At 41.6% G+C, this 268091-nt stretch overlaps 7 protein-coding genes across 8 annotated transcripts; 4 read left to right on the plus strand and 3 right to left on the minus strand.

Moving 5' to 3' along the window:
* The first annotated feature begins 40405 nt into the window (after nucleotides 1-40405).
* LOC121286232 (myosin regulatory light chain 2, ventricular/cardiac muscle isoform) lies at nucleotides 40406-59813 on the plus strand. Its single transcript, XM_041203258.1, has 7 exons — nucleotides 40406-40481; nucleotides 43240-43329; nucleotides 51784-51859; nucleotides 51939-52043; nucleotides 57715-57793; nucleotides 57899-57947; nucleotides 58759-59813. Exons 1-7 carry the CDS (start codon nucleotides 40479-40481, stop codon nucleotides 58861-58863), a joined length of 507 nt encoding a protein of 168 aa, XP_041059192.1. The 5' UTR covers nucleotides 40406-40478; the 3' UTR covers nucleotides 58864-59813.
* A 25115-nt stretch (nucleotides 59814-84928) lies between these two features.
* On the minus strand, nucleotides 84929-128188 carry LOC121286021 (coiled-coil domain-containing protein 63-like). The gene is made up of 9 exons (XM_041203042.1): nucleotides 128034-128188; nucleotides 106228-106417; nucleotides 105184-105306; nucleotides 101910-102091; nucleotides 100230-100387; nucleotides 98500-98723; nucleotides 95498-95572; nucleotides 86199-86391; nucleotides 84929-85173 (listed from the first exon to the last, which is right to left on the minus strand). The coding sequence occupies exons 1-9, from the start codon at nucleotides 128186-128188 to the stop codon at nucleotides 84929-84931; spliced, it is 1545 nt and encodes a 514-aa protein (XP_041058976.1).
* Nucleotides 128189-145791: 17603 nt separating this feature from the next.
* LOC121286022 (histone H2A-like) lies at nucleotides 145792-146178 on the minus strand. The gene has a single exon (XM_041203044.1). It carries the CDS (start codon nucleotides 146176-146178, stop codon nucleotides 145792-145794), a length of 387 nt encoding a protein of 128 aa, XP_041058978.1.
* A 17080-nt stretch (nucleotides 146179-163258) lies between these two features.
* LOC121285899 (serine/threonine-protein phosphatase PP1-gamma catalytic subunit A) lies at nucleotides 163259-191260 on the plus strand. The gene is made up of 7 exons (XM_041202825.1): nucleotides 163259-163453; nucleotides 182657-182788; nucleotides 183878-184108; nucleotides 187155-187259; nucleotides 187501-187724; nucleotides 188827-188961; nucleotides 189575-191260. The coding sequence occupies exons 1-7, from the start codon at nucleotides 163399-163401 to the stop codon at nucleotides 189662-189664; spliced, it is 972 nt and encodes a 323-aa protein (XP_041058759.1). The 5' UTR covers nucleotides 163259-163398; the 3' UTR covers nucleotides 189665-191260.
* A 6995-nt stretch (nucleotides 191261-198255) lies between these two features.
* hvcn1 (hydrogen voltage-gated channel 1) lies at nucleotides 198256-209506 on the plus strand. Of its 2 annotated transcripts, none has more exons than XM_041203290.1 (6): nucleotides 198256-198496; nucleotides 201555-201759; nucleotides 204115-204219; nucleotides 208208-208439; nucleotides 209130-209242; nucleotides 209318-209506. In XM_041203290.1, the coding sequence occupies exons 2-6, from the start codon at nucleotides 201592-201594 to the stop codon at nucleotides 209393-209395; spliced, it is 696 nt and encodes a 231-aa protein (XP_041059224.1). In that variant the 5' UTR covers nucleotides 198256-198496; nucleotides 201555-201591; the 3' UTR covers nucleotides 209396-209506. The 2 variants fall into 2 exon arrangements, with proteins under 2 accessions (XP_041059224.1, XP_041059223.1); XM_041203289.1 differs by having other exon boundaries at nucleotides 198256-198492.
* Nucleotides 209507-212153: 2647 nt separating this feature from the next.
* Nucleotides 212154-236844, minus strand: tctn1 (tectonic family member 1). Its single transcript, XM_041203621.1, has 14 exons — nucleotides 236547-236844; nucleotides 234680-234800; nucleotides 231638-231744; nucleotides 230239-230396; nucleotides 227683-227770; nucleotides 227463-227575; nucleotides 226924-226950; nucleotides 224970-225098; nucleotides 224658-224783; nucleotides 223552-223637; nucleotides 222400-222540; nucleotides 219569-219725; nucleotides 216088-216213; nucleotides 212154-213018 (listed from the first exon to the last, which is right to left on the minus strand). Exons 1-14 carry the CDS (start codon nucleotides 236797-236799, stop codon nucleotides 212875-212877), a joined length of 1776 nt encoding a protein of 591 aa, XP_041059555.1. The 5' UTR covers nucleotides 236800-236844; the 3' UTR covers nucleotides 212154-212874.
* A 367-nt stretch (nucleotides 236845-237211) lies between these two features.
* On the plus strand, nucleotides 237212-265936 carry LOC121286265 (protein phosphatase PTC7 homolog). The gene is made up of 6 exons (XM_041203306.1): nucleotides 237212-237765; nucleotides 251763-251942; nucleotides 256737-256935; nucleotides 260914-261037; nucleotides 262275-262404; nucleotides 263264-265936. The coding sequence occupies exons 1-6, from the start codon at nucleotides 237564-237566 to the stop codon at nucleotides 263320-263322; spliced, it is 894 nt and encodes a 297-aa protein (XP_041059240.1). The 5' UTR covers nucleotides 237212-237563; the 3' UTR covers nucleotides 263323-265936.
* Nucleotides 265937-268091: the final 2155 nt, after the last annotated feature.

Below are 268091 nucleotides of genomic sequence, written 5' to 3' on the forward strand. Positions count from 1 at the left end.
ACTGGCAGTGAGTGAGATCACTGTGGATGTCTGATGGGTTTATGAGTGTGTGAGTTGAGGGTGATGAGAAGAGTGATTTACCCTGATGGAACGGAGGAGATCACTCATCCTCTTTCGGCACTGGGTGGTTGTCCTCTTTTGCAGGGTGTTGGTGCTGACCACCGCTGCCAACACCTCCCATGCTGGATTGGTGACCTTGCTTGCTGGTCTTCGCCCAGTGGGGACCTCCACTGTGTCCAGTAAGTGCCCGAGGGAGATGTCACTAACTTTGGGGGGCAGCATGTTTCCTGCCTTTCACAGCCATGACTTTGCAGTAGCTTCCGATGCCTTAAGAGAGAGTTAGCTCTGTGCAGGGCACCCTTTAAATATGATGCCTGGGATCAGGGAAGGCCTGAGGTGATGGTGGGGCGGGCGAATCAGAGGCCATCCTGCCAGCAATCCAGAGAGTTTCCTGTGAATAGATTATTACTGAGGCAGAACGTGCTGAGAATGGGATGATACAGCGTGAAAACCTGTCATTGCGGCCGGCGGTTAAAACAATCCTTTTCACACCCACAACCACACTTAGTGCAAATCTGGGGACAATTTAAGCCCTGCTCTATTGAAAACCAGATCCCCCAATAAGATTACTTACAATCTTCTGTTTTAATTATTTCTACAGTAATAGGAATATTAAATAAGCTGAACTAGAGTCCTGGAATTGAACTAATCACTATAAAAACAAAATCAAACTAAGGTAAAGACTTCACTTCCGACCTCACAGGATCACAGTATAATTACATGTGAAGTAGACCATTCAGCTCATTATATTGAATCCAATCAGAGAAATCTTAACATATTCCCTACTAAACTGCTGATCAGCCAGATTCCCCTTCTGGCCCACATGTTCGCCAAAATTATAAACGGCTCTTTCTCTTCCGGTGTTGTCTCTCTCTCTCTCTCGCCTTGAAATCTGCTGTAATTGCCCCTCTCCTCAAAAAACCAACCTCTGACCCTCCTTTCTTGAAATCGACCATCCCATCTCCAATCGCCTCCCCCCCCCACAAACGTTTCCTCTCCAAAGTCCTTGAATGTGTTGTCGCCTCCCAAATTGTTCCCATCTTTCCTGGACTCCATGTTTGAATTCCGCCTATCAAATCTCTGTCCCTACCACAGTACTGAAATGGCTCTTAGAGCTGCAAATGACAGCCTATGTGACCGTGACAAAGACAAACTTTCCCTCCTTGTCCTCCTCAACCTGTCTGCAGCCTTTGATACCACACCCTCCTTCTCCAATGCCTCTCCAACGTTGTCCAGCTGGATGGGACTGCTCTCAGGTAGTTCCATTCTTAGCTATCTAATCGTAGCCAGAGAATCACTCACAATGGCTTCTTCCTGTTCCTGCACTGTTACTTCTGGTGTCCCCTAAGGATCTCTCCATGGCCACCTGCTATTTCTCACCTACACGCTGCCCTTTGCAGCATCATCCGAAGACATGGTGTTAGTTTTCACATGTACGTTGATGACACCCAGCTCTAACTCATCAACACTTCTCTGAACTCCTCCATTGTTGCTAAATTGTCAAACTGCTTATTCAATGTCCTGTACTGGATCAGCAGGAATTCCTCCAATTAAATAATGGGAAGACTGAAGCCATTGATTTTTGTCCCTGCTCAAACTCTGCTCCCTAACTACCAACTCCATCCCTCTCCATGGCAACCATCAGAGATTAAGCCAGTCTGTTCACAACCTTGGTGTCATATTTGATCCTGAGATAAGCTTCTGACCTCAAATTTGTGCCATGGCTAAAACTGTCTATTTCCCCCTCCATAACATTACTCAACTTTGCCCCTGTCTCTGCTCATCTGCTGCTGAAACCCTCATCCATGCTTTTGTTATCTCTTGATCTGATTATTCCAACACACTGTTGGCTGGTGTTCCACAGTCTAATCTCTATAAACTTGAGGCCATCCAAAACTCTGCTGCCTATATCTTAACTCTCACCAAGTCCAGTTCCCCTATCACCCCTCTGCTCACTGACCTACACTGACTCTTGGTCAAGAAACTTTAGTTCTCACCCTTGTTTTCAAATCCCTCCATGGTCTTGCGCATCCTTATCTCTGTAATCTCCTCCAACCCCACAACTCTCTAAGATATCTGTGCTCCTCTGACTCTGGTCTCTTGTGCATTCCAGTTATAATTGTTCCACATTAGTGGCTGTGTCTTCAGTTGCATAGGCCTCAAGTCCTGGAAGTCCCTCCCTATTCTCCTCCATTTTCCTCCTTTAAGACACTGAATTAAAACTGAATTCTTTGACCAAGCTTTTGGAAATCTGACCTAATAGCTCCTTGTGTGGATTGGTGTCATACTTTGTGTTATAATGCTTCAATGAAGTGCCTTGGGATATTTCAGTATGTTAAAGGCACTATATAAATATAAACTGTTGTTGTTGTATTAACTTTGTGTAGCATCCAAATATTGGTAAATTATTCCACTCTTTCTGACTCCACTACTCTTTATGGAAGTTTATTTCACATGTTGATCTCTCTCTATGTAAAGGAGAACCTTTTGATATCAGTCCTAAAATTACCCACTACCTGCTTGAATTTATGTCCCCTCGTTCTACTGACACAATTGCACTTGGAGTGATATTCTGAGTTACCCTCATCTATATTCTTAGCAATCTTTTGTACTTCAGTATGATCACTTCCTGGATGTCTAATTTTTTTGGCTGCAAAGCCTAAGTTTCTCCAACTGTTCCTCACAATTTGGAGGAAAGTAACACTAGGCATCAGTTCTGTGGCTCAAATTTACTGACGATACAAAGATGGGCAGGAAAACAAGTTGTGGGGAGGATACAAAGAATCTGTTAATGAGTCTAGATTGGTGAAATGAGTAGGCAAAGTTTTGCTAGATCGAGTATAACATGGGAAAATATGAGGTTGTCCACTTTGGTGGGAAGTATATAAACGCAGAATATTATTTCAATGGAGAGAGACTGCAGAATGCTGTGCTACAAAGGATCTAGGTGTTCTTATATATGAATCATCAAAAGTTAGCATACAGTAAGCAATTAGGAAAGCAAATGGAGTGTTGGCCTTTATTGCAAGGAGGACGGAGTATAAAGGTAGGAAAGTCTTGCTATAACTGTGCAGGCCATTGGTGAGACTGCACCTAGAGTACTGTGCACAGTTTTGGTATCTTTAATTAAGGAGTGATATACTTGCATTGGAGGCAGTTCAGAGGTTCACTAGGCTGATTCCTGGGATGCAGGGTTTGTCTTATGAGGAAAGGCTGAGCAGGTTGGGCCAATACTCATTGGAGTTTAGAAGAATGAGAGGTGTTCTTATTGAAACATATAAGATCCTCAGGGGGCCTTGACAGGGTAGCTGCTGAAAGAATATTTCCCTTTGTGGAAAAATCTAGAACTAAAGGACACATTCTTTCTTGCCAGTCTCTCTTGTTTCAAAAAAGTGTCCTTGTACATCACTTCCACTGTATTTTCCATCCATCCCCTGTGAATTTCTTCTTGTCTTCTGTACAGTAGTATTTTCTTCCCTCCCTTGTTAAAGGTGTGCTTGCACAAGGGGATATCAGTTGTTGTTCTATGATTTTGCTGAAAATTGTGACACAGGCAAACTTTGTTACACTAACATATAGCGACCAGAGGAAATCTCTCCAAGCAACTTCATACCACAACATGTTGGTGCTCCAAGGCAAGGCACCATTGCAGGACCCCTGATATTTCTAAGGTAATTCGAGTATTTATAAATTAGATTTGTGTTATATACGGTAAGATGTTAAAACGTGTCGCATAACAGAAACACAGCACCCTATGATGCACCATGAAATTTGAGGATTATCTCAATTATAGGAAAGATGTTAATGTTTTATTCATACCTGACGGATTAGTGGGTTATGCGATCTCCTCCAATCAATCCAAGAATGTTATTTTTTTTTTCCTCTGGAACACTGTAAGCTTCACAATATTCCTAACCAACCTGCCTTTTATGTGCTTCCTACTTCATTAAAAGCAAAGGTAAATATGAAGAAGAAACATTATTAATTACTTGCACTGACCAGTTTGGATCAGCTTCTCCCAGTGCTCTGAGTTTAAAAATAAAACACTGAGGTCAAAGGTTTAATGAGGTTATTTTATACATTCGATTTTGTACGTTACCTAGGTGAAGTGATGCAGTAGTAAGGGAATCTATCATCATAGCTCCTACCCTGTGCTCCTCATATTCCAGCAAACATCTAAATTTTGCAACTAATTCTGTGCACCATGAAGGATTGTTTCCCCTAATACAAGCTGAAGGCTGGGAATATGTGCTTAAGGCAACATCCACTCCTTTTAATAATTTAATGGCACAGTGCTACCTCAAATAAAACTGACAGCTGCAGCTCCTGTGTTTGCTCTGACAAGTTCTAAATTAGTTTGTCATTTTACCTGTTACTTATTGTGGTTGCCCTCTTTTCAATTCTGAAAGGGTTCTGGCTTGATTCCACAGGTGTCAGCAGCCCCCAGGTATTTCATCCAGCTGGTCAGTCTTTATGTGCGAGACACATGTTGTCATATTATTCAAGCATGGAGGTTAAAGTTGAGCTTAATCCTGTCCTCACTTAATATTCCTCACTGGAGGCCGCTGGGTTGCGGTCAAGGTAAGAATCCTGACTGATGTTTCCATCTTCAGCTCATGGCGAATTGCAGTGCCTCTGCAACTGAGCTTGTCTGGGCCAACTAAATCAGCATAGAGAGGGCACCAAAACTAACATCTTCTTCACGTTTATGACACAGTGCATTTACCACATGGCCGTTTCAAGCCACAAAGATAGAGTTTTGCTATATTTTTGTACATTTTTTTACTCCTCAGTTTTTTTTTGCATTGATTAGGCAAGAGTAGTTTAGCCTTTGGACAATTCCTTTGTTAATTCCATGGCCATCGAGCTATCCTACCAGGCACCATGCCCAAACTGTGCAATCTCCTCCCTTTCAACAAAGAACTGGGAGAAACAACCTGGCTGGAGAAATGTTAATGTTTGTCAAGACTCCAATTCCAATTCAGTTCTCTCAACCAAAAGCCAGTTCTTGTTGTCTGATGTTGTTGTAACAAGAGGTCATTTTATAATACCTGCCTAAAACAGGGAGCTTTTCTGAACTCAAATCCACAAATCTCAATATTAGACATCACTTCTGTTTTTCTTTGTGGGTAGTTCAATATCAACAATTTTCCCCCAGCTGGGAAAATATGTTAGTCCTGGACTACGCTACATCTTTGACAGCTGGCGATACAACTCTCTGACACCCAGTGGGAGTTGCTATTCAAGTGGGATGGACCACCTTGTGTTAATTTATTTTCCCCCAATGAATCAGAATACCTTGTCTTCACTTGGTCACCCATCTTGCTGTTCTTGAAAGCTGAGAAACTAATGCTAACATGGATGAGTGAATATACTTGAGTGACAGGCAATCCTGGAACATGAACTGTGACCCTCTAGGTGGGAGGTAGACAATGTGTTGCTGTGCCACTTGCCCAGATGATGGTACATATTTCCTAAGTAATGGATAATCACAAAAAGAAACAGTGCAGTGAGAGCTCTATTTTGAACTTTGACCAATCTATAAATCTTAGCACTGGTTTCCATTACATAACAGCTGCTTGTTGGCTCCAGATTTTTCCAGGAGCCATATTTACAGACTACGCACTGCCCATCAGTCAGAACATTCTTTCTCATTGACAGTTTATTACATTAATCGGTCCCGCCACTCAACAAAGGATCAAGTATAAATGCAACAGCCTCAGGATAGCACAATACAGAATTCAGAAGGGAAGGGAAGAAGAAAAATCAAAGAAAAAAATATTACCACAGAAACATATTGGACAAAACAGCACAGGAATGGTAAACCCAAGTCACAGAGTGCAACAAACATTGATCATTTGGGAGAATTTGCATTCACATGTTTTTGCAATATAATTACTAAATAAAAGCTTTCGCTATTCTGTAATAAAGATACTCCAAGCTTCAAATTAAATATTAAATTTTGAACTATTTGCAAACACTGTTGCAATGCAAAAACAAATGTTTCCAAGTTCCTTTTAGTCATAATCCTGTGCAAAGACAACAAACTCATCAGTTGCCTGTTGCATTCCAGAAATGCAGTTTACATTAATTTTCTTTTTTTAAAATTAATAGAAGCACCTCTGAATATCGCTGCTGAATATAAATGTATCCACTGCTGCACAGCAGTCAAGCATAAACTCCAGCATGCTTACAAAGAACCATTATAAAATGTCAAATTACACAATTGCATTTACAGAACATTTAAGACAGCTCGAGATGGACAAAATTATGGCGTAGGAGTTACAGTCTGATTATAGGCCCACAATATAACTCCCAGCATTTCACTTTTGGGTAAAGACACATGTGTCATATTAAGATCAAAGTGATTTGTTTTCCAGAATTAATTTTTTTTTGGAAAAGGGAATTTATAGAGTGGGACAAACTACTATTTTTTTCAATAAAAGTAGACAAAGAGAAGGTGAAAATTAACTTACACACCAACATACAAATTAGCAGCAGGAGTAGGCCATTCAGCCCTTCAAGCCTGCTCCGCCATTTGATAAGATTGTGGTTGATCTGATTGTGGCCTCAACTCCATTTTCCTGCCTGCCCTTGATAACCTTTGACTCCCTTGTTAGTCAAGAATCTATCTAACTCTGCCTTAAAAATAGTCAATGACCCTACCTCTACCACTCTCCGGGCAAGAGAATTCCACAGACACATTATTCTTGGAGAGAAAAAAAATGTCCCCTCATCTCCATCTTTAACTGTGTCCCCTCATTCTGGTCTCTCTCATAAGGGGAAACATCCTTTCAGCATCCCCGTGGTCAAGTCCCCTCAGAATCTCACATGTTTCAATAAGATCACCTATCATTCTTCTAAACTCCAACGGATACGGGCCCAGCCTGTCCAACCTTCCCTCATAAAATAACCCCTTCATCCCAGGAATCAGTCAAGTGAACCTTCTCTGAACTGCTTCTAATGCAATTATGCCCTTTCTTAAATAAAGAGACCAAAATTCTACTTAATACGCTACTTGTTGTCTCACCAGTACCCTGTACAATTGTAGCAACACTCCCCTGCTTTTATATTCCTTTCCCCTTGCCTTCCTAATCACTTGTTGTACCAGCATACTAACTCTTTTGCGATTTATGTACCAGGACACCCAAATCCCTCTGTACCTCAAGAGTTTTGTAATCTTGCTCTATTTCAATAATATGCTGCTTTTCTATTCTTCTTCCAAAGTGGACAAGTTCACATTTTCCCACATTATACTCCATCTGCCAAATATTTACCCACTCATTTACCCTATCTATATCCCTTTGCAGTTTCTTTATGTCTTCTTCACAACTTATGTCATCTGCAGGTTTAGCAACCGTACATCTGGTCCCTTCATCCAGATCATTGATAATAGATTGTAAATAGTTAGGCCCCAGCATGGATCCCCGTGGCACTCCACTTGCCAACCTGAAAATAACGCATTAATGACTACTCCCTGTTTCCTGTTAGCAAACCATCCCTCTAGCTTCAGCAAGGACACAAAAGAATAATTGGCAAATTGGCCATTCTTTATGTACCAATTAAGTAATATTTTTATTTTTCTATTTTTAAAAATTTTTGAACTGTCACTAATCTCAGTACTTTGTCTCGGGGAGCAGTGCCCGCTCCCACCAAGCCCACCTGCCACCAGAAAAATTCAGACCATACTGTAAATAATTGTGGCCCCAGCACTGATCCCTGTGTTACTCCCTAGTTACAGGTTGCCATTCTGAAAATCCCTTATCCCAACTCTCTGTCTTTTATTAGTTAGCCAATCCTCTACCCTTGCTAATATATTACCCCCAACACTCTTACCTTATTAAGTAGCCTTTTGTGCGGTACCTTATTGAATGCCTTTTGGAAGTCCAAATATACTACGTCTACTGGTTCCCCTTTATCTATCCTGCTTGCTACCTCCTCAAAGAATTCCAAGAAATTTGTCAGGCTTGATTTTCCCTTCATGAAACCATGCTGACTCTGCTTGATTATAATGTGCATTCCTAAATGCTCTGCTATTACATCCTTTATTATAGACTCTAACATTTTCCCAAGATGGATGTTAAGCTAACTGGCCTATAGTTACCTTGTTTCTTGTCTCCATCCCTTTCTGAATAATGGTGTTACATTGGCAGTTTTCCAATCCTCTGGGACTTTTCCAGAATCTAGGATTCTTGGAAGATTACTACCAGTGCACTCACTATCTCTGCAGATATTTCCTTTAATATCCTAGGATGCAACCCATCAGGTCCAGGGGACTTATCGGCTTTTAGCCCCATTATTTTCCCTAGTACTTTTTCTCTAGTGATAGCTATTGTATTTATTTCCTCCACCCCTTTTGCCCCTTGATTATTTAGTATTTTTGGAATGTTATTAGTATCTTCTACTGTGAAGACTGATGCAAAGTATTCATTCAACTCCTCTCCCATTTCCTGGTTCCCCATTATTATTTCCCCAGCCTCATTCTCTAAGAGGCCTGTGTTCACCTTGGCCTCTCTCTTCCTGTTTATATATTTAAAGAAGCTCTTAATGTCAGTTTTTAAATTACTTGCTAGTTTACCCTCAAAAGTTTATTTTCTCCCTCTTTATTTTTTTTGGTTGTCTTTTGTTGGTTTTTAAAACTTTCCCAATCCTCCAATTCACCACTAATCTTTGCCACATTGTGTGTTTTTTTCTTTCAATTTGATACTATCCTTAACTTCCTTGGTTAACCATGGTTGGTTTACCCACTTCCGAAAATCCTTTTTCCTCATTGGGATATATCTTTGTTGAGAGTCCTGAATTGTTTTCTTAAACATCTGCCATTATTCATCAACCGTCTTTTCTGCTAAACTCCTTTCCCAGTCCACTCCATCCAACTCTGCCCTCATTCCTTTGTCATTACTCTTATTTAAGTTTAGCACAGTTGTTCCGACCCAAGTTTCTCACTCTCAAAATTAATGCTAAATTCTACCATGTTATGGTCACTGTTTCCTAAGGGATCTTTTACTCTGAGATCAATTATTAAACCTGCCTCATTACACATTACCAGATCCAAAATAGCCTGATCCCTGGTCAGATCCACAACATATTGTTCTAGGAAACTGTCCTGAATACACTCTATGAATTCTTGCTCATGGCTACCTCTGCCAATTTGATTTTCCCAACCTACATGAAGATTAAAGTCACCTATGGTTAATGTACTGCCTTTTTTACATGCTCTCATTATCTCCTGATGTATTCTTTGTGATACAACTACTGTTAGGGGGCCTATAGACTACTCCCACCAGTGTCATCTTCCTTTTGTTATTTCTTACCTCCACCCATATGGATTCTACATCTTCCGATCCAAGATCGTTTCTTGTTATCATACATATTCCATCTCGTACTAACAAAGCTACCCCACCACACTTTCCTTCCTGCTTTTCCTTTCGAAAAGTCACATACCCCTGAATATTTAGTTCCCATCTTTGATCTCCTTGTAACCATGTCACCGTAATGGCTATAAGATCATAGCCACTAACCTATATTTGTGCCATTAATTAAATTTATCTTGTTCTGAATACTATGTGCATTTAAGTAAAGAACCATTAATTTTGCCTTTTTACCATGTTTTTCCTCCTTTGACCCTATTTGCTGCTACTTTTTATGTTTGTACATTCTGTCCGTTCCTGTCACATTCTGGGAATCATTACCTAAATAGCTGCTCCATAATGCTGTCATCTCCTTTTGTTTTGTAAGCCTACGTATCTCCTCTCCAGAGCCCTCCTCCCCTCTATTCAGTTTAAAGCCCTCCCTATAGCCCTAGTTATTCAATTCGCCAGGACATTGGTCCCAGCATATGAAGCCCTTCCCACCAGCTCCCTTCATTTAAAACTGAGACGTGAAGGAATCTAAGGGGTCTGACTGCCTCCTGGAGCAAAGAGTCCAGGTAACTTTCCCCCTGCCTGATATGGTGCAATGTCTGCAGCTCAGACAACAGCTCCTCAACTTGGATCCGAAGCTCCTTGAGCTGCAAACACTTGGTACAGATGTGTTCACTCTGGATCACCTTGATGTCCAGCAGCTCCCTAAAGCTGCATCAGCAACACATCACCAGTCCTGTCATCACTATCGTATTTTACTTAATTTAATTTATTAGTGAATTACTCTAGTATCCCTGCTTTTTACACTTGAAAGAATCCCCTGCTTTTTACACTTTATTGTAATTAATTTTTTTAAACCAGTATCGATTTTATGCTTAACAAGCTATTTTTAAGGAAAAGAGAAAAAAAAAGACTAGAGACCTAAATAAAAACTAAAGACCTTACTTTTACTTTAAAGACTAGAAATACACACCAATCAGCTGCTTTCCCTGCACTTGCGGAGTGATGTCACATTGTGGTTCATGATGTCACTCCGGCGCTGATCTCACATGAACTCTCCCTGCTCTTTTTAAAATGAACTCTCCAAGCTTTCACTGCTCTTTTTTAAATGAAGTCTCCCAGCTCTCTGTGCTCTTTTTAAAATGAAGTGTCCTTGCTCTCCCCACTCTTTTTACAAAAGTATGTGGTGGGTGTGTAATAGACAGGGTGTATAATGGACAGGGTGTATAATGGACAGTGTATGTAATGGGCAGGGTGTGTAACGGACAGGGTGTGTAACGGACAGGGTGTGTAACGGACAGGGTGTGTAACGGACAGGGTGTGTAATGGACAGGGTGTGTAATGGACAGGGTGTATAACGGACAGGATGTGTAATGGACAGGGTGTATAATGGACAGTGTATGTAAAGGGCAGGCTGTGTAACAGACAGGCTGTGTAACAGACAGGGTGTATAACGGACAGGATGTGTAATGGACAGGGTCCAGAATCCCCATACCAATGCTGAAGAAAATACAATGATGCTCCTGCCCATATCTCTCCCCATACACCCTTTCAGGATCTTTGTCATTTTCATGGCAACTAATGCCCAACTTGCACCAGATGATCCAGCGTCCTTTAGAAACTTTGGATTTGCACAGGGAACTCCCAAGGTGATAGTAACAATCACTTGTCCAGTACGACTGCACTGTGCACACTGATGAATGAGGCTATGTGGTGACCAAGATAAATTCAGCAAATCGAAGGCTAAAGCCATGTGTAGAAACCATTTTCCTTTTGTCCACTCAGTCCTACCCTTGAAATGCTCAGAGCAGGAAGGAAATACATCAGCAATGTGGGATCACTGGTTTGGATTGAAGTAAGGATAAAGAGAACTTTTGATTATTGGATTACTACAAACGAAACATTTCATGCTAAGCACTCCTTTTTTCATGGGATGTTGTTTTCATATCTTCACATTCTTCCCTTGGAGAATAATGTGAAATAGTGGAACGGTATGTAGACTGATTAACAGTCTGACTGGTGATTGTTCTGAGATGTTCTTTATCTGTGGACCATAGGCGTGACACGTGGTTACTGGACAGACTGTAGTCATACTCTGATGCTTGTTAAACAGTTGTCTATTAGTGCTATATCTAAACAGGTTACAAAGTAGGCATCAGGCATCTCTGATGATAGACTGTCCACCAATATCCATTACAAACCCACCGACTCCCACAGCTATCTCGACTACAGCTCCTCACACCCCACTTCCTGTAAGGACTCCATCCCATTCTCTCAGTTCCTTCGCCTCCGTCGCATCTGTTCCGATGATGCTACATTCAAAAACAGTTCCTCTGACATGTCCTCCTTCTTCCTTAACCGATGTTTTCCACCCACGGTCGTTGACAGGGCCCTCAACCGTGTCCGGCCCATCTCCCGCGCATCCGCCCTCACTCCTTCTCCTCCCTCCCAGAAACATGATAGGGTCCCCCTTGTCCTCACTTATCACCCCACCAGCCTCCGCATTCAAAGGATCATCCTCCGCCATTTCCGCCAACTCCAGCATGATGCCACCACCAAACACATCTTCCCTTCACCCCCCTTATCGGCATTCCGTAGGGATCGCTCCCTCCGGGACACCCTGGTCCACTCCTCCATCACCCCCTACTCCTCAACCCCCTCCTATGGCACAACCCCATGCCCACGCAAAAGATGCAACACCTGCCCCTTCACTTCCTCTCTCCTCACCGTCCAAGGACCCAAACACTCCTTTCAAGTGAAGCAGCATTTCACTTGCATTTCCCCCAACTTAGTCTACTGCATTCGTTGCTCCCAATGTGGTCTCCTCTACATTGGAGAGACCAAACGTAAGCTGGGTGACCGCTTTGCAGAACACCTGCGGTCTGTCCGCAAGAATGACCCAAACCTCCCTGTCGCTTGCCATTTTAACACTCCATCCTGCTCTCTTGCCCACATGTCTGTCCTTGGCTTGCTGCATTGTTCCAGTGAAGCCCAACGCAAACTGGAGGAACAACACCTCATCTTCCGACTAGGGACTTTACAGCCTTCCGGACTGAATATTGAATTCAACAACTTTAGGTCGTGAGCTCCCTCCCCCATCCCCACCCCCTTTCTGTTTCCCCCTTCTTTTTTTTTCCAATAAATTATAAAGATTTTCCTTTTCCCACCTATTTCCATTATTAAAAAAAAAACCCACTAGAGTTATACCTTGAGTGCCCTACCATCCATTCTTAATTAGCACATTCGTTTAGATAATATCACCAACTTTAACTTTAACACCTATGTGTTCTATTGTACTATTGTCGTTGACATCTTTTGATGATCTGCTTCTATCACTGCTTGTTTGTCCCTACAACCACACCAACCCCCTCCACCTCTCTGTCTCTCTATCTCTCCGCCCCCCACACACACACCTTAAACCAGCTTATATTTCAGCTCTTTCCTGGACTCGAACTCAAGTTCTGTCGAAGGGTCATGAGGACTCGAAACGTCAACTCTTTTCTTCTCCGCCGATGCTGCCAGACCAGGTAATTCTGTTTTTGTTTTGGATTTCCAGCATCCGCAGTTTTTTTGTTTTTATTTACAAAGTAGGCATGTTGCTTCTGAGCAAGGTGTGTTCCAATTTCTCTCTTTCGAGTCTAACATATGACTGACTGTTGTCAGTGGCACATCATCATCCATGTCATATATTAGCATATCCATTCTGTTAACCCTTTATGTTACAGTGATGATGAGAAAGCTCTTTTTATGGCTGAAACCATGACTATGATAGCTGATCGGATGGTTAGTTTTATAATATGGTGGAGTTTTAAGGGCCTCTGATAGCCCTTATGTTTGTGGAGGGAGCCACCTCCATTCACCAGACATGAGTATCCCACCGGATGTCAACCCAGAACTCAACTGCAATCCCAGCCTCTATTTTCTGGGACTATCAGGAGCAAGGCAAACCTTCTGACTGAGAGGGGCGAATGCTGCCACTGAGTTAAGAGCTTATATCCCATCTTTATGGAATACAATAGACGTATTGACGATGTGTATGATCCCTAGTACTTATTAATTATAGTTCAGGTTTTTTTACCTCAATAGGCTGCAGCTAAACTATTTTTTCCATAGATTCTTCAGAAAAATCATTACAATCACTATTGCTCAGCTATGGTCATAGATTAGTGAAATTTTCCAAACATCCAGACAGCCAGCTTTGGCCTTTGCATTCTTCTCAGGTTACTTTTGTGAACAGTTGCCTGAGAAAGGAATCTGAATAATTTTTAAGCTCGACTACATTTCAGGGCAAAGGGAGGTCTTGGGCTAATTGCCTCCTCTTCAAATTTGGAATGAAGGGCATTCAGAACAACTGACCAGAACGGAACTTCTCCATTTTCTTTACTTGGTTGAAGGCTGTTAAATAGTTAACTAGAAATACAAACTGACAGAAAGTCTGCATTAACTGGATATGTAACATGTACGTGGGAGGACTTTTGAACAGTTTCCCGTTGTCTCCTTCAAATAAGTAATGTCCTACCTACAGGGGATATCTGAATTATTCTGCCAAAGTGTCTCAGTGCAGTAAATAGTGGATCACCTTAATAAAGTAACCATTTGATCGGCACCTGATCTACCATCTTAGATATTCACTCACTCGATCACCTGTCCACTGTGGCTGTAATGTGTACTATCTATCTACAAGATGCACTGCAGCAGCTTGACAAGGCTTTTTCAACAGTAAACCCGCAACACCTACTGCCTAGAAGGGTTGGGAAAGCAGGCACATGGAACCACCGCTACCATCTCTATGTTTCTCTTCTCGTCACCTATCGTCTGGCCTGGAAAGACATTGCCATTCTCCATTGTCACCGAGTCAAAATCCTGGAACTCCCTCCCTAACAAGACTGGTTGTATCTTCACTACGCAGACTGCAGCAGTTCAAGAAGGTGGCTCACCATTGCCTTTACACCACTGCCTACTCAAGGGCAATTAGGGTCTTGCCAGCTATGGTCCCATCCTGTGAATGAATAAATAAGTTTAAAAAACACCAGACATTAGGTGCCGTATATGACAGTATCTTTGTTTTAGATGTAGCTAATTGGCCCCATTTTGCTATATATCCTCCTCTTATAAAGCTATAAAATATTGGTGTGAACTATAATTGGCTAGATTTTCATTTATTTGAATGCAGTATGATTGATAACAATGCTAGTTGGGTTAATGCAGGGTAAAAGCTGCAAACTAATAAATATTTCTACAAAAGAAAGTGGGATCAAAGAGGCAAATATTCTATTTGTAACTACATAAACCCATACATGTTTTGCCAGCCTTGAGTTGAAAATGTTGTTCAAAGCACCATCTAGTGGTGAAGTGACTTTTTAAATGTTTTCACAAAGGCAAAACATACACGTTTTGGCCGTGATTTTCCTGCCCGGTTGTGGCGGGACCCCCCGCAAGAGATCCGGCAGCCCAGCCAAAATTCCTCTGACTTTCGGCGGGACCGAGTGATCATGGCAGTGGGCGGGGGGCAGAAAATCCCACCCCTTGGCCTGAATATTTAGCGTGGCGTGTGAGCGCAATCGGCGGGGCTGGAGGCAGATGTGGAACCAGCTCCCACCCGCGATTGGCTGTTGAACACAATCTCACTCTGGCTGGCCAATTAACTGCCGCCCAGCGTGAAACACACGCTGAGGCAGGTTCAGCGCTGCCGGCAAGGGGGGTGGGGGAATGGTGGGAAGAGGGCAGGTGTCAGGAACAGTAAGTGTGTGGCTGGGGGATTTAAATGCAGCTTCCTGCATTAACTCCTCCTTCTGCAACGTCCACCAGCGCAGATACAGATACATCAGTCGACATAAGTATCTCAGATTAGATGGTGGTGCACAGTGGTGAAGGCTCATTACACTTGCCTGAGGCACTGGCAGAACATAACATAAGAAGCAGGGATAGCCCATTCGGCCCCTCAAGCCTGCCTTGCCATTCAATAAGATCATGGCTGATCTGCCCCAGGCTTCAATTCCTCTTCCTTGCCAGCTCCTCATAGCCCTCAAGTCCCGGACATTTTAAAAATCTATCTACCTCCTCTTTAAATACTTTCAGTGATCTAGCCTCCACAGGTCTCTGAGGTAGAGAATTCCAGACATTCCTTCGCATCTCAGTTTTAAATGAGTGTCCCCTTATTCTGTAACTATGTCCCCTATTTCGAGATTCCCCCACTAGTGGAAACATCTTCTCAACATCTACCCTGTCAAGCCCCCTCAGAATCTTGTATGTTTCAATAAGATCACCCCTCATTCTTCTAAACTCTAATGAATAAAGGCCTAACCTGTTTAGCCGTTCTTGATAATTCAACCCCTTTAACCTAGGAATCAGCCTAGTGAATCTCTTTTGAACTGCCTCCAATGCCAGTATATTCTTTCTTAAATACAGGGACCAAGATTGTACACAGTACTCTGGGTGCGGCCTCACCAACACCCTGTACAGTTGTAACAAGACTTCCCTATTTTTAAACTCCAACCCCCCAGCAATACAGGCCAAAATTCCACTTGTCGCCTTAATTACTAGCTGCACTTGCTTGCTAACTTTTTGTGTTTAATGCACAAGATCCCAGATCCTTCTGTGCTGCACATTTTTGGAGTTTCTCTCCATTTAAATAATAGTCTGCCTTTTGATTTTTCCTACCAAAGTGCATGACCTCACACTTTCTGACATTAAACTCCATCTGCCAAGTTTTTGCTCACTCACTCTGCCTTATCTGTATCCCCTTGCAGATTCCTTATGTCCTCATCACGACATGCCCTTTTTGCATCGTCAGCAAATTTGGATACACTACACTCTGCCCCCTCCTCCAAGTCATAATATAGATAGTAAATAATTGAGGCCCTGGACTGATCCTTGTGGCACTCCATTAGTTACGTTTTTCCAACCTGAAAAAGACCCATTAATCTCGACTCTCTATCTCCTGTGTTAACCAATCCTCAATCCATGCTAATACATTACCCCTAATACCGTGAGCTCTTATCTGGTGCCATAACCTTTTATGTGGCATCTTATCGAATGCCTTCTGGAAATCCAAATACACTACATCTACTGGATCCCCTTTATCAATTCTGCTTGTTATATCCTCAAAGAACTTTAGCAAATTTGTCAAACATGATTTCCCTTTTACAAAACCATGTTGACTCTGATTGTATTAAACTTTTCTAAATGTTTTGCCATTTTTTCCTTAATAATGGACTCTAGCATTTTCCCAATGAACGTTAGGCTGACTAGCCTATAGTTTTCTGCTTTTTGTCTCCCTCCCTTCTTGAACAGGGGCATCACATTAGCGGTTTTCCAATCCGCTGGGACCCTCCCGGAATCCAGTGAGTTCTGGAATATTTTGACCAATGCCTCCACTTTCACTGCAGCCACTTCCTTTAAAATCATTGAATGCAGGCCATCAGGTCCTGGTGACTGGTCTGCCTTTAGCTTCACTTGTGATAGAGACTGTTACAAGATCTTTCCTCACATTAACTCCTTGCTTATCTGATATCTTTGGAATATTTATAGCATCCTCCACAGCGAAGACTGGTGTAAAATATTGGTTTACATTATCTGCCATTTCCCTGTTCCCTGTTATCAATTCTCCAGTTGTATCCTCCAAGGGTCCCACACTCATTTTAGCTACTCTCTTTTTATGTATCCATAGAAGCTCTTGCTGTTTGTTTTCATATTTCTTGCCAACTTATTTTCATAATCAATTTTCTCCCTCTTTATTAGCTTTTTAGTCATTCGCTGCTGGTTCCTAAAAAATTCCCAATCCTCTGGCATACCACTAGTTTTCGCCACTTTGTATGCCTTAATTTTTGATTGGATACTCCCCCTGACTGCCCTTGTTAACCAGGGGTGGTTCATCCTTCTCATCGAGTCCTTCTTTTTGACCGGGATAAATTTTTGCTGAGCGTTATGAAATATTTGTTTAAATGTCTGCCACTGCTCATCCACTGACCTTCCCCTCAGTCTATTTTCCTAGCCTGCTTTAGACAATTCTTTCTGCATATGTATTTGCCCTTATTTAAGTTGAGGACACTGGTTTGAGACCCGAGTTGATTGCCCTCAAACTGAATTTGAAATTCTACTATGATGTGATCGCCACCCCCTAGAGGATCCTTAACTACGAGATCTCTTATTAATCCTACCTCATTACACATTACTAGATCTAAAATAGCCTGTTCTCGGGTAGGTTCTGCAACGTATTGCTCCAAGAAATAATCCCTGATGCACTCTACAAATTCATCTTCCTGCCGATCTGATTTGTCCAGTCAATATGCAGATTAAAATCACCCATGACAATCTTACCCGCCTCCATTATTTCCCGATTTATACTTTGTCCTTCAGTGAGGCTACTCTTTGGGGGCCTATAGATGACTCCCATCCATGACTTCTTCCCCACCCAAACTGGTTCCACAGAGGCAGAGAGTCCACAAGGCTCCAGCAGTCATCGGAATGGTGGAGCCCAGGATTTTTTTTTTTTGTTATTCATGTACAGGATGTGGGCTTCGCTGGCTGGTCCAGCATTTATTACCCATCCCTAATTGCTCTTGAGAAGATGGTGGTGAGCTGCCTTCTTGAAGCACTGCAGTCCATGTGCTGTAGGTACACCTACAGTGCTGTTAGGGAGGGAGTTCCAGGATTTTGACCCAGCAACAGTGAAGGAATGGCAATAAATTTCCAAGTCAGGATAGTGAGTGACTTGGAGGGGAACTTCCAGGTGGTGGCGTTCCTGTGTGTCTGCTGCCCTTGTCCTTCTAGATGGTAACAGTCGTGGGTTTGGAAGGTGCTGCCTAAGGAGCCTTGGTGAGTTTCTGAAGAGCATCTTGTGGACAGTACACACTCCTGTCACTGTTCATCTATGGTGGAGGGAGTAAATGTTTGTGGATGGGATGCCAATCAAGCGGCTGCTTTGTCCTGGATGGTGTCAAGCTTCTGAGTGTTGTTGGAGCTGCACTCATCCAGGCAAGTCGAGAGTATTCTAACACACTCCTGACTTGTAGATGGTGGACAGACATTTGGAAGTCAGGAGGCGGGTTACTCACCACAGGATTCCTGGTCTCTGACCTGCTCTTGTAGCCACAATATTTACATGGCTAGTCCAGTTCAGTTTCTAGTCAATAGTAACCCCCAGGATGTTGATTGTGGGGGTTTCACCAATGGTCATGCCACTGAATGTCAAGCAGCATAGTTAGATTCTCTCTTGTTGGAGATGGTCATTGCCTGGAACTTGTGTGGCAGGAATGTTACTTGCCACTTCTCAGCCCAAGCCTGGATATTGTCCAGGTCTTGCTGCATTTGGACATGGACTGCTTCAGTATCTGAGGAGTCACAAATGATGCTGAACATTGTGAATCATCAGCAAACACTCCCACTTCTGACCTTATGATAGAAGGAAGGTCATTGATGAAGCAGCTGAAGATGGTTGAGCTGAAGACACTACCCTGAGGAACTCCTACTGTGATGTTCTGGAACTGGGATGATTGACCTTCAACAACCACAACCATCTTCCTTTTTGCTAGATATGACTCCAACCAGGTGAGAGTTTTTCTCGGTTCCCATTGACTCCAGTTTTGCTGGGGCTCCTTGATGCCAGACTCGGTCAAATGCGGCCTTGATGTCAAGGGCAGTCACTCTCACTTCATCTCGGGAGTTCAACTCTTTTATCCATGTTTGAACCAAGGCTGTAATGAGATCAGAAGCTGAGTGACCCTGTGTTAGGAAATAAAGACAGATTAAGTAAGTTGTATTTGTATTTGCAGGTGTTAGGAATGAGTTTTAGCTTTAAAGTTTAAGATTGATTTGTATTTCTGTATCTGTGTGTTAAGAAAGACCAAAATAAGTTATAGTTTCACTTTAAAAAGGTGCCTGCATTTCTAATGAGGATTTTTATGAATGTTGCAACTAGGTTAAACATACAAGAGTAGAAGTAGTAACGGGTTCAGAGAGACAGGTCCCTCCCACAGACACAGAAAAACTAAAGAAACAGTAGTTTTAAGTTTAGTTTGAAGCCAAGACCCCAGGGAGACTGGACATTGGGAGAGGGAGTTGCAAATTTCCCAGAAGAACCAAAAGGTCCAAAGGAGTGAGACGGAAACAGGGGAAAGTCCCAAGCAGACCTTCTAGTCAAAGGAAGGACAGGAACCTGGAAAAGGTCCTGTTCAGTGAAGTTGAAGTGAGGGGCAGAGAGAAAGGCTCAAAGCTTCAGATTTAAAGAGACAAAAGCTGCAAAAAGCAGATTTAAAGTGAGAACAGCTTGCAAGAGGCAAGAAGGTTCTAAGAGACAGTTGAAAGTCTGTAACTCTGTGCTATAGGCAGGTGAAGCAGTGGAAATGGTGATGGCTGAGTCAATGAGAAAGAATGCATGGAAGACACCTTGAATGGTGAGCCAGGGAAGAGGAACATCGGAAGGAGAGTTCGAAACCCTGGAGGTGAACCCTTGCGGACGGTGTCCGCGAGAAAGCATCAGTTTGCAAGAAGATTCCAAAGCAAGTTCTTGGAAAGTCGAGATTGAAAACCCTCATGTGAAAGACAGGATACAGTGAGACTGTTGGCTCATGTTATGACAAGCTTCTGGGGGGGCGGGGGGGTGGGGGGGGCAGTTGAGGAGAGATCCATAGCATCTGGTTGAGGTGGCATCTGTCACTTGGTTTCAGAGTGTGGTGCGTCTGACCACGGGTCAGCATAGGTTTACATGGACTGTAAACATTAAAGTATAAGATAGCTTTTGTAACTTGTGTTATCTTTACAAATCTGTATATATCTGTAAAGGTATAGTTGTAGGTGAAGGAGTAATGTAGTATAGTTCATCTTTACTTGTTGAATAAATGTTTTAAAAGTTCAGCAGCTGACTTCTGTGACTCTATTCGGTAGCTATTCTCCACGTATCTAAACAAACAAATAAAAGTTAGGATCTATCAAACTGGATTTCACCCTGGGATCAGGCTTGTCCAGTGGTAACCTCAGCCGGGGATCATAACACCATGGCAGAACCCAAACTGAGCATCAGTGAGCAGGTTGCTAAGCATTTATTGTTGATGACCCCTTCCATCACTCCACTGAAGATCGAGAGTAGACTGATGGGCAGTAGTTGGCTGGGTTGGATTTGTCCTGCTTTTTGTGTATAGGGCATACCTGGGCAATTTTCCATACTGCCGGGTAGATGCCAGTCTTGTAGTTGTATCAAGTCCGAGGCAGATGCTGAGCCTCTGAAATTGTCAATCAGGTGACAGATGCTGGATGTCCAGTGGGATGCTCGGGAGAATCTGACAGAGATCCATGAGGGTCTGCGTACCATGGTGTCTTTCTTGGAGGAGTCCATGCAGAGCATGAGCACAGCATTGAGCCATAGCTCAGAATGCACAGCCTGCTCCGTAGAGAGAGAGTGGTAATTCTCATGGAACTTAATCAGGGGTTTCTGGGGTTGTGTTCAGACCTGCAAGCCCACACACTACCAGTGACCTCAGCAGGTCACTGCCAGCGTGAGAGATGGGTGAGATACCTAGTAACTCTAGCTGCCTGTCCATCTATGGTGAACAGGGAGATTCAAACCAACCACGTGTTGGCAGATGAGCTGCAGCTCACATCTAGGGGCTCCTCTCAGGGCACTCTGGACAATGGCAGCAGCTCCTCCACCCCTCAGCCAGTGACCATCATACCGGATGAGACTGGTGACTGAGGAGTGCCCAGCCATGGCACTGGACTCTCCCGCCCAGACTCCAGTGACCAGAGGACGGCTGCCAAAGTCACCAAGGCCGATGGGGCATCAGAGTCAGTAGGCTGCTCCAATCCAGCTGCCAGTGAGGGGGGGAGCACCAAGATGTAGCACTCGCAAATGGAAGTTTAAGTCACTGTGATCACATAAGAGGTTGTCACGGGTGATTTAAGCTTCCTTGGCATGTGTGTACTGATTCATTTGAATATTTGCTTTAATTATAAAAATGTCTCATTATGTGCAATGGCCTCAGTGTGCTTCATGCATTTGATAGGGATGAGGCCCAGGAGTCACGTGTGACACAGAGAAACGACGGCAAAGTTTATTCCAGAGGCCAGACCTTGACTTAAGGGTGACACAATTGCCTTATCAGGAGAGATCAGTGAGCTGGCGTACCCCTTGCCATCACCTTGAATTGGCTTGGATGTCTAGCTAAGTCCTCTGGATCAAGGCCTCCCTGGTCTCCCTGCCTCCTGTAAGGATCCTCACATCAGCTTCCTGCCCCTCACCCTGGGGCCCCTCCAGCTCCTCCTCAGTCCCAGCACTTCAGTTGTCCTCCGTGGCCTGTGGAGCAGGATCACTGCTCTTCATCGTCCCGTGGGTCCATTCTTGACAGAGCCAGATTGTGCAGTGCGCAGCAAACAACAACAATAAGGGGATCACACTCAGGAGGATATTGAAGAGCTCCCCCTGAGTAGTCCAGGCAGTGGAACCTCATCTTGAGTAGACCTACAGTCCGCTCAATTACTGCCCTTCTGGAGGCAGGACAGCCCTCCTCCACTTCTCTCCTTGGGTGAGTCAGTGGCTTCATGTGCCACACTTTCAGCAGATAGCCTTTGTTCCCCAGGAGCACATCATCCAAGCGAGCTGGAGCCATGGAAAACCTTGGCATCTGGGAATGACAGAGGATTAGGCAGCTTCCCGGATACCTGGCTCAAACCTGCAGTATCTCACTCTTGTGGTCACATACAATCTGGCGTTAAGGGAGTTAAAGCCCTTTCTATTGACAAAGGCACCCTGTAGTGGCCACATGCATACAGTCATTGGCTCCCTGGATGCGGGGAAATCCTGCAATTGCAGTGAAGCTTCAGGCTCGCTCAGCCTGGCTGGCCTCATCAGTCTGGAAGTAAATGAAGGTGCTGACCCTTTGGAACAGCATCAATGACCAGCTTGATCCAACTGTGGGCAGCCCATTGGGTGACACCACATAGATCTTGCACTGACCCCTGGATTGAACTTGAGGCATAAAAGTTCAGGGCCACTGACCTTAAGAGCCACTGACATAGGGTAGCCACCTACACAGTTGGAGGTGATCTCTGGACCGATCATTTAGCATATGGAGTTGACAGTCTCCCCAGAGAGGTGGAGCCTTCTTTGGGACTGAGACATGTCGAGGTAGCGGGTGCGCAGCCTATAGACTCTGCCTGCTGGGTAATGGTGCCTTCTCCGCACTCTTCTGCCTTGCACTCCCTGCTGGCCCTGTACTCCTTCTGGCTGTGCCTCTCAGTCCACAGGTCCCACTCTGAGATGCTGTCTGTGGGCAGCTGGCCTCCTCTCCCTTCTGGCCCTCTCCTCCTCTTCTGAGGAGGTCCCTCCAGCAGGGTAAACAACCCCCATTTCTGTGCTGATGTTTCCGCAGGTTTCTGCATTGAAGGGGCTTATTGGCAGAAGGCCTCTGCAAATGCTAACAAGGTAGAGAGTTCTCCAGACCAACACAGAAATACCAGAAACTATCAATAAACCAGCTCCAAACCACTCACAGCCGAACTCCTAACTATTCACCTTTGCATCTGCCTTTTGGCCTTTTATTCCACCCTGGATGTAGAATCCATGCAAATTGCAAAGGCCACCTAGTTGAGTGGCCCATGCACTGAGCATAAAAGCACACGGATCATGTAAAATCGCAGTCTATTGCCATTTAAATCTCCTTAATTAGCTCTTTAACTGCCAGCAGGCATGAAAATATGTAAATGTTAATGATAAGCAGCTATTAAATAAAAATTATAAAAACCATTTTCTCCTCTTGAAAATATTGGCTCAGTTGAGCAGGGTACAGTTGCAAGGATGCTGATTGCTATCCAATATATAAAATAATCATTCTCCACATATGAGCATTAGCAGACTATTCACCCATGGGGTTGGGCAGGGAGTGGGTAAGAGAAGGGACTACATCTTCATACAGTCTTTAACCAACTTTCATACATCCCTACTATCCAGCAGGACTTACTGAACAGAAGTCAAAAACCAGAGCTCTGAATGAGTTTTCCACCTCTGTAACCCAGCAGTTCAGATCACCTAATTTGTCACAAAGCAGGATTTGGAACAATATCCGACCAGGTCCTAGGGCTGTGTAGTGCTTGGTTTATAAAGCTCACAACTAGGCCAGGTGATGCCTTTATCCATTTGGCCATTGGCAAAACGGATCATGATGCTCACCAGTACTGGGGAGATGCCAGTCATGTTATTGGAATGTCATTTGCATTAGTTGAATACAATCCTGGCAGAAGTGACATTGAACTCACCCAAAATAAACCAATTGAAATTCCTTTCTCAATATCCTCCTTTAAGCAGAGTTGATTAGTCCCCAGACACTTGCTGCAGAGATCTACAAAAAAAAGGAGATAAAAATCTAACCCTGCCCAGCTCTCGCTCAACTTCCTTCCAACCATCAGTAAAATGATGGAAGGAGTCACCAACAGTTCCATCAAGCATCCCCTACTCAGCAATAACCTGCTCACTAATACTCCATTCAGGTTCCTTCAGAACCACTTGGCTCCAGACCTCATCACAGTCTTGATCCAGACATGGTGAGTTGGTGCAATGCTGAATCCTAGGGAAGTGAGAGCAGCTACCTTCAACATTACTCAATCAAGTATGATCTCGCAAAGTCACTCCACTATCTACAAGGTTTGCCAGGAATGTGATTGAATACTCACCTGGATGGGCCTAGCTGCAAAAGGTTTGATACTATCCAGGGCAGAGCAGTTTACTTGATAATCATCCCTGCTATTGAATATTCATTCCCTCCATCACTAGCACACCATAGCTGCAGTAATAATGATTTAAAAGATGCATTGCAACAACTTATCAGATTACTTCAATAGCAATTTTATGTCTTGTGATCTCTGCCATTAGCCATAATAGACAATTAAGCGGATGACCATCTCCTGCTTGGATCCGCTGTCAGTGCGCAGATTGATCCACATCTGCGACCAGTTCGAACTGGCCTCAGGAGCCAAGGTAAATCTTGGGAAGAGCGAGGCCATGTTCTTTGAGAACTGGGCTGACCAATCCTTTGTCCCCTTCACCGTCAGGGCTGATGGCCTGAAGGTGCTGGGGAAATGGTTCGGCGGGACTGGGGAGTGCGTTAGAAATGGGAAGGAGTGAGTGTCTATGGTGCAAAGAAAACTAGGCATGTGGGAACGATGCTCCATCTCCATTGTGGGTAAGAACCTGGTCATCAGCTGTGAGGCACTCTCGCTGTTGCTGTATGTGGCGCAGGTCTGGTCCATTCTACACTCCTGCTCGTTGGCTATCACCGGAGCCATCTTTCGCTTTATCTGGAGGTCGAAAATGGATCGTGTTCGCAGGGATGCAATGTACAAGCCTCTAGATAAAGGGGGAAAAATGTGCCCAACATCGCCCTCATACTGATGGCCACCTTTGTGTGTGGCTGCATCAAGCTGTACCCAAACACCAAGTGTCACTATGTGCTGAGGTTCTACCTGTCCCTGGTGTTGCAAAGGCTGGGTCTGGCCGTGCTGCTGCGGAACGCTCCAAGTAGTTGGACCGTGCCATACCATCTGTCCCTCGTGGGAAAATTTATGCAGAGAAACACCTTTGACCACAAGTCCATCAGGCAGTGGTCGGCATGTAACGTCTTAGAGGCCCTGAGGGAAAAGGAGAGGGTGGATCCTGTGGGATGGTTCCCTGAGCAGACTGACAAAGTCATCTGGCAGAATGCCTCATCGCCAGAACTTTCCAACAAGCACCAAGATGTAGCTTGGCTGGTGGTGAGAAAGGCCCACCCAGTCAGATCCTTCCTACACGCCAGGAGTCTCACCCCCTCTGCACGTTGCCCTCGAGGTGGGTGTGGTGGCGAAGAGACTGTTGTTCACCTCCTTGTGGATTGTGCCTTTGCAAGGAAGGTCTGGAGAGAGATGCAATGGTTTCTGTCGAGGTTCATCCTGAGCAGTTCTGTGACACAGGACTCTGTGCTCTACGGGCTGTTCCCAAGGACACACACCGAGACAAACATCAACTGCAGCTGGAGGATCAACAACTTGGTGAAAGACGCTCTTTGGTCTGCCCGAAACTTGTGGTCTTCCAGGGCAGAGTTGTCCCTGACCGAGTGTTGCAGACTGGCACATTCCAAAGTCCAGGACTCATGCCGAGGGACGCACTAAAGCTTGGGGCAGCAACCACAAAGATGCAATGGGGAAAGGTTGCTGTCTAAGACCTTTCTACCATAGTGCACCAAGGGGCTGGGAACTGTTGAGAACACACTGGGCTGTATAGCTCAAAATGAATGTATGCAGTGAATACTAATTGTATTATAATTGTATTGAAGCACCTCAGAGTGTAACATGATGTATGTTGATAACTCCAATACCATTGCACTGTCTGACTGTCTGTAATGACCATATTGAAATGACTGTAATATTCGTTGATTGTATTGATGCACCTAGTGATACATGTGTAAAAGCTGAATCTGATTGCACTTTTTGCGATGGTGATTTAGAAATGTGTTGCAATGTTCTTCCAGATATTTTATGAATAAAGTATTTTTTCAAAAAAAAAATTAGGCAGACGACCTGAAGGTGCTGGGGATATGGTTCGGAGGGACCGGGCATGCGTTAGAAACTGGAAGGAGCAAGTGTCTATGGTGAAAAGAAAACTGGGCATGTGGGAGCGACGCTCCCTCTCCATTGCGGGTAAGAACCTGGTGTGAGGCACTCTCGCTGTTGCTGTATGTGGCGCAGGTCTGGCCCATTCCAGACTCCTGCACAATGGCGATCACTGGAGCCATCTTTCACTTTATCTGGAGGTCGAAAAAGGATCGTGCCCGCAGGGACGCGATGTACAAGCTTCTAGATAAAGGGGGAAAAAACGTGCCCAACATCGCCCTCATCCTGATGGCCACCTTTGTGTGCGGCTGCATTAAACTGTGCGTAGACCCTTGGTATGCAAACACCAAATGTCACTACGTGCTGAGGTTCTACCTGTCCCTGGTGTTGTAAAGGATGGGTCTGGCCACGCTGCTGCGGAACGATCCAAGTAGTTGGACTGTGCCGCACCACCTGTCCCTCGTGGGAAAATTTATGCAGACAAAGATCTTTGACCACAAGTTCATCAGTCAGTGGTCGGCACATAACATCTTAGAGGCTCTGCAGGAAAAGGAGATGGTGGATCCTGTCAGCTGGTTCCCTGAGCAGATTGTCAGTCATTTGGCAGAATGCCTCATCACCAGAACTTTCCAACAAGCACCAAGATATAGCTTGGCTGGTGGTGAGAAAGGTCCTCCCTGTCAGAACCTTCCTACACGCCAGGAGTCTCACCCCCTCTGCACGTTGCCCTCGAGGTGGCTGTGATGAGGAAGAGACTGTTGTGCACCTCCTTGTGGAATGTGCCTTTGCAAAGAAGGTCTGGACTCGAAACGTCAACTGTACTCTTCTCCGCCAATGCTGCCAGACCTGCTGAGTTTTTCCAGGTATTTTTTATTTTTTGTTTTGGATTTTCAGCTTCCGCAGTTTCTTGTTTTTATCTCTGGAGAGAGATGCAGTGGTTTCTGTTGAGATTCATCCTGAGCAGCGTGGTGATACAGGACACTGTGCTCTACGGGCCTTTTCTAGGGACACACACTGAGGCAAATATCAACTGCAGCTGGAGGATCATCAACTCAGTGAAAGACGTTCTTTGGTCTATCCCAAACTCATTGGTCTTCCAGCGCAAAGAGTTGTCTCCGACCGAGTGTTGCAGACTGGCACATTCCAAAGTCCAGGACTCATGCCGAGGGACGCACTAAAGCTTGGGGCAGCAACCACAAAGATGCAATGGGGAAAGGTTGCTGTCTAAGACCTTTCTACCATAGTGCACCAAGGGGCTGGGAACTGTTGAGAACACACTGGGCTGTATAGCTCAAAATGAATGTATGCAGTGAATACTAATTGTATTATAATTGTATTGAAGCACCTCAGAGTGTAACATGATGTATGTTGATAACTCCAATACCATTGCACTGTCTGACTGTAATGACCATATTGAAATGACTGTAATATTCGTTGATTGTATTGATGCACCTAGTGATACATGTGTAAAAGCTGAATCTGATTGCACTTTTTGCGATGGTGATTTAGAAATGTGTTGCAATGTTCTTCCAGATATTTTATGAATAAAGTATTTTTTCAAAAAAAAAATTAGGCAGACGACCTGAAGGTGCTGGGGATGTGGTTCGGAGGGACCGGGCATGCGTTAGAAACTGGAAGGAGCAAGTGTCTATGGTGAAAAGAAAACTGGGCATGTGGGAGCGACGCTCCCTCTCCATTGCGGGTAAGAACCTGGTGTGAGGCACTCTCGCTGTTGCTGTATGTGGCGCAGGTCTGGCCCATTCCAGACTCCTGCACAATGGCGATCACTGGAGCCATCTTTCACTTTATCTGGAGGTCGAAAAAGGATCGTGCCCGCAGGGACGCGATGTACAAGCTTCTAGATAAAGGGGGAAAAAACGTGCCCAACATCGCCCTCATCCTGATGGCCACCTTTGTGTGCGGCTGCATTAAACTGTGCGTAGACCCTTGTTATGCAAACACCAAATGTCACTACGTGCTGAGGTTCTACCTGTCCCTGGTGTTGTAAAGGATGGGTCTGGCCACGCTGCTGCGGAACGATCCAAGTAGTTGGACTGTGCCGCACCACCTGTCCCTCGTGGGAAAATTTATGCAGACAAAGATCTTTGACCACAAGTTCATCAGTCAGTGGTCGGCACATAACATCTTAGAGGCTCTGCAGGAAAAGGAGATGGTGGATCCTGTCAGCTGGTTCCCTGAGCAGATTGTCAGTCATTTGGCAGAATGCCTCATCACCAGAACTTTCCAACAAGCACCAAGATATAGCTTGGCTGGTGGTGAGAAAGGTCCTCCCTGTCAGAACCTTCCTACACGCCAGGAGTCTCACCCCCTCTGCACGTTGCCCTCGAGGTGGCTGTGATGAGGAAGAGACTGTTGTGCACCTCCTTGTGGAATGTGCCTTTGCAAAGAAGGTCTGGACTCGAAACGTCAACTGTACTCTTCTCCGCCAATGCTGCCAGACCTGCTGAGTTTTTCCAGGTATTTTTTATTTTTTGTTTTGGATTTTCAGCTTCCGCAGTTTTTTGTTTTTATCTCTGGAGAGAGATGCAGTGGTTTCTGTTGAGATTCATCCTGAGCAGCGTGGTGATACAGGACTCTGTGCTCTACGGGCCTTTTCTAGGGACACACACTGAGGCAAATATCAACTGCAGCTGGAGGATCATCAACTCAGTGAAAGACGTTCTTTGGTCTACCCCAAACTCATTGGTCTTCCAGCGCAAAGAGTTGTCTCCGACCGAGTGTTGCAGACTGGCACATTCCAAGGTCCAGGACTACGTGCTGAGGGACGCACTAAAGCTTGGGGCAGCCGCCGCAAAGGTGCAGTGGGGAAAGGTCGCTGTCTAAGACCTTCCTGCCCTAGTGCACTGAGGTGCTGGGAATTGTGTAGACCCTTTGGGCTGTACAGCTCACAATGAAATGTATGCATTGAATACTAAATGTATCATAATTGTATTGAAGCACCTCAGAGTGCAACATGATCTATGTTGATAACTCCAATACCATTGCAATGTCTGACTGTCTGCATTGACCATCTTGAAATGATTGTAATATTCATTGATTGTATTGAAGCTCCTCGTGATCCACATGTAAAAGTTGAATCTGATTGCACTTTTTGTGATGGCGATTTAGGATTGTTTTATAACGTTCTTCCAGATATTTTATGAATAAAGTGTATTTTTCAAAATAAAAGTTAAGCAACTAACAGGACTAGAGGCTCCCTGGGCAACCCCATTCTCAATGATAGTGGAGCTCAGAACCTGGGCAGAAAAAAAAAAGGACAAAGCATTGCAACCGTCTTCAATCAGAACTGCTGAATGAATGATCCTTCTCAGCCTCCTCCTGAGGTCTCCACCATAATAGATGCCAGTCTTTAGCCAATTTGATTCACTTGGCATGACATCAGGTTGAGTGCCCTGGAAACAGCAAAGGGTGGTGTCCTGAAAATATCCCAGCTGTAGTACTGAAGACTTTTGCACTAGAATCAGCTGTGATCCTGGCTAACCAATTGAGTGCATTTACTGGCAATTAACCAACCCTGTGGAAAAGTGCTCAGGTATGTCCTGTCTACAAAAAGCTGAACCAACCAATCTATTCCCAAATATAAGTGATGATAAAAGGGGTAATCAATACTGCTATTAAATGGCACTTATTTACCAATAACCTGCTCACCGATGCTCAGTTTGAGTACCAGCAGGACCAGACCTTATTACAGTCCTGTAATAAGCTCCAGACCTTATTACAGTCCTGGCCCAAATGGAAGCCCCAAGGAGCTCTATAAAACTGAAGTCAATGGGAATCAGGGAGAAAACTTTTCACTGGCTGGTTTGTAACTCACACTTAGGAAGACAGTTATAGTTTTTGAAGGTCAATCATCTCAGCCCCAGAACATCACTGCAGGAGTTCCTCAGTGCAGTGTCCTAGGCAGAAGTGGTTTCAGCTAATTCACCAGTGATCTTCCTTCCATCATGAGGTCAAAAGTCAGGCTGTTCACTGATGATTGCTAAGTGTTCAGCTACATTCTCAATTTATTGGCTAATCAAATAGGCCATGCCTGCATCCAGGAAAACATGGGCAACATTCAGGTTTGGGCCAATAAGTAGCAAGTAACGTTCACACCATATAAGTGACAGGCAATGACCAGGTTCAATAAGGGAGAATGTAACCAACTCCCTGTGACATTCTGTGGCACTGCTGACACTGGCACCCTCAGCATCAATATTCTGGGAAACTAAACTAAAAATGCTTATTAAAGCAGGACAGAAGCTGGGCTTTCTATAGAAAGTGACTCACCTCCTGGGTCCTTTTGTTCTTTCATGAGATATGTACGTCACTGGCAAGGCCAGCATTTGTTGCCCATCCCTAATTGCCCTTGACCTGAGCGGCTTGTGATGCCCTTTCAGAGGGCAGTTAGGAGTCAACCCCATTGCTGTGGGTCTGGAGTAACATGTAGGCCAGACCAGGTAAGGAAGGCAGATTTCCTTCCCTAAAGGACATTAGTGAACCAGATGAATTTTTACAACAATCATTAATAATTGTCATGGTCACCATTATTGAAACCAGCTTTGTATTCAAGGTTTATTAATTGAATTTAAATTCCACCAGCTGCCATGATGGAATTTAAACTTGTGTCCCCGGGGCATTAACCTGGACCTTGCGATTATTAGCCCAGTACCATTATCATTACACTACCATTGCCCCAAAACTAGTCCACTACCTATAAGATACAACTCAGGAGTGTGACAGAATACTCACCACTTATCTGGAAGGGTGTAGCTGCAGTAAAATTGAAGAAGTTTGTCACAGTCCATGACAAAGCAGTTCACTGATCAGCATCTCATTCACCAATCTAAACATCCATTCTCTCCACACTGGTGTACCATGGCTGCAGTAACTCGTCAAGGCTTCCGTTGCATCACCTCTCAAGTCTCTGATCTCCATTACCTTGATGTAACAGATACATAGGAAAACCATTATCACCATGAGCCCAATCAAGTGACACACCTTCCAGACTTCAAAATATATCACCATTCCTTTGTCATCATTTTGTCAAAATCCTGAAACTCTTAACAGTGTTGTGAAAGCACGTACACTACAGGGACTGCAGTGGTACAAGAAAAAGGCTGATCACCATCTTCTTAAGGGCAACTAAGGATGGCCAATAAATGCTGGCCTTGCCAATGACATCTATGTCCTAAGGATGAATAGAAATAAAATGATGAAAGCTCATCAACCTGAAATGTTAACTCTATTTCTCTCCACCAATGCTACCAGACCTGCTGAGTATTTCCAGTATTTTTGTTTTTATGGTTTCAGGAATGAGGGACTTCAGTTATGATTAAAGATTGGAGAAGCTGGAGTTGTTCTCCTTAGAGAAGAGAAGGTTGTGAGAGGTGTTCAAAATCATGAGGGATCTGACCAGAATAGACTGGGTGAAACTGTTCCCATTGGCAGAAGGATTGAGAACCAGAGGACACTGATTTAAGGTTAGTGGCATAAGAGCGAACAGTGACATGAGGAAAACCTTTTTTGACAGCGAATGGTTAGAATGTGGAATGCACCTCCCCGAGAGTGTGGTGGAGGTAGATTCAATCGTGGCTTTCAAAAGGATATTGGATAATTGTCTGAAGAGAAATAATTTGTAGGGCAATTAGGAAAAGGTGAGTAAGTGGGACTGAGTTGCTTTTGTAGACAGCCAGCAAAGACATGATGGGCTGAATGGCCCCCTCCTGTGATGCAACTGTCCTGTGATTCTCTGATTTTCCTTATCCCAAATTTTATCTTATCATCTCTCTTTTTTTGAAATACTGAGCCTTTGATTTTGCTGGTTGCAGGACAAGCCAAGGCACAGTTACAACAAGTGTGGGGGATACATGTTCTTTAAGGTTCCCTTTCTCCCTTCTTCCATAAAGCCTCATTTCAGTGCCTCCCAGTGGCCTTCTTAGGATCAGAAGCTCACTGCGTATATAATAAAGGGGCAGGTCCTCATTATATCACTCCTGCTGTACAACTAAGTCATTTTTGACATACTACATCATAAAAACACCACAAAAAAGTCTTACATAATAGATCGGTACATTTTTGAAAGCTGAAAAAGTTACCCAGTAATAAAGTGGTTAATCTAAAGTAAAATGTCAAAGAGCCATTCATAAGGTCAGTCAATGAAGATAAGGTATCCTTTACAGACAAAGCAAACCCCACACACACTGCAGTTGTTGATGCAATCCAATAACTGTGCCAACAGAAACTTTATTTGGATCAGGTATTTAATTCTCAGCTATCTAAAAGTCCACAGGGGAGCTAGCAAAAGCAATGGAAATGTCTGGAGAATAAAACAGGAGCTGGTAACAGTAGAACCTCAACAATGTATCTTAAATTTCTTTGAATCATTGCCAGGAGCATGCAGTCTATGCTCAAGTACTTTATCTATTTTGGTTGTCTCCTGTTTGAGCAGATGGTTTAAGATTTATAGTAACATCTGCATGTGAATTCCAATGTGTGTGCCCAAGGTTACTTTGTAAATGACCATCATAGCCTTTTGTTAATTATGGAAATATGCCATTCTATTAGTACAGGGTCCCAAAGAAGCACAACTTCAGAAAAGTTGTGGTGCAGTGGGATTAAAACCTGAATTAGGAAACATGTTTCTTCAGTGATACAGATCACCTAATCTCATATCAATTTTTTTTAAGAAAGGGATTTATTTATTTTATCCATTCATCATAGGCTCTCTCTACTTTTATCATCGTTACTCACCAACAGTGGACAAAGAGCCTTCTGTCAACCCTCTGCTTGCACTAGTCTATTATTGTGATGGTATTGCTACATAAGAGGTGCATGGAAATGATCAGGGATCATGATGGTGCCCTGAGACTGAGGTGTGGGGCAGGGTTTGTGACAGTGCCTTGGGATAGGAAGTCTCTTGGAAGTGTCCTGGGACAAATCGCCTTCTGATTTTAGGCCATTTTCTTTGATTTCTGCTTAACATTTCCCCAATGTAATATACCGAAACTTAATAGGCCATCTTGTGGATTTGAAGCTATATTTTACTATCTTGCAGCACCACCTGTTGAAACTCCAGGTTGTCATTCCCAATTAGATAAGATTATTTCACAAGCATGAAGATAATAATCCGTCAGTGGAATTTTATAGGTGAAATCTCTAAAACTCACAATCATGGAGGGCACAGCTGATGTGGTGAAGATTCTTGGTAGATATGGTGGAGTTCATTAGTGTGAAAGTGACCATAGTCCCAGAGGCTGCTCTCTCACCAGAGAGATAGAGAGATGTGACTGGTGGTGAGCTTAACCTGAGGGTCACCACACCTCAGGCAAAGAGCAAGGTTGAGAAGGCAGGGCCTTTATGAATGACCTCAGTCAGTACAGGAATTGAGCCTACACAGTTAGTGTCATTCTGCATTATAAGCCAGCCATCCAAGCTAACCAACACCCCCATGCATGAAACATGTTAAACTTCTGCCAATGAGTAATGCAAGTCGCCAAATGACAAGTGATGCAGTTGGAAGAAATGGGAAATCTAGTTAGTAGAGAGGACATTGTTGTGAAGGCATTTTGGCCATTGCATGGTGCAAATGTAGGCATTGGGAAGTGGGGCAGTTAGGTGAAAGGTTTTGTCTGTGAGTTGGTTCTGTAGGATTATCTTTGGGATTGTCATCCACATCTTTTTTAATTCCTGGTTTCAACTGGTTATCTTCCTTCACCACCTGCTCCATAGCTATGAATTTTTTGGATGGCAAAGTTGTGCAGCACACACAGCGACGATCTGGAAAGACTGTAATGGCACTGTACTGAAAGACACCAGATTTGTCCAAGAATCTGAAACACTGCTTCAAGATGCGAGATGATTATTGTAAGTTCCTCGGCATTGTATTGGTCTCCTTTATTTTCCACTTGGTTGCTGTTCTTAGCTGTCAGGGAGGTGTTATTAAACAGTGCTTAGAAGAGTAACCTTGAGATAACCTTACACTCTTGTTTATGACTCAAGTAATCCTATCACTGTGGACTGACTTTAAAGTGACATGACTATTGATTGGAAAGTACTGTAAGCATTTATTTGCACAATCCTATGTGGTGGTACTCACCTCTGAATTAAAAAGGTTCAAATCCCACTGTAGAGACTTCAACACAAAAATTAGGCTGACCCTCCAGCACAGTAGTGAGGGAGTACTGCACTGTTGGAGGTGCCTTCTTTCAAAGAAGACATTAAACTGAGGCCCTGCCTGCCTCTCAGGTGGACTTAAAGGAAGCCATGGCATTGTTTGAAAGAAATGCTGGAGAGGTAATCCTGGTGTTATGGCCAATATTTTCCCCTCAGTTAATATCACTAAAAATAGATTATCTATTAGCACATTGCTGTTTGTAGGAGCTTGCTATGTACAACTTGGTTGCTACATTTCCTATATTACAGCAGTAACTACACTTCAGAAGTACCTTATTGGCTGTAAAGCACTTTGGGACAGCTGGAAATTATGAATGATGCAATAAAATGCAAGTCTTTTTTTTCATTTAAATGAATACCATGTTTTGTCAAGTTGGACCTTGTAATAATCATTAAGGAAATTTGGTACAAAGACATCACATTTTGCATATAACCACATAATGTCACAACTTCAAGAAACGATATATTGACCAACCCTGTTCCAACATGGTAAATAAGAAAATATGAATATTCAAATAGGAGCAGCCCTTTCGGTTTATTGAATCTGCCCCATCATTTTGTTAGGTGTGGCAGATCTAGATTTTTAACCCAAGTGCCTTGCTTTTTCTCCATTGTCCTTACTTTCCAAGACCACCATGCATAAACATGAATCTGGGCAACCAGCCAATCATGTGCCTCATGGACACTCATGTTTTCGACATGTTGGTTAAAGTTGCTGCAGGAGCTTTTCTGCTCCCTGTGTCTCAGTTGTAAGGTTCCAGGTGAAATATATTACCTGTAATACTTAAACGCTATAAGGTGGGATTTTCCAGGCCTTCCCACTGTCGGTCTTGTCCGATCCCACCTGCATCCCCTGCAGTGGGTCCCCCCAATGGCAGGGCCATAAAATTCAGAACATTTTTTTAATAAAACTAGCAAATATCCCATTGTTCTGTTCACAATAACTCAGAAATATAGTATTTTACATGGGCAGCTACATTATATTATATAAAATACAATGGCCCTGAAGTTTCAAGGGCACATTGCTCCTTCAGAAGTGAGGAAAGATAGTATTATCTGCTGTCATAACATCGTACCATTGATCCCCCATTATAAATTGCAGATGAGATGTTTAGGATTGGGAAAGGTGTATAAGTCACCAAAACCAGCCCACATCACAACAGAAATGTCCAGGGGAGTTTGGCACCAAATGGCATTTAAATGTTTGCCAGGTCTTCTGGGTGTCGGCAGAGGAGCAGAAAACAGCTAAATAAGTGACAGAGGGCTGAATTTTCACACCTGAGTCAAGAGTGCCGTGTCAGGAAAATTACAAGAGTCAGGCTGCTGCCCCCAGAAACAGTGCAGAGGCAGCCACAGGGGCTGCTGGCACCCAGGGTGGACTGTTTTAAAAGCTCACCTTGGTACTCCGACAGTTGTAATAAAAACAAGAAAACAAAAAACAGCCCTTTAGCCCTCACCCCTCACAGCTCGTCACACATTCCCCATGCCATGCCATCTGATACCACCTCATGACCCCATCCACATCGTAGCTCCTCATGCCCTTCATGCCAACCCTTTAACTACTGCACATGATCCCTCATATCATCCAGGTTGACCCATGCCCCTCTACCCACATCACATAACCCCTCATTTCATCCATGTTAACCTATGCCCCCTACCCACTCCCATGGCCCTTTACACCCCCATGACGACAGTGCCAACTTAGTGCCAACCCATGAGTCCCACTTGTCCCATGGCACTTCATAGCCCCAGTACCAACTTAGTGCCAACCCATGATCCCCCCACCACCATTCTTTGCCCTTATGCCCACCATGCCATGCCATCCCACCCAGTATCCAGCATAGGCATATCTCAGGAGCCACAGTGAGATTAAATAAAATAAAGTTCTGAGTGTCTATTGCAGACTGTACTGTTTGAAAAAAATTCTAATTCATAAAAACCCATTCAACACATTTAAATTCCTTCAAGTATTTAATCCTGTATAAAACAAATATGTCTATTCACAGACCCACATCAAAGACTTTATAACCACTTGGAGTTGTCAATCAAATTGTAAGCTTACAGGACCCCCACTGTGATAATAATAGGTTGTGCAACCAGTCATGCAGCACTAATCCTACAATGATAACCCCCAGGCCCTGTCAACAGACAGCCACTGGAATTGTAAGCAACCCCAGCAGACTTTAAAAAAAAATTATTGGGCTTTAGATTTAAATGAGTTGACAGCTTGACAGTTCCACTGAGCTTATCCACTTTTTATGCACATTCATGTCTACTCTCAAGAATCCTAAAGGGCACCTGACCTTTCCCAAAGGGCACCTTACCTCTCCCAAAAGGCACCATACATCTCCAAAAACGATACCTGGACTTCCTCAAAAGAATACCTTACCTCTTCAAATAACTCAGGCAACTTTAGACCTTTTCCTCAGTTGTCTAAAGCCCACAAGTTGTACTTTGTGCCTCCCAGTTACAAAAATTGCATCTCTTTGAAGACAGCTGCCCTTTTACATGTGGAGCTGCGACCATGAACCATGGAAGTACAAACTCCAGCTGCCCTGCCCCAAGTTGTTTGTAACAGGATAAGTGACAAGAAATGTATAAGTACTCTGTACTGAAGAATTGAATGTTTTAATCCAGTTAAGTTTAATTGTACTCTTTTGTACCTAAACCTGGGTTCTTACTAACTCATCCCTGGCTTTGGATTAAAATAAATGTTGTATTTTGCTGCAGGGTAAATGTACACTCCATATTAGATAATTAAATTAACAATTTATGTGGATTTCCCAATGATTTGAATGGCTTGAGTGTGCTGATGGATTTCCATGTATGTCAAAATGGCTAAGGTTTCTCTTCCACTGTTCACAAAGGCATCTCTGGAATAAACCTTCCTTTCCCCTCCACTTCACTGTCTACATGCTATCAGTTGGTGAAATTACCCAGAAGCATCAGATCATCTTGCACATGTACTGTGACAACAGCCAGCAGTGTCTCTCTGCCTGCTACATTGCCACAGACTGTTTGATATCAAGACCTAAATTAACCAAAATATCCACCGTTGAATGATAAAACAGAGGCCTTTCTCTTTGACTCCATTGGCATCTCATTGTCTTTGCCTAGGTTCCATTCTCCTCACTAGCTCAGATCTCAAGCTGAGACATGGAATGTAGAATGTTGGCATTTCGCTCAAGCCCCAGGATTAAGATTCTCCTTCACAAACTGCTTTATTTCACCTTGAAAGCATTGCCTACCTCCACCCCTATCACTCTCATTCAGATGTCAAAACCCTAGTCCATGCCTTCATCATTTCACAACATGACTTCCCTTGTCCTCATATATGGCACCACAAACTTCAACTCACCCAAAACACACCACCTGCATCCTCGCCTGTACTAAGTCCCAAATTTCCATCACCCCCATTCTTTGCAAACTGGCTCCTTGTATCACAGTTTGCTAATTTCAAAATTGCTGAAAAGAAAAACACATGTTGTCAAAGTTGTTGTGCATCTTGTGCATTCTCCATGGCAACACCTTTACCAATCAGGGTCCATTTGCCAACCAATCAGCTCTCTCTTCTCATGAAGTAAAAATTGTGGTTCCCTTTACATTTGGTATTCTTGCGAATTGTCCCAATAAGTGCAAGACGAAAAGCTTTGACATGTGTTTTTTCAGCAGTGCTCAAGTTCTGTATGACCAAATGACAATTTCAAAGTTCATGTTCTTGTTTACATTCAACTCTATAGCCTCACTATCTACAGATGTACCTTCTATTCCTCCAACTCTTCATCCCTCAGTCCCCGTGCTCCACCACTGGCAGCCAATTGTTCAGCCCTCCAGATCAAGCTCTCTTAATTCCCTGATTATAGTTACCTTGCCCACTGCTTGCAGAAACTACCTCCAAACCATTATGACTGTGCTTTCAATTTCCCACCCCGGCCTCCACATTTCTTTCTCCATGCTCAGTGTTCACCATACTCTATTCCTCTTTAGTTGAAGTGCTCTGAGATGTTATCTTGCGTGCTAGGATGCAACTTACTGTTGCTGAAGTGCCACTCAACAGATTGTCTTCAATAAAACATAGGTGCCTGATATGTTTCCTGTAATTCCACTGATGGTATTTTCCTGTTGTCTTCCCAGATATCAGGTTCCCTTGACTGCTAGCAGTATTGATCTTAGTAATATTCCTAAAGCAAAAACACAAACATTAATAAGCCAATGAAAACAAACTGTATTCAACAACAACAATATATATCTATATAGTGGCTTTTACATAATGACACATCCCAAGGCACTTCACAGGAGCATTACAAAACAAAGTATGACACCAGGCCACATAAGGAGATAGTAGGTTAGATGACCAAAAACTTGGTCAAAGAGAAATGTTTTAAGAAGTGTCTTAAAGGAGGAAAGAGAGATAGTGAGGCAGGGATGTGTAGGGAGGGAATTCCAGAGCTTAGGGCATAGCCAACGTGGAGTAGCACAATGGTGGAGTAATTATAATTGTGAATGTACAAGGTGACAGAATTAGAGGAGTGCAAAGAGTTTATTAGTACATTCATTAGCACGTTAAGTCTGTGTATGGGACAAGTGATCCCAGCCATGGAACAGGTCAGTGGATGCCTTCTTTTGAACAAGCAACCAAGTTTAATGTTTACATTAAGAGATAATATTCTATGACAGCCCTTTCCCAATATGCTTGAATGTTAGGCAAGATTCTCCATTGCTGGTTCTTGTATACTCAATAAAGATCCATTGTTTAGATCTAATGTTAAATGCACGTTGACAGGAAAGAATATTCACTTTGAAATTCATATTGAAGATTAACCTAAGAGGGTAATATTTACAAAGTGTGTGCTTTTGTGTGAAATCATCATGTGAAGTTTCCTCTCTTGGTCATATTATAAACATGGCAGGAGGACTTCCTCTAACAACTTATTTTAGGAAAATCAGAAACTCATTCTCCTAGAGCATTCTTTGAATTCCACAATAATGAGCAATGGAAAAACAAGAGAATCCAACAATCCAAAAAGAGAGAATCTAACCATCTCCCTTTGACATTCAATTGCATTACCATCACTAAATCCCCCACTATCAACATTCTGAGGGTTACCATTGACCAGAAACTGACCTTGACCAGCACATAAATACTGTGGCTACAAAAACGGGTCAGAGTCTGGGAATTCTGCAGCGGTTAACTCACTTGGATGAATGCAGCTCCATTAACACTCAAGTATCCTTGAATGCCTGCTTGATTGGCACCCCATCCACTGCCTTCAATATTCACTTCCTCCACCACAGAAGCACAGTAGCAGCAGTGTGCACCATCTACAAGATACACTGTAGCAATTCACCAAGGCTCCTTCAACAGCATCTTCCAAACTCATGATCCCTACCACCTAGAAGGGCAAAGGCAATAGATGCACAGGAACACCACCACCTGCAATTCTCTCTCCAAGCCATGCACCATCTTGACTTGGAACTACATTGCTATTCCTCCACTGTCGCTGGGTCAAAATCCTGGAACTCCCTCCCTAACAGCACCGTGGGTGTACCTACACCACGTGGTAGCAACGGTTCAAGAAAGCGGCTCACCACCACCTTCTCAAGGGCAATTAGGGATGGGCAATAAATGCTGACTGAGTCAGCAATGCCCACATCCCATGAAACAATAAATTTAAAAGTCATCCTGCTAAAGTTTACCACGTCACTGATGCAAAATGAGTAGAAGAAATACTTCTCTTTCATTGCCCTAATGCAATGTAGAGTGAGATTCCCATTATGGACTAAAAGCAAATTAACTTTCTTATTTAACTACTCTCTAAGTCACATTGTCAGGGAGACAGCAAACATGAACTTTGTCATTTAAATCTCTGGGTAAACACTGATACATTTTGATGATAGGCATGGGGTAACAGACCTGGGGTCTTGGAGCTTCTGAGAAATTCCAATGCTCTGCATTCTTGCATTGTTCTCTTTTAATTTAGCAAGTGCACATGTCACCCAGCTTCATGGCAGAAGACAAAGAGTAAGCCGAGGGCTTAGGTCAAAGTCTTAAAAGTAGAATCAGCTCTGACGCATAACATTTCTTTAACCTTGAGGAGTGCGTACACATGCACACATTGTACTAGAGATCATAGCTTGACACCAAATAGTTTCAAAAATGATAGGGGTGGTGTTTGGAGAACAGGCTACTAATTAATGCCCAAAGTAGGAATACATTTATTTTTATACTTTACAAAGTGTATATATTGCAGTGTGTGTTGCCTAGAGCATTGTGTTCCTCCTGAAAGCGACACTACAAGGGTCACAGCAATGGTAAGCATCTGTGTTTATGCCATATTGTATTACATTTAAGGTCCACTATGTAGCCTGCTCTAACACGGGAAAAGATGAGCAGAGTTAAACAAAGTAACAGTTTTAGCTGATTTTTATATTGCACTTCCAGCAAGCTATCTTGAGCACATTATCTAGGCTAAGACTCCACTGCAGTACTGAAAGTATTTTTTAAACTAGAAGCAAGATTTAAAGGGTAAATTGTGAAATATCATTTTTGGAACAGTAGTTTAATGTGGAAGGGGTTTCTTCATGCAAAATATAAAATGATTAAAATTTCCCTGATGCCTCTGCAGTTGTTAGAAAATAATTGAACCACATAGACAGGCAAGACCCAGATTTAGTTCCCAGTCTATACTGAATTGGTTGCTATCAGCTAAGACGGTGGCAGCGGTCCTCCAATGACTATAGCATCCTAAGGTAAACAGGGAGAAAATCAGCCCTGGTTCATTAAGTGATACTTACTGGTAAGGCTTGAGTTTGACTGGTGACGTCTGCTGTCCAGATTCACATATCAAAAGTCCTGCTGCCTGTAGAACTGTACTTCCACAAGTAATCGGTCCATTCAGGAAATGAACACATTGAATGGGCTGGAAATAAAGGGAGGAAAATGTGAATGGGATTCCATGCTGTTTTTATGGGAATTTGCAACAGGGTTTACAGGATTCTGCATACTGAGCTGTAACATTTATGCTGCTTTCCATTTCTTAAAGGATTTAATAAGGCCCTATTAAACAGATGATAAGTCCTTTAAGATTTTGCGGAGAGAACTATAAAATATAAAGACCTGTATAATGCTGTAACAGTGAGGTTGCTGTTTGTTGTACTCTGTTACATGTAAATTCCTAGGTTGAGTACTGAGTTTCCTTCCATGCGATGGGTAAGTAGAAACTATGTGATGGTATAATATATGTTCAAGTGGTGGCACATTCATCTCTGAGTAAAAAGGTTGTGGTTTCAAGCCTTCACATCAGAGTCTTGAGCGCATTATCTAGGCCAGTAGTCTGCTGCAGTGCTGAGGGACAACTGCCCCATCAACTGAAGTCCCATCTGAACCAGTCAGATGGACACAAATACTCCCATGGCATTGTTCAAAGAACAGAGGAGTTCTTTTGGTGCCCTAGCCAACAGTTACCCCTCAACCATCACCACCCAAACAAATTACCTGGACATTTATCTTATTTGTTTGTGGAACCATTGTGTGTACAAATTGGCTGCTACATTTTCCTACAACAGTGACTATGAAAGGTTTTGGGATTTCCTCCGGTCATGAAAGGTACTATATTAATGCAAGTTTTTTCTAGGCATCTTATAAAACAACACCTTTTTATGGGGTAAACAGCTTCATTTTGAGTAGATAATGCAAATGATTTATAGCATAATTTACAATAACGGAACTAGTGATGATATGTGAGTTTTTCATGGGCTTTTTTCCTCAGGCTACAAAAAATGTTGTTCCTTATTGATTCAGCTTAAGTAATCCATTCAATGTACCTCTTTAAGAGATGACCCTATGGCAATCAGTGCAGTGTATGCTTTTGTTTCTATATAGTGTGAGATCCTCACTGGTAGTTTTTTTTTAAAGGGCAATAACTGTTTGCCAATTTATTTCTTTTTTTAGGTCCTAGTGGTAATTTTATTGGTCACCAGACTGGCAATAAACACTAGAAAAAACACACACACAAAATAATGTTTAATAAACAACAGTGTGCTGGAGTTCAGCTAAAGATGTTGAGGCTGGGAGTGTGTAATGAGGTAGCAATCCAAATGAGAGGTTTACATTGCACTGTCATAGTTTTCAGGAACAAAACATGAGGAATGAGGAACATTATGTAAACTTGAGATTGAATTGAAGACCATATCCATCCAATGGAATGTTTATATTTACACTGTTCCATAAAAGAAACCTAGAAAGACATTAAGCTATTCATAGAGATTTTCCAGTATCTCTGAAAATGTGCATCTCCAGTCAAGTGGGACTTTCCCCCCACCATGAAATGTGTCCTTGACCACCAGCTAAATCTCAGCTTGTGGTCCAATTTACCAATGTGGCGGGGGGGGGGGGGGGGGGGGGGGGTGTGTGTGACTGGGGTTCCCCAGCCTCCAATGGAAAGCCATGAATAGAAATGACAACAGCAGCCACCAAAAATGTTCCTAAGTGACTGCTCATAATTTTTCTGCTGCTCAACTTGTACATACCTTGCGCTGAGAATAATTCTGTATGGTCCTCTGCTGGAAAAACTGTATGACTTCCATCTGCCAAGGATGCCAAAGGAGGGAGAGAGGAGCTGAACTGGAGGCACAAGTTAAGCAGCAATTTTTAGGGAGTGGCGGAGACTGGAATGTGATAGGGTGTGTCTCCAAGCAATTTTCAGGCCCCATCTGCTACAGGTCTGACAAAACTAAGGTGGAGGTAAACAGGAAAAGCAAGAGTTGAATTTCCCTTTCAGAATGTTTTTTGATTGTTGGTCTGCTTGTTGGATGTGAAGTTTTCCACTGTCCATAATATTATGCTACATGATGCGTAGGACATAAATAAAACTACTAATGTTATTGTGTTTGATGACTTTTATAGTTACCTGCTTGTTTCTGATACATGATACTTCCATATTTGTGTGATTTACCCTTTTATCCCTCATGGCAAGACTGCCATTGCTCACTATGCCCACTGAGGTAGTATCCATGCTGTACATCAATACCTGTCTTTCTAAATGCTGATCAGATGTTTCATTGTTTTTAGTCTCCCAAGAAGGCAAAGAAGAAAATAGAGGGAGCAAACTCCAATGTGTTCTCTATGTTTGATCAGTCACAGATTCAGGAATTCAAGGAGGTAATTTTGTTGAAGTCTATGTAACCAATATTGGGGCTTGGGGAGGAGGGGCAGGTACAAGAGAACATTAACCTAAAATGTCAACCCTGCCTTCTTTTCTCCACAGATTCAGCCTGGCCTTCTGAGTGTTTCCATCATTTTCTGTATTTATTTCAGATTTCCTGCAGCTGCAGTATTTTGCTTTTTGTTTAACATCAGATAGGATTTCTTTAAAGTAAGCACTTTCTTGGAAAGGTAGACAAAGTGTCCCTTGTATAGGAAATTAAACAAGCAATTGTGAGACACAACTAAAACCTTAAGTTTGATCACTGATCATAACTAAGTTAGTTGATATTAACTGGGGAACAATAAGGATAGCATAATTGGACTATGTAGTCCATTGTTAAGTGTATTTTTTAAACCATTTTATAGTGATTCATGCAGTAAAGCACAAGTGTGAATGTCCTGTGAGCATAGGAGGGGTTTTAACTGAATGGTATCCAGGATCATAACCTGCGACATTTCTTTTGAATCCACTGCATTGCCAAAACCGCAGACGATCACTTCAATAACATTGCCTCTCACTGCCCCATCTCAGCTCACCTGCCTTTGTTACCTCTAGACGTGATTATACTAAAGCTCTCTTGACTAGCCTCCCACCTTCCACCCTCCAGAAAATTCAAAGCTCTGCTGCCCATATTCTAACTTGCACCAAGCCAGATTTACCAATCACCTGTGTCTGGTCACCCATCTTGGCTCTGGTTCCGCCGATGCCTCAATTTTAAAATTCTCATCCTTGTTTTCAAATCACTCCATGGCTTCACACTTTTCTATCCCTGTAACCTCCTCCAGTCCTACAACCTTCCAAGATCTTTGTGCTCCTCCAATTCTGGCTACTTGTGCATCCTAGACTCTCTTTGTCCCACTATTGGCAACTGCTGAGATCCTAAGCTCTGAAATTCTCTCCCTAAACCTCTCCACACTCTACCTTCCTAACCTCCTTCAAAGTGTTCTTTAAATTTTACCTCTTTGATCAAGCTTTTTTTTGTCACTTTAATGGGGAGGTGGTGGCATACTGGTATTGTCACTGGACCAATATTCCAGAAACCCAGGGTAATGCTCTAGGGACGTGAGTTCAAATCCCACCATAGCAGATGGTGAAATTTGAATTCAATAAAAAATTGAAGTTAAAAGTCTGATGATGATGATGGCCATGAAACCATAAAAACCCTCCTGGTTCACTAATATTCTTTGTGGAAAGGAATCTGCTGTCCTTACCTGGTCTGGCCTACATGTGGCTCCATACTTCAATGTGATTGACTCTTAAATGCTCTCTAAACAAGGGCAATTAGGATGGGCAATAAATGCTGGCCTAGCCAGTGCTGCCAACATTCCATGAATAAATTTTTAAAAACTTGTAATTTTTTTTATGAAACTCAAGTGTCTCACTTTTCTTGATACCATTCCTATGAAGCACCTTTGGATGTTTTAAATGCACTATATAAATGCAAGTTGTTGTTGACTCTGAAAAGAAGAATTGTCACTTGGTTGAAGTGCAGGAGAACATGCATTATCAATGGAACCATTCCTCAGTGTGAGTCAGCACTGGGGACTATGGTGATGCTGTAAGAGAAAGATCTACAATCAAGGATCATGTTTCACACAATTTAATTTGTACAGCCACAGAATCAACTGATAATCATTGTTTTTCACTATGAAAGGACTAGAGCTCAGAAATTACTGTTGGCAATATCAGTGGAAAAAAGCTAAACATGTTTGTATTTTATTCCTCAGTGCATGATTTTAATTTAAGGTGGTTTTATTTCAAATAGCTTAGCACCTCAGCTAGAATAATGGACAAAGGAATGTCATACAAATTTGTTCAGTGTCTGTCTGCCAATACAGCCAACTGTAGTTTTAGCAAGTTCAAGTTCTGTCGAAGGGTCATGAGGACTCGAAACGTCAACTCTTTTCTTCTCCGCCGATGCTGCCAGACCTGCTGAGTTTTTCCAGGTAATTCTGTTTTTGTTTCGGATTTCCAGCATTGGCAGTTTTTTTGTTTTTATCTCTGTAGTTTTAGCATTCTCATCCTGATTACAAATAGGACTTTCAAGCTCCTTGCTCAATCACAGATGAACATTAATTTAGCCCAAAACTGTGTAATTAAGTAATTTCACAAGTGAAATGCTGTTTTTCATAGAGGTCATTGTGGAGGGCAATCCATGTGCATTTAATCACTGTGGGAGAGCACTGAAAAGCTTCAGTGACAACAGGTCTGCACCTGTAACCATCAGTAATACTCATGACTTATTCTGCTGAAGTTCCAAGCAGTCTTGTCAGCATGAACTAATGACCTTTGTAGTTAACACTTTCAGTCTTACAAAATACATATCGTCAGAGCAGCCATGAAAGCAGAGGTTTAATGAATTAGTTTCTTGTAACCTAGATCAAATTAGCATCTGCAATACTTTGCTCCTGCAAAATAATTATGTGGGCTGACGAAAAAGATCTGCTCAGTGACTATATTTTCATGTCTGTCCAGACCTAGGCTTTTCAGGGGAGACAGACACCATTTCACAATGAAGGCCCTTACACAAATTACAACTCACTTTTTTTAACCATATCTTCTGTGCTTTACTTATTGAAACAGCTAATATTTGGTCACAGATATTGTTCCATATAAGTAAATACAGTTCAGGAGACAATAAAACTTGGGAATGGGAGTCTGGTAATACCAATTTGAGGCAGTGGGCAGTATTTATTCTATTGACTATTTGAAGAAATATGGTCCTATACAGGTGTATACCTGTTATAGAGTTGATTTTCCAGGCAACTTTTCTTGATGGTAACATTGAACTTTATTTACAACAGCAACTACTTATGTGCATCAAACTCTATAACTAAAGAAGAACACTCTTCTAGAGGTTCCCCATGCTGTCAACTCATTGGTTTACACAGATCGTGTGATCTTATAACACAGGATTATTCTTAAAATTACAGCCTTATGTTCATCAGAACTATAATTACCACATTCCTCCCCCTTTAACTTTTCTGTACATTTTGTATTTACAAGGATATTTATCTCATGACATTACAATATTTACACAGGTCATGAAATTACAAGTTCAGTCTTTCAGCTGGTTTCCTGATCCATGTGGAACTTCCAAACCTTTTTCAGGAACCATATTCTCCAGAACTGCATTAACACCAGGTACCTCATTAGGCACAGGCAGTTCAGTGTCTTCCTCCCTGACAGAGACATAAGGCATGTCTATTCTTGGTTGAGTAACTTCAACAGGAACCACATGTTCAGCAATGGTTACAGGTGGAGCATCATTTTTGGGGGTATCTCCCTTCTTCTTAAATGATCCACATGCTTACAGGTGATCCGGCCTTTCACTTCCACGTGGTACGACAATGGTCAGGTCACAGAGCTTACTTACCAGGTAACCACTTTGGTCCTCTACCAAAATTCCTTACATATACTGCTTCTCCAACAGTAAATTGTCACTCACGACTCTGCAAATCATGAGTCGCTTTTTGGTTCCCTTGACTTTTCTCCACCGTCCACTCCAAAGTGGGAAGTATTGGGCTTAGTCTTATTCGAAGACAGCGCCTCATCAGTAATTCTGCAGATGTTGCACCTGTCATAGTGTGGGGGGGTTGTTCTGTAGTGAAGTAGGAAACCAGCAAGTCTAGTTTCCAATGATTCACCTGTTAGCTTTTTCATCCCTGCCTTAAAAGTTTATACTGCCCTTTCTGCCAGTCTGTTAGATGACAATTGGTACGGTGCAGTCTTCAGGTGGTTAATACCATTCAGACTGATAAATCTTTGAAATTCTGTGCTTGCAAATGCAGTACCATTATCTTAGATGATTACTTCTGGCAATCCATGGATGGTGAAGCTTTGGCGTAGCTTTTCTTTAGTAGCATCTGACATTGGCGACTTAACCCCATAAACGTCTAACCACTTGGAATGAGCATCTATAATCAGCAGAAACATGGTTCCAAGAAAAGGACCAGCAAAATCTTGGGTGCAATCTCACCCAAGGTCTACAGGTCACTCCCATGGGTGTAATGGGGCTGCCATCGGCAACTCTTGTAGCTATTGGCATTGCACACAACGTTTTACTACCTTCTCAATATCATCGTCCATTCCAGGTCGCCAAAGATAACTTCGTGCTATCATCTTCATTCGTAAGATTCCTGGATGGGCACTGTGTAGCTCTACTAAGAGTGGCTCCTTCCTTGTGAAGGAACGACTACTCATGCACCCATTATAGGATACCATCTTGACTGCTCATCTTGTGTCTTTGGTTGAAAAATGGCTTCAATTCATCAGAGACTGGTTCCTGGGACCATCCATGTAACACTTTGTCTCTCACTTGAGACAGGACTGGATCACAATTCATCCACTTTCTTATCTACCCGTCACAGACTGGTGAGGAATCCAGGAAATTCATCACTAATACGAGCTCTTGGGGAATTGGGACATGGTTGTTGTTCTCTTGCAAAGGAAGGCGCCTTAGGACAACGGCATTTGCTATACGAATCCCTGGTTTATGCACAAAAGTGAATTCATATGCTGCCAAAATTAGGGCGCATCTTTGTATTCCTGCAGAAGCTATGGGAGGGATAGCCCGTTCCTCGCTAAATAGACCCAAAAATGGTTTGTGGTCTGATACTTTCATGAAATGTCGCTCATGCTCATATTGATGGAATTTTTTTACACCAAAAATAACTGACAGACCTTCCTTTTCGATCTGAAAATATCCTTTCTCAGCTGTGATAAGCGTCCTGGATACATAGCCTATCGGCCTGTCTGTACCGTTGTCTATCTTGTGAGATAATACCGTTCCCACTCCATAGGGGGATGCATCGCAGGTTAGTTCCAATTCCTTTGTCGGGTCATAGTGCACTAACAAATTTGAAGAATGCAAGAGCTGTTTTACTTTCATGAAGGCTTCTTCTTGGGACAACAGTGAATGTAGAGGGGCTAGAACTGTTGATAAATTTGATAGAAATTGGCCATAATAATTTACCATCCCTGTGGTAATCTGAGGTGCAATACACCTTTAAGAGAATGTGAGCAGATTGACCACGTGTCTGTATTACCCAATGGCTGTGTAGTGCGGGCTACAGTGTTAATCAGTAGTTTAGAATAGGGTCTGGTTGGAGAAGCACTCATTGTGTTAGTGCTCTGTTACTTGTGTTAATAAACAGCATGTGCTTTATCTTATATATTGGTCTCTGCGTCTGCAGTATATTGTTTCCCAATTCACCCACCGGTAGATAGGCGTGCAAACGTGTTCGCAAACAAAGCGTCTTGACAGAAGGAACGTAACAATCCCAAAAAATGACTTAAGTTCAGAGATGTTCTTAGGTGCAGGTGCCTCTCTGATTGCTTTAACCTTCTCTTCAACTGGGTGTACTTGGGCATCTATCTGATGCCTTGAATAAATAATTTCATTTACCTGAAAAGTTCATTTTTTCCACTTTAGGCGCACTCCAGCTTCTAAAAATTGTTTCAGGATTTCCTGTAGATTAGCCAAGTGTTCCTTTTCTGTGAATCCAGTTATCAGTACAGGTCCAGGTGGACCACAGCTTGAGGTAGTCCTTATAGGAAGCTCTCCATTGTCCTCTGAAAAATGGCACAGGCTGAGAAGACACCAAAGGGCAGGCGTGTATATTATATAACCCTTTGTGGGTATTTATAGTCACAAATTCTTGGGAGGCATCACCCAGCTCTAGTTGCTGATATGCGTTACTCATGCTTTGTATATGTTGTCCCTCCTGCTAGTTTGGCATAGAAGCCTTCAGTCTTGGGGATAGGGAACCTGTCCAGTTTGGTTGCTTTGTTGACCATTAGTTTATAGTCCCCACATATCCGGATGGTCTGGTCCAGTTTAAGGACAGGGACCATGGGTGGGCTGCCCACTCTGAGAACTGAATCACTTTTATGCCAGCCTCTCTAGCTGGTTCGACTCAGCATCAACCTTCTCTCTCAGGGCATATGCACTGGTCTTGCTTTCAAAAAGTGAGGGGTTGCTTCTGTGTCCATGCAAATCTGGGCCAGTAGGCCTTGGATTTTTCCCAGTTCATCCTTGAAGACGGTGTCATTTTTTTTTAGCAGCTCTGGCAGTTCCCTTGGTTGCAAATGAAAGATTTCAGCCCAGTTTAATTTAATCTCTTTCAACCAATCAAGACCTACAAGGCTTGGTCCTTCACCTTCTACCATCATCACTGGTAGCTGAGCTGTTTGGTGCCTAGAATGAACAGTTACTCTGGTGATACCTTTTACCTGGATTTCTTCGCCTTTGTAGGTTTTCAACTTGGTAGATGTTTGTTCCAAATGTAATTGTTGATCATCTTTATTTAGATATCTGAAAGTGTGTTATCCTATTACAGTGGTAGAAGCGGTAGAAGTGTCCCCTTCTATTTTTAAGGGTTTACTGTTCACTTGCACTGTGACAATAATTGACTCTGTCTTCCCAACTTTCATGTTGAATAATGAATAAATGTCAGAATTGGTTGTTTCTGGCTCTTCTACATTATAGACTTCATTGGACTTCAATTGTTGCCTGGAAGCCTGTCTAAATCTCACTTTGCAATGTTTCAATATGCATCCATGTCTGTGACAAAAACAACACTCTACCTTTTTAAATTGCCAATCGTTAGGAGAATGAATGTTTCCACATCAATAAAAATTATTTTTCGACTTTGCTGCTAAGCGGTTTCCTCTAAGTTTTCAGTTAGCAGAGGTTGTTTCCCGCTTTGTGGCGGAGTCCCAGCTTTTCACGCCACTTTCGGCTGACTGTTCCTGCCCAACTAGGAGAAAGGTGCCATTTTGCACCCTGTGAATTGCTTGTGAATCCCTTACACTGCTTTCCATAGCAAGCGCAATTTCTAACGTCTTCTTAAAATCAAGATCCCCTTCAGCCACAATCTTCGCGGAATAGCATCCTCCTGCATGCCACATACTAAATGATCCCTGAACATGTCATTCAGGGTTTCACCAAAATCACAATATTCCATTAGTTGTTTTAATTTTGCCACATAGGTAGCAATAGTCTTCCCCGGGGCGCTATTCCATGAATTGAACCTGACCCTCTGCATTGCAACTGAGGGCTTGGGTTGAAAATGTCACTTAACAAGATCTAATTCACTGAAGGTCTCCAAATCAGGGGCACTGGGGGCCGTCAAGCTTCAAATTAAAATGTAGGTCTTGCTCCCACAAATATTCAGGAGAATCGCTCTCCTCTTTTCCTCCCCCATGATTTTGTTGGCTTGAAAGTAGAATGCAAGATGTTTCTATATATTGAGATCAGTCATTTGTGGCTGGGTCAAAGGGATTGATGCTGCTAAACTGTGGCATCTCAGATGAGTATATATCTTTATTTTTTTAAAAAAATTATCTTAGATACTCTCCATCGCTGGGTGAGGGACAGCACCGGATCTGATTTATCCTCATCACCAGTTTGTTCTAGAGTTGATTTTCCAGGCAATTTTTCTTGGTGGAAACATTGAACTTTATTTGCAAGATATCAGCAGCCACTACATGTGTGCATCAAACTCTATAACTAAAGAAGAACTCTCCCCCTAGGGGTTCTCCCATGCTGCTAATTCATTGGTTTACTCAGATCATGTGATCTTACAACACAGGATTATTTTTAAAGATACAGTCCTATATTTACCAGAACTATAATTACAACAACACCATTTCATTGTAAGTAGCAAACAAAGGAAATCTTCCCTATATCTTTCTACTTCTCAAACAAGTTCTTGTGAATCCTGTGAAAAGGAAAAACTAACAATTTGCCCCCTAAATAATATGTTATCTCCACACTAATTTTTACTAAACTAAAAGTCAATGAGGGTAAAGAACAATTACTAATGCTGAAAAATAACTCCTATGCTGCCAGTAGATTTTGTCAATTTTATGTTGATTTTATAGAATTATCATAGCATGTTGGTATAAATTTATCATCACTTCTTTACTCTTGTACTCTATGCTGCTGTTTATAAAACCCAAAATGTTGTTGGCCTTTTCTGTGGCTGCGTCTACCTGTGCTCACACTCTCAGGAAATGATGTATTTGAACCCTAAGGCCTCTCTCTGTTCATCAGCATTTTTCATTGAGTGTTTAATTCCCATTCTTTGTTTTTCTTTGAGAAATGAGTGGGTTGCACGTGTAGACCTCTGTGTAATCACACCATAGTGCAGAATGTTATGGTTTTAAGAGTGGCCCATGAAGAAGACACAGCTTGAGACTATGGCCTTCAACAACAAATGATTAACATTGACATAGGCTAAAACAAGGAGCACTTTGTCTATTTGCTCTGTCAAACAGAGAATGATGTATGGTGTAGGGCACTGATACACTATATTAAATATGAGTTGCTGTTGAATCTGAAACATAAGTTATAACCAAAGATACCAGTTTTTAATACTCTATTGATTTTGCCTTGATGCCAGGCTTTCACAATAATGGATCAGAACAGGGATGGATTCATTGATAAGGCGGACCTTAGGGACACATTTGCCGCTCTGGGTTAGTTTTACTATTACAAACTGATTTTCACTGCTAAGGTCAAGAGACTTTTATTAATGGTTAGTAATCTATTCTACAGGCCGCCTCAGTGTAAAAAATGAAGAACTGGATGAAATGATTAAAGAGTCTGCAGGACCAATTAACTTTACAGTTTTTCTTACCATGTTTGGTGAAAAGCTTAAGGGTAAGTGAAATAAGTGATATTAATGAGTAGTTTACAAAAGAAAGCTACAGATTATTAGAATCATTGTAACTACAGAAGAGAAAAGCTTTGTAACGTCAACATTTTTGATAATTTGCAACAAAAGTTTGTGTGGTCCAGGTAGATACTGAGAGCTAGAACAATTAATTCACAAAAGAGATTGTGAACTTGGATTAAGATTTCTCTAGGGTTCTTCCAAGATTAATTGATAATATTTCAATCTCACATTTTTTCCTCATCCCTTTAACAGTTCTATTTAAGTGGAAGAAATTGATTATACAAAAAAAAGCCTTACAATAAATTTGGGAATGTAGAATGACAATATTTCACGCACTGGATAACGAAAATAAGTTCAGAACATTTTACACATTAGAACAATAGAGTAAAAGTAACTGTGGTATATTAGCAGACAAGTTCCTCCTTGCCCATCATCCCTGTATTCTCTGACCTACATGGGTTTGCAGTTTCCTCAAATTTAAAATGCTCACCCTTGTACTTAAATCTCTCTATGGCCTTGCCCTACCCTATCTCTTTAACCTAGCTCCAATGCTACAATGTCCCAGAACTCTCCATTCCTCTGACCCCTTGTGACATAATTTCCGAACCAGCAGCTTAAAATTGGACTACCATGTGGCAAAGAATTGTACTCGGCACAACCTGTGCCCTCATGGCTCAGCACATTCTTCACTGTGCTATTCCCATCAAGTCAGGGGACCAGAAGAAGTAGCCGGCATACCTAAAAACCAGGTGCCAACCTGCAGGAGTTATATGCTGCAGAAGGACCATGGTACAGACAGAACTAGTGGTCATATAAGCAACGGATCAGATGAAAGCTCTACAGTGCTGTCACATCCAGTTGTGAATAGTGGTGGGCAACTCAACAATTAACAGGAGGAAAAGGCTTCATGAACATCCCGATCCTTAATGATGTTGGAGCGCAGCACATCAGTGCAAATGACAAGACTGAAGCATTTGCAACAATCTTCATCAAGTGAATGATCCATTTTTGCACCTCCTAAGGTCCCCACTATCAAAGAAGCCATCTTCACAGTTAATTATTCTTGTGCTCAAGAACCAACCAAGGCTCTAGCCAAGTTGTTCCAGTGGAATTACTACACTGCCATCTCCCTGACAATATGAAAAAATGCCCAGGTGTGTCCTATAAGCAAAAGCAGGACAAATCCAATCTGGCCAATTACCACCCCATCAGTCTATTCTCAATCATCAACAAATTGATGGAAGGGGTTGTTGACACTGCTATTAAGTGGCACTTATTTACCAGTAAACTTCTCACCAATGCTCCAGGGCCAGTCAGCTCCAGACCTCATTACAGCCTTAGTCAAAACATGGACAAAAGAGAGGCAAGGTGTTTTTGAATGATTGCCCTTGACATCAAGGCAGCATTCGACTGAGTGTAGCACCAAGGAATCCTAGCAAAATTGAAGTCAATGGGAATCAGATGGTAAATACTCCACTGGTTGGAGTCATACCTAGCACAAAAGAAGATGGTTATAGTTATTGGAGGCCAATCATCTCAGCCCCAGGACATTGCTGCAGGAATTCCTCAGGGTAGTGCCCTAAGCTCAACTATCTTCAGCTATTTCACCAATGACCTTTTCTCCATCATTAGGTCAGGAATGGGAATGTTCACTACAGATTGAACAATATTCAGTTCAATTTGAAACCCCTCAGATAATGAAACAGTCCATACTCACATGCAGCAAGGTCTGGACAACATTCTGGCTTGGGCTGATATGTGGGAAGCAATATTTGCACCACAAAAGTGTTAGACAATGACCGTATCCAATAAGAGAGAATCTAATCATCCCTCCTGTGCATTGCCAATGTTGATTTCCCCACCAACGACATCCTGAGTGTTCACCATTGGCCAGAAATCTAACTAGACCAGCTGAATAAATACTGTGGTTACAAGAGCAGGTCAAAGGCTGGGTATCGAGTGACATATAACTTATCTCTTGATTTCTCCAAAGCCTTTCCACCATCAATGAAGCACAAATCAGGAGTGCCCAAACACTCAAAAAGCTCAACATCATTCTGAATGAAGCAGCCCACTTGATTGGCACCCCATCTACCACCTTAATCATTCAGTCCCTCCATCACTGGTGCACCATGATTGCAATGCTAACGATCTACAAGGAGTACTGCAGCAATTTGCCAAGGCTTCTTCGACAGCAACTTTTAAACCCACAACCTCTCTTATAGAACCATAGAACACCAGCAGAGAAAACAGGCTATTCAGCCCTTCTAGTCTGTGCCGAAAAATTATTCCACTAATCCCATTGATCTGCACCTAGTCCAGAACCCTCCAGACCTCTCCCATCTATGTATCTATCCAATTTATTCTTAAAACTTAAGAGTGAGCCCGCATTTACCATGTCAGATGGTAGCTCGTTCCACACACTCACCCCTCTCTGAGTGAAGAAGTTCCACCTAATGTTCCCCCTAAACCTTTCCCCTTTCACCCTAAAGCCATGTCCTCTCGTGTTTATCTCTCCTAATCTAAGTGGAAAGAGCCTAATCGCATTTACTCTGTCTATAGCCCTCATAATTTTGCAAACTTCTATCAAATTTCCCCTCATTCTTCTACGCTCCAAGGAATAAAGGCCTAACCTTTTTAATCTTTCCCTGTAACTCAACCCCTTAAGACCCGGCAACATCCTAGTAAATCTTCTCTGCACTCTCTCAATCTTACTGATATCCTTCTTGTAGTTAGGCAACCAGAATTGCACACAATACTCCAAAGTTGGCCTCACCAATGTCTTATACAACCTCACCATAACATCCCAACTTCTATACTCAATACTTTGATTTATGAAGGCCAGTATACCAAAAGCTTTCTTTACCACCTTGTCTACCTGTGACGCTACTTTCAGGGAATTATGTATCTGAACTCCCAGATCCCTTTGTTCCTCCCCACTCCTCAGTGCCCTACCATTTACTGTGTATGTCCTACCTTGGTTTGACCTTCCAAAATGTAACACCTCACACTTTTCCACATTAAATTCCATCTGCCATTTTCTGGCCCATTTTTCCAGTTGGTCCAGATCTCTCTGCAAGCTTTGAAAGCCTTCCTCGCTGTCCACAACGCCTCCAATCTTAGTGTCATCAGCAAACTTGCTGATCCAATTCACCACATTATCATCCAAATCATTGATATAGACAACAAACAACAATGGTCCCAGCACAGATCCCTGAAGCACACCACTAGTCACAGACCTCCAGTCTGAGAAGCAAACATCCACTACCACTCTCTGTCTTTTCCCACACAGTCAATTTCGTATCCAGTTTACAACCCCTCCATGGATACCAAGTGTCTGAACCTTCTGAACCAACCTCCCATGTGGGACCTTGTCAAAGGCCTTACTAAAGTCCATGTAGACAACATCCACAGCCTTTCCTTCATCTACTTTCTTGGTAACCTCCTCAAAAAACTCTACAAGGTTTGTTAAAAATGACCTACCATGCACAAAGCCATGCTGACTATCCTTAATCAGCCCTTGCCTGTCCAAATAATTATATATCCGATCTCTCAGAACACCTTCCAATAATTTACCGACTACTGATGTCAGGCTCACTGGCCTGTAATTACCTGGTTTACTTTTGGAGCCTTTTTTAAACAACGGAACAACATGCGCTACCCTCCAATCCTCCGGCACCTCACCCGTGGCTAAGGACGTTTTAAATATTTCTGCCAGGGCCCCTGCAATTTCTACACTAGTCTCCCTCAAGATCAGAGGGAGTATCATGTCAGGCCCAGGGGATTTATCTACCTTTATTCGCTGTAAGGCAGCAAGCACCTCCTCTTCTTTAATCTCTATATGTTCCATGACACTACTGCTTGTTTCCCTTCCTTCCTTATACACTCTGCCAGTTTCCTGAGTAAATACTCATGCAAAAAACTGTTTAAGATCTCCCCCATCTCATGAGGCTCCACACATAGAAGATCACTCTGATATTCAAGGGGACCAATTGTGTCCTTTACTATCCTTTTACTCTTAATATACTTGTAGAAACCCTTCGGGTTTACCTTCACATTATCTGCCAAAGCAACCGCATGTCTTCTTTTTGCCTTCCTGATTTCCTTTTTTAGTATTTTCTTACATTTTCTATACTCTACAAGTATCTCATTTGCTCCTTGTTGCCTATACCTGCTATATACCTCTCTCTTCTTCTTAACTAGATCACCAATATCCCTCGAAAACCAAGGTTCCCTATGCCTGTTAACTTTGCCTTTAATCCTGATAGGAACATGCAAACTCTGCACTCTCAAAATTTTGCCTTTGAATGCCTTCTACTTACTGAACACATCCTTGCCAGAAAACAACTTATCCCAATCCACTCTTCCTAGATCCTTTCTCATTTCTACAAAATTGGCCTTTCTCCAATTTAGAATCTCAACTCGAGGACCAGACCTATCCTTATCCATAATTAGCTTAAAACTAATGACATTATGGTCACTGGACCCAAAATGTTCACCTACACATACTTCTGAGCTTGGCCTAAATAGCCAAGTGGTTATGGTACTGGGTTTGTAACCCCAAGATCAAGAGTTCAAATCTCGCAATGGCAAACTATGAAACAATGTAAATCCACCTGAAACAGATGGAAACGGGTTTGTACTCGAAAGAGTTACACATACTTCTGTCACCTGATCTGTCTGGTTCCCTAATAGGAGATCAAGTATTGCATCCTCTCTCATTGGTACCTCTATATACTGATTTAGAAAACTTTCCTAAACACATTTGACAAACTCCAAGCCATCCAGCCCTTTTACATATGGGAGTCCCAGTCAATATGTGGAAAGTTAAAATCTCCTACTATCACAACCTTCCGTTTCTTACATCGGTCTGCTATCTCTCTACAGATTTGCTCCTCCAATTCTCTCTATTAGTGTGGTCACACTCTTCCCATTCCTCAACTCCACCCATATGGCCTCTGTAGACGAGCCCTCCGGGCTGTCCTGCTTATGCACATAATTATCTAGGAGGACAAGGGCAGCAGTCATAATGGGAACACGAAGCTCTCATCCAAGCTACACAGCTTTCTGCCTTTAAATATATTGCCATCCCTTCATCATTGTTAGGTTGAAATCCTGGAACTCCCTGCCTAATAGCACTAGGACTGCTGGAGATCAAAAAGGCCACTCCCCATCACCTTCTCAAGGACAATTAAGGATGGGCAATAAATGCTGGACTTGCCAGTGATCCGCACCTCCTGTGAATGAAGTAAAAAAAAAGAAAAAAAATTGTGATCAGGGACAAATTGATTTTTCCAATTTCTACACTGAGGACATTAAAGCCAACTTCCACTGCTACCCAATTGATATGGGTTAACACAGGCTATGCCAGGGAACCTGAATTTGGTTCACAACATTGAAACTATCTGAAAACTATCTAAATGCGACTTAATAGAGATCAAAAAAGTAGTGGTGGGAACATTTACTGGGCATTTCCAGTGACTGATTGATTAATGAAAGGCTGGGAGAACCTGTCTATCCTCTCAGTCAAAGGATGATGCAGTAAATAGCAAAATAACTTCCAAATGGGAATATGATATTTTAACTGCAAGTCATGGAATGTTACAACCTAACTGCAATAGGTAAATAAAAATATTATTTTATACAACTTCACAGGTACAGATCCAGAAGAGTCAATCTTAAATGCATTCAAAATCTTTGATCCTGAAGGCAAGGGTGTTTTAAGAAAGGATTAGTAAGTATATATCAGCTAATTTATGGCTAGTGCCTGGCACATAAATATATTTAATAATCCCAAAGCGTTTACATTTATTTGAACATTTTTCTCTTATTATCATAGTATAGAGGAAATGTTGATGACCCAGGCTGAAAGATTTACCAAGGAAGAGGTAGGTTCATGAAAACAATGGATTATCTTAAAAAATAAAAATTGTAGAAAAATCGCAGACTTATACATAAGAAAAACAAAAAAGCATTTAAGGTAAACAAGTCACCAGAAATTGGCCATTTTGAGATGGCTTTTTTTTAAACCTTTATTTATTTTCAGGTCGTGTACCTTTATGAGATTTTGATTTTTCTTACTTGATGATCATCTTTTCTCACTCTCATGTGAGACTCAAACCTGAAGAGCAAATATGCATATCTCTGTAACCTCTAAGTTGCTGCTGTTCCATAGATCAATCATTTCAATGACCAAAGATAACCATTTGTAGATGAGCCATTTTACCAACTATGGTCAGCTGCTGGAATGCCATTTTTAATCTTAGTTCAGTGCTCACATATCTAGTTGGGGGAGTGTTTCACATTTATGAAAAACAGCTTGTTATTTTGAATAAGGTGTCTTTGAGTTTCTCTCCTGTAGTCAGTGAGGTGTGTATATTATCCTGTGAGTATATTGATCCATGTCTAAATACTCTCTTCCCCCAATTAGTTTATATTGCCAGGCCCCTGCTGTATCAGAAATAATCTTGAGGCAGATGCCAGGAGGTGCATGACACTACCGCACATTCTTGTTCTCTTCTGCCACTTCCAAAGAGATGTGTGACTGAGTTACTTCAGAAATAACAGCAATAAAGGAAACTTAAAGGAATATTGTCGCACTTAAATGTGGCAAAATATATCTATTAGAAGCCCTTAAAAAGCCTTGAATTTTAGATCTTAACATTTCATTAACACTTCATGTGGGAAATATCTTTTCAGGTTGATCAGATGTTCTCAGCTTTCCCTCCAGATGTGTCTGGAAACCTGGACTATAAGAACCTGGTACATATCATCACCCATGGAGAAGAGAAAGACCAAGAGTAAACAATTTTCTTTGCTACCTTCATGTTCATCTGCACCTTCGTTTCCTTCCCTCTTTAAATAAGTGGAAACATAGTTATTCTTCATGTCATTTCTATGTTTTTTCTAATCCACAAAAAGAACATTTTATTTTTTTCTTTCATAATTCATAGTATACAAGGAATTGAGTTCTATTTTTAAACTTAAGTAATAAGGCTTTGAGTTGGAGGTCTTTTGGTGCAGTGGTAACATCCCTACCTCTGGGCCAGAAGCTCCAGGTTTGAGCCCCACTTCAGGACTTGATGGCCACAGAAGGTGCTTTCATAACATGGCCAGACAAGTTGATTATCGGCCTGTAAATCCCTCTGATATGTCTGATAGCAGGCGGTAAGAATGGGAGAGTTTCCTGGTCAGCTATGCTGCAAACCACTTCAGTACCTTGCCAAGCATAATCATGGGCCAATCTAATGGAAGTCCATGGTCACCTATGCCCTCCTAGGGCATCGTACCTGAAGGAGGAGGAATAAGGCTGGTAAAAAGTGAAAATATTAATTAAAGAAAATGACCGTAGTTCATCAGATCAAGTGTACAGAAATAAAGTGTCCATATTAACTGAGGTGGAATTGAAGTAAAAATATTAATTATTCATCCTCTTTATATCAAGTCATCAAGTGAACAAAATCTTCGCTAAAGTATTTTGCCATTATTTGGAATTTAGTAACTAACATCTCCAGCATCAAGTTTTACAGAAACTTTGAGAGACGAAACTGTTTAATTCTAAAAAGTCATCCCATACCTTCAGATTGAAGAGTATTCAATGATCCTTTGTTACTTCAATGTATGTAGCTTGTGTGTGTTGCCTGTATGTTTCTGTAATCAGACACTGGAGCAAACAACCGCATTGAAACTGAATATTATGAACACTACAACCATGTAGTAAGAATGCAATAGGAAATAAAATATTGCAAATATGAGTTTGATTTACTTTTCAACTGTGTAGGAAATAAATGCAGTTTGCTGAAAAAGTATTTTAAAATTTTAATGTATACCTACCCCCCCTTTTGTCTATACATTCCAACATTTCAAAAACAGAGGGAGTTAAAATTGTGATTTCCGTAAGATGAGTCAGTCCTTAAGTGAGTTTTCATAATTTTCTTTATATTACAGGATTCCAAAATAAATAGTTTTTACATATTACATTTAAAATGGGATTATGAATTTGTAACGACTGGGTGAGGAGAGTTGAAATGGTTCCCTTCTTTTCCTACTCCTTGTTTACTCATAACAGGGTTTTTAATTTCAAAGGATGTGCTTGCCAATTCTGTAAGCGTTTAACTGTTTACATGCTATGATATACCAATTGGACATGGTTTCTTAAGTTTAGCAAAGAAAGGAGTTAGTTTTATTGTACTTACACTGGTCTGAGTAAAGTAATAAAATATGCACCAACTTTCATACACACAGTTGGAGGGCCCCCCCAAACACACACACACACACACACACACACACACACACACACACACACAAACAGACACACACAAATACAGTTTACAGACTGAGGAAGGATAGGTTGTTCAAATTAGAGCTCATTAGTGAAAGGAATATACGGTCAGTGGCTCAGTGACTCTGCTGGTCAGATACTCCTTCAGTAGTCCTGATCTTAAAGTTGCAGCTGGTTAATTTGGTTGTTCCTCTAGATACAGTGGTGTTGAGTAGAATTTCTGTTTTAAAAGGTCCCTGTTAGCAGTAGGTATGCATCTGGTTGGTCATGAACAGCAAACAGGCCTCGAAGTTTGTCAGGAAGGTGGAGAGAGAGCAAGGCTCAGTTCATCAGCATCAACTCTCTGTAAAATGTGATTTTTTTTTTAATGCACAAAAGGGGTTTGCTAGCCATACGACTTGTTTTCTACACTGTCAGAGGGGGAAATCAAAATAAGGTTGTTCATGTACTCCAAAAGATAGCATGATTAGCTCCTGTCTGCAAAGTTGCCTTAGCCATTGTCTCATGGCCCAAGTGATTAGATTTAATGCCCCATCTCCAACAGTTGAATCTTAGGTATTTGTCTTAATGCCTTGTTAATGAAACAGGGGATAGAATCTTTCAATTTCCTCAGGGGTTTATTGTCTCTGGTAGGGTCTTGCAGAAAGTCCAGTTTCCAGCCAGTGAATTAAAAATCATTAGTTCAAATAAGCACATCTTCATGACAAATTACAGTGAAAAATTGCTACTGTGTTTACCTCTTTTGGAGAGAAATGTGACTTACTTTGTTACGATTCCCCAGGGGGACCATAAGCCAAAAGAATCAAATTTAGTGAATGACCCCCAAATCAAGAGATTGCTAACAAGATTCCACTTTTTGTAGCTTTTGCTTTAAAAGAATCAGAACCAGCGTAAATCAAACATGAATTAACAGGCAAATGATACTTCAAATAAAAAGGTAAATTTCACTTTAAATAGTCAATACAATGTAAGTTATGTCTTACACAACCACAAGCACCCACATCATTCCCCACAGACATGTGGCACCATATGTGGTTCTAAAGTTCTCTAATTTGGCCTCTGGTATGTCAGATCTCTCACTTTCCCACTCAAGCAATTTGGCCCTCAAGTAGCATTCACTGGCAGCTATATTCCGTCCAAGGTCTCCAGAGATGTTCACCACTTGAAAGTCACACTCCTACAGAACCTCCATTGTGGCAGTATTGATGGCACAGATTTCCCAGAAACACCTTTATCTGGATCCTTTAAGAAACCCCGTTAAACAGTCTGGTCAGCTTTGGCGAGATTGAAGAAACAGCAGTAAAATTATCCAATTCACAAACCGTGCTCTAACTCTGTCTTCAGCTTTCTGTCCTGTTTAACTGTATCACACACACACAACTCAGTGTAAATGTGCCGTCTCTGCTCTCCCATTTTTCTGTAGCACTCCTTTGTGTCTGCAACTCTCCTTTGTTTCTGCTAGCCATGTAGCCTCCTTCTTAACTTAAATTTCTAACACTTCCAAGTCAATGGTTGCCAGGTCACATGGGCCAGTATTTCTTATTATCCAAGAAAATTGCAATTGATCCCTTTTTAAATGGTGCAAGCTCTTAAAAGTTCTCTTCAAACATTCTTAAAAATATTACAAACTCCACAGGCCTTTTAAAGAAATTGCAAATTTTCTTTACTATACATTTCTGGGTCAAAAATAATCACAATGTGTACTAAAATTCAATGTATTTACACTTGTGTCCATATTTTAACTCAAAAAGAAAGATTCCTCCGACTGAGGTTCATAGCCTGCTTAAGTTTCAAAGAAAATCCTGCATAATGTATGAGAAAACATGCCTGAAACATAATCCAATTTTAAAAGATGCAAAGACAGAGGTAATCCAGTGACCCTCTGAGCATCACACCTTTTCTCTCCCTTCTACAGCAGCCTTACGTCTTCTAACCCAAATAACCTTGAAGAATCTATTAAGTGGAAAGTCAGAACAAAGTGAATTTCCCTCAAAACTAATTAATATATGGGCATGGGGTTTTGCAACAGTAAAATTGTGCAGCTGTGGTCACTGAATTGTATTATACATAAGGTTTATATTATCATACATGGCAAACTTAATGTATAATAGGGTTAGAAGTGAAAATGGCAGTTAATTATTAGCATTTTCCAGGACTGTTCAGGAAAATTGGAGACTATATTTTTGCCATTAGGTCCCCAAGTTGATTCCTTTTCACTGAATTTGCTCCCTCAGCTGGCAAAGTAGGTTAGTGTGGGTATTAAGCAATATTGCATTCCACAACTGACCAATAAATGATTTGTTAATATACAGGAATTATGGCATCCAAGATCATATCCCACTTTGTGATGCACTTTACTTGGCACTATTTTAAAAGGACAATTTCAGAGATAATATTTAATTATTTTGGAAGGGATACAACTTTAAACCAAAAAATTGCCTACATTCAATCCTTTGAACCATTTCCAATCATTAGTACAACATAATTGTTACTGTGCAATGTACATACAATTGAGGTGACTCCTGACATTGGGTGAAAACATAGATTCAAAGTTTATGTTAAGTAATTCTTTCATTGTGCACGTGTGTAAACTTGAAGCAATTATGAGTCACATGTCATTCTAAATGTTGTTGCAAGGTTCCCCTTAAAGGAACTCTCCAGGTTCCATATCTACAACCTACAACCATATAACAGGGCAATTTAAATCTTACTGCTAGCTGCTGCTGACTAACCTTTAAGCATAATTTATATGTAATTGCGATGTCGTCTTTTCAAGGGGATTCAGAAACATCCTGAAACAGTGCTTGTCTGTGAAACATTGACAATTGTTTTACTCTTGTTTCTGTGTAGAATTTTAACCTTTTGAGGACAGTATGTGTGCATTCATATTCAACTTTATGGAAATTGCTACATTTCAGAGAATAAGTAATCAGTTTGAGAGTGCAATACAAAACTAGGATATTAACAAATTAAGAGTTCAGGAACACAAGCGTGCATGAAAAGGGTGTTTTGGTGCCACTATGCAATGAGCTTTAACATATTCAACATCATGAAGTGGGAACACATCTTTAACAACCTCCTATAGATGGAATTCAAATTTGCCAAACTAGCAATATCAATCCCATTCCTCTGACAGCCCCTGGCTTGGCAAATTCAATCACAAGAAATTTGCAGCATCTTTTTTCCATGTGTACCATTCATTCTGTTGATTCATATGTACACTTATTTATTGGGCTTTTCAGAACTATAGAGCAGTACTTCCCTCCAGTCTGTTGAAACTTCGGATTCTCTGCTTAGGCAGGTTCGACCAGAAATTGTGTGAAGACATGAGCATTGTTACATTATTTATCAGCCTGTTTGTGGCTTTCAGGGTGGGGCTGGGTGTATGAAGAAGAAATGCAGTGTTATCACAGAATCTTAACAGTAGAAGAGGAGGCCATTCGGCCCATTGTGTCTGCACCAGCTCTCCAATGAGCATTATGACTTAATGCCGTTGCCCTGCCTTTTCCCCATACCCTTGCACCTTGTTTCTATTCAAATAATCATCTAATGCCATCTTGAATGCCTTGATTGAACCTGCCTCCACTATACTTCCAGGCAGTGCATTCCAGACCTGAACCACTTGTGTGAAAAAGTTTTGTCTCACGTCATGCTTGCTTCTTTTGCAAGTCACTTTAAATCTGTGTCGTCTCATTCTTGATCCTTTTATGAGTGGGAACAGCTTTTCCCTATCTACTCTGTCCAGTCCCCTCATGGTTTTGAAAACTTCTATCAGATCTCCTCTCAGCCTTCTCCTCTCCAAGGAAAACAGTCACAACTTCTCCAATCTACCTTCTTAGCTGAAGTTTCTCATCCCTGGGACCAGTCTTGTAAATCTCTTCTGCACTCTCTCCGATTGTTCACATCCTTCCTATAATATGTTGCCCGGAACTGTACACAATACCCCAGCTGAGGTTTAACAAGTGTCTTATACAAATTGAGCATAACCTTGCTCTTGTACTCTTTGCTCCTATTAATAAAGTCCAGATTACTATATTCTTTATTAACTGCTCTCTCCACCTGTCCTGCCACCTTCAATGATCTATGTATACACCTAAACCTTTCTCCACCTGCTCCTGCACCCCCTTCAAAATTCCACCCTTATTTTATATTGTCTGTCCATGTTCTTCCTACCAAACTGCATCACCTCACACTTCTCCACATTGAACTTCATCTGCTGCCTATCTGCCCACTCTGCCAACTTGTCTATGTCCTTTTGAAGTTCCACACGGTCCTCCTCACAGTTCACAACTCTCCCAAGCTTTGTATCATCTGCAAACTTTGTAACTGTCCCCTGCACACCAACCTAGATCATTATTATATATCAGGAAAAGCAAGCGTCCCAACACCGACCCCTGGGGAACTCCACTACAAACCTTCCTCCAGCCCAAAAAACATCCATTGACCATTACTCTCTGCTTTCTATTTTTCAGCCAATTTTGTATCCATATTGCTACTGTCCCTTTTATTCCATAAGCAATAACTTTTCTCACAATTCAGTTCTGTGGCATTGTGTCAAATGCCTTTTCAAAGTCCATGTACACCACATCAACATTACCCTCAACGACCTTTTCTGTTACCTGCTCAAGAAACTCCAGCAAGTTAGTTAAACACAATTTCCCCTTTAGAAATGTATGCTGGCTCTTCCTTACAAACCCATATTTTTCCATGTGACTACTAATTCTATCCCGAATAATTGTTTCTAGAATCCTGTCAACCATTGAAGTTAAACTGATCGGTCTGTAATTGCTGGACTTATCCTTACAGCCTTTTTTGAACAAGGGCATAATGTTTGCAATTCTTCGGTCCTCTGGCACCACCCTGAGTCTAGGGAAGACTGAAAGATTATAGCCAGTGCGCCAGCAATTTCTACTCTCACTTCCTTCAATATCCTTGGATGTATCTCATCTGGTACCAGTGTCTTGTCAACTTTAAGTACCGACAGTCTTTTCAACACTTCCTCCTCATCAATTTTGAACCCTTCTAGTGACAGAGTTCCCTCGCCTGTCACCATGGCCTGGGTAGCATCTACCTCCTTGGTAAAGACGGATGTAAAGTATTCATTTAATACCTCAGCCATGGCCCTTTTGTCCATGTGTAAATTCTCTTTTAGGTCTCTAATCGGCCCTATTCCTCCTTTTACCACCCTTTCACTATTTATATGCCTATAGAAGACTTTGGGATTCCCCTTTATGTTGGCTGCCAGTCTTTTCTCATAATCCCTTATTGCGTCTCTAATATGCTTTTTCACCTCCCCTCTGAGCCTTCTGTATTCCTCTCGGTTCTCAATTGTATTTTCTACCTGACACCCGTCATAAGTGCATTTTTTCTTCTTTATCTTAATTTCAATCTCCTTTTTCATCCAGGGAGCTCTGGACTTGTTTGCCCTACCTTTCCCTTTCGATCTTTCAATCTTTTGTCCCAGTCTATCTGGCCCAGCTCCATTTTGTCATACCAAAGTCGGCTCTTGTCCAGTTAATTATCTTTATTCTGGATTGCCTATCGTCCTTTTCTATCATCACCATAAAACGTACAATACGAAGATCACTGTCTTCTAAATGTTCCCCCACTACCACTTGATCTACTTGGTTCACCTCATTTCCAAGAACCTGGTCCACCCTGCATCTTTTCTTGTTGGATTGGCCACATACTACTGTAGAAAATTCTCCTGAACACAATCTAGGAACTTTTGCCCCTTTCCACCCTTTACACTACCACTGTCCCAGTCAACATTGGGGTAATTAAAGTCCCCATTATAACTACTCTATAATGCTGGCATCTCTCTGTAATTTCTCTGCAGATTTGTTCTTCTACGTCCTTCTCCCTATTTGGCAGTCTATAGACGACACCGAGCAATGTAATTACATCCTTTTTGTTCCTTAGTTCTAGCCAAATTGATGCTGTCCTTGAACCCTCTGAGACATCCTCTTTCTCCAGCACTGCAATGCTCTCCTTAACCAATACCACCACCTCTCCTCCTTTCCTTTCTTTGTTATCTCTTCTGAATACCTTGTACCTGGGAATATTTAACACCCAGTTCTGCCCTTCCTTGAGCCAGGTCTCTGTTATTGCAACAACATCATATTTCCACATGGCAATCTGCGCCTGTAACTCCCCAATCTTATTTACTATACTCCGTGCATTCACATGCATGCATAGTGACCCTGATTTAGATTTTGCTACTTTCCCCCTTACCCCAATTTTACCTATTAGCTTACTATTCTCTATACTAGTGCTATCTGTCCCTCCCAGTATCTTTTACACCCTGGTGTTCCTCTCTAATATTTGCTCTTGGTTCTCACACCCCTGCTGAGTTAGTTTAAAGCCCTCCCAACACCACCAGCAAAACACCCCACAAGGAACCCGTCCAGCTTGTACAGGTGCCATCTCCCCCCGAGGCAGTCCCAGTGTCCCAGGAATCTAAAGTCCTCCCTCCTGTACCATCTTTCTAGACATGCATTCATCTGCCTTATCCCCCTACTTCTGTACTCACTGGCACGTGGCACGTGGCACAGGGAGCAGTATGGAGATTAGAAGATTAGAAGTAATGCTTGCTAATTTTCTACTTAGCTCCCTAAATTCTGATTGCAATTCACATCTCCCTTCTTACCTAAGTCATTGGTCCAATGTGGACCACTACCTCTGGCTGATCACCCTCCCCCAGAAGAATGCCCTGCAGCTGCTCTGTGACATCCTTGACCCTGGCACTAGGGAGGCAAAATACCATTCTGGAGTCACATCTACGGCCACAGAAATGCCTGTCTTGTTTCCGTAACTACTGAATCCCCTATCACTATAGCTCTTGCTTTCTTCTTTTTTCCCTCCTGTACAGCTGAGGAACTCATGGTACCACAAACTTGGTTCTGACTGCATTCCTCTGAGGAACCAGCACCTTCACCAGTTTCCAAAACGCAAAACCAATTTGTGAGCAGGACCCCAAGGGACTCCTGCACTACCTGCCTACATTTCTTGGACTGCCTGGTGGTCAACCATTCCCTCTGTTGCCAGGCCCTTAAGCTGCGGTGTGACCACCTCTCTGAATGTGCTACTGACGTGGCTCTCAGCCTTGCAGATGCGCCACAGTGACTCCAGCTGCTGCTCGAGCTCTGAAACCCAGAGCTCAAGTTTCTGCAGCTGACAGCACTTCCTGAACATGTGGTCATCTAGGATACCAGTAGCATCCATGACCTCACACATATTACAGGATGTGCATTCCACTTGACTGAGCTGCCCTGCCATGCCTTAACTCTACTTCCCTTATATTAACTTTATTCTACTTTGGATTATTTATATTACTTTATTATATTGGCCCTAAATTTCCCTTATTCCTGCCGCTTCTCAGTTAAATCCAAGAATAGGAACTTTAAAAATATTACACTTTTCTAATTTACTCACCAGTTCCTACTTATGAAGGCCACCGATCTTCTTTCTGAGGAAAGGTAGAAAAAGAAGGAAGCACCTCTCCTTCTCACCAAACACCCTGTCACCAAACTCCAATTGAAGCACTCTACTGCAGCCAAACACAGTACTTCAATGCAGACAAAGTCAACACTATAAGATAGCTTACTTTTATACTCTCTGAACCCTGCCTCTGAAAATCTGATTAAGCCAGTTATCCATTTAACTAGTTGCAGTTGCAAGCAGTGCCTGTATGAGCTTTGTTTTAAGGCTGGACTAAAACTTACCTTCTTCCAACCCTAACAGCAACTTTTAGTTAATTGTTAAATTAAAGAACGACTAGACTTAATATAGAATTTAACCCTTAATTTAACCCTTAAACTCCCTCAGTTACCAATCTCCAACTGAAGCTCTCTACTGCAGCAAAACACAGCACTCCAGTGCAGACAAAGTCAGCCATATGTTATATTATGTATGATATCCCAAGAATAAGTTATCTAGTCAACTGTTTCTTCAAATAACTTTGGACTGCCACAAAATGAAGAAACTGGCTGTTGCCAATGCACTGCACACTAAACCGCATTATTCTGTTTTAGTGGCCTAGCCCACTGTGCATCAATGGAAAAAAGGCTAATCATATTTGTGTATACCACTGAGTTCTTGCTAGGGACCCTGATGGTCATGTGAGCCCCAGCAAAAGAAATCCAGTACTTTTGGGAAGCTTGCCAAGTGGTAAATGTTGTGTGTGTTTTCAGCTGGTGCTTCCTTTCCATGAGATAAGTGTTTCTCCAGGTGAACAAGCTTCTGTCACTTGTTTTATGCAATGGAGACTGAAGAGCAATGTGGCAATTGTCACCAGCGGTAGCCTGGAGGGGTCCTGTTGAATTAAAAATTAATGATGTAGTAACTTTCACAGTCACAGGCATAACTGCCATGCAGTAGATCTTGCTTGGAAATGACAACAGTTCTATGAGTGCCTCTTTGAGAATCCATTGTTGGCAAAGGCAGGCATTTCTCCGACATCGCTAAGTGGGTGCACCTAAGTCCAAAAATTTGGCTCCTGGGACAAAACAAAGTGGGACCAGGACACCTGAGGGGCAAGTGCACCTGTCTTTGTTCCATCACATGAACTTCTCTTCATCATTCAAATCCATCACTACTATTGTGATGACCAGTAGAATTCTCATGCTAAACGTTTTGGCTGTAGCTACTGAAGCAGCAGCTGGCAGTAACTTCGCTGTGAGAACATGCCTCTACAAAGTGCAGTAACAAACAACAGCAGTAAAAAATGTACCAAAGTTAACAAAAAAGGCGTTAAATGCTATCGTAAATTCTTTAAGAAGAAAATTTCTCAAGGCCGGAGCAGGAAATCTTAGCTGCACCCATTTTAAACAAGCGCAAACTGAACAAACTGGTGAAATTGCTTTAGCATGAGAACAATTTGGATACAATGGACATGTCAGTCTATTATAATTTATGGCCCTATGTGTTAGACATCCAATTATTACTTATTATAATTAAAATTATATTTCATTCATTACATGGCTCAGTACAACTCTACTATATCATAAGATGTCTCTGTCAATGTTAATCTATAAGTAGCCACCATTCAAAGGTGTACAAGAGTTTACTTCCTCCTGTGAGAAGCATTTCACTTCCTCCTGATGACCTGGCCATGAGCCTTTCACTCATGTGTAGCAAATACTGCTTCTCGGTCTTTTGGCTAAGATCAAGTGAAGAGTTGATGGCTGCAACCAGTGGAGCCCCAAACCATGGGGTATGTAATACCAACAGGGTGGCAGTGAAGGACAGCGAAGAAGGAACACCCATGGATCGTGCCTTCTTCATTAAGCGAATCTTTTTGGAGTCGTGTGGATTTGAAGCTGCGGAGATCTACTGCCTGCAGGACTTCCCCAGCACTGGATGCTTCGACGTGACCTTCAAGAATGTTGCTGCCTACACCGAGTTCCTGAAGGTGTTCAAGGAGAAGAGAGACCAGCCGCAGATGAGGATCCTGACGGTGGAGCCACTCTTTGCTCTGTTGTTGCAACGGGACCGTGCGGTGACTGTGCATCTCTACAACCCCCACGTCCCTGTTGCCGATGTGCTCACCTTCTTCACCAGGTACATCGACAAGGTTGGGAAATGCATCAAGGTTAAATACGCCTTCGGGATTTGGACTGGCAAAAGCCAGGTCAAGGTCATGCTCAAGACAGATGGTAAAGGAGCAATCCTCCACCCTCCTTCCAGCTTTGCTATCGGGGGAAGCCGTGGCTACCTTGTCTATGCTAGGCAGCCCAAACTTTGTCACTCAAGTGGCAAGTCTGGTCATGCGGTGGCCAACTGCAGAGCCGTTCTCTGCAAGAATTGCAAGCAGGAAGGGCACCAGACAAAGGACTGCAAACAGACTAAGTGCTGCAACCTGTATGGCGAGGCAGGCCTCTACAAGACCCAAACGCTGCCTCACTTATGCGCAGGCGGCCAAAACCAATGAGAGGGAAGCAGATGAAATGCTTAGTGTCACTACTACCAAGGACACTTGCAACCCTCCAACCACCAAGGCCTCCAGCGAGCACAATGGGACAAAGGAGGGCATGGAGAGAGACAAGATGAAGGAAAAGATTGAGGCAGCAGACAGCCAAACAACTGCACTGCCCCCTGAACCTCCCATTCCTCAGCACAGCGAATCAATGGAGGAGGAACCAGCAGAAAATCATCAGGGGGAATGGCAGCTGGTGAAGAGGGCCAAAAAGAAGAGGCTAAGAAGGGACCAAGGCTAAGAAGGGACTTCCCAGATGAGTGACAAGAGGCATCTCCCATCTGATACGGATGACAAAAGCTGCTGCTCTTCAGACGAAGAAGGGCAAGGGTGGCACCAACAGAAGATGTGGCAAAGCTCTCGGGAGGTGGAGGACGAGACACCCGAGCTCCAAGACATTGGTGACAATGAAGAAATCAGTGCACCCCAGACTCAGGAATCTGGGAGCAGTGAAGCGCTCAGCGCATCCCAGGTCTGGGAAGCTGGGAGCAGCAATGCCCCAGAGGGGGAGTGGATCAGAGAGACTTCTCCAACAGAGAACAATTCAAAGCTCGCTCCTTGCACGAACCCCCAGGTGCCACCTGAACAGAACATCTCCAATGGGGAGGTTCAGGACAGTTTCCTCAGCCCATCCAAAGTGAGGCAATTTGTTAACACTATGGTTATGCAGGAGCAGACCAAAGGTCTGGAACTCTCAAAGACAACAGGTTTGGTAAGTGACAAAATGCTTTAAAAATGGGGATAAAGGTTGATTCCATAAATGTGCATAGCATTAAAGCTAGGATGCGATGTGTTGCGACCTTGGATTACCTTGCCAAAGTCAAAGCTGACCTGCTATTTCTGCAGACGTGTGTAATATGGCACCTCAGCTCCTACAGGCAATGGTCACGATGGTGGTCCCATGGGCCATCGATCTGGTCAGGAGGAAATGACTCATGTTCCTCTGGCCTGGGTATTCTGCTGCATGGAGGCAACTTCACTGTCTCCGAGGTTTAGGAGGTGGTGGGTGGGTGCCTCCTCGTAACAGATGTAATGTACAAGAATGCTCCACTCCGGTTAATTAACATGTATGCCCCGGCACAAAAGAGCGAGCGGCTGGAGGTTTTTCAGCAGCTCCCACTGCTGCTGGCGGCCTCCAGGCCAGTCATTCTGGGTGGTGACTTCAAATGCATCATCGATACGACTGGATGATCCAGCAGGGCTGACAGCAGATTGGACACTACGTCCAGATCCCTGAGGGAAATAGTAAAGGACGCCAAGCTGCATGATGTCTTCAGCAACCCTGCTGACGGAGCGCAGCGTAGAAACACCTGGTCACAGCCAGACAGATCCATCTGTTCCAGGATAGATTTCCTGTTTGTGTCCCGTGCGTTCACAATCAGATCCACCGACATCAAGCTGGTGCTCTTCTCTGACCACTGCCTCCTACTGGCTGACTGTCATTTACAGGAAGACCAGAGGGTTGGCAGGGGAACATGGAAGCTGAGTGTGCAACTGCTGACCCCAGAGAACATTGAGGAGCTCAGGAGGGATTACAAAGATTGGAGAACCGTGAAATCCCTCTTTGAGTCCCTGACACACTGGTGGGAAAAGATCAAGGAAAACATCAAGAGGTATTTCATCCTCAAAGGCATCCAGAAAGCTATAAAGGAACAGAGGGAAATGTCCCAACTCCAGAAAAACATGCAGAACCTGCTCCGGCTGCAGTCGATGGGGGTGGATGTCAAGGAGGAACTCCAAGAGTTGAAGAGCCAGCAAGCCTTGCACTTTGCCTCGGAGGCCTCCAAGATCATCTTCCGGTTCAGAGTCCAGACAGTGCAGCAGGGTGAGAAGTGCTCACGTTTCTTCTTCCAAAAGGTACACAGGAAGAGCTCTGTAATCAACAGCCTGAAGAAAGAAGATGGCTCAGTAAAGTCATCGCAGTCTGACATTTTGAGGATCAGCAAATCCTTTTATCCCGGATTCTACGACATGAATCCCAGACAGCGCGGCCTCCCAGTCCTTCCTGTCCTCTATCACGGAGATCTTAGATGACAGTACATGGGAGAGTCTGAACAAACCGCTAACTCCTGACGAACTGACTAAGGCCCTTGAGTCCTTCAAGAAGGATAAAACTCCCGGAAGTGACGGCTTACCGGCTGAGTTGTATTCAGTTCTGTGGGACTGGATCAGCCCAGACCTGCTAGAAGTGTACGAGAGTATTCTCCTGGCTGGCAGCTTGTCAGAATCCATGAGGAAAGGCATCATAACCCTCATCAACAAGCAAAAGGGGGAAAGGGAGGAAATTAGAAATTAGCGACTGATCAACATCTGTGACCAGTCTGAACTGGCCTCCGGAGCCAAGGTAAATATTGGCAAGAGCGAGGCCATGTTCTTTGGGAGCTGTGCTAACCAATTCTTTTTCCCCTTCACTGTCAGGTCAGATGACCTGAAGGTGCTGGGGATATGGTTCGGAGGGACCTGGGCATGCGTTAGAAACTAGAAGGAGTGAGTGGCTTTGGCTGAAAGAAAACTGGACATGTGGGAGCGATGCTCCCTCTCCATTGCGGGTAAAAACCTAGTCATCAGGTGTGAGGCACTCTCGCTGTTGCTGTACATGGCGCCGGTCTGACCCATTCCTCACTCCTGCCCGATGGCGATCACCCGAGCCATCTTTCACTTTATCTGGAGTTGAGAATGGATTGTGTCCACAGGGATGCCATGTACAAGCCTCTAGATAAAGGGGGAAGAAACATGCCCAACATCGCCCTCATCCTGATGACCACCTTTGTGCGGCTGCATTAAGCTGTGCGTAGACCCTCAGTACGCAAACACCAAGTGTCACTACGTGCTGAGGTTCTACCTGTCCCCGGTGTTGTGAAGGATGGGGCTGGCCACGCTGCTGCGGAACGATCCAAGTAGCTGGACCGTGCCGTACCACCTGTCCCTCGTGGAAAAATTTATGCAGACAAACACCTTTGACCACAAGTTCATCAGGCAGTGGTCGGCACGTAACATCCTAGAGCCCCTGTGGGAAAAGGAGATGGTGGATCCTGTCAGATGGTTCCCCGAGCAGATTGTCAGTCATTTGGCAGAATGCCTCATCACCAGAACTTTCCAACAAGCACCAAGATGTAGCTTGGCTGGTGGTGAGAAAGGCCCTCCCAGTCAGATCCTTCCTACATGCCAGGAGTCTCACCCCCTCTGCACGTTGCCCTCGAGGTGGCTGTGGTGGGGAAGAGACTGTTGTTCACCTCCTTGTGGATTATGCCTTTGCAAAGAAGATCTGGAAAGAGATGCAGTGGTTTTTATCGAGGTCCATTCCAAGCAGTGCTGTGACACAGGACTCTGTGCTCTACGGGCTGTTCCCAGGGACACACACCGAGACAAACATCAACTGCAGCTGGAGGATCAACTTGGTGAAAGACGCTCTTTGATCTGCCTGAAACTGGCTGGTTTTCCAGTGCAAAGAGTTGTCCCTGACCGAGTGTTGCAGACTGGCACATTCCAAGGTCCAGGACTACGTGCTGAGGGACGCACTAAAGCTTGGGGCAGCTGCTGCAAAGGCGCAATGGGGAAAGGTCGCTGTCTAACACCTTTCTGCCACAGTGCACCGAGGGGCTGGGAACTGCGTAGACCCCTCGGCTGTATGACTCACAATGAAAACGAATGTAGTGAAAACGAAATGTATCACAATTGTATTGAAGCACCTCAGAGTGTAACATGATGTATGTTGATAACTCCAATCCCATTGCACTGTCTGACTGTCTGTAATGACCATATTGAAATGACTGTAATATTCATTGATTGTATTGAAATATCTCATGATCCATGTGTAAAATTTGAATCTGATTGCACTATTTGTGATGGCCATTTAGAAATGTGTTGCAATGTTCTTTCAGATATTTTATGAATAGAGTATATCTGTCCAAAAAAAAATTACTGGCCATAAGCCATGTCACAGCACTCAATACATAATGTGATTGGTACATACACTGATTATGCACTGGGTTTTCACTTGTGAGCGCTATGTATTTGCCTCCCAGATACCAATGGGGGATTATAAAATATCAGGGACATTTGTTGCTAATGGACAATGAAGAAGAAGGGAAGAGGAAGGTGAGTTTCTTCCAAATTAGTTTAAGGAATGGAGGTGAGGGAATTTACATTATGAGCACATTTTTGAAATCTATATCAAACTCTACTGTGTACTTACAAGTTGGTTCTGCTTTACAGTTTGGATTTAGGAAGTAGATTAATTACATAAAACCAAGGTAATCATTATTATTAGACATCATGGAGATGATTTAATGGCCAGTTAGGTACATTTCTCCTTAACTGCATTAGCTTTCTATCTATCCATGAGTTTAACTTAACAGTACACTGCAGTCATGATATTTAGTTTTATCATCTATTCCCTCCAACACCCATCCAAAAAAGATAAAAATGGCCTGTTAGTCCAAGCCACCTTCACACAACTCCTACCTGGCTAAGTGCAAAACATGGGAAAATAATAGAATGACAAGTAATTAAGATATTTATTATTGTATGCTAAGCAATACTGATTCTGAATGCATCAAAGTGCAAGAGCTAATACATTTATATAAATGTCATCACTTGCCTGAAATAAAAGGTCTCAGAAGTCAACGTCCAGTTTCTTCAAACTCTTTTAGATGAAGCAAATAACTGTTAAATTCTCACACGTAGGAGCACACATATTTTCACCCTTCAACTTTTTATAAGTATATAAAAAGGAAGAGAGTAGCTAAAGTAAATTTTGGTTTCTTACAAGCAGCGATAGGAGAAATTATCATGGGGAATAAGGAAATAGTAGGGGCAGTACAAGCTGCATACCAGAAATAGAGGGTAACCTAGAGGCTAAAAAGAGTGAGGAAATTAAGGTATTAATACCAGCAGAGAAAAAAGTATTGGAGAAACTTAAAGGACTAAAATCCTGATGGCCTACACCCTAGGGTTCTAAAAGGGATAGCTGCACAGAAAGCGGATGTGCTAGCTATGATTCTTCAAAATTCCTCAGATTCAGGAATGGTCTCATCAGATTTGAAGTTGGCATATGGTACACTGCTTTTCAAGAAAGGAGGGTGGGAGAAAACAGGGAACATCGGGCCAGTTAGCCTAAAATCAGGCATTGGAAAAATGCTGTAATCTATTTTTAACAAAATCTTAATGCACTTAGAAAAGTATCATATAATTAGAACAAGTCAACATGGTTTTACAAATGGGAAAACTTGTTTGAAAAATTTATTAGATTTTTTTTGAGGATGTAACTAGTCAGATAGTTAAAGGAGAAACAGTAGATATAGTAAACCTGTATTTCCAAAAGGTATTCGATAAAGTGCCATGCTAAAGGTTAATAGGCAAGATAAGGGCTCATGGAATTGGGGTAATATATTAGCACGGATAAAGGATTGGTTAATGGATAGTAGGCAAAGAGTGGGCATATAAGGGCATTTTCAAGTTGATAGGCTCAAGTTGACATGATCAGTGCTGGGGCCTCAGCTATTTACAATATATATTACTAATTTAGATAAAGAGACAAAGAGTGATGTATCTAAGTTTGCTGATGATACAAAGCTAGTTAGAAAGGTAAGCTGTGGGGAGGACACAGAGAGGTTGCAAAGAGATATAGACAGGTTAAGTCAGTGGGCAACAAGATGGCTGATGGAGTATAATGTGGGGAAGTGTGAAATTATTCACTTTGGTTGTAAGAATAGAAAAGCAGAATATTTTTTAAAAGGTGCTAAACGTGTAAACGTTGGTGTTCAGAAAGATTTGGGTGTGCTCGTACATGGAACACAGAAAGTTAGCATGCAGATACATCAAGCAATTAGGAAGGCAAATGGCATGTTGCTATACTATACCTTTACTATAAGGGCATTGGAGTACAAGAATAAAGAAGTCTTGCTACAATTGTTCAGGATTTTGGTGAGACCACATCTGGAATACTGTGCGCAGTTTTGGTCTCCATATCGAAGGAAGGATATACTTGCATTGGAGGCGATACAGCAAAGGTTCACTAAATTAGTCCCTGGAATGAAGGGGTTGTCTTATGATGGGAAGCTGAGTAAATTGGGCCTATATTCTCTGGAGTTTGGGAGAATAAGAGGCAATCTCATTGGAACATATAAGATTCTGATGGAGCTTTATAGGGTTGTTTCCACTGGTCTTTGAATCTAAAACACAGAGGCATAGTCTCAGGATAGGGGGTCGATCATTTAGGACTAAGATGAGGAGAAATGACTTCACTCAAAAGGTTGTGAACATTTCGAATTCTCTACCCCTAGAGGGTTGTGGATGCTCCTTCTTTGAATACTTGTAAGGCTAGGATGGACAGATTTTTGATCTCTTAGGGAACCAAGGGATACGGGGAGAGGGTGGGGAAGTGGAGGTGAAGCCCAAGATCTGCCATGATTGAAGTGAAAGGTGGAGCAGGCTGAACGGGCCATATGGTCTACTCCTGCTCCTATTTCTAGAGTTCTTGTGTTCAACTCCTATTAATGCACAGGTTGCAGCCAGGAAATTCTGCAAGTTGCATATGTTCAGGAACCACAGATTTTATGCTGGGGAAATTCTGCAAATTGCACATGTTTAAAACACAGACTTGTGATTAAAATTCTCTAACCTGTGGGTAAGGGCAAAACAACCAGTCTAGACAGGTAAAAGTTTTGAAGTAAACATTTGATGAAGGTACTAAAAGATAACTTGACAGGTAATTTTAATCTGATTATTGTGAAATAAGTTTTTTTTTTGCTCTTCTCAATTCCTGGCTTTTAAGTATAAAAAAAATTCAGTTACTGAGAAAAATGTAGATGAAATGTTTTTCAGAATGCATGCTGAGTGATTTGTAGGTAAAAGATAATACTGTGCCACCTAGTGGTAGTGTTGGTAATAGCCACATGACTGTCGGCATTTTAACATTGGAAATTATTGCAGGCCTGTGCAGCATGCATATAACGCAATGTTTTCAATAGGAAATAAATAGATCGTAGAAGAGTGTTAGCAGTATTTACAGATTCATATTATGTAGTTGTGCCCACATTTTGTGGAAATTGTAATTGTCTCCTTAATTATGCTTATTTAGCTATGCATTGAATTTTATCTGTGACCTTTTTAAAAATACAGAAGCCAGAGGAAAGATGCTACATGTTGCAGGTTGATAAGTGGGATGCATGTTGAAATACTGAGGAAGAGATTTCACCTTTGGGAAGGTGGTCTAAGGGTATGGGAAAAGTTTGGAGGGTGCGGGGTGTTAGAAGTTCTGGCCAGGATTTTCTTTTAAGTCTTGGAATATTTGGAGTGAAGTTTCAGGTTAATAATGTCACCTCTCATGGAAAAAGATCTGGAAGGACATATTGGAAAGTTAGTATGTTACATAGAAAAGTCTTGAGATATAACACAAAGGCTTGACTGAGTAATAATGGAAAACACTTGTATAAATGACTAATTTAGTTTAATTAGCTTGGAAAAGGTTTATTTTGCTTCACATTTTGTTAATTGATTTTCTGACAGGATCAGACATGATATTCCTGCTGAATTTTCTGGGAGGATTTTGTGCATTCTATGCCACTGCTACTTATTTTGTCCCTTCCAATTCACTCAAAACCAGTTCACGCAATTGAAAATAATTCAAGGGAAACAGAAGTTCAGCATCTGTGGGTGGAAAGATGATGAACCAGATATTAGTACATGGTACGAAATCAGAATAAATGGAACATCTGAAACAGTTAACTAGCATTTAATTACCAGATTCGATTTCTGTCTCAACTTCAACCTCGTCATCTATTATTGGTGGCATGATTTTGATGGGTTTCATGAACCTGATCAGCTCTGTACCAGCTGTCAGGATATTCATTGGTAGAATACTTATTGCGCTACTTGCAGGACTGACCAGTGGAGTTTCCTTTTGCAATTCTGCTATTTGGAGCATCAGCATGTGTTTCTGCAACAGGTCAATTGATTTTCTTTCTATTATGCCTGTAAAATAACAAACGTGAGATTTCAAGAGATAATCAGCATTACAGCATCAATTTATAAAATGAGCCTGTACATTGAATTTATTGAGATTATTTTATAGATGTGATATATGTGGAACCTGAAGCTGGAATGATTCCACTTTACTCCATGGAAACACTCCAGAATTGACAATTCAGTAGTAAAATACTGCAGATGCTGGAAATCTGAAATAAAAATGGAAAATGGTGGAAATACTCAGCAGATCAGGTAGACTCTGTGGAGGGAAACAGAGTTAACATTTCAGGTTGATGACCACCCGAAATTGAACCCTGTTTCTCGCCACAGATGATATGCTGCCTGACCTGCTAATTATTCCCACCATTGTCCATTTTTACTGAAAAAATGTTGTATTGTTGAAGGTGCTGACCAGCTGCTACCCCCGAACCCCTCCATTTACCTCACCCAACAAGCCAAACCAGGTGCTTCCTCTAGCCCTGAACCTTTATCTTTTTTTTGTTTCTCTCCTATCCCCATTCCATCTCACCTTGTCCATGGGAGTGACCTCCTGCCCCTTTGACTAAACTGCTGACCACCCAGTTTCTTTTCCTAGCCCAGTGCTAGTGAACATCATAAATGATTTCCTCCTCACATACAGTTCCCCTCCATTTCAAAAATGCTGTCATCACCACCTGCTCAAAAATATCCTGCTGTTCTTGCAAATTTTAAACTCCCTTTCCTTATCAAAGGTCTTGAATGTGTTATTGTTTATCAAATTATTTTTCCTACAACTCCCTGTTTAAATTTTTCCAACCAATTTCTGACCCTGTAACAACAATGAAAAGGCTCCACCACAGTGCTTGCCAAATATTTTCCAATGTGACCCCATATTAGCGCTTGAAAATTAGCAGGACCCCAGAGCCTATAAAAACAAAACAACCATAAAGCAGCATAGTAACATTCATTAAACAATTATTTGTGTATTATAGATCAACATATAATAATACATCATACAAATATGAAAACCTGTGTTTTTAAAGTCATTTTGTAAATTTGTTATTATTTTATGTGCTTGTATAGGTTTCAGCCAAGCTTTCTATATTCCCTGGTGTCAGATGACTCAGTAAAGCCTCTCTTGTCTCACACCGATACACAAATCTTTAGTCAGTCCCTCTTTCCCACCACACACACCCCTCTTCCCAACCCTTTTCTCTGACACACATAGCCTATTCCCAAACCTCCACCCACACACACACACACACACACACACACACACACATTCACACACACCAGCCCCTTTCCCCTTCCCCACTTTTGGTCCGGTTGTTAGCACCTACAAAATGAAGTCGCTATCCTGGGGTAAGGATCCTGTATAACAGGCAGGCAGGAGCAGAAACACAGCAAAGTCTGAAGCTGCCACTCACCTTCCCACAGTTCTGCCACATGACCTCCCAGTTTTTCCTGCACTAAGTCACTAAGTCCTGCACTTGTTGGCTTCTAATTATGCCAAATTGGCACACAAACACCCTGGACTCACTCAAACTCGCTCCTAAAAGTTGTTTCTGATAGCCAAGAGCACTTTGAGCTCAGCACCTGCCTTGTGCTCTTTGGTGGAATTGATCCAGTGGGTTCAGGGCTGTCCCACCAGGCTGGGCAGTCTCCTCTCTGCAGTCACCATTGTTATCTTAGAGAGGGGCAGCTCATGACTCCAAATGTGACCTCTGCAACACCATTGGGGTCATGACCCACAGTTTGAGAATCACTGCTTTACAGAACATCATGAATGACATCCTGTCCATCATGATTCTCAGCCTCTCCCACTATCTTTGTGCGACCTGACTGCTGTCTGACTATTTTCTCCAATTAAACACTGGAATGACCAAAGCCATCCTCTTCAGCCTTACCACAAACTCTGTATCCTCTGCACTGATTCCATCTCTCTCATTGGCCACTATCTCAGGTTGAACCAGACTATTCACAACCTTATTGTTCTGTTTAACCCTGCAATAACCTTCCATTCCCATGTCCCCTCCATCACAAAACTTCTTACTTCTATTTCCATAACATCACCCACCTCTGCTTATCTGTTGATGAAACCCTCATGTCCTTTTGTCACCTCTGAATTCAACATTTCCAGTGCTCGCTTGCCTGGCCAACTCATCCACACTGTGTAAGCTTCAGTACATCCAAAGTCAGCAGCTCCTGTCTTACCCTGCACCAAATCCCCTTCATCCATCGGTCTTGCTCTTAATGATCTGTAATGACTTCCAGTCCCTTAAAACCTGCCAATTAAAATTCCCAAGTTCACATTTAAGTCCCTTGTCCTATCCGTGTAACCTCCTTGAGTCCTACAATATTCAACTCTTCTTTCACCCACCATTGATGGCTGTGCTCATAACCAACAAGGCCCCAGACTCTGGAATTATCTCTTTAAAGCTCTCAACTCCCTAACCTCTGTAAAACCCACATCTTTGACCAAACTTTTGGTCGCCCTCCCTAATATATCTTTCTTTGGCTCAGCATCCATTTTTTACATGATTGCACATTTGTGAAACAGCTTAGGATATTATGTTAAAGGTATTATGTCAACGTATTTTGCTGTTTTCATCTTTCTGCTGAAATGTGATAAAATTAGGCCCTGTCTGGTGTTCAGGTGAATGTAAAATGAAGACCAGGGAGTTCATCTGCTGTCATGGCCAATATTTATCCTTCAACCAACACCTCTAGAACAGAATAACTGGTCATTCATTTCATTGACCTTTAAGTCATCCTGCTGTGTGCAAAAATTGGCTGCTGTGTTTGACTAAAAAAACAGTGATTGCATTTCAAAAGTAATCCATTGGCTGGAGGCGCTTTAGGATATATTGAGAACATGGAAATTTCTATTTCAATACAGCTCTTCCAGTTTCTTTTCTGACAGATTATTTTGAATAGATTTAAGATGGTAATCAGAATTTCTAATTCAATTGCTAATTTTATGTCTTTATGTTTTCCAAAGTGAAAGAGAGTTTGTCTGCTTCTTAGCAACATCAATATTTATTTTTTTTAAATTGTAAAGCAGCAAGAGAAAGGCTATTATAGAGGAGAAAGACAAAACATCTTGACAGGAACAATGTAAAAAAGAAGTACATAGAAAAAAGTTGTCGATCCTGTAACAATTTTAAATGCTTAGGTTTTCACTACTTTGGCATTCACAGAGCTGTTGTCTAGATACTATGGGGCTAATTTTCCAACTTAGCACTCCCAGCAGGGTAGAAAAATGTCAGGAGTACCAGTAATGACTTTCTTGTCATATGCTTCAATATCTGATGCATGCTCCTGGCGTGTGATGCTCCCTACTGGGAGGAAAAGAAGGTTTAAAAATTCTCTCTTCAGCATGGATAAAATCTGCTTATAGGCCTGCAGCGAAACCCAGCTTTTCCTGGCACAGCAGATAAGATTTCCAATAGCTAAGTAGCACCATCCCCAGGATTTTAATGGTATTGTAGCTCATTGATAAATGCTCATTTCTGGGGTCAATTCCCTGATTTTGTGCTCAGGGAATGACCCCTCACACCGGCAGGTGAGCAATGCAGAAATGGCTGAGAAACAGAGTAAGGCAACGCTGCATTACTGATTCCATGACAGAAAGTGCTCGACAATTTTTTTCAGGCTAAACTGCAAGGGTGTGCAAGACACATTGAAAATTATTTAAGTTAATGCTAATAAGTCCCATTACATATTCCCCATGGTTTCTCATTGGTCCAATCTTTGTGTCCTACACAGCTGCTTTGAAACATGTGCTTCTGGGGTTTCCCAGGATGGTTACGACAGCACATCCAGTATTAAAGTGGTGATTGTTTCATGTTTAAGACCATAGATTTTGCTTTAGCTCTTCTGCTTTTTGTCAACACAGGAGTCCTTTTGCACAGGTTTCCAGCATTACTGCTGTCAAATGCCAACCTCAGTTCCAACCATATGCTCAGCATAAGCATTTCTGTGCACCTACCAACAAGTGTATTGGACTTGAGAGGGGAAGAGCAGTTCAAGCATAGAGAAGAATGGCAAGTGTCTGGCACCCACACCACGTATGACACAAGAACTACATTCGCCAACCCAGACTGAATACCTAGCCTTTGCTCTATGCTTTCTGAGGACAGCTGTAACTATGTTATATCATTGTCTAAAGACTGACCTGGAAACAAGATCTCGCTCAGTGATAGATCTGCTCTTATGATGCTAGTTACAACAAAATTTATATAATTGACCTTTTTTAAGCTGCCACTAGTGACATTCGCCAAATTGGTTGGACTTCAGCTCACCAATGCCTTGTTTGTCGGAGGAATGCTTTTGACACAAGAGAGAAAGGCATTTTTACCAGGTAGCAGGCTTCCCAAAGTGTAGGGCCTCGCTGATGGCAGATGTTTACCCATCGAGGTCTCAAAGAATAACCTCCCGTTTATGTCTCTCTCTGTCCAGTTTCTTTGGAGCGGATGTTTCTATGATGGTGCTTGCATGATGGGTGCTCATATGAGGGGCCAGCTTCCTGTTAATTTTTGGTGCCAGCTCAAGCATTTTGGAAGTACCCTACATGGAGAGAAAGAAAATATGTATTAGCAATGGGGGTAGGTGGCAACTGGCTGTGCACACAGTAACAAGGCCAATACAGTGCCATGCTGCTGATGGGCAGATGCGCCTGCATAAAATTCACTGAGTGAATGTGGAGGATTAGCAAGAAGAAAGTGAAAAAATACACTTAACTTTTTGGGCTGCCACAAAGCCACCAAGTTCTCCCCTGTGCACTCTTTCTATGCCCTTCGCCCTAATCATTTGGAGGGCTTGTTCCTCACGGCCAGTCTGCCATCGGTGGCAATTCTCTTTCGATGGTTGTGGATAGCCTTCTCCTTTAAAAAACAAACTACGTAGGTGTTTTTAGCAATAACACGTGACATGAAGGACACCTCCATTACCAGACAAAATTCCATTGAGCAATCATGAGTACAGAGCATGCAAATAATTTGAGGAGCCATATGATTCAGTGAGGCAAAGACAGTCTTTCCATTCTGCAAACACCAGTTTGGAGTTTAAGCTCAATAGATATGAAGAGGCAGGGTGGCGGGGGGGTGGGGGGGGGCGGTGGTGGTGGTGTGTGGGTGTGTGTGTGTGTGTGTGTGTGTGTGTTTGTGGGGGTGGTGGGGTGGTGTGCTCAATTTAAATGCGAACGTCGGCAGGTTGGACCTGGCTTCCCAACGAGCTCTCAATTTCCCCAGTTTTTACTCCTTGCCTGCACCCTATACACACTGAAATATTATGGTCACCGATTTACTTTAAAGTATACCATTGGCTTACTTTCAAAAATAGCTTGCCCATTGTATCAGAACATTAATTAAGAAAGAAAAATCTGATTGTGTTTAAATTGTGAATGGTTTAGCAAGGGTCACTTTGCATCTATAAACTTATTTCTATATTAAAAAATAATCAAATATAAAGATGCAATAAATTTACTAAGTTCATTAATTGATTGAAAAGCCTTTTTTATCTTGTTCCGTGGAATGCTTGGAGTGGCACTCACCATATCTCATTATGTGCTGACTTGTAGGAATTTCCAGGATCAGTCTGATTATATTAACAGTGGTAAACATCCAGTGTGTATTGGATCTGGCATTGGGAACTTGCTTTAGGGATTGAGAAGGGAGAATTCAGCATTAAGGTTCACAGGGCTTGATGGATCTCAAGGGTGCCTGGGATTTTAGGAAATCCTGTTAATTGAAAAAAGTTTTTTTTACTTGTTCATGGGATGTGAGCGTCGTAATTGCACTTGTTTGGAGGGAATTTAAGAGTCAACCACATTGCTGTGGGTCTGGAGTCACATGTAGGACAGACCAGGTAAGGATGGCAGATTAAAAACAAAAAAACTGCGGATGCTGGAAAACCAAAACAAAAACAAATTTCCTTCCCTAAGGGACATTAGTGAATCAGATAAGTTTTTACAACAATCGACAATGGTTTCATGGTCATCATCAGAACTTTCAATTCCAGACTTTTATTGAATTCAAATTTCACCATCTGCCATGGTGGGATTCAAACCCAGGTCCCTGGAGCTTTACCCTGGGTCTCTGGAATACTAGTCCAGTGACAATACCACTATGCCACCGCCTCCCCTTGGGAAAAGTACTGCAGTCACTTGGTCTGGAAAACAATGCTGCAACCAACTCATTTGATACATCTGTGTACCGTAGATTGACTGATGTTACTGGTGTCCCTTGTGCCAGCCTCAGGCAGATGAGTTTACAGTTGCAGTGACATTACAAGCCTGTAGGGGGAAGTTTGGCTGCAGTCAGATTATAGTCACCTGTCACAGCCTCCATTATGGATCTAAACTTGTGCTGATAGTGGGGTGAAGTTAGTGTTGTGCATTGGCACAAAATGGGTGAAGATCAATTTCACCCTCCATCCCCTCTGAATTTTCCACAGGGCAAGAAGATTTTATTTTCTTGACTACAATGGCACATTGTTTCAGACAGAGAGCAACAAAAATAGCACAACAGTATTATACTACTGAATAAACTTGAACATAATAAAATACCTGATGAGCCACCCCCCAGCTCTGTGTGTAGGGTGATCCAACTTGCCAGCACACAGTGTGAAATTTTGGTTTGAATTTGGAAAGTTTCAATTGTTAATCAATCTCTGTAGTCAAGCAGCTTCAATAACTGGTTTTTGATGTAAATGAGTGAAGACATTGAGGCAAAATGGATAAGTATTTTAACAACTCTTTGGGACAACCCTGTGAATCCCTTACAAGGTGACAGCCAGAACTGATTAAGAGGCATATCTTTAAAAGTGTCTCTCAAAACAGAGTCACCAACACCGTTGATAAGATTCTCCTTCAGATTTAAAGCAATCTTGGCCTTTTCTACAAAGTCCTCTGAAATCAAATTACAAACCTGGGTGAAATCCTACAATTAATCTGCACACTTTCCAGGAAAATATCTCCTGAATGTGCAAAGCTGAGGGGAATGTTCCTGAATTACATCGTTAACTTTTAGGACTGACATTTCACAGTCCATGTTAATAACAGAAAACAATGTCAGAAATGTAATTACATTGCCCTGTAGAACATAGCAACTCCGTAGCAAGAGGTTTTTTTTGAAAAGCTTTACTTTTGCATAGATGATGAAAATGTTATAGCTCTTACCTTGCAGAGAAAGGTTATGAGAAAAGGTTGAGCTTGTCAAATACGTCAGCCAAGTAGCCCAATAAAACCTGGAGGAAAGTGGAGATTTGTATTCTACCAAAAATGTGCAGCACTCCTCCCTGAATTAGCAGATTCTTGCCAAAATTTCACCACAAGATGGCCATTGACCTTCTTTGATTAACAATCATCTACCCTTTCGGTTGAAAGAAATTCCGTTTGAAAATTATCTTGTGGTTTAACTTCGAAGGCAGGATATTTGATTTCTAGAATTGAACCCTGGACCAATCAGAATTGTCCAAGGACATGCGAACGGATTACTATGCACCAGAGAGATCTCTGGTCCATCTTCAAATTTTAGAAATTAGCGACAATTCAGACATTGTACTGGGATCACTAAATGTCAGGGTGTATTGGTGTATACATTCAAACAATTAAACTTAAATTTTCCCAATTTCTTGAAAAATTTAAAGAAATTCAGAGTGGAATTTTATACCGACAGGATTTTATGGCGAAGTCAATACATTTTTTAAATGCTCGCTGCAATTCTGCCCTCAGACTTCGGGTGCATTTCCTATGGCAATGTGAGGTTGACTCACTGACAGTCCTCCTTGGCCAGTCTAACCTCCTTGCACCCTCCTCCAGCCCATCCCAATCTGTGCCACAACCCCCAGTTTGGGAACCATTGTTCTTGATCTACCAATCAGGTCTTTGTTTCCCATTTCTGTTTAATAGTAGTGAAATTGTATTGCACTCACCCAAGTAATTTAGTGCATTGTAATTCAGGATGCCTTCGTTACCACACAACTTCTGCTGGATTGGTGTTAGGTCGCAAGATATTTTCTTGGAGAGGGACTCTATGCTGGATTTCAGTTCATCCAATGTTTTGTTAACTTGTGTTTGCATAATTTCGTATTTATTAATCTGTTGGGTTGTATTTTCCAAAGCATCCTACAGAACAACAGACAACTCATATTTCTATTTTACAACATGACGTTAGTCAATAATAAAGAAAGTCAACTATTTTGTTATCTTGCTAATAAGTAAAAGTGATTTTAGAAAATGACATATCAAATATGCTTTTGGTTATCAGCAACCAAATTCAAACGTGGTTTTAGATATCTGAGTTTAAACAGTTCAGAAAAAAATGGGATTCAAAGAACACTTCTTAAATAACCTAAATTTTTAAATAGATTTATTTCCAAAGTCCATAATATCTTCTTTAGTGAAGAGAATGTGAGAAATTGTGGTGGTCATAGCAAACAGGGACACCCTTTCTAAACATTTTCTCCTCTCTCATCCTCAAGAGTGTCTTGACTAAAACTGATAAAGCATTCCCACCGGGAGAAGCCACAAGCAATCAAATCAAATGTAACATTTAACATTTTTATCCTTTTAACATAAGCACTGTGTGCCTTAAAGTTATAGTAACCAAGATGAGACTAGTTCAATTTTGGGGCTATAGCCAATGAAGTAATTACACATACTGGGCAGAATATTTCCCTCGTTGGGCGGGCACGCATCCGAGCTGACGTCAGGCAAGCGCCCTGACATCATCGCGTACTTGCGCGATATTTCAGTTGGCAGGCATGCGCGAGAGACAGCAGCATGCCCACCAACAATTAAAACGCCTATTAAGGCCCTTAATCAATCAATTGAATTGAATTTTTGCTGCCTGTCCAACTTTATGGTTGGTGGGCTGGTGAATAGGCCAAGTGACCTTTGCATTTTTTGCAAAACCTCATCCATGAGCGGGATGAGGTTTCGACCATTGATTAGTGAAAAATAAAAACTTTTAAAACTCATTTTTAACATGTCCCTGCTCATGTGACAGAGTCAAATGATGGGACATCTTTTCCTTAATTTTACCATCTTTATTTGTAAAGTTAAAAATCATCAGCTCCCTGAGGCAGCTCTGTGCCTTCAGGGAGCTTTCAGTGAGTGCACCCTTGCGCACGCGCTGGCTTTCACGCTTGCCCTTCTCCCACCCCTCCACCATCCCCAACCCAGGCAGCGCTGAGCGCTTCAGCACGGAATTCACGCTGGCTGCCCTTTAATTGGCCAGCCAGCGTGAAACATAGAAACTAAGAGCATGAGTAGGTCATTCGGTCCTTCGAGCCTACTCCGCCATTCAATATGATCATGGCTGATCCTCTATCTCAACGCCACATTCTCATTTTCTCTCCATATCCCTTGATGCCCCTAATATCCAAAATGTATCAATTTCTTTGTGGAATATATTCAGTGACCCCGCCTCCACAGCTTTCTGTGGGAGAGGAGATTGACCACCCTCTGAGTGAAGACATTTTTCCTCATCTTAGCCCTAAATGGCCTGCCCTGTATCCTGAGACTGTGGCCCCTAGTTCCCCAACCAGGGGAAACATCCTTCCTACATCCAGTCTGTCTAGCCCTGTTAGAGTTTTAAACATTTCAATCAGATCCCCTCTCATTCTTCTAAATTCTAGTGAATACAGGCCCAGTTGAACCAATCTCTCCTCATACGACAGTCCTGCCATCTCCGGTATCAGGCCTATTGAACCTTCGCTGCACTCCCTCTATGGCAAGTATATCCTTTCTTAGGTAGGGAGACCAAAATTGCACGCAATACTCCAGGTGTGGTCTCACCAAGGCCCTGTATAACTGCAGTAAGATATCCCTACTTCTGAACTCAAATCCTCTTGCAATGAAAGCCAACACACCATTTGCCTTCCTAATTGCTTGCTGCACTTATCTATTCACTTTTAATTGACTAGTGTACAAGGACACCTAGATTCCACATTTCCTAATATATCACCATTTAAATAATACTCTGCCTTTCTGTTTTTCACACCAAAGCATATAACTTCACATTCATCCACATTATACTGCATCTGCCATGTGTTTGCCAATGCACACAACTTGTCTAAATTGCCCTGAAGCTTCCATGCATCCTCCTCACAACCCCGCCCAGTTTTGTGTCATCAGCAAACTTGGGAATATTGCATTTGGTTCCCTCATCCTGGGGCCCAAGCATCGATCCCCGCCTGCCACCCGGAAAAAGACCCATTTATTCTCACTCTCTGTTTCCGGTCTGTCAACCCATTCTCAGTCCATGTTAAGTATATTAACCCCAATCCCATGTGCTTTAATTTTGCCCACTAGCCTCTCATGTGGGACCTTATCAAAAGCCTTCTTGAAATCCAAATACATCACATCCATTGGTTCTCCTTTATTTATTCTACTAGTTACATCCTCAAAAAACTCCAGTAGATTAGTTAAGCATGATTTCTCTTTCATAAACACATGCTGACTTTGTCTAATCCAGTTAATGCTTTCCAAGTGTTCTGTTCCCTACTAATTATGTTAAGCTAATAGGTCTATAATTCTCTGTTTTTTCTCTCCCTCCTTTTTTAAATAGTAAAGTTACATTTGCCACCCTCCAATCTGTAGGAACTGCTCCAGAGTCAATAGAATTTTGGAAAATGACCACCAATGCATCCAATATTTCCAGGGCCACTTCCTTTAGTACTCTGGGTTATAGATTATTAGGCCCTGGGGATTTTTCAGCCTTTAACCCCATTAATTTCTCTAGCACCATTTTTTTTTACTAATATTGATTTTCTTCAATTCCTCCCTCTCACTAGACCCTTGATTCCCTTTAATTTTTGGGAAATTATTTGTGTCCTTTTTTGTGAAGACAGAACCAAAATATGTGTTCAATTCTTCTCTTATTTCTTTGTCCCCCATTATAATTTCCCCTATTTCTGACTGTCAGGGACCTACATTTGTCTTTGCTAATCTTTTTCTCTTCATGTATTTATAAGTTTTTAGTCAGTTTTTATGTTCCTTGCAAATTTACTCTCATACTCCATTTTCCCCTTCTTGACCATCTTTTTGTCCACTTTTGCTGAATTCTAAACTGCTCCCAGTCCTCAGGTTTGCTGCTTTTTCTGGCAATTTTATATGTCTCCTTTTTGGATCTAAGACTACCCCTAATTTCTTTTGTAAGCCATGGTTGAACCACCATTCCTGTTTTATTTTTGACCCAGACAGGAATAAATAATTGTTGTAATTCATGTATATTTTTCTTAAATATTAGCCATTGCCTACCATTGTCAACCCTTTTAGTAAGGTTCCCCAATCCATCATTGCCTCGTAGTTCCCTTTATTTAGATTCAGGACTCTAGCTTCGGGTTCAACTTCTTCAATCTGCATCCTAATGAACAATTCTATCATTTTATGGTCACTCTTCCCCAAGGGACCCCTCACAACAAGACTGTTAATTAATCATTTCTCATTACACAATACTCAGTCTAGGATAGCCTGCTCACTAGTTGGTTCCTCAACATATTGGTCTAAAAACCTTCACGTACACACTCCAGGAAATCCTCCTCCACAGTATTACTGCTAGTTTGGTTTGTCCAATCTATATGCAGATTAAAGTCACCCATGATTACAGTTGTCTCCCCGGAACTCTTGCTCTGTCCTCGCGCTGCTTTCAACTCTGAGTCCAGATCCTACTCTTTTTAAATCTCTGTTCTGATTTTCAGCTCCTACTCTTTTTAAATCTCCACTCTCTTAGCTCCCATGCTTTTTAAATCTCTGCTCCGGCTCTCAGCTCCTGGTCTTTTTAAATTTTCACTCTCTTAGCTCCTGCACTTTTTAAATCTCAGCTCCTGCTCCTTTTAAGTCTTATCAAGGCTGCCACTCCTCTTGCACTGCCTCCGGGTCCTGCTCTAGTGGATCATCAGCTGTTTTATCTGCTCCCTCCTCTCGCGCTGTTTTATCTGCTCCCTCCCCTCGCGCTGTTTTATCTGCTCCCCCCTCTCGCGCTGTTTTATCTGCTCCGTCCTCTCGCGCTGTTTTATCTGCTCCCTCCTCTCGCGCTGTTTTATCTGCTCCCTCCTCTCACACTGTTTTATCTGCTCCCTCCTCTCGCGCTGTTTTATCTGCTCCCTCCTCTGGCGCTGTTTTATCTGCTCCCTCCTCTCGCGCTGTTTTATCTGCTCCCTCCTCTCGCGCTGTTTTATCTGCTCCGCCGCTCTCATGCTGTTTTGTGAAATCATGGTTGGGGCCCAAACGTGGGCAGCGGTCAGTTTTGTAGTCGTGCCCACTCGATGAGGTAAAAATCCTGCCCACAGTCTCCATTATAGCAGCCATGTATATATAACGTGATCACTATATTTCAGTAACCAACAAAAATGTTCCTTCTTGTAGTTACACTCTGACCTGCAGCTTTATTTGAAGTTCAGTCATTTTACAAACTGCAACCCTGCTAAACTGCATCTAGGAAGGCTTAGAAGTTCTTAAAAACACAAAAGGCAATTGAACATTAATGCGGTGCTATTTACTCCTTTACTTAGGACGGGCAGCTAAAACTGGATGATGCACAAGATTTGCCGTAGGACCGGGAAAGGTAAAAGTCTACTCCAGTGAGGAGGAAATGCAGACATGGGTCAGTTTACCACCACCCTCTCCCCTAATATTGAGAACAAACAGATTTGAGAAAGAAACAGCAGCTAAGTCCAACACTCTAAGTGAGGAGGGGGAGAAGTACAGTGTAACAAATTCCCTCACCCAGTTTGTTGACTTTCCCACAGTTTCCTTCTATTCCCCCCTCTCGTGCACATCTTTGTTTCTATGGCTATATCCCCTCCTCCTTCCTCTATCCACCTAGCCCATCCTCACCTTCCACTCTTTCTTGCCACCTCCCTCTCTTGGATGTTAAATAGAGTTTTTTGCCTGTTCAACTGAATGATAAAGATTCCCTGTCACTTTTCATTTTTTTATTTTTCACAGGATGTCAGCCTTGCTGGCTGGGCCAGCATTTTTATTGCCCAGCCCTAATTGTCCTTGAGAAGGTGGTGGTGAGATGCTTTCTTGAACTGCTGCAGTCCATGTCGTGCTAGGTGCTGTTAGGGAGGGAGTTCAGGATTTTGACCCAGTGACAGTGAAGGAATGGCGGTATATTTCCAAGTCAGGATGGAGTGTGGCTTGGAAGAGAACTTGTAGGTGGTGGTGCTCCCATGCATCTACGGCCCTTGAACTTCTAGGTGATAGAGGTTACGGGTTTGGAAGGTGCTGCCAAAGAAGCCTTGGTGAGTTGCTGCAATGCATCTTGTCGTTGGTACACACTGCTGCTACGGTACACATTGCATCGGTGGTGGAGGGAGAAGGTGGTGGTTGGGGTGCCAATCAAGCAGGCTGCTTTGTCCTAGATGGTGTCAAGCTTCTTGGGTGTTTTTGGAGCTGCACTCATCCAAGCAAGTGGTGAGTATTCCATCACACTCCTGGTGTGCCTTGTAGATAGTGGACAGGCTTTGGGGAGTCCGGAGGTGAATTACTCTCTGCAGAATTCCCAGCCTCAGGCCTGCTCTTGTAGCCACAGTATTTATATGGCTGGTCCAGTTCAGTTTCTGGTCAATGGTCACCCCGAAGATGTTCATATTGGGGGATTCAGTGATGATAATGCCATTGAATGGCAAGGGGAGATGGTTGGATTTTTTCTTATTGGAGATGATCATTGCCTGCCACTTGTGTGGTGCAAACGTTACTTGCCACTTATCAGCCCAAGTCTGAACATTGTCCAGGTCTTGCTGCACATGGGCATGGACTGCTTCCGTATTTGAGGAGTTGCAAATGGTGCTGAACATTGTGCAATCATCAGCAAACATCCCCATTTCTGACCTTATGATGGAGGGAAGCTCATTGATGAAGCAGCTGAAGATGGTTGGGCCTAAGACACTACCCTGAGGAACTCCTGCAGTGATGTTCTGGAACTGAGATGATTGACCTCCAACAACCACAACCATCTTCCTTTGTGCCAGGTATGTCTCCAACCAGTGGAGAGTTTTCCCCTGATTCCCATTGATTTCTGTTTTGTTAGGGCTCCTTGATGCTACACTCGGTCAAATGTAGCCTTGAGGACAAGGACACCTCACCTCTTGAGTTCAGCTCTTTTATCCATGCTTGGACTAAGGCTGTAAAGAGGTCAGCAGCTGAGTGGCCCTAAACAGGAGCCAAATTGAGTGTTGGTGAGCAGGTTATTGCTGAGTAAGTGCACTTGATAGCACTATTGGCGACTCCTTCCATCACTTTTCTGATGACCAAGAGTAGACTGATGGAACAGTAATTGGCCAGGTTAGATTTGTCCTGCTTTTTGTGAACAGGATATCCCTGGGCAGTTTTCCACATTGCTGGGTAGATGCCGGTGTTGTAGCTGTACTGGGACAGCTTGGCTAAGACCACAGTTAGTTCTGTAGCACAAGTCTTCAGTACTATTGCCTGATTGTTGTGAGGACCCAGAACTTTTGCAGAATCCAGTGCCTTCAGCCATTTCTTGGTACCAAGTGGAGCGAATCAAATTGGCTGAAGATTGGCATCTACAATGAGGGTACCTGAGGAGGCCAAAATGGATCATCCACTCAGCACTTCTGGCTGAAGATTGTTGCAAGTGCTTCAGCCTGGTCTTTTGCACTGATGTGCTGGACTCCCCCATTATTAAGGATGGGGATATTTGTGGAACCTCCTCCTCCAATTAATTATTTAACTGTCCACCACCATTCACGACTGGGTGTGGCAAAACTGCAGAGCTTAGACCTGATCTGTTGGTTGTGGAATTGCTTAGCTCTGTCTATTGCTTGTTCCTTATGCTGTTTGGCACACAACTAGTCTTCTGTTGTAGCTTTACCAGGGTGACTCCTCATTTTTAGGTGTTCCTGGCATGCCCTCCCACACTCTTCATTGAACCAGGGCTGATTCCCTGGCTTAGTGATAATGGTAGAATGGGAGATAAGCTGGGCCATGAGGTTATATATTGTAGTTGAGCACTGTTCTGCTGCTGCTGATGGCCCACGGTGCCTCACGAATGCCCAGGCTTGAGTTAGATCTGTTTGAAATCTATCCCATTTAGCATGGTGGTAGTGCCACACAATCTGATGGACGATATCGTCAGAATGAAGACAGGACTCCGTCTCCACACGTACTGTGTGGTGGTCATTCCTGCCAATACTGTCCAGGACAGATGCATCTGCGACTGGTAGATTGGTGAAGGTGAAGTCAAGTAAGTTTTTCCCTTTTGTTCCTTCATCACCTGCTGCACACCCAGCCAACTCGGTCAGTGGTGGTGCTACTGGGCCACTCTTGGTGATGGACATTGAAGTCCCCCACACAAGGTGCAGTCTGTGCCCTTGCCACCCTCAGCACTTCCTCCGTGGAGTTCAACACAGAGGAGCACTGATTCATCAGCTGAGGGGGTGAGGAGAGGTGGTTGGTAGGTAGTAACCAGCAGGAGGTTTCCTTGCCCATGTTTGACCTGCTGCTATGAGATATCATGGGGTCCAGAGTCGATGTTGAGAACTCCCAGGGCAACTCCCTCTCAGCTGTATACTACTGTGCCACCACCTCTGGTGGATGGGACAGGACATACCCAGGGATGGTGATGGTGGCGTCTGGATCAATGTCTGTAAGGTATGATTCCATGAGCGAGGCTCTTGTTTGACTAGTCTGTGGGCCAACTCTCCAAATTTTTGCACAAGCCCCCTGGTGTTAGTAGGGAGGATTTTTTGGGGTCAAAAGGGCTGCCATTGTCATTTCCAATGCCTAGGGCGATGCCGAATGGTCCATCTGGTTTCATTCATTTTTGTAGACTTCCTAATCGTTTGATACAACTGAGTGACTTTGTAGGCCATTCCAGAGGGTATTTGTCATCCACATTGCTGTGGGTCTAGAGTCACATATAGGCCAGGTAAGGACAGCAGATTTCCTTCCCTAAAGGACATCATTAGTGAATCAGATAGGTTTTTACAACAATCGACAATGTTTTCAAGGTCACTATTACCAAGCCTGTCCACTATCTACATGGCATAAGTCAGGAGCGTGATGGAATACTCTCCACTCCACTCCACTGGATGGGTGCAGCTCCGACAACATTCAAAAAGCTTGACACCCATCTAGGACAAAGCAGCTCACTTGATTGGCACCCCATCCATAAACATTCACTCCCTCCACCACCGCCACACAGTGGCAGCAGTGTTAACCATCTACAAGTACACTATAGGAAATCACCAAGGCTCCTTAGACTGCAATTTCCAAACCCACAGCCACTACCATCTAGGACAAAGGCAGCAGATGCACGGGAACACCATTAGCTGGAAATTCCCCTCCAAGCCACTCACCATCCTGACTTGGAAATATATCGCTGTTCCTTCACTGTTGCTGTGTCAAAATCCTGGAGCTCCCTCCCCAACAGCACTGTGGGTGTACCTGCAGTAGTTCAAAAAAGCTACTCACCACCACCTTCTCAAAGGCAATTATGGATGGGCAATAAGTGCTGGCCTAGCCAGCAATGCCCACATCTCATAAATGAATTAAAAATGCAAATTAGCTGTTTCATTTGCTTTTATAACAACAATTGCAATGCAAAAATTGTAGAAGTGCTTTGGGATGCTTTGAGGCCAGTGGAGGCAGAGTCGATTGAGGTATTCAAAAGGGAATTGGATTGCTATCTGAAAAAAATGAATGTGCAAGGTTACAAGGATAAGGCAGGGGAGTGGGACTACGTAGAAAGCTCTTTCAGAGGGGCAGTGCAGACCCGATGGGCTGAATGGCCTCTTTCTGCACTGTAAAGGTTCTGTGATTCTGTAAGATGTTTCTCAACAACATGATAAGATGTTAAATAAATGGAAATCTTTGTTTCTTTTTCGATGGGGTTATTATAATTTACCCTTTCAAATAATATTTCTAAAAATTCTTTGATAACAGTACTGAAATATAATGAATGGCTCCTCATGCTCTATGACCTCTGTAGCTTTTCACAAATGCTACGCCATCTTTGTTCATCCTTCTAAATATCTGCAATCTGTTTATTACAGATTATTCAACTGCTAGACTGTGTGTTAGGGGTTCATTTAGATAGATAGATGGATAGATAGAGAGAGAGAGAGAGAAAGACGCAACCGGTTTAGTAAAATGGAATGAGTGTGAAGAGAAAGAGTAGTAACATAGATGAAGATATTGCAGCTTAGACCTCAATTATTCACACAAGTTTTTTTTACATTATAAGATAGAGCAATTATACCTCTATTTCCTTTATACGATTATGCAAGTCTTCCTCACTTGCCCTGCGTTGATTTTCAATTTGTAATATATCATTCTGCACATTAAAAATACAACAACATAAGTGAACTAAAATTATTGAATATTAAAATGCTAAATGTTATTGTCGGTAACTTATATGGTACAAAATATTCTAGGTGCAGAAATCAAGGCCAGCACTCAACAGTACTGTATGTACTTTGGATTTCTCATTGTTCATAAAAATTTAAATGGATGATCGGAAGAATTGATTTTGCCATTCAGATAATCAAGGTTCCACTGTATTCAGCAGACCAAGGATCAAATCTGAGGTCTACTGTATTCTGTACAGCTTTGTATCAAACCACATGTTGTTTTGCTTGCTAAATCTTTAGAGAAGTTAGTAAACTAATTTTAAAGCATTAGCAAATAGAACATGCTTGAGATTGGGGCATGATGCAAAGCTAGTGTTTGCACCAGAGGTTTGCACCATTGGAATTGAGCACGTATTGTAGGCTGACATTTCAGTGCAATACCGAAGGAGTACTGCATTTTCAAAGGTGCCATCTTTTGAGCAAGACATTAAATTGAGACACTGTCCCTTTGCTGAGGTAGACATAAAAGATCCCATGGAAAACTGAACAGGGAGTTCTCTTAGCATCCTGGTCAAATTCTGTCCCTCATCTTCCATTATCTACTCATTCATTTGTTGTTTGTGGGAGCTAGTTTTATGAAAAATGACCTTCATAACAACAGTGCAATGTAATAATATATTGCTTATAAAGTAATTTGGGATATCTTGAGAATGTGGTATCATATAAATACAAATTCTTCTTTAGTACCTTTAAACTGCAACTGATAAAGGCCAATTTCACTCCCATTAAATCAAATTATTGTTTTTTAACTCCTTCCCCAATTTTAGATTTGTAAGCTTTATTTTCTGGATAAATGGCAGGATACATACTTGCTTTCCAGTCTGCACCGCAACTCTAATTGGCCACTAAGACCATACAAACAGTGTGGAGATGGGGTGGAGAGGTTTCCCCCTTTCTGTGAGTGATGGCTGCACTCAACTTGGTGCTATCCTTTGGCACTGTAAGCATGAACTAAGTTCTTACTACTTCATGGCACAGTGCATTGTAACTCTTTCGAGTACAAACACGTTTCCATCTGTTCCTATTCAGATGAAATTACATTGTTTCATCATTTGCCATGGTGAGATTTGAACTCTTGATACTCTTTTGAGTAAACCTGTTTCCATCTGTTTCAGATGAAGTTACATTGTTTCATAGTTTGCCATTGTGAGATTTGAACTCTTGATCTGGGGGTTACAAACCCAGTACCATAACCACTTGGCTATTTAGGCCAAGCTAAAATCCATTTCCATCTGTTTCAGATGAAGTTATATTGTTTCATAGTTTGCCATTGTGAGATTTGAACTCTTGATCTTGGGGTTACAAACCCAGTACCATAACCACTTGGCTATTTAGGCCAAGCCGCACAGCGCATTGTAGTAAACTTTGAACACGTGACATGTGAAATGAGTATAATGCAAATGAAATTCAGGTGGTTTCTATAATGGATGACTAATTCACAATACCCAGTTTTACACCCAGAATTTATGCGACAATTTGCAAATCTACCTCATTGGAACTGTAATACATTGTATTCCCTCGTGCAGTCTACTGTATTCAGAAGAATATCATAAGTGGTATCCCTAAGGATTAAACACTGATGCTTTGCCAGGTTCAGAGTAGACATAAGCAGGGCATCTTCAAGTTGGCAGGCTGTGACTAGTGGAGTGCAGCAAGGCCTCAGCTATTTACAATCAATATTAATGACTTAGATGAAGAGACAAGGAATAATGTACCTAGGTTTGCTGATGATACAAAGCAAGGTGGAAAGGTAAGCTGTGGGGAGGATAGAGAGGCTGCAAAGAGATATAGAGAGGTAAAGTGAGTTAGTAACATGAGAATGGGGATGGATTATAATGTGGGGAATTGTGAAGTTATTTACTTTGGTTGTAAGAATAGGAAAGCAGAATATTTTTAAAAGGTGTGAAATTTGTCAATCTTGATGTTCAGAGAGACTCGCGTGTGGGTGCTCCAAGATTGAATACATTTAAGGTTCCTTGCTGCTTTTACAAGGAACACAGAAAGTTAGCATGCAGGTACAGCAAGCATTTAGGGAGGCAAATGGCATGTTGGCCTTTATTGTGAGGGGATTAATGTACAGGGATAAAGAAGTCTTGCTACAACTGTACAGGACTTTGGTGAGACGACACCTGGAATACTGTGTGTAGTTTTGGATTCCATATTTAAGGAAGGATATACTTGCATTAGAGGCAAAGGTTCATTAAACTGGTCCCTGGGATGAGGGGGTTGGCCTATGATGAGTGGCTGAGTAAACTGGGCTCATATTCTCTGGAGTTTAGAAGAACGCGAGGTGATCTCATTGAAACATACAAAATTCTGTAGGGGCTTGATAGGACAGGCAGCTAAAAATTGTTTCCAATGGTCAGGGAATCTGAAACACATGGGCATAGTCTCAGGATAAAGGATGGGTCATTTAGGACTGAGATGAGGAGGAATTACTTCACTAAAAGGGTTGTGAATCTTTGGAATTCTCTACCTCACAGATTGTGGATGCTCCGTCATTGAATATATCTAAGGCTGGGATAGACAGATTTTTGGTCTCTCTGTGAACAAGGGATGTAGGGAGTAGGCAGGAAAATTGAGTTGAAGCCCAAGATCAGCTATGATTGTGTTGAATAGTGGAGCAGGCTCAATGGGCCGTATGGTCTACTCCTGCTCCTATTTCTTGTGTTCATCTTCAGGCCGCCCTATATTACACAGCATTTGTCAAACTACTGCCGTATAAATGGTCCAATGGGTGATATAATCCACTGTCTTTGAACAAGCATAACTGCAATATTTTTATTGAACAAAAATGGAAAATCATTCCAAAAAGAAAATTGATGCTTTGATGTAGCAATACTATACAGACCTTGATATTTTGGATCTTCTCTTGTTTATGTTCCAGTTGAATATTAATTTCATTTATAAAATTAAACAGTGCATAGTTCTTCTCCTCTGTGGCAACAAACTCACTGCCTAGATTGTGAAGGTTGTCCTTTCCTGTCAGGCTTTTGAGTTGATTATGTACATCTTCATAAGCATCGTATTCAATTTCTTGAGCTGTTTTCTTACCAACTTTGTCCTTGGAATGATCTAGAAACGCAATTAAAAAATCTTAAAAAGATCTTAATAGATTTTCTATTTGTGAGGTCAGTTACAAATATTATTTCCACAAATATGAATTTTCATTTCTGAATAGATTTTGTGGTGTACTATTTTTGTTTCTCTATTTTGTAGTTCTTTTGCAATCATTAAGGAAAGGTTGGGGAATTAAACACTTCAATTGCGGTACCAAGTAACAATCTCTAGCACTCCTAGGTCACAGTAATAACACAGCCAGATACAAACTGAACTTTGCCTCAGTGATATAATTCACAGGCTCCTAACAAGAGCAAGGAAATGAAAGGCTTACAGTGAACTATGATAGTGAAACAAAAATAAATGTTACAATAATAAAGCTACTCAAATATCAGAAGTAACTTTACTATTGTAATTACTTGATCATCTGTGCCATTATTCACAGGCACAAAGTGTAAAGTGTCTTTCTTCTTTCAAGTGTATCCACACTTAAGCAAACTGATGTGTAAACAGTTTTTCAAAGTAGCCCCTTCGTGTATTTTTCATGATTTTAAACCTTGGTTGCTATGACAGAATACAAGAATTAAATACGTATTATTACAGAGGAGCAAATATCCCCAAATTATTTTGGCACACCTGCATCAGCCATACACAGTTGCTGCAGTATGCACAATCTACGGGATAGACTGGAAATTCAGGGTTACTTTGACAGACCCTGTAACCTCTACAACCGAGCAGGAAAAGAGCATGTCACGGACATATATAACTCTCCCTTTGTGACTATCATTATCCTAGAATTCTCTAAATAACAACATTGCATTAGCACAATTGGCACGAAGCACTGTAGCATTTGAAGAAGGCCCACCACCATTTACCTGAGTCAAATAAGGATTGCATAAATTGCTTTTCCAGATTTGTCCATAACACAAAAACAAACTTAATAAAAACATAGGCCAGAATTTTCTGCCCCCATTGGCGTCAGGTGTCATGGTGGGCGTGGGCGGACAATATGGCAAGAAAGCCAAAAAGCATTTTAACACCATCGTGAAACCAGTTTGCAATCATCTGCTCCGCCCGTCAATGGCGGGCTGCCTTTCCCACCGTCCAACATTGGGAACTTAATTTCAATGTATTTGCAACTCATCATCTTGCCTGCCTGCCGAAATCATCCTCCCACCCTGCATCATCTGGGGACATCGGCGTGATTGAATGCTGACATTGTTCACAACAGCATTTAAAAGGCATGCGCCTGGCAAGCTGAACTTTGAGGGGAACTCGGAGGTGAGTGCACACTAACGTTGCATAGTGCACATTCGACTTCAAGAAAAAGGCGCCGCGCATTCAGGTGAGGACACAGGCAAGTAAAACCCGCTGCCTCACTTACTGGGACAATTGTGCCCATAGACTCAGAATTTCTGGTTGGAAGAAATACTCAACTGCTTGAGATACCAGGTCCAATTCATGCTATTTTTGCAAATAAAGGACTTAATTTTCCAATTTTTCTAAAGATATACAGTATACCTTCTCTCGAAAGCTGTCGAAATTTAATCAGCATGAAATCTTTAAGTTTTGCCTCATGATCAATAATACGCATTAGTTCCTTTATCTCTGTATTATATAATAGGATGTCTTTTGCACTCCGTTCCTTTACAGCATGTATTCTCGTTTCTGCCTCCATCCTAGAAATGACAAAAACATTTATTTATTTTGAAACAGCTAAAGCATTACAGAAATTATACAAACTGCAATCAGGACTTCTATGAATCAGTATGCACAGTCCCAATTTTGAGTGGCACAGATACCATGTTGGCTTTACGTACAAGTTCAATTACTTTACGCACTGGATACTGACTTTGAAAATCTGTCTTGTGGATGGCAGATATCAGGCAGTCATGTCAAAAGAAAGTCAGACAGACCTCTGAATGAAGAGGTCCTTAATTTGCTTCCTTCTAAAAATAAGGCAAAGCTTTTTACGTACAAGACCACACCTTTATTAAGATTCCTCAGCATCAACAGCATCAATTCTAAATTGAAATATTGCAATCTGGTCCCAGGTGTCTGCCAATGCTAGTCCTACACCAGTCATCGGATAGGCAGAAGAGCACTGGATAAATAGGTTCTGATCAGAAAAACATTCAGGCTCCCCACAGTAGTTTAGACAGAAATGTAATGCCTGGTATGCAACTGAGCCCTACAAATCAGAGATGCCCCAATTCTGTATTAGGTCAGCTAATTTCAGCTGAGCAATGATTGGAGTCCCATAATTGGCATCAGTGGCCTTGAGCAAGAGAAGCACAATCAGTCAGAATTCCCTCTACTGAATACTATCAAGTGTCTAAAAAGAGGCTAAAAAGCAGTATGTAAACATCAACTAGGGGCAGAATCAAGCTCTGGAGTGACCCCACCATAACATAGTCAAAATTGATGCCTATACCGAAAACAGGTTAGTTCCTGACAAATAGTTACTTGAACAAAATACAAGAAGGTGGCCTGAGCCTGCGAAGCTAAATTCCATTGTGAGTCAGTGCCTTCAGCAGAGGAGAAAGAAAATTGATGGGGAGGGGGGGGGGATAATTATATTCAGCACTCTTCACTAATGAGAGAAGTTGATGAATATTAATTAAATGTGCTTTTAAATTATCAGACAATGCTATGGAGAAGAGATTCATAATTCATTAAGAACTGGAAGCCCTGAAGTAGGGGTAACCTTTAGGCTGCTTCAGTTTGAAAAGAACATAACTAGAATGCTGGCAATGCAACAGCTTCAACAATCAAGGGCTTTAGTCAAAACAAAAGGAGATTGTAAAATGTTTGTATCTGGGTAGCTCCTTCTAAATAATGACCTGAAAGTCCTTTTCTGTTTATTGTTTTATTGTTGCTCATGAACAATCTGTCACAATTCTTGGGTTTTCATCTTGTGAATTGCTTTACTGACTGAAAATACAACCAGGCCAGAAGTTGAACATAGTGTAAACATTATTCAGCCTGTCACCATTTGCCAAATTTGTAATTTCAGCATTGAAACAGCTGTGAAACCTTTTGTATTGACACTTGAAAGAATGAATAACACTTCAGTTTTCCATGACTGAAACAGCTATTTAAAAACCCATGCACTTTCACAAAATTCAGCATGCCAATTTAAAACAAAATTCTAAAGTTTCACATGCTTTGTAATCTGGTATTGGTTAGATCAGTGCTCACCGTTGGTCATAAGCTTGCACAGATTCCTCAACAATGTCTTTCATTATTTTTTTTTGTTCTTGCAGTTTCGTACTGAGTTTATTGTAGAGCTTGGTATAAATTTCTTTATTAACCCTCAAGATATTAATTTCTTCACGAAGCTTCCAATTTTCAGTCAGGATTGTGTTAAACTTTATAGTTGACTGATAAAAAGAGTGCAAAGTTTAAGGTGAGATAAATAAGGAACTTTCTAAGATGGTAATTGCATTGGCCTCATTTGACTGATATAAGGAAATAATTTGACACTAACAGAATTACCTGGAAAAACTCAGCAGGTCTGGCAGCATCGAGGGTCATGAGGACTCGAAACGTCAACTCTTTTCTTCTCTGCCGATGCTGCCAGACCTGCTGAGTTTTTCCAGGTAATTCTGTTTTTGTTTTGGATTTCCAGCATCCACAGTTTTTTGTTTTTATAATAATTTGACACTGCCTGGATTCCTATGATTATTCCTTGGAGTGTTAAATTTTTGCATCTTTATATTGTTTAATAACAGTATAGTTCTAATAAGTAAACTTAAACTGTTTGTTAATGTTTGTCCAAACATGGGACCTTTTCTCATTTCATGTTTATGTGTACTGTAATCTATAAGCATAATTTTGTGAGGCTCTGTTCTGGGTCTGGAGATTCAGGAGAGTGCAACACAAGTCAGCAGCAGCAAACAATACAATAACAAGTGTTCTATGTTCTATTTACAGAGCGAGCTTAATGTTAAAAAAAAAGTCCCAAGGCACAGTAACAAAGGCGTTTTTCTTTTTCAAATTGGTGCTGAGCTGCAAGAGGAGATTTGATTGAACAATTGGTCAGAAGGGGGTTTTAAGAGGCTTTTACAACCACAAAGAAAAGTGGAGAGGGTTCAGGGAAGAAATTCTACATAGTTAGTCTGAGGCCACTGAAGCTTCTCCCATGAATGGTGGAGCAAAGGGGTGAGTGGTGCGCAAAAGATCCAAGTCGGAGGACTAAACGGTGTGAAAAAAAACAAAAGGCTGCAGAAAATTCTTAAACTACTGTGGTCAGATTAGGAGAGATTGGAGATGAGGATTTTAAATTCAATGTGCTGGGGTACAGGAAACAAAGGTAGGAAAGTAAGGATAAGTGATGGGTGAGCTCAAATTAGATGGGACAGCAAATGAGCAAGTTTCAAACATATACGAGTTTATGGATGGTGCAGACCAAATGCTGGCAAGGAGGACATTGACAAATTAAAACTAAAGCACGGAGAAGTATTTTGGCAATAATTACAATGAGATGGGAGCGCAAATAGGTGACATTTATGCAAGTGGAGATGAGCAGTCTCGAAGATAAATAGCAGGTGAAGTTTGAAACTCAGCCCATTATTCAAGAGGACATGTCAAGATTTCACCAAGAATGTTTCAGCTGCAGTGAGTGGCTAAGGAGAGGAGTAAAATGTGGAAAATGAATAAAGTTTATGACAGGAACTGGAAACCGTTTTCACCTTACTTCATTGGAAGATTCTTTGACTCATGTCAGTCAGGCAGTTAAAGAGGACAGAGGGTGAAACCTGGGTCTCTTGTATGGAGATTAATCTCATGTCTGTGGCTGATGTTATGGAGCAGAATGTAGATGAGGAAGATGGGTCCTTCCCCACTACTTTCTCACACTACTATCACCCCCCTCACCGCCTCCAAGCCTACCACCCCATCAGTAACATCTGGGGACTTGTGCTAAAATTGAGAGACTTGTCCCACAGACTAGCCATCAGCCTAACATAATCATTCTCACCGAATCATACGTTACAGACAATGTCCTAGAATCCACCATCACCATCCCTTGATATGTCCTGAACCTCCATCTGGACAGACCCACCAGATGTGGTGGCACAGTGATACACAGTCAAAAGGAAGTTCCCCTGGGAGTCTTCAACAATGACTTCAGACCCTATAAGGTTTCATGGCATCAAGTCAAACATGGGCAAGAAAACCTCCCTCTGATCACCACCTACTGCCCTCTCTCAGCTGATGATTCAGTACTTCTCCTTTTAAACACCACTTGGAAGAAGCATCGAGGGTAGCAAGGACTCAAGATATACTCTGGGAGGGGGACATTGATGTTCATCACCAAGAGGATATGTCATTATATCATCAAGAATTTTTCAGCTGCAGCGAGTGGCTAGTAATACCATTACTGACTAGGCTAGTTGAATCCTGAAGAACACATCTGTCTGATTAGACCTGTGGAAGGTGGTGAGGGGACAAACAAGAGGGAAAAACTGACTTGACATCATCCTCACCAATTTATCTGCCACAGATGCATCTGTCCATGACAGGATTAATAAGGGTGACCCCCAAGTGATCCTTGAGGAGATGAAGTCCCATTTTTACACCAAGGACACACTCCATTGTGTTATGTGGCTCTACTACCATGCTAAATGGGATAGATTCAGAACAGATTTAGCAGCTCAAAACTGGGCATACATGAGGTGCTGTTGACAATCAGCGGCAGCAGCAGTACTGTAATCAATCATAATCTGTAATCTTAAGGTTAACATCCATCACTCTACCATGACCATCAAGCCAGTGTCCAACCCTGGTTCAATGAGGAGTATAGGACAGCATGCTAGGAGCAGCACCAGGCAAACCTAAAATGAAGTGCTGGTGATTGAGCAAGGCCACATGCGTGCTCATCGGTGGAAACAGCCTGCTTAAGGCAGATCACGCAAAACAGTCAAAGTTCAACAATCTTGCTAAATCCAATTGTGAATGGTAGTGGACAATTAAACAACTAACCAGAGGAGGCTCCACAAACATATTCATCCTCAATGATGGTGGAGCCCAGCAGGTCAATGCAAAAGACAAGGCTGAAGCATTTACAACAATCTTCAGCCAGGAATGTCAACTGGATTATCCATCTTGGCCTTCTACCCATCTCCTCCTCCTTCATCCCCACCACTTCTCCTCCTCCTTCACTCCCGTCTTCCCCTCCTCAACCCACCATCCTCCTCATTGAACATCAACTATTTACAGCCTTTTCTGTTTTTGCCGCAATCTGGCCTCAGAAAGGAATCCATTAGATCACGCCCATCAACAAAAGATGCAAGGATTTAAAGGGGCCTCGCAGCTCCTAGCATTCATTCTAATCTTTATTACTTGCACCATTTGATATTTTGACATGTAAATTGATTGGGTTGCTAGTAACCAAAACTTTTGATTTCTACACACATTAAAATGGTTTCAAAAACAACTTTAACCATTACAATACTCATATACATTAACTTACCAAGTTCAGTTGGTTCTCCAAAGTCTGTATTTGTCTTTGCAAATGTCTACGTCGTTGATGAGCACTCCTCAGACCTCCAATAGACATCTTTTGCTTATTAATTTTATCCTCTTGGTCTCTTATCTGTACAATAAAGATATCTGGTGTGCAATTGCTTTTAAGTATTTGAGTGTTTGATGTGTTAATGTATTATGGCTACAACATTTGTCTTTAGAACAAGAGTATTTTTAATTGATATACATATAAAGATAGCAAATTATTAGGTATTATTTCTGTTGATGCTGACTGCAATGGTTCCCATAGTTATCCAAAAAAATAACTTAATAATAAATCCATCTCCAATAAGCAACTTGCATTAAGTGCTAACAGATAGTGAGTTATTCAGGCTAAATTTGTCTGCCCATTCATCACCAATAGGTGAAAAATCTAGATCATATGCTGTTTTGCACTAATGGACCACAAAATCTCCCTGTCCTATTTTTCCTCATTGTAGTAACCCATCTGAGACATTATCTGTACACAAATATCACTTGAATCTTTTTTTTAATGTGAAATGTTAGCAGTACAGATAGAGTTTCTCCGTGCATTACAGTAACAAAATTGTCCTCCATTTATAAAGAAGAAGTTTAAGATTTAATTACACTTGGAGGGGAGGGGGGAGCCGGGGGGCATCCTCCCACCAAGTTGCTCAGTGTCCGAAAGGGAAAGATAAAGTTTACATTTCAAGTGGGACCCTTTCTCAGAATCTTCACATGTTCTTAAGAATTATCCAACCTGAAATGTTCACCTCGTCTTCCTTCAAATACTGCTATGCAACATTTTCTACTTCTATTTCAGATTTTCAAAATTTTTAATGCCCATCCTATCAATCCATGGCATCATGCATTATTGTTCCAATGCAATGTACAATCATGCAAGGAGAATTTTAAAATCAATTTTGCTTCACCCATTAAATGGTTGATCCAACACATTGATTCAATTTTTTGTATAAACTTTGAAATAATATTTAATTACTGTGGGCCATTCAAGTATCTCGAAGCATACCTGAGCATCAAGCTTAGCAATCAGATTCTTTTCCTGCTCAGCAAGGCAGTCATACTCCTCTTTGCTTTGCATCAACATCTTTATCTGTGTTGAATCGTGAATATCCTTTTGTACATTCTGCGGAGCAGTGACAAGGGCGATGTTTGTTGCTAGGTTTTCGTGTTCGCGCTGCAATGTATTTAGCTCTCGTCTACAAAAAAAAAATAAAGCTCCAAAGGCATTTTAGAAACCTGAATCCCACCTTATTATTCAGGAACCATGCAACCCACTTACTCTTTGCATGGCTTTTCCAGACCTGCTGCACCATGTTATTTATGAATGACTCCTATAGTTATAGTAAGAGCAGACTTCAAGCTCTTTTGGCTAGTGAGGGAAAACAAATAAATACTTTTAAAGGTTGTCACTGTACAATTTGCACCTGTACAGCAAGTGGACAATATTCTAATTGCAGCATTCAGTTTGAACATTCAAAATGGCCACAATGGTGGTGGTTGTGGCAGGGTGGTGGGGTTTCCATCATCCTGATGACATACATCTTTCAGAACTGATGTTGTTAAATAATAAATTGTACCTGAAATTAAGTTTCAGTTTCAAAGCTGACCACACAAAACGAAATGTAGCTTTTGAACTGAATGCTGAGAAAATACTTTCGGCTAACACAAGTTAAGTTGATCCAAACCATCACCTAGGCTTTTGGTCATGGAGTTTTCAGATAATATGGCCCCAAAATCCTAAGCTAAAGGTACAGAGCAACTAAAATCATAACAAGAAATAAACACAGAAAGGATTATGTGTTTAATACAGGCATTTTGGACTAGCATGAGACCCAAGTATCCCTAGCTCAGGCCTCAATTGGAAATCTCATGGAACATGCCACTTCTCCTTACTTGTGTGAAAAAAAACTCTTGGGGGGAATTCTAAATAATACAGGGTCATAAAATGGGTCTTGATGGCGGAAAAGATATGCCATAGTAACTTGGTAACTATCACAGGAGTCCACATTTGATAAGTTTGAATAGCAGAAGGGCGTGGTGATGCCTTCTAGGCTGGGCATCAACCAGATGAGTTAATTGAATGTTGGGAGACCACTCTTTGAATAAAGATATAAAAATAGAGGGCTCTGCACTCCTCAGGTCGAACAGCAATAACAATAAGTATTTAGCAATCGTGGTCAGTCTGTAGTAATGTCTCTCCTTGTTATTGTAGAAGTGGCAACTAGCTTACTCACATCTTCCTGGTTTTGTAAGCATCTTTGTCTGGCAGATGCAGAGTATTAGGAAAGGAAGCAAGATACAAAACTAGCTTCTGAGACTGTACTTGCCAGTTGCAGATATAGAAAAGTGTCACAACCTTATATGTGTTTGGGATCAGAGAACGGTGAATCTAAATTAGAAGCTTAGAACCAATTAATGTTTATTTCAAATATCCCATCCAGTGAGTTATATTTGCACTATACTTCAATTCTCCAAATACATCTTGAAATTATTTAAGTTTTGAAAAGCCACCACTGTTGTTTGGAGGGAGTTCTGCGCAAAGCTCAGTTCCTAACAGTAGCCTGTTCTAACACTGCACTTCAGAATTGTTGTAGCAGTTGTTTGGGGATATTTGCAGCCAATGCTTTTACAAACATATGAATTAGGAGCAGGAGTAGGCCACTCGGCCCTTCGAGTGTAACCTCAACTCCACATTCCCACCTACCCCCGCAATAACCTTTCACACCTCTGCTTATCAAGAATCTATCCACCTCTACCTTAAAAATATTCAAAGACTCTGCTTCTACTGCCTTTTGAGGAAGAGAGGTCCAAAGACTCACAATCCTCTGAGAGAAAAACATTCTCCTCATCTCTGTCCTATATGGGCGACCCCTTACTTTTAAACAGAGGCCCCTGGTACTAGATTCTCCCACAAGAGGAAGCATCCTTTCCACATACTTGTCAAGACCCTTCAGGATCTTATATGTTTCAACTAAATTGCCTCTTACTCTCCTAAACTCCAGTGGATACAAGCCTGGCCTGTCCAGCCTTTCCTCATAAGATAACCCGTCCATTCCAGGTATTAGTTTAACAAACAGTCTCTGAACTGCTTCCAACACAGTTGCATCCTTCCTTAAATAAGAATACCAATACTGTACATAGTATTCCAGATGTGGTCTCACCATTGCCCTGCATAACTGCAGCATAAATGCCGTACGTTTGTATTCAATTTCCCTCACAATAAATGACAACATTCTATTAGCTTTGCTAATTACTTGCTGTGCCTGCATACTAGCCTTTTGCAATTCATGCACTCGGACACCCAGGTCCTTCTGCAGCTTAGAGCTCTGCAGTCTCTCACTATTTAGATAATATGTTGCTTTTTCATTCTTCCTGCCAAAATGGACAATTTCACATTTTCCCACATTATATTCCATTGCCAGAGTTTTGTCCACTCACTTAACCTACCTATATCCCTTTGTAGCCTCCTTATGCGCTCTTCACAACTTACTGTCCTACCTAGCTTTGTATCATCAGCAAATTTAGCAACAATACCTTAAGTCATTTATATAAGTTGTGAAACGTTGAGGCCCCAGCACTGATCCCTGTGGCACACAACTTGTTACATCATGCCAACCAGAAAATGACCCATTTATGCATACTCTCTGCTTCCTGTTAACTAACCGTGCCAATATGTTATTCCCTACACCATGAGCTTTTATTTTCTGCAGTAGCCTTTGATGTGGCACCAAATCTTTTTTTAATATTAAAGTGCTTCTACAACCCAGCCCTGCCAGTGAGCAGGCAGGTTCACAGAGACTGAGATCGGAGAATCAGGGCTACAGCACTGTAGACAAACTCTTACACTACCTACTAGCATGGTTTACCTGCTTCTTGGCTCAAAGTATTGTGGAAGGTAACTGGGGGGAAATCACTGAGCTAGGCTGATAATTTTCATCTTCTAGATGATTAGCAGCTGACACGATTAGTAACATAAAAATTTGATTACGTCATTGTACTTTTATATTTCCAATTCTAGTGAATTCGTCTGCCAGTCTTCACCAGGGCAATTAAGGCAGATGAATTCACTAGAATTGGATGAGACAGAGAGGCATGTTAGTGGGGTGGTGAAAAAGGCATATGGGACACTTGCCTTTATTAGTCGAGACGTAGATTACAAAAGTAGGGAGGTCATGTCGGAGTTGAATAGAACCTTGGTGACACCACAGCTGGAGTAGTGTGCAGTTCTGGTCGCCACATTATAGGAAGGATGTGATTGCACTGGAGGGGGTGCAGAGGAGATTCCCCAGGATGTTGCCTGGAATGAAACATTTAAGTTATGAAGAGAGGTTGGATAGACTTGGGTTGTTTTCATTGGAGCAGAGAAGACTGAGGGGCGACCTGATCGAGGTGTACAAGATTATGAGGGGCCAGGACAGGGTGGCTAGGGAGCAGCTGTTCCCCTTAGTTGAATGGTCAGTCACAAGGGGGCATAGGTTCAAGGTGAGGGGCAGGAGGTTTAGGGGAGGATGTGAGGAAAAACTTTTTTACCTAGAGGGTGGTGACGGTCTGGAGTGCACTGCCTGGGAGGGTGGTGGAGGTGGGTTGTCTCACATCCTTTAAAAAGTATCTGGATGAGCACATCATAACATTCAAGGCTATGGGCCAAATGCTGGTAAATGGGATTAGGTAGGTAGGTCAGGTGTTCCTCGTGTCGGTGCAGACTCGATGGGCTGAAGGGCCTCTTCTGCACTGTGATTCTGTGATTCTGATTCTGTAAATATATAATGTAACAACAGACTTGTATATTTTAATTGATTCAAATGGCTTAACTAGTCACATATATTCCAGCTGTTACCACAGCTAATTCTTTTTAAAAATCTTCAGTTTCTTTCTTAATAATACGAAAGAGATTGTGATAAGGTGTAGCAGACATACAATTTGCCTATACTCCATGCAATGGATTCAGAGAAAAAAAAGACTTGCATTTTTATAGTGTCTTTCAGGACCTCAGGATATCCCAAAGCACTTTACAGCCAATGTATACTTTTGAAGTATAATCACTGCCGTAACGTAGGAAAAATTGCACCCAATTTGTGCACAGCTAGTTTCTACACAAAGAGCAATGTAGGGCCTAAGGTCCCTAAGTTATGCCACTGGGTACCTTAAATGAAATAGAACAAAAGAGACTTAAGGATGCTTTTAGTTTAGAGTTGTGGTGTGTGTACTTTATGCTCATAGTGACTGCTTATTTTTCCCTCACTGCAGTACAGTGTGTAAACCTTGATTGAAAGAGATTTTGAGCAGACCGTAGCCACAGGGATGACGTTTGTGAAGTTCTATGCTTCCTGGTGAGTAATGTGTTCTTCTCTGATTATTAATGGAGGGAATGTAGGCCAGGTCAACAGGATCAAGTTTACGTATAGGCAAGAACCAATAATCTTGCAGTGATTCATAGATCAGCTTCTGGAGGGAATATCTTTTTGTGTTCGGAGGTGAAAGAAGTTGGGATTTGACATTGTTGATGCTGACCCATTAAATAGAAATCGCTGGCTAGAATGTGGTAGCATGGAAAACCCAAGTGAAGTGTCCGAGAGGGACAAAATGCTAGCAATAGCTTGTCGCTTCAGATACTGCCCACATCCCTCTCAGAAACCTTTCTAAATTTGTGAAGAATTGGTAATAAAAATGAAATTGTAGCCCACAATGTAACTAAGTTGAGCAGGTGGGCTCACCAACTTCATGGTGGGGTTTCTAGATGCCACTTACTTTCCTATCCTGGAAGGAGATCTAGTCGGAAGATAATGACCAGATAATTTATTTTGTGTGATGTTGATTGAGGGGTAATCATTGGCCAAGCCTGGGGATAGTTTTCTTGCTTTTCTCAAAAATAATGTTGTGAGAGCTTTTGCATTCATCCAAGAGAGTAGACAGGCCTTCAGTTCAATGTCTCATCTGAAATATAACACCTCTTAATAGTGCAGCACTCTCAGTACTGCACTGGAGTGTCAGCCTAGATTTTTGCACTTAACTCCTAGAGGGGACTTGAACTTGTAATGTTCTGCATGACTGCTACCAACTGAGCCAGAGCCAACACTTCAAAGGGCCCAATTATTTCAGAGAACACAATGGTTAATTTTCTTTTTGATGAGTTGTAGCACACTATTATGGGCTGGGAACTTGAGCAAGGGACAGCTTTTTACCCCTGTCTGATTTGTGTCAAACACAAGCTGGAACTTTTAGCTGGTGCTAAAGTTCATTATGGCTCCAAAATTATGCAAAAATTGTGAAGTACTTCAGGCAAGATTTCCCATTTTTGTTGCCTGGAATGCATTGCATGCTCTGCTAGCCTGTATAAAACTGGCATTAATGGGAAGGCGCTTCAGAGGACTGATTGCTACCATGTGTTGGGAGCTATGTTTGGTGCTGTTTTATTTTCTAGTTTATTACCTCCAGCACTGAAGGTGTTTGTTAGTCTGTTTGATTGTAAACAGTATATCTCAAAAACAAATGGCCAGATTTCAACAAAACTTGGCACACAGGTAGGGTATGGTCCAAGGAAGAACTGATTAGTTTTTGGTGAAGATGCAGATCTGGATCCTGGAATTTTTTAAAGGATCTGTTAATATTGAGAGATAGGGCAAATTGACTTTTTTAAAAGAATGTTATGGGTTGTTTTATTTAGAATGTTGTTGATTACCTTAGAATGTTATGGATTGTCTCAGTTGCTGTGCTGCAATTTGACTCAGCTGTCAAAATGTGAGCAGAGTTTTCAGAGCGAGTTGTTGGATGTGGGTTGGCCTGAGGTCCCTTCAGTGAGATGCATGGAAGCTCTTAAAAATATATATTTTTTCAGCTTTTGTAGTTACAGAGCATCAGCCAGGCAGGAAAAAGTCTTAAGAAAGACCTGAATAATTGTAATAACATTGAGTTAACACAGTGTAGTGGAGGTATGTACTCTACTGAGGGCAGAATCGTCCAAGATTTGCACAAAGTGCTGTGGAGGGAGGGAAAAATGACATTTTACCTGCTGGCCACAATGGCGGCTTCTCATGCTGTATTGTCCCAAACCCGCTGCATTAATTATGCATTCCTGGGAAACACGCCGTTTTGATGCCAGGTGGGCTCTCATTCGCCTGCCACACCATCACCTCGTTGCTTCATCACGCCAGGCGCCATATTTAAAGTGCAGTCACGTGCAAACCTCTCAGTGCTTCCAGCCCATGACTGCTACAAGGAGACATGGCCACGAAAGGCAAAAGGTCTGCAGCGCCCAGGTTCAATGATGCATATCTCAAGTAGCGGCCCGCTGTGATGTCCCCTATCCTGCTCTGGCCACAGGATGGGCAGTAACATCACCAATCCAGCTTGGGAGGTGGTGGCAGCAGTGGTCAGTGCCAATGCCTTGCAAAAGAGGACAGCCACCCAGTGCCATAAGAAGATGAATGATCTCCTTCATTCCGTCAGGGTAAGTCATTCTTCTCATCACTCTCAACTCACACGCTCACAAACTCATCACACATCCATGGGGCCCTCACTCACTGCCAGTTCAAGGGACATCACCATTCACCCTCTCACACACACCTTCATTTGCCTCATCCCATTCATGAGACCACTCACTACCTACACATGCCAGGCATACTTATCATCTGCCTTGTAGGTTGTTTACACTCTTTCCATCTCTATTCATGCAGGACAAGCTGGCACACAAGGGGGAGAGGTTGCGGACTGGTGGAGGAATTCCTAAAAGCAAAGTCCTCATGGACTTTCAAAACAGAGCCATCCAGCTGTTTGGTGAGGATCTGCACTGTTCCTGCGCTGAAGGTCAGGTGGCAGTGCTCTACCAAGTGAGGATCCAGCAGTGTAACATCTATCAGGCAACTGTGCTTTGAATGATGTATCCCGTTTCACAGGCCACTGCCATGCACAAATTATCTTTCCTTGCTTTTGCACACACATTTGGGAAACAGCCGACGGAGTCCACGACCCAGGACCTCCAATCAAACCGCAAAGAAACGTCTGAAGAAGAATCTGGAGGCACCCTCCTTGAATTCCCATCACAGTGCTCACCCTCACCCTCCACCAGCGCAGAGACACACACCTCGGTGGGACCTAGCTTTAGAATAGCCTTGCTATCACAATCTGGTGAGCATCGCATTGTCTGATCCAGAGCAGTTGGCGGGAGAGACTTCCCAGGTCCCCAGCCCTCAGAGGCGCTAGAAATTTGCTGAGTCTGATTCCGATGACAAGCTTCTGGACTTGGTCAGGTCACAGTTGCTGAAGCTGTAAAGGCAAGTTCAGGAACATCACGAAGAGATGTCCGCGGCACTCCTCAGATTGCAAGGCATGGTGGAGAAGTTTGTACGCCTTCAGGCTGAGGTGATAGTGACAGGATGCCAATGCACCAAGGTCAACACTGGTAGGAAGGTGGCCGCCATGGAGACCTTGGTCCAGGACGTCGCTCCTGCACTGCTGTGCGGCCTGAACTCCATCGCCGATACATTGTTGGCCTCCAACAGTGTGTATGCAGGAGGGATGCAGGGCAGCCCGATCTCACTCCAGCTACCCCTTCTCCTCAAGGAATCAGCCAGGGACTGTCAGGCACCCATAGGGAGGAGGATCAGCAGTTGTACCCCCAAGGTCATCCATTCAGGTAACTCCGGGAGTGTCCGGCCCATCAGAATCCCCTCTTCCTGTGGCCTCAGCATCTCCAGCTCCACAGGCCAAGGAGGGTGCCACTGCCACACTGCAGGGCCCCAAAAGCAGGCTGGGGCCCTCAAGGCCTTGGCCTTCCAGAGGATGCCCGCCAACCTCATCACAGACAGGGTGTAGTAGTCGGCAGGTTACCGCTGATTCCGCTGTGGATGTCTGGGAAGCACCAAGACCAGAAAGTTAAGAAGATGTAGTTGCACAGCCTGGGCATGGGTGTTAATCACTTGTATACAATGTTCACTATTGTAAGTAAGCTCCCAAGAACGCCTCCCTGTCTATGGCTCCTTGCTCTGATGAACAGTGTTCGTGTCACTCAGATGTGAAATCCTTCTGCACAAGATAAAGGCAGGTGCCTCAGTCCAGGGCCTCTTTCCTGTGCTTTGTGCAGGCTTCAGCCCAAATGACAGTCTAGCCTCACACTCCCTGGACACATTAGTGATGCCTGCACCTAAACGGTGTTTGTCATTGCTGCCAGAATGTCATGGGCAGGGGTCACAGAGTTCCATCGTTCTCTCTCTATGCTCTCAGCACCTTTAAGGTGGGGCTGGCCCCCATCTCTTCAGCTTCTGTGACCAGTGACGCTATGCTCCTGAAGGGCTCAGGTGCTGAAGGCAGTTAAATGATCAGGTGCTTTTAAAGTTTCATGGCTGCGGCTCCATGATATGACCCTGGTCACAGAACGCAAGCGAGTTGCCCTCAGACACACAGGAGTCAGGCATTCACAGAGGCTAAGTGAAGATCTATGGAATGTCCTCACTGCATGTCGTCATCATCCTCCTGCAAAAAAGCGACTCTTAGGGCTTCCACTGTGTCTCAATGACAGGAGCATTATCACAGAGAGTATGTGCGCTGCCATAAGCCAGACTGGGGTCAAACGTTCAATGTGCAATGTGAGGATCTGTGGTGTCTCCTCACTGCATGTCGTCATCATCCTCCACAAATCTTGCAGCTATGAGGCCCTCCTGAGCGCGCCTGCCTCGTCTGGCTGGTGCGAGGGCCTCATCGTCGTCATCATCGCCTTCAAGGACCTCCTCACCCTCATCACCATTGGCGTCCTCCTCATTAGAGGAGACCTCCAAATTCTGCATCTCCTCCTTAGCCAGCTCCTCTCCCTGTTGCAGCAGGCGACAACGATGTGGGACACCCTCCGTGGACTATATTGCAGGGCTCCACCAGGCCGGTTCAAGCACCGGGACCTCATTTTCAGCATCCTGATGGTTTGCTCCACAAGTTGCGAGTTGCAGTATGAGCCCCATTATACCTTCTCTCTGCTGCAGTTTGAGGCCGCTACACAGGTGTCATCGGCCACGTCCTCTGCAGGTAGCCCTTGTCCTCTAGGAGCCAACCCTGCAACCTCTTTGAACCCTGGAAGATGTCAGGGTCTGTGGCTGAATGAGAGAATAGGGGTCATGGACACTCCTTGGAAACCGTGCGCAGGCCTGCAGGGTGTGTTTGTGATGGTCGTTTACTAGCTGCACTTTCAGCGAATGGAAGCCTTTGCGGTTGACATAGTTGACCCCTTATTACGACGATGATCTGGGCGCCATATGAGTGCAGTCGATTGCACCTGTGCGGAAACCCGGGATCTGGGCAAATCTTGCATCCTGCCTCTCTTGGTCCTGGGCAAAATGCACAAAGTTGTGTGCCCTTGCGATGATGGCATCCGTGACTTCATGGATGCATTTGTGGTTGGAAGCTTGTGATATCCCACAGAGGTCACCTGTGGAGCCCTGAAATGAGCCACTGGCATAAAAATTGAGCGCCGCAGTCACTTTCATAGCCAAAGGCAGTGGATGCCCTCCATGTCCAAGTGGTGCCAAATCCTGCAGTATCTGGCAGATGTGACTGGCCAGTTCCCTAGACATGCACAGTTTTTGGCAACACTAGTTCTTGATCATCTACAGGAATGAAAGGTGGTGTCTATAGGTCCTGGGTCTAGCTGGGCGCTGACCAATGATGGCTCGCTGTGGCTTTTCAGCGGCGTGTGCAAGAGCCCCAGTCGCCCCTTCTTCCTGAGGGTGCTGCTCTTTCATCTGCACAGCCAGGCGCCTCCATTGCTCTCTTCTCCATTGTCCCTGTTCTCTGTACATCACGAGGCGTATAGCTAGTTCACCAGGCTCCATGGTCCTGACGTATTCCTTCTGCAGGATGATAGAGAGAGGTGCGTGGGTTAGCTTGGGTATACTAAGAACATCCCTGTCAGCATTCCATAGGGACCGTTCCCTCTGGGACATCCTGGTCCACTCCTCCATCACCCCCAACACCTTAACCCCTTCCCATGGCACCTCTCTGTACAATCACAGAAGGTGCAACACCTACTCCTTTACCTCCTCACCATCCAAGGGCCCATTTCAGGTGAAGCAGCGCTTCAATTCCACCTCCTTCAATTAGGTCTATTGTATTCACTGCTCCCAACACGGTCCCCTCTACATTGGGGAGGCTAAACACAGACTGGGTGCCCGCTTTGCAGAACACCTCTGGTCTGTCCGCAAGCCTGACCCAGACCTTCCTGTTGCTTGCCACTTCAACACACCATCCTGCTCTCATGCCCACATTTCCGTCCTTGGTCTACGGCAATGACGCAGTGAAGCCTAACGCAAACTGGAGGAACAGCATCTCATCTTCTGATTAAGCACTTTATAGCCTTCCGGCCTTAACATTGAGTTCAACAACTTCAGACCACAAACTCTCTCTTCTATCTTCACCCATTTTTAAATCCCTTTTTTAAAATCCATTTTTATTTTTTATTTACATATTTTTATTTTTAATCATTTATCTATTGTTTTATCCCTTTTCCAATCCTTTTTCCCCATCCACCGCCCCTCCCCCCACCCACCCCGAAAAGGGCCATCTTTTATTTGTTCCATGTTATTCTTTCACAAAGTGCTGACCCTTGTTCTGCTATTCACACATTCCACATTCTGCTTTCTTAATTTTATGCCACTATCAGCACCTTCTTTAGCCCTTACCACCACCATTAACACGCCCTTTACCTTGTGTCTATGACATATTTGCCAATCTCTCCTTAGCCCCCACCTTCTATCCAGCTTCACCTGCTCCACCCTCCTAAAACAGTATAAGTTTCATCACATTTCTCTTCTCTCTAGCTCTAAAGAGCCATACGGACTCAAAATTTTAACTCTATTTCTCTCTCCACAGATGCTCTCAGACCTGCTGAGCTTTTTCAGAATTTTCTGTTTTTATTTCAAATTTGTCGCACGCGCAGTATTTTATATTTTGTACTCAGAAGTTCTCGTGGTTAAGTCTGAAGGCCCCTTAACGCATCTTGGAGAGTGCTGGCCACCACTTGGACGGCCAGAATTTAGTGCGCTGCGTGGCTGCCTGAAACCCCAGCTACCTCTGCCCCACTCCACCTAACTGATTGGCAGCAGCCTTGCCTATTGGACTGCTTGCTGTGCTCTCAGGCACAGGCATTCACCTAACCCCACTGCAAGGCTGCTCGTTAGCTTGAACCATGGGGGAGACTGGTCCAAACTGGGATGATGACATTGCAAGGGGCTGTGAGTGACTTCTCTGCTTTAGCAAAGAGATTGTATAACGTGCAGTCGTCCAACTGTTCTGCAGTCCACTAAAATGCTCATTAGTTTGCAGCCTGTGCCCAAGGGGTAAAAAGCTCTGGAACACTTGGTGGCACTTTCATGCCTCTGCGTTACTTGAGTGGGCAGATAAGCTAGAGGCCCAACTCCATGCATGTCAATGTGGTTGCATCTGAACTGTCTCAGCTGCAAAGGAATGGTCACTTTATACAAAGTTTCCCTAATGCATGGCCACTTCCCTCCCCCCCACACCCTGCATGTGCTTGTGCACTCCTTTCAACCACAGGGCAGCCCTTGCTCCCACCCCCAAGTCGCCTCAACCACATGGCAGCCCTCCCCCCCACGCCCCGAACTCATGTTTCAACCTTGAAGTCCAACAGGCAGCCCAGACAAGCACTGCGCCGTGCCATCATGCCAATGTAGGCGGACAATCCAGCAGGGTGGGGATGATTCCAGTGGGCGCAGCCTGCCATTGACAGGCTGAGCACTCGATCGCAAACTCGATTCACGACATCATGAAACTGATTTTTGGCCTTTTCCCCATATTGTCCATTCATGCCGCCAAACACACCCGACACCAGCTGGCCTGGAAATTTGGTTTGCTACCTGTTTAGCGTGTTGTTTTCTCCCGTCTCCATATCCGAATTTTAGACAGCTGGAATTTTGGTTGTTGCAATAAAATTCAGAGTGTGGGAATCCCTCTTGCGAATGTTTCTTTTGGATTAAAAATGCATTTAACTATGCATATTAAAATATAGCAAAAACTAAAGAATTTTTTTTTTTTTAAATTTCATTCCTTGTTCCTCAGCCAAATGGTAAATGTTGCAATAAAAATTCTTCAAGTCAATTCAGGGAAATAACTGCCATCTGCTCCAAAAATGCAGGTGATCCTGCCACTATTTTTAACACACACTGTTCTCAATTGAATCATAGAATGTTACAACTCAGAAATAAGTCTTTCAGTCTGTTAAGTTCACATCAATGTTTTCCTCTAAATGTTATCTAATCTAATCCCACTGTCCTGCTTCCATCTTTTTAATGGGCTGGATTTTACAGGGCCAGCATAAAAGTCAGGGCGAGCCCATCCTGCTTGGCAGGCTCATTCCCCAGTCATTTAACAGCTGTCACACCTCCAAGATAGCTGCTGGACAATCAAATGGCCTGCAGCTCTCTGGTCCCAGTAGCACTACTGGGAGAGGTGGCCACTGCTGGGACTGCATTCAGTCCCCAACAATGATTGTCGATGGAGCTGGATGCGAAGGTAACTGGGGGAAAATCGCCAGAGACAGGTTGGCAGGTGAGGGGCTTCAGTGGGGCGGGGGGGGGGGGGGGCGGAATGGACAGGGCAGGAGTAGAAAGACGTTGGGGGCACCTCTGATGGGCACAGGCCCGTAAATGAGGTGCCCATTCTCTCACTCTTGCCTGGACACCAACCAAGCAATGAAAGCAGGGCTGCACACTTGGTGTGGGCCGCTCCCACCGTGGGTTAATTCCCAGCAGTGGCCAGAAGACACCTTTAATTTGCCGTTATTTGGCCACTTAAGGGCCTCAATTGACCCATGGGGGGTGGGCCTCCTGATGCCTCCACTGCCACTGGTAAAATTACAGCAGGGGCAGGAGTGGGCAGGTGGGCACTCCATGGCATGATTTCCAGCACCCCCAAACCCCACCTGTCAACCATCCCCTGGCTGGGGGCGGGGGGGGTCAATAAAATCAGCCCATTATTCGTGTTTTAAAGAGGAATGATCTGATTCTCTTTTAAATGAGTTTATGAAATACACTTGTGACCACTCTCAGTGTAAAAATATTTTCTTCTATGCCTCTCCCACATTAATTATTTTAATGGTTATCTTAAATTTGTGTTCTCTCATTACCATCTCACTGACTAATGGAAACAATCACTTGCTTTTTACCAAATTATTACCTCTCATAATCTTGAAGACTGCTATCAAGTCATCCCTTAACCTTCACAGTCCAGTGAAAAAAGCCTTACATTCTCCAATTATCTAGTCAGAGCTATAACTGCTCATCCCTATTTAAAATGGTAAAGTGAGTCTATGCTGCACCTTTCCATTGCCTTTATGCACTCCCTATAACAGGGTGTCAAAACTGTATAAGTTACTCCAAATGATGACCAACTAACATATTGTGCATAAATTTAAAAATGCATTGTTGCTTTTTTATTCCATGCCTCTAGACACAAAACTAAGGATTTTTTTGCCCCTTTTTTGATGTCCTTATCTTCTTGCGTTGCTGGCTTCTTTCATGACATCTTTGCACACCATGGGCCCTTTACCTCTGCTACTCCAATTAATGAAAATTTACCTTCCCTATTCTTACTTCCAAAATGTGCCACTTCACATTTTTTAATTGCCAGCTACCTATTAACCTATCAATGTCCTGCATGCCTTCACAATTTTCCATACGCCTGAATTTTGTGAAACAGCTAATGTTGACAGTTCCCCCTCAATCTCCAAGTCCAGATCATTTATGTTTCTATAAATAAGATCCATGCCCTCCTTTCAGTCCCTTTGGCCATGTTCTTCTTAATTTTATGCCTCATTATTCTTTGTGAAAATTCATATAACCATACCCACTGCATTTATTTTATTGGGCAGCATCTTCTATTTGTTCCACGAAGCTGGTCAAACATGAGCTTGCCTTTTAGAAATCTATGCTGATTGGCCTGACTAAATCACGGTTAGCAACTTCACTCTGTATTACTGGGCAGGATATTAACACCCACTTGCAGAGATTTAAAATTGGGCTCATTAACTCTAGGGGAAGGATTTGTAAGCCCTGCCAGGGGCAGGCATGAAGGTTGAGTAGGCACTAAGGATAGCACCACCTGGCAGTGCTCTATTCCCCAGATCCATCCTATCCCCTGGCCATTTATCCAGAGGCAAAATTGAAGGAGGAGAGGAGGGTGGCGCAGGTGGCAGGGCTAGCCGCCACAAACAGCGAGTGGCTAATTCAGCTAATGACCATTAAAGACTAGAGTCCCAAAGGCAATGGAGTCAGTGCAACGACCTGGAGGTGGCCTTCTGGTGGAAGACTGGTGGGTCAGTGCAGGATTAGAGGCTTTCCCTGACTGCCTGGGTTCAGCTGCAGCCACAAGCAACCCTATGGAGGGGTTCCCCACCCACAATGGTGGCCAGGCTGCTGAATCCATTTGTTTAGTTTAATTTTGAAAATGTTGGAGAGAGGGCACCTCCATTTTGAGTGCCTTCAGCCATGGCATCCTGCCGCTGCTTCCAATAGAAGGCCCTCCAGCTTTGTGAGCCCACTCGCCCACTAAATTGGATAGTGAACCTGCCCTCTGACTACTAATTAGCCAATTCAGGGAAAATCGCAGTCGAGTGACTGTTCCTCACACAGGCCATGATTTTCCACTCCAGGCCTAAGTCTCATGGTTGGGGCAGGAAGCGGGGGTATTTCTCTCTGCAGAGTCCAGCAGGAAATTGCGCTGAATCATGCGATGCTGGGCTCATTAATTATGCATCCAGGAGTTTCCCGACCTTGTTAGTGGCAGGGTAGGCACGAAGTCACTGCCCCACTGTCATATCCGGATGCCATAATGAAAAGGCACCCGGAGAGTTGCAACGTTATCCAACTCTGAACTGCGGTCCAAGAAAATGGCTCGGAAGTCCCAGGCAGCACCGGCACAAAGATTCAGTGATGTTTCTCTGGAAGTACTGCTGAGTGCAGTGGAGCACAGGAGGGATGTCCTCTACCCCAAGGATGGAAGGAGGAGGCCCACTCAGCTCGCCAACCCTGCATGAGAGGCAGTCACAGGGTGTTGAGTGCAAACAGCACACACCAGAGGACAGCCCTGCAGTGCAAGGAAAGGATGAACGACCTCATCTGCACCGCCAGGGGAAGTGAACCCTCAACTGCTCAAACTCAGCTCACAGAGTGGGAACCGGGACATGAGCTTCGTGGCCAGGCCACCATCAGTGCTGCCCATGCATAAAGGGCTTCTCAATGTGAGGCGTTGATGCCTCATAGCCATACTGCAGTACATGTAGTCTGCAGGTAGAGAGGTGACTGCAGGTCCTTGATCCTGCCACACAGAGCTCATATTGTAGAAATGGGGGCTGGGGGGAGAGGGGTCTGGCATAGAGGCCACCAGCAAGCACAACTGATGCCTCTGCATGGTGTGTAGTCTGAAGGATGCTGCCAAAGAACCCTAGTGGACTAACCGCAGTACATCTTTAACATGACATACTTTAGCCAGTGGGTTGCTGCTGTCGACTGGCAGCATGTGTACACCACCAGCATCCCAAATGCTCTCAAACCATCTTCCCTCCTTGTGCAGAATAAGTAGGCGCACAAGAAAGAGAGACTGGGAGGGGGCATGGTTCAATTAAGGCAGTTGACACCATACGAAGACAGGGTTGCCGAGCTAGCAGCGGAGGATTGGGACTGGGTATGTGGAGACGGTGAGTTCCATCAAGTAAGGAACAATGCTTAATGTCTCTACCTAGAAACCTAAGGGTCATGTGGACTGCTCTGTTGGAGGCAGCCCATGCAGTCACTCACTCTCCCCTCATGCAATTGCAAGTGCCAGCAAGAAGAGGGTGAGTCCAATCCCTAAATTCGACTCCACCACCAGCTTTCAGAGGAGCAAGAACGATAAGGGCAAGACGAGATTGCACCTGCAGTCACCTACACCCTCCAACAGCCCAGAGACATACCCCACCTCAGTGGGTACAAGAACTAGTTCAGGCAGGGTCTCACACTGTGGTCAATGCAAGGACTCGTTTCTGCAGCAGGAGGAGGCAGGGGTAGCCAAGCTCACTGGCACTTGGAGGACTGTTGGGGAAGAGGCCCTTGCAAAGCCCAAATCAGATGATGAGCCTCTGGGAATGGTCCTCAAAAAGGTGTAAGATGCAGCAATAGGGGAACATCAGGCTGAGATGTCAGAGACATTCAACAGAATGGCACGTAAGGCGGAGGAGTCCATCCACCTACTGTCTGATGAAGTTGTACCCACATGTGCGTGCATTAAGGTCTCCATGGGGAGAGTGGCGGATGCCATGGAGACCCTTGTCCAACAGAATGCCCAGCTTCTGATGGAGATGCATGCAGACCTGCACTCCACTGCAGTTTCCATGGGTGAGGTTTTGCAGTGACTATGCAAGGGGGAGACAGGGTATCTTGGTACCCCTTCTCCTCAGGGAGTCAGGGAGGGGCCCTCGGGCACCCAAAGGGAAAGAGCTGCAGGCAGACACCCCTGGGACCTCCATTCAGGACTCTCGGAGGGGTGTGTGGCCCTTTGGATTCCCCTTTGTCTGTGACCCCCATCAGCTTCGCCCTCTGACCGTAGAGAATGCAGCTGCACCATGGCAGGAAACTCAAAGTAAGCCAGGGTCCTCCAAGCCTCAAGGACACAGAGGACGCCCGCCAAAATCATCAAAGACAACAGGGCATAGTGGCCAGTTGGCTGCCTCTACCCCTGCTGCAGATGTTGGAGTAGCACCAAGATACTAGTGTCTTGAACACTTTAATCACAGAAAATGGTTCATCTTCAAGGATTTAGGACATTCTGGAAGAATTTGTGTTTTAAAAGACACTGTGCCTGAAATGGTTAATGCAGGACTCTGATTGCTATGCCTGGAAAAAGCATCCTTTTACGAGAAAGGGTAATTGAGTGGGTGAACTGTGCACAAAGCGGGTCACATGGGTTTTATGGCCCTGATAAAAGAACCATGTCTGGAAGACTGTGTTTTAAAAGTGGGTTTTGGTTTTGCTTTGAGAAGAGAAGGAGCAGCTGCTTGAGAAGGGAGACAGCAGCCTTTTGCAGTCCGGAGCCAGAAGTGAATGTAAGCTGCTCCTGAGATGCTCTACATGCTGGAATAGAGTACCCTCGAGTACATCATGAGTCCGCCTGAAAAGCAGTGCCAGAGTCATTGATTGTTTCATGGATTGTTTCATGGATCAATGCTGAGAGACCAACCGTATAACCCTGGTGCGACTTCAAGAACTCCACTGTCTATCCTTTGCCTTTGAACCATTGACTTTTAACCTTTAGCCAAATTCCTCCATTTCTATTTTATTTTCATTGTTGTTTGTGTGTATTTGAGTGTGGGTGTGTGTGTGAGACTTAGGGTATCTCAAAAGAGTAATTAGTACAATTTCAAACTCCATACTATATGTTGCAAGCTTTGCCTTCCTATTTGACAAGACTGCTTTTATAATAAACTAATAGTTTTTTTGTTTATTGAAAGAAGCCTGGTTAAAGTCTCTTTCATTCTGGGTACCAGTAGTGAATGTAAACAGTTGGCCACATTGGTGAGTAAATTAAACTTTTAAACTAATGGTACAACCTGTGGAGTAGTGGGGCTAGATCAACTGTGCGCTTCTCCTATCCCGGTCATAACAGGAGGGAAAGAAAAATTAAGCAGTTCTGAAGTCGCATGTAGTTGCACGGGTTCTCTATCATTTTTCAATGATGATACACTTTTGTAAATATATAGTCACTTGCTCTTTTAGAAGGTCTGATGTGTTTTGATTATGTTTCCTGGTTGTTAAGCCTGTGTGCACCCCCTATATTCAGGGGAACAACTCAGGCTGGGTATATGTCATCCGGAAGCTTGCGTGTGCAGGGAGGCATCGATCTTTGCCAGGGCCCTTGCCTGCCATGTGCAAGAAGCCTCCTATGCATGCTGCTCCTTTGCCATTCACACTCTCCTCAATTCCCAAGCCTTTACTTCTGCATAACTACATGCTGGGGTTCCCATTCAGCTGTCTAGTTGAGGTGGCCTGGAATTCCACCCACCCAATGACCCAACTCCCATCCAGCATCTCGACATCTCCACCACGCGGCACTGGATAGTTGTGAGCGGCCATGGTGCGAGTGACTTTTGAGGAACAGTCCAATACCTTTCATCCTCCTCCCGTTACCCACACCCACCCCCCCACCATAACCATGGGCCCTCCTTGTGTTACCTTTGACCTCCTCACAGTCACCCTAGAACAACCCCATCCAATACAAGTTAACATTATCGTTCCCTTCCTTTCCGAAGAGCCCAGCCAGTCACTGTTGAAATGCACCCCCTCTGTCTACCTATTTCTGTCTGCCCTTCAATTAACCCTCAGCAACCCTTCACCTGCCATCGCAGGATCCTCACTCTCCCACCCTGCAGGATCCCACTTAAGGCTGACAGCAGGGTCCTGAAGCCCACAGAAAAAAACTTTGTCCTAGTTTATCAACATCAGAAGTAAGACCAGCTGGCCTATAATTTTCTAATTAATTCCTGTCTTCTTTTCTGAAGGAGCAAGTCACACTTGCCACCTTCCAGTCATCTGACACTACTTTTTCAAGAGAACTTTACAATTTATAGTCAGTCTCAACTATTTCTCTCCAGACAGTCAAGTCCTGGTGATTTGACTACTTTAACCAATGTGAAATTTCCACTTTCCACACCAGTTATAACACTGTCCTCCCTAAATAAGAAGGCTTAAATTATGGAATGTTATATTAAGGACTCACACACATAAGTAGTTGTACATTGAGACATTTATCCTCTTTCTTTGCACCCTTAGAACCAATGATGAAAGACTTCCCTCCCTTCACAAGATGAGTTAGATCCCCAACTTAGTTCCTAAAGGTGAAAAGCTATCATTATTTTGTCTACCATGCCTGCAGACATCCAGGTAAAAGGCACTGGAATGAAATGCATGACTCATGTGTGCCCTTCACTTCTGATTACATGATTAACTGGTACCACGTGCAGCTGGAAGCTCATTGCAAATATGGATGAAATCTAGTTCCAAGTTAACAATTAAGTGGATGCCCAGAGGCTGTTTACAATGCTTATAAAAACATGTGCCTCTGATGTAAATTGATCTCTTGATCAGTCTGCTTTATATTATAGTCAAATGACAGAGTATTGCATATCTGTAATCAATGGCAGAATTATATAACTGAGTTCTGTCCTTCAATTTAAAATAGGAGAGAAATCCCTGACGACTATTTCAACTGAATTTTCTTGGCCTCGTAGACACAGGTTGGAGGTTGGGGGCGGGGGCGGGGGTGGCAGGGCAGGCACCAGAAAAATAGTGGAAGCCACATTGGGATGCCTCCCCAGTGCATTCCCACCTCCAGGGATCTTTCCCAAGAGCAGATTGGGACCCAGGTCAGCTACCCAATCCACTGATGTGGGCAGCCAATTAATGCAATTAAGGCCCCACTAAGGGGCCTTTATGCACTGGCACCTGTATTTATAACTTTGGAGTGCCACCCCATGGAGTCCAGAGGAAGTTAGCTCATTTGAGGAGTCTTCCAGGTGGCAAGGCAGGAAGCCATCGGAACCAGTGGCTTCATGCTACAATGCTGGGGTTGCAAGGATGAAAGGCCATAGCCCTGTTCATTAATAATCCTGAGAGGATTTCTCCTCCATCTTGATAGCCCTACCAGCTTTGGGCCTCTTTAATTGATCATTCATTGCAGGCACCTAAGGGTGCCTCCATGTTGAAACACACTTACTCTCGACTGCATGCCTTGGCAAAGCCCATCTTTCCTGGTGCAGCCGCAAACCTGATATTGCTGCTGGTCCTCTGATTGCAGCCGCAGGAGCTGAGCCAACCATCATTAATAGGACAATGAGTGGGGAGGCAGCCCGGAGGTTTGTGCTGCTGACATGGGGAGGTTCGGGACGCACTTTAGGCCCAACACCCACCAGAAAATCCAGCCTCTTATTTCAGTTCATTATAAACTTATAGCAATAATATATTCCTTGTAAAAGATTGCAATTCTAGGTTAATTCTCTTCTGGTCAGAAAAGCAGTGTCATAAAACAGAATTAGAAAACAATAACAAGCTTATCAGCGAACCTACAAATAATCCTTACTTTCATATTGACTTTAAACTTTCACCTTAACCATTTTGCATAAGTTACTTATTGTTGTTGAGTGAATCATATATGGAAAAAAATTATAGTGTTATAAGTTCTTTGTCTATTTTTAAATAGGCTATGAGGAAAAAGAATGTTGCAGAACATTGGTGCATGAAAGTGCTGTACTAGAGTTGCTAGTCTTTCCCACAAAACAGAAAAGTGTTTTAAGATTGTGGGCAAACCAACTTTATCATCGCTGGTTTAAGTGATGAAAGATGGGAGTCTTTCCACCTGTTGAATGTGTATTCAGCTATGCAAAGTTAAGCAAGTATGTTAGCTAGAGTGTTGAACCCCAAATTTGCACTGCTAATGTCAAATGAGCATTGCACGCTGACTATGACAGGATCTGTCTGCTCAGTCTACATCCGGTACCTTTCACTGCAGCACTAACATTCTCATCAATATGGTGTCCCAAAAGTGTCTGCATGCATTGCAGATGCAATTTTTGTCCTCAACCAGCATCACAGCACACATTAACATGCTACAGGTGCTAATTTTACACCACCCATTTTAGGCCTTAACTGCCAATCAAATTTATTGGACAAGCAAATTAATAACTTTACAGAATCAGAATCACGCAGTGCAGAAGAGTCCTTCGGCCCGTCAAGTCTGCACCGACTTTATAATTATACTTTTGTATACATAGCTATTCTTTACTTTTTATATTTTTACCAACTATGTGGATTTAATAGCCTGACTTGATCTCTACAAAGCTCCACAGTGACTCAGATATGAATGGTTCAATTTAATTAAATAACTCTGAAATGATTATTGGCACTTCATGGATTTGAGTAACTGCCAAGTACATTCAAAAGTGATACACATACTGGAACAACTGGCACAACTGTTGGCATTTGAACTGTATAGCTTGGCTACCTGCTCAGGCACTAAACCAACTAATAGTCCTTGCAACATGCTATATCAAATTAGGCTGGGGACATGATTCTTATGCATCTGGTCTTTGGCTTTTTATGTATTGTGACTGAATTAAAAGAACCACAACTAAGCCAAAAGTAGCTGAAACATTATTTTTGTCACACTAAGTGTCATTCCTCCAAAGGGAAAGTAGAAAATTTGATCTCCAGCCTCTGCCAATGCTGCTCTAGGTTTAAGAACTGGTATAGCTTTATCATAAATTTTCCTTCTTTTCCTCTCTCACCTCTATTTGCCTTATTCGCAGATGGGGCTGGAAACTCTTTGGGGTGAAGTGAGGCTGTGGGGAAGAATCTAGTCACATCACATGGTGACATGGAACCCCAGTGGGCTAACACAATGCTGTTAGGTATTATGTAGTGGTGTCACTGTTCGATTGTGATGGTATCCTGGAAGTATAGAACCAATATTTTTCTTTTTCTTATTTTGACACCATGCAAACTGTTTCATTGCCATAATCCCAAGGATGACCAAGCTTCCTCGATATGAACTGATAAAAATTTAAATCAAAGTAGTCAGCTGACCACATTTGTCATGTAAACATTTTAGCAAAGCACTGTGAAGCTGCTGTGTTAACATTCTGCAAAAGCACCATTATCATCATGTGCGGAAAATAAATCTGGTAATATCATTTTTAAATAATAGCACTGTATCAATGCTAACTTTGAATGCTGGTTATCTCCATTCCAGAATCACCACAATCCTCTTGTATGAAACTACAGAAGAACTTACAGTTGGCGCATGATTGTACGCTCAGACTCTTCATGGTAGGCTCTCTGATCACCTTCCAGATTGCGTAATTGATGCAATAGTTTCATTTTGACTGCTGCTGCTGTTGCCTCTGTTTCTATGTCGCTGTCTAACAGCATGCTTTGAGAACTCATCATCTTTTCAATTCAGTTGAAATAAAAAAAACAAGGTTACCTATTAGACAACTTAAGTTAGACTTCCTCTTTCTTTGGAACTTGCTACGAATCATATTGCACACTAATCCACCATTTATCTCTTTGAACTAGATTTCAAGTATGTTGTACAAAGAGCAAGACATCTGCCAAAACATGAAATCACAGTTGGAACTCATTAGAGGAAAACAGCCCATACCTCAGCAAAGATATTATTTTTGAGAAGTTTATTCTTGTTGAAGTTCAAGACCACATTACAAAAACTACAGCCTTGCAAGAAAATTGTTAAAAATAAAATGTGTACATGTCTATAAATTAAACACATTACTTGCAATTGAGGGCTTTGTGATTGTTATGATTCCGGCTTTTTCTCAACACTTTTAACCTATATTCACAGCAAAAAGACTATTTCTATCAGCAGACCTGTCTCCCAGGAACTGAAATCTGCACCTTTATACAATCTATGGATGGACTGTTTGACACCTGACTAATAATTGACGGTTAAGTATGGTATATGGTACAGGAGACCACATGGAATGCACACCATTTCTCCCTGTCTGCTCTATATGATGCCAAAAAATCATAATGCTAGACATTCACGGTACATAAGGATTACATAGGGTATACAGTATAGAAATAGTCCATCCAGCCCAATCAATCCATACCAGCGATTATGCTCCACTTAAGCTTCATTCCTCATATAACTCTATTAGCATTATACTCTATTCCCTTCTCCCTCGGTTGCTTGTTTAGCCTGCCCTTAAATGTATCTGTACTATTTGATTCAACCACCCTGTGTTAGTGAGTTCCACATTCTCTGAGTAAAGAAATTTCTTCTGAATTCCATGTTTGATTTTTTAGTGACTATGTTATATTGATAGCTTCTAGTTTTGCTCATCATCATGAATAGAAACATTCTACCTCTGTCTACTCTATTGAAATCTTTCATAATTTAGTTTTATTTTTAGGAGAAAAGACACCCAACCAGCCTATTCATTTTCTCCTGCTAGTATACTTCCTTATTTCTGGTATCATCCTTGTCAATTTTTTTTGCACCCTATCCAGTGCTTCTAAATCTTTTTACAATATGGCAACCATAACTATATGCAGCACTTCAGGTGTGGGCTAACCAAGATTTGATATAAGTTTAGCATAACTTCTTTATTTTTCAATTCTACCCCTCTAGTTCTTGGTTTGCCTTTTTATGGCTTTGTTAACCTGTATGGCTACTTTTGGGATTTGTATATTTGAGCTGCCAGATTCCTCTGTTTCTCTAACTCATTTAGATTATTTTCTATGTAATGTGAAACCTCCTATTTTTTCTTGTCAAAATGTGCTACTTCATATTTATCTATGTTGAAATTCATTTGCCAACTGCACACCCATTCTGCAAGTTTGGCAATGCCTTCTTGTAATTTTGTTACAGTCCTCCTCAGTATTGTCATCTGATTAAAATTAGCAGGTTATTTTAAGTTTGGTAATTACACACAAGCAGAAAGACATGGAAAAGATACTGCTGATGCAATTACTTTGCAAACAACTGAATCAGTCCACAAGATGTTCATGTACGTATATCACACATAATTTGCTAATTTCCAGACTTTTGAATGAAACAATATTTTGTAGACCTCACAATATGATGGCTATATATGACTGATGAAAGATTTCTGCCCAACACACAGAACCTAGCTAGACCGTTAGGGACAGGGAAGACCATGGAAGGATTTGAAAACAAGTTTGAGAATTTTAATGTCAAACATTGCTTGACTGGGAGCCAATGTAGGTCAGGGAGTACAGTGGTGATAGGTGAACAGGACTGGTACGAGTTAAGACATGGGCAGCAGAGTTTTGGATTATCTCAAGTTTATGGAGGTAAAATGTGAGACCAGCCAGAAATGCACTGGAATAATCAAGTCTAAAGGTAATAAAGCCATGAATGAGGGTTTCAGTAGCAGATGAGCCAAGACAGGGGCGAAGTTGGGTAATGTTAACAAGGTGGAAATAGGTGATCTCAGCGATGGCTCGAATACAAAGTTGGACACTTACCTCAGGATCAAATGTGACACTAAAGTTGCAAACAGACTTGTTTAATCACAGACAGTTGCCAGGGAGAGAGATGGAATCAGTTGCTAGGGAATGGAGCTTGGAATGGGAACCAAAAACAATGGCTTTGGTCTTCCCAATATTTAATGGGAGGAGTTCTTTGCTCATCCAGTATTAGATGCTCGATAAGCAGTCTGAAAGTTTAGCAACAGTGAAGAAGTCGAGAGGTGATGGTGAGATAGAGCTCGGTGTTGTCAGCATACATGTGAAAATAAACCCCAGCTTGCGAATGATGTCGCTGAGGGGCAGCTTATAGATGAGAATTAGGAAGGAGCCAAGGATAGGTTCCTGGGAGAGGTAAGAGTGCGGGAACAAGTATTACCCTGGCTATGATTAGATAGATAAGAATGGTACCAGGTCAGAGCAGTTCCACCGAGTTGGACAACAGTGGAGAGGCATCGCAGGAGAATGGTGTGGTCAATCAAGTCAAAGGCTACGGACAGGTTGAGAAGGTCGAGGAAGGTTTTATATTTGTCACAGTATCATAGGATGTCATTTGTGTCATTTTTAAAAATTTTCTCCCTCCCTCTGTAAAGCATATATTTCACCTTGAAGTCACATCTAAATGCAGTTCTTGTTAGTATCACTCAGGTATGCCTTTATCCACAGTGGGGTTATCTCTTTTAGGTGAATAACTTCCTTGTTTTTTTACCTAACCATAAATGCTTAGTTATCCAAACAAGTGAGCAAAATTATGTTAATTAATCTAAACCTGTGTTTAGCAACTTGGACAGACAGATTTCAACATCAAAGATCAGTTTTGTATGTCTTCGTACCTGGCTATATGGTTCTGCACCCTGCTTAACCCCAAGCTGAGCTTCTGATCTTATATTTTCTCCATCATAAAGATGGCATATTTCTACCTCCACTCCCTACCTCAGGCCTTCTTCTACTGAAATCTTTATACGTGCTTTTGTCACCTCAAGACCTGATTACTCCAATGCCCTACATAGAAACATAGAAAATAGGCGCAGAAGTAAGTCATCCAGCCCTTCAAGCCTGCTCCGCCAATCAATATGATCATGGTTGATCCTCTACCTCAATGCCATACTCCTGATCTCTTCCCATGCCTCTTGACGCCTTTAGTATCTAGAAATTATCCATTTCCTTCTTAAATATATTCAGTGACTTGGCTTCCACAGTCTTCTGTGGTAGAGAATTCCACAGGTTCACCACCCGCTGTGTGAGGAAATTTCTCCTCATCTCAGTCCTTAATGGCCCGCCTTGTATCCTGAGACTGTGACCCTTTGGCCAGGGGAAACATTAACCCTGCATCCTATCAGTCCAGCCCTGTCAGAATTTTATATGTTTAAATGAGATCCCCTCTAATTCTTCTAAACTCCAGTGAATACAGGCCTAGTCAGCCCAATCTCTTCTCATACGACAATCCTGCCATCCCAGGAATCAGTCTGCTAAATCTTTTATGCACTCCCTCAATGGCAAGTACCTCCCTTCTTAGGTAAGGAGATCAAAACTGCACACAATACTCCGGGGCCGGGATTTTCCATGCCTGCAAGCATTGGGCATGTTCAGTGGCATGAGCGGAAAATATGGCACGATCCGATTCACAACGGTGTGAAACCAGTTTACGAGCATCTGCTCAGCCCACCAACGGCGGGCTGCGTTTCCTGCCATTGGACGTTGGGAACCTCATTGCAATACATCAGCATGTCGTTATAAGGACAGCCAACCAGACTCATCCCCAACCCCCCCTCCACTGATGGACTGTCCGCCCATGTCAGCAGGAAAACACGCTACCACATTCCACAACAGCACAAGCGATGTGCATCTGACAGGCTGAACTTTGCTCAGGACTTCAAGGTTTGTTTGCCTAACTTGCTTCAGTCAGCACTCGCAGTGATCAGTGCCAGCCTTCACAGCCAGCACAATATCACTTTTAGGGGGGGGGCTCACAGGTAGCTCTCTACCTACCAGGTTTTGCCTGTCCTTCCTAAATAACGAATACACTTGGATAACAAAAACAGAATTACCTGGAAAAACTCAGCAGGTCTGGCAGCATCAGCAGAGAAGAAAAGAGTTGACGTTTCGAGTCCTCATGACCCTTCAACAGAACAGTTCTGCTGAGTTTTTCCAGGTAATTCTGTTATTGTTTTGGATTTCCAGCATCTACAGTTTTTTTGTTTTTAATACACTTGGATATTCAGTTCCCAGTCTTGGTCGCCCTGCAGCCATATCTCTGTAATCGCAATCATATTGTACCCGTTTACATCTATGTGCGCTGTTAATTCATCTACATTGTTGCGAATGCTCCGTGCATTCAGATACAGTACCTTTAGATTTGTCTTTTTAACATTTTTACACATCTCTTTTTGTACTATGGCCCTGCCCTGTTTGCTGCTAGCACTTCTTTCCTCTGACTTCCACTTTTGCTTTTTACTTTTCTGTCTTTCATTTCTACCTTTGTTTCCTTCTCTCATGTCTCCCCACTCACATTCCCATCGCCCTGCCACTTTAGTTTAAACCCTCCCCCAAAGAGTTAGCAAATACCTCTGCAGGGATATTGGTCTTGGTCCTGCTGAGGTGCAACCCGTCCAGCTTGTACAGGTTCCATTTTCTACAGAATCACTCCCAATGCATCAGGAATCTAAATCCCTCCCTCCTACACTATCTCTCCAGCCATGCATTCATCTGGTCTATTCTCCTATTTCTGATCTTGCTAGCATGTGGCACTGGGAGTAATCCTGAGATTACTATCTTTGAGGTCCTGATTTTTAATTTATTTCCTAGCTCCCTATATTCTGCTTGCAGGACCTCATCCCTCTTTTTACCTATGTCATTGGTATCGATATGGACCACGACCTCTGGCTGTTTACCCTCCCCCTTCAGAATGTCCTGCAGCCGCTCAGTGACATCCTTGACCCTGGCACCAGAGAGGCAACATACCAGCTGGTGCCACGTCTGCGATCTGGTCTGTCTCCTATGCCCCACTTTCCATAAACTCTGCTCCTGTAGCATATTCTGCAATGTGAGTTCAGTACTCACCTAACAGCCCTGACCTTGCTTACTTGCATTACTTACATTAGTTCCTTGTCTTTAAATGCCTCAAATTTAAAGCAATTTTTCTGCAATTGAATCCCTCCATGGCTTTGTCACTTCCTATATCTGTGAGCTCCTCCAGCCTTCCACTTCTCCACCAACCCTCTACTCCCCCCAAATACTCCATTCCTCTGAATCCAGTCTTGTGCATCACTCCTCCCTCTCTTCCGTCACTATTGGTAGTCATTCTTCCAGTCACCTGCAGCCTACTCTCTGGAATTTCCTTCCTGAGCCCCTTCACATCTGAACTTCCTCAGCTTCCTTAAAATGTTAAATAAAAACCATATCTGAACATTTTTAGTTATTGTGTTGCATTTTCACTCATGACATCCCAGCTGTAAAATTTAATGCATGCTAACATTTTGCTAAATAATTAATGTTTCTGCATTGCCTTACCAACATTAAATAATAACAAAAACTAAAGATGTTCGAAGTCATGCATCAAACAGTATGGTTGCCAGGACTTCAACAAAAGCAGTTTTTTTGATAGATCATCGAAAAGCTGGCATCATGAACTAATCTACCAACCAATACATGCAGAAAACTGGCAAATGCTGAATGCGTCATCTGTATTTTTACGACATATTGTGGCACTGAAGATGAGAGCAATAGTTAATTTTACTGGTGCATAAATTCCTGGTTATGTCATTCCTCAAATCCATTTCAAATACGTTGTGTACAGCAGATACTTTACTGTGTGTATTAACACAAAATGTAGAGTTCTAAATGGTCAACAAATGTCACCCTGAGGCAACATGTTTCCTGAGAAATAACTATCCTCTAATATTCAGAAGCAAATTTCTGTTGTCTCACCTGTTACCAGATTTTAAAGACACTAAGTTTGGTTTCATATTTTAAAAAGGGGCATTGAATATGCTTTCACGTTCAGTTTCTTTGAATCTATCAACTGAACAATTTAAAAATTTGCATATAGCACCACATTGGGGTTACAGCTCATCCTGAGGAAGACCATGACAATATACAATAAACTCTGAAGGGTCATACAGACTCGAAACGTTAACTCCGTTTCTCTATCCACAGATTCTGTCAGACCTGCTGAGTATTACCAGCATTTTCTGTTTTTATTTGCCAAAATGACAGATGAGTTACAATACAGATAAGTGTGATGTATTGCATTTTCATGGGAGGAAGAAGGAGGCTACATATGCCTTGGAAATTAAAAATTTAAACGGGGTAGAGGAACTAAGGAACCCAGAGGCACACGTTCATAAACCATTAAAGCAGCAAAGCAAGTTAACAAGGGCATAAAACTGCAAAGTACTGGGGTTCATTTCTCGTAGAATAGAATCTAAAAGCCAGATAGTTATATAGAACCTCGGTTACACCACCCTTACGAGTGATCCCCATATTGCACAAAAGGATATAGAGGCACTGCAAGGTACAAAAAAAGTTGTACAAGGATGAAATCAGAACTGAGAGGTGATAGTCAGGAAAGGTTGGCTTCGTTTCTCTGGAATAAAGGCCTAATAAAGGGTAGGTGGCCTAATAGAGGTCTTAAAAATTATGGAGGGATTTGATAGGTAGACTTGGAAAAGATAGTTCTGTTGAAGGGTCATGAGGACTCGAAACGTCAACGCTTTTCTTCTCCGCCGATGCTGCCAGACCTGCTGAGTTTTTCCAGGTAATTCTGTTTTTGTTTTGGAAAAGATATTCCTTCCTTTGGGGGCGACCCAAACTAGGGGTAGGATGGGGGCTAGTGTGGAGTATAAAGCCCAGGAGGGGACAGCATGGCCTATTTCCGTGGGTTAATTCTGGTGTACAACGCTGCTGCTTACACGGACTTCACCACCACCCCCCCCCCCCCCCCAACCAACTTGGGTAAAAGGTACTGGGGGCCCAGCGGAGCCCGGCAGCAGCGAGATTCAGAAAGGTAAAGAGACAAGAATATCGGCGAGCGCCCAGGAGCCACGGACGATTCTTCTAACCGGCTCAGTGGACACAGGACAAAGGCAGCATTGGACGTTATTTCCATCTTCCCCACACTGGCGCTTCCCACAGGGGCCTGGTCCCTTCCACACGCGCCTTCGAATATATAAAAAAAATAAGCAGACCTAAAGACAAAATTGTAAATAGGTGTTACCACATGATGAAGACTCACTTTAGTGCTATTGAAATGGAAGAGAAATAAAGTTGAGAGAAGATCTCGTAAGAGCGCGAGCTTCACGCTCTTTCACGAAGTTTGGTATTGCTAAGGGCTGTGGAGTTGCCATGGTTACTGGGTCACTGTGACGGGATGGCCATGGCAACCAAGGCTTGGAGAACCAGGCCGCGAGAAAATGCAGAAGCCTGGACCCTGAATCAGAGAATGGAAAGCTTTTTGGCTTTAAAGAATGTATTGTTAGGGTGACTTCCCTTTTAGCTGATGAATCTTCTGCAGCATTGCCTTCAAATTGGAATTGTCACAGATGTTAAGGTACTGTGTGCGGGATATTGCCAAATGGGCAAGTAGAACTCAGCATCTGGCATTATCCAGTCCACAGCTCAAAAGGAAAAATCCTGGTGTGAATACCAATCCCCACATCCAGAGTCTTAACAATTCCATCTTCCCAAAGAAAAATATCATTGTTATAGAAACGATTATAGGATTGAGTTAACTGTAATCGTAAGTCAATAACTAACTCAAAACCAGAATTTGCTTCATAATGAATTTCCACAATTCTAGAGAATATATTAAAATGGGATTTTATACACCTGGGCATAACCTTCTCATCTGTTACACACAGTAAACACAGTATAGTTTTGTGTAAGTAGATAAAAATAATGAAAGAAAGGTGGAAAGTCAAATCACTGTTATATATTGTGGTTTAATCAGTTTAAAATATCTGTACTCCAGTATTGTGACAGAAATAAGGCTTGGTATGGCAGGTGGTGGTTAACATTTCAACCCTAGGGCTTCAACAAAGGTTTAGCAAAGAATATCCTCATATTGATTCTATTTCTGTCAGGACAAATATTCCTTTGAGAGTGCAGTATTTAAAAAGGAATGCTTCATTTGTCTGATCTGGATCATTGTTTGCAAAATGTGTGTTAGTTTCTGTATGCAGTATGTTATATGAATCTCACCTCCCAAAGGAGGGATTCGTTGAGTCTACATTTTGTGAAAAGGGCCAAGTTCAGATTATTACCAATAATGTTTACGCAAACAGGGATGCTATGTGAAATTGATATGTCAATAGCACATTAACCAGCATTAAATAAGTGATTTTAAGATGAGAATTCAATCTGTTCTCAAGTAAGTAATGTACTGCTGCCAAGAACAAATAATTTTTTGCCAGAAAAGAAAGCTGTTCTCTTGGAATCTGCTAAAGCCATCTCCCAGTGAATTGTTGCAGATATTTTATCATCTGGGTTCAGTTCAGCACTTGCATTCTTCCTGAAGTAAAGGCTTCAATTGTTGTACCAACATTTTTATTAAAATAACCTCAATGAATTCCACCTCTCTGCTTTTCCCTCCAGATTGTTTTCTTGCTCAAGAATTAGGCTCTTGTCATCCGCAAACTTAATTGTGAATGAGTGCAATGACTGAGACTTGGCTTGTGGGTGATGACAGCTTGCACTGTTCCCAACTGGCTATACTTTCTGTGACCCACCATCCCCAAGCTGCTATTGTGGTCTTGTGGTCATCACTGCACTCGTACAAAAATTATGCTGTTCCCTTTCAAATCTATTCCCACCTTTCTTGCAACTCCATGTTTGAATCCCACCAAATTGCTCCTGCCACAACTCTTAAATGAAGATGTATGCTATAAAATTACAAAAAGGTACTACTAGATTATTTGAATAGGTAAAACAGTGGCATATGGATTTCAATATAGGCAAGTCTGAGATTATTCATTTTAAACCCAATAAGGCTAGCTCAGATTACTTTCTAAATGGTGAAAAGCTAGAAGCTGTAGCAGTCCAAAGAGACTTAGGGGTATGGTCCAGGTATCTAGATCATTAAATTGGCATGAATAGATACAAAAAATAATTTTAAAAAGCTAACTCAGATGCTAGCATTTAAATCTAGAGGACTAGGTTACAAGAGATTAGAAGTCATGCTGCTGCTATATAAAGCCCTGGTTAGATCACAGCTGATTTGGGCAATACACCATAGGCCTTGTAGTGAGTGCACTATTGATTTACTGGATTGATATCTGGATGCCAAGGATTAAATTATAAGGAGATATCATATTAGGGTTGTATTTCCAGGAATTTAGAAAATTAAAAGGTGAATTAATCAAAATGATCAAGTTATTAAGGGGAACTGATAGAATAGATAGCAAGAAAATATTTTCACTGCTTGGGGAATCTAGGACTAGGAGACATAGCCTAAAAATTAGAGCCAGGCCTTTCAGGAATGAAATCAGGAAACATTTCTATATGCAAAGGATGATAGAAGTTTGGAACTCTCTTCAACAATGGATGCTGAGTCAACTGTTAATTTTAAATCTGAAACTGATGGACCCCTATTGACCAAAAGTATTAAGAGATAAGGGGCAATAGTGGGTATATGGAGCTAAGTCATAGAATCAGCCATGATTTCATTGAATGGTGGAAGAAACTGGAGGGGCTAAATGGCCTACTCCTGTTTCTGAGTCCTCTATTCAAAGTCACAATGACATACTCTATTACTGTGACCATGGTGCATTTTCTTTTTCATCATCCTCAATCTCAGCCTATAATATGATCAATTATACCATCCCTCAGCCATGATCTAATGAAATGGTGGATGAGGCTCAATGGATTGAATGGCCTACTCCTACTCCTATGTTCTTATGTCCTAAATTCCTTCTCCAAAGCCAGTCCCCTGTCTCAGCATGACTATATTTGTCTATCAAAGTGTAGCCATAGCAGCTCCAGCAATTACTTCTCTTCCCATTCCTGATCATTAATTCAGATGGACCCCAAATGTCTATACATGAACCCCTCTTTTCCCTCATTATCTGAAGACATGGGTTCAACTTCTACATGTATACTGACAATTCCCAACTCTACCTCTTCACTACTTGTCTAGACCCTTCCACTGCCTCTCTATTATCATCCAATATCCAAACTTGATGAGCTGCATCTTCCTCCAGTTAGACATTGGCAATGCCAAAGACATCGGGCAGAACTTTCCATGCCCTCCAGCGTCAGACGTGATTGGTGGTGTGAGCGGACAATATGGTGCAATGGTTTTATGATGGCAGAAACCAGTTTGTGATCATCCGCTCAGCCATTGGCGGGCTGTGTTTCCCACCATCGGACATCGGGAACCTCATTGTCATACATCAGCATATCATTATCAGGCCAGCCTGCCAGAATTGTTCCCCACCCAGCTGGATCATCAGTCCATGTCAGCGGGAAAGCACACAGATGTGTTTCACAACAGCTCATAAGCAATGTGCACTTGGCAGGCTGCACTTTGAAGGGAACTCGGAGGTGAGTACACAGTAACATTGTGCAGCGCTCGTCAGGGTCCCCTATTGGACTTCAAGCTTGAGAGGCGTGGGGAGGGTCAGGGTTAAGGCAGCCCTGCCGTTGAGGCAACTTGTGAATGGGGACCAAGGGCTTGCCATTGAATATGGTGCACAGGCATTCAGGGTGGGGGGGTAGGGTGGGCGAGGGAAGTGGCCACACATCAGGGAAACGCGTATAAAGCGACCATTCCTCTGCAACTCGGACAGTTCAGGCGCAGCCACATTGATATGATTGGAGTCAGGCTTCTAGCTTATCTGTCCACTCAAGCAACGCAGTGGCATCAAAATACCACCAAGCGCTCCAAAGCTTTTCACCCAGCCAATCCCCACACCCCCTCCCCGCCGCACAGGCTGCAAAGTCATGCATTTCAGTGGACGGCTGAACAGTTGGATGACTGCACATATTGTATAATCTCCTCGATAAAGTTGGCCGTGGAGTAGTCACTGCTGGAGGTGCTCACAGCCCCTTGCAACGTCAGCATCCTGGTTTGGATCAGTATCCTTCATGGTTCAAATTAACAGTGCAGGCTTGCAGTGTGGGTTAGGAGAATGCCTGCGCCTGAGCTGAGAGCACAGAATACAGTCCACTGGGCAAAGCTGCCGCCAATTGGTCAGGTGGACTGGGGTGGAAGTGATGGGGTTTTGGGCAGCTATGTAGCGCACTAAACTCTGGCCATCCAAGTGGTGGCCAGCACTCTCCGGGAATCGTTAAGGGGCCTTCACACTTAACCAGGACAGGTTCTCAGTACCACCCATGCTAACCACGGGTCTCTCTCTTTCATCCTGCAGGAGTACATCAGGATCATGGAGCCTGGTGAATTAGCTGTATGCCTGATGGCCTACAGAGTGTGAAGACCATGGAGGAGAGAACGTCTGAGGCTCCTAGCTGTGCAGAGGCAGGAGCAACAACCTCAGGAAGAAGGGGTAGCAGGGGCTCACGCATAGGCTGCCTGTCATTCCTGCAGATGACTGAGAACCAGTATTGCTGGAGACTGCGCATGTCCAGGAAACTGGTCGCTCGCATCTGCCACCTGCTGTAGGATTTGGTGCCACAGGGACATGGAGGGTAACCACTGCCAGTGGCTGTGAAAGTGACCGCGGCGTTCAATCTTTACACCAGTGGCTCCTTTCAGGGCTCCACAGTGACCTCTGTGGGATCTCACAAGCCTCCACCCACAAATTCATCCATGAGGTCATGGATGCTGCCTTTGCGAGGACATACCACTTTGGGCATTTCGCCCAGGACCAGGACAGTCAGGATGCAAGAGCGATTGGATTCGCCCACCAGAAATGCATCCTGCAGGTGTGCGCATCGTTTCCAGGTGTGTGCATGATGTCTACATCCTCAGTTGGTCACAGATCCCTGAAATCTTCCAGGGTCCACAGAAGCTGCAGGGATGTCTCCTCAGGGACAAGGGCTACCCGCAGAGGGAGTGGCTGATGACACCCCTGCGGCAGCCTCAGGCTGCAGCAGAGCGACGTATAATGAGGTTTATGCTGTATTTGGACCAAGGTCTCCATGGTGGCCGCCATCCTACCAGTATTGACCTCAGTACATTGGCATGCCAGTGCTATCACCTCAGCTTGAAGGCAGATGGATTCATCCATCATGGCTTTCAATCTGAGGAGAGCAACAGACATCCCTTCCCGATGTTCCCGAGCTTGCCTTTGCAGCTCCAGCAACTGTGACATGACTGAGTCCAGAGGCTTGTCATCTGATTTGATCTCAGCAAGTTTCTGGTCTCCAGCAGTCCTCCTAGTGCCGGATGCTAGGGAGGTCCCTGCCACCATTTGCTGCGGATCAAAAATGCGATGTGCTCACCAGATTCTCATCCCAAGGCTATTCTAAAGCTAGGTCCCACCGAGGTGTGTGCCTCTGTGTTGGTGGAGTGTGTGTGAGTGCTGTGATAGGGCTGCAAGGAGGGTACCTCCAGATTCCTTTTCAGAGGTTTCTTTGGGACTTGATTGGGGACCCTGGGTCACGGACTCCATCGGCTGTTTCCCAGATGTGCCTGTGAAAGCAAGGAGAGATAATTAGTGCATGGCAATGGCCTGTGAAACAGGACACATCAATCACAGCATGGTTGTCTGATGTATGTTGCACTGCTGGACCCTCACTTGGTAGAGCAGCACTGACCTCACCATCAGCACAGGACCAGTCCAGATTGTCGCCAACCAGCTGAATGGCTGTTTTCAATGTTCATGTGGACCTTGATTTCGGGCATTCCACCACTGGTGAGCGACCTCTCCCTCTTATTATGTGTCAGCTTGTCCTGCATGGATAGAGATAGAGAAAGTGTAAGCAGGATGCCTACCAGGCAAGATGATAAGTATGCTTGGCCTGTATGGGTGGTGAGTGGTCCCATGGACAGGATGAGGACAATGACGGTGTGTGTGAGAGAGTGAATGGTGATGTCCTTTGACTGGCAGCGAGTGAGATCACTGTGGACGTGTGATGGGTTTGTGAGTGTGTGAATTGGGAGCGATGAGAAGAGTGACTTACTCTGGCAGAACGGAGGAGCTCATTCATCCTCTTGCGGCTCTGTGTGGCTGTCCTCTTTTGAAGGGCGTTGCAGTTGACCACCGCTGCCACCACCTCCCAAGCTGGGTTAGTGCTGTTGCTGCCCATTCTGTGGCCAGAGCAGGGATAGAGGACATCCTGGTGGTCCTCCACAGCATCCAAAAGGCACTTGAGGGATGCATCGCTGCACTGGGGACCACAGTGTTCTTCAGTTTCAGGGCCATGTTTTCCATGCAGTACTAGTGAGCTGGAAGCACTGAGATTTGTGCTTGTGGCTGGACTTTAAATATGGCGCCCGACAGGGTGATGGCAGGCGGGTGGGCGAATGAGAGCCCGCTCGCCATGGAAACAGCGTGTTTCCTGGGGCACTCCCAATGTGTAAATAATGTGGCAGATTTGGGATGAAAAAACATGAAACCCCGCCATCACGGCCGGCGGGTAAAATGTCGTTTTACTCGCCCGCTAATACACTTAGAGCAAATCTGGGGAAATTACGCCCATCATCTTTGGCCACCCCCACAAATCCCATACTCATGCCACCGATGCCATCCACCTGTTTCAGGTTGAACCTGACAGTTTGTTACCTCAGCATCTGGCTCGACCCTGAGCTGTGATTTACAAACTATATCTACATCACAAAGTCTCTACGTCCACCCCCATAACATTTCCTACATCCATCCCTGCCTCAACTCATATGTTGTTGGAACTCTCATGTCTTTATCACCCCCAGACTTGACTATTCCGATGCTTTCGCAGCCCAACTCCCATCCTCCATTCTCGGTAAATGTCAGCTCATCTAGAATCCTGCTGCTCATAAACTATCCTGCACTGAGTTCCACTTATCCATCAGTCCTGTCCACAAGTAACATGGATAGAGGGGATAGATGTTGAAAACTTGGATTTCCAAAAGGAATTTCATAAGAAGCTATATCAAATGTTACTATACAAGATAAAGAGCTCATGGTGTAGAGGGTAACATATTATCACGGATGGAGGATTGGTTTGCTAACAAGAAGCTGAGACTAGGGATAAATAGGTAATTTTCGGGGTTGGCAAGCTGTAACCAGCAGAGTGCCACAGAGATCATCTTGAGGGCCTCAACCATTTGCAATCTATCTAAATGACTTGGATGAAGGGCCGAATGTATAGTTGCTAAATTTGTGGATCACACAAAGATAGAAAAGTAGGAAAGTAAATTGTAAGAAGGAGTTAAAGAGTTTACAAAGGAATTTAGATAGGTTAGCTGAGTGGGCAACAAATTGTCAGATAGGGTTTAAAGTGGGAAAATGTGAACTCATCCACTTTGGCACATAGAACAAAAAAGCAGTATATTATTTAAATGGAGAAAGATTGCAAAACACGGTAGTACAGAGGGATCTGGGTGTCCTAGTACATGAATCACAAAAAAGTTATAGGTACAGCAAGTGATTTCAAAGGCAAATGGAATGTTGTCATTTATCGTAAGGGGAATGGAAAATAAGAATAGGACAGTTTTGCTACAATTGTATAGGGCATTGGTGAGACCACGTCTGGAGTACTGTGTACAATTTTGGTCTCCTTTCTTGAGATAGGATATAATAACATTGGAAGCAGTTCAGAGAAGGTTTACTCAATTGATTCCTGGGATGAGAGGGTTATCTTATGAGGAAAGGCTGGACAGGTTAGGCCTAGATTTTAGAAGAATGAGAGGTGATCTTATTTAAACATATAAGATCCTGAAAGGAATTGACGGGGTGGATGCTGAGAGGATGTTTCCCCTTGAGGAAGCGATTAGAATTAGGAGACACAGTTTAAAAATAAGGGGTCTCCCATTTAAGATGGAGATGAGGATATTGGTTTTTTCACAGAAGTCATTGGCCTGTGGAATTCTCTTCCCCAGAGAGCAGTGGAGGCAGGGTCATTAAATATTTTTAATGCTGAGTCAGATAGTTTGTTGATTGACAAGGGAGTCAAAGGAAGTAGGGAGTAGAAAGGAAAATGGAGCTGAGGCCACAATTAGGTCAGCCGTGATCTTATCAAATGACTAAATAGTTCGAGAGACTGATTGGCCTACTCCTGCTCTTAATTTGTATCTTTATATGTAGTATGCTCTGATTGATATTGGCTGCCACTCACAACACCTCCAGTTTAAAATTCTCATTACCATGCTTAAGTCTCTTCATGACCATACTCTACCCTATCTCAAGCCCTAACAACACCCACAGAAATTTCCATTCCTCTGACCCTGACCTCTTGTGCATCTTTTCTTCCTTCGCCCCACCTTTGGGTGGCCAGGCCTTAAGCCAATTATGCAATAGAACTCCCTTCCTAAACTCCTTCAACTCTCCACCTCCCCCGCCCCCCAACATTAAAACCCTTCCTAAAAATCACTTGTTTCATCAAACTTTTGAATTCTCCTCTTAATATCTTACTCTTTGTCTCAGCATCCATTTTTGTGAGATTCCACTTCTGAAGCGCAGAATGTTTCTCTACGATAAAAGTGCTACATAATTGGATGTTACGACTGAGATGGTTAGTGAGCCGGAGATTGCTGCATAGTATGATGGAATCCCTGGAGTTATGAATTTTGACTTGATTTGTTCCATTTTGTTCCTGCAGGAAACCTTAATTAAAAACAGAAAAGGCAGTATAGTACACAATCTGTTAGCATTTGAGGAGAGAATAGACAGGTCAGTAATTCAGGCTAAACCATTCATAAGAATTGAAGGATAAAAGATGAGCAAGTATTATAATAGAATCAGAGAACAGAGGAGGAGAGAGAAAGAAACAAACAACCATAGAGAGGACATATCAATGGAATTATCATTACATGGTGTTAAAGATCATCTTAATCGGGTGTTGGAAAGAAACAAAAATGTGTGATTAGCTGAAACAATGAGAGATACACCAAGAACAAAGTGAGAAAATGGAAGAACTTGCAAATGCAGAAAGCATATAAATCAAACCTAAAATTAGAAAGAAAAAACTTGCATTTATACTGGGTCTTTTACATCCTCAGGACTTCACTATACGCTATACAATCAAGGTCCAAGACATAGCAGTGAGATGAATGGCTAATCTATTTTGGTAAAAACAAAAAATCTGCGGATGCTGGAAATCCAAAACAAAACAGAATTACCTGGAAAAACTCAGCAGGTCTGGCAGCATCGGCGGAGAAGAAAAGAGTTGACGTTTCGAGTCCTCATGACCCTTCGACAGAACTTGAGTTCGAGTCCAAGAAAGTGTTGAAATATAAGCTGGTTTAAGGTGTGTGTGTGGGGGGCGGAGAGATAGAGAGACAGAGAGGTGGGGGGGGGTGGTGTGGTTGTAGGGACAAACAAGCAGTGATAGAAGCAGATCATCTATTTATCTATTTTGGTGTTGTTTGGTGAGAGGTAAATGTTCGCACGGTTACTGGGTGCAGGGATGAAAGTTTGAGGGTCTGGCAAACCTCATGTGCACTCACAGGACACTGGAGCAGAATTGTAGCCTAATTTTGTTTCAGATTTCTAACACTTGTAGATTTTTGTTACTTCTTGTTGCTATTGACTTATTCTGTAATTATTCTTTCAAAATTGCCGGTTTGAAGTTCCCCAGTGATGTGGTTCTAAGTTGTACAGATCAGAAAATACTAGTTTTGATTACTGGTCTGCCCGAATTAGCTGATTGTATTTCAGCTGCTGTGAGCAGGCATCTTGCTTGACAATGGAAAAAGGGAGTATCAGAAGAAAAGTTATCCTGGCACCAGCCTTATACTGGGCTCAGAGTTGCCTTTCAGTCACAGCAAGTATGGAGAGTACACACCTAGATCGACACTGGCTGTGAATCAAAGCTTCTTTGACCAGTTATGAGTACACGCCTCACAATCACCCTTGCCAATTTATCTTATTGTATTACCTGTTATCTTCCAATGATTAGCTTCCCTAAAACCAACCTTCATTGATATTATGTGGAAGAAAATTCTTTGGATTAGCTAAATTGTTCAAAAGGAGACTGGAATGCAGAAACCAACTTCTTCAGAAGTAGAGTTCCTGTTCCTGTTCTCTTAAGGATAATGAAGAAACTGGAACTACTGCATTTGTGGAGAGTAGAAATTTGTCTCAAATAGGGCCCCAACATTTTTGGTAACCTTCTGTGTCCTGTCAGGTGTCTGAATGCACATCATATGTTAATAGTGCATCTTGTTGGTTTAACATACAAGGTGGTTAATGACAAAAGAAGTAATTTTACAAATGGCACTTTACATATACCGACATTGAGTAAGCCTTTAACTTAGTGGTAGCAGATCCATCTCTGAGTCGGAATGTAGGATTCAAACATCATCTCATACAATCCTGCTCTTGCACTGAAGTCCTGGTTGACTTTTTAAAATTAATTCATGGGATGTGGGGTTTGCTGGCAAGGCCAGCATTCATTGCATATCCCAATTCTTCTTGAGATGGTGATCTTTTTCTAATCTCGCCTCTTCAGGCATAACCCTTGCTGGGGTGGTTGGTTTTCTTTGGCAACAGCACAGCCTGAAGGTTGGGCAGGACCCCACCCTGGCCTATGGTGACCCCTCCCAGCAGCTTGTTGAGCTCCTCATCATTGCGGATGGCAAATTGCAGGTGGTGAGGAATGATACGAGCCTTCTTGTCCCAGGCCACAATGCTGCCCAGCTTGAGGATCTTGGCTGTCAGATACTCAAGGACAACAGCCAGATAGATGGGGGCTCCAGCCCCAACACGCTTGGCATAGTGACCCTTTTGCAGCAGTAGGTGGATATGGCCAATGGGGAACTGGAGACAGGCACTGGAGGAGCAAGTCTTGGCCTTGGCCTGTCCTTTGCCTCCAGTTTTACCGCGACGAGACATTTTGTTGTTGCTCCTGCTGAAATTCTTCACCAGTGTTGAATCTTGAGATGGTGATGGTGAACCACCTTTTTGAATTGCTACAGTCCATGTAATGAAGGTATTCCTACAATGCTGTTAAGGATAGAGTTCCAGGAATTTGACTCAGAGACAATAAAAGAAAGCACAATATTTCCAAGTCAGGATGGTGAATGACTTGAAGAGGAACTTGCAGGTGGTGGTGTTCCTATGTATCTGCTGCCCTTGTTCTTTTAGGTTTCAGAGGTCGTGGTTTTGGAAGATACTGTCAAAGGAGCCTTGGCGAGTTGCTGCAGTGCATTTTGTAGATGGTACACACTGTTGCCACTCTGCACCGATAATGGAGGGAGTGACTATTTAAGGTGGTGGATGGGATGGAAATCGAAAGTGCTGTTTTGTCTCGGATCCTGTCAAACTTCTTGAGTGTTTTTGGTGCTACATTCAATCAGGCAAGTGGAAGGCGTTCCATCACACTCCTGACTTGTGCCTTGTAAATGACTCCTTTGGGAAGTCAGGAGGTGAGTTACTTACCACAGAATACCCAGCCTTTAACGAGCCTTTGTAGCCACAGTATTTGTGTGACTGGTCCAATTAAGCTTTTGGTCACATGCCCAGGATGTTGGTGGGGTAGATTTTGAAATAGTAATGTCATTGAATGTCAATGAAAGATGGTTAAACTCTCTCTTGTTGGAGATAGTCATTGACTGGCACTTGTGTGGCATGAATGTTATGTCTCTTCATCAGCCTAAGCCTAAATATTGTCCAGGTCTTGGTGCAGGTGGGTACAGATGATTTCATTACCTGACAGGTTGTGAATGGAACTGAGCACAATGCAGTCATTAGCAAACATCCCCACCTCTGACCTGATGATGGAGGGAAGATCATTGTTGAAGCAACTGAAGATGGTTGGACCGAGGATACTGTCCTTTGGAACTCCTGCAGCGATATCTAGCTGATGCCTCCAACAGAAGTATTTTCCTTTCTGCTAGGTGTGGCTCCAGGCAGTGGAGATTTTTTTTTTCCCAAATCCCACTAATCTCAATTTTGCTAACCTTGCTACATGTCACGCTCAGTCAAATGCTGCTTTGATGTCAAGGGCAGTTACTTTCACTTCACTTCTGGAATTTAGCTCTTTTATCCATGTTTGGACCAAGATTATTATAAGGCTTGGAGCAAAGTCATCCTGATGGAACCCAAAGTTAACATCAGTGAGTTCCATTTAAATTTCATAATCTCTTACATCTTGTAAACATGAGCTGTATATTTTAATCTTTCATTGAAACTAAAAATTTATATTTCACAGACTTTTACAGATGTTTTTGTAATTTATTTGCTCCCCTGTTCATACAATCTTGTGATTTGTTCATTGCATTTATTGCAATATTACCAATGATTATGTTGTAAATCCTGATTGTCACAGCCGTTACCAAAGTCCATAGGATGTAGTCATACCAGTTATATCAGAAGTGTAACTGAAAAAAAAACAACAAAAAAAGTAGTGCAACATTAACATTTCGCTAAAAGTTTGAATGTCAAAGTTTGCATTTTTGAAATGTTATTGTAAACTTCTGTTGCATTGTAATACAGTTGAGCTTTTTGTACAAATCCAGTAATTTCTAAGCAATTGCAATTGCTGTTTGTGGGACCCCATCGGACAAAAAAATTACTGCCATGTTTATTTACATTACAACATTAGCTACACTTCAAATGTATTTAATTGGCTGTGAATTACACTGGTAAATCACTACTAAAATGGATTAACTGGGCACTTATCTCATTTGCTGAACGTAAGGCTTTGCTGTGCACATTTTTGGCTGCTGCTATTAAATACGAAGAAACGGTAACAACACTTCAAAAGTAATTAATTGGTCATGATTTTAAACAGCCTAAGGATATGAAAGGTGCTATATAAATGCCAGTAGTGTGTAGAAATTGGTTCTGTTAAGCATTATGTGATTAAGAGACACTCATCCTACAGCAACTCCTGCTCCGTGTTCCACACCTGCTCAATGTTTGACCTCTCCTCTCTTTGTGAAATGCCTCAGGATGTATAAGGTACAATATAAATGCAAGTTGTTGTTGTTGAATCACAGCACACAGTTAATTTACTCACTGCAGCAGGGCAAGGGAGTCTAATTAAAATATATATACTTAGAATTTGTTATAATTTATTTGCAAGGATTGGCAATTGTGCAGTTATGTCAACAGTTTTCTAATGATGATTGATAAGTATTTTTAATTAGACACTGTAGTCTGTTCAATCTCTTTCCATGCATGAATGGTTTGAGCACATTGACCCAAATTTGTAATCTCTTAAACATGCCCAAAGCGAAACAGTATTTAGGCAACATAAGGATATAATTTACTTCCATGTAATTGTTAATGTCAGCACTATTTCAAATATTTCCAGACATTAAAAAAAATCACATTATTGTCTTCAATTTTGCACTTTGCAAGTTTGTTATCAGTTGTGTTCACATTAGTACAGACAGTTAGTTAGAATTGGGACAACCAAGAGCTACAACTCCACTTTGAGTGCTCCTCATGCCTATTGCTTGTAGAAGGGACTGCAGGGCAAGGGCTCCACCGGGAAAGGGGCAATAGTGATCAAAGGTTGGGGAAGGGACCACAAAATAAGGCCTCCACCGGGGGAGGGGTGAAAATGGACAGGGTAAGGGCTCCAGCGGGGGAGGGGTGAATGTGGACAGAGGTTGTGGAAGGGGCCGCAGGGCAAGGGCTCCACCGGGGTAGGGGCAATAGTGATCAGAGGTTCGACTCAGAAACTTGACATGGGGGTTTTGGTGGGGGGAGGCATCCTCTGGGCCAGAATGGGAAAGAATCTGTTACAGAGGGACGTAAACAAGTGGGTGTCCAGAACGGGAGGATCGTGGTGTGAAAAAGTGCTTCAGTTTACATGGCTGACCTCGCAAAGACTATTCGTTCCAGTCCAGGGAGGGTGAGGGAATGTCGGTCCAAGGTCAGTAGTGCCCAGAATGTTGTGCACAGGGAGCGGTCATAAAGCCAAGCACCTTGATCTGAAGGTAGGGGGTTTCTGGCATTATACTGGGCTGCAGATGGCACACTTACAGTCAGGGGAGGCATCCACAGCCTATAGATGGGGAAAAGTAGTGTAGAGGCATTGGAGGGTTCTGGGTGGGGTCCACATAGGGCATAGGCACATCCACCTCCAAAGATTCAGGAGATAACATGGGAATTTCTACCACAAGAAAAAAAGGGTTCAACGATTGGAGAAGGAGAATTGATAGCTGTTGGATGCAGAGAACCCTGGAAATTGAGCTTCTCCAGGCTGACAGGAGGGATTTTTACAGCCACAAAGGGAGGGTTCAAGCTGGTCTGGAGTGAGAGCTTAGCACCACCATCTTCCACCCTGAAGCGATGGTGCAGCACAAAAATTAAAATCAGGTGATAATCTATTTGTGAGGGCTCTGAAGGCCAATGGAGGAATGGAGTGCTGGTGCTCTGCACTAGGAGGCCAATTAAGAGGGCATCCAACTGAACTGTGTTTCGCCAAATGAGGGGAGATGCACACCTGAGACATATTAAGCACCTTTCAGTGGCAATGCAGGGAATCAGGAGAGTTGGGTACTGAGGCGCATTCATACGTGTCAAATCCCCATTCCTGGCCCTAATCGAACTCCTTGTATTAACCCCTCTTTCCAAGCACTGAAGTTCCCCAGAGCCATAGAAAAGTGCAGGGCTGTAGGGAGACTGGACAAGCCGAAACTATGTCTTAAACACAGCAGCTCAGAATACAGATGCTGGCAGCTGACCAGATGAGAAGCCTCAGCTCCCCATCAAATAACTACACATCCTTAGTAAACATTTGCCCTTATGTCTTTTCCAAAGAGTCTAGTTAGTGAGTGCAGTGAATGAGGATTCCAAAGATATACCCGAAAGCTGCATGCTCATGCGCCTGATCAAAGCATTGTCATAAAAGTGGCTGACGTAGAAATTGGGGGGCAGGGGAGCGGAACCACTGTGGAAAGTAAAGTGCGCTGACCAAGATTTCATTGGCAACTGGATGCTAACAATGGACCCAACAACTTGAACCCACAGTCATTTACTGTTCATCAACAGAAATAGGACATTTGGAGGCTCATGCTCCTCGTGGCTTTTTCTGATTTATGCTGCAGAGAGGATACCTTCAGCAAGATGCAAGCTGGATTTATTGCTGCCTGCATCATGACACACAGTCAGGAGAAAAGGGGGAGAAGATTGTGATGGATGTGCCACGTTCACCAAAGGGAGGAGCTACCCTCTCATGAGCAAGGGATAGCAGGGCCCCCTGAAGATGCAGAGGATGAGGGTCACTTAAACATCATGCGTAGGCAGCTCTCAAGACCGAGGGTGTACAGAAGACGTCTTTTCTGCAGACGAGGTGTCACCAACATCTCAGCATGTCAAGGGATCTGGTGGCGCACATCTGTTTCATTCTGCAGGATTTGATGCCATGGGGACTGGGAGGACACCTGTTGCCAGTAGCTGTTAAAGTCACAGCCATTCTTAACTACTGGGCAAGCAGCTCTTTCCAGAGCTCCACTGGGACCTGTGCAGGATCTCTCAGGCTTCCACGCACAAGGAAGTATCAAGGAGGTAACAGATGCCTTTTTTGCCAAGGCCCACAACTACATTAACTTCAATAGAGACCAAGCCAGCCAGGATGCCAGAGCATTGTGCTTTGCTGTGATTTCCAGTTTCCCACAATGCAGGGTGCCACCAACTGTACCCTTATGGCTATCAAAGCTATCTGGCAACAGGCATTCCAATACATAAACAGGAAGGGCTTCGACTCCATCAATGTCCAGCTGGTCTGTGACCACAAGAATGAAGTCCTGCAAGTATGCGCCAGATACCCAGGAAGCTACCATGACTCCGACATCATCAATGGGTTGCAGATCCTGGACATATTTGATTGGACAGGATCCAATGTTGGCTGCTGGTTGACAAAGGGTACCCTCAAAGGACATGGCTGATGATGCCCATATGGCGGCCACAAAATGCAACAGAAAGCTCATACCACCACCCGAACATTGATGGAGAAGACCATTGGCACATTATGGATGCTATTCTGACGCCTGGACAGATCTGATGGACCCAGAGGGTCTCAAGGATCATCATGGATTGCTGTGCACTGCACAACCTGATGCTGCAAAGAGGGAGGAGTTGCCAGATGATGACATGGAGGAACTGCACATCTCCTCCGATGAGGAGGACATCGAAAGGGATGAGGTGATTAGGCTACAGAAGCTGTGGCTGCATGGAAAGATGCCATTACACAGGCCAGATGAGACAGGTGTGCATGTGAGGTCCACATAGCAACCAGATTTCATGAGGAGGATAACGGATAAGAGTGAGTCTCCTCTTGGACAAGTGCCCTCCATCGTGGACCCAAACTAACATCAGCGTAGCTCTCCCTCTCATTTCAACTACCCACTTCAATTGCAGAGCAGCTACTTAAACATCAGGCTCACATTGTCCTAATCTTTGAAGGATGATGAGGCCTCAGGAGCATGTGTCCTCGCTGAGATATGGTCCTAACTGGAGGAGGGCATCCTGGCATCAGACGTCAGAAGGTGCCTCTTCACATGTCTCTCCAGCATTCCACTCGCTATGGCAGCCTAGCAGGGGCAGGAGCTGCTCTACAATCCTCAGTGCACCTGTAGCTGTATGTCCTCAGTTTGACAAAGCTCCTCAAGGAGATCCATCTCCAGGAACAGGACAACACTTTATGACTCACCTCGATGGTGATGCTGATAGATGACGCTTATGCTGAGGCAACTGAGGACATTATGCAGGTCCTCATGCATTTTTACATGACTCAGATCTGTGTTTCACCTTCATCTCCATTACATTGACATCCAGCACTCTGCAGGCCTACATGTAGCCTGACCTTTCCATATAGATGGACCACCTAACCATGTTCACACACTTGCTGGCCACACATTAGGATGCCTCCTCTTGAACACAGACAGTCTACCCTAATGGCCAACCCTGGCCCTTGTGACCTCGATACAGCAACAACACTATGGAGACCTGAATATGAGGCTTGGATCACATTCAAGAGCACACTTCAGCTTCATTACATCCTGGCTTCTAGGCCACTGCTGCCCTCAACATTGCTTTCCCATCAAGGTGACACATGCGCCTCAAGAGCATGCTCAAATGCTCCATTGACTGCAACGCATCATTGTTTAGAGTTGTATTAGTGACCTTGGTGACTTTTTTGGTGAGGGGATGCTATGCACAGCATTTGGCACAGTGCTGCTTCCCTACATTGTGATGAGAGCCTTGTGGGCACTATGCAGACAAGTATAAGGTGGGAGAAGCTCAAGGTTGTAGCATTGAGCACCACACCTATGATGTGGCTGAGATGGGCAGAGCTCTGGCATCTTGAGCTGGGAAGGTGGTCACACTTATGGGTGAGCTTATCAGATGTAGACTCGGAGAGTGGATAACGTTCAAGACAGACAGGAGTGCACGCAGTCTGTGATTTTTGGCTCATTGATTGAAAACCCTGCCGGATGACAGAGAGAACAGTTCCAGTATATATGAAACTTCTCAATGCATTTCAACATCTTTCCTTGTACACCAAACCTTTCAATGGTGCTGAGGAAACGGCCAAACACCTCAGCCTCAATCTTACACAGCCAAGATCTAACATTACACATCCCAGCAAAGTAAGAAAACGAGCCCTTCCACAAGCACATTAAGGACAAAGCATAACTGATGATGTTGGAAATGATCTGAGAAGGGGCACACAGTGTGGTCAGTTGGAAGCATACAACATTGACCAGAGACACATGAGAGTGACATCTGTGATAAGTGGGAGGAGGGACTCTGGTGTTACACATGATTGACATCAACACAACTGAACATAAAGAGGAGGCATACACAAGAAGATATGTGAAATGGATGCAATTCTATTTACATTTGTGAAAACTAAATACATGTGCTTAACACCCATGCCACCGATGTGATCTGAATATTGTTTTGTCTTCCTGACCCAACTGCTACATCTTGGTGCTTCCCCAACATCCACGGCGGAGGTGAAGGCAGTCTGCTGACTGGTACACCCTGTTCTCTGTGATGACTTTGGCAGGCGTCCTCTGGAGGGCCAAGACTTGGAGGCCCCAGCCTGCTTTGGGTCTCCTGATGTGGGGCAGGTGCACCCTCCACAACCTTTGGAACTGAATCTGATAGGTCGCAGGAAGAGGGGATTGGGATCAGCTGGACACTGCCAGAGTCACGTGGGCGGATGGTCCCTGGGTGTCCAGCTGCTGGTCCTCATCCCTGTGGGTGCTTGATTGCTCCTGGCTGACTCCCTGAGGAGGGGTAAGCTGGAGTGAGATTGAGCTGCCTCTCCCCCCTCTTGCATAGCCACTGCTGGATGCCACAAATGCCTATACTGATGAAGTGCAGCTCCTGTCACAGTGCTGCACCCATGTCCTGGACCAAGGTCTCCATGGCAGCCACCATCCTACCAGCGCTGACCTCAGTGTATTGGCATGCCAGTGCTATTAACTCAAACTGAATGTGGATGGACTGCTCCATCGTGTGTGATATCTGAGGAATGCAGCTGACATCCCTTCCTGCTGTTCCCATGATTGTCTCCACAGCTCCACCAACTGAGATAGGACCGAGTCCGGAGGCTCGTTGTCTGACTCGGACTCTGCAGAATCCTGGCCTCTAGCAGTCCTCCAAGTGCCAGCTACCTCAGATGTCCCTGTCTCCACCTGCTGTGAGCCACATTGTGTGCTGTTCTCGCCAGATTGGGACCCCGAGCCTGCTCTAGTAGTAGGTCCCACCGAGGTGTATGTCCCTGCACTGGTGGAGGGTATGGTTGAGCACTGTGACAGGTCTTCAAGGGTGCTATCCTCAGCTTCTTCATTTGAGGCATTGTCAGGGTTGAGATGAGGGTCTGGCTAGCTGAGGGCCTTAGGCACTAGGCAGAGGTGCCTATGAAAGAAAGTAGAGATGACTAGTGTGTGGCAGGCAACTCAGAAAATGCTCAATTGACTCACAGTATGGTTGCTTGAGGGATGAGTTGGTGTAGGATCCTCACATGGATGATTGTTACCGACCCCTCCATTGCCACAGGAACTGTCCATATCCTCTCCAGCCAGCGCTATGGCTCAGTTCTTGTACTTTGTGAGGACCTTGATATTGGGCACTCCCCCCACCCCCGCCACCACCACCACACACACACACACACACACACACCACCCCCCAGCACCCCCCCTACCTGGGTCCTGGGACCTCTCCCTCCATTTGTACACAAGCTTGTCCTGCATAAAGACAAATGGAGAGAGTATGTGCCAGACGTATGCCAGGGCAGATGATAAGGAAGCCTGCCTTTTATGGACACTCAGCGGAGCCATGGACGGCATGTGGACATGTGAGATCCCTGTGGAGTGTCATCCTGCGAATGGCTGATGGGCTTGTAAGGTGTGGGTTGAGGGCGATGTCCTTATTGACTTGTCCTGGCAGAACTGATGAGATCATTCATCCTCTTTCTGCACTGGATGGCTGACTTCTTCTGTGCAGCGTTGGCACTGACTGCCTCTGCCAACACCTGCCAAGCCGGAGTGGTGATGTTTGTGGACCTCCTCCAGCCAGAGCAGGGTGGAGGACATTGCGGCGATCTTCCATGGTGTTCAATAGGTGGCCAAGGGAGGCATCACTAAACTTGGGGGCTGCTGTCTTCTTGCCTTTTGGGACCATATCTACAGTGCAGCGGTCCTGCACTGCACGCAGCTGTTGTACACAGCTGCTCTTTAAATATGGTGCCTGGATTGAGGTACCAGTGATCTCACGGTGGGGTGAGCGAATCAGAGGCCCCCTGTGCACCCGCCCATAATTCAACGTTTTTTCCAGTAAGTGCATAATTAATGAAGCAAGTAACAGACGATACGCCGCTAAAACCAACCATTGCGGCCAGCGGGAAAAACTGTGATTTTCACGCCTGCCACCACACTTAGAATGTGGATGGGAAAATCCCACACAATTTTCTACTTTCATTCCTTTCTGACTGTAGTTAACTCCTGTTAGTTATACTATTAAAGAGCTGATTTATTTGCAAAAACCAATAAAGTTTTATGGTTTACAAAACCAGCTTTAGAACATAATTCCTATTAAAATGCAGCAAGACAGGTAACTCACACACAGTGATGTTTTGGGAAGGAGAAGATATTTCTAGCCTACCTCTCCAAAATTCTAATCAGTTTACTCCCCATGATTTTCAAACTGATAGTCTTGTTGTCTTAATAGGAATTAATCCAGTTCCTTTTTATAATCTGCTATGATAATCTATTGTAAAATTCTACACACTACACTTTGTAGTAACAAAAATGACACAAGGCTCTTTTTTGTGTTCTCAAGGGAGTACCGCTTAAAGTTACATTGGCCCAAATTTTGCTGTCAAAATAACATTGGGACTAATGGCACTAGCTGTTATACAAACATATGTACATACAAATTAGGAGCAGGAGTAGGCTATTTGGCCCTTCGAGCCAACTCCGCCATTCAATAAGATGGTGGCTGATCTGATTGTAAGCTCAATTCCACATTCCCGCCTACACCCGATAATCTTTCCCCCCTTGCTTACAAAGAATCTATTTACCTCTACCTTAAAAATATTCAGACTCTTCTTTCACCACTTTTTAAGGAACAGAGGTCCAAAGACTTGCAACCCTCTGAGAGAAAAAATTTCTCATCTCTGTCTTAAATGGATGAGCCCTTATTTTTAAAGTGATACCTAGTTAGACCCACAAGAGGAAACTTCCTTTCCACATCCACTTTGTTAAGACTGCTCAGGATCTTATATGTTTTAATTAAATTGCCTCTTACTCTTCTAAAGTCCAGTGGATACAAGCCTAATCTGTCCAAACTTTCCTCATAATGCAATCCGCCCATTCCAGATATTAGTCTAGTAAATCCTCTCTGAACTGCTTCCATGTGAAAGGTCCGAAGAATACTTTGGTACAAAATTTCAACACTCGGAGTCCAGATGCAATATTCAAGTGGTTCCCTTATTACGCATGCAGGGAGCAAATGCTGGGCAATCCAGGCGCTTCTCCACCGAGGTTTCAAATGAGCAGAGTTTATATATCTTTTACTATAAGTTACAACTTACTGGTATTCGTTAGACAAAAGCCACAGCACAATGACCCTCCCCCACCCCCCACCCCCCTGCCGGTGGGCTGATAATTGTATTCTTGTACAGTAATTTGAAGATGGCTACCAGAAGGTGCGAAATGGCCTTCCCGATCCCTTGATTGAGTTATCCCGTGTCCCCGCCCATGTGTCTCCCATTTCCTAATTGCAAATTTACAGCTGAGCCCTTTGTACAAGTTTATAGCTTTCATGTAAGGCTGCAACTGTTTGTGTATGCTTTGGTGCCTTAGCTGCTGGTCCTGGCTAGTACTTTAAAATAAATCCAAATTTTCTGCATCTTCAGTCCCCCTTTTGGGTGCATAACCGTTAGGTTAAGCTAGCCAATTAATCTGCATCCAATGATCTTCCTAATGTCCGAGACTCCTGTCTCTCCGGTGGTGCACAGCCACCAAGACGGGATGCTGGGACCCTACTACATTAATATTGTGTCCCGTCCCAGCAGCCGTTGTTACTCTTTTAACATTATTTTTATCCTATTTCTAACTAAGGACTTTCTTCTTACAGGTGTGACATGCTGCAACTCCCCATGCCAATGCTAACATTAGCTGCACAGCGATGAATATATGAGAGATTATTCTTATCCAGGGGTGTATATCCACATTCAGCCCTCAGTCCCACACTTGCTCCCACCATGCCGGATCTCTCAGTTGCTCTTCTGTATCATTGATTAGCTTTTTAAACACCACCTGTAACATGTAATACTATCTCATCACCTTTCGTAAGTCACCTTTAATCTTTGTCAAACTTTTGGGAAGGTAGGGAATTGGGGCCTGCTTAGGTTCCTCACACTGTTCCAGGGTATCGTGGAGTATGTCGGAGGTGTTGACTGAGACCTGACCCCTTTGTTGGACGTATACCATTCGCGTGTGTCTGATAGTAACTGGGAACCGGAGTTTAAAGCAGAAGTTGGGGGTGGTGATGTTGCAATGTAGGCTCCCATACATGTGTGACTGCTCAGTAGTTGTCACACAGTATTCCCACTTTCCCTTGTATCCTGAGCGGGTATGATGGTTTTCTCTACTGAGGGTGCGGGCCTGTGTCTGCTGTGACTGAGGGGATTGCCCATACCATGCTTATCACATTCATTTGCTATGTGGTGCACTTCTGAATCACCGGATGTACCCTGGTCATTCATTTCAATGTACAGTCGTCAATGACGCCTGGGTTCTTGGCCATCCCCCACAACCGGGTACTGTTGATCCAGCCTGGTACCTCCCCACTTTGGATCTGGGACAGATTGTGTCTTAATTGCCCAATCATCCACTGGCCGTAAGCGTGGCACAGCTGGCTTTTTTGGGTGCTGTCCTCTTGTCGTTCCTCCCTTTCTATTAATTGGTTGGTGGTTTTAGCATGGGTCTCTATAACGTGTACGCTTTCCAATAGAGATGCCACACTCTTGCTCCCTAGGGCCGCTGCCGTTTCTCCATCCCTCACTGCTCTTATGAGCAGATGCTTCATGATCCCTTCAAGATTCGCGACCTCAGAGTTGATTCCTTGAATGTTGAGTGAGTTTACCAGGGAAGTCCCTGTGTTCACCCCTGTCAGTACATTGTTAACTAACCCTCTCTTCTGGCGATGGAAAGCAGTGTGTCCCCTGAATCTAGTGGCACCCGTGGCATCAGCCGCCTGATTAATCACAACCTTACTCAGTAATTTGTACAGTTTTTGTAGGGGAGTTTGGTTACTACAATACTCAGGCAGTTGTATACCTGCCAGGTTCACAATTACCGGTACAATTTCATTTTTAACATTATCATACAATAGTTCACCATCCATATACAGTACCACTCCATTCTGTGGCCCAGGGGTCATGTCTGGACAAAATAGTTTCTGTGGTGTCATTGTTTCCTATGATAGCGGGGTGGTGTCAGTCCGGGGTCCGCCGTTGTAGTCAACTCTGCGTGTTTGGGCCTCAAGATCCAATGCCAGGTATCTGTCATTCCCAAGTCCTCCTCCTCTAAAGGCTCGGAAATCGGCTTGCTGCTGGGCCTGGTCTGCCTGGTTGTCCGGGCACCAGGGGTACATACTCTATATTAATTGGGGCCATGGGATATCGGGGTGGTGATTCCAAACCCACTTCCCGTTGTTCCTCATATCCTGCAGTCTGTTCCACCAGCCCTTTCCAATCTACATTATCTGCACATTGTGGAGCTGCTGGTAGCTGTGTTAAAGCTGGCAAAACTGACATGAGATTTTTTGCCTGCACTAGCTCTTCATTTTGGGATTTGTTGGCCAACATTCTGTTTACTTTCTTACTTAACTATACCTGTTGTCTTAACATTAGGATCCATGCTTTGTCATCTTTGTCTCTTTTTTAAATTATCCCACCATTTTCTCTGATCAGTGGATGTCAAATGAGTTCCAATTGTTCTTCATCATTTTGCCTATCAATTTCTTATTTTGTCAGCTAAATGCTGTGTCAGGGATCCCTCTGGTCCCTACTTGAGTTTGTCACTACTGGCCATATCTGGGTAAGATGGTCGGGGTATAGTTATCATCAGTGGTACGGTTCTTACCTGGGTCCTTTCTGACCGAACTCGTTACTTGCGACTAATACCAGATGTAATTATAACAATCTATAAGACAAGCGTTTCTACCCCACCCTTGAACTATTGCCTGGAGCCTAGGTTTCAGATACGATGGCCGCCTGACACTTCCTGGGTCCAGACAGAGTCAGATTTAGTATGAATAAAAACGTACTCCACCTGTGACTCGTCCCGGTTCCCCGTCGGTGTCCTGCATCCATTGTACCCTGCTCACAGCGCCATTTGAAAGATCCGAGGAATACTCTGGTACAAAATTTCAACACTCAGAGTCCAGATGCAATATTCAAGTGCTTCCTTTATTACGCATATGGGGAGCAAATGCTGGGCAATCCAGGCGCTTCTCCACCGAGGTTTCAAATGAGCAGAATTTACATATCTTTTATTATCAGTTACAACTTAATGGTATCCGTTAGACAAAGGCCACAGCCCCAGTGGGCTGATAATTGTGTTCCTGTACAGTAATTGCAGTGCAGAGACTGGGCATTGTGTTTTTTGAAGTTGGCTATCAGACGGTGTGAATATAGGAACACAGGGTGATGGAAATGGTAATCTATCCTGTTTCAAATTATAAAATTTCCATGATATATTTTATTTAAATTGTAGTGAGGGCTGGGTACTGGAATTTTTAAAATGAAAGTCATGGTTTGAGGGTCTGTAAATGAATCAAATACACATGAATTCTGTTTAGAATTAGTCCTTGAAAGTTGTGGCTGCTGGCTATCAAGTACCTGTGCAAACATTCAATTCCATCTGCAATTATTATGAATATCTGAAATGTTACTTTCAATGTATGTACTTCAGTGCAGTATCCTAGGCCTAATTATTTTCAGTTGCTTCATCAATAATCTTCCCTCCTTCATGAAGTCAGAAATAGGGCTGTTCACTGATGATTGTACATTGTTGAGCTCCATTCACAATTTCTCATATAATGAAGCAGTCCATTCCCATCTGGAAAATATATACATCTGGCTGACAACTGGCAAGTAACATTCACTTCTCATAAGTACCAAGTGATGGCCGTCTCCAACAAGATAGACCCTAATCACCTGCTCTTGACGCTTAATGATATTACAATCATGAGTCTACATCTATCAATGGCCTGGGAGTTACCAGTGACCACAAGCACAACTGGACAAACCACAGAAACACTGTGGCTGTAAGAAAAGATCAGAGGCTGGGAATTCTGTGGCAAGAGGCTCACTTCCTCACTCTCCAAAGCTTCTTCACCACCTACACCCCAATTCAGGAATGTGATGGAATATTCTCCATTAAGTTTGATGGATGCACCTAACTCAAGAGATCAATTTCGTCCAAGTGAAATTTGAATTCAGTAAAAAAAAATCTGGAATGAAAAGCCTGATGATGACCACCAAACCGTTGCTGATTGTTGTAAAACCTCATCTGGTTCACAATGTCCTTTAGGGAAGGAAGTCTGCCGTCCTTACTTGGCCTGGCCTACATGTGACTCTGGACCCACAGCAATGTGGTTGATTCTTAAATACCCTCTGAATAAAGGCAATTAGGGATGGGCAATAAATTCTGGTATAGCCAGTGACACTCACACCCATGAATGAATAAAAATAAGTACTAATTCATGTGTATGCTGTCTACACGATGCAGTGCAGCAATTCTCCAAGGCTTCTTTGATAGCATCTCGCAAACCTATAACTTTTGCCACCTAGAAAAGCATGTAACTGGATGGGAATACCTTCAAGTTGCCCACTAAATAATGCTGACTTGCACATATATTGCCATTTCTCCATCGATGTTAGGTCAAAATCCTAAATTCATTGTGACACAACTTCATGATACAGATTGAAGCGGTTCAAGAAGAACATCTACCACCACTTTCTCAGGGCTACTCAAGTTGGGCAATACATGTTGACGATGCCAGTGATATGCACATCCTGAGAATGAATGCAAAATATAATAATTTCAAAAGAAAATGTTACTAGATTTAATATAGGACTTGGATTATTATTCAGCTCACAATCAAGCTATTAGAGTATACTTTTCCAAATATATAACACAAGGCAGATAAAATATTGTCCCATTTGTTAATATCTGTTAGAGTTATTGGATGAGAAACAGGAAAGTGCAGCATCAGCATTTCATGTAAAAACACATGATGAAGGATCCAATAATTTGTGATGTGTGCATATGCTCATTCAGTGCCAGGTTTGCATCAACACTGTATTGATTAGGGCACTCTCTACTTGTCCACATGAAACAAGCATTATGCCCATTGACTATGTAGATCAGAGGTCTAATGTTTTCAGGTCCTTTTCTGATATTGGTTGTGTGCTGAGCATCCTGAAGTCAGTTTTCTCAGCTGCAGATCAGCTAAACCAACAGTCTTTAAAAAGAAGAAACTGCCACCAAAATAGTTCATTAAAAATGTTTTGTTTACCTCAATATGGAGAAAGAATGTTCCTGCTCCTTCTAGTTCCACAATTAAACTGGCTGCTGGCTACTGCTCACACTCCTCCCCCCCCCAACCCCACATGGGCTAATCAATGATAACTGACATGGATTTGTTACAGGCAAGTCATGTTTGACTAACTTGCTTGAGTTCGTTGATGAAGTAACAGAGGGTTGGTGTGTATATGAACTTTCAAAAGGCATTTTATAAAGTAATACATGATAGACACATGAACAAAGTTGAAGCCCGTGGGATTAAAGAGACAGTGGCAGTGTAGTACAAAATTGGCTAAGAGACCAAAAGCAAAGAGTAGTGGTGAATGGTTGTTTTTCTAATTTGAGGTCAGTATTAGGACCACTGCTCTTTTTGATACATATTTATGACCTGGACATGGGAATACAGGGCATAAATTCAAAGTTTGTAGATGGCACAATCTCGGAAAAGGAGTAAACAGTGAGGAAGATAGCAGCAGATGTCAGGAGAACATAGACTGCCAAAATGGGCAACCACCTGTCAGACAAAATTTAATGCAGAGAAATGTGAAGTGATTCTTTTTGGTAGGAAGAATGACAAAAGGTGATATAAACTAAACGGTACAATTTTAAAGGGTCTGCAGGTGTAGAGATGTAGAGAGGTGTAGTGGTGGGTGTATGTATACATAAATCTTTGAAAGTGGCATGACAAGTTGAGAAGGCTCTTAAAAAGCATCTGGAATCCTTGGCTTTTTAAATAGAGGGAATAAAGTAGAGGCAAGGAAGGAAGCTATGCTTTGTAAAACACTGGTTAGGCCCCCAACTGGAATATTGCATTCAATTTTGGGCTCCATAATTAGGAAGGATGTCAAAGCCTTGGAGAGCATGCAGAATGATTTACTAGATCGGCACCAAGCATGTGACACTTCTGTTATCTGGAGAGACTAGACAGGCTGGGATTGTTCTCCTTGGAGCTGATTGGTTAGGGGGAAACTTCATAGAGGTGTTCAAATTCATGAAGGGTTTTGATAGAGCAGATAAGGAGAAACTGTTTCCAATGCCATAAGGGTTGGCAACTTTAGGACATGGATTGATTGGCAAAAGAACTAAAAGCAGGATGAGAGAATTTTAAAAATGCAACATGTTGTTATGATCTGGAAAGCACTGCCTGAAAAGGTGATAGAAGCAGATGCAGGAGAGGAGTAACTTACTTAATTGGATAAATACTTGAAGGGGGAAAAAGTTGCAAGGCTATGAGGAATGAGCAGGGGGCATGTACAAGCTTTCAAAGAGCTAGCCCAAGCATGATGGGCCGAATAGCCTCCTTTTGTATTTTGGGCAAGATTTTAACGCAAAATCTATTCACTCATACAAGAGTTAAAATCGAGTCCTTTGATTTGTGTGATATACAAAATGGGAATTACTGGGGCGTTTATGTTGGATGTAAGGGCAGGGGTGATATACTATGTCATGAACAATGTGTTATTGTGTTCCCTGAAGTCTGGTTATTAGATTAACACTGAGCTTTAAGAGTTTAGCTGTTTGGGCAGAGAACTTCCTATCGGAATGTGCTTGTTAGTTCCGGGGGCAGCTCAGAAACGCCTGGTCCTTTAATGTTCTTTTGCTTGGGCTAAGAGAACCGAGAAACGTAACGTTATGCCATTTTTAAATAACATATAACCATATGAATTCCCACGAAGCGGGCCTCAGCCCTTCACACCTCCGGCTGCCTAGGCTAAGAAGATGGGCAAAGACAAAGCCGGGGGTGGGGGATCTTGGTTGGACGGAGCACGTGCAGCGCGCATGTACATCAAAAAGAGAGAGAGAGAGAGAGAGACACACACACACACACACACACACAGAGGGAGTAAGGCGCCAGGAGCCGAATAAATAGTTCGGGGCCCAGCACTGGTATCCATCCGCCAAGTGGTGACGCCATTTTTTTGTGTGGATTTTTTTTCAAAAAAAAAAGGGGAGAAACCTCGGGAGGAGAAAGGAAGCGGAGAGAGAGTGAGGGAAGGAGCGGCTAGAGAGAGGCAGGCAGCAATCTCCCCAACCACTGCCCTAAACCATGGCGGATATAGACAAGCTGAATATAGACAGCATCATTCAGAGGTTGTTGGAAGGTGAGTTTGAGGGGAGGCGGCCGTTAGCGCGGGGCTCGGGGGGGGGGGGGGGGGGGGAGGGGGTGTTGATCCTCAGCATCTCCAGGAGAGGAGATCGTCTTTCCCGTTATACCCGTTCCCCCCCCCCGGGGGGCAGGGCGAAGGAGGGGGGGGAGGGGCCCATCGCCGGGAACCAGCCGATTATCCCCCCCCCCACCCCCGGGGGGGACGGGTTTTTGTGGCCCTAACTCTGTCAGTGACTTTTCTCCTTGTGCACACGCCGTGTGTGCTCGGCCCCGGCCCCGGCCCCGACCCTTCCCAACCCGGCGCCGGCTTTCATCAGAGCCGCCTCCCCGGGGGATCCCAGTCCCTTAGGAGCCGGTCTCCGCTTATACCCATCTCCATCCCCCCCCCCCCCCCCCCGTGGGACGGTAACGGGGGCCCCCACATCAGCCCTAGGACACTCCATCCATCGAAAGGAGCAGCCAGCAGGATCCATTTTGATGTCTTTCTTTTTTGGGGAGGGCTGTTTGGTCGGAGCTGCTTCAGAAATGGCGGAACGGCGACGGTGGTAGTCGAGGGGAAGACCCCCCACTCTCTCTCCCCCCTCCCCCCCTCCCCCTCCCCCCCCCCTCCCCCTCCCCCCCCTCCCCTCCCTCCCCACCCCCCTCTCTCCCCCCTCCCCACCCCCCTCTTCCCCCTCTCCCCACCCCCCTCTCCCCACCCCCTCTCCCCCACCCCCCCTCTCCCCTCCCCCCCCTCCCCTCCTCTCCCCCTCCCCCCTCTCTCCTCCCCTCCCCCCTCTCCTCCCCCCCTCCCCCTCTCCTCCCCCCCTCCCCCTCTCTCCCCCCCTCCCCCTCTCTCCCTCCCCTCCCCCTCTCTCCCCCCCCACCCCTCTCTCCCCCTCCCCTCCCCACCCCCCTCCTCTCCCCCCCTCTCCCCACCCCCTCTCCCTCCCCACCCCCTCTCCCCACCCCCTCTCCCCCTCTCCCCCCCTCCCCCTCTCCCCACCCCCCCCTCTCCCCACCCCCCCTCTCCCCACCCCCCTCCCCTCTCTCCCCCCTCCCCCCCTCTCTCCCCCCTCCCCCTCTCCCTCCCCCCCCCCCCCCCCCCTCCCCCCCTCCCCCCCCCCTCCCCCCCCCCCCCCCCTCTCCCCCCCCCTCTCCCCCCCCCCTCCCCCCTCCCCCTCCCACCCCCCCCCCCCCTCCCCCCCCCCCCCCCTCCCCCCTCCCCCTCCCCCCCTCCCCCCCCCCCCCTCCCTCTCCCCCCCTCCCCCCTCTCCCCCCCCCCCCCCCCTCCCCCCCCCTCCCCCCCCCCCCCCCCCCCCTCCCCCCCCCCCCCCCCTCCCCCCCCTCCCCCCCTCCCCCCCCCCTCCCTCCCCCCCCCCCCTCCCCCCCTCCCCCCCTCCCCCCCCTCCTCCTCCCTCCCCCTCCCCCCCTCTCTCCCCCCCCCCCCCCCCCCTCCCTCCCTCCCCCCCCCTCCCCCCTCTCTCCCCCTCCCTCCCCCTCCCCCCCCCTCCCCCCCCCTCCCCCCCCTCCCCCCTCCCCCCCCCCCCCCCCCTCTCTCCCCCCCCCCTCTCTCCCCTCCCCCCCTCTCTCCCCCTCCCCCCTCTCTCCCCCCTCCGCCCCTCTCTCCCCCTCCCCCCTCTCTCGCCCCCTCCCCCCTCTCTCCCCCTCCACCCGCTCTCTCCCCCTCCCCCCTCTCTCCCCCTCCCCCCCTCTCTCCCCCTCCCCCCTCTCTCCCCCTCCCCCCCCTCTCCCCCTCCCCCCCTTTTCTCCCCTCCCTCCCTCCCTTTCTCCCCCTCCCTCCCTCCCTTTCTCTCCCTTCCCTCCCTCCCTTTCTCCCCCTCCCTCCCTCCCTTTCTCCCCCTCCCTCCCTCCCTTTCTCCCCCTCCCTCCCTCCCTTTCTCTCCCTCCCTCCCTTTCTCCCCCTCCCTCCCTCCCTTTCTCCCCCTCCCTCCCTTTCTCCCCCTCCCTCCCTCCCTTTCTCCCCCTCCCTCCCTCCCTTTCTCCCCCTCCCTCCCCCTCCCTTTCTCCCCCTCCCTCCCCCTCCCTCTATCCCTCTCCCCCTCCCTCTATCCCTCTCCCCCTCCCTCTATCCCTCTCCCCCTCCCTCTTTCCCTCTCCCCCTCCCTCTTTCCCTCTCCCCCTCCCTCTTTCCCTCTCCCCCTCCCTCTTTCCCTCTCCCCCTCCCTCTTTCCCTCTCCCCCTCCCTCTTTCCCTCTCTCTCTCTCCCTCTTTCCCTCTCTCTCTCTCCCTCTTTCCCTCTCTCTCTCTCCCTCTTTCCCTCTCTCTCTCTCCCTCTTTCCCTCTCTCTCTCTCCCTCTTTCCCTCTCTCTCTCCCTCTTTCCCTCTCTCTCTCCCTCTTTCCCTCTCTCTCTCCCTCTTTCCCTCTCTCTCTCCCTCTTTCCCTCTCTCTCTCCCTCTTTCCCTCTCTCTCTCCCTCTTTCCCTCTCTCTCTCCCTCTTTCCCTCTCTCTCTCCCTCTTTCCCTCTCTCTCTCCCTCTTTCCCTCTCTCTCTCCCTCTTTCCCTCTCTCTCTCCCTCTTTCCCTCTCTCTCTCCCTCTTTCCCTCTCTCTCTCCCTCTTTCCCTCTCTCTCTCCCTCTTTCCCTCTCTCTCTCCCTCTTTCCCTCTCTCTCTCCCTCTTTCCCTCTCTCTCTCCCTCTTTCCCTCTCTCTCTCCCTCTTTCCCTCTCTCTCTCCCTCTTTCCCTCTCTCTCTCCCTCTTTCCCTCTCTCTCTCCCTCTTTCCCTCTCTCTCTCCCTCTTTCCCTCTCTCTCTCCCTCTTTCCCTCTCTCTCTCCCTCTTTCCCTCTCTCTCTCCCTCTTTCCCTCTCTCTCTCCCTCTTTCCCTCTCTCTCTCCCTCTTTCCCTCTCTCTCTCCCTCTTTCCCTCTCTCTCTCCCTCTTTCCCTCTCTCTCTCCCTCTTTCCCTCTCTCTCTCCCTCTTTCCCTCTCTCTCTCCCTCTTTCCCTCTCTCTCTCCCTCTTTCCCTCTCCCTCTCCCCCCCCCCCCCAACCCCGCCAACCCCGAGGCTTTCCTCACTGTGTCGCCATCCCAATGCGCCCAAAGTGAACCATATTTCCCAGTGTTAACGGCTAAACAGCGCATAGAGATGGAACACGGTCCTTACTCGCAGCGGAGCCCTTTTAGAAAGGGGGGAGGGGGGTGGGCAGACTTTTTTTTTGGAAACAAGAATTATACCAAGCCCTGTGATCATTATATGGAGCGATGGCGCCTTTGACCAGGGCATCACCTACATACCTACCTAAGTAAGAGGGCAATGACTGCATTTCACTTCCTCTCCATCCCATGAATGGGAAATGATAATTAATCCTGCGCTTCATATAAAGTTATCCGATTTCAGGTTACTAACCGGTATTCAACATTACTTACAAGTAGAGAGGATAAGTAATTGTTTTTGTTAGCCATGTGGTGTTGCTTTTCTGTTCCCGTTTTTAAATGAAAATGTTGTGCAGGTAGAAAAGTACACTTCTGCTTCATCCGAAGGTATATTTAGGGCCTACATTGTTAATTTTTGTTGGAGAGGGATACTCAATGACTCAATTTCCTTGTGATTAAAAGGTTCAGAGTTGCCTGAATCTTAAAAATTGAACAGTATTCTGAATCAGATCTGTTTATTTGAGGAAATATGTATTTCGTGATGTTATCAGGGTAAGATCTTCTAAAAAGATGTGAACCAGTGTTAAAGATACCATGACATTTCCTGGACAATATTTAACCCTCAACCAGCATTTATCACAACTGGGGTCTAGCTGTGTGCAAATTAGTTGTCATGATTCCTGCATGACAAGTGACTGTACTTAGAAAGTTGCTTATGGGTTACAAAGTACTTTGAGATGTCCTGAGATTGTGAAAGGTGCTTTATACATTAGTCTTTTATCATCCTTCAAGGGTTGAGGAATCCTGGTGGAGATTATTTCTTCAATCTCTCCAGTTTTTAATCCCCATCCCCAAAATTACATTCACTGCTGCTTTGTGAGGGCCATTGCTGGCTTTAGCCTTGGCAGTTTTGCTTTGAGTTAGAAGGCAGTAGATTCAAATCTCAAGAGGATTTGGAGCACACAATTTTGGCTTTAGTTCATAGTACTGAAAGAGTACTATGCTGTTGAAAGTGTAGTCTTTTGAATCTGACATTGGACTAAGGCCCTCTCCCTGCTAAGGCAGATGTAATAGATCCTATTGTGTTATTGAAGATCCGCAAGGAAGTTTCCTGAAGTCTAGCTAACTATCTCAACCAACACCTCCAAAACGGACTATCTAGTTATTTATCTCCTTGCTGTTTGCAGAACCTTGCCATGTGAAAATTGGCTAAACCCAACAAATTATTTTGGAGGTGTAAATGCTTTGGACATCTGAGGATGCAAAAGATGTAATGCAAAGATGAGAGCAGATCTTTTTTTCTCCACATAGTTAATTCATTGTTCTCTGCAAAGTAACCAATTGAGAAGTTTTGGCCCAACATCGGGAGGAAATTCCTGATGGGATCAAGATCACTAATGGCACAATAGTCTGGTGGGGCAAAGTTAGGGAGTCAAACCTAATTAAAGATGTGCAGCTGTTTTACCTGGGAACATACATCATAATAGGCCAGGTTTATGAGCAAAAATAAATATCACCCCTAATGACTGATGCTTGGCAAGTGTGTCGTTAATTTAGTTTTAGACAGCCATTGTGATATTTAATATTGCTAATAAATTTCCTTACCTGTTTTCTATATTTTGATTAAAAACTAGTTGTAACAATACAGCTGGTTGAAACTCTATCAGAAATCTGTTGAAATTGTTGCTAAGATGTTCCACTTTCTTTGATCAAATTAGGAGTTGAAATTGATTTTTTTTGTGATGCATGAATGGAGATTACCACTTTTCCTTCAGATGAAGCATTTGTAATGCACACTTGTTCCCTATGCTCAGAACAGCTGTTCATTTGAACATGTAGGATAGATAATGGATGTGGTGCTTTAGACAGGATGGTTTATTATATGCTCTGTGCTTAGAGTTCTTCCCTTGTAAAATCACCTTAAGCTGTGTGATGTCCAGCTGCTGCAGCCTTGCTGTTGTCATTTCACAATTGCAAATTATAAATCTGACAGGTGTGAAGTTGAAAACTCTCATACACCTGATCTTCTGAACTTTTGTCCCATTTATAGAGCTGGACAGCTCCAGTAAATGTTTGTCTTGTAAATGTGTTTGTTTGTGCATGCACAAATTGTAACATTTTGTACTTGAAAAGGGACGGAGATTTGAGTAAAGGTTCTGCTTATTCACCTGGATCTAACAATATTCTTGGGGCATTTGGTGGAGTGTTGATGAATACCCAAGAACCCTGCCATTTTCCCCTGTTTGCTTTTAGTTTGTACTGCTATTCAGAATAGAGGCTGGTTGGATGCCAAATTTGAAATAGGACCCATGATTACATGTCAAAGTATACAATATTTGGACTGCAGATTAACTAAGGTTCTGTGCAAATTTCACATTACTTGTTTTTTGTATTCTGCTTTTGTTGCATTAGCATTTCCTCACAAGAATATGTGCAATGGGTCAGGGACTTCAGATTGTTATCCTTGGTCTGGTAATGCTGATCCTTTACACCCATTTATTTTTGTGCTACTTAAATGGACTCTGAAAACTCCAAGATTGTTTGTTTGCATGCAACACAGTGCTCTGCTTTAGCAGAACAGGGTGACAGTTTTGGATTGGAATGCGATCTTTCAAGCCCAGGCAAGAATTTTCCAAGAAGACATTCGGATTTGTCGCACACTCAAAATTCTACAACTTTAGAAAGTTGACTAATTCTGCAGCATGTTTGAGGTTTCCGTTACAAGCCCACGGATAATGCATTAAATGGAGATGAACTGCATAAAATTACCAATAATGCAATCCCTTAAACTTGGAGTTCCTTTTGAAGGTCCATCTCTTTGGCCTTGCTTTCATTAATCAAAATATCTTAATCTGGTTGTGTTGTCCTCTGCCCCCTGTTAATTTCAAATAAATTACCAGGGTTATGGCAACAGTTGTTTTTCAACACTGAATTTCTGTCCAAGGTTACATAATTTTCAGAAAATTATCTTTTTACTGTTAAGCTGAGCAAACTACAGGGTACTCCTCGTTATGCACATTCTGACTCTTAATGTGTAGAACATTTTGACATAGGTTACATCAGCTTGCAGGCTGAAAGACCCATGGCAACTGTTTGCACCAATGTAAATCAAATTACAGTACAAAATCTTTGTGGCCACATTCTAATTATATGTATCTTCAAGCAATGTTGCCTTGCTTTTTCTGCAGTTGTCACTTCTTCATCTGTCTTGTCACTTCAGGGTAGACTGGGCTCATCTTCCTTGAGATATCTATGGGATATGGTGTCTAATTTAAAAAGACTATTTGTGCCCTTTTAGTCATATGACTCCTTCTCAAGAAAGGGGCGTTTGTATCTCGCCTATCTTCCTGGCAATGCCTTGGGTTGTCAGATGTTTTGTTCTTGTGTCTCCTGGATGATCTCACTATTTTATCTCAACATGAAATTGGGATGACCAGCTGGGGATCCTTTGATTGGGCGGGTGTTGTGGTGCTGGTGACTGTACGAGCAGGGTTGGGCAGGCGGGTGAACCCATTTAAAACTGAATTTGGATTCAAACCTGAATGCACTGCCTGAGAGCATATTTGGGTTTTCAAAGGAAATTGGATAAGCACCTGAAGAGGAAAATGTTTAGGGCTACAAGAAACAGTGGGGGAATGGGACTGTTTGAGTTACCCTTGTAGAGAACCAGCACTAACATGATGGGCTGAATTTTCTCCATCAGCTCTGTAACCACTTTGTGATTTTATACCAGCAGTTGGCTGCCAACTCATGCTGTTCTTCACCTGGCATCTAGCTTGTGGTGGAATTTATTAATGAACAGTGGTAACACTATGATACCTTGTCAAAGTGACTGTTCTTCATGCCTGAAAGTTCCCCTCCAAATCACGCACCATCCTGTTTTTGGAATATATCGCTGTTCCTTCACTGTTGCTGGGTCAACCCCCTGGAGTTCCCTCCCTAACAGCATTGGGTGTACCTACACCAGTGAGGTTCAAGGAGGCAGCTCACCATGACCTGCTCAAGAGCAATTAGCAATGGCAACATTAGTAATTTTTTGCCCAGTGATGCATACATTCCATGAATGAATGGAAAAAATAGTGAGCCTACACAATAAGTGCTGGATGGCACCCTTACTACAAGCTGGATCCATCATAACCAAGCCTCCACTTCTAACAGAAAGTGCTGAAGAAAAGGAATGCATTTTGTTTTAAAAAAAAATTTCTCTGCTTATCATGAGGACATTGAAACCATATTAACTACCTACTATTATGTGTTGCTGAGTGCCCCTATAATGTTTATTGCAGGCCTCCTTTCAGCATTGTTCCACTTTATATTAGTTGGCATGTGCCTCCAAAGTTCGTTCTCATTCTAATTTTAGTCAATTTAGATGTTTTTAGCTTTAACGTTTTGGATCCATTGGGTAGTTCTGAGTAGATGTGCTTACAATGTTAGCAATGTTGCATTTAATTTTTATTTTCTACTCTAATGACTAAATCAAGTGTTGAGTATTGTAATCGAGTCAGTCTGTGCAGGCTAAGATCATAGTAAAATCAATCTGAGTAGAAAGCAGTTAAAATGTTGGATTTATATTCACCAAACGGTTGTGCTAATGGTGGTGGGAACAATTCTGGTAACATTTAGTGAATAACTCCTACCTTCACCTCTGAAGGTGGGTGAAAGTAATGCTTTTGTCCCTGTTTGTTAGTCTTTGTCTCTTTGTAAACAATATATCTCAAACTAGTTTCAACAAAACTTCATACACACAGCGAAGGAAGAAAATTATTTTTTGACGATAACATGAATACTGATCCTGGAATTTTTTCTGAAGGATCTGTAACATTGGAAGATAGAGTGAACTTTTATTTAGTGTGTAGTGGATTGTCTCAGCTGCTGTGGTGCAATTTGTCACACTTGTCAAAATGTGAGCAGTTTTTTCAGAGCAAGTTGTTGGATGTGGATTGGCCTGAAGCCGCCTGAATGAGATGGGAGCTCTTAATGTTAAGTGTGGCAGAGGTATGCGCTCTACTAAATGCCCTCTACATTTGTTAAATATTGCATTAATATGTTAGAGTTTATTGGATTTCCGTAGGAGCGCATTATAGGCTTACCTACCTGGTGGAAATTGATAAACAAGGATTCGGTCAGTTCTGATGAAGTGCTAACTTTTTAATCTTGGGTGTCACTGGTTAGGCCAGCATTTTCTTTGCCCATCCCTAATTGCCCTTGAAGATGGTGGTGAGCTGTCACCTTGAACCGTTGCAGTCCACGTGATGTAGGTACAGCCACAGTGCTGTTAGGGAGGGAGTTCCAGGATTTTAACCCAGCAACAGTGAAGGAACAGGGATTATGGTTCCAAGTCAGGATGGTGTGTGGCTTGGAGGGAACTTGGCAGGTGATGATGTTCCCATGTGTCTGCTGCCCTTGTCCTTCTAGATGGTAACGGTCATAGATTTGGAAGGAGCCTTCGAAGGAGCCTTGGTAAGTTGCTGCAGTGCATCTTGTAGATGGTACACACTGTCACTGTGCATCGGTGGTGGTGGGAGTGGATGTTTGTGGATGTGGTGCCAATCAAGCGAGCTGCTTTGTCCTGGATGGTGTTGAGCTTGAGTGTTGTGGGAGCTGCACTCTTCCAGCCAAGTGGAGAGTATTCCATCACATTCCTGACTTGTGCTTTATAGATGGTGGAAGGCTTTGGGAAGTCAGGAGGTGAGCTAATCTCTACTTAATTCCCAGTCTCTGATCTGCCCTTATAGCCACAGTATTTATATGGCTGGTCTAGTTCAGTTTCTGGTCAATGGTAAACCCCCCCCTCCGAATGTCAATAGTGGCAGATTCAGCAATGGGTCAAGGGGAGGTGGTTGGACCTGAAACTAGTATTTTCATAGACTTATTGAAGATACTGTCAGGAAGAATTCCTCCAAAGGTCACATGCTTTATATTGTGCAGTATGTTTGTGTAGTAATCTTGGTTTACCCCTCAAATTTTTGCCATCCGTGACAAACCTGTAACTACCAGTATGGTATTTAACTCTAATGTTATGTGGCTCAAAATGCTCTCTACCTTTCGAAAGGACAAGTACTTTTTTTACTGTTCAAATGAATGTAGTAAGAAAAACTTATCCACTAAAACAATTCTAGTGTCTGATATGCTGACTAATCTGACCATTTCTATAATTTTCTCTGAAAATTTCACAGTATTTAGTCGTTGTGTAATACAGAACTTGAGTATTGCTGAAAAAGACACCTCAAAGCTTTTCATCTTGCACTCAGGACACTTCAATAATATCATTATAAAGGGAAAGCAACAATTTATACTGCATGTGAAGAGTGCTGATTGGTTGGCAAGTGGACTTTGGTAGAGGGGTCGCCCTGGAGAATGCACCAGTGATGGCGACTGACAGTTAACTGCCAAGCATTGTTTGAAATTTAAACCAGGCGCTTGACCCTGATTGGTAAGGCATTGTCATGAGGAATGAGTCAACAAATGGCTGTCACTTATTTTGTTTAGCTGAAACAAGCGCAATGCGTGTACATGTTATTTCTGTCTGCAAAGAATTGGGCCCTGTGTATTAATATATGTAGCTTCCAGTACAAGGAAATGCACCACATTGGAGCCCGACTGACAATCTCAAATTGGTTGTCAATGTAATTCTTTGCACACTGACTGTTATTAAGCAAATGTCCAATTGCGGAATCATATCTAATGTTGGATGCTGTTTCGAGTTTTGCAAGCATGGGTACATTCTGTACCCTGCCTGTTGCAAACAGCGACTGGGACATGCTGTTTGATACAATCCACCAGTCTTTGGGATGTACATTCCAGTATTTCCCTTGTTATATTTTATATATCGAGTTGAATTAATGGTGTAATTTTGACTCCAGTTTAACTACATTTTCCCACAAGTGCAATCACTCAACTAACCAATGCTATTGTTCAATCCTGGTGACGTAGTTTCATGACCATTGTAATGCCTGTTGCCTACTGGAAAGGTGTCAATTAGTTGCACATGTGCACTTGGCCCACACTAGCTGTCACCGCCCACGCAACTACTGCTCCTACCTTTCTGATCAGTGGCAGGAGTTTGGATCTATCAAAGGGTACGTAATTCAGTTCATCCTATCAATAACTATCTATTACAGTTCCTAATCTGTGATGGGATCATAATCTCAATAAGATTTTGAGTGCTGCCAGCTTGGGCTATATATCTCTTCATTTACTGAATTGTCAGAAGCATGTTTTACAGAGGGAACCTAAAAATGGGCAACTTGAATTTTATTGTTAGTCTGTGAAGATAACTTGTTTGTTTTAATGCATGCGGGGAGGCGATGGCAAAGGGGTATTGTCACTGGACTAGTATTCCAGAGAGCTGGGGTAATGCTCTGGGGAGCCATCATGGCAGATGGTGAAATTTGAATTAAAAGTCTGATGATGACCATGAAACCATAGACAATTGTTGTAAAAACCCATCTTGTTCACTGATGTCCTTTAGGGAAGGAAATCTGCTGCCCTTACCTGGTCTGGCCTACATTTGGCTCCAGATCCACAGCAATGTGGTTGGCTCTTAAATGCCCCCAAACAAGGGAAATTGGGGATGGGCAATAAATACTGGCCTAGCCAGTGATGCCCACATCTCATGAATGAATAAATCAAAAAAAAAACTGACACTGACACTCAGACTGCAACTGAGAATGTGCAGGAAGTGCTCCCGCCCTGTGTTGCAGCACAAATAAACACAACGAACACGATCTACCTCACCTGACATCCACATAAATGTGCTTTCCAGCCACAAATGGTGAACCTGTGCAATTGCTAACTTATCTCCACCCACAGTATCAGTATCCAAATTTTTTGCAGCTTCCTGACAAAAGGCACTGGAGCCAATTGCAGTGCACCTACTGATTTCCCAGATGAAATGTCAACTCAACAGACTGAACAGTCTTATGCTATCCTGATGTGTTGCTCAGCTGATCACTTCCTTACCACCAGGTTGGTGAGAGCAGAGATCTAAAAATCAATTAATTATCCGGGAAACTGGATTGTTTAGGATTTTTAATAATGTAATGTGGGTAACATGATGCAAGGATGCATTGATATACCAATGCAGTGAATTTGGAGTTGCATTCTCAATCCTCCACAGATGGAGTTGTTGACTTTAGCCATAGTAAAGTGGAAATTTGCTAAATAGAAACTAAGTGCTTGCTTGAAGATTGCTGTTGCAAATCTCTTGGCTGGCATAAACCATAGGCCTGGGAGTGGGTGTCCACTGTTTAGGTTGTGGGTGAAGTGAAGCGTAATTGGAAAAAAGATGGTGTCTTGCCATCGCAAGAAAAAAGCCAATAGTTTAACATATCTAATAGCAAGAATCCACAGAATTCAAATATGAAGTTAGTTGGATTCAAACCTGCAGTGGAATCAAGTTCTCCTTCTCTGGAAGCTCCGACGCCATCTTGTGGCGGGAGCACGTGCGGCTGCACTGATAACAAAGATGCACAGATGCAAGATGAGACTGCACTCCAAAGCAATCTGGTAATTAGTAAACTTCCAGAAGTATGGAACAAAAACCATTCTGGGAGTAAACAATACAGGCACAGGGCAATTAGCAAAATTATGGGACAATTCCCATAAAAATCCCATCACTCCATGAAATAACACCTGTTTAGTGGGCTGGAATAGGAGGTACTAATCCAGCAACCGATCTGAAGATCCAAACACCTGGGCTGTAGTGTTGGAACCCATTTCATTAATATTTTGAGTGCAGATGAGAGAAATGCATGTTTGCTGGGAGCCCTCCAAAGATAAGTGCTTTAAATTGCAACATGCACAAAACCTGCCTTTCAGATGGTAGCACACAATTACATTTTATTTATGCTGTGTTTATTTTAGAAGAAGTGACTAGATAATTTATTGCAATTAGTTTTAGGATTAATCAGAATATTGTGTGATTTGTGCTTCATAAAGCTTATTGTATCCCTTAATTACATATTAAACATCTACTGGAGAATACTTGGGTCAGTTGCTTAGAGGTGCATCATGTATGGTTCAGAGATATCCAGCATCTGAGTAGATAATTGACATGAATGAAACCATAAAGTTTGTCTAGTGTCCTCTTTTCTTAATGTTTGTTTACATGTACTTGGTAAATGTGAGCTGTATTATCAAAACTGCTGATCTTGGACAACCACCTTGTTCTTTAACTTTTTTGTTAACTATCAATGTATGAAAAGGAACAAATAGCCCTTGCCAGATGTGCTTTTCTCTATCTTAACATTTTAACAGTTTTCTTTGACCCACAAAGTCTATGCTTGCACACCTAGCCTGCAAGTTAATCTGGGTTAAAAACAAAAAACTGTGGATGCTGGAAATCCAAAACAAAAACAGAATTACCTGGAAAAACTCAGCAGGTCTGGCAGCATCGGCGGAGAAGAAGAGTTGATGTTTCGAGTCCTCATGACCCTTCAACAGAACTGAGTGAATATTAGGAGAGGGGTGAAATATAAGCTGGTTTGGGGGGGAGTGGTTGAAGGGACAAGCAAGCAGTGAAAGGAACAGATAATCAAAAGATGTCACAGACAGAAGAACAAGAGGTGTTGAAGGTGGTGATATTATCTAAACAAATGTGCTAATTAAGAATGGATGGCAGGACACTCAAGGACTCGAAATGTCAACTCTTTTCTTCTCCGCCAATGCTGCCAGACCTGCTGAGTTTTTCCAGGTAATTCTGTTTTTGTTTTGGATTTCCAGCATCCGCAGTTTTTTGTTTTTATCTGTGTTGAAAGCACTTCATGTTAGCTGAGTGCCTGTGGTTGCAGACGTGGTATTTAGTACTCTTGTGACACCAGATACATTCAGATAACTATAGCCGTATGTTTCTGAGTCTTGATTTGTGTCTTGTGCTTTTGAGCCTTGAGCTACTGCCTGTTCTTCGTTACAATGTAGAAACATTGAACTAGATTCAATCCCTATTTGCAGAGCCAATCATAAGTCTTTGGCTTCCAACTCAAACAACCACAGCAGGTAAATAACCAGAGAATGGTGTACAGGAATTACAAGCCTTTATTTTAATTGCTGCATTTCTGGATTCTGGGTAGTCAAAATAACCATATCTTTTAACCATGGGTAATTAAGTGGCAACTTAATGCACTGGAAGCAGTCTTTCCCCTGGTTGTAAGCAAGTCACCAGTACAAAATTGTTGGTATTTGCAAAGAACAAGTACAAGGTGTGTTACAGTTTGTATTTTTCAGGTTTGTTAATATCACGCGAGTACGCTTTACATTCCTGAGCTGGAGAATTGTTGACACAAATGGCAGAAACTAGTTTCCCAGTACTGACATCTTTCAGCTTGAGCATGAAATTCATTTTTTTGATCAGCTTGTGACTTAACCTCAATTTACCAAAGTAAAAGACACGCTTGCTTGCTTTTTCCATATGCAAGTGCTGTATTGTAGAGATTAAGATGTGATAGGGGTGAGCTCTACAACAGTAGTTGTTTTTGTGACTTGCATACAAATGTGATGTCTAATTATTAAATAACATGCCAGAGACATTTTTGATTCAAAATGTTTCACAAAGACCAAACTCCTAACTATACTCCTTTACTCTCTTATACACTGATCACAAAGTCTAAAGCTGATGTACAGTTAAGTTACTGTTGGAATGTTCATCTTCTGCTCTGTAAATTCAGATTGCAATGCAATATTTTGTTTTGTCCAGGTAGCAGTGAATTTTAATAGGGTATTACAAGCACTATTATTGTGAATTGGTAAATTACTGCTATTTGCATTGCCTAGTGTGCAATTGCATTATATGTAACAAAACCATGAAGTTGAGATCCTTTAGTATGATGCTAGCCTTTGTATTAGCTGATCTCAGCAACAACACTGCTGGGACATCATAATTTGGCACTATACTCTACAAACTGTGGAGGTTATTTTTGAAAAGTTATCCCCATTCCTGATCTGAATCCAGTGACTCCTGTCAGTTTTGTACATGTGGATCTTGGGCCTCAGAAATAGTTACCCCTTTTTGCATTGGCCTATGAGAAGGGTTTTCCTATATGATGTTAAATATGCTTTAGTTGATCCCATGCTTCTAAGAATAGTTGCTGAAAACATGCTTATGTTGGATTCTTTGCAAACATCTCTGCTAGATATTTTCAGCTCAGACAATGTTGAGATGTAGCTTTTATATCTTGCATCTGTGGTTTAATGGAAGAATTAATTTAGGTCACACAAGTTGAAAGAATTCTTAATAGTTTTTTTTTCCTTTTGGAAGCCTGATTTACCTAACTGGGAAATGACTAATTAAATCATACACAGTGGAAATTTTACCTAACGACCATTATTGTGGTAGATTAAATACATTTCCATTGGATTTTTGTTTTTCCTAGTTTTGTAACTCTTAAGTCAGCTTTCTTTTTTTTTACTTCTCCCTCCCATAAGGTATTAAAATAATAGCTGTTTGGTAGTACAGAACTTGAAAATTATAGAAAAAGACAGCTCTAAGCTTTTCAGCTTGCACTCATCAGGACACATAACAAGAATACCAATATAAGGGAAAAGCAACAATTTATACTGTATGTGAAGAGAGTGCTAATTTGCAAGTGGTGTTGCCATGGAGAATGCACCAGTGATGGTGACTGACAGTTAACTGCCAAGCATTGTTTGAAATTTAAACTAGGCAGCTTGACCCTGATTGATTAAGGCATTGCCCTGAAGAATGAGTCAGCGAATGGCTGTCACTTATTTTGGTTAACTGAAACAGGTGCATTGCATATACGTGTTTTTTTCTGTCTGCAAAGAACAGGGTCCTGTGTATTAATATGTAGCTTCCAGTATATGCAAATGTGCCACACTGCGAGCCCAATTGTCTTAAATTGGTTGTCAGCGTAATTCTTAACACATTGAGGATTATTTAGCAAATGTTATCCAATCGTGGAATCACATCTAATGTTGGACACTCCTTGAGTTTTGCAAGCACAGGCTGGGTGGCCTGCCTGTTATGAACAGCAACTGGGACATGCTGTCTGATGTGATTCGCCAGTCTTTGGAACAGGTGGCCTATATACTTAATAGAATAAGCAATATGAAAATAAGAATGGAACCAAACTTCTGAGTGTACTGGTTTTTTTTGACTTGAAAGACCTGCTGGAATTATTTCATAAATTAATGTTAAAGTTTATAAATGCCATTCTGTGTTTCAAAGATCAGTCAGAGGGTTCCTTTTTGGACATGGAGTATCTCAACCAGTCACACTGATAATTTGAAGAGAAACTCCTACTGTTATTTTAGGAGCAGGGGTATGTCATTCAGCCTGTTGTATCTGTTTTGGCATTCATTCAACCGTGGCTGATTTTTTTACCTCCAACATTTAATCCTGTTCTAAATATACATCAGAGAAAGAGGCTATTTGGCCCAACCAGTTCATAATAACAGCTATGTTCCACTCAAGTCCATTTTTTCTCGCCGTCCATCTCCTCCTCCTTTGTATGCTTATCTAGCCACCCCTTAAGGATATCTGTACGTAGTAAGTTCCAAAGTCTCACCATTCTCTGGGAAAAGTTTCTTCTAGAATATCCGATTTGATTTCTTGGTAGATATCTTGTACTGGGGGTCTTCAGTTTGCTCCTCATAGGTTCCTGCCCTATCAAAGCATTTTAAATTTAAAAATCCCTCTATTCAGTCACCGCTAAGCCTTTTTCAAGAGAAAAAAAGACTGCCTGTTCGTTCTTTCCTCACGGGTATAATCTAATTTCTGGTATTGTTCTTTTTGCACTCACCAGTCCCCCTCTGTACGTTTTATAATATGGTGACCTGAATTATACACGTTATTCCCAAGTGTGGCTTAACTGAGATTCAACCCAAGTTTAGCATAACTTGTCTACTTTTCAATTCTGTTGCTCTCAATATAATTCCTGGTGTTTTTAGTTTGCTGTTTTTAATAGCCTTATTAATTTGCGCTACTACTTTTAGCAATTTGTGTATTTGTATTGAGATCCTTTCTCTACCCCATTTAGATTATTTTTCAAGTAATGTGACCCCATTTACTTACAAAATATAGTTCATACTTATCTTTGAAATTCATGTGCTGATTTTATATGCCCAAGTTGCATGACTATTAATGTCACCATCTTCTTGTTGCAGTCCTTCTCCAGTTTTGGCTGTTTCCCCCCTCCCGCAACCCCAAATCCCCATTTTTGGTGTCCCCTGCAAATTTAGAAATTGTGCTTTTGATTCCAAAGGTAAATCGTTAATATAAATTGTGGGTAACAATGTTCTCTGCATTGGTCCTTGTGGTGTCTCATTTTCTTCCACCCGCCCCTACTCTGCCCCTTGAAGCTAGCTTGCTATCCATTTTGCTACTTGTCCCCGACTCTATGTTCTCTGACTTTATTCATTAGTTTACAGTGTGGAACTTTTGGAAATATAAATTTCATCCTTTTTCTGTTAACCTCTTCAAAGAATTTAATGAGGTTGGTCAAGCAGATTCTCCCTTTTTTTGTTTCTAGGTGTTTTTCTTCAGTAGGGATTTTATTATTTTTTTCTACCACCGTTGTTAATCGCATTGTTTAGTTTCCTGGACATGTTCTATCATTTTTAATCTCTTCTGTAATGTTTCCATTGATCTGTCTGCCTGGGTAATACTGAAGCAAATGATATCATATTTCTGCCATTTTGCCATGGCTGCCTGTGATTTTTTTTTTAAAACTAAGTTTTAACATGAGTAGCTCTATGCAGTTCCATTAGAGTATTTGGGAAAATTTATATTTTGATTGACTTTGTCACAAGCTCTGCATTGGAACAGGTAGATATTATCCTCGTTATGCACTGTTTGCTGTTTAGGTCAGGCTAATGGGGAGAGGGAAAGATTGTGGAATGTGAAAGGGACTTCTCAATATGCTTAACTTTTTGAGTAGTGTGATGAATGTTCAGAACTTATTAATGCTGACAGCTGAAGCATTTATTTTTAATTGCATATCCAATTCGCCAGAGAATAATCTGGAAGAACTTTCTGGGTCCAACCCATGGACGATGCAGTGAGATTAAATTATTTCTCATATTGATGCGGTAATAATTGAACATCTTCCTAATTCATGATTTGGTCCATTTGTATGTCAATAAGAAGATTTACTTCTGCAGATCTAATTCTGTAATCTTGAGATCTCCCACAAAATTCTTCATGGTCTTTTGTTTGTATCTGACATGACTAGTCAAATACTTAGGAAATTTAGTTGAGGCTTTGAATTATCTTCAAAGTGTGTGGCAGCAATATGTGACACTGCTAGCTTCATTTCCTTTCATTGAACTATCCTGCTGCCCACACCGTGCTACAAGATTTTTCTCTGTCCATTTACTTTGATAAGGACTTGCTTTTCCCCTCCCAAAATCATGTTGTTCTCCCTCTGCTTCGATGGAAAACCATGAATATAGATTGTACTTGGGTCCCTTTTTGTATTTGATCATTTCCAACCAATCCCCTTTATCCATCTATCCATGCGCTCATAATTTGAACTGCCTCATATTCCATTGTATGAGTCTTCATGCGCCCAGCAATGCAGTTTATTGGAACATGTGGATTAACATGTCCATGATCCCCACATTGATGGTCTCGAGCACCTTTTAAGCAACCACCTGGAAGAGCAAAAGTGAAGAAATCTGGGAAGGAATTATAATTGTTGCTTAGTGGAAACCACAAAGCAGGGCATGGAAAATAGCCTTTAAAAGGCAATGCATTCACCTTAGTTGGTGCTTTTATAAAAAAAAAAATCTAATTAAAATGGGTAATTTTGACAAATGTAGCAAACATTTTAAAATTCAGTTTGGGTGTATTTGCTTAACCTTTCATATAGCCATGCATTTACAGTAAGAACTCCATAACAGTTACAACATTTTGAAAAACTGAAGACCATGAAAGCTAGGGAAAATGCAGTTATGATTTCGACAATATTTGGTGTAACAACCTTATACAGATCTGTTTTGGAATATGAATGACACTAGAGATTTACATGAAGTCTTTCAGCTGTGATTCAATATTCTTCCTGGCTTTCATTTTCTCTGGGATTAGAGTAGTCTACTTGTACTATAACATATTCTTAGTTAGCCACTGTTAACAGTACTAAGTTATGTCATCTTTTGTAAATTGGATGTTCCTGCGCAAGATTACTATTATTTACCTTTCCAAGTATAATGTCAGTTTGGCTACATTTTGTCAGTTTGACTGTTTGTGTTAGCATAGATTTACATCCTGAAAATATGTCATTTTTAACACACACTGGGTGCTATTTTTCACCTGAGCTTAGTGAAGTATTGATTTGGAAAAAATTACTGATTTTTCAAACAGATTTTTCCTTCATAAAAGGGATAATTCTAGCATTAAGTGAATTTCAATTACTGTTGTAAAATTGTACTGGAATAACTTGAAGTTTACCATGACTGAAGTACATTCAAGCCTCACTCTTGATCAGAGATATGGGGAATTTTTTGCAATGCATGTTTATAGTGCTTTAGTTTAAACCTTAAAGCATGCCTCAGTTTATTTTAACTAGTGTGGAAAATATGTTGTAGCTGAAAATGATAAATGACTACAACAATGTTCAGAATATACTTATTTCACAGATGGTTGAATAACTTCATATTACTTCTGCTTAGCTAATGGGGACATGGGTCAGTTGTGCCAGCACTGCTGCCTGGTTGAAATCCAAGTAAGCATAGATGATTAATTTAAATTTTGGGTATTTTCATGTCTGTGCTTCAGGACTAGACTGTGATGCAATTGCTTACTCATCAGAGGTGTCTGTCTAGATTTCTAACCAGGAAAAGTTACATTGCTGATTTTACTACTGCAGTATTTTATTGGACATTAACTTGGGAACTGCAGTTACCTGCGTGTATGCTTGTAGGGCAGTAACCTAGTAAAGCTATTATCAAACTGCAAAAGATAACATTTAAAGCCGACAGTGCAGTTTTCCAAATGAATGTATCAGCCAGCAGTTGATTAAGTTCTGTCGAAGGGTCATGAGGACTCGAAACGTCAACTCTTTTCTTCTCCGCCGATGCTGCCAGACCTGCTGAGTTTTTCCAGGTAATTCTGTTTTTGTAGTTGATTATTCTTTTTCTTCTATCTAGTACGAGGTTCTAAACCAGGAAAAAATGTACAACTCCAAGAGAATGAAATCAGAGGCCTGTGCCTCAAGTCTCGTGAAATCTTCCTCAGTCAACCTATTCTTTTGGAACTTGAAGCTCCATTAAAAATATGTGGTGAGTATCTTTATGATCAGTTACTGCCTTGTTCTATGCTAATTTTAAATGTTTTAATCTCGTAAGTAAAAACAGGCAATGCAGTTGTGCTGAACATTTGGCTTGTTTTTACAAGCTGAAATATTTGAACACTCCATTTTGAAGCAAAGTATTAATCCTGACATTTAAGCCACTTTAATTTTACAGTCCGTATAATTTACTATTTTGTATATTGTGCTTACCCTCAATTCGCGCAAAGTGACTTACAGATTGAAATCTTACTGAAAATATTGATGTTTTCGTTAAAAAGCCATGTTTTCATTTTTGTTTAAATGATTGAGCTGAATCTGAATTTTTATTGCAGGGTGTGAAAATAAATTGATCATTTGTACAAATTTTCTAAAATATTTGCTTAAATCTGTAAAGGTTTGTGCATGTCTCTTTGGAGTATCATTTGAGACATGGGCATGGGTAGCATCTTAAGTATCCTAGCAGATGGTTTGCTGTGTAACATAGGCAGGAACCAGCCTGCCCTGGTTCTACATTGTCATGCAGAAAGTGGCTTTAGGGAGAGCCTTTATTCTAAAAATACATTAAAGAATAGTCTGTCCTCAATGGGGCAGGGTTGTCATCCACTTCTGTTTTTTTTTTCATTCGTGGTCGATAGGATTATGATTACATTGTCTTCCCTTTTTGCAATGTGTGAGAAAATACCGATTGCAAATAATGCAATTTTTTTGCAACTTTTAATAGCTCAGCCCCATGGTGCACATACAGGAAATTGTGGGTTGCATTACAGCTCCCATTGTGCTGAGAGGAAATGTAAGTCATGTGCTTTGAGTTCAAGGCTCAAGCAGTGCACAATACTACTGTTAACCATATGACTTTTGGAGCAAATACATCACTTCTTTTCTCTCGTTTTCCCCCCACTGCAGCCAACCCCCACACTGGCCAGATGTTTCTTGTCTTTCCTTTTCACCCCCCACCCCCTCAAACATCTAACGGTCTTTGTCCTGAATGTCAACCTAACTACTGCTGACTGTCTATTCCATGTTTCACCCTACTGCTTGGTGTATTTTTAGTAAATTCTGACTGACTCTTTTTCCCTAGGTGATATTCATGGCCAATATTATGATTTACTTCGATTGTTTGAATATGGTGGCTTCCCACCAGAGAGCAACTACCTGTTTCTGGGAGATTATGTGGACAGGGGAAAGCAGTCTTTGGAAACTATCTGTCTGTTATTGGCTTATAAAATTAAGTATCCAGAGAATTTTTTCCTTTTGCGTGGAAACCATGAATGCGCCAGTATAAACAGAATATATGGATTCTATGATGAATGTAAGTAAACATTTTCTAATTTACTGTTGCATAAGCGTAGCCAAATCTGCATGATGCCATATTTTTTTTCAACTCCAATGTACTTCGAAAATTCTGGATTTTCCATCAAAATTTTGCTCTTGCATCATATATGAGTGTGATTAAAACTACTATCACTAGTTTAGCTGCCGGTTGTCTCCGCCATAATGAACTGAAAGCTCCAAATGGAAAATGGAAAGGCAATCTTATTACCTCCACTGTCCTGTAATTACACTAAATTGAAAGGGTCACTTTTATTTATTCACCTTCAGCACTAGCTCATTTTGAAAAGTTTATTATGGCACTTCATAGCTTTGTTCTCACTTTAAGTAATTAAATGTGGAACTTTGAAACTATCCGATAGTATTTTCTTTGAGGCAGATAAAAATGCTCCATTGACCAATTTTGATTTTAAGGTTAATATAAGTGTGAATGTTGGGGAGATGAGAGAGGCAGTCTTCATGATGTTTAACTCTTCAAACAAGTCAAACAGTCGTGCTGAGGTTAAAAGCAAAATACTGCGGATGCTGGAAATCTGAAACAAAAACAGGAAATGCTGGGAAAACTCAGGACTAATAGCATCTGTGGAGAGAAAGACAGAGTTAAAGTTTCAAGTCTGTATGACTCAGCTAAAGAGAAGTAAAAATGTGGTGAAATTTATACTGTTTACAGGAGATGGAGCAGGTGAAGCTGGATAGAAAGCCAGTGATAGGTGGGGGCAAAGGAGAGATTGACAAAGGTGTCATGAACAAAAGGACAAAGGGGGTGTTAATGGTTGTGGTATGGGCTAAAGGAGATGTTGATGGTGGCATTAAGGTCAGAAAGCAGAATGTGATGATAGCAGGACAAGGGTAAGCACTCTGGAAAAACAACATGAACAACTGACAGATGGCTCTTGTGGGGGTGGTGGGAAAAAAGATTGAAAATAGGATAAAAAGTGGGGATAAAACAATGAGTTAAAAATAAATAAAAATCAGTGGATAAAAAATAAATGTTAATATTAGAAAAAAGGGAGTGAGAATGGAGGAGAGAGTTCATGGCTTGAAGTTGTTGAACTCTATGTTAAGTCCAGAAGGCTGTAAAGTGCCTAATCGGAAGATGAGGTGCCTTTCCTCCAGTTTGTGTTGGGCTTCACTGGAACATTGCAGCAGGTCAAGGATGGACATGTGGGCATGAAAGTAAGATGATGTGTTGAAAAGGCAAGTGACAGGAAGGTCTGAGTCATGCTTGCGGACAGACCGAAGTCCCTACGGAATGCCGAAAGGGGTGGGTGAAGGGAAGATGTGTTTGGTGGTGGCGTTATGCTGGAGTTGGCAGAAATGGCAGAGGATGATCCTTTGAATGTGGAGGCTGGTGGGATGAAAAGTGAGGACGATGGGGATCCTATCCCATAGTTCTGGGAGGAAGAGGAAGGTGTGAGGACAGAGGTGCGGGAGATGAATCGGACATGGCTGAGGGCCCTGTCAATCACTGTGGGCGGGAAACCTTGGTTAAGGAAGAAGGAAAACATGTCAGAAATGCTGTTTTGGAAAGTGGCATCATGGGAACAGATGCAATGGAGGCGAAGGAACTGAGAGAATGGGATGGAGTCCTTACAGGAAGCAGAGTGTGAGCTGTAGTTGAAGTAGCTGTGGGAATTGGTGGACTAGTAATGAATATTAGTGGACAGTATTGAGACAGAGGGGTCAAGGAAGGGAAGGGAAGGCTCAGTGATGGAGGGGTGGAAATTGGAAGCAAAAATTATTACATTTTTCCAAGTCCAGACAAGAGCATGAAGCGGCACGGAAACAGTCATTGATGTACCGAAAAGAGAGTTGTGGAAGGGGGCCTCAATAGGACTGGAACAAGGAATGTTCCACATACCCCATAAACAGACAGGCATAACTGGGGCCCATGTGGGTACCCATAGCCGCACCTTTTATTTGGAGCAAGTGAGACGAGTTTAAAGAGAAATTCAATGAGAGAATAAGTTGAACCAGACGGAGGAGAGTAGTGGTGGATGGGGATTGTTCGGGCCTCTGTTCGAGGAAGAAGCGGAAAGCCCTCAGATCATCCTGGTGGGCGATGGAGGTGTAGAGGGACTGGACATCCATGGTGAAGAGGGGGTGGTTAGGGCCAGGGAATTGGAAATTGTTGATATGATATGATGTAGGGCATCAGAAGAATCGCAGATGTAGGTGGGAAGAGATTGGACAAGGGGGAAAGAAAACAGGGTCAAGGTAGGAAGAAATTAGTTCCGTGGGGCAGGAACAGGCTGACACGATCGGTCCTGCTTATGGATTTTGGGGAGGAGGTAGAAGTAGGCTGTCTGGGGTTGGGTGACTGAGGTTGGAAGCTGTGGAGGGAAGATCTCCAGAGGAGACGAGATAAGGTATTGAGTGCTGAAGAATTAGCTCAGTGTTTTACAGTTAGTGCAATGAGGAGTTATTTGCTAGTATTTAGACGACTGTAAGCATATTGACTTCAGAATACTTTGATTCATTTGTACCTTGTAGAAGTTTAAGTTTCAAATTAATGCTAAAAATGGCTAATGCAAAATTATGCTTGTTCTAGTTTCCATTTTTAAAATGTGATTTACTTACATTTTCCTGTATCTCTAACTCTTCCACTCAAGGAGGATGGATGTCAATTTTTTTTATAACCACAACTGCTGCCAATTACATTCTACAGCTACATTTGCTTTGTTAGCATTAGGTTGATAAATGCTGGCCTGCCAGCTGTTATAAAATAGTGACTAACTAGATGGTATCGTCCAATAACTTGCTGACATAGGTCATGTGGTAGTTACTGGTTTCATTTTTGAACTTCAGTAATTTTCAGCCTTTTCTAAAGCTGTCTTCCTTTCCTTGTCTTTAATCTAGCACTTTTTTACTTTCAAAAAGTCAATGTGCAAAAGAAAGAAGAAATTCAAGTATTTAGACTTGTGCAGCTTTTTTGGAAGCTGTGTTTATGTCCCAGATTTTTTCTTTACATGTTCCTGTTGATAAGACACTCTTTCCTTCCTACCTTCCCTTTGTCTGTCTTCTAGGTAAGAGGCGGTACAATATTAAATTGTGGAAGACTTTTACAGACTGTTTCAACTGCTTACCTATAGCTGCCATTGTGGATGAAAAGATATTTTGCTGTCACGGAGGTATGAATACTTCAATTTGAGGCCTATAGTGTACCTTTTAATGGATGTAATAACAAGCTACTTCACAATTATTTTGGTCAGTCCATATTTAGGCGCTTTCTTGGTTTGTCCAATGGACAAGTTTTAAATTGCACATTTAAAACCGTTCAAATAGTAAAAATACAGCTACAATGTTATAGGGAGTGGTGGAGATAAAAAAGATGAGTATTGAATAACTTGAAATTGTGTTTTTTAAAATCAGGTTTGTCACCTGATCTTCAGTCCATGGAACAAATTAGACGAATCATGCGGCCCACTGATGTGCCAGACCAAGGACTTCTGTGTGATCTCTTGTGGTCTGATCCAGACAAAGATGTATTGGGATGGGGTGAGAATGACCGCGGTGTCTCATTCACATTTGGAGCAGAAGTAGTTGCAAAGTTCCTTCATAAACATGACCTGGATCTGATCTGTAGAGCCCACCAGGTACGGCATAGAGCTTTTAATTTATCTCAGCCTGAATTTACTGGGTTTTTTTTTTGTTTTACAGACCAGATTTAGTTAAATCATGTCATGCAATAATTATCTGGTAGATTACCTCTATGATGCAGAGTAGCCACTTAATTTCAGTTAAATCTACAATCCAGTTCTTTCCCTGTTAAAATCCTGACTTATTCTGATTGGATGCAGATATACAGCTTCTGCTAGTCACTAACTCAAGTTGTTCAAAATACATGCTAATTAATGTTGAGTTATCACCTGGCTTTTAGCTAGCCTGCCTTTTACTTTTCTCTTAGACTCCCTCTTTTTTTAAAGTTGACTTTTAATTACCACAGTCATTGTTTCTATAACTACTGTAATGTAATATGAAGACTGTTACACTGCCTTTTTAATTTGTATCTGTTGCTCAAGCATAAAACCTTTTTCAAGTTGTGATTGGGTGGCCAGATGGACATAGTTTAATGTGGCAAGGAAATCACTAATGTGTCACCTGTAAGATTTGTTCACGTTATGTAATTTGAATTACATGCTCCTTGAAGAGTCACCGATTAATGCAACGCCCTGCAAATTGTACATGCGTCTTCTCTGATATGCAGAATGTAAAGTTATTAGTGTAACCAGAGGACTGGTGTTGAGATTAGGAGTGGCATGTGCATTGAATGTACTGTATTCAGCTTCTGTATTCAACAAGTTTGGTACACTAAATATTATTAACAACTTAATTTAGAACTCTTAAAATTTAAATTCAACATGGGAGTGAAAAGTTGCTTGATCAAACTCCATGCTTCTGTCCACATTTTGACTTGGCACTTGTGTAGTTGGCAATCTTTATTGAATTGTTTGGAACAGACGGTTTAATTCTGCTGCTTGGTTTTTAAATACAGGTCCCTTTGTACACTGGCAGCTTCTGTTTACTTGATTCAAATTAAGCAGTTGTATTAAAATAAGACTTTTAGTGTGATTTAAATTATCCAATAATTTGAATTATTTTTTAAATTAATAGTAAATGTATCATTAATATCCTCTTATGAAGTGTGTGCATGGAGTTGTTGTGATCCATGTTCATTTTGTTCTATTACTGAAACAGGTTGTAGAAGATGGGTATGAGTTCTTTGCCAAGAGGCAGCTGGTGACTTTGTTCTCTGCACCCAATTATTGTGGGGAATTTGATAATGCAGGTGCCATGATGAGTGTAGATGAAACATTGATGTGTTCTTTTCAGGTAAGATGAACCTACAAATTTGTTATGAGAGATTTTGTTTTTGTGCAGCAAAATCAAAAGTACAGTGGTGCTATGGTTTCAGTTTAATTTTCTCAACTATATAGCTGATGGACACAATATTGTGAAGTTTTTGGCAGACACACAATATCTTGGGAGAATGCAAAGGGAAACCTAGTTGCAAATGATAACTTTGAATGTTTTAGGCTTTTGAACTGTCCACTGGAAGCTGCAGTAGAGATGGATCATTGCACTCCAGTTACTGTTTATGGTTAGGTGATTTTTTTTCTAAGTACTCTGCACATGTGCAATGTGTTGAATTCTCAGTCTGATGTATACTTAGTCACTTTGCTCAGCATTCACTGTCCAATAGAAAATGCCTGCTGGTATGAAAAAGAATGTTGGAACTGGACACCCCTAGGTTCCATACGTTTGTGTGTCTGGGTGAACTACTATTTGCTAATATTAAACACTAGTGAACACATTTTCTAGGTCTTATTTTCAGAAAAAATAATTAAGCAAATAATTGCAATATCATTGAAATGTAGCTATTTAGTACAATTGCAAATGTATTGGGGGAAAATTTCTCACTTTTTTTTTTTAAAAACACTTTTAGATTTTGAAACCAGCAGAAAAAAAGAAACCTAATACAAGCCGGCCTGTAACACCACCGAGGAGCATGATCACAAAACAAGCCAAGAAATAAAACAAGGAATTCTGGCATTGCCTGTTCGGACTTGTATTATACCAGTTTGTCTCCATTTTTAACTTTTTTTTCCTTTTGTGTAAAGTGTATCTGTCAGCTTGCTTGGATTAGATTACTATTTGTTGACTTGTGGTTTATCTGCTGTGATATACTGAACCATGGTTGCTGCCTCAGAACAGCAAACATGTATGCTCCCCCTGAAATGGAAGAATATTAAAATAGTACTGTAGCTCTCTAATCTGCATCAGGGCTCCTAATTGTTAGCATTAGTTGCTAGCAATAATGTGCTTGACTGCTGTTCCTCAGCAGGCTTCAGTGTGGGTCAGGGGAGGGGGGTGGTGGGGTAACGGTGGGGAACAGAAGATGACTTGTAGTTGACAGAAATTTGACATTTTTGGTACAGTTCACAAAAGTGATGTAAATGCCTTGTGATGGCAGTTGAGATTTCCTTTTTTATTTTTTTTAAAGACCTGAAGAGGTGATGCTTGTGAGCTGGTAATTGACCTTTTTTGGGGAAAAAAATCTCAAGTGTAGGAAGTGGCATACTGTTTATAAAACCTCAAAGTTATAGTTCAAAAAATTTTGTACTTTCTCATAAAAATGTTTTTATTTAGAGGAATGCATCTGCTTTTTTCAAGTCTACATGTCTGTCTTGTAAGCAACTGTTGTATAGATGTCATGATTAGAAGGATCTGCCTCTCCACTCTGCCAGCATCACAGAAAATGACGTAAATTTGATTAAGCACACTTCCTGTACTGTATATTTTAAATGATGAAATAAAGCCATTATTTTACATTTGGCATTTTGATTTGTTTTAAATTTGTCAATATTAGGTTCCTTGTGTTTTATAATGGCAGACAAATGGGTTAGTTAACATCTGGCAAAGATGATGGAGAACAGATCGAGAAACAGCTAGTATAGGTTATTGAACTTTAAATTGTAAGTCACTCAGCCATTCTTGTTCTTTTGGGATTAGGAGTTTTTTTTTTCTCTCCCTATTCCATGTATCATCCCTGGCCTTGAGGCCAAGCAAGCAACCTGTTCTTGGGGCTCTGTCATTATACAGTTGGCCACTAGGCTGAGACAATTGTTTGGAGTGCTCAATATTAACTTCCTCTGTTGCCTCCCCATGATTTTATGGGGAGCTTGTAGTTCTAAACTTCTTTCGGGTTCCTTACAGATGATGGATTTTTTTTTGCCCTGTTAGTTTGTCCAAGATCCTCGTGGGTGAAAGGGTATTGCACTAGTTCCCTCCTCCCTCTTCCTTATACTACCCTGTAACATGTAAAGTGATGGGGGCTATGAATATTAATGATTTTAAGGGTCAAAATGCTACTGCACCACCATTGTTAGCAGGAATGCAGTGTGGACAGCAGTAGAGCCATGGAGATGCTAAATAAAGGGATGCTGCTTTTTGTTTTGCTTTTGTTTCTTGGGGGAAGATCAAAATTGGGCATATCCATATGAGCCTAGTGACTGGTTTAAAAAGTGGCAGATTCCTGGATATCTGTTTGCATGCCTGTGCCCTCAACCAAGTAATGACTAATTTCATGATCAAAGTGGGAAGAAAAATAAAGCCTTTTTACAAATCTGGACTCGTGTATCTGTTTTTTCCTTGGGGATGCAGAAACCAGCTCAATATAGTCAGTGCCTGAAGTGATATTGAGCCATATAAAAGAGGAAGATCCCAAGTTTGATTTTGTGATGAATAATCTTCCTGTCTGGATGGTGCCAATGAACTTATCCAATTGATGACTGAGCAAGAGAGGGAGGAAAGTAAATTTAAAAATTGGTTCTATTCCCCAACTGCTATGTATGTTAGATTAGGACAGGATTGGACTGTACTAGTCTGACTCATGGGGAAATTAGCAGGAACTATACACTTCTTAGTCTTTGAAAACTTACTTGAAATTTACCAGTTCTAGCAGCCAATATACCTTATGAAGAACTGCTTAAGAGGGAGACAGCTGAAAAGATGGTCAAGTGTGAAATACCTTTTTCTGTGAGCAATGTAGAAGTACACCAACCCAATCCTTTTGAAGCTACATGGAATATTGATACAATTTGATTTGTTACTTGTTCTACCCATTAACTGCCCTCTTTGTACTGATTTTTTTTTGTAGTTAAATTACATCCCACATAACTATTGTTTGAACATACATAAGGGTTATACTTTTTGGAGTCTTAGACTAGAAGAAACATAACCAATTGATGAATGGGGTGAATATGATTAAATCATTCTGGCTGAATCATGATTGTATATCATATCCTACAATCGTTTGCTTCTTTACAATAAATGTGCAACATCTGAGCAACTTTACACTTTAAAAGAATATCTAAAATGAAATCACTAAATCCCCATGCTCCTGACCATGCACTAAGATGCTGCAATTTCACTGTTTTTGATATCCATTTCAGACCTAGTTTTCCTTCCTTATTATACTCCAGCCTAATCCATAGCTGGCTGCTCCTTTTAATGCCATCTCTTGGTGCTGCCACTGTTGCAATTTCCACTTGTTACACACATTGCTCCTTGTCTGCTGCCCAAAGAGGAACATGTAGAAACTTCAAACTTTCTGAATGCTCTGGATCTGGAAGACTTCCATTGTTGGTTGGAAGCACCTAGAATGCTTGAGTCGTTTTGGCCAGACGATACAGAAACATGCAATGAAGAATGGAACTGCTAACTGAATGAAAGCTTGGGTTAGATCTTGGATGCCAGACCATGGAAAGGCTTTACTTGAGCTTATTACTGCCTGTAAATTTTATACAGGGCCACAGCCTCTCTCTCCTTTCCACTCAAGTTCCCTTTCTCTTCCAAATATTTGTTTTCCCAATATCAAGCTTAAACTAAAACCTGTTCTCCGTAAAGCCTCCCATCTGCTTCCAAATCACCCAAATTCTGCTCCCTCACCCCATGCCTACATCAACTATCACTACCTTAGTGTTACCCCTAACTCCTTCAAAATCCCAATCCCCTCAAAATCCATCTTAAACCCATTGGTTCTCAAATTCACAACCTCAAATCTTGCCTCTGCTCTTGAAACATGCTTTTGCCTCAGAATTAGACAACCAATCTCTTTGAAATCTTGCACTCTCACTTCTGTAATACCTGAACAAAGCCCAGAGTCAAAAAATGGCATCTTTGACTAATCTGTTCACTGTCCCTCATTCTTTAACATCATTGATAGTTTTTTCCTTCATATCATCTCTGCAATGCAGCCCATCTTCCTGACACATCTCTTTTATTTATAACTGTCCTAATGCTTGTCTGGCCATCAATGTCATTCAGGGCTCTCTTATTGTCTATTGGCGTCCGATTGTTGCACGGGGGAGGTGATGGTGTAGTGATATTGTCGCCGGACTAGTAATCCAGAGACCCAGGGTAATGCTCTGGGGACCCAGCTTCAAACCTTGAATCACGGCAGATGGTGGAATTTGAATAAAAATTTGGAATTAAAAGTCTAATGATGACCATGACCGTAAAATCCCATCTGGTTCACTAGTATCTTTTAGGGAAGGAAATCTGTCCTTACCTGGCTACATGTGACTCCAGACCCACAGCAATGTGGTTGACTCTTAAATGCTCTCTGAACCAGGGACGAATAAAAAGAAATCCAGAAGTGCTAGATCAAATTCCAAATGTATATTGATAACATTCACTTTTCTCAACCACAGCCTATTCAACAAGAGCAGGGGAGTTCCTTAGGCGTCCTGGCCAATTTTCATTATCAGTAAAACAAGATTATCTGTTAATATATCTAGTCATTTGAGGGACCTTGCTGTTTGGAAATTGGCTGCTGTGTTTCTCTATGTTACATTGGTAACTACAGTTCAAAAGTGCTTATTTGGTTGTAAAGCACTTTGGAATATGCTGAGGTGAAAGGTACTTATATAATTGCAGGTCCTTTCATTTGTCTGTCTGACACTGTTGTCATTCTTTTTTTGCACCATTGTCTGTCACTCTTCAATATCAAACTCTGATCCATCCCCTGTTTCCAAAACCTAATATGACTTTTAGCTTCACTAGTGTTTTGGTGTTTGTTCTGTCCTGCTATGTGTCCACCAGGAGATGTTTTTCCCCAGTTGGTCTATATTTTTATCTTTCAAATTATGGGTAGAACTTTCAACTTCATCAAATCATAAAACAGGTAGGTGCCTGTTTTCAATAAAAAAGATGCACTGCTTTTTATTTGTGAATACCCTGCACATGTTAAGTGAGGATGAGCTGCTTTATGTGGATAGGACCATCACACTATGGAAAACAATGTAGTATGTCTGAAGACTAGAAGTTACCATCACTGTGCATCCTTGAAATGAACAGTGTGCACCTAAGTTACAGATAAAAATCATGTTTGTTTGACAGGCTACGAACATATTGGAGGCAGTGCAGAATTGATAAGTTCTTGCACAGAAGGAGCTGAAATAGCATTATAAGATTGCCTTGCCTCTTAGAGTGTCGAGTATAAGTAGAAAATGTGAATGCTAATTATAAGCAATGAAGTTAGCATTTACACCGAGTTTATTCATTTTAATGTGATATGCTGCAGTTCTTGACAAAGTGGAAAATGCAAGTTTTTCTTACTACTGACACGCGAGCATTTTCGATACCAGACTTGGAATGTTGTGCACTCCACTTGAGAGACAAGGAAAACATAACAGAAGTACTCTTTCTCAGTTTTATATTAGAAAATAACTTTTTTTCACTAGGCAAAAGTTTTATACTGGCTTGGGTAGGGTCTTCCTTTCACTAAGTAGCGCCGATGATGTCTCTTCAGGTTAAGTGGCTCAGGAAGATGGTCCTAATAAATGGTGGCATGTCACATTATGTGTTCATAGCATTTAAAGCTAAGTGCTGCTTTCTAAAAAAATAAGTTTAGACAGTTGTTTGGGGGTGGGGTGGGAAGCTGTAGTCCTTAGCAGTTTCTAAAAGCATTAAAAGATCAGGCAATAGCTTGAGACATTTCTCCAAATCAGTGAAGTTGGGAGATGGTATTGAGTCTTCCTTTTTAAAAAAAATAAAAATAAATTCTGGTGGGTTTGGGTAAGGGGATATGGATAGAAATTGAAGTGAGATTATCCCTTCAAGATCTTTCAGGTGACACTGCTGTGAGGATAAGGATTAAGGTTGAATGATGAAAAGGAAGATGGAGTAAAACGAGCAGCTGGTGATGCAATAAGCTGGAAATAGATTACGTTAATGGGATTTAAGGAAGGTGATGGGGTTGGAGGTCATTAAGAAGCAGGCACAAATTTTAGGGTAAAAGCAGAAGGGCAACAGAAAGGATGAAAAGCAACAGGGAAAAACAAACTGCAATATTGCAAAGTACATGGAAACATAATGATCCTAGATGAGTGGGAATATGAAAGCTACAGGCCACAATGGGAAATGGAGTAGGAAATCAAGAATGCAAAAGATAGTTGGGAAGCAGGAGAGGGGAGGTGGAAACAAGCATATGGAATGTGATAAGTATACAGTGATGTAAAAATGGGGAAGACAGCGTTAACATCAAGCTTCAACAATCAGCAGTTCATAACCCCACCACGTTTGGAACTTCCACCCAAGAGAAAGAAACAGAAGACAACACAGAAACAAAGAAAAAATAATTCCTTTTTCTGGCAGTTTAGCCCAACTTTTGGTAATCTGATAAGTTTTTACCTGTACACATCTTGCCTTTAGTGGCTTATGGCAAATTTCAGTTTTGGGCCTCCAAATCTGTTGCTGCTTCCTGTTACACCTCCTTAATATTGCTTCATTGTCTCCTGAAGCCAACTGTATCACAGCTCCCTGCTGGGCCTCTCATCTCCCAAATGCTTCTGCTTTTCCCCCTACATGCCTCTTTTGCTACAATTTAAAATGCAAGCCTCAAGTGCTCTTCCTTTCACCTCATGGCGCTACGACCTCTCCTGCTGTGCTTGTGGCCTTCCTGTCTTGCTCCGAACCATTTTTGGGGCCCTGCTCCCATCTCTTCTTGCCCTTGTGGCACTTTTTGTTCTGCCATACATGCAACCTTCTGTCCCCTCCCTCTTTTATTACACTTGTAGCACTTCCACCCAGCCTATTCAATCATATGTTCCACCTACTTTCCACACCACTGCTCTATAGTAGCTCTCTAATCTGGTCCTCAGTGAATGGAGTTCAAATTCTTTAAACAATTTTTGATGACTAAATTTAGTCCAGGAAGTTAATTAATAAAATGTGGTTAGGTAAATACAATCCAATGAATTAATTGAATTGTGTGGCATGCTCAATGGAATCAAGCATATTCATTTAATCTCATAATTGTGAATTCAATCCACCAAGGAAACTGGGTCACTAAGTGAATGAATCCAGCAATTAATTTAATGTAGAGCTGAGTAAATGGGATCTAAATGTTCCTTGCTGTGTGGCTCATCATGCATAAATCCACACACAAATACAGTCATAAATAAATGTGTTTTTAAAAATATATATTATATACACAGCTATCTATTTACAGTATATTAAATATTTTCTGGAAAAGGTATACTCTAAGATAATAGTATATGTGGATTGTAGAATGTGTGCTCAGAACTTCAAATATTTAGTTCAAATATGCCAACAAACCAATCTCATTTTTCCTCATGTATATAGGCTGGATCAGATTTCTCCTGTATATGTCTACTTTAGCTCACCTCCAAGCTCTTTCATATCCAGTCTTATGTAAATTAGTTACACTTCAGGTCAATTGACATACAATAAACCAAGGAAACTAAGGAATTAATTAACTCCTTACCAGAGCCTTCAAATACAATTCTGATGAAGAGTCGTACTGACTCGAAACATCAATTGTGTTCCTCTCCACAGATGCTGTCAGACCTGCTGAGCTTTTCCAGGTATTTTTGTTTTTCCTTCAAATACAAAGTTGACAACAGAGATGTATGAACTATTATTACTTTATTCAAAGTCTAACTAATTGGAACTAATACCCTTTAAATGGCAAGTGCCATTCCTGCATGCAAATTCAAAAAAGTGACCATCTTCAAATAGAGAGAATCTTACCATCTCCCCTTAATATTCAATGGCATTAGGACTGCTTGACACCACCCCCACCCCACAACACTTCCTCCTGTCTGCCCCCATCAATGATCTGGGCGTGACCATCAACCAGAAACTTAACTGGACCAGCCACATAAATACCGTGGCTACAAGAGCAGGTTAGAGGCTGATTATTCAGCAGTGAGTTATTCACCTTCTGACCCACCTCCTTCTAATCATTTTTTTCGGAGTGCTTGGGTAATTTATTTAAGTGCACGGTTCCTTTTAAATTATTTTGCACACCCAATAACAGGACTGTGTGGCCTGCACAGGACTTCTGGGGTGCTGGGAGGCTTACAGAGAATATTGCTCATGATTCCCTAAAGCCTTTCCACCATCTTCAAGGCATAAGTCAGGACTGTGATGGAATATGCTCCAGTTAGCTGGATGAGTGCAGTTTTAACAATACTCAAAATCAACGCCATCTAGGACAAAGCAGCCCACTTGATCAGCACTTGGTCCTCCACCTTAAATATTCACCCTCTGACACTGGCACGCTATGGCTGCAGTGTATACCATCTATAGGATGCACTGGAGAAACTTGCCAAGGCTTCAACAGCACTTTCTGAACTGGTGACATTTATCACCTAGAAGAACAAGGGCAGGAGCTGCATGAGAACACAACCACCTACAAGTTCCCCTCCAAGTTACATACCATTCTAACTTGGAAATATATCGCTGTTCCTTCATTGTCACTGGGTCAAAATCCTGGAACTCCCCTTCTAACAGTATCATTGTTGGATTGCAGTGGTTTAAGAAAGCGACTCACCACCACTCTCAAAGGCAATTAGGGATGGGTAATAAATGCTGGCCTTGTCAGTGACCTCCACATCATTAAAAAGAAAATAATAAACAGTATATGGAGCTTACAATTAGGACTTAGGCATTGAGATTACACTGACACTTAGGTAGGGGTTATTCACTGAGCATAAATTATTACAAGCACGAGTGAGGTAATGTTAGGGGATTCAATAATCAGACGAACTGACATGATCAACTGACAATTCTGGGTACTTTATGCCTCCCAAATGCTAGGCTATTGAGTAGAACTGGAAAAAATTGTTTATGGAGAAGTTTATGAATCAATGTGTTCCTTGCAAAAACCAGTGATATAAAAGACAGACCTGAACAATGAATTTGGGAGATGAGGAAACGAGTTAAGAAGCAGGGTTTCACAAGTTGCAGTTAGTACCGTTTTCTGAAAGGATTGTTTAAATTGGCTCAAATTTGGGATAGCACCATACTTGTTATACTGCACTGAAGTTTAAAGAAAAAATTACTCCTAAAAGTGACTGTTCATTCGAGGACCACTCATTTAGGTGTTGCATTCACTTATTTTGGTTTAACACTCCAAACTTCCTAATGTGAGTCAACATTTTACAAAACAACCAGGTTTGTAATCACTGCTGCTGCTCAGGAAAATCTCAATAATGTTGACCGCCGCACAGAGAGAGGGACGCTTCACTCCAGCTGGTCCAAGAAATTTCACTCCAGGGACTGGAGTAATCCCAGGGCTTCCCTCCCACCTATATAGCACGAAATGTTTCATGCAGGAGAAGTCTCACCAGAGAGTCAGCACAAAGGAGTAGTTAAACCAAACTTCCAGGTTGGAGAATCCGTCGAGGAACAGTCGGAAAAAGCGGAAGGGAACGATCCGAGTTCGGGAAAAACGTGAGCAGGATTCGGGTCAAAGTGCATTTGACAATCGAAGAAGATTCCAACCAAGAAAGGCACAAAAAGATTTCTCCCCTTTCCAAGACAGTTATCCCTGTAAGTACGTTACCAACAACTTTTTGAGTTTCGGGAGCTTCTTTAATCGGTTCAAGTCAGTCCCGTTTATACAGTTTTTAAATCCGTTACTTTTGATGTTGGACTTGCCGTTTCTTGCGGTACAAAAACAAAAGCGAATCAAATTTCAGGGCAAGCAGGTTAACAATGAAGGTTTAGACACCGAGCAGTAGGGGCCGGCCTGGAGTTAAGGAAATGGGGCTTTTCGGTGTTTTTGTCCTTTCGAATAAAGGAGGAAATCACGAGCTCTCCGGCAGATCACATGCAGGAGCAATTGAACAGCGAAAACACCCATGACTAATTATGATATATAGGACTGTAGGTGGCTGTTCTTCACATGTAACCTAGACAATGAATACTTCAGTCCATCTGACACCACAGGTGAGCCTGGTCCAGTATGTTTCCTGATATCCACATCTTTCAGCAGTTGACACTTGGATCATGATCAGGAGCCAGAGTCCTGGTTGATTCCACCCCCCCGTTCACTTGATTTCTCAGCTGAATATCCAATTCAGCACAGAACAAGATTCGGACCTGAGATTTTCTTCTTCCATGTAATTCGATGCCTATCAAATGGTATTTACCTATTAAACACAGATAAAAACAAAAAACTGCGGATGCTGGAAATCCAAAACAAAAACAGAATTACCTGGAAAAACTCAGCAGGTCTGGCAGCATCGGCGGAGAAGAAAAAAGTTGACGTTTCGAGTCCTCATGACCCTTCGACAGAACTAGGTGAATCCCAGGAAGGGGTGAAATATAAGCTGGTTTAAGGTGGTGGGGTGGGGTTGGGTAGGGGGAGAGAAGTGGAGGGATGGTGTGGTTGTAGGCAAAAGCAGTGATAGGAGCAGATCATCAAAAGATGTCACAAACGGCAGAAGAAAAGAACACCTAGGTGTCGAAGTTGATGATATTATCTAAACGAATGTGCTAATTAAGAATGGATGGTAGGGCACTCAAGGTGTGGCTCTAGTGGGGGTGGGGGGAGCATAACAGATTTTAAAATATTTAAAAATAATGGAAATAGTTGGGAAAAAGAAAAATCTATATAATTTATTGGAAAAAAAACAAAAGGAAGGGGGAAGAAACAGAAAGGGGGTGGGGATGGAGGTGGGAGGTCAAGATCTAAAGTTGTTGAATTCAATATTCAGTCCGGAAGGCTGTAAAGTGCCTAGTCAGAAGATGAGGTGTTGTTCCTCCAGTTTGCGTTGGGCTTCACTGGAACAATGCAGCAAGCCAAGGACAGACATGTGGGCAAGAGAGCAGGGTGGAGTGTTGAAATGGCAAGCGACAGGGAGATTTGGGTCATTCTTGCAGACAGACCGCAGGTGTTCTGCAAAGCAGTCGCCCAGTTTATGTTTTGGTCTCTCCAATGTAGAGGAGACCACATTGGGAGCAACGAATGCAGACTAAGTTGGGGGAAATGCAAGTGAAATGTTGCTTCACTTGAAAGGAGTGTTTGGGCCCTTGGACGGTGAGGAGAGACTAGGCACTTTACAGCCTTCCGGACTGAATATTGAATTCAACAACTTTAGGTCTTGACCTCCCTCCTCCATCCCCACCCCCTTTCTGTTTCTTCCCCCTTCCTTTTGTTTTTTTCCAATAAATTATATAGATTTTTCTTTTTCCCACCTATTTCCATTATTTTTAAATCTTTTATGCTCCCCCCACCCCCACTAAAGCCATACCTTGAGTGCCCTACCATCCATTCTTAATTAGCACATTCGTTTAGATAATATCACCAATTTTGACACCTATTTGTTCTTTTGTTCTGCTGTCTGTGACATCTTTTGATGATCTGCTTCTATCACTGCTTTTGCCTACAATCACACCACCCCTCCCCCTCTTAAACCAGCTTATATTTCACCCCTTCCTGGGATTCATCTAGTTCTGCCGAAGAGTCATGAGGACTCGAAACGTTAACTCTTTTCTTCTCCACCGATGCTGCCAGACCTGCTGAGTTTTTCCAGGTAATTCTGTTTTTGTTTTACCTATTAAACCCTCAGAGGAGCTCTGTTACTGCTGCTGATTGTAAAACAGTCTCATTTAGGGAATGAGAAGCAATCTCCAAATGGTCGACTGGCAGCGGTATAGAGAGTCCCTGTTTGTAGGTTAACTGCTGAATGATAATTTCATGCTGCTTCTATACAACAATAGTTGAACTTGTACTTTTGCCTAGTTTCCCTCAGAATTTACTATACATGTTAAATGACATTTTATTTTCCTACCCATTTGCTCTTTTCCCATGTTCTCCAAAATGTGTAAATTCCAATAGGTGCTAATCACTCCTTAGTACTTTTCCAAGGTGTTTATTATTCATTTCTGAACCTTCAGAATGAATATTGTCAGGCTATGTAATTGTAAAGTTGGGTTGGGTGCTGATCCCCATTCATATGTCCTCATTCCCTGCATGAGTTAGATGCTATCAGGAGTAGGAACCTTTGGTGATTGTGCGTTTCTAATCCAGAACTCTAAAGCTAATTGTAGCAAACCTTCCATCACTCTCCCTGAAGTCAGCCAACGCGGTCCTAATGGGGGCCTCCCTAGTTTGTAATAATATAGCTGTTCACCGAGGCATTGCATCTTTAGATCTTCATTATTGGATTAATGTGCAACACTTAGGATGGTGGTTTGCACACATGATTCACCAAACCACAAATTCCTCTTCTCTATGTAGCCATCAGGTGGGGTGGGAGAGGAGGTTGAAGCAATCTTTGCACCTCACAGAATTAACTAAAAGTTAAATTATTTCTATTACACAAACATCCAATTTTTTGCATATTACATATATCCCTATTTAGGATGTGATTTTATTTTTAAGATAGGTGTTTTTACACTTTGGAATTGGCTTTGGAAAGATTAGAGGTTACAAAGTGAACACCAATTGCTCAGTGCCATTGTTTTTTTTTAATTAAAGTAATATAACCATCATGAGTCCAGGTATTCTATTTAAACCCCATATGAACTCAAATGAGAATTGCTCCTGAGTTTTTTTGACAATCACTGGAAATTAGTTCACAAATTTTGAATGCTTTATCTCCTAGTTTAATAGGACTGAAATTGCTGTTAAAGGACTCCACCATGGCAAAGTACCTAAAATACTTCACCACTGTGGGTGATGACTACCAAAAGTGGCAAGAAGAGGAAGACCATGATAATCTAGTAGATGCTGATGAAGAAAACCTTTCTTCTGAATTCACCTCTTTTAGGGAAGCTCTCAAGTGGTTATTTAACTCAAACAAGTTTCAGGTATCATTTCAAATTTACTAGTAAAAGATATTCAGCAATTGTATCCTTTAAAGGATATCATCTCTAAAATTATCTTAAATATGTATACAATAAAATTAGGGTTGTATAACTGTTGTGCACTAGATAAAATGATTAGTTTCACAAGGTTATCCATATGCTAGTTAACTGTGGCAAGTTAACAAAACCATTGTCCTCAATTTTTTTTGTCTTAATGGGACTACGTTAGCCTCTAATGCAGATTGAAGAACTTCTTAATAATGTCCCAGATTATTTTTTCCACTAAATTTTAAAAATTGGGGGGATAAAAGATTGTACAACTACCATCTAAAAGCAGGAAACAAGTTCCATAAACTGTTCTAAGTCAGGTGATTCATAGTATTTTAAACCTTCCCAATGGCATTTCAGGCTTGATGCTCATTAAATGCCCAGTGTCTTTACTGAGTCTAATAAAAGTTGGCTGTGCTTAAATGAAAATTGATATGTGGGATTACTTCAGGTTTTATCATGACATTGTTTGAGCTACCCAAACTCTTGTTGGCCCAGGCCTGGCATGATTATTGATGATGTAATGAGGCTATTTATCTCAAAGTACAATCTTAGAATTAGAAAAAGAGGACTAAATTAGCAAATCAGAAGTGAGGCTTGAGATAAGAAGACATTTTGTTCCCATAGAAAAGATGAGATTTGGAATAGAATCTTAAACAAGCTAACACTGTATATTTATTGTCCTGGAATAGCTTGGCTAAAGAAAGGATTGAAGGTTACAAACATCACAAATATACAATATTTATTGGAGCTCTAAAGTCAAGCTTGAAGACCGACAGATGTGATGTTAGACTAGTATGCTAGGGTCTAACTGATCAACTTTTAAGGGTTGGAGCAAAGTTTTATTTTTCTTGTTATTCACTTCTCTCAGGAGATTAAATTACTGGGGCTGATTCCAGCATGAATTGTCTGTTGGGTAAATGACCTTTTCAATATTTTATGTTCTCATTGCCCTATTTACTATAGAACAAGCTCTATCTTTGTTTAACACCAACTGTGCTAAAACAACCAAGTGATCAAAGTTTGCAAACAGCTTTATGATTAAGTTTGTAGCAGATCTTGGATGTGGTTTTGTCATCCCCCTCATGACTTGAATGTGCAACATTGCTGTGGTCTACTCAAGAACTATGAAAACACATCATGTCTTAACCAGAATGTACCACTTCCAGTAAATATCAACATTGTTTTAATTTTCATTAACAAGTAAGCGTAAAATTGTTGATCAAAGATCACTTTGTCTTTGGATTTAAGGATAATTTTGCTTACTTTATGAAATTTCCATATTAAATTGATTTTAAATCTCATGATCAAAAACTGGTTTAGATCCCAAGTAAATGTTGGAATCCTGTAAAGATCAGGTTTTCTGGACTTGCCATCTGTAGATATGGAGACTATATCATGGGCAGTAGTTAATGTATGAGAAATGGAGACGCTAATTTGGTAGAGGATGAGAACGCAGATGGTTTATGGCCTGGCTGGTAAACTGAGGTAACTATTGTATCACATTGGCCATCTCCTTTATTTACAGCATTTGAATGGTTACAATTTGATAAAATGAATTTTAATTGGTTATTTTGTAGCCCAAGAAAATTGTTTAATGTTCTTTGGCTTCAGTTTATCCTTGTGGCAGTGTATCAGTGGAAGTAACTTTATTTTCTCACATTCTCACAGGTTGCATGTGGCAAATTAATGATATCAATTTATTAACCATACCATCAGTAATGTTCAACATTTATACCTCTGAAACTATAAAAGATAGAGGAAAGTAGCCAACAGTAGCTCTGTATTGGACAGGTTAAGCTTTCAAATGTGGATTTTTTTTTTGGTTGTATTTCTTGGGAGAAATGTTAAAATGCTAAGTTGCACCAACAAAGGAAAATTTTGAAATTCTGATGATATCATACAGCCAACTATAAGTACAGTCTTTATTTTAATTGTTAAAGTCAGCTGCCAGCAATAGTATGCTAATTATTAAATTACTTAATCAGTGAAATAAAATGAGAATGGTAATGAAATTCGTGTTTTAAGTCCTTTAATTTGTCATAGAGATTCTTTAAATGGGTGAAACCACACTCTGTTGCCCCTATCTTTGGTGTATATTGCATAATTGAGCCAAAGGTTGACTGTTTGCAAATGGGACAACTGTTTCCAGGCACGCAAAGAAGTGATGAGTCAATCTGTTACTTTTAATTGTAGCAAAGATGTTAAGAACCTGCTGTGAATAGGATTAGTACGAATACTGTGCTGCGGTCATGTTTGCTGTACCTGCTGCAACAGTGTGCTTACTTTTGATTATGTTATTAAAAACAGATTGCCGTTGTGTGTTTAGTCATTCTGGATGCATTATTCGTGCTGTGTGAATTGCTAATGGATTTAGCAGTCATCGAAGTGGACAAAGAGAAAATAGCACCCCAGGTATGGTGAGATGCATTTATATTATATCAATTTTCAACAGCAACAACTTACATTTACATGATCAAAACTTGGTTGAAGGAGGTAAGAGAAGTGGAGTGGCAGCATGATTTAGGAATGGTATTCAGATGCTTGGGACATCAGCTGCTAATAGTGGGGTGAAGTGATGGAGAGATATGCAAAATGCTGGAGTCAGAGGATCAAAATATTTGGGATCTGGGATGGGGAGTTTGTGGTATTTGAGAAGGTTATAGAAAAAGGAAGGGTGAAGGGATTTGAACATGGGAATTTTGAATTTTAGGCTTTAGGAGACTGGGTATCAATGCAGAATCGCAGGGACAAAGGTATAGAAAGAGATACAGCCTTCAGAGTTTTGCATGATCTGAAGCTTACATGAGTGGAGGGTGGAAGAGGGGTCAAAAAATCATTGGAATATTTGAGTCTGGAGGTGACAGAGGCACAGGTGAAGATGATGTTACAGATGTGGAAGAAAGCAGTCTTTAATATGGATATGATATAGGGTCGGATTAGGAAAACTTTCTGCTGATTTCCAGGAACTCATCTGATATCAGTGATGCGAAGTAAATCTAGTATTGTCTTTCTTTCAGCTTTTTAAGTTAACCAGGCATGTGAATACCTCCGGGTGAGCTAAGACCAAAGATGGACTTCTAATGTGAAATGTTGGTACAAAATGAGTTCTCACTTGCAACCTTACAACCTATGCTTCAGTCAGTGCTCTGGTTTTGCAAATGCTTTTCTTGCTTGTTTAAATCATTTATTTTATCCATTGTTTTTCTTTAACTTGCTATGACAATTTAGAACTTAAGATGCTGGCTTCAATTTTTTTTAGAGTGTATTGCTCTATATCTCATTGCTTCTTCATTTCAGATGCCTCTCCAATCAGTGTTATGCCATGCATTTGCCACATGTAAATATTCTTTACACTCCAATGATCTGCCAATCTGTTCCAAGCACTGACTCCATAGTGAAACAACTGACCAATCATCCATTTGGTTTACATTGTTCCTCCTGGTGTTACATGACTTATGCTGTACAGTGCAGTTTCCATTATGTGTCAGCATTTGCAAAACCACAGCACTTGCACTAACACGAATTATAGGCCATCTTCCCTTATTTTCCAACAAAGCATTCAGTTCAAAAGCTCACTCCACATGAAATGAATTAAATAGAGTTAAAGAATGAGACGGTAAAATGTATAATTCTCATTGACTACAAAACTGTGAAGATAAAATAGATGTGGAGATTTGTGGACGGTTCGAAGAGATGTACAAATAATATTGAGTGATTTTGGTTTTCTCAAAATAGCCTGGCATAATGTATGTGGAAATGGAGAACCTTTTAGTTTAGAATGAATTCAAGACAGCCTCATCAATTTATGTTTCTAGTGCAACAAATAAAGCACTGCTTCTAGGAAATAAAGTGTGACAAATAACTAATGTGAGAAGTGGAGTGAGGTGAGCACCACGTGGAAAAAATAATGAATCAAAAATGAGGATGTTGAGCTTCAAAAGAACAGTTCTTGAGATAAGACGACACCTGGCCCAATTTAACTGGAAAACAGACTGACAGATTAGCAATGGGAGAAACTTCTGCTATCAGATGAATAGGCTATAAAAAAGACATACCCCTACAAGGCAAAAAGCGGGTCCTTCGAAGCAGTGACCTCTGCGGCTAAGTAGAGACCAAAACTAAAAATAGACACATATGATAAAGCTAGGGTTAGCACCATGAAACATATTCAAGAAACATATAGAAGCTGTAGTGAAGGGGTGAAAAGGAAGATTATATGTATTCCAGTAAAGACTAGCTGATAATATAAAAATAAGCAGTACAAGCTTTTAAAAGTATGTTAAATGTTTAAAGAAAAATTGGAAGTGGTAGGGCCATTTAGATTAATTTGTGGAGAATGTGGAGGGTATTAAATACATATTTTGTATGTGTTTTTAAAAATAAGAATGTAAGTGTATTATAAAAGATGATATGGAACAGATGTTAGAAATAACTGTAGGAAGGGAACTACTTTTGAAAAACTAGACAAAACTCTGAGGAGAAGTCACTAACTCCTTCTGGTGTAGGCCTTCAGCTTTTGAGGAAAGCCAGAGATGAGAAGCTCTGGTGACAATTTTTCAATCCTGTTTAGATCTGTAAATTGCTCTGGGGACTAAAGGATAACAAATGTTACACCTCTATTCAAGAAGGATAAACCATGTAAACATGGACAAATTTATCTAACATCAGTTGTATGTGCACTCTTAGAATCCACAACTGAAGGTCAGATTAGTGGACGTTTAAACATGTATAGGATAATCAAGGATGGTTTACATATTTTTTTTTTTTACACGGAATTACATCAAAATTACAACACCGAAACAACCGGTGGACATCTAACCTGTCCCTAGATCCCTTCATTTCCTTTTTCTTGACCTATCTGTCTAACCTATTCTTAATTGTTAACATAGTCTCTGTTCAGCTATTAACTCCATTCCATAGCCCCACAAACCTGTATATAATGGGTTTGCCCAGATCTCTGTCCTAAATCTATCACATTTAATCCTATATCCATGTCCCTTTTTTATCTAAATCTGAACCCCTCAATCAGTGGAAACAACCTGCCTTTATCTACTCTGTCCCATGCCTTCATAGTTTTAAACATCTCTGTCAAATACTCCTAAATCTTGTTTGTTCAAATGAAAACAGTTAAATTTTTTTGAATTCAGTTAACAACCAGTTATGTTTGATTAATTTAATGGAGGGTTTTGAAGAAATGACTTGTACAGGTAAAAGGGATGCTGTGCTGTTTATGTATGTATGTGTGTGTGTATGTGTGTATATGTATGTGTGTATATGGCTGACAACAAAAGTAGGGCCAGGGAGTTTACAACAGGACAGATGACTTCAGAAGGACAAATGGGTAGCAGATGTGATTTGATACAGAAAAGTGAGAGATAAATTTATTTTGGTGAAAAACCCTAAGGATGATTGAAGAAACAGAACAAAGAGTTGACAATACATCATTAAAAATACATTTTGTGTTTTATAACTAGAGACATTTAGTACAAGAACAAAGAAAATGATGAAAAATTAGTACTAAGCAATGGTTAGTTAGATTACTGTGTATAGTTTTAAATAGAAAGGACATTAATGCCATGTGGAGCATAGAAACACATGAAATAGGAGCAGGAGTAGGCCTTCAGCCCTTCCATCCTGCTCCACCATTTGACAAGATTGTGGCTGATCTGATTTTGGCCTCAACTCTACTTTCCTGTTTACCACCTATATCCTTTGATTCACTTGTCAATCAGGAATCAATCCAAATCAGCCTTAAAAATATTCAATTACCCTGCCTCCATTACTCTAGATGTAAATATTCTGCAGGTGCTACTGTATAGCAATTAGATGTAAAATTCTTACAGGTTATTGCTGCCTGCTCTTCCGCACCCCCACCCCTCCCACCACCATTTACTAGTTCTATACTTGGGACTGAGCCATACACATTTGGTACATTTACACATGCAGCTTTTAGGGAAGGTACAAACTAATTTTAAAATATTCTGTTTTAATGTGGATTGACAAATGTATATGAAAACAATCAGAAATTGATGTTTCAAACATTTTGCAATATAATTGTCAATAAGACAGGCTACACTTAAAAATGATATACTAAATGCACTAAATCAATACAGGTAGTGGATCCTGTGTAGGGAAGCTTGGGATTGGACATGTGCTGGATTTGGGGATTTTACAGATTTTGGAAGTGTGTGTATCAATGCAGGAATTGGTGGCGCCACCAAATAAAGTGGCAGCTTGAGGAACTCCAACTTCAAATTGCTACCTAGACCACCATTGTTGAGTGGAGCTTATTTTTGGGTCCTTCTGGATTTTGGGATGTCGAATAAGGGGTCCTGTACTGTGTTTTATTTGATCTTGATTGTTTTTGACTGCAGATTTAACAATATTCTTTCTTTTCCAGGTATTTCACTACCTGAGTGTTGCTATTCTGTCTTTTTTTATTCTGGAGCTAATGGGTAAATTATATGCCTTCCGTTTGGAATTTTTCTGGCACAAGTTTGAAGTCCTGGATGGAGTAGTTGTTGTTGTATCTTTCATCCTTGATATTGTCTACATTTCCCGGGAAGATGCTTTTGACGGTGTAGGCTTGCTCATACTATTACGACTCTGGAGAGTGGCAAGAATAATAAATGGTACAGTTCTTAATCAAACATCTTTAAATAGGATCATCCGTTATGAGGAAAGAGGGGAGATGGATATCTTTTGTCTTAATATCTTTCATCAGATGAATTCAGCCACTGGGAGAATGCTTATTATGAAATAAGATACCATTTATTGATTACTGATTCCGTGTTTTGCAAAATTTATTTTAACTGATATTTCCCAATTAAAAATTGATTCATTATCCAACAAGTTATTTATTTTTCCTATCCTGTTCCACAAAGGAAGGAGAGTTTTATTGGTTTTGGTAGTTGGGGAATTAGATATTATAAATTCCAAACTTTATAGTCCTGTGCTAAAGTTTCAAATGACAAGCCCTGAAGAAGTCAGATCTCAAAGTATTGTGGCCCAAACCAGTGGTTTACTGTCCTGAATAACTGTGCCATTGGCTTGTGCATGTGATTTCCCAATTTCACCTTGTTCATGGAGTGGGGGTTGTTCATGGAGTGGGGGTTGTTGCAAAAGAGAAAGCTAAAATTTCTTGCAAGCAACATGCAGTTTTATCATCATTGTAAACGTTTTGCTTTGCAGGAAAGCTAAATTAATCAAATTGGTTAATGAGTTCATTGTTATAACTTGAATGTAGCATGCATTTTAAAGTTAAGAGTATAACTGACCATTATGTGTATTTAATTACATGTTCTTAATTTACTTCTGTATAGGAATCCTGATGACTGTGAAGTCACGTGCAGTAAAGAAAGAAACTGAGCTCAAACATGCCAACGACCACCTCAAACAGAGGATTGGTGAGCTCCAGAATGAGTGCACGGAACTGGTAAGATCATTCACCTTAGAAAGATATTTGTTTTTTAAAATAAGTAGATTCTAACTTGTCAAATTCCTTTTATAGACAGAAGAAGTTGAGAGACTACGTAGATTGCTCCAGGAGCATAGCATAAACTACCAGATCAACTCAGAAACTGCTTGATGCACAAGTGTTGAATGAAGGCGCAATTTAAATGGCATTTGAAATTATTTTTGTAAATATATCTTGCGGAATCTCAACCTGACTACAGAATAAAGCACAGCTTTTCTTGTGTACGTTGCATGATAATTTTGTGTATATTTTCTGAGAATGGTGTGAGACCAAAGAATGATGATAAACCCTGTAACTCATAATTAACTAAGTATTATTTTGTAAAAAAAATCCCCGACCAACTATCAAAACTCCATCCATGTGTTAATTAACATTCTGTTCTTGAATGTCAGCTTGTTATCTCAATAACTAAAAATAACAATTCATTAAGGATTATTTATTAGGCAATTGGTATCTGGATAAATTTTGTTTGGGATAAAATCCTATTTTCTGTTGCTTCTCACCTGAATATGAACTGACTGTAGCCAAGAGTACATACACCCAGGCCTCTATGAATTTTATACCTAACAGGCACCTGTGAGTGTGCAACAGCAGATTTTCCTACCCACAACAACATGACTGACATCAGAAACACAATCAACCTGGCAATTCTTCACCTTGTATTTGAATAAATATTTTTCCTATAAACATGGACTTTTGATTGTCACATAAGACTACATTATCTATTCTGTCCTGCAGGTGCTGACTCCTTACTGATGGCTGGTATCTGAAATAAAAAGTGCTAGAAATACCAGGTCTGGCAGCAACAGTGGAGAGAGAAACGGGAGTTAACATTTCAAGTCGAATATGACTTTCTTCAGAACTGAAGGTAGAAATGTGATGGGTATTATGTAATTGACTCAACGTCATTGTTTCTACCTTCCTGCTCTTCTGAAGTCATATTTGACTCGAAACATTAATTCTGTTTCTCTCTCCACCGATGCTGCCAGACCTGCTGAATATTTCCAGCATTTTGCTTTTACTCTCTGGTATTTATTTGTGAATGTTCTAAATATGAATAGTCATTTGGTGGTATGGAATTGAGTATTGCTGAAAGAAGGGACATGCTGCCTGGCAGTCATTAGCACAGAAATGTAAGAATACCAAATCTCAAAGGGAACAATACGACATACTACATGAGAAGGTGCTGCTTGGTAGAGGCATTACCATGGAGAATGCACCACATAACAGTTAACTGTCAAGCTTTTGTTTAAATTCAAGCCAGGCAAGTCAATTATAATTGGTCAAGGTATTGCCATGGGGAATGAATCAGGAAACGTCTGTCCCCCAAGCTTTTGTTTAATTGTAAAACGTACAATGTGTGGACGTGTTCTTTCTGTCTGCAAAGGACAGGGCTCTGTATGTGAATATATGCAGCTTCTATCACATATAGGTGAACCACACTACAAGCCTGACTGATAATCCTAAATTGGTTGTTAGTAAACAATCCTGACTGCTAAGAATTACACTAAGTGTTGTCCAATTGTGGAATCACATCTAATGTTGGACAGCGTTCTGAATTTTGCAAGCATAGGCTGGTTGCCAACAGCCAAAGGGACATGCTGCTTGATACAATCCATCAGTCATTAGGATGTATGGCCTACATACCTTGCATCACACTGGCACTGAAATTCATATATCACATTACTCATTTGTGTAGTATGCAGAACATCTTCTTTGGCTTGATGGCAACATCCCGTTAGTGGAGAATACCATTTGCATTGCTACAGCATAGTAGGAGTATGAAGCAGCTAGCTTCACCTGTTACTCAAATTTTTATGACACCTTGCCCTTCCAGGGTAATCTGAGGTACACTGGGCACTTTTCAGCACTGTGACGCCAGGTATGCAGGTTGTATGTCTCAATGACTGGTGGATTGTATCAAACACCCCATCCCTTCAGCTGCTCGCAACAGGTAAAGTACTGACCGTACTCAACCAGCCTGTGCTTGGAACATAGTGTACAACGTGAGATATGATTCCACAACTGGACAACCTTTAGCACAATTGAGATTGTTTAGTAAGAATTACACTAATAACTAATTTAGGATGTCTCTTTTTTCAGCCATATTCCAAATATGAGGAAAGGTATCAACTGGCTACAGTCTCTGTGGCTGAGACACCTGAATGCTGAGCTAAGCCTTTACAGTAGGAATCACAAATTAGGATCCAGGCAGATATTTGCCTCTATCCAACCTGCAGGTGCTGTGATCAACTGCATCATCCCTATTCCCAACCAGCTGTTTTAACACAGACCGGAAATCAAACCTCTGTCTTATCTGTATATGTTACTGCATTTACTAACCGAGCCGTCAGTGCTGCTTCTGTGAGAGATCCTAAACTGAATAAAATCTGTGCGGCTTCCACCTCCTGGAGAAAATATACATTTTTGAAAATTGGTGCCTTTGACATAAGTGAAATCTGTCTCTCTACATTCACCTTGGAGATCTTTCATTTTTGGAATAAGTTACATGATCTTCTCAACCCCCATGAAGGAGGAAAGGTCATGTTGGGTCTTACCTTTCAGCTGCATTTCCTGCTAGTATGCAATGGCAGTTCTTGAAAAGGTTCCACTGTTTGATATTTAGCATGAAGCATTATCAATGAATTAGCTGTCACCTTTCAAGTAAATACTTTTAAGAATGTGTACAGTCTAATACCTTATGATGAATATCAGACTGCTTATGTTTACTGACTAGTTGTGATTATATGGTTTGTGCAGATGCAAAATTAATATGCTTTCTATAATTATTCAAGACAGAATTAGAAATACTTTAGTTCATTAGCAAACTCCAGATGAATATATAGTGAATTGATGAAGTGAATTTTAATATGCTAAAACATTTTTTATTGCAACATTAAGGTATTGCCAATTTATTTTTAAATGATTTGCGTTCTAGATATCGTTCTGGAAATCAAAATATTATAAAATAAGATTCATTTTTCTTGGATTAGATGATTGAATTAATTAAGAAGGCTGTCATACATTCATTTATAAAATATCTTTCTCTAGGATATGTACAAATCTTACATTAAAATTGTTCTCAGATATGGCTTAACCAGATATGAATTGTAAAAATGCAAATAACGAAGTGCATAAAAAGATTCTCTGCATAGAAAACATTTGTAAAAAGGCAATAAAATAATGGTACCAGACCATTTACAATACAGTTTAAATAGTTCAATGTCCTTAGAAAAATAACTATATAAATTTTACAGTACTTTTGTGCTTTACATGTATATGTGTTTCTGTGCTGTTAAAGTATATCTCTGTAACTTTAGTTACAGATACAATTCCTATTCTGTAAATGCAGTCCATTCAGAAACCTGAGCTGAAGCTTTATTACAAAATTTAAATAAAAATGCATACAAAATGGTTTGATCCAATATCTAAATAGAAAATATGACACTTTAGGGAATTGCAACTCTAAGTTGAAACATTTGAAAAAGTCAATACAAATTACTTTACAAAGCAGACACATTAATTGTGTTTGAACAATTCCATAACTGTTTAGTTATAATCCTGCCCCACAAAAGCAACTCAAGAATATTTCACACAAAAGGAAAGAAGAAATCGTAGGGTAATTTGGCATCGATTGTTGGTCTCATTTTGTATCTGGGCTGGGCAGATGCTGACACATCTGTAAAAGTAACTGAGGTAGAGATGTGTAAAGCTTTTGCAGTTTTCAAAGGTATCTAAAAAAAAAGAAACATAGTTAGCTTGCAATTAAATAAAATATCCAAGAGGGTCCAGTATTTTCTGAGAACTGGAATTAGATTTGGAGTCATGTTCGTAATTATTTATTCTTCAGCCTGAAGAATTGGGTTTAGCTAACTGGGAATTTTTAAATTAATTAGTATAATCTCAAAGTAGACTGATTTCCTAGGACTACTCACTCCTACCTGATAACGCTTTCCAGATCTTTAAAAGAGATCTGTTGAATGCAGAGTCACTTAAGTTCTTTGTTCATCTGATTTTTAAAATTAATTTATGGGATGTGGGTGTCACTGGTTAGGCCAGCATTTATTGCCCATCCCCAATTGCCCTTGAGAAGGTGGTGGTGAGCCACCTTCTTTGAACCACTACAGTTCATGTAGTGTAAGTACATGCACAGTGCTGTTAGGGAGGGAGTTCTGAAGGAGGCGACCCTGAAGGAATGGCAATATATTTCTAAGTCAGGATGGTGAGTGGCTTGGAGGGGGACTTCCAGGTGATGGTGTTCCTATGTGTCTGTTGCCCTTATCCTTGGTAAATATCAATTCTTTCTGCTTTGTTGGTATGGGAGAAAGTATTGGTTTTTAATAAATTTATATGCTCATAAGAAATGTCAATGGTGTGGACTTCCTCTTCTTTTGTTACTCAGTATCATACATTTCCTGGCCAGTTAAGTGCATTTTCTAATACAGGGCAAAACTCTGTGCTCAACAATGTGTGTTAAATTCATACTCTTGCGACATTTTAGTTTTTTCCTTTTTTTGTACCAGCAAGCCTCACCACTTCATTGAGTGGGAGTGCCAAAATATGGGCAGTTTTAAGATGCAACCCATAAATACTAAGCTCAGACTAACTAAACATTAGTTGTAATTTGTAAAGAAACCAAATAAGAGAGAAATTAGACCTTTAGATCCATCTAGATTTGAGTGTAGGTCCCAGAGGTCAAAAGATAGCACAATAGAATATCATACTTGTACTAATTTTTTAAAGTTGGATTGGCATCACTAAGCTGTGTTGCAAAGCTACCTTCTCAAAAAGATGAAAAATGCCTTATCTGCCCAAACAATCTATTTAGGCATCTTCATTCCATAATGTTCAAAAATGCAAACTTTATTTTCCCAAAATCAACCTGCACTCTGCAAAGGAGACTTGCTAAATTCATTTCATCCTTCTCTTCCCAAAATGTTGCTTTTGTTTTTTTATGATGCTTTTTGTAACTGTCTTCATGAAAACTCTTTTATAATGAAGACAGGAGCTCAAGTCTGGAGCGATACATCCATCTCATTTTGGTTTGGTGGCTGTTCCTTTACGTTCAGAGCGGTTTAGAAAGAAAATGACTAGTTGATATTCCTGGACCAAGTATAACCCAACCCAACCATTGCAAATTTCATCAGTTATAGGCTTGAATATGCTAGTTTTTAAATTTATGGGGTCAGATATTCAAAATCCAGGAAGTCCCAGTAGTTTTTTGGACTACATAATATATATAAAAAAGACCCATTTCTATTTGAATTTGAGTTATTTGAAAATCTGAGAAAGAACCACTCAGTTTGAAACTTTTCAAAGAGTAAGATAATTGATACGTGGAAAATTTATGGCACAAAGGAGGCCATTTGGCCCATCATGTCAATGCTGGCTGAAAAAGAGCAATCCATCCTAATCCCACTTTCCAGCTCTTGGTCTGCAGCCCTGTAGGTCACAACATTTCAAGTGCATATCCAAGTATTTGGTAAATGCAAGGATGTTTGCCTCTACCACCCTTTTAGGCAGTGAATTTCAGACATCACCTTCTGGATAAAAATACTCTCCAACTCCCCTCTAATCCTCCTGCTAATTACTTTAAATATACGCTCCCTGGTTATTGATCTCTCTGTTAAGGGATATCACTGTAAGCCTCTCAATTTAAACATCACAATTAAATCTCCTCTCTGCCTCTTTTCCAAATAAAAAAACACCACCTGACTATCCAGTCTTTCCTCAGTTAAAATTCTTCACATCTGGCAACATTCTTGTAAATTTCCTGTGTACCATTTCTAGTGGCATCATATCATGTAAGGCAGTGACCAGAACTGTACACAGTACCCTAGCTGTGGCCTTTTTATTACCCCCATATATTTCTAGCATAACCACCTGCTCTTCTATTCTATGCCTTCTTAATTACCTTAATCTGTCTGTCCTGCTATTTTCAGGGATCTGTGGACATGTACTCCAAGGTCCTCCTGTTCCTCTAAATTTCTCAGTATACCACCAATAACTGTGCATTTCCCTGGCCTTAATTGTCCTCCCCAAAAGCATTATCTCACTTCTCTGGAGTGAGTTCCATTTGGCACTTTTCTGCCTACTTCATCAGTTCATTGATGGCTTCCTGACTATCAGCCACAGAGCCAATATAACTAAAATTAAAAAAAAAATTAAGGTTAATTTCAGGGCCCAGTGTTTAAAACAAATCAATAAAAACAAAAGTTAGTGTAGCCCTTAAGAGTTGTGGTAAGGGAGATTAAGACAAGACTTACTATTGGAAATAGTCTTAAAGTCTTATTAAGGAATGAACAAGCAAATAAAGTAATAACTCTGGTCTAATAGTTTGAATTTAAAAAAGATCAGATATGAAGCTCTGCCGCTTGAAGTGAGATCCTATGGAGGGACGGATATATTCTAGTAGCAGAAAGAACATAATTATTAGACAGTGTTTGGTGATCTCAAAGGGTTCAGGAAGTTGGGACTTTCCCACAAGAATCACCTACGATTCAAAGAACAAGAGAAAAGATTCAAAACACAGAAATAATCTAGATGAGAAGTTTAGCTAACTGTAAACTTGAAAATCATGAATTGTTTGTTCTGACCATGCTGAATACATTAATAAGCCTTGAAGGCAAAATGCTGATTTATGTGATCTTAATATTTGTATTCACTTTGGAGGTTTGTGTGTTCTTACACTTCTCACTTTAACAACTAACAAACTCCAGTTTTCAATGCTTTTGTTTTAATTTGATATTACATTGTGACTTTAAAATAAATAGCTTTTTGCTTCAAGAGTATTGTTCACATACCATAATGCAGGTTTCTCTGATTGTTCGTGTGACTGCTACTATTTTAGCCTGTGGGTTTATTAAGGATCCATACTTTGTCCACTTCACCTCCAAGGCTAAAGACTGAGGAATGTCACAATCACAACCCTGCAAGCAAATGGTACTTTTAGTTATTTTATTTATTAGAATATAATCATGTGAACTAAAGATGGAATAATTTTATAGGCTTACAGCTACCTATCCAAGCACTCCCCATAAAGCTACAGCAGAGTTCTGGATATATAGATGACTACTTGGCCATACAGAATATATATTAGCATTAATAGTCAACACTTATTCAAGATACTCTAATTCCTTGAAAGGAAACTATATGAGGAGGATTAATTATTCTGGAAGTTACAAATAAATGATGGGAAGAAAGATACCTTTTCTGTATTGCAAGCCCACATAAATAAGATTTAAAATAAAGTGTCTCATGACAGGAGAGTAAGGTATGCTCCATCACTGCAGAATTTGCAACCGACTAGAATTATAATGGTCACACTGTTATCCTTTTATCACAGTAAATCACTTGAATGGAACAAAATAAAAGCACAAAGTCTGAACTGCGCACTAGTGGGAGAGGTTGAGAAGCAATTTAATCAGCTGATTGATGTGTTGATCAGCAGTACATGCACCACTATACAATGATTGGCCTCAGCTAAACTGATTACTATAACCCTTGGTAGAATTACATCAATGGGCTAGATTTTGTAGTATAAATTAACTTGTAAACCAGACAGCAGCTTCTAGTAACTACACATGCACAGTTAAATGTGTAAATTAGGAAATTGTTGGTTGAGATGCCTTGCTCCTTCAGAAGCTGTGCAATATTGGTATCTCACAGGGGCTTGCAAATGAAATACATGGAAGTTATGAATTTGCTGCACTTACCTGATATATGCACACTGTAATGGATAAGCCCAAATGTAGTAAGTACCCTTTTAAGAGTTACAAGTCTCTCTGGCACTGAAAACTAACATTAACAGGCCTAACCATCTCATTCCTTCAGGTTTTAATTACTATTGGAGATTTCAAAAAACATTTTTAAAATTATTTTTGTCTCTGATCTCTCACACAATTCAATCTTTTCCCTACCCCCCCCCACCCCCACCACCCCCCCCCACTACCCCCAACCACCCCCCCACCACCCCCAACCCCACCCACACCCCCCAAGCCCCCCTCACCCCCACCAAGCCCCCCCCCACCCCACCCCACCCCCCAACCACCCCCCACCCCACCCCCCAACCACCCCCCCACACCACCCCCCAAGCCCCGCCCCACCACACCCCCCCCCCCCCACCCCCCCACCCCCAACTGCACCCCCCAAGCCCCACCCCACCACAACCCCCCCCCCCCACCCCACCCATTTCATTTTTGGTACCTGATTTGGCAATAAATCAAATATTCAAACTGACAGTTTCCGGTTCAGACTCAACTGTTCATTAATGATCCTGCTGTTCACGGAGATCCCAGATGCCCCACTGTTCTAGCCACATCAATCTAGATTGTACTTCATACAAATTATGCCACAAAAAAAATTTCAGCTGAACGGTACAGAAGACATAAACTAACAGGGCATCCTCCAGCAAGATCTGGCACATTTCTGTTGCAAATAAGTTGATAATATTTGCAAAAATCTGATGTAGATAACCAAGCATAATTAACGGAAGAATTGTCCAGAACAAAAATGAGAAAAGAAATTAAATTTCCCTCGAAACAAAGTTTAGTGCTAAATTTTTACTTTTAAGTAGGCGGTAACCTTAAGGGAATTAATATGGTCATGAGTTGTCTCAGTGTGAACCAAGTTCATTAAGCTGGTTCCAATGTAATTGCAGGCTCCCTTTCAACAGGAAATAACGTTTGAAAAATGTAATTTCTTTCATGCAAGAATATAACATTTGCTTCCTAGTTATTTTCTAGTTTTTGTAAAGCCTTTGATAACAGAGACTATAAAAAAAGCCTTTCAAAGCTAGCAATAAACATGTGACATGTCTTCCTTAACCAAGGTTTCCCACCCACTGTGGTTGACAGGGCCCTCAATCATGTCCTACCCATCTCCCATGCCTCTGCCCTCACACCTTCCTCTCACTCCCAGAACCATGATAGGGTCCCCCTTGTCCTCACTTTTCACCCCACCAGTCTCTGCATTCAAAGGATCATCCTCCGCCATTTCTGCCAACTCCAGCATAATGCCACCACCAAACACATCTTTCCTTCACCAACCCCCCCACTCCACCCCACCCCACCCCCGTCAGCATTCCATTGGTACCATTCCCTCAGGACACCCTGGTCCACTCTTCCATCATCCCCAACACCTCATCCCCCACCCACAGCATTTTCCCATGCAATCACAGAAGGTGCAGCACCTGCCCCTTTGCCTCTTCCCTCCTGACCGTCAAAGGGCCCAAACTGTTCTTTCAGGTGAAGCAGCTCTTCACTTGCACCTCCTTCAGTTTGGTCTATTGCATTCGCTGCTCCCAATGCGGTCTCCTCTACATTAGAGAGACCAAATGCAGACTGGGTGACTGCTTGGGGAACACCTTTGGTCTGTCCGCAAACTTGACCCAGACCTTCCTGTCGCTTGCCATTTCAACACACCACCCTGCCAACATGTCCGTCCTTGGCCTACTGCAATGTTCCAGTGAAGCCCAACGCAAACTGGAGGAACAGCACCTCATCTTCCAACTAGGCACTTTACAGCCTTCCGGACTTAACATTGAGTTCAACAACTTGAACTTTCTCCTCCATCCTCAACCTTTTTTATCCCCTTTTTTCAATATTCATTTTTAAATTTTTATTTTTATCTACCTTTATTTTTATTTGTTTTCATTTGTATTCATTGTTTTATCCCCACCTTTGATCCTATTTTCAATCTTTTATCCCCCACCACTGTCCCCTCCCCCCACAAGGGCCACCTGTCACTTGTTCATGTTGTTCTTTCCAGAGTGCTTACCCTTGTCCTGCTATTCCCACATTCTACTTTCTGACCTTAATGCCACCATCAGCACTTCCTTTAGCCCATACCACTACCATTAATACCCCCTTTGTCCATGATATCTTTGGCAATCTCTCCTTTGCCCCCACCTATTGCTGGCCTTCTATCCAGCTTCACCTGCTCCACCCCCCTTAAAACAATATAAATTTCATCACATTTTTACTTCTCTTTAAACCTGAAGAAGAGTCATACGGACTCGAAACGTTAACTCTGTTTTCTCTCCGCAGATGCTGTTAGACCCGCTGAGTTTTTCCAGCATTTTGTTTTTATAGCAATAAACACATTCGCTTATACTAATAAATAAATGATTGATTAAATCTCTGCCTTTTCAACTGTAGTGTGCTGGTATCCATTTATTTAGTTGCCGCTATGGTTAATATTGCCACATATTACATATCCTTATAGAAAGGGTTATGAAAATGGTGATCCTTTTTCTCTCTTTTCATACTTTATTCAGGTTATTACCTGAGTTAAAGAGGTAACTTGCTCGATGGTCACCCAGTCTTTCACGTTCTGCACTGGAGAATTTCCAAATGATGCCACAGTTTGAGGAAAGTTTTGTCCAATTAACAGATTTCTGATGATTTGTGACCACTGATGGCATGCTGTGTGGTTGATTATTCTTTAAGGATAAATAAGAAAAACCTTGGTAATTTACAAATGAATGTCTTTTGTCCAAAAAGGCTACAACTAAACCCTTTCAGCCAGTGAGACAATGGAACTGACTTTACCTGAGGTCAGTATCCAGGGAATCATTTTGCCGATTGCTGCTTCCACAGTGATCATCAAGATTGGACACCTTCTGACTATTTTCCAACAGCAGCTAGAAATTCCCAGCAATGGCAAGTGATCAAAACAGCAACCATGTTTTCTGCTCTAATTCAACGGACAGGCTCACCAAATTCAGCTGTTTGGAGACCTAAATGAGTGTATTATGTATTAAGTGTATTAACCTCTCAGGTTAGTTCCCAATTTAAAATGCTTCAAAAAGCAGGCCTATTCCAACCTGGCCAATTACCACCCCTGCTGATTACTGAGAGTAGACAGATAAGTGATGGAAAGTGTCATCAACAGCATTATCAAGTGGCATTTACTCCTCTTCAACAGCTTCAATTACCTTTCCTCCAATATATGGTCAAAAGTGGAGTTGATTGCGCAGAGTTCAGTGCCATTCACAACTCCTCAGATGCTAAAGCAGTCAGTGTCTGCATGCAGCAAGATCTGAAACACATTCAGGCTTCACCTGATAAGTGGCAAGTAGAATTCGTGCCACACAATTGTCAGACAATGACCAACTCCAACAAGAGAGAATCTAACCATCTCCTTTCAATATTCAACGGTTTTACCATGACTGAATCCCCCCACTATCAACATCCTGGGGGTTACCATTGACCAGAAACTGAACTGGACCAGCCATATAAATACTGTGGCTACAAGAACAGGTCAGAAGTTGGAAATTCTGCAGTGAGTAACTTGCTTCCTGACTCCCCAGAGCCTGTCCATCAACAAGGCACAAATCAGACATGTGATGGAATACTCTCCACTTATCTGGATGAGTACAGCTCCAACATTCAAGAAGCTCAACACCGTCCAAGACAAAGCAACCCACTTGATTGGCATCCCATCTACTGCCTTAAATATTCACTTCCTCCACCACTGGCTCTTAGTGGCAGCAACGTGTACCATTTACAAGATGACTGCAGAAATTCACCAAGGTTCCTTCGATAGCACCTTCCAAACCCTCAACCTCTACCGCCTAGAATGGCACTGGCATTGGATGCATGGGAAAACCACAACCTGTAAGCTCCTTCACTAAGTCGCACATAATCCTGATTTGGAACTATATTGTTGTTCCTTCACTGTCGCTGAATCAAAATCCTGGAGCTTCCTTCCTAAGAACACTGTCAGTGTATCTTACCTGTTGCATTAATCAGCAGTGTTAAAATGCAGTTAGCCAGGTGGTGAAGGATCGAGCTGGAGCCTAGTTTCTATATGCCTTCAAGCTTTTATTTACAGAGGCACACGTTATAAATCATGTGCCTCCAATCCAATAACCACTGTTTCAACCTGTTCCTATATGTATGGGCACAGGTGAATCCTGAGTAAATGCCTACCATTTGAATACAATTAAACACCCAATTAATATACAGTTAACAAGCTGGCATCACAGGAGCTCTTCCACAAATACGTTAATCTTCTACATTTGAATAAGGCATCAAGTAGCTTCCCAAAATCAAAACAGAGAAAAAAATCAGAGAGTAAGACCACCACAAGAATTGCATATTGCACCTGGTTGAAGAGGTATTAACATAGGTCTGGGAATACTCAAACACAAATCATTACACGATATGTAGAACATAGCAATAAAGATTCACAATCCTTTGAGTTAAAGAAATTTCTCCTCATTTCAGTACTAAATGTTCAGCCCCTTATTCTGAAACTGTCTTGTCCTAGATTCCCCCGGTAGGGGAAACAATGCCTCAGTATTTTTACTGTCAAGCACCTTCAGAATCTTGAATATTTCAATGAGGTCACCTCTCATTCTTCCTCATTTGGGATTCACTTGGGCTCCTATAAAAAGAGGGCTGGAATTGGGCTTTTAGTTTAGGGGGTGCATGATTGTAATGTGTACCTCTATGAATAAATGATTATAACAGCATGTGAAGATTGGCTCCTATTCTACCCTTCCACATTGGGCTTTCCATAGAGTAACAAGTTGGAGTTGTAGTTTTGTAAGTCATGCCAAACTCTGGAGCCTACGGAATTAGGTTGGGGACCAGGCAGGAGGGAGGGAGGCCTCTTCTAGACCCTCCTCCTTTATTTGCAAATTGGCATCATTAACATGACTATCCCAAGCCTAGTGCCACTAGGCACATCTGGATAGAGCCAGTAGAGGGGCAGGAGGCTAGCAGGAAATGGCACAAGAAGCTGGTCCTACCTGTCATTCCTACTGGCAGGTGGGGTGGAGGGGATTTGAACTGTCCCTAGTGTAGCAGAAGGGAAATTTAGCCAGTGGTAAGCCTTACCATTAGGCTGCTCTTTTCTCCCGCTACCAAACCAATGATGGAAGAAAATCCACCCACAGTCAGTGTTTGCTAAGTAGTATGGTGTTTTTTCCAGTCTAAAGATTCCTTGTGCACTAATTTATTTGATGTAAATTAAAATGAACATTTTATCTGTTTAATTTTTATCTTACTGGCTTCTAAAACACTAATAGCATTTCCTTGAACTGTTGCCAGCACTGAACATCTCAAGGGGTGTTAATGAACATAGTAAAATGATCTTATAGTACCTACCGCAATATACAACCAGACTTTAAATTATATCCAAAAAGCACTGGTGTCCGTAGTCCTTCCATTTGTAAACAATCCTGGTTGCTTGAACTCTTAATGACAGTCAGCTGCCCAAGTCTGTTTTTGCTTTGAATTATACCAAATGTGGAAAGAGTCAGTTAAGAATAAATTCCCGGATACTGAAAGATTAGATTTCTGCAACCAATAGTAAAATGAATGTTGAGCTAATTTATATCTTTTAAACTGTGCTTGTTTAAAATAAATCTATTTTAGAAATTCCCCACTTTTCTCCAGTTTCATGATTGTTTTTATTTTCTCCAAGGCTCTGGACATTTCATGCCCCCACAAAGCCAAATATGTTACAGAAGGAAAGGCCAAGTTGAATATAAAATTAAATCAATTCAATAGCCAAAAGTGTGACAGTGAAAAACAAATTGAAACAAGGGGGCAAGAAAATATATCTCTAAAGATAGAGACCTAAAAATAGTCATAAACCTGGAGAATGAAGCAAGACAGATTTATGACATCATCAAAACCTTGAATCACATTCCCATTCATTGACAATTTCTTAGATCACCTACAACATTGAATGCAGACTGCTTGTTTGAGGAACAAATTTAGATATCAAGCTGGTTAGCAAACACGTTGACAAACAGCATATTTTTGTACATGCCATGACAGAAGGGGATGCAAAGTTTTCACAGCTTTACATTGAGAAATACATTGCTTTGAGTGTAATATGAGATGGCTCTGTAGTTAGACATGCCATAGATGACTTCAAAGGAGACTGAGCAATGAGAAGTGGAAAGATAACTTGATAAAGGTAAACCAAACAGTAAGGAAAAGGGAAATTCAAAAAAATTTACTCAAACTTATTTAAAGTGATGGCATGCAGATATAAGTTTAAATGAGTAAAAGGGAAATTTAGAATATTGTCTTTTACACAAGAATAATAAACACATGGAATGGACTTCCAGGTAAGGAAGAGGGATAAACCCTAGAATTATTCAAGAAACAACTCAAAGCTTTACGGCTGGGTGGGCGGGGGGTGTTAATAACAATTCATCCAGAAAGACCCTACATTTTAAACTGAACTGAAAGACCTTCATCACTCATATTTATTTTATGACCTGAAAGGCAATGTGTGAAGGATATGAGGCATTTGGTCCAAATCCAGCCACTAGAGGGAGTCCAACAACATATCCTGGATTTCCACTGAGAGGACGTGCTACTGTATTTTCCTGGAAGTTAAGAAAGCACCATTTATTTGTGGTAGATGAGAAGACTAGAAATGAGATACTTAAGAAAGGTGAATCATCATGAAGTCTGGCAATAAGTGAAAATCACAATAAAATGTGACAATAAACGGAATGTTGATCTATCAAAAGAATCAATGCTACTGAATGCGTGTAAATGATTACAGGGAGAGAAGTATTGTTGGAGTTACTGATATTTGGATGAGACATTAAATCAAAGCCCATCAGTTTGTTCAGTTAACATTAGAAACTCCACAGCAGTACTTATAAAAGAAATAGGGAGTTTCCCCTCTGTCCTGGTCAACATTCCTCCTTCAAATGTGAAATTTCCTTACTGTTTGTTGAATTTATTTAATATTATAAAAATGAGTTTTTTCAGAGAGTATTTATTTGGTATACATTTTTGTATCAAACATCTTGCAGTACTAATATTGTATTACAATTGAAAACAAAAAAAAATTATGTATTTTGAAAAGTTTAAACCAAATATTTAGTAAAGGCGCAAGAATAGCTCAATGTGCTTGCACTTCAAAAGTAGCACACGGATGACCTTTTTGACACTGATCTTTGAAGGGGCATAACCCTGGTGGGATAAGTCTTTACCTTGGTTCCCGTCCCATACAGACAAACTCAAAATACTATAGAGTGATTGGGATTGACTAAGTTTTAATCAGAAAAAGAAAGATGTAGGGGTTCTCACAAAGCTACTGCAAAATTTTTAAATACCCCTTCCTCATCATTTTCTCTCACCCATCACCCCAGATTAAAAAGTAAGGCCACCCTAAGGAATATGAAGAAGAGAGAATAAAAGAAAAACTAAGAAATTAGACAGATCAGTGAACACCGCATATTTCATATATTTTGAGAATTATTTCGCTAGTGCAGGAGTCCCTAGGTTTCAATAAGAATAACTGAGTATTTACTCAAAAATTATTTAAGGGGTGGAATAAATCATTACACCAACTTACCGATTTTCCAAAAAAGATAATTTTGCAATTACTGTACCTGAATGAAAGAAATCTGGAAGTGTTGTTGTATTGGTACCATGCTACTGTTGATGGCTCCAAGAATGAAACCAGCAGAGGCCTTTACAATTTTCCCTTTATCATTATACACAATGATATAATTTACCTATCAAGATAAAGAAAGACCGTGGTATTACAGAAATCATATGGGCTTTCTATTGCAAAATTCAACATTCATAAACATTGAACTTGCCACATTCTGCACAACTTGGAAGCAATAATAAGACTAAAAATGTATGACGATGCTTTAGCAAGGTGGGGCTTTAATAAGCAACAGTAATAACGAACTTACCTCTAGCACTACATTTCGACACACATCAACATGTAACCTAGGCGTCCAATTATCAGCAGCATAGTCATTTAGATGTGTTTGTGTTCTATTTAGAGATCTCAAAATTATAGAGGTAAGATGGAATGGGATCTAGAAGAAAGGTAAAACTAATTAGTAGGTGCATCCATCTACCCTTAATACATATCCCAAACTAAAATACCTTTTTTAAAGGCAAAATATACTTGCAACTATGTAGACTTGCTACCAGAACATTTAGATTTAAAAATAAAATGCTGTAGTCTATAAAAAAGTAAAAGGTCACAATTCAATTAGCTACTTAACATGTACTTTTTAAACAAATGAAATTCCTTTTAGAATTTGAACAGTTTTAAGATTGAACTATTTTGTATACTAAGTCTGTGTACTTCAATTAAAATCTACCTTTTCCTGCTTTCCCACAAAGATGTGCAAAATGTCTTTTGCCAAAGGTTGATTGTTTTTAATATTGTGATGTTAAATACAGTGTATTTTTTTTATTCATTCATGGGATGTGGGCATCACTGGCTAGGCCAGCATTTATTGCCCATCCCTAATTGCCCTCTGCATTTACGAGTCAACCACATTGCTGTGGGTCTGGAGTCACATATAGGCCAGACCAGGTAAGGACGGCAGATTTCCTTCCCTAAAGGACATTAATGAACCAGCTGGTTTTACAACAATTGGCAATGGATTTGTGGTCATCATCAGACTTTTAATTCCAAATTTTTATTGAATTCAAATTTCACCATCTGCCGTTGTGGGATTCGAACCCTGGTACCCAGAGCGTTACCCTGACTCTCTAAAATACTAGACCACTATGCCACTGCCTCCCCTTTCCTTTCTGTGAATTGCAGTGAACAGCACACCTGGTGTAGATCTCCAAGAAACTACTCCAGCAAAATAGTTATAAATTTCAATAACTGCATCATTTTAGGGTCCATGGGTCCATTGCTGCACCCTCTAAGTGCAACAGCAAAATAAAAGTATTGCCATGAATTAACATACAAAAAACTTTCTAAATGATTCATTGCCTCCTCACCCCACCACAGTAGTTGTTTAACTACAATAATCTATGAAACAATTGCTGTCAGTTCTCTACCAATTCAGGATTATTTTTATTCAATAATTATCGTTCATTGCATTTCTTACTAGCTGATCACTGAATATCCCAATAGACATAGAACCAAGGTGTAGAACTTTTGGGTTTTGTGTGGAACAGCCAAATAAATGCCCAACCCATGAGGCATGAATTTATATTGTAAAGGTACTTAAATGATTTCATTGAAATTTGTGCCTAACATGAGCTACACGGGATAAAGGAAATCTGAGATATCCTTTATTTGTCCCCCACCCCTCAACACATCTCAGACTCAATCCAATCTGGTACTTATTTAATTTTTACTTTTTAAACTGTTCTTAATCAGATGGATTTTAAATATTACTTAGAGTCATGAGTTAGTCAGCCATATCTTAAAGGGACCATAATTTACTTTTTACAGGATAAAATATTACAGAAAAATTAGATGGCATTCACCTAATTCACCAAACAATTCCAAAGAACCAACCATTTATATGAAAATATGATAGGAAAACACCAAGTAATAGCCTTTAATTTCTCCCAACCAGTTCCACAATGTCCACACTTCCATCAAAATTTTGTTACTAGCATGTGAATAAATCTAGGCCAAGACTTGAGGTGGATCTTGTTCCCTGCTCTTAACCTCTATATGTAAAAACTCAAAATCAGGAATTTTGGTATTAATAAAGCAAGATATGTAGGATCAACAGTCCTACGAAAGCAACAAAGATGAGCCACCAAAAGAATGGAACACAGTTAACGTTCTTTATCTTTAGCAGGTCTCCTACATAATGTAAGAATTCAGACCAATTTACCAATACTTTTCTAATACACAAAATTTAAAAGCTGAATACTTACACTACTGCTCAAGTTTGTATTAGGGCTCTGAAAAAAATATATTTGAATATATTAGTTTCTAGTGCTTTAAAGATAAGTTTTGAAAAGCTTGAGCAGAAACCATTACTTTATTAAGTACAACATAAAGGTATTTATACCAGTAGGTTTCAAATTTTGATATGGAACCTCCCTACAAATCTGGGCACATTCCCAGAAAACTCTTTCTTTAATTAAAGAAAGACGGCGTCAATACTACTCAAAACAAAATAGTGCTATCATTATGGAAAATGTATGTATTAAAATATAAATTGGTTATAGTACAACCTATTTAATCAGTGGATGATTATACATTTTTCATATAATGATACACTTGGAAGTCAACAAATACAGAAATCTGATAACCTGGCTTCATTTGAAATGTTATAATATTATCATTGATGTTAATGAGGAATTGGGTAACTAATAATTATTATTTAGTACATTTTACTTCTGAACTACTACCAAATATTTCTTATGGAAGTATAGCATCCATTAAAAAAATCAAAATGTTGCTAACTTACTGGAAAAATATTAGAACTGAGGTAGTTTTTTATGCTTAACGCTGGAAATTTACTGCAGTCTGTGGCTATGTCAAACCTTCTACTGCAAAATGTTGCTTGATTTACTAAAAAGCCTACAATACAAAAGAAACAAGAGTCAAAAGTCACTAAAATATAACTTTATATATAACGACACATTTGTATTACACTGCTCTAGTAAAATTAGTTAAATACCTCTTACCTGCAGGGTTGTTGTCAGCACAAGCTGATGTTGCCAGAGGTGCCGGAAGTCTCAGAAAACCATCAACGACTTTAATAGGAACACCATACTAAATTTAAAACAAAAAGCAGCGAGTGGATCCATATTAACAATTTGTTTTTAGCTTTACTGTTTTGAGATATTTCTATATTTCACGATACATATTATCTAACACATTTGTTGTTATTTGCTCATTTAGATGAAGAAACCAGGTTTTTCACTGACAATGCTGATAAACTATTGTCAAATATCTCCATAACATAGCCCCTTCCCATCATTGCAACCTTTCTCAAACCCAATGATTTCCTTCCACAACTCTACTCTACTAGTAGTGGCAGAGTGTTCAATCACCTTGCACAACTTAGGAATCCCTCTTCAATACCCTTTAGTGTGCTGGATCTCTCCCCATCTCCAAAAGCCTCCTTAAAATCTACCTCTCTTCAATTACTTTCTATAAATCAGCTTCCTTTTTGGAATAAATTCATTCTTGAGATATTGGAATTGTGAAAAGGCTGCCATTTATTGCTTAACTCTAGCTGACCCCAAGTAGCGCTGGTGAACCTTCTTGAACATTGAAATCCATATTGTGAAAGTGCTTCCACAATGCTGTTAAATAGGGGATTCCAGAATGTTTACAAAGAAATAGCAGCAGGAATAGGCCAAATAGCCCCTCAAGCCTCTCCACCATTCAATAGGATCATAGCTGACCTTCGACCTCAACTCCACTTTTCCATCTGATCCCCATATCCCTTGATTCGCTGAAAGACCAAAAGTCTATTGGTCTCAAGGATAATAAAGAAACTGTGATATATGTCCAGGTCAGGATGTTTGACTTGAAGAAAATAGTATTTCCACGCACTTCTTTCTAGCTAGCGGAGATTGTGGGTTCGATAGGTGCTGCTGAAGAAACCATAGCATGTTCCTACATTGCATCTTTCAGGAGAAGAATTTAGACAGCTATGGGGAAAGAACAGAGGAGTGGGCTAATTGTTTAGCTCTATTAAAGAGTCAATACAGTGGGTATACCTACACCATATGGACTGCAGCAATTATACGATGGTGGCTCACCACCGCCTTTTCAAGCGCAATTAGGGATGGGCAATAAATGCTGACCTAGCCAGCAATGCCCACATCCCATGAGAAAAATTTTAAAAATTTGCACGATAGGCCGAATAGCCATCTTCATGCTGTATCTATCCATGATTCTAATAAAGGCCACTTGAGCCCGGTGCATATGGAAAAGTACCCTAGACATAAGTCAAAGCCTTCATAAGAGAGCAAAAAACATGAAAAATTAAAAAAAACTTATCCAACTGTAAAATGCTCTAACGATAACCATTTTCAATTCTTAGTATACAATCTTAGTCAATGCTCAGCTCCAAGCTTTTACCCTGGAAACAACTGTACATTTGTGATTGCTGATCAGTTCTATGGAAAATACATATTTTAAAAGAATCATAGAATGGTTACAGCACAGGAGGTCATCATTTGGCCCGTCAAATCGATACCAGCTCTCAGCAAGAGCAATTTAGGTGGTACCACTCCCCCATCCTTTTCCCATAACCCTGCACTCTTTTTTTCAAATCTTCAGGTTCTTGTCCAATTTCCTTCTGAAAAGCACAATTGAATTTGCCTCCAACACATTCTCAGGCAGATTCTAAACATTCACTGCATAATAAAATCTTTTCTCATGTCACGTTTAGTTCTGCTGTTAATCTCCACACATCTGTGCCCTCTGGTTCTCAACTCTTCTGCCAATGGGAACAGTTCTTTTCTAGATACTCTGTCTAAACCACCTTGCTCCCCATGGTTTTGAACACTCCTATCAAGTCTCCTCTCAACCTTCTCTTCTCTAAGGAGAACAATCCCAGCTTCGTAACTGAAGTCCCTCATTCCTGGAACTATTTTTGTAAATCTTTTCTGCATCCTCTCTTTCCATAATTGCTTCTTTTTAAAAAATTAAATATGGATGAGTACTGAAGTTCTCAACAGCACAAAAATAGCAATTTTTTTTTGTTGTCACTTTATTACATAAACCACAATCCGACATTATTTAACAAATAATTTATATTTATATCTATCCCCAGCTTTTTTCATTCACAGCATGTGGGCAATACTAGCAAGAACAGCATTTTTGCCCATCCCTAGCTGCCCTTAGGAAAACGGTGTTGAGGTACCCCTTGAGCTGCTGCAGTGCAAGTGATGAAGATACTCCCACACAGCTTTTTGGGTAGGGACTTATGGGATTTTATCCAATATTCTAGCTTCTTTCTGAATTTAAATAAAGGTGGTGTCAGAACACTTTATTGTAAATTTTAATAAAAATGAAAATTATCTAACAAACAATTGTCGAGGTCAAGAATTCTGTATCCGGCATCAAAACAACAGAATATGTGCAACTTTAAGAAGCCAATTTAAAATAAAATGTAAAATGTCTGAATCAAGCAGCCAATCTACAGCTAAATTAGCATTACTAGTAGACGACTCAAAAATTGGGGACTAACATGCTGGCAATTCCAAGGCCCTTATGATTACTACCTGATAGCCACTTGGTGTTGAATTAGATCTACTTGTAGATGGTGGATTTGGAGGTGCTTCAGCAGTACTAAAGGAGAAACCACCAAACTGTTTCATTAAGCTGTCAAAGTTACCAGTAGTTGGTACTTCTGGGGCAAAAAAGGATGATCCTGCCCTGTCTGAGGATTAAAACATAAACACAAGAACAGAAGAAAAACAGATCAGAATAAATGTTTGGAAACAAACTGCTACTTATCAAATGTGTTGCCATTTGGAAAGAAATCTTCTACAATAGTCCAATGAAAACACTGAATATATATAGATCATTTACAAAAATGAACTACTGCTTAAGTGTGATGTGTCTGTGTTTATGTTTGAGGCTGGGATAATAAAACATATATTCTGTGGTACCAATTTTTTTGGTTGTCATTTCCATTGACAAAGATATCAGATTCAGTTTGGTTCAATCTTATCTTGCAGACAGATAGCTTGACACAAGTGGCTTCATTCATCACATTTTATCAAGTGACAGGAAATGTACAAAGTAGTGTATAAACTAAATTAAAAGAAATTCATTTGTAACCCCTTCCATGCTTAAATATATAAATGCAACATCTGGTGAAATACTGAATCACAGGGGTCAAGAAAATACCAGTTTCTATCCTAGACCTGGCAGAGTTACCTCATTTCAGCAACAACACCCACTAAAGACACATGGCTTGTGTTTTTTGCATTTTATTTTTCAAAACCCTGACTAAAAAACAAAATCAGTCAGGATTTTCACTCTCAATTGCTTTTGAAGACCCATGCCAGAAAGTGTGAATGTGATCATCAAGTAAGGACATGGCAGAATAAAATGTCATTGCTTATTGTTTATGCACACACGAGAAGAATTGCCAAATGGCTAAGGTGCAGGTATGCTAGCATTGATGGAACTTATACTCCCAGCAAAAATTAGAACGTCAGGAGAGGTAAATCAGAAGTTGGAGGCACGACACAAGTTGGTGCAGAAATTATTTTGGAAATTATTAGAAAATTCAATTACCTTTCAATTAGTCAGATTGACAAAAATGCTAGTTAAGAATGCCTATAAATGAGAATTTTATCAAGTGTCCCATTTTCAGAAACTATATTGATGATGGTTTATTTCATAAACAAAACAATTTCATAAATAGAAGATACTGTTCCAGCTTTTAGTTCCCATGATGGATCTATTTTTGCCATAGATGTATTGCTCGCACATGATCCTACGTCAAGTGTGCGTGCGGTTCTGTTTTATTGCCACATATGAAATATCAAGATTATTTAGTTACATGTGCAACTAACCAATAACTATTATAGATAGTTTCATTTTGAATTTAAATTATATGAAAGAAACATTTAAGAAAATAGACCATATGCTGCCCTGTAGTGCACTTACAGTTGTTTGTCTCAACACAAAAGATGCTGGGGTTAATCAAGGATACAGATTTGTTCATATTCAAGTAGTACATTGCTGCCTCTTGACTGCAAAGTTTACTGTCACCCCTGCACAAAGTTCAAGAAATGTTCATATATCAATAGATTATAAATTTATGTTTAGTTCATAAGGAATAATTGGAGAACAAACACATTAATAAAAAATTTATGGATGCAGCTTGATAATACATGTTACAAGGTAGTAAGAAAACTTCAAGATCATAATATTAGAAAACAAAACAGCTGATTAATAGAATACCAGACCATCAAAAGACCAGAGTTCGATTTGCAGCCCATTACAACACCCATATTCAACCACACTCCCCGGTGGCATTTTTCCAGATCTCTGGCAGACTGTTAGATAATCAACGCAAAGCATCAAAGCTTTCCACCTTCAGTAAAGTGAAGCAATTCGAACTTGCTTTGCAGAGACACAATACTTTGTAAATCATTCTATTGATCGTAGAAAGCTCCGCAACTCGGGAGTAGTAAGCTTTGCGCTGCTCGAGGACGAGAAAAACCATTCTTTAAGGTAGCACCAAATCTGATCAACATTGAAAATTATGACTCGAAACCTCCAAGTTAAATATCCAACATACTCACATTATAGCTTCAATTATCATTTTTGTTTTGAAAAAAATATACTTGCTACTTGAGAACCATTTTCTGTGTCAGACTGTACAGATTGTGCACAATTGTACAGATTGATCCAACAGGTCCAGCAACAACAACGTGCATTTATATAAGGTGCTACAGTAGCAGAATTAGATAAAAATTGACACTGTGCCAAAAAAAGGAAATACGAGGAGGAGTGACTAAATGTTTTGATCAAAGAGGTGAGTCTTAAGGAAGATCATAAAGGAAGAAAGAGCTGGAGAAGTAGACGGGGTTAAGTGGGCATAGATGGCTGAACAGTAAATGCGATAGGACTTTGGGATGCACAAGAAGCCAGATTCAGAGATACACAGGCTTTTTGGAGGATCCTTGGAGGAGGTTACAGATATAGGGAGGGGATAGGCCATAAGAGGGTTAGAATTTTAAACTTGAAATACTGGGGGACCAGGAGCCAATGTAAATCACCAAGTACAAGGGTGATGATTGAGCCAGGACTTGGTTCAGGCTAGGATGTGAGACGCAGAGCTTTGCATGAGTATTAGATAATGGAGGATGGGAGGCTGGTATGGAGACCATTGGAATAATCAAGTCTGTAGGTGAGCATTTCGGCTGCAGATGGGATAATGCATCGATGGAGAACAATGATAGGTTGAAAGTAAGATCAAACATGACAGAGGTTGCAAACAACAACAACTTGTATTTACCTTGTTAGTCTTCCTGATTTAATAGTTTTGCCATTTCAGTGTCACTGCCTGTGAATTTATCTTGCATCCCTCCCTGGCCTTACGTATATCCAGATTTTTCATTTATTTCTTTTCATCTTCCTCGATAATCTTGTAGTTTCTGTTTGTCTTAATGTTTACGAGATCTTTCCCAATTGTTTTGTATTTTCTTTTGTCATTCCCTCCCTTTTCAGCTATGTACTCAGTGTATGCCTTCTCAATTTTGCCCTTACTTATTTATACAGTATTGTGAAGGCATTAGAGAGGCTGCAGAAACAATTCACAAGAATGGCTCCAGGGGTGAGGAACTTCAGTTACATAGCTAGAATGGAGTAGTTAGCACTATTCTGCTTGGAGTAGAAGGTTGAGAGGAGATTTGATTGAGGAACTGTATTCAAAATCATGAGGGGTCTGATCAGAGTAGTTAGAGAGTAATGCCCCCCATTGGTGCACAATTGGTGGAAGGATCAAGAACCAGAGAGCACGGGTTTAGGGTAATCAGCAAAAGCAACATCACGAAAACTTTTTTCACACAGTCAATGGTTCAGATCCGGAATGCACCTCATGAGGCAGGGTCATTTGAGGCTTTCAAAGGAAATTGGATCAACATCTGAAAAGGAAAAATCTGCAGGGTTACAGGGAGAAGGCAGGGGAGTAACACTAGGTGAATTGCTCCTTCAGAGGGCTAGTACAGACACAACAGGCTGAATGGTCTCCTTTTGTGCTGTCACCATTATGATTCTATATAGCACCTTAAATGTAGTAAAAGTTACCAAGGCAGTTCACAGACATTTCAAACAAAATTTGATACCGAGCCACATAAGCAGATGTTAGGGACAGAAGTAGGTTTTAAAAAGTGTCTTAAAGGAGAAAAGTGAGATAGAGGGGTGGAGAGTTTTAAAAAGTGAACTCCAGGGCTCAGGGTATGGTAGCTGAAAGCATAGCTGCCAATGGTGGAATGTTCAAGAAGCCAGAATTGGAGGAGCACAGAAATCTTGCAAGTTTATGGGATTGGAGGGTGGGACGGGGCCATGGAGTGATTTGAAAACAAGGAGGAGAATGTTAAAGTCACTGCATTGCTTAACCAGAGCCAATGCAGGTCAGCAAACATAGAGATAATGGGTGAACAGGCTGTGGTATGAGCTAAGACACAGGCAGCAGAGTTTTACATAACCTCAAGTTTACAAGAAGGTAGAATATAGGAGGAGAGCCAGGAATGCATTGAAATAGTCAAGTTCAGAGGTAACAAAGGCATGGATAAGGGTTTCAGAAGCAGATGAGCTGAGGTAGGGGTGGAGTTGGGCAATGTTGCGGAGGGACTGGAAGCAAGATGAAGATTGAAGGTATGAAAAAGGAGAGGTTTTGAGGAACATAATACTGAGAGGAGTAGGAAAGAATTAAGTATTGGAAAATGAAAGCTAAACCTGAAGTAAAGACACATGGGCACTGTGGTTGTTGGTTTAGTCAACTCACAACAAGCAAAATAATACATTAGAAATCACACATTATTGAAATCAGTGAACCACATAAAAGGATTATAGTTTTATAGTTACAATTTGAGTGGGCAAGAAAATCTGCATTTACTGGGTCTCAGTAAACATGCTGTAGTATCAATCAATTCAAGTTTAGGCAATGGATAAATGAATCAATTCCTCAGTTTAACTTACGTGACAATCTGAACATCACATTTTGTAAAAGTAGTTAAATCAGATTCTCTACAGTCTGGATCACAGCAGCAATTTATATCACACTGTTCCACCAGTAAGTTGCAGACGCATAAAGTACCAACTGAAAGAGCAAAAATGTACAAGTGAACATAAAATAAAGCAATGAGATAACTGACCAATTAATCAGCTCTGGTGGAGTTGACATTTCCAAAGAAAACCGCATCTATTATAATGCAGCACTCCCTCAGTAATGCACTGAATTGTCAGTATAAACATATAGGTTCAGGGCTGGAATTAGAGTATAAGAGGCATACGTTTTACCACTGAGCCACAGCTGACACAACAGAAGCTTTAAAAAAATGCATAAAATCCCATTTTCCTTTCTACCCATTTTTTCTGGCTATGGCAATACTTTTGCTTTTACAGAATAAATAGGCCATGTAATAAGTTATTGGCACATTAAACATACAATTTACTTAATATGTGTAAGATACCAGCTCAATCAAAAATATTTCCCACAAACACTAAGGCTTAAAAACAAACAGGTACTTTTCAATGGCACAATGGACAAATGTGTGGTATAGAAATTAACAGGCCAGGAAGGTCAACATTTCAAAATAGTTCCATCATAATTGAAAATTATCTGTCAAAGTAAAACATCTTTCCCTTCAAAAACTCAATCAAAATTAGCTTCCGTATGCGGAGACATATTTTTCCCATCTCAATTCAATCTGGACCAAACATCTGTCTCCACACCAGTTCAAAAGCAAAATACTGCAAATGCTGGAAAGCTGAAATAAAATAAGAAAATACTGGAATACTCAGCAGGTCTGGCAGCATCTGTGGAGACAGAAAGAGAGTTAACGTTTCAGGTTGTGGCCTTTGTTCTGATGAAAATGTTAACTCTGTTTCTCTCCAATGGATGCTTGGCCGACTCTGAGTATTTCCACCATTTTTTGTTTGAATTACCTATCTCAATAATGCAGGTACTTTCTACACTCCTCTGAAGAAGGGTCATAAAGGCTCAAACTGTTAGCTCTGCTTCTTGCTCCACAGATGCTGCTAGATCTGCTGTGTTTTTCCAACATTTTCTGCTTTTGTTGCTTTCTACACTTCCTCCTCTCTCTCTAATTTAATGTTTAAATTCTAAGAGTAGGCAGTTCCATAGTCACTCTCCTTTTCCTGAATCCAGTATACACATTGATGAAACAGTACAGTTGTCACAGTCATCTCCATTCTAACTTTACAAAAACCTCAACAAGCAAAGGGGTGCCTGAAACAGGCTCTGTTTCACAGTTCAGTTCTCATGCTAGTTCTCCATTTTCCCCTCTCTGATTCTTTAAAAAGTATTTTAAAACAAGATTAATGTTAACTGGTTCAGTTCCAGCTGGTTCCATATAACAGTACACAAAAATGATTTTAGGAATGCAGGCAAGCTGGTTCGTTACTTCAGCAGTTATTCATTTAGTCATAAAATAGAAAATAATAGAAATACACAGCAGCTCTATCAGCATCTGAAAAGGGTTTTCGTTTCAGAAGTAGTCTTTTCATCAGACTTTTTAAATCATCTTTTCGGACGGTCTGCATTTCCAGTATTTTCCTTTCTTCATTTCGGACTTCCAGGAATTGCCACTTTGCATTTCTTTTGAATTCACCATAGTACATCTCCTTAACATTTACTGAACTAAATCACTCGGAAGATGCTGAGTCTGGTGCTGAGTGCTTACCCAAGGCTCCCTTCCGAAAGCTGACGCCTTGTACTTTAGGGAATACAGCAAATTCTGTTCTACTTCTAACGCTGCCCCGCGGGTTTTAAAAGATAACTTCCCTTAAAAAGCAGCCAAGCAATACAACAACATAAGCCTACCGTTTATTTGAAGATTTGGCAGCGTACCTGCCCGGGGCAGTGCCACACCTGGAGCATCCGAAGAGAAGGACGTTGTTAAATCTGTCCAAGTATCGGAAATGATCGTGGCATTGCCAGAGATCGAATCCAACGGAGGAGCTGTGCTCACACTGCCAGTAAAGTTCTCGTCGGCGAGCACGTTACCCACAATATCAATCCGTACGCCGATTAACAAGAGCCCCATAGCAATCAATCGAGAAACGGCCGAATCCATCGCCGTGGGCAACCGTTAAACAACCATCAACATCCGCTTCCGGTCGGCTGGTGGGACGTCATGCGAACGCCGTCCGAGGACATATTTATTATAGAACAAATTACAGAGCTTCTCCATCAGGAATGCGTATTAAAAAAAAAAGAGAAAAAAATTAAAAACGCAGCATTAAACTTCAATGTGTATGATGTCACCGCGTCACGAACTCCGCGCTCATCACGCAGTTTAAAAAAAATACGATCAAGCAGGGGGGTGGGGTTTCTTCGAGCAAGACGGTGGCCGATTGTGACGCCAGGACGGCGGTGACGTACAGCCCCAATCCAGTGAGGTCAGAGCGGCGGAGTCCAGTCACGAGAGCGGCGGGCGAGCACTGCAAGCAGTGCGCTTGCGCGCGCGCTAGGGGCGGTTAAAGGGAGGAAAGGGAGGGGGAAGGGCAGCGTTGTAACGTTCGGTGAGAAGTCCGTCTGCTCGGTGTCGTTGCTGTTGCGTCTTGCGCAAGGAAGATGGCGATTATCGGGCTGCAGTTCGACGGAGCCGGCCGGGTCCACCTGCAACAGAGACTTTGAGTGACAAGAGTGTTGTTGTTTTCGGAGGAGAAAAGTACGAGACGAGAGAGAGCGAGCGAGTGGAGCTGCGTGTTTGTGTGTGGCGCTGTGGAGCGGAGCGGAGCCTGTCCGCACCCGCCCTGCCCTGTCCTGTCCCTGTCCTCCCTGCCGGTCACTGTGGGCTGTAAGGTGCCGGTCAGGTCGCCCCCGCGGGGTGCAGTGATGTTCTCAGTTTTGTCTTACGGCAGACTGGTGGCCAGAGCGGTGTTAGGAGGACTGTCCCAGACGGATTCTCGGGATTATAGTCTAGTCACAGCCAGTTGCGGCTTTGGGAAGGACTTCAGGAAAGGGATTTTGAAGAAGGGGATGTGTTACGGGGACGACGCGTGTTTCATTGCCCGCCACAGGAGCGCCGATGTCTTGGGTAATTATTTTGTTATTTTTTTATTATTTGTTTCCAATCGGAGAACCGCAGCGTTTAAAGTTCAAAAGTATAATTAAACAATGGGCTTGGGGGCGAGTCCAGCGTTGTGGCAGATACCAAAGGCCCGGTTCAGCATCGACACCGATGGAAGGACAACATTACAAAAAGCAGTGCCAATCCAACCCGGCCTATTACTGACTGCCCCATCAGTCTACTCGCGATCATCAATAAAGTCTTGGAAGGGATCATCAACAGTGATATTGAACATAGCAATAACCTGCTCATCGATGCCCAGTTCGGGTTCTGCCAGGGCCACTCAGTTTCTGAGCTCATTACAGCCTTGGTGTAAACATGGGCAAAAGAACTGAACTCCCAGGTGAGGTGAGCAAAACTGAAGTCCATGGGAATTGGGGGGGGGGGGGATGGTGGGGGGGGAACTCTTTGCTGGTTGGGGTCATACCTAGCACAAAAGATTGGTTGTTGGAGGCCAGTCATTTCAGATCCAGGGTGTCACAGCAGGAACTCCTCAGGGTATTGTCCTTGACCCAACCATCTTCAGCTGCTTCACCAATGACCTTCCTTCTATCATAAGGCCAGAAGTGGGGATGTTCATTGATGATTGCACAATGTTCAGCACCATTAGCGACGACTCAGATACTGAAACCGTCTGTGTCCAAATGCAGCAAGACCTGGACAATATCCAGGCTTGGGCTGACAAGTGGCAAGTAACATTTGTGCCACACCAGTTCCAGGCAATGACCATCTCCAACAAGAGAGAATTCAACCATTGCCCCCCTGTTATTCAGTTGCATTACCATCACTGAAACCCCCCACTATCAACATCCTGGGAGTTACCATTGACCTGAAACTGAACTGGACTAGCCATATAAATACTGTGGCTACAGGAGCTGGTCAGAGGCTAGGCATCCTGTGATGTAGCTCTCCTCCTGACTCTCCAAAGCCTGTCCACTATCTGCGAGGCACAAGTCAGGAGTGTGATAGGATACTCCCCACTTGCCTGTTTGAGTGCAGCTCCCACAATGCTCAAGAAACTTGACACCGTCCAGGAAAAAGCCCTCAAACTTTCACTCCCTCCACCAGTGACACACAGTAGTAGCAGTGTGTACCATCTACAAGATGCACTGTAGGAATTCACCAAGGTTCCTTCAACAGCACCTTCCAAACCCACTACCATCTGGAGGGACAAGGGCTGCAGATAGATGGGAATACCACCACCACCTGGAAGTTCCCTTCCAAGTCACTCACCATCCTGACTTGGAAGTATATTGCAGTTCCTTCACTGTCGCTGGGTCAAAATCCTGGAACCCCCTTCCTAACAGCATTGTGGGTGTACCTACACAACATGGACTGCAGCGGTTTAAAAAGGCAGCTCACCACACCTTCCTACGGATAACTAGGGATGGGCAATAAATGCTGACCCAGCCAGCAAAGCCCACATCCAATGAATGAATACATTTTTAAAAAATTCAGCAAGTTATAAAGTGCTGTTTAAACATCTATGTTATTTAGCATTGTGTTAAAACACCATTTTTACCTTCGATATGATCAATAACATGCTAGCCCGCAGTTAGTGCCAATTGGATAAGACATGGGCCTCAATTTTTAGTTGCACTTGCGATGTTTTATGTAATGTATGAAATTCCCAAACTTTTTAGCTTCCTGATCATTAAAAGGCAAATTTATGGCCCAAAATAGGTTCTAATTGGGAATAAATTTTTTTTTGGGTCATGTCTGTTCATGGGATGTTTTGTTCTGACAGGCTATGAAAATTGTGTTGGGGAAGTGTTGGAGATACAGTTCATGCCTATTGCAAAAATTCGTAAATTTCCCACAGTTGAATTGGAAAACAACGCGTACAGGCCCTTACTACAGTTCTGTTAACATTATAGTACTGCAGTTTCAAACATTTGTCTTCGAACAAAAAAGGCACTCACTTCTGTATTTGGACTGGTGTACTGAGACTGACTTCCGCATTTGTCAATCATATGAAAATATGAAATCGACCATATGTTAACATTAATATGTGGTGTCGATGAGATTGCATATTTTGAAACATCATTTGGAACAGAGGTTAATTTAATTGACTTGAACCGTCCTGGTTTGGTAAAATCACAATGGTGACCATTAGAGTATGTGCATGTGTGCAATGAATATCTACACGAATAGAACACGAGTTGCAAAGATACCTGTGCCTTTGGTTGCAGTTATACTGTCACGTCTGTTTTGTTGGGGCCATTTCTATGATGTAATTAAAGAATATGCAGAATTAAAATTTGATCATTTAAATTTTAATTAAGTGGAGCTGTGAAACAAATGGGCGATACATTTGCTTGCTTCATTCAGATTGACACTACATGGAATGTAACTATAGTCCAGTATCAAACCTAGTTTAAAAAATGTGCAGGAGGTTCCCTGGCTCTCATGAACACTTTAAATATTTTGAGAATGGGCACTTTATCCAAGCATAAGGCATTTTGAAATTAGACACCATCCGCAGAGCTCTGCTTCTAAGTAAATGTGTGTTGATTAGAACACACTTTTGACCCTGAAAACTCAATTTGCAGTTGCGCAGCACAAATGGGGCTTTGCCAGCTTGGGAATTATTTTATAGCTACCAGTTTGAGATCTAGCAACTGTATAAACGTAGCCTTAAATCCATCAAATTTATTCTTTTCTAAATTGTGCGTATGTTTTTTACAATGTGAAAACCATTGTAGCGTGAGTTAATTTAAGATTGCTGTAAAGAGGAAATGGCTTAATTCTTTAAAGAAAAATGTAAGGAATCAACAAGTTTAATTTGGAATTGTTTTGACAGTCATACTGATATTTGAAGAGCCTGTGGTAAGTTAAGAAAATGCACCAGATATCAAGGAGTGTGTGTGTTGAACCAATAACTGTCATCTTTATGTAGGACCTTGCCTAACTTTACTCGTGGCTAACTGTCTAGTGGTCAGTGATTTGTACTGCCACTCCATTTCAGTGGTGACCCACATCAAAGTCATGGATTCTATTCCTCTAGAAGGTATGATCTTTGACTGGAGAGGGGAAAGAAATGGTTTATCTATATTAAAACAATCTTGACTTTTTCCCACTATTGTATCCATGTTTCTGCTGGAAGCTACCTGTGTAGATTTGTCACACTATAATTGCAATCCCTGCTCCCCCATCAGTGGAGATGCTGCAGTGCCATTACTGCGAGGGTGTTATTACATCATCTAAAAGCACAGTCAATTTCACTTGTATGCTGACGATCACCAGCTTTACTTCTCCACTGCCTCTGAATGCGAGCCAAGCAGCTTGACTGTCTTTCATGAGCATAAATATTGGAAAGGCCAAAGTCATCATCTTTGCCCCTCACCTCAAACTCTCTTTTTCCCAGCCCATTGTCTTTGGTTGAACCAGATTGTAGGCAACCGTGGCAATCTATTTGACTTGGATTGAGCTTCTGGCCCTCTATCTGCTCCATGCCAAAAGCGATCTACTTCCACATTTGTGACAATGCCTGTCTCAGTCTCTGTCAGCTGCTGAAATCCTCATGGATGCCTTTGTCACCCCAAGTCTCAACTGTTCCAACCCTCTCCTGGCTGGCCATCTATCTTCCACTCTCCATAAATTTCAGCTTACGCAAAAGCCCGCTGCCTGGATCCTATCCTGTACCAAGTCCCACCCATCTGCCCCTGTCCTTAATTGGATGCTGCAAAGGCTACGGACCCTGACAACGCTTGGCAGGAATCCTGAAGACTTGTGCTCCAGGACGAGTCATGTCCCTAGCTCGCTGTTCCAGTGCATCTGCCAGATGATATGGAAAATTGCCAACGTTATCCTGTTGACAAAAAGCAGGATAAGTTCAACCTGACCAATTTCCACCCCATCAGTCTACTCTTGATCATCAGCAAAATGATGGAAAGTGTTGTCAACAGTGCTATCAAGCAGCACTTAACTTGGAAATAACCTGCTCACTGATGCTCAGTTTTGAGTTCTGTCAGGGCTGCTCAGTTCCTGATCACATCGTAGACAAAAGAGCTGAATGCAAGAGGTGAGAGTTGACTGCCTTTGATGTCAAGGCCACATTTGACCCAGTGTGGCATCAAGGCGGCCTGGAAAAACTAGATTCAATGGGAATCGAGAGCAAAACTCCCCACTGTTGGAGTCATACCTGACACAAGGGAAGATGATTGTGGTTGTTGGATGCCGATCATCTCAGTCCCAGCACTTCATTGCAGGGGTTCATCAGGGCAGTCTCCTAGGCCCAACCATCTTCAGCTGCTTCATGAATGACCTTCCCTCCATAAGGTCAGAAATGGGGATGTTTGCTGATGATAGCGCTATGTTCACCATTTGCGACTCCTTTGATAAAGAAGCAGTCCGTGTCCATATGCAACAAGCCCTGGGCCACATTCAGACTTTGGCTATAAGGTGGTGTGACTGTTACTTGCCACTTAAGTGCCAGGCAAGGACCATCTCCATAAAACAGAGAATCTAACCATCTTCCCTTGACATTCAGTGCCATTACCATCGCTGAATCCCTAACTATCAACATCTTGGGGGTTACCTTTGAACAGAAACTGAACTAGACCTGCCATATAAATACTGTGGCTACAAGAGCAGGTCAGAGGCTGCAAATTCTGTGGCAAGTAAGTCCCTCCTGATTCCACAAAGCCTGACCACTATTGACAAGGCACAAGTCAGGAGTGTGATGAAATACTGTTCACTTGCCTAATGAGTGCAGCTCCAACTACATGCAAGAAATTTGATACCATCCAAGACAAAGCAGCCCTCCTAATTGGTACCCCATCCATTTGCTCCCTTCATCATTGACACACAGTGATAGCAGTGTGTAACACATACAAGATGCACTGCAACAATTTGCCAAGCCTCCATCAAAGCACCTTGCAAACAGGGACCTCAATCACCTAGCAGGACAATGGCAGCTGATGCATGTGAACACCACCACCTGCAAGCTCCCCTCCAAGCCACACAACATCCTAATTACAAACTATGTTGCCGTTCCTTCACTGTCCCTGGATCTCCTATCCTAACAGCACTGTGGATGTACCTATCCCACATGGACTGCGGCAGCTCAAGAAGGTGGCTCACCACCAGCTTCTCGAGGGCAATTAGGTATAGATAACAAACACTGGCCTAGCCAGTGACACCCACGTCCTGTGACTGAATAAAATAAAAAAACTGCATTGGCTGCCATGCCCCAATATCTCTCTGAGCTGTCTTCAACTTTCTAGTACTGAGACACTGGAATTCCTTAGTTTTGGTCATTATCCACAACTGTGATTTTTGTAGTCCAAGTGCCAGTTTTGTAACTTACTCATAAGAACATAAGAACCAGGAGTAGGCAATTCAGCCCCTCGAGCCTGCCCCACCATTCAATACGATCATGGCTGATCTCATTTCGGCCTCCACTCCAATTTCCCGCCCTCTCCCCATAACCTTTCAACCCGTTACCAATCAAAAATCTGTCTATCTCCTCAAATTTATTCAGCGTCCCAGCATCTACTGCACTCTGAATTCCATAGATTCACGACCCTTTGAGAAAAGTAATTCTTCCTCATCTCTGATTTAAATCTACCACCCTTAAGCCTAAAACAATGGCCTCTCATTCTAGAATGCCCCACAAAGTGAAACATCTGCTCCACGTCTTTGTCTATCTCCTTTAGCATCTTTTTTACCTCAATTAGATCTCCTCTCATCCTTCTAAACTCTAGCGAGTGTAGGCCTAAACTGCTCAGTCTCTCCTCATAAGACAAGCCCCACATATCAGTGAATATCCCATAAAGAAAAAGCCTGTTTAAATTAAATAAATCTCATTAAACATTTTTTTGTGACTTCCCATGATTTCTTGATTACGTTGGACAGCTATTTGCGAATTAAAATATTTCTAACTACAGATATTTAAAAGCAAATTTAGACCCCCGTTTCTACTTAGTTTTAAACTGATAATGTTTAATGTTAAACAGTATGGTCAAATATTGCGGCTGACTCAGAAGCTGGTGTGTTATTTTATGCCTGTGAATTGTTCCCGTTCAAAGAATTTTCCTCCTGTCGTTTTGTTTTGTATTTCAATGGTATATGTCAATAGCACACACAGCTGACTGGTTGTCTGTAATGCTGGAAACTGCTGTGTTAGTTTTAAAATCTTGCATTTTGTTAATAAAAGCATTTTGAATAATTTCAAGCAATGGGAATACTGATGAAAATAGCCCAAATAAGTTTTTAAAAAAAAGTTAGCTGCTGAATAGTCTATTACTTAAACTGGTTCAATTTTTCCAGAGCAAAGTGAAGTTAGTGGCTGACTGGGAAAACAATTAATTCTCCTTCCCCTGATGTCCCCCAAGCTGCCTCACACATACACCAATAAACTTTCAACTTTTCTTCTATGCCTCCACCTCTTCCACAGTTGACCTTCTTTAGTGCCATTGTCAGATCGTTTCTCGTTCCTCTAATTACTTCAGTTCATTTATTTGCCAGTTTCTGGGGTGGTGGGGATGAAATCAAGGACCCCGTAGTTTCTATTCTCCATAAGGAACCACATTAAACTTTGCCACTCTGATCTCCAACATTTCATTTAAATTGGATTTCATCGACTGCCGCCTTCCTTGATTTTAACCCATCTGTTCCTAATCAGCCCTTTATTCTTATGTCTACTACTCCTAAGGTTTGTCTTTCATGAAACCCACCAACCTCTTCCACACCAGTTTTTTAATCATTAAAGTGACTTTTCTTGACCATGATGGATCCCACATCTCTCTGCATTCCACGCCACAAGATTAAAAATCGTTGTCTTTCTCTACAGTCTTGCTTCAAACCTACATTTGTAACCTCCACAAACCTTTTGTTCTGTGTTTTGTGCATCTCTCCTTCCACTTCCCAACCTCATCCCCTACTTGTGGTGGAGAGCCTTCAATTGCTTTGGCTATGTCTCCTGAAACTCCCTCCATAAATTCCTCTGCTGCCTCTCTACTGTTCAAAAATCTGCCTTTAAATCCATTTTTTGATCCAGCTTTTGCAAATTCCCTCACTGTCTCAGTTCTGTAAAGCGCCTCTGTCTATATCAACACAGATTATTATCCCAGGACACCCTTGTTGTTTGTTGTGTCCACCTTGAACTTCGTTTGCTTGTTTTGGCTCCCTTCTTGTTTTTCTAATGCCTTTCTGTTAACTAAGGTGATCTTTGTACTACAAGTATTACTTAATCTCTTTCTGCTTTATATATATAATTGTTTTCACACAAGCAATTTAGACTCTCTGACTATCTGGCCCTTGGCTCTTGCCTGTTCTTGTCTTGTTCAAGTGCTATAAAGGTATCAATTTTTCAGCTCTGGTAAAGAGTTTGAATATGAAAATATTTTTAGGTACTGTGTATTTCCAGCATTTTGTGTTTTATTTATGCTTCCTTGCAATAGGTAAATGAACACTGCCACAGGTTGCTTGACTTTTCTTGTTTGGTCAGACTGTGCCAGTAAATATAATTTGTTTCTTTAAGATTGAAGTGGAAAACAATGATATAGAACAGCAATGGGGAGACATATAAAATGATGTTCAACAGTCCAGGAAAATAGATTCTAGTTAAGAGTGTTATGACAGCCGATGTTATTCGCTGAGCAAGCCAAATCTCAGAGGAAAACTTGTCTCACTGATCATAACTTTTTTTTGTATTTTGAAATGAGGTAAAATTACTGATCACAGAAACATAGAATCCCAGTAATACTTTTAGGATTTTAAAATTTAAAGATTTATTCACAAGAAGAAAAAAAGCACACGATTAAAATATACATTTAAAATAGTCTTATAAAACATTCCCCCAAAAAAAACCAATTGGTCAGAACAGACAAGTAAACCACTTGACAACAGTCCTCTTTGGATTTTTATGGTTAAAAATCTCTAATATTACCCATGGCAAAAAAAACTGCTACTTCAATAAAGTATACCCAACAACTCCTCACTCTCTTCCACCCTTCTGTGGAAATCTGAAGCAAGTTCAGGAACAGACTATGTTCTGACGTCAAAGACTTTTGACTGGATGGCTGCTTCAAATTCACAACTTTTCTCAGCACAGAACTGGTCTCAGGATATCTCCCCCACACAGCCACCACAACACAACTAAACATTTCCCTTAAATATTTTTTTTCCCTTTCATCCTAGACTCCATTGTCCTAAGTACCTCTTTGAACTCAACTTTTCCAAAATATAAAAATCTTTCATGTTTTCCTGTTGCTTCCACTTGCACATAAAATAAAAATTAATGACTGTCCCTTGTTTACTTATGAAACCTTTGTAAGTTGCAAAAGTTCCTTAAGCTCCCTTTGAAATTTAGCAGTTGAAAAATCAAGTTCTTAGCTATCGCCTAATGCAAATTTTTAAACCCAACTTATTTACTCAGAATTCTAACTTCACATAGCCTCTCGTTACAAATTTGTACATCTAGCACCTTTACCTTTCATCCCTTGGTTCCCACAGGCAAGCTGTCTTCTCTAACCTTCCTCCAGTTTGATTACCCATGTGTGAATGCACACAGCCTTCTTTACAACATACCACCATATTCCCAAAAATATTTTAAAAAATAACATCCATCTTCACAGGAACAAGAACAAAATAAACACTGATGAAACACCGTGGTAAACAAAATATGGGAGAAAAATTGAGAGTATGGAAAGAAGCATATACTAAGTATGTGGATAGCAGAGGATAGCATGACAAGAATGTGTACAAGGATATCAGGAGAGAAATCAAAATTAGGAAGACAAAGAGGAACTGAAATTAAATCATCAGGGAACAAAAAGTAATAGTAAAATGTTGTGCAGGCACATTTTTAAAAAAAAGTTGGGAGGGGAATAGGGCCACTAAGGCATGGACAGGATGAAATATCAGGCAGCAATAGCGAAGTGGCAGAAATGTTAAGTAATTATTTCGCTTCAGTATTTACCATGGAGAGACATTGGGTTGACATGACATCAAAAGATGCCGTTAGGCAAATAAAGAAATATATTTCTGTAAGCTGTGTCACTCCATTATTACAGATAATCAGCTTTTCCCCACCTGGTTGATCCCCTGTAACTACAAAGCTGAAAAAAGAACTTTTTTTATTAAGAGCTTGCACCTCACGGAGGAGGCTTCAGGCCAATCCACATCCAACAACCTGCTCTGAAACCTTTGGCCATGTTTTGACAGTTGTGACAAATTACACCATAGTGTATGAGGCAGTTCACAACATTCTGAATAAAACAACCCACAATAACTTGTCCTTTTTTCCCAAAGTTAATGGAGCCTTTAAATAATTCCAGGATCCGGATCTGCATCTTTGCCAAAAACTAAGCCGTTCTTCCTTGGGCCATACCCCATCTGTGTACCAAGTTTCATTGAAATCAGTCCATTAGTTTTTGAGAGAGATTGTTTACAGACAGACTGACTAATGGGCAAAAATAGGCCCAACTTCAGTGGTGGAGGCCATGCTATAACCACGTTTAAACCAGAGGAGAAATAATAAACTAATCAAACTCTGGGGATAAAATCCCTGGTCTGAATGGATTGTTAGCATACGTTTTAGAAGAATCTATTGAAGAGATAGCATTCGTGCTATTGCACATATTTAATCATTTAATTCATTAGAAAAAGATGTAGTGTCAGAGCACTGGTGGGTAGCTAACATTCTATTTCTTAAATACAGGCATTACTAGTCCAGGGAACTATAGAGCAGTCAGCTTAACATTGGTGGTAGGAACAATAATGGAGCCCCCTCTAAAGGCAAAAGTGAGAAAAATCTCGTAACCAAAAATATAATGATGAATAGTCAACATGGATTTCAAATGGGAAGGTTTTTTGTTGGATGAATCTTGCTGAATTCTTTGAAAAGGTATCAGGGAGAGTGAACAAGGGTAATGCAATATATCTAGATGGTCAGAAGACTTTTAAGACACCATATAGTGGGTGGCTACAGAGTTAAATGGCAGTATTAATAGCTAATTGACGTTAAGACAAAAGAGATTTGGGGTAAAGAAAATGAGCTATTCAGTGTGGCAGAAGGTGGAAGAACATCGTCATGGCACTTTTGTTGTGATGTCACTGTGGCATTTATTGCCTACTGGCTAAATTTCTTGGCCACTCTTCACTTTGCTGCATGTGTACTCCATTTGAGTCAAAGTTCTAGGTTGCTTCCAGCTCTGTACACTCATTACCTCAACAGTGGTCTTGCTGCTTAAAATATCCATCTCTTTCCACCACACTGCAATTCACTGCTCCTGCAATGAAGTGTGCCCTCCATGAAACTGACTCCATGTACCTTTCTACCATAGCGCCTCTCTTTCCATACACACACCAACCCCCGCCCCCCCCACACACACACACAAACTCCCAGTTGCTTTCTACTGAAGTCTTCGTCTTCCCAGTGTCCAGGCTTTCCCCCCAGAGTCAGTGACAATTAGTCATTACCTGAAGCTTGAAATTTGCAAGAGCCACTCAGCTAGCCCCACTCTCCCACTTTTCCTTGTGGCCTTGCAATTTTTTTCTTTTCAAATAATTATCCAATACTTGTTTGAAAGCCGCAATTGAATCTGCCTCTGCTGCACTCTCAGATGGTGCATTCCAGATCCCACCCACTTGTTGCTTTAAAATGTTTTTCCTCAATTCTCCATTTGGATTCTTCTGCCAATCACTTTTTAAAATCAGTATCCTCTGGTTCTTGACCCTTCCACCGATGGGAACAGTTTCTCCTTACCTATTCTGACCCGGCCCCACCCTGGCATGATCTTATACACCTCTATCAAATCTCTCAACCTTGGTGTCTCTGAGGGGAACAGCCTCAGCTTCTCTAATCTATCCTCATAACTGAAGTCCCCAACATGGAACCATTCTTATAAGTCTTTGCTGCACCCTCTCTAATGCCTTCACATCTTTACCAAAGTGTGATACCCAGAATTATTGGACAGCACTCCAGTTGAGGCCGAATCAATGTTTTATAAAGATTCATCATACTCTTCTTGCTTTTGTATTCTGTCCCTGTTTATAATGTCCAGGATCCCATATGCTTTATTAACCGCTTTCTCAACCTACCCTACCACCTTCAATGATTTGTGTCCGTATTCCCATAGCTGCCTCTGCTCCTGTACCCACTTTTGAATTGTATCCTTTTATTTTACATTGCTTCCCTAGTTCTTCCTATCAAAATGTAACACTTCACACTTCTCTGCATTAAACCTCATCTTTCATGTGTCCACCCATTCCATCAAAAGTCTGTCCTTTCTAAGTCTATCTTTATCCTCCTCAGTTCACAATATTGCTCTACAAAATTGTAATCTGCAGATTTTGAAATTGTACCAGGCATACCCTTATTTCATTAATATAGATCAAAAAAAGCAGTGGTTGAATTTTGCTGAAAAGCGAAGATTTTGTCGAAGCTTTTCACCTTGACACTTCAGAGTCAAGAATGCCAAATTTCAAACAATTGCAACAGTTTACACCACAGGAAAAAAGGGTGCTTGGCTGGCAAGTCGAATCTGGCCAAAGCATTGCCATGCAGAAAGCAACCGGAAACTATAGACTCCCCAAGCTCCCGGGTGATTCAACAAAAAGGCGCAAGGCTTGAACGTATTCCTTTGTGGAGAACTCTGTATGAATGTATGTCACTTCCAGCAAGCATAAATGAGCCATATTACAAGCTTGACTGAGTATCTTAAATTGGTTGTTAGTGTACCTATGAGCGCACTTAGGATTGTTTAGAACTTGCTGAACAATCATGGACTTTGGGAACTAAAAAGTGTCTCATCCACCTCAAATTATTCTGGAAAGGCAAAGTTTCTCAAAAATTTGAACAGGTTAAGGAAGCTGTTTCATGTAGCTACTATGCAGTGGCTATGCGAATGGTATTTTCCAATAACAGGATGCTGCCACAAGTCCAAAAAGACATTTTGCCTACCACACAATTGGCCAACTTTGTGAATGAAATTCAGTGCCAGTGTGATATCAGGTACATAGGCCATATGTCCCAATAATTAGCTGATCGAGTCAAACAGCATGTTCCTTTGGTTGTTCGTAATAGGCAGAGTAAAACTCAACCAGTCTATGCTTACAAAACCCAAAACTAACTGTACTGTTGGATGTCATTTTGCAATTGAGCAATGCTTGCTGAACAATTCTGGTGTTCCACTGTGGGGAAAACAGTTGTTTGTTGAGAGTCAGGTGAATAATTTAAGAAACATTTTAAATATCTGAATTTGACAATTTCCAATTGGTTTCACAAAGAATACATGAAATTTTGTGACTGAACTTAACTCTCAGCAGAACATTGTGCTGAAATGATATATGTTGTTTTTGAAAGTTGTAACCTATGCAAAAAAGAAACTTTTCTGATGGAGAGGTGGTAAAAGAAATTGGCACTCATGAGCACTTTATTGGAAAACTATGAACCAAATATCAAGCTTAATTCTGCAGAAAATTTTAGAGTTAGAGTGTTCAGTTTGTTGTTTACTGGATCTGTCTGGAGGCACTTTTAGCACTGCTTGGTTAGTATTCCATGTGCAATTTGTTGAGCAAGATTTTGACTCCAAAAGCTGTTGGTGTGCATGGGACTGAAACACTGCACGAGACTAAGCTTTTGGCTGCTACAAAACATTGGAAGATTTGAGCAAATCCTGGATCATTTGCTTTTGGTCACCTCAGTACATTTTCTATAAATGGTCAAAGCTCTGATTTTATCACATTGCTGACAAAAGATTGGAAGTATACAGCAGTCTTTCACTGTATAATTCACCAAGAACTCTGTGTTTAATGGCAGTTAATGATTCATTTGAAAGATGTGATGAAAACTGTTGCAAACATCATTTTTATCTGATCCAATGTACTAAACCATCGCCAGTTTGTTGAGTTGCTGAAAGAGACTGGTGTCTATTATTCAGAAATTGTGTACTTCATGAATATGCTATGGCTGAGTCAGGCAAAGTGCTGGAAAGATTTATCAAACTGCTGCAACCAATTAGAAACATTCCTAACAAGAAAGGTGAACTGGACAACTTTCACAAATCAAATGATAGAAGTGTGATTTGTTCTTTTGTAACTATTGATATCGGAGAATGAACTCTGAAACTATGGGGAAAGGATATGATGGTTTGTGAGCAACAGGGACTGAGTTTTAAGCAAAAACAGAATCTGCTTGCTAAATGAAAAACCAAGTCTACACTCAATTCGTGGTAATGTGCCTGCGAGCATGATTTTGAAAGTGATTATGTTGCTTGGCTTCAAAATGTGCTGGACTGATTTGAAATTTACTGGTTTCAATCTGGCCTTACAGTTTGTGCAAGACCATCTGTGCTTTTGCATAAAACTAACAATTGGTGGAAATGATTTCAATGCACAGAAGTGGACTGGAAATGGATTTGTTCACTCTGCTGAAAATATTGTAAAATGCCTGACTGCAGGTGACTATCCAGTTTTTAAAATTGTGATTGCCAAACTGCTTCATGTTAGGCTGAACTAGATTGTCTGAGTTAGCATACTCAGCAATTACTGATGACTTCAAAATGCCACTCGAAGCTGTAATTAAATGTGCTGTATCTGGTAAATTTGTTGAGACATGCTTCAAAATTTCATGTTGGTAAAGCACATTAAATATATTTACCTGTTGGTTGTTTTCTTCTAAAATTAATGTATGTGCCTAAAACAATGTAATTAGCTACACCTCTGGCAAGTCAGTGACATTTTTGTGAAAACAGAAGTAGAACTGTTTCAATGCCATATTCAGTTCAGAACCATATCCCATGAGATGAAATTTGAAAAACCAACAACAGTAAATGTTGGAAACACCTGGTTTCTGCAAAGGACCCACAGACACAATTGTTAATTTGCACCACCATCTGTGCAGAGAACAGACCTGATCTGAGTGCTTCCCACATTTTTGGCTTTTCAGATTTCCTGAATTTTGTTTGTGGTTTCAAATTAATTTTAAGTCTTTATACAAATTGCTTTTCTCTCAGGGGTGGCAGATGGGGTTGGAGGTTGGAGAGATTATGGAGTTGATCCTTCCCAATTCTCAGGGACCCTGATGCGAACTTGTGAGCGTCTGGTACGGGAAGGACGCTTTGTACCAACCAACCCAGTAGGAATCCTTACTGCAAGCTATTGTGAATTACTACAGAACAAAGTACCATTGTTAGGTAAGTTCTGATTGTTGACTAGATGTTTTTTGTATTTGAAAGGTTTTGCTTCCTTGTACTTTCAGAATCAGTTCTGCTTATTTTACGGCCTTTTTATTTCTGTATGTACTGTGGTTAATATAAATTTTATTCCTTTGCATAATATTGTAGGAGTTGGGAGTTAATTACTTTGACCAATTACTTAGAGTGTTTAACTTGCTGTCAGAACCTTTACTTTTAACGCTCCTTTATGTGCTTATGATTACCAACCACTGGAACAAAAAAGTACATGTTGGCCCAAGCAGAGGAGGCAGAGGTGTTTGCACGTGTATGAGCCCTCCCATTGTTTTAATGGAAAGAAAGTAACTTAAGCCAGCTGCTTCATTTATTCACTTGGTTTGAAGCTCTGGAATAAGTTACAACTCATTAGCCAATTGATATTGTTCTACACTCATCAAACTACTTTGCATTGCTTGCCTTCAGTGTTCACCATCTCCTGTTCTCTTCCCATGCAATTGTAGAATCACATTTTTACGCTGTTCAGAGGGCAGTGTATCTTGCTTTCAGTTCCTCATAGCCAATTACTTTTGTGTTGCTTATTGAGACAACACTTGGCTTTTGGTAAAGTCCACCTTTAGCCTATCAAGCTTCGCTCTTCAGAGCTAACTATTGTATGCTTCTGGTTATTTTCCCTACTCTTTCTTGATTCCCTCTTGAATGCTATTTGTCAGCTTTAGGTGTAATAGTCCTTTGCATGAATTTTTGTCTTATAGTGCTCTATTTTGCACTTTTTCCTGGACTTCAATATGCTTTCAAATCTCCAGGAAGAACCCCAACTATATTTAAAGTATTGTTTCCTTCACATGCATCCATCTATTGATATTGCCTTTCCTATGGTTAGAGATAGAAAATCCTCAATGCAGGAAAACTAAGATCATCTAGATTCAGTATGGGTGAAAATTGTATTAATTCCTTAAATCCATTCAAAAATGTTTCCAATCTACCAATCTTACCAAAGAAGACATTATAGTGCAAAAGAGATTCAAAAGAACCCTCAAACTCAGATTATTCGTGTTGAGTGAGATTGAGAAATAGTGGTGTAGAGTTTGTGCTGGTTTTACCATTCTCCTGAATTGGCCAAATCAGTGCTAAAGATTGAGGAATTTTAAGCGCAGGTTACATGAAGTGTAAATGGTTTCCATGATCTTGAACCCTGGTTTAAAAAACGTGCTGGAAGCGGGCCCTGCCCACAAATAGCCTCAAATCGAAATAATGAGCATGGCAGGTTTCTTCTGATTGCACTCATTTGCAATTATTCGAGGATCCTTTTCAAAGTGAGCCTTTGTTAAGGTGCAAATGTACTTGTATTCATGATTTTAAAGTTTCTAAAGATTAAATAATTTATTTACTACGCGTGTACACTGTCACAACTCACTGGGGATAGTGCGCTGTAATATTAAGCTCCACTGAGATAAAAACAAAAAACTGCGGATGCTGGAAATCCAAAACAAAAACAGAATTACCTGGAAGAACTCAGCAGGTCTGGCAGCATCGGCGGAGAAGAAAAGAGTTGACGTTTTGAGTCCTCATGACCCTTGAACAGAACACATTTCAACAGAACAACAGGTTCTGTTGAAAGGTCATGAGGACTCGAAACGTCAATTCTTTTCTTCGCCGCCGATGCTGCCAGACCTGCTGAGTTCTTCCAGGTAATTCTGTTTTTATTAAGCTCCACTGTTCCCCAAGCCATGACAAATGTGAAAAGTTTGACCAAACCACCAAATTGCCCCAATTCTACTCAACTGTTTTAATTTAGGTTAACAGAATACAAGCACCAGGTTTGTGAACTTAATAAGTAAATAACTGTTCATTGAAAAAATTGTCTAACTGGTGGCAAAAGAAAGAAATATGAACTAATTTCTAACTCAATAATTTAAACTCTTAAACCCCTAGATATACACACACACAAAACATCTATTTTATGGGTGAAATAAAACAGTTCAATAGCGCCAAACCGGCACACAGGATTAGATGGGTTGACTTTGATGTCTTCTAAATTCCTTGCAGTTTGTTGTTGATGACATGAGGTGGTCTCCCAGCACTTTCAGTCTATGGTTCACTGGTTGAAAAACTTGTTTTTTGATGTCTTTACTGTTGATTTTCCCCTCTTCCTCTTGACAGGGGATTTTTCAGAGAGAACAGGTTACAGAGATATGAAGAAAAAGCCAGCTAGCTAGCCTTGTAGATTTACTGGAAACTTACACACACAGGAGAAAAGAGGTTTTAGGTGTGTTTTCTTTGCAGGCTAGGATCCCTCTGCTCACTGCTATCACACAAAACCTTGGTCACTTGATCGGGAGCCAATTAAAATGTTGTTGCTAGGCAGTTCCCCTTAGTTCAGGACCCCTTTCCAGCACCATCCTGTTCTCTTATGGCACCCTATGTTTCAGGAAAGCAACATTGTAGATATTCCTCATCCTATTCCAGCGAAACATGTCTTTCAACTGCAGCCGTGGTAGTTTTTAAAGCCACGGTCCAAGAAAGGTTTAAAAAAAAGGTTCTTTACATATTCATGGTTTAAAAGTTTCTAAAGATTAAATCATTTATTTACTAATGTACACCACTAGATTTTTAAGTCATTTTCAGTGTTTTGAAAATTGGGTTGCTCTAGTGGTGAATTGGGCACTTTAAAAATCTGATGATTTGTGATAAAATTACTTCTGGCTATGCTAGTAAAACTGCACCAGGTTGCTATCATGGAATATTTTATGTTTGTGATTATGCAAAAGAGTTTGAACAGAAACTTGAACCATAACTTCAATTGAGAAAATCAATGTGATTTCAAATGCAATATACATCCAAATTGTCAGTTGCACCTAATGCAGAAACTCCACTCTGTTATCTCTTGGATCCTCTAAACAGTAAAGTGCAGTTAGTAATATGTATACAAATACACGCTTTACATCAAATCTTGATTCTAGGATGCTATTTTCAGGGAAAAATCAAGATCAGTGTAGAAAAAGAGCAAATTACTATTTGGTTATTGTTACAATTTCAGTAGGAGCCATTAATGTTTAATTTCAAACACTCATTAAATTGAAAGGAATTATGCCACAAGATTTCCATGTTTTTAAACGGGGAAAAAATTGTATATTAAAATTATGAAGCAGACACTACAAATTTAATACTATAGTTTATAATTATGTATGTTATGAATCTAGTTTTACTTTTAGTCCCACCCACCCCCCAAAAGAGTTCCCTTATCTTATGAACTCTTGAAGTTTTATTCATTTTCCTGGGACCAACCCAAAAGTATGTCCCAGCTCTCTGGAATTCACTTTGATTTTTCTTCAGTGTTCCAGCTATTGTCCATGGTATGAAGTTTCATGGAGATCCTTCCATTAGCTTTTGGCTAAGTAATTTTCCAACTTGTCTTCAAAATGTCATGACTATGAGCTTTTTCAGCTCAATATTGGTCTTCACTGCGTTCTCCAAGCTAACTGCTTGTTTTCACTTCACAGATTACTGTAGATTTGTCCCTTTTTCTAGCTCCAAACTAGGCAAATCTTTCAGCCTCTCTGCCCTCTTGAATTCTGTCTCCAAAACTGAACTTGAACTTCCAACCACATTCCATGCAATGAATGATAGTATTTTCTCTGCTTAAGATGTAGGCCCCACTAACATTTATCTCTTTTGCTCCCTCGACTCAGTGAGCTGAAATTGTTTTTGTTCCTAAACTGACTGCTTGCTTCTGTGAGTGCGCACGCGTGCACCCATTAAATAAAGGAACTTTCAAACCCCCACAGTCAATTTCCAGGGCAATGTGGCATACTCTAGGATGTTTCGAACAGTAGGATGTTCCAAACAGAAATGCAAAGGAAGAACATTTCGCCTTCAAAACAACTCCTTTGATTCTCTGACCCAGATAAATAATTTATATCACCAATGGAGTTTATAACGCTCTTCTAGAATTGCTAGTCCCACCAAGGAACTCCCTTTTTTTTGCAACTGCTTTTAACTTCTTTAATCGGGGTGTTGTGTAAATAATTTAAATCTTTTATTGAGATAATGATAGTCACCCTAGCTGTACCAAGATGTCCAGAGATGGGTTATCCATTATTTAAGTTTTCTCATTTATATTTCTGACCTCATTAAATAAACACTCTGAACTGTAATTACTCAGGGTCTATTTACCAGTTCCTGAACCAAATGTTTCTATTTATCTACCTTTAATATTTTAATCTCCAATCTAAAAGTTATATTCCTAAAACTAAAACATTATACCTCTAAAACACATGAATTATGGAATCAGATATTCACAACAGTTATGCTGTGTGAATGAAATTTTGACATGGTTAATATTGACAGCGTTTAATTATAGTTAAATTTAGTTCTTAAGGTGTGATTTATGATTCCTTGGGTCAAATGGCCATTTCTCACTGCATTTTATATTCTGGTATAATTTAAGAATTTAAAAGCTGTCATCTGTAGTTAAATTGTTTAATAAACCTGTAAAGGTTATAATGCACTGTTGTCTGCTTATGCTATTGTCTTCACACAAATGCAGATTTATGTTGAGGCTGTATTCCCATCTGTGATACAGGGGTATCCCCTAATTGCATTTAGACAGAAACTTTTTAGATCCCGTATTTGAAACCATTTGTTCTGCCATTAAAAGGAATAATTAGAGGCTTTTTAATCTTTTGGTGACTGCAATAATCACAATTGTTCATTGTAATCAAATTTTTTATTTTTTTTAACCAGTACCTTGCTTTCTTTCAAATTCTGTATAATTATCCCATTGTTTTCTTGCAGGGAGTAGTACTGCTTGTTTAGTTGTTCTAGACCGTAGTAGTCATCAGTTACACACAGCAAACCTAGGAGACTCTGGCTTTCTGGTAGTTCGAGGTGGAGAAGTGGTTCACCGGTCAGATGAGCAACAGCATTACTTTAACACCCCCTTCCAACTGTCAATAGCACCACCCGAAGCAGAAGGTGTTGTCCTGAATGACAGGTAAAATACCAGCCTTTATTTAAATGCACATACGTCATGAAAAGTGCCACGTTGTGGAAGATTTCAATTAATGACATTTAATTCAAGAAATTTCGTTTTTATTAGAATAAGGCCACTTACTTTAAAATTTCCTATTAGAACATTATTTTTCTTTTGGTTGCATTCCTGAAGGTGTTAAATCTACTGTATTATAGTTACATCAGCTTCTACCAGACACAGTGCTTTACCTGAGTCAGCCTTTTTCTTGTGTTAACCTAGATACTGACTATTGGAAGGCTATTGGACTATGGGAATTGCAGGCGAGCAGTCTACAGATATGCACTTCTGTATTACAGGAATCACTAGAGTTGAGTATTGTCCCTGTATCCAGCCCCCATCCCAGGGATACAGATCCATTATATTACCCATAGGAAATAGGACCAGGAGTAGGTCATATGACCCCTTGAACCTATTCTGCCATTCAATAAGATCATGGCTGATCTGAATGTAACCTCAACCCCACATGCCTGCCTACCCCTGAATATCTTTCACCCCCTTATTAATCAATAATCCATCTAGCTCTGCCTTAAAAATATTCAAAGACTCTGCTACCACTGCCTTCTGAGGAAAAGAGTTCCAAAGAGACTCAACCCTCTGAGAGAAAAAAAAATCCTCATCTGTCTTAAATGAGCAGCCCCTTATTTTCAAACAATGACTTCTAGCTCTAGATTCTCCCACAAGAGGAACCATCCTCTCCACATCCACCCCGTCAAGACCCCTCAGGATCTTGTATGTTTCAATTAAGTCGCCTCTTACTCTTCTAAATTCCAGTGGGTACAAGTCTAACCTGTCCAGCCTTTCCTCATAGGACAACCTACCTATTCCTGGTATTAGTCTGGTAAACCTTCTCTGAACTGCTAACGCATTTTCATCTTTCTTTAAATGAGGAGACCAGAACTGTGTATACTTCACCAGATGTGGTCTTGCCATTGCCTTGTACAACTGAAGTATAACCTCCCTACTTTTGTAATCAATTCCCCTCACAATAAATGATCACATTAGCTTTCCTAGTTACCTGCTATACCTGCGTACTAACCTTTTGTGATTTGTGCACTAGGACACCTGGATCCCACTGAATCTGAGCTCCTCAATCTCTCACCATTTAGATAATCTTTCTTATTCTTCCTGCCAAAATGAACAATTTCACATTTGCACACGTTATGTTCCATTTGCCAGATTTTTGCCCACTCACTTAAACTATCTATGTCACTTTGTAGCCTCTTGATTGACAAGGGAGTCAAAGGATAATGGGGGTGGACAGGAAAGTAGAGTTGACGCCACAATCAGATCGGCCACGATCTTGTCAAATGGCGGAACAAGATGGAGGGGCCAAATGGCCTACTCCTGCTCCTATTTCATATCTTTGTATACATTCTTGAAATGTTAACCCTGTTTCTCTCTCCACAGGTGCTACCAGACCTGCTGAGTTTTTCCAGCATTTTCTGTTTTTATTTCATATGTTTGTATGATGTGGGTTTGGCAGCTCAGCTGAGACTCGAATTGAAAGCTTGCATTTTTGAACAACTAGTTCGATCTGGGATGGGAGAATGGTGGATAAACAGTTTGTGACAGGGGCTGGAGATAACTTCAGCCCTCCCAACATTTAGCTAGAGGAATTTGTAGCTTATCCCAGATTGAATGCTGGGCAATCAGTCTGGCAGCGTAAAGGAAGTTGAGCAATGAGACAACTTGTGGAGGTCGATCTACGTATCAGTACACAAGTGGACACTGACCCAAGACTGTAGATGATGTTGCCAAAGAGCAGTATGTATAGGAGAGAGGCAAGGCCAAGTCCTTGAGAGACTCTAGAGAAGACAATACAAGGTTGGGAAGAGAAACTGTTATTCTAGATGATCTGGCGGTTGATGGGTAGTTAAGAGTGGAATCAAGCTGGGTCAATTCGCTAGGCTGCACAACAGGGGAGGCAATGTGGGAAGATGGTTTAAACAAAGTCAAAGGTTGCAGAGCAGACGAGGAAGGATAACGCAGTAACAGAGAATGCCATTCATGATTTAGCTTAGGACACTTTTTTGGTGTTGTGGGAGGAGCAGAATATCAGTGGGATTTGCATAGTTAATGGAGAGATTAGCACATATCTGAGAGGAAGCATGTTCAAGAATTTTGGGTGTGAAAAGAGGGTTTGCAGATGGGCTGGTAGCCTGGAAGCCCATGGGTTGAATTTTTTAATGGATTGGTGGAGAGAGGGAAAGTTTTCAATACGCTGGATTTACCTTCAGGAGCTTGGGAGAAATTTATTTTTTCCTGTTGCTATACACTAATTTTAGGAGAAGAACTGGGAGGGAAGAATCTGCAGCTCCTTTTTGAAGGACTGGACTCTTACCTATTGCATGAAAGATTATTACTCCTTCCCTTTAAGTACGGTTCTCAAATGAACAAGGAAAATATTAGTATTGCTAAGCAGTCTTCATTTAAAAAAAAATTGTTTCTGAAGAAGTAAAAAATTATGGCTCTTCGCAAATGAGACCATGTGATCCCCAGTTCACATTCTAGTCACTGCTGCAATTTGCCAGCATCGCATAGAGTACTGCCAGGGAAAGTAAAACTGTATCTGGCACTGTTCCTGGTATGTAGCTTTGGGGAATTTAAAGGAATGACACTGGAGAGTCTCCATATGGCACTATCGATTATAAAGCAGAAATGGGCAAAAATGTGCCAAAAATTACGGATTACTGGACCACTGTTTAATTCACAAACTAAATTTATATGATGCTTATGTACAAAGATAAATTGAATTAGCCTTCTGCTCAGGTATTAAAGTCACTGTTCCCATGACCGACTGACTGAAAATGCCTTTTCTGTCATGAATTACCAGAATCGCATTTGTATTTTTTCACTGAAGTTTTTATGAGGGGGAAAATTTCCAAGGATTTAAGCACCACTAAGCCATGTGATTAAGCAGCAGTGACTGCTTTGATCAGATTTGAGGGTGGAACTTTTCACAAACAGGTTCAATTTGGGGCATTTTATCCCTTTCCAAAATACAAACTTTACCATCTTCCCACTACAACATCTAACTGTTTCTTCATTTAATTTTAAGTCTAAGTCTAACAACTATTCCTGCTAACCTATTCCAGCTGACATCTTAGGTCATTGATCCACAATTTGTCCTTCAACTTTTGTATTCTACTCTGGTGGTTCTGAACATGTTTCCGATTTACTGTAGATCATGTCATATAAGTCGACCCAGTATAAAAGACAACCCCATTTTCTTTAGCCCCAAAAATCATGTTTACACATACAAGACCAATGCCCTTTCAGCCATGATATGCTATACTTGCATTTATAGTCAGTCCCCATTTTTCTTCCCTCAAATGGATGTTATAACTGGGTGCAAGGAATCAAGCTGGTGACTTAGGTTGTGTTGCGAAGATGGTGACCACCCACGCCAGTGGTTCACTTTATACTCTGCGTATCAGTCGACCACTGTTTTTGGAGTAATCTTTTGAGGGTTCATAGGTCAACTTATATGCTGACATCTACGGTACTTTTCATTTCTGTACAAGCTTAGGTTATTGTCCCAGTTCATCCCTATAGACATTAAGATCATTTTTGTTGTTCTCATCTGCACTATGTGCAGAGTCTGGATCATGCCATGTGTCATGACAATCAGTTGTATGCGTAGGACTCCATAGGAATCTTACAACTTCTTGATTTCTTGGAGTTTGTGCACAACTGTTTTTCCAGGAAAGTTATGCATCCCATTTGCTTTATTGTCTTTAGTCAGAAAAATTCCTGTAAATCATTAATTTCAAATTTTCGGTGCATTGTAAATGACTGGCACTGGAAATTTGAATAGTTGTAAATTTGACTCTTTGTTTTGTTTGGGTTCCAGCAATAGTTGAAATAGAACTTAGTTGCATGGACTTATTCTTGAGAATCTGACATAAAAACTTTTACTAATAAAATGTGTCTTCACAGCCCTGATGCTGCTGACAGTACTTCCATTGACGTCCAACTAGGAGACATCATCTTGACAGCAACTGATGGTTTATTTGATAACATGCCTGACTACATGATCTTACAGGAGTTGAAGAAACTAAAGGTATTTTTGTTAAATTTATCCTGCTATAAAAATTGTCAATTAATATCTAATTTAATTAATGCAAAGTAAAAATTCACTGCTTCAGAGAAATTATCCCCCGAAGTAAATCACTATTCCATAGTAGAATTGACTGTTTTGCAAGAAACTAATGTAATATACTGTAATTTTTCTACCAAGTCACTTGAATCCAAGTGAAATCTGATGTAATTTGTAGAACTGTTGGCTACAGATACTGTGTAAAAGATTTCTACAAAATGCAATTAATTCTCTCAGCTTCAGAGGCTCCATGGAAGAAAATGACATGCAAAAATTAAGTTCTACTTGTTTTTGTTAGGCATCATTCAGTTCAGTTTTCTATTTGGATATCTTCCTTAATCAGCTTTGAAGCACAAGTGTTTTTCTATATTTTAGGTTTTCATGCATGAACCAATGTGAGAATTACAATATTAGATGTGGCAATCCATGAAATCTTCAGTTACTGGGATTTTAGTTTAAGTCTTGAAGAAACATTGTTTGGTGTCAAAATACTTTGTTACTACAGATGTTCATCTAATGTGCAGCGCGAGTTCACGTTTTCACCACTAAAGTATTTGACTTTAGTGTTTAAAGGTGAAAATTAGATGCTCATAAACAACATGAGCTATATTAAATACTGTACAGCAAAAATGCTTTTTCCGTTTGCTGAGGTGCTAATTATTAGGTGATTTGATATTCAGCATAAAGTTGAAATGGGATGCGTGTCAAATACAGCTACAGCTTGCATTTATACCGCAATTTTAATTTAACACAAGGGCTGACATTATTGTGCAGGAGTGCTGCATTGACAGAGGGTGCTGTCTTCTGGGTGAGATGTTAAACTGAGGCCCCATCTGCCCCTCTCAGGCACCATCTTGAAGAAGAGCTAGGGTTAACTCCCGTATCCTAGCCAATATTTATCTCTCAAATCAGCATCGATAAATGCAGATTAGCTAATCATTATTGGATTGCTGTTTGTGGGAGTTTTAGCAAATTGGTTGTTGTGTTTCCTGCGTTATAACAATAACCACACTTAAAAAGTACTTTATTGGCTATAAAACATTTTGGGACATGCTGAGGTTGTGAAAGGTGCTTTCATTTATGAATGCATTTCATTTTTCTTTGTAGAAATTTGCATGCTTTAGAGATGCATTTTCTTTTTTAAAAAAAGGATATATTAGGTGAGTTGAATCTAAATCTAATTATGGCAATGTGATTGCAGAAGACCAATTACGAGAGCATTCAGCAAACAGCAAGGAGCATTGCAGAACAGGCTCATGAACTAGCATATGATCCAAACTATATGTCACCATTTGCACAATTTGCTTGTGATAACGGACTGAATGTACGAGGTAAGATTGCTATATTACTATGAATATACTATTATAGAAAATGTTGATTTACGTTGTGGCAGAACTGAAATAATTTGGAAATTAATATTTGTGCTGCAAGGTAAGGAAATTTCATGTTGGGGACCTTATACTAAATAGCAGTATTTAAGTATATACCAATTGCAGTTAGCTAGAAGATACTTGACCTTAACCTTAGAACAGGACCTTTGCTGCACCATTTTGACATTTTGTCATACATCTTCCTTTCGAGTATCTAATGGTTGAAATACCACTGAATATAAGTGTGATATGTTATTAGGATACATGGAATGATTTCCTAATTTTGTATCAAATTGGCAGTCTCACTCAATAATCCAACAATCATATGAAGGCCTAAAAGCTACAATTTGTTGTAATCCAGTGCCGGATACTCAGCTAGGTATCTTGTTTACACGTTAACTAATTTTAACTGACTTGCTCAGGAGCCGATGAAGTTAATGGAGGAACACAGTCTTTGGGGGTGTGGTGGATAAAATTTTATATCAGACATTAAGATAACCAGAGTTTTCAGCCTGTGTATTCACTTGCATCTGGCTGAAGAAATATAGTTGTTCAAATAAGGGACCTGAAAAAAGGATGCAAAGAGCCTGTTTATACAGAAGTTTAATGTATTTTCCCAATGTGTGTTACAACTTTTCACCTTGTCTTTCCTATGATCTTTTGTGGTTTTGGTAGGAGCCATTGTGTATATTGGGGAGGATCAAAATCTGAAGTGTTTATAGTCTGTGGTTTAAAGGTTACGAATGTACTGGTGTAGATAAAAGCTTGTTTAGATGAAAACTTGATTTGCATTGCAAATGACCTTTTGTTTGTGTTCCAGGAGGTAAACCAGATGACATCACTGTTCTACTGTCGATAGTAGCAGAATATACAGACTAACTATTTCAAAGGCATACATAGACACTAACCTAAATATTCTATTCCAGTTTCCTGCTGGCAGGACCTTATTTTCCCAACTACAACTTCTCAAAGGCTAGTCATTTCCACAGCACAATTCCTCTTTAGTTCCTATGGATATTTAATACTAAAAAAACACTATTGTCTGTTTCTGCCAGCAAGTTTTTCCAAATGTCCTTTTATCACAGGGAAAAAAACAAAAAACTCTTCCAGTACAACTTTAACAGGTTGGTAATTCAGAAGGAATGTTGGTCTGTTATGGACTAAGTATTGATGCCTTGTCTGTATATGGTAATGGTTGAATAGCTTCTTGCTCTTTATGAAATTAGGTGCTACATGCACAGATAGGCACCAGCACTTCTGCTTAAAAATCTCAGTATTCCTTTCTGATAAGAAATGTAAAAATATATTAGCAGTGATTCACACTCCCCACATAAAGTTCAGCCCCCTAAGGAACTATTTGGGTTTCACTTAATTTCTTGCCTCTAATAGTTAACTGATTAATTTTCCTGGCAGCCGAAGGGCATAGAAAACTATTTTTGAGTGGACTAGCTTAGCTACTCTGAATAGTTTTGGGTAGAGAACAATTGACTATCAGATATTTTAATGTGGAACCCATGAGTGATTAAAGCCATGTTTTAACTTTATACATGATAAATCAGGTAACTTTTGAGAGATTTGTTCAATATTTGTTTTAATATTTTCCTGTACAGTCATGTTTTTCATTGTAGCTGTAATGTATATAGTATGACTTAATTTAAATCATTTACATGTACCATGTACATGTCATTTTACTATTTAAATAGACATGCTTGTAACAGGCATTTCATTTTATATTTTAATGGTCACATGTAAACCAGAATAATTTGTATTCTATTACTGGTTTTGCACAAATTGTTTGAATTTGTTTAGAGGTTGGATCAGAATTGCAGTTTTGTTGTCTGAATGCTTTGGAACAGAGTTGCTTTTTTCTTATCCCAGTATTTTGGTGAACAGACAGTACAGATACTTCAAGTTTTTTGTCTATTGATTGATTATACCATTAATGCTTATTCAGGAAACATTTTTATTAAAACATGCAAGTTTGACAACAACTCATATTTAACATAAAATGTCCTAAGGTGTTTCACAGGAGCATTAAAAAAATGAAATGATACCGAGCCATAAGGAGATATTACGTCAGATTACCAAATGCTTCGTCAGAAGTTTTAAGGAATGTCTTAAGGGAGGAAAGTGAGGATGAGGGGAAGGGAGGCTATTAACATTGAAGGGCGTTGATTCTATGCTAAACTTTTGCCCATGATTCTACAATATTTAAGTATAGAAATGCATTTGCCCAGATTGGAAAATAAATTTATTTGCAGAATTTCTTTGATTTCATGAATATTGCATCAAAATTTAGGATATGGCTCAATTATTTTCAAAGAAAATTTCTCTCTTTTTAAAAGCTTGTATTGTGATATGCAAAATACCTTTAATTTTCACACACAAGCTGCAAAACAATTCAGTAGTAGTCTTCCTTTTATTTCTAATTTGAATTTGTGGAGTTACAGGAGTTGGCTGTATGCACTGAATCTTTTTTGAACTTTCCTAATGGTTGAACATTAAGTTTTGTACAGATCAACCCAACCTGATGCAACAATGAAAGTAGCTTACTTTAGGTGTTAAAGTCAATGTTATTTAGGTTGGATATACTTCCTTATTGATTATGTACATTGATCATTTTCTTGGTAGAAAATTAAAGTGGCTTTGACAACATGAGGCCTTACATTTCACCAAGACACAACACATGGGGAGGGGGGATTGTAGAGAATTCACCAGATGTTTGGTCTACTTAGAGCTTTAATTCTTGTTTTATTTTTTAAGAGGGTATTTTTGTATGAATAGATCCAAGTACCAAGACTTTTTTGTAAGTGCAAAGTTCAAATAAACTGTTTGCCACACTTGAATGCTGGATTGCAAAATAAAATGTGGCATGATTGTATTAAAATACCCTTTACATCCCTTTCTGTTGGTCCTGAATGCACACCAAAGACCAGAATGGATTTTTCTCTCTCTTTCCCCACAAAGAACCTATACTGCATTTAAGCAATACTGTACTGAAACATTTTTTAAAAATCTGCTTCGGGCTAATGTTTTAATTTTAGACTCTGTTCTACAATGCACTATTATAGTTGTAGGAGATTTGCTCTACTGGAGCCAAGTCTTTTAAAAAAAGAAAACTGCTCCTTGCGCACAAGTAAGTATAATTGGACGGTCTCGGTAGCAGGCGTTTGACAATAGTCTTTATGGCAAGCTATCTTTTTTAAATTGTAATTCTCACAATTAACAGGAAAATTGTGAAAATTCACATCTTGTGTCCTTCATCAAGTTGGTTTGTTATGAAGAAAGCATAGAAGAATTGATATGTATGTAGAAGTAATAACTTGGCAAGAAAGGGTACACTCCCTCTCAATGAAAGGGGATGTTTTGATCGCCTATGTAACTGTCACTAGCATATGCTTTAACTGTAACGTAAATATAATGCAGGAATAGTTGTGTACATATGTTGAAAAGCTGTGCAAATGATATATTTAATAAAAGTATAGTATTTATACTAGGTGTTTCTATTTCTTTATCCAAATGTGAATATCAGGAAATAAATTTTTTCTCTGAAGTATATTTAAAAGTAACACATCTTTTATAACTCTGTATACTATAAAAACACACACATTGCTTTGCTACATTAATGTTTTAAATGACTATAGTAGAGGTAATTTTTGAATGTTATTATGTTTTGTTTATTGAAAGTATCACGTACATTTCTTTAATGAAGCTGCCATGTAATGGAATGGCATTCTCAAACTGACATACTGATGTGAACAGTTTAGAGAAACTGTGCTAATTTCTATTGGCTTGAGTACAAAGTAAACTTCTGTATTGATTTGATGTCCATATTCCACAGGCTATATGTAAAATGCCAGTTATTATCTGGTCTAGACCAGATAATACAAATATAAGTAAATGTCATCTTTTCAAACCTTAGTGAATTGGAACAGAAATACAACCTGTATGATATCAAAAACTTGAGCAAACTGAAAATGAAGTTTTGTATAACATGTGATGGTAGTCACTGTTTGAAATAAGAAATTTTAATATCTGAAATTGCTAACAATGTGACACATACAAATTAATTGCAAGTAAATGTTTAACATTACTAATGTCCTTTAAAAGGGGAAAGTCCTTAAATTGCGATGTTGCCAAAGTCTAAGTTAACTTTTCCAGTCTTAAATCATCATCATCCAGATATTGATGTAAAATTCTTAAGTTTTAAAAGAAAATAAGTTTCCCACATGGGGTGAATCCTGTTTTCCCCACAAGTTATCAATAGTGTCCCCCTAGTAAGGCAATGTACTGTCCCTGTCTGACACACACACTCTGATGTATCTTTTATTCCCTCTGCCCCTTCACAACAAAAATAGGAACTTTATTTTCACAGCACTTATGGCCTTGAACTTAAAGCAAAAATACTGGAGAAGAAACATAGCCAGTTTCTAGGGATGCCTCATAGAATTGCTTAGTTAAAATCCAAGACAAAATATCATACCAGTTTAAGGAAATCCTCCTCCCCATATTCTCTTAAAAATTGAGGTAACACTGCTAGTTCAAATTGACCACCAGCATTATATGGACAGTATAAACAAACAGTAGAGTGCTATCATTGCACATCTTGGATTTCTGTTAATGCTAAATCCTATGTTCCCAAGGTCAACATTTAGTAAGCTTTATTGCTGCTTGAATTTCAAAGAAGGATTTTACATTTCCTTATTTAATTTGTTCCAATTTCAACATACAACACTCTCTCACCTTCAGCCAACTGGTACTTCTAAATGTCAAATCTACCCATGTATTAAGCTAAAAATAATTCAAGTTTCAAGGTCAGGTACGAGTTAGCCTTTTGTCCTGCACATTCCATTTGCTGTCTAATGCTCAACCCTTGTCAACTTGCACAATATTTACAGAAACTTTTCAATTTTAATTGTGTAGAATATACATGTATAGAATAGGTAATAAAAACCCAATTAGAAAGCTAGAAACAGTTTTGAAGTGGTCATTTACACAAATATGCAGTGTGTTGTAGCATGGCCAACTGTGCTTCTATGTGTGCAGTTTTTAAGGGCTGAATCATAAATTGACTAATTTGAATTATATTAAACTAGTTATTCGAAGATGGTCTGTTGGCAGAGGTCACTTCTATGGTGCTGTACCTATGCTGCCAAGTTTCCACTGCTGTGAATAGAAAAAACAAAATGCTCCAGTGGTAGTGCAAGACATCATGTGAATCTTATTTTAGTTGTACACTATGCAGAGCTTCATTTTTGCTTTAGTAAAGCCTGCATGCATCATAAGCCAAATGGCATAATTCTCTGTTGTAAAAGCATCTACAGTTCTATCTTGAGCAGTGTTACTGGAACCACTTGAAGTCAGTGCCAGAATTTTCCACTGCCAATTAATTAATTAGATTTTGGCACCTGTTCAGAGCTTGTATGTTGCATTCTTCTTCCAAAGGTTATTGGACAGTGCTACAAGTGACATCTTGTTTTAATCATTTATGACCAAGCATTCTTAACCTATTGCAAACTGCAGTGCACTACATTTTTTTTCAAGTTGAAATGTAATGATAAAACCATTGACAATTAGACCTTTACTTGTCTCTAATGCTCCCAGTGATAATATCAACTGATTAAACCTGGTTCTGCCAAGGTTACTTT

Source organism: Carcharodon carcharias, chromosome 13, assembly GCF_017639515.1.
Source record: "Carcharodon carcharias isolate sCarCar2 chromosome 13, sCarCar2.pri, whole genome shotgun sequence".
NCBI lineage: Eukaryota > Metazoa > Chordata > Chondrichthyes > Lamniformes > Lamnidae > Carcharodon > Carcharodon carcharias.

Excerpts from the sequence above, each read along its gene's own strand:
- LOC121286232 (XM_041203258.1), top strand. Across the intron at positions 57,794-57,898 it reads GGTGTTTTAAGAAAGGATTA|TATAGAGGAAATGTTGATGA; the intron begins GTAAGTATATAT and ends TTATTATCATAG. Across the intron at positions 57,948-58,758 it reads AAAGATTTACCAAGGAAGAG|GTTGATCAGATGTTCTCAGC; the intron begins GTAGGTTCATGA and ends ATATCTTTTCAG.
- LOC121286021 (XM_041203042.1), bottom strand. The coding sequence starts at position 128,188 with ATGATGAGTTCTCAAAGCATGCTGTTAGACAGCGACATAGAAACAGAG. Across the intron at positions 102,092-105,183 it reads TGGAGAACCAACTGAACTTG|TCAACTATAAAGTTTAACAC; the intron begins GTAAGTTAATGT and ends TCTTTTTATCAG. Across the intron at positions 98,724-100,229 it reads TCGACAGCTTTCGAGAGAAG|ATCATTCCAAGGACAAAGTT; the intron begins GTATACTGTATA and ends TTGCGTTTCTAG.
- LOC121286022 (XM_041203044.1), bottom strand. The coding sequence starts at position 146,178 with ATGTCTCGTCGCGGTAAAACTGGAGGCAAAGGACAGGCCAAGGCCAAG.
- LOC121285899 (XM_041202825.1), top strand. The coding sequence starts at position 163,399 with ATGGCGGATATAGACAAGCTGAATATAGACAGCATCATTCAGAGGTTG. Across the intron at positions 184,109-187,154 it reads ATATGGATTCTATGATGAAT|GTAAGAGGCGGTACAATATT; the intron begins GTAAGTAAACAT and ends TCTGTCTTCTAG. Across the intron at positions 187,725-188,826 it reads TGATCTGTAGAGCCCACCAG|GTTGTAGAAGATGGGTATGA; the intron begins GTACGGCATAGA and ends TTACTGAAACAG.
- hvcn1 (XM_041203290.1), top strand. The coding sequence starts at position 201,592 with ATGGCAAAGTACCTAAAATACTTCACCACTGTGGGTGATGACTACCAA. Across the intron at positions 201,760-204,114 it reads TTAACTCAAACAAGTTTCAG|ATTGCCGTTGTGTGTTTAGT; the intron begins GTATCATTTCAA and ends TATTAAAAACAG. Across the intron at positions 208,440-209,129 it reads AGTGGCAAGAATAATAAATG|GAATCCTGATGACTGTGAAG; the intron begins GTACAGTTCTTA and ends ACTTCTGTATAG.
- tctn1 (XM_041203621.1), bottom strand. The coding sequence starts at position 236,799 with ATGGATTCGGCCGTTTCTCGATTGATTGCTATGGGGCTCTTGTTAATC. Across the intron at positions 225,099-226,923 it reads ATACAAACTTGAGCAGTAGT|ATCCCATTCCATCTTACCTC; the intron begins GTAAGTATTCAG and ends CCTTTCTTCTAG. Across the intron at positions 213,019-216,087 it reads TCAGAGAAACCTGCATTATG|ATACCTTTGAAAACTGCAAA; the intron begins GTATGTGAACAA and ends CTTTTTTTTTAG.
- LOC121286265 (XM_041203306.1), top strand. The coding sequence starts at position 237,564 with ATGTTCTCAGTTTTGTCTTACGGCAGACTGGTGGCCAGAGCGGTGTTA. Across the intron at positions 251,943-256,736 it reads GAACAAAGTACCATTGTTAG|GGAGTAGTACTGCTTGTTTA; the intron begins GTAAGTTCTGAT and ends GTTTTCTTGCAG. Across the intron at positions 262,405-263,263 it reads TAACGGACTGAATGTACGAG|GAGGTAAACCAGATGACATC; the intron begins GTAAGATTGCTA and ends TTTGTGTTCCAG.